Source organism: Hemitrygon akajei, chromosome 23, assembly GCF_048418815.1.
Source record: "Hemitrygon akajei chromosome 23, sHemAka1.3, whole genome shotgun sequence".
Taxonomy (NCBI): Eukaryota; Metazoa; Chordata; class Chondrichthyes; order Myliobatiformes; family Dasyatidae; genus Hemitrygon; species Hemitrygon akajei.
Genome location: NC_133146.1, coordinates 7,352,589 through 7,607,588, shown reverse-complemented (window position 1 = coordinate 7,607,588; position 255,000 = coordinate 7,352,589). Strand labels below are relative to the sequence as shown.

Genomic DNA, 255,000 nt, shown 5'->3' with positions numbered 1-255,000 from the left:
TTTTTTGTACTTTCTCTCTATTTAGAAAACCCTTTCATTTCTTCCACCAATGTGCATGACCATGCACTTCCCCACATTGTATTCCATCTGCCACTTCTTTGCCCATACTCCTAATCTGTCAGTCCTTCTGTAGCCTCTCTACTTCCTCAACACTACCTGCCCCTCCACCTATCTTCACATCGTCTGCAAACTTTGCAACAAAGCCATCAATTCCATCATCTAAACATTAACATATAATGTAAACAGAATTGGTCCCAACACAGACCCTTCTGGAACACCACTAGACACTGGCAGCCAACCAGAAAAGGCTCCCTTTATTCCCACTCTTTGCCTCCTGCCAATCAGCCAGTGTTTTATCCATGCTAGAACCTTTCCTGTAATTCCATGATCTTGTTAAGCAGCCTCATAGGTGGCACCTTGTCAAAGACCTTCTGAAAATCCAAGTACACAACATCAACCGATTCTCCTTTGTCTATCCTGCTTGTTATTTCTTCAAATAGTTCCAACAGATTTGACAGGGAAGATTTTCCCTTGAGGAAACCGTGCTGACTATGCCTATTTTATCATGTGCCTGCAAGTACTCTGAAACCACATCCTTAACTAACATCTTCCCAACCACTGAGGTCAGACTACCTGGCCATAATTTCCTTTCTTCTGCCTCTCCCCCGTCTTGAAGAGTAGAAGGGTGGAGTGACATTCGCAATTTTCCAGTCTTCCGGAAGCATTGCAGAATCCAGTGATTCTTGAAAGATCATTACTAATGCCTCCACAATCTCTTTCAGAACCCTAGAGTATACACCATTTGGTCCAGGTGACTTATCTACCTTCAGATAATGATAAAATCATGAGTGAACAGAAGTTGGAGGAGGGAGTCGGCTGTGGGGAGATGGTGTGGGAGGACAAAAGATAGGATCTGAACCTCGAGGAAAACAAAGCTGGAAAGAGGCAGGTGCAGTCAGGTGTCACGACTGACTGGTCTAAACACACTTCACTAAGCATTGATGATCGACATGATTAGAATTACTGTATGTCGTTGTGTAAGCTTTAGCTATAAACAACTGTCTGTTGACAGGAGGAGACAAGAATGAACTCCATGTATCCGGGCCTTCGATGTTCAATGGAAAGATAGCAGACTGTGCTTGAATGGCTGTATGTGATGTGTGAAGGAAAGGTGCGGGAGGATTGAATGCTTGGTGTCCTCAGCTCAACATCATTTTTGTTAGGAAGGACGCACAATAACATCGAACATAGAACAGTGCAGCACAGGAACAAGCCTTTCGGCCCTTCATGTCAGTGCCAGTTCAAACCAGCACCATCTGCATTCATATGATCGAGGTCGGTCCATTCCCTGAATGCTCATGGGCCTGATTAAATGCACATGGCCGCATGGGAGTCTATATAATGATGAGAGGCATAGATAGGGTAGACAGTCAGATCCAGGGTGGAACTGCTGGCTGCTAGAGAGGACATAGATTTAAGCTGAGAAGGGGAAGCAGGCAAGTTTTCACACGGAAAAGGCTGGGAGCCTGGTCTAGGCTGGCGGAATCAGAGCGGGGCATTTTAGAGAAAGACAAGAATTTGCAGGAATGGGATGAATTTAATTTGGCACCATGGTCAGCGCAGACATTGTGAGCCAAAGGGTCTGATTCTGTGCTGGATGGTTCTGTGTCTCTGGACATGGAATTGGATTACCTTAACCAGATCAGTGTTTGGCCCGAGACAAAGACAGGAATCAAAAGGTGGAACATAGTGTAACCAGTGTTCTGAAGCTGTGTTGTATTTCAATGCAAGAAGTATCTATTGTAGGAAAGGCAGATGAGCTGAGGGCACGGATTGGAACATGAAATTGGGATATTGCAGCCATTAGTTAGACTTGGTTGCAGGAGGGGCAGGACTGGCAGCTCAATATTCTTGGGTTCTGTTGTTTTAGACATGACAGAGCGGGAGGGATTGAAGGAGAAGGGGAGATACTAGTCAGGGAAAATGTCACGGCAGTGTTCGGTCAGGACTGACTGGAAAGCTCATCTAGTGAGGCGTTATGGGCGGAACTGAGGAATAAGAATGGTAAAGCCATGTTAATGGGGCTACATTAACATCAACCGATTCTCCTTTGTCATCTGCAGATGCTGGTATCTCCAGAGCAACACCCACAAAATGCTGGAGGAACTTCGCAGGCTAGGCAGCATCTGTGGAAAAGATTAAACAGTCGATGTTTCAGGCCGATACTCCTCATCAAGACTGGAGAAAAACAGATGTGGAGTCAGTGATGTGTTTCCTGAAGAGTTCTACACAGTAAACACGAGGATACACAGTGATATCTTCAATAGCCTCGTTACTAATCAAGTGTTAACTGATGCTCCATTCTGCACGGCCCTTCCAGAAATCGTCTCCAATCTGATGAGATTTTCATTGTAGATGAGTGAAGTGAGACCCTGGACCAGGGCCTGTTATGTGCGTAAAGTCAAACAATAACATTATTCACCAGTTACCGTAGAGACAAAGCCAGAGACAGTTTCTGCTTGTCACTTACTGTTTAGTTCCAGCCTTGCAATTGACAAGTGAAACTAACACGATGATATTTTTAGTTAATGGAAAATTGTGGATACTGACAAATCAGACTTGAGCAACAAAGTGCCTTATTAAACTGCCCTGATTTGCACTTTCACAAGGGGGAATTAGGGAAAGAACAACTTGTAATCAAATCTGCTTTCCTGTAAGTTGAAGAAAAGCTAAATTGGAGTTTATTTGTTAACCTCCCAGGTTGCCCTTGTACTTTATGCTTTAATAAGCAGATTTGATTAGTAGAAGTCCACTTGCAGAGGAAAACAACTTTATATGTTCCAAGATAGCTGCAAATTCTCTTTGGAAACCTTTCCCTTTAATGAAGAATCGGAGCTCTGTGCAGGTTGTAGACATAGGGAACTCTGCAGACGCTGGAAATCCAGAGCAACACACATCATGCTGGTGGAACTCAGCAGGTCAGGAGGGGAATAAACAGTTGATGTTTCAGGCTGAGACCCTTCATCAGAACTGGAGGAAAAATCCAGAATAAGATGGGGCAGGGGGTGGGGGTAGGGACAAAGTACAAGGTGGCAGGTGATAGGTGAGAGCAGGTGAGGGGGAAAGCAGGTATTTGCATTGATTCTTGAGTACAAAACACAGAACATAGAACATTAGAACACTGGAGAGTCCATTCAGCCCACAATGATTCCATTTACACAATATATCCACTTCCTCGAAGTACTTGAGTGATGGTAGGGACTTAAACAAACCAAATTCTGTTACTTATGAGAAGAAATGTACAAAAAGAAATGAGTTTATTTAATTTAGAGATACAATACAGTAACAGGCCCTTCCAGAACAACAAGCTACACAATTTCATTTATGCAGCCGATTGACCTACTAACCATTAAGTCTTGGGAATGTGGGAGGAAACCGGAGTCTCCATAGGGAACTGGAGCATCCATAGGGAACAGGTGTGTCCGTAGGGAACCGGAGCATCCGTAGGGAACTGGAGGGTCCATAGGAAACCAGAGTGTCCAGAGGAAACCGGAGTCTCCATAGGGAACCGGTGTGTCCATAGGGAACCGGTGTGTCCATAGAGAACCGATGTGTCCATAGGGAACCGGTGTGTCCATAGGGAACTGGTGTGTCCATAGAGAACTGGTGTGTCCATAGGAAACCGGAGTGTCCAGAGGGATCTGGAGTCTCCATAGATACCTTCTTGGATACCTGATGCCAGCCATCACGTGGGATTGAGACCAGTGGTGACAGCATGGCAGCATAGAGGTCAGCTCAACACTCTACAGTCCCAGTGACTCGGGTTCAATTCCACCGCTGTCTGTAAGGAGTTTGTACGTTCTTTCTGTGATCACGTGGGTTTCCTCCGGGTGCTCTGGTTTCCTCCCACAGTCCAAAGATGTATTGGGTGGCAGGTTAATTGGCCATTTGTTTTGTCCCATGATAAGACAAGGCTTAAATCAGAGTGCTGGGTGGCAGGGCCTATTCCACTCTGTATCTCAATCAATCAGTCTCTTCATTCACAATGGTCTTGATCTCGGACATATCCCCGTAGTAAACTGAATGGTAAGGTAGCATCGAGAGGAGAGATGTCTCTCAGCACCGGTGACCCAGGTTTCATCCTCACCTTTGCGTGGAGGTTGCATCTTCTCTCTGTGGGTGCTCCCAGTGTCTGTGGGTGCTCTGTGGGTGCTCCCTGTGTCTGAGGGTGCTCCCGGTGTCTGTGGGTGCTCTGTAGGTGCTCCCTGTGTCTGAGAATGCTCCCGGTGTCTGTGGGTGCTCCCTGAGGGTGCTCCCGGTGTCTGTGGGTGCTCCCTGAGTCCTGAGGGTGCTCCCGGTGTCTGTGGGTGCTCTGTGGGTGCTCCGTGGGTGCTCCCTGTGTCTGAGGGTGCTCCCGGTGTCTGTGGGTGCTCTGTGGGTGCTCCCTGTGTCTGAGGGTGCTCCCGGTGTCTGTGGGTGCTCTGTGGGTGCTCCCTGTGTCTGAGGGTAATCCCGGTGTCTGTGGGTGCTCTGTGGGTGCTCCCTGTGTCTGAGGATGCTCCCGGTGTCTGTGGGTGCTCTGTGGGTGCTCCCTGTGTCTGAGGGTGCTCCAGGTGTCTGTGGGTGCTATGTGGGTGCTCCCGGTGTATGAGGGTGCTCCCAGTGTCTGTGGGTGCTCTGTGGGTGCTCCCTGTGTCTGAGGGTGCTCCCGGTGTCTGTGGGTGCTCTGTGGGTGCTCCCTGTGTCTGAGGGTGCTCCGAGTGTCTGTGGGTGCTCTGTGGGTGCTCCCAGTGTCTGAGGCTGCTCCCGGTGTCTGTGGGTGCTCTGTGCATGCTCCCTGTGTCTGAGGGTGCTCCCGGTGTCTGTGGGTGCTCTGTGGGTGATCCCTGTGTCTGAGGGTGCTCCCAGTGTCTGTTGGTGTTCTGTGGGTGCTCCCTGTGTCTGAGGGTGCTCCCTGTGTCTGTGGGTGCTCTGTGGGTGCTCCCTGTGTGCGAGGGTTCTCCCGGTGTCTGTGGGTGCTCTGTGGGTGATCCCTGTGTCTGAGGGTGCTCCCAGTGTCTGTGGGTGCTCTGTGGGTGCTCCCTGTGTCTGAGGGTGCTCCCGGTGTCTGTGGGTGCTCTGAGGGTGCTCCCTGTGTCTGAGGGTGCTCCCGGTGTCTGTGGGTGCTCTGTGGGTGCTCCCTGTGTCTGAGGGTGCTCCCAGTGTCTATGGGTGCTCCCGGTGTCTGAGGGTGCTCTGGGGGTGCTCCCGGTGTCTGTGGGTGCTCTGTAGGTGCTCCCTGTGTCTGTGGGTGCTCTGTGGGTGCTCCCTGTGTCTGAGGGTGCTCCCGGTGTCTGTGGGTGCTCTGTGGGTGCTCCCAGTGTCTGAGGGTGCTCCCGGTGTCTGTGGGTGCTCCCTGTGTCTGAGGGTGCTCCCAGTGTCTGTGGGTGCTCTGTGGGTGCTCCCTGTGTCTGAGGGTGCTCCCAGTGTCTGTGAGTGCTCTGTGGGTGCTCCCTGTGTCTGAGGTGCTCCCAGTGTCTGTGGGTGCTCTGTGGGTGCTCCCTGTGTCTGAGGGTGCTCCCGGTGTCTGTGGGTGCTCTGTGGGTGCTCCCTGTGTCTGAGGGTGCTCCAAGTGTCTGTGGGTGCTCTGTGGGTGCTCCCAGTGTCTGAGGGTGCTCCCGGTGTCTGTGGGTGCTCCCCGTGTCTGAGGGTGCTCCCGGTGTCTGTGGGTGCTCTGTGGGTGATCCCTGTGTCTGAGGGTGCTCCCAATGTCTGTGGGTGCTATGTGGGTGCTCCCTGTGTCTGAGGGTGCTCCCGGTGTCTGTGGGTGCTCTGTGGGTGCTCCCTGTGTCTGAGGGTGCTCCCAGTGTCTGTGGGTGCTCTGTGGGTGCTCCCTGTGTCTGAGGGTGCTCCCAGTGTCTGTGGGTGCTCCTGGTGTCTGAGGGTGCTCTGTGGGTGCTCCCGGAGTTTCTGGTTGCTCAGTGGGTGCTCCCTGTGTCTGAGGGTGCTCCCGGTGTCTGTGGGTGCTCTGTGGGTGCTCCCGGTGTCTGTGGGTGCTCTGTGGGTGCTCCCGGTGTCTGACGGTGCTCCCGGTGTCTGTGGGTGCTCCCTGTGTCTGAGGATGCTCCCGGTGTCTGTGGGTGCTCCCTGAGGGTGCTCCCGGTGTCTGTGGGTGCTCCCTGAGTCCTGAGGGTGCTCCCAGTGTCTGTGGGTGCTCTGTGGGTGCTCCATGGGTGCTCCCTGTGTCTGAGGGTGCACCCGGTGTCTGTGGGTGCTCTGTGGGTGCTCCCAGTGTCTGAGGGTGCTCCCGGTGTCTGTGGGTGCTCCCTGAGGGTGCTCCCGGTGTCTGTGGGTGCTCCCTGAGTCCTGAGGGTGCTCCCGGTGTCTGTGAGTGATCTGTGGGTGCTCTGTGGGTGCTCCCTGTGTTTGAGGGTGCTCCCGGTGTCTGTGGGTGCCCTGTGGGTGCTCCCTGTGTCTGAGGGTGCTCCCGGTGTCTGTGGGTGCTCTGTGGGTGCTCCCTGTGTCTGAGGGTGCTCCCAGTGTCTGTGGGTGCTAACGGTGTCTGAGGGTGCTCTGTGGGTGCTCCCAGTGTCTGTGGGTGCTCCCTGTGTCTGAGGGTGCTCCCTGTGTCTGAGGGTGCTCCCAGTGTCTGTGGGTGCTCTGTGGGTGCTCCCTGTGTCTGAGGGTGCTCCTGGTGTCTGTGGGTGCTCTGTGGGTGCTCCCAGTGTCTGAGGCTGCTCCCGGTGTCTGTGGGTGCTCTGTGGGTGCTCCCTGTGTCTGAGGGTGCTCCCGGTGTCTGTGGGTGCTCCCTGTGTCTGAGGGTGCTCCCGGTGTCTGTGGGTGCTCTGTGGGTGATCCCTGTGTCTGAGGGTGCTCCCAGTGTCTGTGGGTGCTCTGTGGGTGCTCCCTGTGTCTGAGGGTGCTCCCGGTGTCTGTGGGTGCTCTGTGGGTGCTCCCTGTGTCTGAGGGTGCTCCCAGTGTCTGTGGGTGCTCCCGGTGTCTGAGGGTGCTCTGGGGGTGCTCCCGGTGTCTGAGGGTGCTCCCAGTGTCTGTGGGTGCTCTGTGGGTGATCCCTGTGTCTGAGGTGCTCCCAGTGTCTGTGGGTGCTCTGTGGGTGCTCCCTGTGTCTGAGGGTGCTCCCGGTGTCTGTGGGTGCTCTGTGGGTGCTCCCTGTGTCTGAGGGTGCTCCGAGTGTCTGTGGGTGCTCTGTGGGTGCTTCCAGTGTCTGAGGGTGCTCCCGGTGTCTGTGGGTGCTCTGTGCGTGCTCCCTGTGTCTGAGGGTGCTCCCAGTGTCTGTGGGTGCTCTGTGGGTGCTCCCTGTGTCTGAGGGTGCTCCCGGTGTCTGTGGGTGCTCTGTGGGTGCTCCCTGTGTCTGAGGGTGCTCCCAGTGTCTGTGGGTGCTCCCGGTGCCTGAGGGTGCTCTGGGGGTGCTCCCGGTGTCTGTGGGTGCTCCCTGTGTCTGAGGGTGCTCCCAGTGTCTGTGGGTGCTCTGTGGGTGCTCCCTGTGTCTGAGGTGCTCCCAGTGTCTGTGGGCGCTCTGTGGGTGCTCCCTGTGTCTGAGGGTGCTCCCGGTGTCTGTGGGTGCCCTGTGGGTGCTCCCTGTGTCTGAGGGTGCTCCGAGTGTCTGTGGGTGCTCTGTGGTTGCTTCCAGTGTCTGAGGGTGCTCCCGGTGTCTGTGGGTGCTCTGTGCATGCTCCCTGTGTCTGAGGGTGATCCCTGTGCCTGAGGGTGCTCCCGGTGTCTGTGGGTGCTCTGTGGGTGCTCCCAGTGTCTGAGGGTGCTCCCGGTGTCTGTGGATGCTCCCTGTGTCTGAGGATGCTCCCGGTGTCTGTGGGTGCTCTGTGGGTGCTCCCTGTGTCTGAGGGTGCTCCCAGTGTCTGTGGGTGCTCTGTGGGTGCTCCCTGTGTCTGAGGGTGCTCCCAGTGTCTGTGGGTGCTCCCGGTGTCTGAGGGTGCTCTGTGGGTGCTCCCTGTGTCTGAGGGTGCTCCCGGTGTCTGTGTTGCTCTGTGGGTGCTCCCTGTGTCTGAGGGTTCTCCCGGTGTCTGTGGGTGCTCTGTGGGTGCTCCCTGTGTCTGAGGGTGCTCCCTGTGTCTGTGGGTGCTCTGTGGGTGCTCCCTGTGTCTGAGGGTGCTCCCAGTGTCTGTGGGTGCTCCCGGTGTCTGAGGGTACTCCCAGTGTCTGAGGGTACTCCCGGTGACTGAGGGTACTCCCGGTGTCTGAGGGTGCTCCCGGTGTCTGAGGGTACTCCCGGTGTCTGAGGGTGCTCCCTGTGTCTGAGGGTGCTCCCGGTGTCTGAGGGTACTCCCGGTGTCTGAGGGTGCTCCCGGTGTCTGAGGGTACTCCCGGTGTCTGAGGGTGCTCCCTGTGTCTGAGGGTGCTCCCTGTGTCTGAGGGTGCTCACTTCATTCAGTCCTAATGAAGAGTGTCGGCCCAAAATGTTGACTCTTTACTCGTTTCCATGGATGCTGCCTGGCCTGCTGAGCTCCTCCAGCATTCTGTGTGTGCTGTTAAACGGCCGGATTCAAGTGGTGAGATACCTGCTGCAGAAAAGCTGAGAAGCTTCCGGAACATCTGCTAACAAAAAGGGGTCAAAGGTTACAGAGAGAAGGAAGCGGGATAATAAATCAGTCCTGATGGAATGGCGGAGCAGACTCGACAAGCTTTCTGCTCCTATGTCTTACTGCCTTATGGTCTAAAAGTACGAATCACTACATTACAATTACTAGAGAATTTACTGAACAATTACACATGCAGTAGGTGATTATATACAAGTTATAAGCAAGCATAAGAAAGTTAGACTATGAGAAAATAACAATTCTACACTCTAATTCAAGAGAGTGGAGAGGAGAGAGTCAGTATAAAGGAGAGAGGGGGAGCGGTGAGGCAGGTGCCAGAGGTGAAGACTTGATGAACGACAGAAGAAGGCGAATCTCAGGAAGAACTTGGCTGGAGACCAGTAGGAAGGCACAGAGGGAAAAATCAAATCACAAACACAAGAGGTTCTGCAGATGCTGGAAATCCAGAGTAACACAGGCAAAATCTTTGGGAAAACTTAGCAGGTCAGGCAGCATCTGTGTAAAGGAATGAATAGTCGACATTTCAGGCCGGGACCCTTCATCAAGATTTCTTTCATGGGAGCAAAATATTCAAAATCTCCCTGCAGAATTCAAGCACCTGCAGAATCTAGAACTAGGGACCATGGCCTCAAGGTTTGGGGGAGTAGATTTAGGACGGACATGAGGAAGAACTTGCTTTTCCCAGAGAGTGGTGAATCTGTGGAATTCTCTGCCCAATGAAGCAGTGGGGGCTACCTCGGTAACTATATTTAAGACAAGGTTGGATAGATTTTTGCATAGTAGGGGAATTAAGGGTTATGGGGAAAAGGTAGGAAGGTGGAGCTGGGTCCATGGTCAGATCAGCCATGATCTTATTTAATGGCAGAGCAGGCTCAACAGGCCGGATAGCCGACTCCTGCTCCTATTTCTTATGTTCTTATATAATCCTAACCTCTCCATATATGCTCCTGCAGTTTAGAGAATTTTCTGTATTTTCAGTCAGCAAATTCAAACTAATTAGAGGAAGTTAAACTTTTTCAAAAGTAGAACAAGAATTGGCAGTGTTTTTCACGCAGAATAAATCTTAAATCCCACGTTTAATAAAAATAGATTTCAGCATTGTATGCGGTTGAGCATTGGCCTATTTTCCAAATCAACCTAGAAGAAAGCAGATGGTTGAAGAATCTCTTTATTTCCCAGGTTAGAAGCTCTGCTTTAGTACTGACCGAAAGTAGACTAGTCAGTGGGAGGGAAGACACGGATTGATGAGGTAGGTAATGGGGGGGGACGATGAATATTCAAAATTTGGCTTTGTCTTAAACTGCCGAAGCCCCAGCTTCAGAAACCCATCTCCACTTCCCCACCTGCATCTCACTTCCACTAAGACACTCTTAAAAAGTCACCTCTTTGATCAAGATTTTGAGCCATCCCTGGTGTGTAGCTGATGTACAACTGGGACGACTTTCATTGTGTAATCTTTATAATGTAAGAAAATAGTCCAAGAAGCTTCACAGCCGCCACCAGTGCAGATGACCAGTGGAAGCAGGCTTGAAGGAGGAAAGTGAAAGAGAGATAACATGACAGTACTTTGGTGATTCATTTCAGGTGTAATTATCAGATTAGAGCTGAGAAAACTTGGACATTTCAGAAGCATATGGAGATGGACAACATTATCAGTACTGGAGAGGCAGGACCACAGAATCAGCTTTAATATCAATTGTCATAGAATTTGGCTTTGTGGCAGCAGTACTTTGCAATATGAAATAGAAAAAACAGGAATTACAGTGTATATATAAAACATTTAAATTAAATAACTAGATAGATAGATAGATAGATAGATAGATACTTTATTCATCCCCATGGGGAAATTCAACTTTTTTTCCAATGTCCCATACACTTGTTGTAGCAAAACTAATTACATACAATACTTAACTCAGTAAAAAATATGATATGCATCTAAATCACTATCTCAAAAAGCATTAATAATAGCTTTTAAAAAGTTCTTAAGTCCTGGCGGTAGAATTGTAAAGCCTAATGGCATTGGGGAGTATTGACCTCTTCATCCTGTCTGAGGAGCATTGTATCGATAGTAACCTGTCGCTGAAACTGCTTCTCTGTCTCTGGATGGTGCTATGTAGAGGATGTTCAGAGTTATCCATAATTGACCGTAGCCTACTCAGCGCCCTTCGCTCAGCTACCAATGTTAAACTCTCCAGTACTTTGCCCACGACAGAGCCCGCCTTCCTTACCAGCTTATTAAGACGTGAGGCGTCCCTCTTCTTAATGCTTCCTCCCCAACACGCCACCACAAAGAAGAGGGCGCTCTCCACAACTGACCTATAGAACATCTTCAGCATCTCACTACAGACATTGAATGACGCCAACCTTCTTAGGAAGTACAGTCGACTCTGTGCCTTCCTGCACAAGGCATCTGTGTTGGCAGTCCAGTCTAGCTTCTCGTCTAACTGTACTCCCAGATACTTGTAGGTCTTAACCTGCTCCACACATTCTCCATTAATGATCACTGGCTCCATATGAGGCCTAGATCTCCTAAAGTCCACCACCATCTCCTTGGTCTTGGTCTAGTACAAAAATGAAAATTAAAAAGTAGTAGGGTAGTTCTCATGGGTTCAGCATCCATTTGGAAATCAGTTGGCAGAGGGGAAGTATCTGTTCCTGAATCACTACGTGTGCGCCTCCTTCCCGATGGTAACAATGAGAGGAGGGCATGTCCTGGGTAATGATGGACATTGCCTTTTTGAGGCAATGCTCCTAGAAGATGTCTTGGATACTACGGAGGCTAGTGCCCATGATGGAGCTGACCAATTTTACAACTCTCTGTAGCTTACTTTGAACCTGTGCATAGCCCCCTCCCCTATACCAGACAGTGATGCAGCCAGTTAGAATGCTCTCCACGGTACATCTGTAGAAATTGCGAGTGTTTTTGGTGACATCCCAAACCTTTTCAAACTCCGAATGAAATATAAGCAATAATGAAATGATGAAGTAAAGACAAGATGGAAAAATCTGGGGCTGTTGTACATCAGCATGGAAATGCTGATCGGTGCTGAATGCACTGCTTACAAAGATGGCCTTCAGGAAGGGAGCTGTACTGGGATACTTCTCCATCGTTCCTCTAGAGAAATGTACATCACATCCTTGTGGAGTTCATCTTGGACTTATCTAAAGATCAACAGTAGCTTTATTTGTCATATGTACATAGTGGGAAGACAGAGGATTGGGAAGTTTTTAAAAACCTACAGAGAGCAACTAAAAAAAATCATTAGAAGGGAAAAGATGAAATATGAAAGCAAGCTAGCAAATAATATCAAAGTGGATAGTAAAAGTTTTTTCGAGTATGTTAAAAATAAAAAAGAAATGAGAGTGGATATAGGACCATTAGAAAATGAGGCATGAGAAATAATAACGGGGGACAAGGAGATGGCTGATGAACTAAATGAGTATTTTGCATCAGTCTTCACTGTGGAAGACACTAGCAGAATGCCTGATGTTGGAATGTGTGGAGGAAGAGAAGTGAGTGCAGTTACAAGGGAGAAGGTGCTCAAAAAGCTGAAAGACCTAAAAGTACATAAGTCACCCGGGCCAGATAAACTGCACCCTAGGTTTCTGAAAGATGTGGCATTAGAGATGGTGGTGGCATTAAAAATGATCTTTCAAAAAGCATTGTACTCTGGCATGGTGCCAGAGGACTGGAAAATTGCAAATGTCACTCCACTCTTTAAGAAAGGAGGAAGGCAGCAGAAAGGAAATTATAGACCAGTCAGCCTGACCTCAGTGGTTGGGAAGACGTTGGGAGTCAATTGTTAAGGATGAGGTGATGGAGTACTTGGTGTCACAGGACAAGATAGTACGAAGTCAGCATGGTTTCCTTCAGGGAAAATCCTGCCTGACGAACCTGTTGGAATTCTTTGAGGAGATTTCAAGTAGGATAGATAAAGAGGATGCAGTGGATGTGGTATATTTGCACTTTCAGAAGGCATTTGACAAGGTGCCACATATGAGGCTACTTACCAAATTAAGAGCCCATGGTATTACAGGAAAGTTACTAACATGGTTAAAGCATTGACTGATTAGTAGGAGAAAGTGAGTGGGAATAAAAGGATCCTTTTCTGATTGGCTGCCAGTGACCAGTGGTGTTCCACAGGGGTTGGTGTTGGGACCGGTTCTTTTTATGCTGTGTATCAATGATTTAGATGATGGAATAGATGGCTTTGTTACCAAGTTTGCAGATGATACAAAGATTGGTGGAGGGGCAGGTAGTGTTGAGGAAACAGGTAGGGTGCAGAAGAACTTAGATAAATTAGCAGAATGGGCAAGAAAGTGGCAAATGAAGTACAATATTGGAACATGCATGGTCATGCACTTTGGTAGAAGAAATAAATGTGTGGACTATTTTCTAAACAGGGAGGAAATCCAAAATCTGAGATGCAAAGTCCTTCTGCAGAACATCATAAAGGGTAACTTGCAGGCTGAGTCAGAGATGAGGAAGGCAAACCCATGCTAGCATTCATTTCAAGAGGTCTAGAATACAAGATCAAGGATGTGATGTTGAGGCTTTATAAGGCACTGGTGAGGCCTCACCTTGAGTATTGTGAACAGTTTTGTGAACAGAAAAGATGTGCTGACATTGGAGGTTCACAAGGATGATTCTGGGAATGAAAGGGTTATCATACGAGGAATGCTTGAGTCTCTCTGGGTCTGTACTCACGGGAATTCAAAAGGATGAAGGGGGATCTCATTGAAACTTTTCAAATATTGAAAGGCCTAGACAGAGTAAATCTGGAAAGGATGTTTCCCACGGTGGGAGAGTCTAGGACAAGAGGGCACAGCTTCAGGATAGAGCGGCACCCTTTCAAAACAGAGATGCAGAGAAATTTCTTTAGCAAAAGGGTGGTGAATTTGTGGAATTTGTGGCCACATGCAGCTGTGGAGGCCAGGTTGTTGGGTGTATTTAAGTCAGAGATTGATAGGTTCTTGACTGGACAAGGCATCAAAGGTTACGGGGAGAAGGCCGGGAACTGGGGTTGAGGAGGAGGAAAAAAAAGGATCAGCCATGATTGAATGGTGGACCAGACTCGATGGGCCAGATGGCCTAATTCTGCTCCTATGTCTTATGGAAACATGCATTGAAATGAGTCACTTGCTTCGAGGATGTGCCGGGGAGCAGCCCGCAGAGTCCTCACACTTCCAATGCCAACACTGCACGCCCACAACCTTCTAACCCTGACTCATGCGCCTTCAGACTGAGGGATGAGATCAGAGGAAATCTATGTGGTCAAGGGAGAAGCATACAAATTCCTTACAGACAACGGTGGGAACCCGACTTTACAGCTGGTAACCACTATGCCACTGTGCCGTACGCTATGCTACTTCTCGATGAAAGGAAAGACAGTCAGGGTGACCGTTGCAGGGTAGTGACCACAGCTGAGCCACATACGGTGAAACAAAGAGCACCTTGCGTCAGATGCCTGGCTTTTGTCTTGCAACCGAGGAGTTTTGGTTATCCACTGTCTATTGAGTGCTTGCGGTGGACTTTGCAGATGGAACGCACTGTGGCCACTGTTGTGTGAGAGAATGAATGTTTGGAGTTGGCTGATGGATTAATGATCAAGCAGGCTTCTCTGTCAAAATCAAAGTTGAGTTTATCGTTATGTGAGGTGTAAATATAAGCAGGCTTTTCCCACTGAGCTTGGGTGAGTTTCAAAATAGAGGTCAAGGGTTAAGGGTTAAAAAGGTGAAAAGTTTAAGGGGAACGTGAGGGTGAATTTTATCACTCAAAGGGTGGTGAGAGTCTGGAACAGGCTGCCAGTGGAAATGATGGGTGTGGGTCTGATTTTAACATTTAAGAGAGGTTTGGATAAGTACATGGATGGGAGGGCTATGGTCCAGATGCAGGTTGATGAGACTAGACAGAGTAACAGTTCAGCATGGACTGGATGGGATGAAGGGCCTTTTTCCGTGCTGCATTTTCTGACTCCATTCCCATTAGTCAACGTACACACAGGTGCCATGAGAAACTTACCTGCCGCAGCCTCACAGCATCAGCATCCTAAGGATTATTGGCATTTCACTCACCACATGGGGAGCATTCCATCACTCTCCGGGCTCGTGCAAAGGCCCTCAGTCACCCAGTGCTGGGAATCCGCCCTCCGACCTGCACTTGTAGCCACGACATGTCTGTGAGTCTGAGACCGAGGAATGGAGGGCTCGCCGTGTCTGTGAGGGGGGCGTGCTCGTTTTGTTCTGTCATCGTTGCTCCTTCTTGTGTCATTTTGCTGGACATTGTGAGCATGCTAGGTTGGTGCCAGAATGTGTGACGATACTTGCGGGCTGCCCCCAGCACCTCTTTGGCTGTGTCGGTTGTTATCGCGAACAACACATTTCACTGTATGTTTCCATGCTCATGTGATAAATGAATTGGAATCGGAAACTGGTCCAGCTGATTTGCCCCAAGGATGTTGAAGATGGATGACTCAGCTAAGAACAACAGGGATCGGTGGATGGTGTGCTTGGATTTTCAGACAAGGTGCCACACGTGAGAGTGCTAAACAAGTTAAGAGCCCAGGATATTACTGGAAAGATACCAGGGTGGAGAGAGCATTGGCTGATTGGCAGGAGGCAAAGAGTGGGAATAAAGCGATCCTTTTCTGGTTGGCTGCCAATGACTAGTGGTGTTGCACAGGGTCTGTGTTGGGACCAACACAAACAAAGTGCTGGAGGAACTCAGCAGGCCAGGCAGCATCTATGGAAAAAGTACAGTCGACGTTTTGGGCTGAAGGGCTCTGCCGAAGGGTCTCGGCCCAAAAGTATCGACTGTTTACTCTTTTCCATAGATGCTGCCTGGCCTGCTGAGTTCCTCCAGCATTTTGTGTGTGCTGCTTGGATTTCCAGCATCTGCAGATTCTCTCTTGTTTGTGTTGGGAGCACTTCTTTTTACGTTGTATGTCAATGGTATGGATGATGAAATTGATGGTTTTGTGGTCACGTTTGTGGATGATACGAAGGTAGGTCGAGGGGCAGGTAGTGTTGAGGAAGCAGGGAGGCCTCAGAAGGACTGACAGATTAGGAGGATGGGCAAAGTGGTGGAAGATTGAATACAGTATTGGGAAGTTTATGATCCATAAGCTTCGGTAGAAGAAATAAAAGCAGAGTCTATTTTCCAAACAAGGAGAAAAAAAATCCAAGTTTCAAAGGGTTTTGGGAGTCCTCTTGCAGGATTTCCTAAAGGTTAATTTGCAGGTTGAGTCGGTGATGAGGAAGGCAAATATGATGTTTGCATTCATTTCAAGAGGACTAGAATATAAAAGCAAGAATGTAACCTAGGGGCTGTATAAGGGACTAGTGAGAGCTCACTTGGAGTATTGGGAGCAGTTTCAGTCCCCTTATTAAAGAAAGGATGTGCTGAGGTTCATGAGAATGACTTTAGGAATGAAAGAGTTATCACTTGTGCAGTGATTGATGGCTCTGGGCCTGTACTCACTGGAATTTAGAAGAAAGAGGGGGAATCTCATTAAACACAATCGAATGTTGAAAGGCCGGGATGTGAAGAGGATGTTTCCTTTGGTGGGGAGTCTAGCACCAGGGGGTACATCCATTCATTCCGAACTGAGAGGAGGAGGAATTACTTTAGCCAGAGTGTGATGAATCTGTGGAATTCATTGCCACAGGTGGCTGTGGAGATCAGGTCACTGGGTGCATTAGTCAGGGGGTGAAAGGTTATGGGGAGAAGACAGGAGAATGGGGTTAAGTGGAAATTGGATCAACCATAATGAAATGGTAGAAAAATTCAATGGGCCAAATGGCCCAATTCTGCTTCTATGTCTTATGATCTTCTGGTCTAAATAGGTTTAAAGAAATGGTCTTGAAAGCAGAAGGTCATAGAGTCACAGAGTTGTAAAGCACTGCAGCTCAGAAACAGGACCTTCAGCCCATCTAGTGCATGCCAAACTGTTATTCTGCACAGTTCCATTGACATGCACCCAGACAATAACCCTTCATACCTCTCCCATGCATGTACTTATCCAAATTTCTCTTAAATGTTAAAATCAAACCCACATCCACCACATCCGTTGGCAGCTCATTCCACGCTCCCACCACCCTCCGAGTGAAGACGATCCCCATGATCCTCTTAAACTTTTCACCTTTCGCTCTTAACCCATGACCTCTGCTTTTAGTGTCACCAAACCTCAGTGGAAAAAGCCTGCTTGCCTTTACCCTGTTTATACCCCTCATAATTCTGTACACCTCTATCAAACCTCCCCTCATTCTCCTGCAATCCTGGAAAAAATTCAGAACTCAGTCCTTGGTACTTTGCTACTGAATCACTGCTACTTATTACCGTTATGCCACTGGCACTTGGGATGGCAGTGAAGGTCCTCCATCTCTCGCAGTGTTCAGGGCTTCCTTCACTGTGTCAATAGCTTCCTCTCGGCTTTCACCACTGTCCCGGGTGGAGACTCAGGAATACCGTCACACTCAGATGTAGAAGGATTCTTCATGGCTGTTTCCATAACAGTTTAGTTTGACCAGTCAGGTTTGTTATCCCTGAGCTGAACCCCCAAATTTAGAGGACCAGTGGATCATTCTTAGTCTGGCCTCTACCCTTTGACCTGTTAGGGTGACCCTAACAAGAGCCAAAGCATAAAGCTCTGATTCCAGCGAAGAAAGCTCCCTGAGTCACTGATACTCACACCTTCCAAACCACGACAAGGTTGTGGTCCTCTTGGAGGTTGCTATTGAGTTGTGTAGGTAGAGATCTTGACTCCATCTTTTTGGAGATGGCTATTGGTAAATTAGTAAATTGCTATTGAGATACAGTGAAAAATTTGTCTTGTATTCCATTTATACAAATCAATTAATTACAACAGTGCACTGTGGTAGTGCAGTATAAACAATAAAGCATAGCAGTTACAGAGAAAGTGCAGTGTATGTAAACGATAAGGAGGCGGTCATAATGAGGTAGATTGTGAGGTCAAGAGTCCATCTTATCATACTAGGGAAGCTTTGAATGGTTTTGTATCAGTGGGATAGAAGCTGACTTTGAGTCCAATGGGACCTGTTTTCAGGCTTTTGTATCTTCTGCCTGAATGGAGAGGGAGGGAGAGAATGTCTGGGGTGGGCAGGTGAAGTCTTTGATTATGCTGGCTGCTGTATGCAGGCACTGAGGGGGAGGTTGAGGCAGAGCCATTGGTGATGGCTGGTTTACTGAGGGGGAGGTTGAGGCAGAGCCATTGGAGGGGGCTGATTTACTGAGGGGGAGGTTGAGACAGAGCCATTGGAGGGGGCTGGGTTACTGAGGGGGAGGTTGAGGCAGAGTCATTGGAGGGGGCTGGTTTACTGAGGGGGAGGTTGAGGCAGAGCCATTGGAGGGGGCTGGTTTACTGAGGGGGAGGTTGAGGCAGAGCCATTGGTGAGGGCTGGGTTACTGAGGGGGAGGTTGAGGCAGAGCCATTGGAGTGGCTGGTTTACTGAGGGTGAGGTTGAGGCAGAGCCATTGGTGAGGGCTGGTTTACTGAGGGGGAGGTTGAGGCAGAGCCATTGGAGGGGGCTGGTTTACTGAGGGGGAGGTTGAGGCAGAGCCATTGGAGGGGGCTGATTTACTGAGGGGGAGGTTGAGGCAGAGCCATTGGAGGGGGCTGGTTTACTGAGGGGGAGGTTGAGGCAGAGCCATTGGTGAGGGCTGGGTTACTGAGGGGGAGGTTGAGGCAGAGCCATTGGAGGGGCTGGTTTACTGAGGGTGAGGTTGAGGCAGAGCCATTGGTGAGGGCTGGTTTACTGAGGGGGAGGTTGAGGCAGAGCCATTGGAGGGGGCTGGTTTACTGAGGGGGAGGTTGAGACAGAGCAATTGGAGGGGGCTGGTTTACTGAGGGTGAGGTTGAGGCAGAGCCATTGGTGAGGGCTGGTTTACTGAGGGGGAGGTTGAGGCAGAGCCATTGGAGGGGGCTGGTTTACTGAGGGGGAGGTTGAGGCAGAGCCATTGGAGGGGGCTGATTTACTGAGGGGGAGGTTGAGGCAGAGCCATTGGAGAGGGCTGGTTTACTGAGGGGGAGGTTGAGGCAGAGCCATTGGAGGGGGCTGGTTTACTGAGGGGGAGGTTGAGGCAGAGCCATTGGAGGGGGCTGGGTTACTGAGAGGGAGGTTGAGGCAGAGCCATTGGAGGGGGCTGATTTACTGAGGGGGAGGTTGAGGCAGAGCCATTGGAGGGGGAGGTTGAGGCAGAGCCATTGGAGAGGGCTGGTTTACTGATGGGGAGGTTGAGGCAGAGTCATTGGAGGGGGCCGGTTTACTGAGGGGGAGGTTGAGGCAGAGCCATTGGAGGGGGCTGGTTTACCGAGGGGGAGGTTGAGGCAGAGCCATTGGAGGGGGCTGGTTTACTGAGGGGGAGGTTGAGGCAGAGCCATTGGAGGGGGCTGGTTTACTGAGAAGGAGGTTGAGGCAGAGCCATTGGAGAGGGCTGGGTTACTGAGGGGGAGGTTGAGGCAGAGCCATTGGAGAGGGCTGGTTTACTGAGGGGGAGGTTGAGGCAGAGCTATTGGAGAAGGCTGGTTTACTGAGGGGGAGGTTGAGGCAGAGCCATTGGAGGGGGCTGGTTTACTGAGGGGGAGTTTGAGGCAGAGCCATTGGTGAGGGCTGGTTTACTGAGGGGGAGTTTGAGGCAGAGCCATTGGTGAGGGCTGGGTTACTGAGGGGGAGGTTGAGGCAGAGCCATTGGAGGGGGCTGGGTTACTGAGAGGGAGGTTGAGGCAGAGCCATTGGAGGGGGCTGGTTTACTGAGGGGGAGGTTGAGGCAGAGCCATTGGAGGGGGAGGTTGAGGCAGAGCCATTGGAGGGGGCTGGGTTACTGAGAGGGAGGTTGAGGCAGAGCCATTGGAGGGGGCTGGTTTACTGAGAGGGAGGTTGAGGCAGAGCCATTGGAGGGGGCTGGGTTACTGAGGGGGAGGTTGAGGCAGAGCCATTGGAGGGGGCTGGGTTACTGAGAGGGAGGTTGAGGCAGAGCCATTGGAGGGGGCTGATTTACTGAGGGGGAGGTTGAGGCAGAGCCATTGGAGGGGGAGGTTGAGGCAGAGCCATTGGAGAGGGCTGGTTTACTGAAGGGGAGGTTGAGCCAGAGCTATTGGAGGGGGCTGGTTTACTGAGGGGGAGGTTGAGCCAGAGCCATTGGAGGGGGCTGGTTTACTGAGGGGGAGGTTGAGGCAGAGCCATTGGAGAGGGCTGGTTTACTGAGGGGGAGGTTGAGCCAGAGCCATTGGAGGGGGCTGGTTTACTGAGGGGGAGGTTGAGGCAGAGCCATTGGAGGGGGCTGGTTTACTGATGGGGAGGTTGAGGCAGAGCCATTGGAGGGGGCTGGTTTACTGATGGGGAGGTTGAGGCAGAGCCATTGGAGGGGGCTAGGTTACTGATGGGGAGGTTGAGGCAGAGCCATTGGAGGGGGCTGGTTTACTGATGGGGAGGTTGAGGCAGAGCCATTGGAGGGGGCTGGTTTACTGATGGGGAGGTTGAGGCAGAGCCATTGGAGGGGGAGGTTGAGGCAGAGCCATTGGAGGGGGCTGGTTTACTGATGGGGAGGTTGAGGCAGAGCCATTGGAGGGGGCTGGTTTACTGAGGGGGAGGTTGAGCCAGAGCCATTGGAGGGGGCTGGTTTACTGAGGGGGAGGTTGAGGCAGAGCCATTGGAGGGGGCTGGTTTACTGAGGGAGAGGTTGAGGCAGAGCCATTGGAGGGGGTTGGTTTACTGAGGGGGAGGTTGAGGCAGAGACATTGGAGAGGGCTGGGTTACTGAGGGAGAGGTTGAGGCAGAGCCATTGGAGGGGGCTGGTTTACTGAGGGGGAGGTTGAGGCAGAGCCATTGGAGGGGGCTGGTTTACTGAGGGGGAGGTTGAGGCAGAGACATTGGAGAGGGCTGGGTTACTGAGGCAGAGGTTGAGGCAGAGCCATTGGAGGGGGCTGGTTTACTGAGGGGGAGGTTGAGGCAGAGCCATTGGAGGGGGCTGGTTTACTGAGGGGGAGGTTGAGGCAGAGCCATTGGAGAGGGCTGGTTTACTGAGGGGGAGGTTGAGGCAGAGCCATTGGAGGGGGAGGTTGAGGAAGAGCCATTGGAGGGGGCTGGTTTACTGATGGGGAGGTTGAGGCAGAGCCATTGGAGGGGGCTGGTTTACTGAGGGGGAGGTTGAGCCAGAGCCATTGGAGGGGGCTGGTTTACTGAGGGGGAGGTTGAGGCAGAGCCATTGGAGGGGGCTGGTTTACTGAGGGAGAGGTTGAGGCAGAGCCATTGGAGGGGGTTGGTTTTCTGAGGGGGAGGTTGAGGCAGAGACATTGGAGAGGGCTGGGTTACTGAGGGAGAGGTTGAGGCAGAGCCATTGGAGGGGGCTGGTTTACTGAGGGGGAGGTTGAGGCAGAGCCATTGGAGGGGGCTGGTTTACTGAGGGGGAGGTTGAGGCAGAGACATTGGTGAGGGCTGGGTTACTGAGAGGGAGGTTGAGGCAGAGCCATTGGAGGGGGCTGATTTACTGAGGGGGAGGTTGAGGCAGAGCCATTGGAGGGGGAGGTTGAGGCAGAGCCATTGGAGAGGGCTGGTTTACTGATGGGGAGGTTGAGGCAGAGTCATTGGAGGGGGCCGGTTTACTGAGGGGGAGGTTGAGGCAGAGCCATTGGAGGGGGCTGGTTTACCGAGGGGGAGGTTGAGGCAGAGCCATTGGAGGGGGCTGGTTTACTGAGGGGGAGGTTGAGGCAGAGCCATTGGAGGGGGCTGGTTTACTGAGAAGGAGGTTGAGGCAGAGCCATTGGAGAGGGCTGGGTTACTGAGGGGGAGGTTGAGGCAGAGCCATTGGAGAGGGCTGGTTTACTGAGGGGGAGGTTGAGGCAGAGCTATTGGAGAAGGCTGGTTTACTGAGGGGGAGGTTGAGGCAGAGCCATTGGAGGGGGCTGGTTTACTGAGGGGGAGTTTGAGGCAGAGCCATTGGTGAGGGCTGGTTTACTGAGGGGGAGTTTGAGGCAGAGCCATTGGTGAGGGCTGGGTTACTGAGGGGGAGGTTGAGGCAGAGCCATTGGAGGGGGCTGGGTTACTGAGAGGGAGGTTGAGGCAGAGCCATTGGAGGGGGCTGGTTTACTGAGGGGGAGGTTGAGGCAGAGCCATTGGAGGGGGAGGTTGAGGCAGAGCCATTGGAGGGGGCTGGGTTACTGAGAGGGAGGTTGAGGCAGAGCCATTGGAGGGGGCTGGTTTACTGAGAGGGAGGTTGAGGCAGAGCCATTGGAGGGGGCTGGGTTACTGAGGGGGAGGTTGAGGCAGAGCCATTGGAGGGGGCTGGGTTACTGAGAGGGAGGTTGAGGCAGAGCCATTGGAGGGGGCTGATTTACTGAGGGGGAGGTTGAGGCAGAGCCATTGGAGGGGGAGGTTGAGGCAGAGCCATTGGAGAGGGCTGGTTTACTGAAGGGGAGGTTGAGCCAGAGCTATTGGAGGGGGCTGGTTTACTGAGGGGGAGGTTGAGCCAGAGCCATTGGAGGGGGCTGGTTTACTGAGGGGGAGGTTGAGGCAGAGCCATTGGAGAGGGCTGGTTTACTGAGGGGGAGGTTGAGCCAGAGCCATTGGAGGGGGCTGGTTTACTGAGGGGGAGGTTGAGGCAGAGCCATTGGAGGGGGCTGGTTTACTGATGGGGAGGTTGAGGCAGAGCCATTGGAGGGGGCTGGTTTACTGATGGGGAGGTTGAGGCAGAGCCATTGGAGGGGGCTAGGTTACTGATGGGGAGGTTGAGGCAGAGCCATTGGAGGGGGCTGGTTTACTGATGGGGAGGTTGAGGCAGAGCCATTGGAGGGGGCTGGTTTACTGATGGGGAGGTTGAGGCAGAGCCATTGGAGGGGGAGGTTGAGGCAGAGCCATTGGAGGGGGCTGGTTTACTGATGGGGAGGTTGAGGCAGAGCCATTGGAGGGGGCTGGTTTACTGAGGGGGAGGTTGAGCCAGAGCCATTGGAGGGGGCTGGTTTACTGAGGGAGAGGTTGAGGCAGAGCCATTGGAGGGGGTTGGTTTACTGAGGGGGAGGTTGAGGCAGAGACATTGGAGAGGGCTGGGTTACTGAGGGAGAGGTTGAGGCAGAGCCATTGGAGGGGGCTGGTTTACTGAGGGGGAGGTTGAGGCAGAGCCATTGGAGGGGGCTGGTTTACTGAGGGGGAGGTTGAGGCAGAGACATTGGAGAGGGCTGGGTTACTGAGGCAGAGGTTGAGGCAGAGCCATTGGAGGGGGCTGGTTTACTGAGGGGGAGGTTGAGGCAGAGCCATTGGAGGGGGCTGGTTTACTGAGGGGGAGGTTGAGGCAGAGCCATTGGAGAGGGCTGGTTTACTGAGGGGGAGGTTGAGGCAGAGCCATTGGAGGGGGAGGTTGAGGAAGAGCCATTGGAGGGGGCTGGTTTACTGATGGGGAGGTTGAGGCAGAGCCATTGGAGGGGGCTGGTTTACTGAGGGGGAGGTTGAGCCAGAGCCATTGGAGGGGGCTGGTTTACTGAGGGGGAGGTTGAGGCAGAGCCATTGGAGGGGGCTGGTTTACTGAGGGAGAGGTTGAGGCAGAGCCATTGGAGGGGGTTGGTTTTCTGAGGGGGAGGTTGAGGCAGAGACATTGGAGAGGGCTGGGTTACTGAGGGAGAGGTTGAGGCAGAGCCATTGGAGGGGGCTGGTTTACTGAGGGGGAGGTTGAGGCAGAGCCATTGGAGGGGGCTGGTTTACTGAGGGGGAGGTTGAGGCAGAGACATTGGTGAGGGCTGGGTTACTGAGGGGGAGGTTGAGGCAGAGCCATTGGAGGGGGCTGGTTTACTGAGGGGGAGGTTGAGACAGAGCAATTGGAGGGGGCTGGTTTACTGAGGGTGAGGTTGAGGCAGAGCCATTGGTGAGGGCTGGTTTACTGAGGGGGAGGTTGAGGCAGAGCCATTGGAGGGGGCTGGTTTACTGAGGGGGAGGTTGAGGCAGAGCCATTGGAGGGGGCTGATTTACTGAGGGGGAGGTTGAGGCAGAGCCATTGGAGAGGGCTGGTTTACTGAGGGGGAGGTTGAGGCGGAGCCATTGGAGGGGGCTGGTTTACTGAGGGGGAGGTTGAGGCAGAGCCATTGGAGGGGGCTGGGTTACTGAGAGGGAGGTTGAGGCAGAGCCATTGGAGGGGGCTGATTTACTGAGGGGGAGGTTGAGGCAGAGCCATTGGAGGGGGAGGTTGAGGCAGAGCCATTGGAGAGGGCTGGTTTACTGATGGGGAGGTTGAGGCAGAGTCATTGGAGGGGGCTGGGTTACTGAGGGGGAGGTTGAGGCAGAGCCATTGGAGGGGGCTGGTTTACTGAGGGGGAGGTTGAGGCAGAGCCATTGGAGAGGGCTGGTTTACTGAGTGGGAGGTTGAGGCAGAGTCATTGGAGAGTGCTGGTTTACTGAGGGGGAGGTTGAGGCAGAGCCATTGGTGAGGGCTGGTTTAATGAGGGGGAGGTTGAGGCAGAGCCATTGGAGAGGGCTGGTTTACTGAGGGTGAGGTTGAGGCAGAGCCATTGGAGGGGGCTGGTTTTCTGTGATGTGCTGAGCTGCATTCACAACTCTCCGCTGGTGCCACGTCAATCCATGATGTATCTGGATGCACACACAAAATGCTGGAGGAACTCAGCCAGTCAGGCCGTGTCTATGAAGAGGAATAGTTCTCAGAATAATTCTCAGATGCCATCTGCAGAATCTCTTGGACAGGATGCATTCTCTGTGCGTTGATAAAAATTGGTGAGGGTCAGAGAGACATGCCACAGTTCTTCAGCCTCCTGAGGAAGTAGTGCTGATGGGTTTTCTTGGCCATTGGTTGGACCAGGACAGGCTACTGGTGATGTTCTCTCCTGGGAAGTTGAAGCTGTCAACTCCCTTGACCTCAGCATCATTGGAGCACTTGTGCTGACATCACCCCAGTCTATCAACAGCTCTTTTCATTTGCTGACTTTGAGAGAAAAGTTGTGGTCATGATGTCATATCACTAGGCTCTCTATCTCCTTGTTTTTAGAAAAGCCGAGAACATCAACACCATCTTCTTAAAGGCAATTACATATGGCCAGTATGTGCTCACTGGTGAATAAAAAGCTTTGATTGATGTTTACTCTTGATAGATATATAATTTATACACTTTTACAGAGCTGCCCACTTTACCTGTGTATACACATAATGAAAGAAAGGGAAGCATCCAGTACCTTCCATGAGATCTTTGCAACTAATGACTTTCAGCCTGCAGTCACTGCTGTAATGTGAAAAACACAGGAGCCAATTGACAGCAAAAAATGTTCTTGGATCAGCAGAATGGTAATGAACAGCGGTCTCTGTTGGGTAATTGATAGATCCCTACACACCTCTCTCACCTGTCAGTGGCCGCTTCATTAGGTACTTCCTATATATTGAACGTTTGTGATCTTCGCTGCAGTAGCCCATCCACTTCTAGGTTCAACATGGTTTGTGCTCAGAGAAGCTCTTCCGCCCACCTCTCTTGTAATGTGTGGTTACTTCAGTTAGTCTCCTTCCTGACAGCTTGAACCAGACTGGCCATTCCCCTCGGACCTCTCTCCATTAACAAGGCAATTTTCACCCTGTTTATTCACTTGCACAGATGCTGCCTGACCTGCTGAGTTCCTCCATCATTTTGTGGATATAATTCCAGACTGCTGAGTGTGAAAATCCCTAAGTCAAAGTCACTTAGATCACATTTCTTCCCCTTTCTGTGGTTTGATCTGAACAACAACTGACCCTCTTGACCGTGTCTGCATGCTTTTATGCATTGAGTTACTGTCACATGGCAGTCAGATACTTACCTTAACAAGCAGGTTAGTCCTTTCGGTCAGTCCTGACGAAGGGTCTCGGCCCGAAACGTCGACAGCGCTTCTCCCTGCAGATTTCCTCGTGTTTGCGCTTAACAAGCAGGTTAGTCCTTTCGGTCAGTCCTGACGAAGGGTCTCGGCCCGAAACGTCGACAGCACTTCTCCCTGCAGATTTCCTCGTGTTTGCGCTTAACAAGCAGGTTAGTCCAGTTGTTCCTAATAAAATGGTCACTGAGTGTAGAATCATACATTTAATTGGTAATTGGTTTATTATTGTCGCATATAAGATATAGGAGTAGAATAAGGCCATTTGGCCCATCAAGTCTGTTCCACCATTTCATCATGCCCCAACCTCCTGCCTTCTCCCCGTATCCCTTCATGCACTGATCAAGAATCTGTCATCGTCTGCCTTAAGCATCTCAGTGACCTGAGATACCATGAGAAGCGCTGTTCTGCATGCCATCCATCTGTTTCAAAACAATGGACATCATAAGGAAAAGCAATAACAAAATACAGAAGGCAGTGTTACAGGGAGAGCGCAGTGCGGCAGACAATGAGGTGCAAGGCCATGATGAGAGAGATCGAAAGGTTAGCAGTTTACCTTTATCAGACAAGAATTCCATTCCAGAGTCTTATAACAGTGGGCTAGAAGCTGAATTTGAGCCTGATGCTGTGCGTTTTTAAGTTTTTGCATCCTCTGCCCAATGGGTGGGGGGGGGGGGGGGGTTGGGAGAAGAGTGAATGATGGGTGGGAGGGGTCTTTGACTACATTGCAGCTTTCCCAGACAGCGGGAAGTGTGGACAATGGTGAGGAAGCCAGTTTAATTACGTCCTAAATTTGACATCTCATCCATGGGATGGATTTGTCCAGCAGTTGCCAGTCCAGCAATTATTACCACTCTGTGGTATTAAGCAAGATTTTTGTCTTCAAATAATTCCTGCAATTGGATTTAAACCCATGCCCATCTGACTCAGAAACAAGTTACAGCTGTCAGCTGCCTCGTAAACTTAATGTGTGTAAGGTAAATGTTGTTTCCTGGAATAGAGGGGGCAAGGGTTGTGGGCAGAAAGCTGAAACAAAGCTCTGAATTTTGATCAAAAGCAGCAGCATCTGTAGACATAGTCTCACTTTATCAGTTACCTCCTCTACCTAACAGAGTCGCCACTGAGTGGCCCTGGGTCTTCTGCTGCTGTAGCCCATCCACTTCAAGGTTCAATGTGTCATACATTCAGAGATGCTCTTCTACACACCATTATCACGATGCGTGGTTATTTGAGCTTGAACCAGTCTGGCCATTCTCCTCTGACCTTTCTCATTAACAAGGCTTTTTTGCCCACAGAACTGCCACTCACTGGATGTCTTCTTTTGGTTTTTTTTTGCACCATTTTCTGCAAACTTTTTGCATGGAAATCCCAGGAGATCAGCAGTTTCTGAGATACTCAAACCACCCTGTCTGGCACCAACAATCATTCCACACTCAAAGTCACATCAATCACATTGACCATGTCTGCATGCTTTTATGCACTGAGTTGCTGCCATATGATTGGCTGATTAGGTAGTTGCATTAAAGAGCAGGTGGACAGTGGCCACTGAGTGTAAATCGTCGATGTTTCAGGTCGAGGCCCTTCCTGTGGGCTGGAGGAGGAGAGGGGAGATAGTATAAAGCAGTGACGGACAAGAGCTGGCAGATGATAGGTGGATCCAGCCGAGGACAGGCTCCTTGGCTGATGGAGTCAGGCTGGAGGTGATCGGAGGAGGCGGCAGAGGAATCTGATAGCAAAGGGGGTGTTGAGGAGGATCTAATTAAAGGAGATGGTGGCGGGCTGATGGGAACTAGGGATGGGGGAGGGGACCCTGTGTGTGTGTGTGTGTGTGTGTGTGTGTGTGTGTGTGTGTGTGTGTGTGTGTGTGTGTCTGTGTGTGTGTGTGAGTGAGTGTGTGTGTGTCTGTGTGCGTGTGTGTGTCTGTGTGTGTGTGTGTGTCTGTGTGTGTGTGTGTGTATGTGTGTGTACTTGAATGCGTGCATGCGTGTGTGTGTGCATGTGTGCATTTGTGAGAGTGTGCGTGTGAGTGTGTGTGTGTGTGAGTGAGTGTGTGTGTGTCTGTGTGGGTGTGAGTGTGAGTATGTGTGTGTGTGCACGTGTGTGTGAGTGTGTGTGTGTGTGAGTGAGTGTGTGTGTGTCTGTGTATGTCTGTGTGGGTGTGAGTGTGAGTGTGTGTGTGTGTGTGTGTGTGTGTGTGTGTGTGTGTGTGTGTGTGTGTGTGTGTGTGTGTGTGTGTGTGTGTGAGTGTGAGTGTGTGTGTGTGTGCGTGTGTCTGAGAGAAGGGAAGGCCTGGCTGGACCGGATGGACAGGGAGGGAGTGGGGTATGATCAGCCGTGATGATACTGAATGATGCAGACAGCAGGACAAGCTGAATGTTCCTCCTGCTCCTATTGTCTCTGGTTCTATGCTTTAAAGTGGTGAGGCAGAGATTCTCATAACTTTGATGTGGAAATAGAATTGAGAGGAATAATAAATCAGCCTGGACGGAATGGCAGAGCGGACTCGATGGGTTGAATGGCCTAATTCTGCTCCTGTGTCTTATGGCCTTAAGGTGTCTAGACGAACACTCCAAATACCAAGGCTATAGGCAACTTGCAGGTAAATGGGATTAACAGACTCAACTATGCAATAAATAACGTGGAGATGGTAGGCAGAAGGATTTCCTTTGCATTGTATCTCTGTCTGACAACGAACACACAGACTGCAGTGTTGTACACTAATTCAGTTTATACCCCTGGAGACACACACTTGACACATACCCACTTAAAAGGACATGTGCTAAAAAAAACCTTTGATTTTTTTTTCACCTAAAGGGTTAAAATAAAAGAACACCCAATTTAAAAATGAAGTACTGGGGAATAAAGAACAAAGTTATTTGGAGCAATTTTTGCAGACTGAATAATAGATTTTGGAATAGGTTACGTGCGGAGGTGACTGAATCAGACAGGATAATAGACTCAAGATCCAATTAGGTGCATTGCTGGAAAGAGGGGCATTGAGCATTGGAGAAGACAAAATGATTAAATTAAGGTTTTGCTTAAATTGTCAGTCTCGATTTTATTTTAACGATGGGTACATCTCAAACTGGCCAACTCTCCACAGGAAATAAATTCAGCTTCTTTGTGAAGGGATCTTGTTATCTGTGTGAACAATATACAGAGCAAATTTCACACCGCTCTACATTCCTGAGACGTGTTTATGGAGGATAAAATATATTTGGAAGTACAGTCATCTGTAGGAGTGATTGCAGGATTTAGACCATAAGACATAGGAACAGAAGTAAGCCATTTGGCCCATCGACCTGCTGTGCCATTCCATCATGCAATAAATAACGTGGAGACGGCTGATTTTCAGCCCCATTCTCCCGCCTTCTCTCCAAAAACTTTGATGCCCTTTCGAGATCCTATCAACCTCCACTTTAAATATACCCAACGACCCGGCTTCCACAGCCACCTGTGGCAGTTAATCCCACAGATTCACCAACCTCTGGGAAAAGCAGTTCCTCCTCATCTCCAGCCTAAATCTACTCCTCCGAATCGAGGCTATGTCCCCTAGTTCTGGCCTCTCCTGCCTCTATCATCTGTCCCTTTCATAATTTTATACGTTTCTACAAGATCTCCTCTCATTCTTCTGAATTCCAGAGGGACTTCCTTCAGTTCTGCAGCTGTTCCCCCTGGTCCTAGACTTCCTCACTATAGGAAACATTCTCTCCATGTCCACTCTCTCTGTAGCCCATTCAACCATTGGATATCATCCATAAGGATCTCCTTCCACCTTATTCATCTTGTCAATACTTTTCAGTCCAAGAGCCCTCCTGTACCTGTCTTAGTCCCTTCATTCTATTAATCTCTGGCCATTCTCCATGGAGGGAAGTGGAGAAGTCTAAACATTGTCTGAGAAGACTGTGTATAGGCTTTGACACATAGTATAGCTGCATTCAAAGTAGCAATAGTTTATTTACAAGGCAGCACTATTGAATTGACTTTATTTCTTCCATCCTTCACATACATGAGGAGTAAAAATCTTTATGTTACCTCTCCATCTAAATGTTCAATGTGCAATCATCGTAATCTATAATAATTTATATTAAATAGAACAGTCAATGTAACATCGAAACACACTCAAATCAGTGTGAGTCAATCCGTCTGATGGCCTGGTGGAAACACATTATGATTTTGAGCTGGCAACTCATTACATGTACCACCAAGTGTCACAGAGGGACTGCATCCCTAGAAAGCTGTCTGCACCACAATTTTCCATAACGCAAACCCTTATTTCCCATTGCATCCCGTGTTATGTGTGCAGATATGCTCTGACCGGAAGCTCCTCTTCCAACAGTAATATTCTGGAAGCAAAGGAATTCTGATTATAATGCAGGCAGAAGAGAATGGGTTGTTGGTTCAATAACCAGAAATGGATGTTATATTGTTTTTTAAAGTATGCACCATCGCCTTGTCAGTTTCTAAAGCAAATCTCTTAAGTGGTGCAATCCCCCTCCCCCACTGTGAACTGGCAGCTTGCATTTGTTCTTGGTAAATTAGATCAGTTCTCTGTATACATCTTGTGTTTATTTATATTTTTCACATAAATTCCATAACAGTCAACTCTTATTCTGCAGCTCAGTCTGTTGGCAGTGATTTGTTAGTTACCCAGATTAATTTCTTCTGTTTACTCGTTGGCCTCTGCCTCTTCTGAAAATTCAGTACATTCTCTTACAATGTGTCAAGGCTTCTCCTGTTTCCCAGTTTGACAATGCAGCCGTGGTGTTTGAGAGCCCGTTACACAGGCCCGGTGTCTTAGCCTGGTGGCAGGACATGAGACTACAATCCTTCCCCACAAAGTATCTGTACTGAACTTCAGTGTGTCCCTCAGCTCGTACTCCTGCACCTTGCAATGTGCCGTCCAAAGTTCACAAAATTAAAGTACATATACACCATATAGAGTCCAGAGGTCCATTTTCTTGCAGGCATTCACAGTAAATACAGAGAAACACAACAGAATCAATGAAAAACCACACACAACAGAGATGGGCAAACAACCAGTGTGCGAAAGACAACAAACTGTGCAAATACAAAAAAGGGTAATAATATTAAACAAATAAGCGATGAATATAGAGAACATGAGTTTTGGAGTCCTTAAAGGTGACTTCATAGATTGTGGAATCAGTTCAGTGCTGGGATGTGTGAAGTTATCCAATCTGTTTCAAGAGCCTGATGGTTAAGGAGTAATAACTGTTCCTGAACCTGGTGGTGTGGGACTTGAGGCTCCTGTACCTCCTTCCTGATGGCAGCAGCAAGAAGAGAGCAGAGAGCATGTCCTGGGTGGTGGTGGGGTGGGGGGGGGGTCCTTAATGATGGAAACTGCTTTCCTGTGATATTAATCCATGTAGATAGGGAGGCCTTTATCCGTGATGGACTGGGCCATATCCAAAACTGTTTTTAGGCTTTTTTCTTTCAAGGGCATTGGTCTTAATAGGCTGTGATGCAGTGTGTCAGTATACTCTCCATATATGTATAGAAGTCTAGAAGTTAGTCAGAATTTTAGATGACGTGTCAAATCTGCATGGACTTCTAAGAAAGTAGAGGCGCTGTTATGCCTTATTTGTAATGGCCATTAAGTGCTGGACCCAAGTCAGATCCTCTAAATTAATACCACTGAGGAATTTAAGGTTGCTGATCCTCTGGTGAGGACTGGCTCGTGGACCTCCAGTCTCATTCTCCTGTATTCAATAATTAGCTTTGGTTTTCCTGACATTGAGAGAGAGGTTGTTGCTGTGGCCACCACTCAACCAGATCTTCAATCATCCTTCCCATATGCTGATTCATCACCACCGTTGATCTGTCCCACAGCAGTGGTGTGGTCAGCCATGGCGTTGGAGCCTCGCTGTAACAGGTATAAAGTGAGTAGAGCAGGGAGCTGAGTGCAGAGCCTTGTGGCGAACCTACAATCGATTGAAGAACTCAGGGGATTGCAGAGCTGTGAACGCAGTCCAGCCCCCTCCCTTCCTCTCACCTCTCACTGCCTCAGGAAAGCAGGCAGTGCAAATAAAGATCCCACCCACCCTGGATAGTAGGGGCATGGAAGGTTACAGAGAGACGGCAGGAGAATGGAGAAATAAATCAGCCATGGTCAGATGGTGGAGCATTCAATGAGCCGAATGTTCTAATTCTGCTGCTAGGTCTTACTGTCTCAACCTATGGATGCACTGAGGTAGAAACAACAGACAAAATACAAATTATACAAGGCAGTGAAGAGAGAGAGAAAAGACAGATTGTTGCTGAGGTAGGGTTAGGATTGTGCAGGTCGGTTCAAGGGCCCGAAGGTTGTAGGAAAGAAGTTGTTGGGTGTGGGACTTCAGGCTTCTGTACCTCGTGCCTGACAGCAGCAGTGAGAAGATGGCCTGGAATGGTGTGAAATGGGGACATCTCTTTTTCCCTTGTTGGGGGAGAGAGAGCCTGTGGTATGTTGAATTATCGGCTGAATGAGTAGCCTTTGGGGCAGTGCAAGTCTGTGTCTTTATTGATGCTTCGCTGAATGCTGAGTGCTCGGTGGGGGGTGGGGGGGTGCCGATGCTTTTTGCTGGTGGGGGAGGGGGGATCATTGCTTTGCTCACACTTGAGGGAGGGAGGGGAGCTGGGTGGGGGGGTTGGGGGGAGCTGGGGGTTCTTTGGGGTTCTAACATTTAACTGTCGCTCATTCTCTGGGGACACTCCTCTGTTTTTGTGGATGTTTGTGAAGAAAAAGAATTTCAGGATGTATATTGTATACATTTCTCTGACATTAAATGTACCTTTGAAACCTTGTGCTAGATCCCACTTTCTTGAGGCAGTACATCCCGTAGATCCTGTCAGTGATGGACCAGGTTGGTCTCTGCCGCCTCCTACGTTCCAGTGCATTGGAGTTGACAAACCAGGCCCTGATGCAACCAGTCAGATACATCAGGGACATTTAAGAGACTCTTAGATAAAAGATTAAAGATTAGCTTTATTTGTCACACATATATCAAAACACACAGCGACATATCCCATTCGCGTCAAATCGAATCAGTGAGGATTGTGTCAGGGTCAGCCTACAAATGTGGCCACACTTCCGGCACCAACATAGTATATCCATAACTTACTAACCCTAACTGTAACCGTGTGCCTTTGGAATATGACAGGAAACTGGAGCAGCTAGAGGAAACCCACGCGGTCCCACAGGGAGAACTTACCAACTACTTACAGACAGCAGCAGGAATTAAATCCTGACGGCTGAGAGCTGGAAAAACTGCTTCACTTGTTGAGACTTACTCTAATTTTTATGTATTGCACTAAGGCTGCCACAGAACCACACATCTCACTGCACGTGTCAGTGATTCCGATACTGACCACTGTAACTCGATGAACACGCAAACCTGGCCTGGTTTATGTGAACCTGCCGCACTGCATGTTAAAGACCAGACAGCTTTGTTCAGGAGCTCTATAATTGTAGCTGTCTACAATTCACACGTACACTCAATGGCCACTTTACTTGGTGCATCCTGTAACTAATGAAGCGGCCACTGAAGTACGTTCGTGGTCTTCTGCTGCTGTAGCCCAACCACTTCAAAGTTCGATGTGTTGTTCATTCAGAGATGCTCTTCTGCACCCCACTGTCACTGAATCAGAATCAGAACAGGTTTAATATCATCGGCATGTGTCATGAAATTTGTTAACTTTGCAGCAACAGTACAATGCAATGTACGATAATATAGAAAGAATTGTAAATTACAGTATGTATATAAAATACTTAATGAAGTAGTGCAAAAACAGAAATAAAAAAGTAGTGAGTGAGGTAGAGTTTGTGGGTTCAATGTCCATTTAGAAATTGGGAAAGAAGCTGTTTCTGAATCGTTGAGTGTGTGCCTTCAGGCTCCTGTACCTCCTTCCCGTTGGTAACAATGTGAACAGGGCATGACCCGGGTGAAGGGTGATGGATGTCACCTTTATGAGGCAGTGCTCCTTGAAGGCGTCTTGGATACTACAGAGGCAGGTGCCCATGTTGGAGCTGATGATCAATACTAGGGTAAATTGGGAAGACATCAGTCCAGTTTTACCAATGAGACACAGTCTGACTGGACCATAACGAGAAGCAAAATTCCACTTGCAGTCAGGCTCTAGTGGGATGAATCCCCCAGAATTACTCATCGCCTGCTACATGCAAGACAGAGCGGTGTTATAATTACGCAGCTGTGATGTGTTGGAGGTTCCCTCTTCACCTTTTGTGGCAGCTTGTACCGGAGCCAATGGCTCTGCCTCTGAGAATCGCAGCTGTTTTGTCGATGACTGTCAACTTAATTTTTAAAAAAATGCCAGCCGCATCCTAAAATATTTCCTCTTGAGAAAACAGTCATGCGGCTTCAGATCTGACCACACCTAGTATTGTTCAGGAAAGGCAAATACAAGCTGAGGCCTCCTGCTGTTTGCATGTTCAAAAGGTGGTTTTAGTCAAATTAACATCGTTACTGTGAGGCTTTGGATCAAACTCCACTCACCCAGGGCTGGCCACTCCCAATTTATTGTTTGAGATAGAGGTTGATTAATGCAGAGGTCGGGCAGTTTGCTGAGTGACAAACTTTGTTCACGTTACACACTCTGGGTTGCCGCCCACCATTGTGAACTGTCTCACTGGTTCTTGCCTGCAGTGTTGGGCTCAGATTTCAGATTCACTTATTTATCAGAACATTCGCTGAAATGCGTGGCTCGCGTTAACAAACAGCACAACCTATGGGGGCAGCTGGCAAGTGTCAGCACACATTCACCCTGTGCACCTTGGTGTGGGTGATGTGCTGAGCTGGGCAGGCGGTTCCCACGTCAAACCGTGCTGCATCTGGACAGAATGTTTTCTGTGGTGCATCAGTGAGGCACAGTACAACAAATACTACCTTGCAACAGCATCACAGACAGAGCACAGAACATTAATTATACATCAAATTATACCAGACAGCGAAAAAAAACAACCGTGCAAACGTAAGCTTTTACTGTGAAAAGTTAAGGCACAATTGAAGACACTTTATATTTTATATGAATAGATTTTATATTGGGCACGTACTTTGGTAGCAGAAATAAATGTGCAGACAGTTTTCTAAACGGAGAGAAAATCCAGGAATCTGAGATGCAGAGGGACTTGGGAGTCCTTGTGCAGGACACCCTGAAGGTTAACTTGCAGGTTGAGTTGGTGGTGAGGAAGGCAAATGCCATGTCAGAATCAGAATCAGAATCAGGTTTATTATCACCGGCATATGACGTGAAATTTGTTAACTTAGCAGCAGCAGTTCCATGCAATACATAATCTAGAAGAGAGAAAAACTAAAATTAAAAAAAAATAATAATAAATAAGTGAATCAATTACAGTATATGTATATTGAATAGAGTTTTTTAAATGTGCAAAACCAGAAATACTATATATTTTAAAAAAGTGAGGTAGTGTTCAAGGGTTCAATGCCCATTTAGGAATCGGATGGCAGAAGGGGAGAAGCTGTTCCTGAATCGCTGAGTGTGTGCCTTCAGGCTTCTGTATCTCCTACTTGATGGTAACAGTGAGAAAAGGACATGTCCTGGGTGCTGGAGGTCCTTAATAATGGACGCTGCCTTTCTGAGACACTGCTCCCTAAAGATGTCCTGGGTACTTTGCAGGCTAGTGCCCAAGATGGAACTGGCTAGATTTACAACCTTCTGCAGCTTCTTTCGGTCCTGTGCAGTAGCCCCTCCATACCAGACAGTGATGCAGCCTGTCAGAATGCTCTCCACGGTACAACTATAGAAGTTTTTGAGTGTATTTGTTGACGTGCCAAATCTCTTCAAACTCCTAATGAAGCAAAACTGCTGTCTTGCCATCTTTATGACTACATCGATATGTTGGGACTAGGTTAGATCCTCAGAGATCTTGACACCCAGGACCCTGAAGCTATTTACTCTCTCCACTGCTGATCCCTCTATGAGAATTGGTATATTGGTATGTGCTCCTTTATCTTACCCTTCCTGAAATCCACAATCAGCTCTTTCATCTTACTGACGTTGAGTGCCAGGTTGTTGCTGCGGCACCACTCCACTAGTTGGCTTATCTCACTCCCGTATGTCCTCTCGTCACCACCTGAGATTCTACCAACAATGGTTGTATCGTCAGCAAATTTATAGATGGTATTTGAACTATGCCTAGCCACACAGTCACGTGTATACAGAGAGTAGAGCAGTGGGCTAAGCACACACCCCTGAGGTGCGCCAGTGTTGATTGTCAGCGAGGAGGATATGTTTCATTTCATTTCAGCATTCATTTCAAGAGGTCTAGAATACAAGAGTAAGGATGTGATGCTGAGGCTTTATAAGGCATTGGTGGGACCTCACCTCGGGTATTGTGAACAGTTTTGGGCCTCTCATCTTAGAATAGATGTGCTGGCATTGGAGAGGGTCCAGAGGATGTTCATAAGAATGTTTCCCATGATGGGAGAGTCTGGGACAAGAGGGCACAGCCTCAGGATAGAGGGGTGGCCTTTCAAAACAGAGATGTGGAGAAAATTCTTTAGCCAAAGGGTGGCGAATTTGAGGAATTTGTTGCCACATGCAGCTGTGGAGGCCAGGTCATTGGATTATTTAAGGCAGAGATTGATAGGTTCTTGATTGGACATGGCATCATAGGTTACGGGGAGAAGGCCGGGAACTGGGGTTGAGGAGGAGATAGAAAAAAAGGATCAGCCATGATTGAAAGGCGAAGTAGCCTCGATGGGCCAGACGGCCTAATTCTGCTCCCATGTCTTATGGTCATATGGTCTAGTATATGGAATAAAAGAAAGATACAACACCATGCCTGGTCTAAGCTGTGTGCATTGCTCTTTCTGGCATGGTGGGGTAGGGGAAGAACACAGCTCAGGTGTAATGATGGTAAAGTTTTGTTTTTGACTGTCACTGGTCTGACTGCCTCTGTCACTGACTATCAGAATCAGGATTATCATCGCTGACACGTGATATGCAATTCGTTGTTTTGCGACAGGGTTTATAATTCTCTGTAGGGTTTTCGGAGTAGGTAATCCCAAATTCAAAGTCAAAGACAAGTTTACATACAAGCACATGTGTGCACAGGGCAAGTGAAAATCTTACTTGCAGCAGCATCGCAGGGTAACTTAAAACACTTAAAAAAATTATAAGTTACAGTAAGAAACTTATATATAAATAATGCAAAAAAGAAAGCAGAAACCTGATGGTGGAGGGGAAGAAGCTACATATTCCTAAAACGTTCAGGCTGTTGAGCCCCTTCCTTGGTGGTAGTATTGAAAAGAGCACTTTTTGGATGGTGGGGGTTTTTAATGATGAGGCATTGCCTTTTCAAGAGGCCCTCAGTGGTGGGGAGACTAGTACCCAAGATGGCTGCATCTTTATTCGCCTGTGACATTATTCAGAATGAAAATGCCTTTCCCTTAGTGCAGTCTGAGGTGCTTTCACAATCATGATTCATCCCCTCAATCCTCCTCGACTCAAATCCAGAGAAATGTGTAACAACAGGAATTTTACAATCACAAATTTGTCCCAGGAGGGAATGAAACAACCACACAAAAACCATTCTCAGTTTGGAGATTTATTTACCAATTCCACACTGCACTAGGAGAGAGCACCTCGCAGATGAAAATTTAATTTCTCTCAACAAGGATTTCTGATACTTAATATTGTCCAAATATTTTAAGAGTGATCCCATGAGAATTAATAAAATGCCCCCCTGTAACAACACCATAAGCCCATGCTATCCATTTGCTGTTGAGTGGTGAGGGGGCAGAAGATTCTTTACAGACATAGAGTCATAGAGCACTGCAGCACAGAAATGGGCGTTTTGGCTCATCTAACTCATGCTAGTCCCATTGACCCACGGCCGGACCATAACCCTCTAAGACCACAGATTCACGTACTATCCAAGCTTCTCTTAACTTTCACAGTCAAACCCACATCCCCCATTTCTACTGGCAGCTCATTCCAAACTCTGATTGAACAAGTCTCCCCTCAGGTTCCCCTCAAATATTTCACCTTTCACCCTTAACCTGTGACCTCTAATCTCACCCATCTTCAGTGGGAAAAGCCTGCTTGCTTTAACTCCATCTATAGCCCTTATAATTTTGTATACATCCATCAAACTCCCCTCAGTCTCCTACACCCCGAGGAAGACCTAGAACACAGAACCGTACAGCACAGGAACACGTCACAATGAAGTGCTGAATCAGCTAAGACGTAAATTTAAAAAACACAAAAACGAACCCCTCCTACCTACACAATGCCCATATCCCTCCATCTTCATCTTCCTCATATTCACTGGCCTGTCTAACTGTCTCCTAAAAGCCTCCAATGAATCTGTTTCTACTCCCTTACCAGGCATCCATCACTCTCTGAGTAAAAAACTTAACCTATTCAGCCTCTTCCTATGATCAGGTCCTCGGGTCCTGGCAACGTCCTTGTAAACGTTCTCTGTGCTCTTTCCGCCTGTTTGATATACTTCCTCTAGGTAGGTGACCAGAACTGCACACAATAGAGTGACGCAGCTTGGATTTGCCTTCTGTGATCTCGAGTTGGAGGTTTGCAGTTCTCTGTAGGGCTTTTGGAGTAGGTAACTCCAAGTTCAAAGTCAAAGACAAGGTTATTGTTGTATGCACAGGTGAGGTGAAATCCTTACTTGCAGCAGCATCGCAGGGGACATAGCGTTGGATAAGCAGCAATTGCAAGAAAAACTAAATTAAACTTACATTGAATTTTACATGAATACATAGAACAAAAAAAAAAGAATCCTACTTTAGTGCAAAGTGGCACAAGTGGTCGTACTGTTGCTATACTGAGGAGATTTGCAGGTTGGTTCCAGAACCAAAGGGTTGAAGGGAAGCATGATTCCTAACGAGGAGTCTCAGCCCAAGACACCAACATTTTATTCCTCTCCATGTTTGCTGCCTGACCTGCTGAGCTCCACCAACTCTTTATGTGTTTCCCTGGTTGAAGGGAAGTAGCTGTTCTTGAGGCTGACGGTGTGAGATTTCAGGATCTCTGCCTCCAGCTCGATGGTGGGAGATAGCGTGACCTGGATGGTGGGGGTCTTTGGTGATGGAAGCTGTCTTTCTGAGGCAGCACCTCCTACCGAGTCCACATGTGTACGAGTGCGTGAGGGAATATGAATGGGTGAGTCCATCTGAAGTCATCTGTGTAAACTCCACACCTGTGAACGCCATACAGGGGTAATGTGCAATGGCTCTGGGGTGTTCTGATTAGATTTAATGTTATCTAGTGTTTCAAATGCTTTAGGCAGTTTTTTGATTCTTAGCCTCACTACGGACCTCGTCCTTGTTAAACAACGAGAGTATCTGAGTTTCAACACACCCACCCTTGGTAAAATGTTGTGTTCTGCTGTTCAGGAACAACTCCTGAGGAAAACGTCACACACCCAAAGTGGGGTTTGTTCAAGCATCATTCACAGTTGACCAGTGAGGATCACTGCAGTAAACTGTCTGCTATCTCTTTTGTGAAAGTTTACAGAGAGGTCCACTCTCCTCTCCCCGTAGAAACACTTTAATTTGGCTGTATTCATGTGTGGTTGAATGACAATTAAACTTGAACTTGAAGCTAAAAGATCAAATGTAAACCCAAGTTTGCTGACAAAATGATGGAGTTTCAGACAGATATCAGAGAGAGGAATTGATTGAGAACTGGCATTGGGAACAATGTACCCCGATGTTATAGGTCTCTGAAATTGGACTGTTGACCTGATAGTTTACCTCGTTATGATCACCGCACTTCCTCTGTAGTGTTCACTCTGCATTGATACTGTTTTACCGTGTTCTGCCTCAGTGCACTGTGTAATGATACGATCTGTATGAGAGGTGTGCAAGATGAGCTTATCACTGTATCTCGTTACGTTAAATAATAAACCAATTCCAATGCCAATGACAAGAACAATGGAACTGCTATTAAAAAGCTAGTCATAGCAGCACTTAATTATTCCACAGCACACTCAGTGAGACATTCTCACATTATTCATACATTGTATTCCAGAATATAATTTTATTAAAGGAAATCTAACTAATTTGCATTTGAATGAATTGATACCAGCTACTTCCATCATCACCCCTCAGGGTCTGTCCTATAAATTAACCATAACTTGCTGAAATAATGTTTCTGCAGAGTTATTTTAAAGTTATCCCACCGTGAGCTAGATTATTCAGTTACAACATTGTTAGACTTGCAAAGGATCATTCTTAACTGGCTCCACTGTCCTGTCAGCTGCATCTCCTTATGGAATGGCTGTCAGTAACTTGAGGCATCAGCGAAGTATCTGAAGCATTGACTTAAGTTGACGTGCAGTGCTGTGAAGTCCTTGTCATGCTGCTTTCAGCTTTGTTAGCCCCTCATTACCTCACGGTTTGGTGTAGAACAAAGCTGTGCATACCTGACATCCCATCCACCGTCCCAAACCTTCATTCCATTTTCCGTCATTGCTCCGAGGCCTCCACCCTCAAAATCCTTCCCTCAGCTGCTCCGACAAAGCTCACGGGGTCTGTCTCTCTTCAAGGACGGGTGAAGCAGGTGCACAGGGACACCAGCACCCAGCAGGTTCCCCTCCGCATCGTGAGCTGTTCTGATGTTACTGATGATGCATCATCGATGGGTCCAAATGCGGGAGCTCTCTGTCCTGCAGCACCGTGGCCATTCCTCCCTCAGCGGGTCAAGAAGGTGGCTCTCCGCCACTGTCAAGGGCAATTCGGGATGAACAATAAATGCTGGCCTTGTCAGTGATGCCCACATCCCAAAAGATCAATAAGCAAGAACTTATGATACTAAAGTAGGGCAAATGTATTAAATGATTTATTTAGACTATCGACGCAGCATCGCAACAGACCCGCCCAGCGCAGTGAGCCCGCGCCGTGCCGCGCAATCGCACCCATGTGACCAATTAACATGCTAACCGGGACGCCTTTGGACTGTGGGAGGAAACTGGAGCACCCGGAGGAAACCCACACAGTCATGGGGAGAACGTAGAAACTCCGTACCGGCAACGCCAGGAATTAAACCCGGGTCACTGACAGTGTAACAGCTTTACGCTAACTGTGCCGCCCGCAAGATTCGATAACTGTACCTGATCTGGTTGGTATCACTGTGCGGTTCCTCTGACGCTTTCTGACTACAGACAGCTGGCTGGGGATATTCTAGGCCTTTTGCCTTGGTTGCCATAGCTTTCCCCAGTATCTCAATAACAAGTGCACAAACTGAAAGCTATGAAATATTAAGTTAGCTGGTCATGAATGGAAACGTGGAGAGATTGCTTGTCATATTTGAAAAAAGACTTGAGGGAGACACAAGAGTTTGCAGACGCTAAAACCTGGAGCAGGAAATGAAGTACCAGAAGAACTCTGTTGATGAGGCAGCAGGGATCGGACAATTGAAGTTTTGGTGAGGATTTTGCTTCAGTGCAGAGGAAGAGTCTTGACCCAAAACTTTGATGATTTATTTCCCACTGCTTGACTCACTGAGTCCCTCCAGTAGGCCAATTCCATCTATTAAATTTAACATGCACTGTCTGTGGTCTCTTGCTTCTATGAAGCCTTAAGTAACTGAGACTCTAAAATTATGATGGTCTAAAAATCAATAAAACATCTGAACACAGGACAATAAACTCTGAAGACTGAGTGAATCTCTGAAGTTATCTCTTAGAAAGTCGTCAGACTTTGAATCATTGAAAAGGGAGTGGAAAAAGAGGCAGAAGGATTCCTGAAGAGATTGAAGACAACCTTGGTAAACAAGAATGCACAATGTCGCAATTGGGCCCTTCACGATCGTATTCAATGGTAGCCCATTCTTGTCGGCATTTCTACTCCATATTTAGATGTTCACATGTAAGAGGTTGTGTATTTCCTTTCCAATGGGCCCAAACGAAATGGGGCCCCATAAACACAAGAGATTCTGCAGATGCTGGAAATCCGGAGCATCACACACAAAAATGCTGGAGGAACTCAGCAGGTCAGGCAGCATCTGTGGAGAGGAATAAACAGTCAATAGTTTTGGCCAAATCCTTTCATCAAGACTGGAAGGGAAGGGCGAAGAATCCAGAAAATGGAGTCCCACTGTTTGTGATACATTTTCTTCGATTTCAAGCAGTTCTTTAATCTCCCTGTGTGGAAAAATCAAGAGTACAGTATGTCTATGCATGTCTTCTAGCAGGGGACCTGATCAGACTAACCCTGCTAGACATTATTTCATCACTAGATATTTTTATTGCATTAACTCAAGTTTGTCTGGTTCAGGGAGAATTTTTTTTGCTCAGCCTTTAAAGGTATTTCAGCACAAGGGAACAGACGAACAAGATGCTTCACATAGGCACCTACAGGTGAAAAAAAAGCAATTCTCACACCTAAACTGAGCGTTCTGCCACCTCAGGATGGGAATGGCAGAATATTTATAGTGAGGTCCACCATGCAGCACAAAGTCACCTGCTGGCCGCATTCACTCGCCCCACCCCTGGACTAATTCCATAACCCACAGACTAGCGTTAAGGACCTGTGTTCTTGATATTTATTGCTTATTTATTTGTAATATATATTTTTTTCTTTTTGAATTTGCACATTTGTTGTTTGCCTGTCTCTGTCATGTGAGGTTCTTCATTGATTCTACCGTGTTTCTTTCTATTTATCACAAGAAATCGAGCCTCAGGGTTGTATTGGTGACATGCAGAGTGTGTCCTTTGATAGTGGATTCACTTTGAACAAGAAGGAAGGTGGAGGTTATGGAGAGGGTGCAGAAGAGGTTCATTGGGAAGCTGCCTGGATTACACCTTGGCTGTTTTCTCTGGAGTATCGGAGGTGGAGGGGAAACCTGATAAAAGTTTATAAGATTATGAGAGACATAAAAAGAGTAAACAGCCAGTATCTTTTTCCCAGAATTGAAATGTCTAATCCTAGGGGGCATGCATTTAAACTGTGAGAGGGGAAAGTTCAAAGGAGATATGTGGGGCAAATTTTTTACACATAGATGAAGTGGTGGGTGCCAGAAAAGCACTGCCAGGGTTGGCAGTGGGGCAAACAGAGGCATTTCAAAATGTCATTTCCAGTGCACAATTGTAAAGGAGAATGAAATAATTGCTATTCCGGATTCAATGCAGCACTAAAAAGAACAATAAGATAACGAACACAATAATTCGAAAACACATACAATAGCTTATATACACAGGTTAACTGTATGAACATAAAGTGACACTGGGCACAGGAGTGTCTGTATGTTAGGTAACTGACAGTAATGATAAAGTAGTGGTGGTTGAGGGTGTGGAGGGGTGGGTTAGTGAGGGAGGTGTTGATCAGCCTCACTGCTTGGGGAAAGTAACTGTTGTTGAGTCTGGTGGTCCTGGTGTGGATGCGACGTAGCCTCCTCCCTGATGGGACAAACAGTCCATGAGCAGGGTGGGTTGGATCCTTCATGGTGTTACTGGCACCTTTCTGTATATATGTCCTTGATGGTGGGTAGGCTGGTGCCGGTGACGAGATGGGCATTTTTGACTACCCATTGTACGGTCTTCCTGCCGGCTCCAGTGCAGTTTCCGTACCAGGCCGTGATGCAGCTTGTCAGGGTGCTCGTCTGTAGAATGATGTGAGTATGGATGTGCAAAGTCCAGCTCTCTGCAGCCTCCTCGGAAAGTGCAGGAGTTGGTGAGATCTGGGTGGGCAGAGTCTGTTCTGGGTCCAGGGGAGGTTGTGTGAGATGTGTATTCCCAGGGGTTTGACACTGCTGTGCTGCCGATGTAAAGAGAGTGGTCCCCGTTCTCCCAAAATCAATAACCATCTCCTTTGTCTTGCTGACATTGATTATTCTCCTGGCACCAGGCCTTGAGCTCTTCCACCTCCTCTCTGTAGACCATTTCATCGTTGTTGGTGACGAGCCCCACCACTGTCGTGTCATTGGCAAACTTGACAATGTGCTTGCTCGGGGATTTGGCTGTGAAGTCACGTGTGAGCAGAATGTATAACAATGGGCTCAGCACACAGCCTGGGGGGGCGGGGGGGGCACCCACTTTGAGGGAGATGGAGAGGGAGGAGCGATTGTGCATCCTGCTGTCTGAGGTCTGTTGGTTAGGAAGTCCGACACCCGTGGTGTCTTTAGGCTGAGGAGCAGGAGTTTGTGCACCAAGATCTGCTGAACTGAAATCCGGAAAGAGCATCCCGAGATGACTGTCCTTGTTTTCTCGGTGTGTCAGGGCCAGGTGAATGACAGATGCTATGGGATCTATTGGAGAGTGGTTCTGTCGGTAAGCACATTGGAGAGTGTCTAATATAGCATGAATGGAGTTCCTGATATGTCATTATCAGCCGTTCAAAGCCCTTCATGATGATTGGCATCAGTGCTGGGGTGGTAGTCGTTTAGATCTGAAGGAGCAGAGCTCTTTGGTACAGGGATGATGGTGGCTGATTTGAAGCAGCCTGGATGAGTGAAATGTTGAAGATGTCCGTGAAGACGTCAGTGAGCTGGGACGTATACTCACTGTGTATTCAGCCTGGGGTGCTGTCTGGCCTGGCCGCCTTGTGGGGGGTTTGAATCTCTGTGGAGTCCTTCTCACGTGGGCTGCTGTTACAGACAGTGGCTGCACACCTGGGAGGGGGTGGGGTGGCTTTCGTGGCTGCTGTTGCCTCCAGTACGCATTTGAGAAGCTGTCTGAGGCAAATCCAATAAATTCTGGTTGATATCCCTCTGTCTATTTTCAACTGCATAATTTCCTACCTGTTTTAACTATCTGGCTAAAGGAATGAATTATTGGGGGCAAGGGTGTTGCCTGATCTCTGGAGCTGAACCCATTTTGCAAGGTGTTACGATGCAGACCCAACCACACCAGCTTCCAGAATTCCGATGCTCTAACTCTCCGGAGTACGGAGAGCTGGCACAGACCCTTTAAAGATTCAGGGCTGTCCCACCAATCAGCTACCGTGTTTGACGCTGGGATTTCAGTATTTAAGAACACCTGAACGGAGGGTCAGTGCTCAGGTTGGGCTACCGTCTAGCATCTCGCTTGGTAATCGGTTCTCGTTTCAGTCTTGTACCGAGTCTCAATCCCAGCCTCGGACACTCCAGTATCTGGGTCCTGACCATCCTTGTCAAGGTTCCTGGTCCCACAAGGATAATGATGTGCCCTGACCCATGCTTGGCTTCCAAAACATCACTGCGTCACGCAGTACAGACAATGGGAATTATTATCGTCACTTGTACCAAGTGAAGAGCTTCTCTTGCGTACAGTTCATACAGTTCAGATCATTAGCCCGTGTGCCGAGACAGAACAGGATTAAACAATAACGATCCAGAATAAAGTGTAATGGCTACAGAGAGCGTGCAGTGCCGGTAAACAAGTGCGAGATCATAGGTTGTGAGGTCTAGAGTCCATTTTGTCACACTGGAGAACTATTTAACAGAACCTGTCCTTGAGCCCGGAGCCACATGCTTTCAGGTGCTTGTACCTTCTCCCGGTGGTATCACCTGCAGCTCGGATTAGAGCAGAGTCTGGCCATGCAGTCACGCGTGTGGAGGGAGCACTGAGGGGGGCTGAGAATGATAGATAGATAGATAGATAGATACTTTATTCATCCCCATGGGGAAATTCAACATTTTTTCCAATGTCCCATACACTTATTGTAGCAAAACTAATTACATACAATACTTAACTCTGTAAAAATATGATATGCATCTAAAATCACCCTCTCAAAAAGCATTAATAATAGCTTTTAAAAAGTTCTTAAGTAGTTTACTTAAATACATTGAGTCCTAACCCCGGCACTTTAACATATCTTACTCCTGGCGGTTGAATTGTAAAGCCGAATGGCATTGGGGAGTATTGATCTCTTCATCCTGTCTGAGGAGCATTGCATCGATAGCAACCTGTCGCTGAATCTGCTTCTCTGTCTCTGGATGGTGCTATGTAGAGGATGTTCAGGGTTTTCCATAATTGACCGTAGCCTACTCAGCGCCCTTCGCTCAGCTACCGATATTAAACTCTCCAGTACTTTGCCCACGACAGAGCCCGCCTTCCTTACCAGCTTATTAAGACGTGAGGCGTCCCTCTTCTTAATGCTTCCTCCCCAACACGCCACCACAAAGAAGAGGGCGCTCTCCACAACTGACCTATAGAACATCTTCAGCATCTCACTACAAACATTGAATGATGCCAACCACTGGACGGCAGGGTTGCTGCCTACCTGCACTGATAGTGGCATGCTAGTCAAGGATTCACTTGCAGTGGGAGGGATTGACCCTCAGGGAGTTCGGAGTTTGCTTGGAATCCATGCAGGTGCCTAGACCTTGGATTCTCGCCAATCCTTACTGTTCTCAATACATCTCCTTCCTCGTTTATCCGTTTGCAAGCAGCCTCTGATAATCAATATGTCGTATCCTTGTAGCAGAGCTTCCAGAGAATTAGTTCTAACTCTGGAGGTGTGCAAGATTAGGTGAATCATAAAGGGATTGGTATGAACTGTAATGAATCATTAAAATTGTTGAATTTTTACATACTTATCTACATCATCTAGCATAATTACTAAGAAAAGCCTTGCTTTCTAGACAACATGCAGACTAGCTATGATTAATGGCTGCACCCACCCCAGTCAGATTTGGTAACAGAATCCCAGTTTTAGAGATTAATGCAAATACATGTCCTAGCTTGAAGAAGGAAGATCAAAGAAATGGCTGAGGATTGTACTGTACCAAGTACACATTACCAAGGAAATATTTTGGAGGATTAAAACCTAGAATGATTCAAAAAACAACAGTTTAACTTCTCAGTTTTGATGGGTGGTAGTTATTGATGCACCATCAATAACTCACTCTGAGACGTAAAGGCGAGATATCTGCTTTTATTGACTGGAAGAAGGAACAAGCAGTGAGTGACCACCGTACTACATCCTGGAGACAGAGAGGCCGGGCTCAGACCTCCATCACCTTTAGACAGGGGTCTGTGGGAGGAGCCACAGGAGCAGTCATCAGGGGCGTGTCCAGACAGGTATATGTAGTTCACCACAGTTATGACATTCCACAAATCGCAGTGGAAAATATTTTGTATTGCAGGGGGTGGTGAAGTGAAGTGAGGATGCTTTGGAAGGTACCCAAGACCACAAGAAATTGAAGAAAGTTGTGAACACAGCCCAGTCAGTTTTGAAAACCAGCCTCTCTTCTATCCTCCTGCTGCCTTGGGAAAGCACACAAATTAATCAAAGCCCCCTCCCGCCCTGGTCCTTCACTCTTCTACCCCCTTCCATTGGACAGAAGCTACAAAAGCCCCAGATAACAGCTCACCAGGCTGAAGGACAACCTCTATCCTGATGTTATAACACTGAACAAACCTCTCTACAATAAACATGAACTCGGTCTCTTGTCATGGCCATTGTACTTCATACGTTTTGTGTAACTGTTACACTCTATTCTGCATTCTGTTTCTGTCTTTTCTATTGTTTGGAATGATCTGTCTGGGTGTAAACAAAAGTTTGCCCCTGTATCTCAGTACATGCGAGAATAATAAACAATAATCTATCTCACTGCCAAAATGCTGTCACCATTGCTTTGGAGAATTAAACTGAATTCTTCGAGAAGCTGAGGAAGGTTTGTCAGCAACATTGAAGGGAGTTCTAGGATTTGAAGAGCCCCTTCCTCTCCATAGAACCTGACCGGCCTGCTCAGTTCCTCCACCATTTTGTATGTGTTGCTCTGGTTTTCCAGCGTCTGCTGAATCTCTTGTCTATAAGACTTTCATTATACTGCTTTAAATTGAGCAGCTGAGGCAAAGAGCATAGACATCAGTGTGGGAACTATCAAAATTACAATCAGAATCTGGTTTTATTATTAAAGTTCGAAGTATATTTATTATCAAAGTACAAATGTATACTATATACCACCTTGTGATTCATCTCCTTTGAGGCAAAACAAATACACCCAATAGAACGATTAAAAAAACAAACTGAATATCGTCAAACACCCAATGTGCAGATAAAAAATAAAGTGCGTAAACAATACGAGTAAGCAAATAGCGTTCAGACCTGAATTTCACTAAAGGACACGGAGCCAGCAGCCAAGCCAGGAGCCCGTTAGTTTCAGGCCACGAGTGCCGAGATGAGTAACCCTCACAGAGCAGCAAGCTGAGCCAGCCTGTCCTCACCTTCGGCCCCAACACCCTGACCTTTCCAATCTGGCCCAGTGCCTGAACTGTTCAAACCTCAGGTTGTTCCTCTCTCTTAGACCCGAGCCCTGCTGGCTCAGTATGCTCTCTGGCCCAGACCTGCTGCCTCGATTCTGCCCGTACCCGGTCTTTCCAAATTGGCCCGATGTTTATATTGATCAAACCTCGGGCCGGGACTGGGCCCTGCCACCTCGGTTCTGTCGCATTGAATAGCCTCCAAGCCAGCCAGCAATGGGCAAACATTGGCTCGTTCCCCAATCTCGTGCCCAGGCCAAACCACCTTTTGTGGTTCATGGATCATTCAGAATTCTGATGGTGGATGGGAAGAAGTTGTTCCTACGTTGAGTGTGGTTCCCCCGTCCCTACTTTCTGATGAGAAGAGGGCAGGTCCCGGAAGGTGATCCTCCTGAGTAGGAGACTTTAGATGGAAGAAACCTGACTAACCAGTCCTTCGTAGTGTGGTTAAAGGTAATTGACCCAGCACGTTGTTCTGAGCTTGAACCTGAGAGCTTGGAGCCCAGTTAATGGACATTTTGTGCACAGCAAGTCTCCACAAGTGAAGCTGGAGTGCCATGCTTCTGTCCTGTCACCTGAACTCCTCATCTCAGTTGTGCCACAGGAAGGAGGGGTAAAACTTGAGGTAGAATAGATCATGTAATCCATTAAAAATTCATTCTTTCATTATCCTAACATCCCTCCCCTCCAAACCATGCATGGTGGCATCCAACAGTACCATCTAATGCAGTCTTTGAAACAAACCCAGACAAATTCCGGAGATACACAGTAAGACAGGCAGTTCATAAGCAGAAGAAATTCTGGAACTGTTAGAAATCTAGAGTTACAAATACAAAATGCTGGAGGAACACAGCATCTATAGAGAGGAATAAACAGTTGACGTTTTGGGCCAAAACTCTTCACCAGGACTTCATGATACTGTCTGACCTGTTGAGTTCTTCCAGCATTTTGTACGTGTTGCTCAGGACAGGCAACAGCTTTGCAAAGAAAAACAACCAACATTTAAAACATAGAGAAACCTACAGCACAATACAGCCCCTTCAGCCCACAAATTTAAGTTGATGACCTTTAGTTTTGATTGCTGGCTTCAACATGGTAATTTGAAGGGCCTGTTTCTGTGCTAACTATATCACTTCCATTGCACATTCTTAGCCTAACTGGGAAGTTACCTGTGGCATCAGTCTCCCACACTTGTACAACAGTGGCACTGGTTGGTTGCCTGCCACTTTGGCCAAGGTTAGGGAACCGAGGGAGATGTCTCTTCAGAAGGGCATACTGAAGAACAAAAACAAATATGGCACTTTTTGTCTTAAAGTTAGGATCTGACAGACCCACAGTCAGACAAATGAGAAATTTCTGTTTGATTTGCCACCTGACTTAAGGATGGTACATTTTCAAGTCTGATTTAAAGGTACTGTGATAAAAATTCAACAGTCTCAGCCCGCAGCCAGTAATAAGCTTGACCTTGAATTGACTGAAAACGTTGCGAAGTCAAACAGGATTATGATTATGAGATGGACTTGTTTGTACAGCAAAACATTGCTTTCTGAGAAGTATAATTAAGACATTGATTCAGTGTGTGTGGATTAAGGTGTTGTGAGATCTGCTGGCGCTTGTGAGCTAAGATGCTTTGGAGATTGCTGTTAGGTGAGCTATAAAAACATTGTCCCTACTGCACTATTAAAACAGCGTCCCTACCGCACTATTAAAACAGCGTCCCTACCGCACTATTAAAAAAAGTCCCAGAGAAGCAGAAGGAGGAAATCTGTGAATTTTGCAAATATCCTGCCTAATATTTGCTCCATAACAATGGCAGTAAACAATAAAGAGAACATTGAGGGACATCACCCCAATTTCTAACGAGGTGTGTTGTAGCCCTCAGAATTAGCTAATGAATTCAATAATTTCAGGAAGCAGGCCTTCTCAGTTTCCCAGCACAAGAAACGGGAGCAGGAGTAGGCCATTTGGTCCTCCAAGACTCCCAATGTCAAAGTCAGGTTTATTGTCATATGCTCTACATGAGTACCTGTATGCACATGAGTACCTGTCTGTACATGAGTACCTGTATGCTCTACATGAGTACCTGTATGCACATGAGTACCTGTCTGTACATGAGTACCTGTCTGTACATGAGTACCTGTATGTACATGAGTACCTGAATGTACATGAGTACCTGTATGTACATGAGTACCTGTCTGTACATGAGTACCTGTATGTACATGAGTACCTGTCTGTACATGAGTACCTGTATGTACATGAGTACCTGTCTGTACATGAGTACCTGTATGTACATGAGTACCTGTCTGTACATGAGTACCTGTCTGTACATGAGTACCTGTATGTACATGAGTACCTGAATGTACATGAGTACCTGTATGTACATGAGTACCTGTCTGTACATGAGTACCTGTATGTACATGAGTACCTGTCTGTACATGAGTACCTGTATGTACATGAGTACCTGTCTGTACATGAGTACCTGAATGTACATGAGTACCTGTATGTACATGAGTACCTGTCTGTACATGAGTACCTGTCTGTACATGAGTACCTGTATGTACATGAGTACCTGAATGTACATGAGTACCTGTATGTACACGAGTACCTGTCTGTACATGAGTACCTGTCTGTACATGAGTACCTGTCTGTACATGAGTACCTGTATGTACATGAGTACCTGTCTGTACATGAGTACCTGTATGCACATGAGTACCTGTCTGTACATGAGTACCTGTATGTACATGAGTACCTGAATGTACATGAGTACCTGTATGTACATGAGTACCTGTCTGTACATGAGTACCTGTCTGTACATGAGTACCTGTATGTACATGAGTACCTGAATGTACATGAGTACCTGTATGTACATGAGTACCTGTCTGTACATGAGTACCTGTATGTACATGAGTACCTGTCTGTACATGAGTACCTGTCTGTACATGAGTACCTGTATGTACATGAGTACCTGAATGTACATGAGTACCTGTCTGTACATGAGTACCTGTCTGTACATGAGTACCTGTATGTACATGAGTACCTGAATGTACATGAGTACCTGTATGTACACGAGTACCTGTCTGTACATGAGTACCTGTCTGTACATGAGTACCTGTATGTACATGAGTACCTGTCTGTACATGAGTACCTGTCTGTACATGAGTACCTGTATGTACATGAGTACCTGTCTGTACATGAGTACCTGTATGCACATGAGTACCTGTCTGTACATGAGTACCTGTATGTACATGAGTACCTGAATGTACATGAGTACCTGTATGTACATGAGTACCTGTCTGTACATGAGTACCTGTATGTACATGAGTACCTGTCTGTACATGAGTACCTGTATGTACATGAGTACCTGTCTGTACATGAGTACCTGTATGCACATGAGTACCTGTCTGTACATGAGTACCTGTCTGTACATGAGTACCTGTATGTACATGAGTACCTGAATGTACATGAGTACCTGTATGTACATGAGTACCTGTCTGTACATGAGTACCTGTATGTACATGAGTACCTGTCTGTACATGAGTACCTGTATGCACATGAGTACCTGTATGCACATGTGTACCTGTCTGTACATGAGTACCTGTATGTACATGAGTACCTGTATGCACATGAGTACCTGTCTGTACATGAGTACCTGTCTGTACATGAGTACCTGTCTGTACATGAATACCTGTATGTACATGAGTACCTGCATGCACATGAGTACCTGTCTGTACATGAGTACCTGTATGTATATGAGTACCTGAATGTACATGAGTACCTGTATGTACATGAGTACCTGTCTGTACATGAGTACCTGTATGTACATGAGTACCTGTCTGTACATGAGTACCTGTATGCACATGAGTACCTGTATGTACATGAGTACCTGTCTGTACATGAGTACCTGTATGCACATGAGTACCTGTCTGTACATGAGTACCTGTCTGTACATGAGTACCTGTATGTACATGAGTACCTGAATGTACATGAGTACCTGTATGTACATGAGTACCTGTCTGTACATGAGTACCTGTATGTACATGAGTACCTGTCTGTACATGAGTACCTGTATGCACATGAGTACCTGTATGCACATGTGTACCTGTCTGTACATGAGTACCTGTATGTACATGAGTACCTGTATGCACATGAGTACCTGTCTGTACATGAGTACCTGTCTGTACATGAGTACCTGTCTGTACATGAGTACCGGTATGTACATGAGTACCTGTCTGTACATGAGTACCTGTCTGTACATGAGTACCTGTATGTACATGAGTACCTGTATGCACATGAGTACCTGTCTGTACATGAGTACCTGTATGTACATGAGTACCTGTATGTACATGAGTACCTGTCTGTATATGAGTACCTGTCTTTACATGAGTACCTGTATGCACATGAGTACCTGTATGTACATGAGTACCTGTATGCACATGAGTACCTGTCTGTACATGAGTACAGGTATGTACATGTGTACCGGTATGTACATGAGTACCTGTATGTACATGAGTACCTGTCTGTACATGAGTACCTGTCTGTACATGAGTACCTGTATGCACATGAGTACCTGTCTGTACATGAGTACCTGTATGCACATGAGTACCGGTATGCACATGAGTACCTGTCTGTACATGAGTACCTGTCTGTACATGAGTACCTGTATGTACATGAGTACCTGTCTGTACATGAGTACCTGTATGTACATGAGTACCTGTCTGTACATGAGTACCTGTATGCACATGAGTACCTGTCTGTACATGAGTACCTGTATGTACATGAGTACCTGAATGTACATGAGTACCTGTATGTACATGAGTACCTGTCTGTACATGAGTACCTGTATGTACATGAGTACCTGTCTGTACATGAGTACCTGTATGTACATGAGTACCTGTCTGTACATGAGTACCTGTATGCACATGAGTACCTGTCTGTACATGAGTACCTGTCTGTACATGAGTACCTGTATGTACATGAGTACCTGAATGTACATGAGTACCTGTATGTACATGAGTACCTGTCTGTACATGAGTACCTGTATGTACATGAGTACCTGTCTGTACATGAGTACCTGTATGCACATGAGTACCTGTATGCACATGTGTACCTGTCTGTACATGAGTACCTGTATGTACATGAGTACCTGTATGCACATGAGTACCTGTCTGTACATGAGTACCTGTCTGTACATGAGTACCTGTCTGTACATGAATACCTGTATGTACATGAGTACCTGCATGCACATGAGTACCTGTCTGTACATGAGTACCTGTATGTACATGAGTACCTGTCTGTACATGAGTACCTGTATGTACATGAGTACCTGTCTGTACATGAGTACCTGTATGCACATGAGTACCTGTATGTACATGAGTACCTGTATGTACATGAGTACCTGTATGCACATGAGTACCTGTATGTACATGAGTACCTGTCTGTACATGAGTACCTGTCTGTACATGAGTACCTGTATGCACATGAGTACCTGTATGCACATGAGTACCTGTCTATACATGAGTACCTGTATGTACATGAGTACCTGTATGTACATGAGTACCTGTATGCACATGAGTACCTGTATGTACATGAGTACCTGTCTGTACATGAGTACCTGTCTGTACATGAGTACCTGTATGTACATGAGTACCTGTATGCACATGAGTACCTGTATGTACATGAGTACCTGTATGTACATGAGTACCTGTCTGTACATGAGTACCTGTATGTACATGAGTACCTGTATGCACATGAGTACCTGTACGCACATGAGTACCTGTCTGTACATGAGTACCTGTCTGTACATGAGTACCGGTATGTACATGAGTACCTGTATGTACATGAGTACCTGTCTGTACATGAGTACCTGTATGTACATGAGTACCTGTCTGTACATGAGTACCTGTCTGTACATGAGTACCTGTATGCACATGAGTACCTGTCTGTACATGAGTACCTGTATGCACATGAGTACCGGTATGCACATGAGTACCTGTATGCACATGAGTACCTGTCTGTACATGAGTACCTGTATGCACATGAGTACCTATATGCACATGAGTACCTGTCTGTACATGAGTACCTGTATGTACATGAGTACCTGTATGCACATGAGTACCTGTCTGTACATGAGTACCGGTATGTACATGAGTACCTGTCTGTACATGAGTACCTGACTGTACATGAGTACCTGTCTGTACATGAGTACCGGTATGTACATGAGTACCTGTCTGTACATGAGTACCTCTATGTACATGAGTACCTGTATGCACATGAGTACCTGAATGTACATGAGTACCTGTATGTACATGAGTACCTGTATGTACATGAGTACCTGTCTGTACATGAGTACCTGTCTGTACATGAGTACCTGTATGTACATGAGTACCTGTCTGTACATGAGTACCTGTCTGTACATGAGTACCTGTATGTACACGAGTACCTGTATGCACGTGAGTACCTGTATGTACCTGAGTACCTGTATGCACATGAGTACCTGTCTGTACATGAGTACCTGTATGCACATGAGTACCGGTATGCACATGAGTACCTGTATGCACATGAGTACCTGTCTGTACATGAGTACCTGTATGTACATGAGTACCTGTCTGTACATGAGTACCTGTATGCACATGAGTACCTGTCTGTACATGAGTACCTGTATGTACATGAGTACCTGTATGTACATGAGTACCTGTCTGCACATGAGTACCTGTATGTACATGAGTACCTGTCTGTACATGAGTACCTGTATGTACATGAGTACCTGTCTGTACATGAGTACCGGTATGTACATGAGTACCTGTCTGTACATGAGTACCTGTCTGTACATGAGTACATGTATGTACATGAGTACCTGTATGTACATGAGTACCTGTCTGTACATGAGTACATGTATGTACATGAGTACCTGTATGTACATGAGTACCTGTATGCACATGAGTACCTGTCTGTACATGAGTACCTGTATGTACATGAGTACCGGTATGTACATGAGTACCTGTATGTACATGAGTACCTGTCTGTACATGAGTACCTGTCTGTACATGAGTACCTGTATGTACATGAGTACCTGTATGCACATGAGTACCTGTCTGTACATGAGTACCTGTATGTACATGAGTACCTGTATGTACATGAGTACCTGTCTGTATATGAGTACCTGTCTGTACATGAGTACCTGTATGCACATGAGTACCTGTCTGTACATGAGTACCTGTATGTACATGAGTACCTGTATGCACATGAGTACCTGTCTGTACATGAGTACAGGTATGTACATGAGTACTGGTATGTACATGAGTACCTGTATGTACATGAGTACCTGTCTGTACATGAGTACCGGTATGTACATGAGTACCTGTCTGTACATGAGTACCTGTATGTACATAAGTACCTGTATGTACATGAGTACCTGTCTGTATATGAGTACCTGTCTGTACATGAGTACCTGTATGCACATGAGTACCTGTCTGTATATGAGTACCTGTCTGTACATGAGTACCTGTATGCACATGAGTACCTGTCTGTAAATGAGTACCTGTATGTACATGAGTACCTGTATGCACATGAGTACCTGTCTGTACATGAGTACCGGTATGTACATGAGTACCGGTATGTACATGAGTACCTGTATGTACATGAGTACCTGTCTGTACATGAGTACCGGTATGTACATGAGTACCTGTCTGTACATGAGTACCTGTATGTACATGAGTACCTGTATGTACATGAGTACCTGTCTGTATATGAGTACCTGTCTGTACATGAGTACCTGTCAGTACATGAGTACCTGTCTGTACATGAGTACCTGTATGTACATGAGTACCTGTCTGTACATGAGTACCTGTATGTACATGAGTACCTGTATGCACATGAGTACCTGTCTGTACATGAGTACCTGTCTGTACATGAGTACCTGTATGCACATGAGTACCTGTATGCACATGAGTACCTGTATGTACATGAGTACCTGTCTGTACATGAGTACCTGTTTGCACATGAGTACCTGTATGCACATGAGTACCTGTATGCACATGAGTACCTGTATGTACATGAGTACCTGTCTGTACATGAGTACCTGTATGCACATGAGTACCTGTCTGTACATGAGTACCGGTATGTACATGAGTACCTGTCTGTACATGAGTACCGGTATGTACATGAGTACCTGTCTGTACATGAGTACCTGTCTGTACATGAGTACCTGTATGTACATGAGTACCTGTATGCACATGAGTACCTGTATGTACATGAGTACCTGTCTGTACATGAGTACCTGTCTGTACATGAGTACCTGAATGTACATGAGTACCTGTATGTACATGAGTACCAGTCTGTACATGAGTACCTGTCTGTACATGAGTACCTGTATGTACATGAGTACCTGTCTGTACATGAGTACCTGTATGCACATGAGTACCTGTCTGTACATGAGTACCTGTATGTACATGAGTACCTGAATGTACATGAGTACCTGTATGTACATGAGCACCTGAATGTACATGAGCACCTGTATGCACGAGTACATGTATGCACATGAGTACCTGTATGTACATGAGTACCTGAATGTACATGAGTACCTGTATGTACATGAGTACCTGTCTGTACATGAGTACCTGTATGTACATGAGTACCGGTATGCACATGAGTACCTGTCTGTACATGAGTACCTGTCTGTACATGAGTACCTGTATGTACATGAGTACCTGTCTGTACATGAGTACCTGTCTGTACATGAGTACCTGTATGTACATGAGTACCTGTCTGTACATGAGTACCTGTATGTACATGAGTACCTGTATGCACATGATTACCTGTACGCACATGAGTACCTGTCTGTACATGAGTACCTGTCTGTACATGAGTACCGGTATGTACATGAGTACCTGTATGTACATGAGTACCTGTCTGTACATGAGTACCTGTATGCACATGAGTACCTGTCTGTACATGAGTACCTGTCTGTACATGAGTACCGGTATGTACATGAGTACCGGTATGTACATGAGTACCTGTCTGTACATGAGTACCTGTCTGTACATGAGTACCTGTATGTACATGAGTACCTGTATGCACATGAGTACCTGTCTGTACATGAGTACCTGTATGTACATGAGTACCTGTCTGTATATGAGTACCTGTCTGTACATGAGTACCTGTATGCACATGAGTACCTGTCTGTACATGAGTACCTGTATGTACATGAGTACCTGTATGCACATGAGTACCTGTCTGTACATGAGTACAGGTATGTACATGAGTACTGGTATGTACATGAGTACCTGTATGTACATGAGTACCTGTCTGTACATGAGTACCGGTATGTACATGAGTACCTGTCTGTACATGAGTACCTGTATGTACATAAGTACCTGTATGTACATGAGTACCTGTCTGTATATGAGTACCTGTCTGTACATGAGTACCTGTATGCACATGAGTACCTGTCTGTATATGAGTACCTGTCTGTACATGAGTACCTGTATGCACATGAGTACCTGTCTGTAAATGAGTACCTGTATGTACATGAGTACCTGTATGCACATGAGTACCTGTCTGTACATGAGTACCGGTATGTACATGAGTACCGGTATGTACATGAGTACCTGTATGTACATGAGTACCTGTCTGTACATGAGTACCGGTATGTACATGAGTACCTGTCTGTACATGAGTACCTGTATGTACATGAGTACCTGTATGTACATGAGTACCTGTCTGTATATGAGTACCAGTCTGTACATGAGTACCTGTCAGTACATGAGTACCTGTCTGTACATGAGTACCTGTATGTACATGAGTACCTGTCTGTACATGAGTACCTGTATGTACATGAGTACCTGTATGCACATGAGTACCTGTCTGTACATGAGTACCTGTCTGTACATGAGTACCTGTATGCACATGAGTACCTGTATGCACATGAGTACCTGTATGTACATGAGTACCTGTCTGTACATGAGTACCTGTTTGCACATGAGTACCTGTATGCACATGAGTACCTGTATGCACATGAGTACCTGTATGTACATGAGTACCTGTCTGTACATGAGTACCTGTATGCACATGAGTACCTGTCTGTACATGAGTACCGGTATGTACATGAGTACCTGTCTGTACATGAGTACCGGTATGTACATGAGTACCTGTCTGTACATGAGTACCTGTCTGTACATGAGTACCTGTATGTACATGAGTACCTGTATGCACATGAGTACCTGTATGTACATGAGTACCTGTCTGTACATGAGTACCTGTCTGTACATGAGTACCTGAATGTACATGAGTACCTGTATGTACATGAGTACCTGTCTGTACATGAGTACCTGTCTGTACATGAGTACCTGTATGTACATGAGTACCTGTCTGTACATGAGTACCTGTATGCACATGAGTACCTGTCTGTACATGAGTACCTGTATGTACATGAGTACCTGAATGTACATGAGTACCTGTATGTACATGAGCACCTGAATGTACATGAGCACCTGTATGCACGAGTACCTGTATGCACATGAGTACCTGTATGTACATGAGTACCTGAATGTACATGAGTACCTGTATGTACATGAGTACCTGTCTGTACATGAGTACCTGTATGTACATGAGTACCGGTATGCACATGAGTACCTGTCTGTACATGAGTACCTGTCTGTACATGAGTACCTGTATGTACATGAGTACCTGTCTGTACATGAGTACCTGTCTGTACATGAGTACCTGTATGTACATGAGTACCTGTCTGTACATGAGTACCTGTATGTACATGAGTACCTGTATGCACATGAGTACCTGTACGCACATGAGTACCTGTCTGTACATGAGTACCTGTCTGTACATGAGTACCGGTATGTACATGAGTACCTGTATGTACATGAGTACCTGTCTGTACATGAGTACCTGTATGTACATGAGTACCTGTCTGTACATGAGTACCTGTCTGTACATGAGTACCTGTATGCACATGAGTACCTGTCTGTACATGAGTACCTGTATGCACATGAGTACCGGTATGCACATGAGTACCTGTATGCACATGAGTACCTGTCTGTACATGAGTACCTGTATGCACATGAGTACCTATATGCACATGAGTACCTGTCTGTACATGAGTACCTGTATGTACATGAGTACCTGTATGCACATGAGTACCTGTCTGTACATGAGTACCGGTATGTACATGAGTACCTGTCTGTACATGAGTACCTGACTGTACATGAGTACCTGTCTGTACATGAGTACCGGTATGTACATGAGTACCTGTCTGTACATGAGTACCTCTATGTACATGAGTACCTGTATGCACATGAGTACCTGAATGTACATGAGTACCTGTATGTACATGAGTACCTGTATGTACATGAGTACCTGTCTGTACATGAGTACCTGTCTGTACATGAGTACCTGTATGTACATGAGTACCTGTCTGTACATGAGTACCTGTCTGTACATGAGTACCTGTATGTACACGAGTACCTGTATGCACGTGAGTACCTGTATGTACCTGAGTACCTGTCTGTACATGAGTACCTGTATGTACATGAGTACCTGTATGCACATGAGTACCTGTATGCACATGAGTACCTGTCTGTACATGAGTACCTGTCTGTACATGAGTACCGGTATGTACATGAGTACCTGTATGTACATGAGTATCTGTCTGTACATGAGTACCTGTATGTACATGAGTACCTGTCTGTACATGAGTACCTGTCTGTACATGAGTACCTGTATGCACATGAGTACCTGTCTGTACATGAGTACCTGTATGTACATGAGTACCTGTATGCACATGAGTACCTGTATGTACATGAGTACCTGTATGTACATGAGTACCTGTCTGTACATGAGTACCTGTATGCACATGAGTACCTGTCTGTACATGAGTACCTGTATGTACATGAGTACCTGTATGTACATGAGTACCTGTCTGCACATGAGTACCTGTATGTACATGAGTACCTGTCTGTACATGAGTACCTGTATGTACATGAGTACCTGTCTGTACATGAGTACCGGTATGTACATGAGTACCTGTCTGTACATGAGTACCTGTCTGTACATGAGTACATGTATGTACATGAGTACCTGTATGTACATGAGTACCTGTCTGTACATGAGTACATGTATGTACATGAGTACCTGTATGTACATGAGTACCTGTATGCACATGAGTACCTGTCTGTACATGAGTACCTGTCTGTACATGAGTACCGGTATGTACATGAGTACCGGTATGTACATGAGTACCTGTCTGTACATGAGTACCTGTATGTACATGAGTACCTGTATGCACATGAGTACCTGTCTGTACATGAGTACCTGTATGTACATGAGTACCTGTATGTACATGAGTACCTGTCTGTATATGAGTACCTGTCTGTACATGAGTACCTGTATGCACATGAGTCCCTGTCTGTACATGAGTACCTGTATGTACATGAGTACCTGTATGCACATGAGTACCTGTCTGTACATGAGTACAGGTATGTACATGAGTACTGGTATGTACATGAGTACCTGTATGTACATGAGTACCTGTCTGTACATGAGTACCGGTATGTACATGAGTACCTGTCTGTACATGAGTACCTGTATGTACATAAGTACCTGTATGTACATGAGTACCTGTCTGTATATGAGTACTTGTCTGTACATGAGTACCTGTATGCACATGAGTACCTGTCTGTATATGAGTACCTGTCTGTACATGAGTACCTGTATGCACATGAGTACCTGTCTGTAAATGAGTACCTGTATGTACATGAGTACCTGTATGCACATGAGTACCTGTCTGTACATGAGTACCGGTATGTACATGAGTACCGGTATGTACATGAGTACCTGTATGTACATGAGTACCTGTCTGTACATGAGTACCTGTCTGTACATGAGTACCGGTATGTACATGAGTACCTGTCTGTACATGAGTACCTGTATGTACATGAGTACCTGTATGTACATGAGTACCTGTCTGTATATGAGTACCTGTCTGTACATGAGTACCTGTCAGTACATGAGTACCTGTCTGTACATGAGTACCTGTATGTACATGAGTACCTGTCTGTACATGAGTACCTGTATGTACATGAGTACCTGTATGTACATGAGTACCTGTATGCACATGAGTACCTGTCTGTACATGAGTACCTGTCTGTACATGAGTACCTGTATGCACATGAGTACCTGTATGCACATGAGTACCTGTATGTACATGAGTACCTGTCTGTACATGAGTACCTGTTTGCACATGAGTACCTGTATGCACATGAGTACCTGTATGCACATGAGTACCTGTATGTACATGAGTACCTGTCTGTACATGAGTACCTGTATGCACATGAGTACCTGTCTGTACATGAGTACCGGTATGTACATGAGTACCTGTCTGTACATGAGTACCGGTATGTACATGAGTACCTGTATGTACATGAGTACCTGTCTGTACATGAGTACCTGTATGTACATGAGTACCTGTATGCACATGAGTACCTGTATGTACATGAGTACCTGTCTGTACATGAGTACCTGTCTGTACATGAGTACCTGAATGTACATGAGTACCTGTATGTACATGAGTACCTGTATGCACATGAGTACCTGTATGCACATGAGTACCTGTATGTACATGAGTACCTGTCTGTACATGAGTACCTGTATGCACATGAGTACCTGTCTGTACATGAGTACCGGTATGTACATGAGTACCTGTCTGTACATGAGTACCGGTATGTACATGAGTACCTGTCTGTACATGAGTACCTGTCTGTACATGAGTACCTGTATGTACATGAGTACCTGTATGCACATGAGTACCTGTATGTACATGAGTACCTGTCTGTACATGAGTACCTGTCTGTACATGAGTACCTGAATGTACATGAGTACCTGTATGTACATGAGTACCTGTCTGTACATGAGTACCTGTCTGTACATGAGTACCTGTATGTACATGAGTACCTGTCTGTACATGAGTACCTGTATGCACATGAGTACCTGTCTGTACATGAGTACCTGTATGTACATGAGTACCTGAATGTACATGAGTACCTGTATGTACATGAGCACCTGAATGTACATGAGCACCTGTATGCACATGAGTACCTGTATGCACATGAGTACCTGTATGTACATGAGTACCTGAATGTACATGAGTACCTGTATGTACATGAGTACCTGTCTGTACATGAGTACCTGTATGTACATGAGTACCGGTATGCACATGAGTACCTGTCTGTACATGAGTACCTGTCTGTACATGAGTACCTGTATGTACATGAGTACCTGTCTGTACATGAGTACCTGTATGTACATGAGTACCTGTCTGTACATGAGTACCTGTATGTACATGAGTACCTGTATGCACATGAGTACCTGTATGTACATGAGTACCTGTATGTACATGAGTACCTGTCTGTACATGAGAACCTGTATGTACATGAGTACCTGTATGCACATGAGTACCTGTCTGTACATGAGTACCTGTCTGTACATGAGTACCGGTATGTACATGAGTACCTGTCTGTACATGAGTACCTGTCTGTACATGAGTACCGGTATGTACATGAGTACCTGTCTGTACATGAGTACCTGTATGTACATGAGTACCTGTCTGTACATGAGTACCTGTATGTACATGAGTACCTGTCTGAACATGAGTACCTGTCTGTACATGAGTACCTGTATGTACATGAGTACCTGAATGCACATGAGTACCTGTATGTACATGAGTACCTGTATGTACATGAGTACCTGTCTGTACATGAGTACCTGAATGTACATGAGTACCTGTATGTACATGAGTACCTGTCTGTACATGAGTACCTGTATGTACATGAGTACCTGTATGTACATGAGTACCTGTCTGTACATGAGTACCTGTATGCACATGAGTACCTGTCTGTACATGAGTACCTGTATGTACATGAGTACCTGTATGTACATGAGTACCTGTCTGCACATGAGTACCTGTATGTACATGAGTACCTGTCTGTACATGAGTAGCTGTATGTACATGAGTACCTGTCTGTACATGAGTACCGGTATGTACATGAGTACCTGTCTGTACATGAGTACTTGTATGTACATGAGTACCTGTATGTACATGAGTACCTGTCTGTACATGAGTACCTGTATGTACATGAGTACCTGTATGTACATGAGTACCTGTCTGTACATGAGTACCTGTATGTACATGAGTACCTGTCTGTACATGAGTACCTGTCTGTACATGAGTACCTGTATGTACATGAGTACCTGTATGCACATGAGTACCTGTCAGTACATGAGTACCTGTCTGTACATGAGTACCTGTCTGTACATGAGTACCGGTATGCACATGAGTACCGGTATGCACATGAGTACCTGTATGCACATGAGTACCTGTCTGTACATGAGTACCTGTCTGTACATGAGTACCGGTATGCACATGAGTACCGGTATGCACATGAGCACCTGTATGCACGAGTACCTGTATGCACCTGAGTACCTGTCTGTACATGAGTACCTGTATGCACATGAGTACCTGTCTGTACATGAGTACCTGTATGTACATGAGTACCTTTCTGTACATGAGTACCGGTATGTACATGAGTACCTGTATGTACATGAGTACCTGTATGTACATGAGTACCTGTCTGTACATGAGTACCTGTATGCACATGAGTACCTGTCTGTACATGAGTACCTGTATGTACATGAGTACCTGTCTGTACATGAGTACCTGTATGCACATGAGTACCTGTATGTAAATGAGTACCTGTATGTACATGAGTACCTGTCTGTACATGAGTACCGGTATGCACATGAGTACCTGTATGCACATGAGTACCTGTCTGTACATGAGTACCTGTATGTACATGAGTACCTGTCTGTACATGAGTACCTGTATGTACATGAGTACCTGTATGCACATGAGTACCTGTCTGTACATGAGTACCTGTCTGTACATGAGTACCTGTCTGTACATGTGTACCTGTATGTACATGAGTACCTGTCTGTACATGAGTACCTGTATGCACATGAGTACCTGTCTGTAAATGAGTACCTGTATGTACATGAGTACCTGTATGCACATGAGTACCTGTCTGTACATGAGTACCGGTATGTACATGAGTACCGGTATGTACATGAGTACCTGTATGTACATGAGTACCTGTCTGTACATGAGTACCTGTCTGTACATGAGTACCGGTATGTACATGAGTACCTGTCTGTACATGAGTACCTGTATGTACATGAGTACCTGTATGTACATGAGTACCTGTCTGTATATGAGTACCTGTCTGTACATGAGTACCTGTCAGTACATGAGTACCTGTCTGTACATGAGTACCTGTATGTACATGAGTACCTGTCTGTACATGAGTACCTGTATGTACATGAGTACCTGTATGTACATGAGTACCTGTATGCACATGAGTACCTGTCTGTACATGAGTACCTGTCTGTACATGAGTACCTGTATGCACATGAGTACCTGTATGCACATGAGTACCTGTATGTACATGAGTACCTGTCTGTACATGAGTACCTGTTTGCACATGAGTACCTGTATGCACATGAGTACCTGTATGCACATGAGTACCTGTATGTACATGAGTACCTGTCTGTACATGAGTACCTGTATGCACATGAGTACCTGTCTGTACATGAGTACCGGTATGTACATGAGTACCGGTCTGTACATGAGTACCGGTATGTACATGAGTACCTGTATGTACATGAGTACCTGTCTGTACATGAGTACCTGTATGTACATGAGTACCTGTCTGTACATGAGTACCTGTCTGTACATGAGTACCTGAATGTACATGAGTACCTGTATGTACATGAGTACCTGTATGCACATGAGTACCTGTATGCACATGAGTACCTGTATGTACATGAGTACCTGTCTGTACATGAGTACCTGTATGCACATGAGTACCTGTCTGTACATGAGTACCGGTATGTACATGAGTACCTGTCTGTACATGAGTACCGGTATGTACATGAGTACCTGTCTGTACATGAGTACCTGTCTGTACATGAGTACCTGTATGTACATGAGTACCTGTATGCACATGAGTACCTGTATGTACATGAGTACCTGTCTGTACATGAGTACCTGTCTGTACATGAGTACCTGAATGTACATGAGTACCTGTATGTACATGAGTACCTGTCTGTACATGAGTACCTGTATGTACATGAGTACCTGTCTGTACATGAGTACCTGTATGCACATGAGTACCTGTCTGTACATGAGTACCTGTATGTACATGAGTACCTGAATGTACATGAGTACCTGTATGTACATGAGCACCTGTATGCACATGAGTACCTGTATGCACATGAGTACCTGTATGTACATGAGTACCTGAATGTACATGAGTACCTGTATGTACATGAGTACCTGTCTGTACATGAGTACCTGTATGTACATGAGTACCGGTATGCACATGAGTACCTGTCTGTACATGAGTACCTGTCTGTACATGAGTACCTGTATGTACATGAGTACCTGTCTGTACATGAGTACCTGTATGTACATGAGTACCTGTCTGTACATGAGTACCTGTATGTACATGAGTACCTGTATGCACATGAGTACCTGTATGTACATGAGTACCTGTATGTACATGAGTACCTGTCTGTACATGAGTACCTGTATGTACATGAGTACCTGTATGCACATGAGTACCTGTATGCACATGAGTACCTGTCTGTACATGAGTACCTGTCTGTACATGAGTACCGGTATGTACATGAGTACCTGTCTGTACATGAGTACCTGTCTGTACATGAGTACCGGTATGTACATGAGTACCTGTCTGTACATGAGTACCTGTATGTACATGAGTACCTGTCTGTACATGAGTACCTGTATGTACATGAGTACCTGTCTGAACATGAGTACCTGTCTGTACATGAGTACCTGTATGTACATGAGTACCTGAATGCACATGAGTACCTGTATGTACATGAGTACCTGTATGTACATGAGTACCTGTCTGTACATGAGTACCTGAATGTACATGAGTACCTGTATGTACATGAGTACCTGTCTGTACATGAGTACCTGTATGTACATGAGTACCTGTATGTACATGAGTACCTGTCTGTACATGAGTACCTGTATGCACATGAGTACCTGTCTGTACATGAGTACCTGTATGTACATGAGTACCTGTATGTACATGAGTACCTGTCTGCACATGAGTACCTGTATGTACATGAGTACCTGTCTGTACATGAGTAGCTGTATGTACATGAGTACCTGTCTGTACATGAGTACCGGTATGTACATGAGTACCTGTCTGTACATGAGTACTTGTATGTACATGAGTACCTGTATGTACATGAGTACCTGTCTGTACATGAGTACCTGTATGTACATGAGTACCTGTATGTACATGAGTACCTGTCTGTACATGAGTACCTGTATGTACATGAGTACCTGTCTGTACATGAGTACCGGTATGCACATGAGTACCGGTATGCACATGAGTACCTGTATGCACATGAGTACCTGTCTGTACATGAGTACCTGTCTGTACATGAGTACCGGTATGCACATGAGTACCGGTATGCACATGAGTACCTGTATGCACATGAGTACCTGTCTGTACATGAGTACCTGTCTGTACATGAGTACCTGTATGCACATGAGTACCTGTCTGTACATGAGTACCTGTATGTACATGAGTACCTTTCTGTACATGAGTACCGGTATGTACATGAGTACCTGTATGTACATGAGTACCTGTATGTACATGAGTACCTGTCTGTACATGAGTACCTGTATGCACATGAGTACCTGTCTGTACATGAGTACCTGTATGTACATGAGTACCTGTCTGTACATGAGTACCTGTATGCAAATGAGTACCTGTATGTACATGAGTACCTGTATGTACATGAGTACCTGTCTGTACATGAGTACCGGTATGCACATGAGTACCTGTATGCACATGAGTACCTGTCTGTACATGAGTACCTGTATGTACATGAGTACCTGTCTGTACATGAGTACCTGTATGTACATGAGTACCTGTATGCACATGAGTACCTGTCTGTACATGAGTACCTGTCCGTACATGAGTACCTGTCTGTACATGTGTACCTGTATGTACATGAGTACCTGTCTGTACATGAGTACCTGTATGTACATGAGTACCTGTCTGTACATGAGTACTTGTATGTACATGAGTACCTGTCTGTACATGAGTACCTGTCTGTACATGAGTACCTGTATGCACATGAGTACCTGTATGTACATGAGTACCTGTCTGTACATGAGTACCTGTATGTACATGAATACCTGTATGTACATGAGTACCTGTCTGTACATGAGTACCTGAATGTACATGAGTACCTGTCTGTACATGAGTACCTGTATGTACATAAGTACCTGTCTGTACATGAGTACCGGTATGTACATGAGTACCTGTCTGTACATACCTGTATGTACATGAGTACCTGTATGCACATGAGTACCTGTCTGTACATGAGTACCTGTCTGTACATGAGTACGTGTATGTACATGAGTACCTGTCTGTACATGAGTACCGGTATGTACATGAGTACCTGTATGTACATGAGTACCTGTCTGTACATGAGTACCGGTATGTACATGAGTACCTGTCTGTACATGAGTACCTGTCTGTACATGAGTACCGGTATGTACATGAGTACCTGTCTGTACATGAGTACCTGTCTGTACATGAGTACCTGTATGTACATGAGTACCTGTCTGTACATGAGTACCTGTATGTACATGAGTACCTGTATGCACATGAGTACCTGTCTGTACATGAGTACCGGTATGTACATGAGTACCTGTATGTACATGAGTACCTGTATGTACATGAGTACCTGTCTGTACATGAGTACCGGTATGTACATGAGTACCTGTATGTACATGAGTACCTGTATGTACATGAGTACCGGTATGCATATGAGTACCGGTATGTACATGAGTACCGGTATGTACATGAGTACCTGTATGTACATGAGTACCTGTATGCACATGAGTACCTGTCTGTACATGAGTACCGGTATGTACATGAGTACCTGTATGTACATGAGTACCTGTATGTACATGAGTACCTGTCTGTACATGAGTACCTGTATGTACATGAGTACCTGTATGCACATGAGTACCTGTCTGTACATGAGTACCTGTCTGTACATGAGTACCGGTATGTACATGAGTACCTGTATGTACATGAGTACCTGTCTGTACATGAGTACCGGTATGTACATGAGTACCTGTCTGTACATGAGTACCTGTCTGTACATGAGTACATGTATGTACATGAGTACCTGTATGTACATGAGTACCTGTCTGTACATGAGTACATGTATGTACATGAGTACCTGTATGTACATGAGTACCTGTATGCACATGAGTACCTGTCTGTACATGAGTACCTGTCTGTACATGAGTACCGGTATGTACATGAGTACCGGTATGTACATGAGTACCTGTCTGTACATGAGTACCTGTCTGTACATGAGTACCTGTATGTACATGAGTACCTGTATGCACATGAGTACCTGTCTGTACATGAGTACCTGTATGTACATGAGTACCTGTATGTACATGAGTACCTGTCTGTATATGAGTACCTGTCTGTACATGAGTACCTGTATGCACATGAGTACCTGTCTGTACATGAGTACCTGTATGTACATGAGTACCTGTATGCACATGAGTACCTGTCTGTACATGAGTACAGGTATGTACATGAGTACTGGTATGTACATGAGTACCTGTATGTACATGAGTACCTGTCTGTACATGAGTACCGGTATGTACATGAGTACCTGTCTGTACATGAGTACCTGTATGTACATAAGTACCTGTATGTACATGAGTACCTGTCTGTATATGAGTACCTGTCTGTACATGAGTACCTGTATGCACATGAGTACCTGTCTGTATATGAGTACCTGTCTGTACATGAGTACCTGTATGCACATGAGTACCTGTCTGTAAATGAGTACCTGTATGTACATGAGTACCTGTATGCACATGAGTACCTGTCTGTACATGAGTACCGGTATGTACATGAGTACCGGTATGTACATGAGTACCTGTATGTACATGAGTACCTGTCTGTACATGAGTACCTGTCTGTACATGAGTACCGGTATGTACATGAGTACCTGTCTGTACATGAGTACCTGTATGTACATGAGTACCTGTATGTACATGAGTACCTGTCTGTATATGAGTACCTGTCTGTACATGAGTACCTGTCAGTACATGAGTACCTGTCTGTACATGAGTACCTGTATGTACATGAGTACCTGTCTGTACATGAGTACCTGTATGTACATGAGTACCTGTATGTACATGAGTACCTGTATGCACATGAGTACCTGTCTGTACATGAGTACCTGTCTGTACATGAGTACCTGTATGCACATGAGTACCTGTATGCACATGAGTACCTGTATGTACATGAGTACCTGTCTGTACATGAGTACCTGTTTGCACATGAGTACCTGTATGCACATGAGTACCTGTATGCACATGAGTACCTGTATGTACATGAGTACCTGTCTGTACATGAGTACCTGTATGCACATGAGTACCTGTCTGTACATGAGTACCGGTATGTACATGAGTACCTGTCTGTACATGAGTACCGGTATGTACATGAGTACCTGTATGTACATGAGTACCTGTCTGTACATGAGTACCTGTATGTACATGAGTACCTGTATGCACATGAGTACCTGTATGTACATGAGTACCTGTCTGTACATGAGTACCTGTCTGTACATGAGTACCTGAATGTACATGAGTACCTGTATGTACATGAGTACCTGTATGCACATGAGTACCTGTATGCACATGAGTACCTGTATGTACATGAGTACCTGTCTGTACATGAGTACCTGTATGCACATGAGTACCTGTCTGTACATGAGTACCGGTATGTACATGAGTACCTGTCTGTACATGAGTACCGGTATGTACATGAGTACCTGTCTGTACATGAGTACCTGTCTGTACATGAGTACCTGTATGTACATGAGTACCTGTATGCACATGAGTACCTGTATGTACATGAGTACCTGTCTGTACATGAGTACCTGTCTGTACATGAGTACCTGAATGTACATGAGTACCTGTATGTACATGAGTACCTGTCTGTACATGAGTACCTGTATGTACATGAGTACCTGTCTGTACATGAGTAGCTGTAGGCACATGAGTACCTGTCTGTACATGAGTACCTGTATGTACATGAGTACCTGAATGTACATGAGTACCTGTATGTACATGAGCACCTGAATGTACATGAGCACCTGTATGCACTTGAGTACCTGTATGCACATGAGTACCTGTATGTACATGAGTACCTGAATGTACATGAGTACCTGTATGTACATGAGTACCTGTCTGTACATGAGTACCTGTATGTACATGAGTACCGGTATGCACATGAGTACCTGTCTGTACATGAGTACCTGTCTGTACATGAGTACCTGTCTGTACATGAGTACCTGTATGTACATGAGTACCTGTCTGTACATGAGTACCTGTATGTACATGAGTACCTGTCTGTACATGAGTACCTGTATGTACATGAGTACCTGTATGCACATGAGTACCTGTCTGTACATGAGTACCTGTATGTACATGAGTACCTGTATGCACATGAGTACCTGTATGCACATGAGTACCTGTCTGTACATGAGTACCTGTATGTACATGAGTACCTGTATGCACATGAGTACCTGTATGCACATGAGTACCTGTCTGTACATGAGTACCGGTATGTACATGAGTACCTGTCTGTACATGAGTACCTGTATGCACATGAGTACCTGTCTGTACATGAGTACCTGTATGTACATGAGTACCTGTATGCACATGAGTACCTGTCTGTACATGAGTACAGGTATGTACATGAGTACTGGTATGTACATGAGTACCTGTATGTACATGAGTACCTGTCTGTACATGAGTACCGGTATGTACATGAGTACCTGTCTGTACATGAGTACCTGTATGTACATAAGTACCTGTATGTACATGAGTACCTGTCTGTATATGAGTACCTGTCTGTACATGAGTACCTGTATGCACATGAGTACCTGTATGCACATGAGTACCTGTCTGTACATGAGTACCGGTATGTACATGAGTACCTGTCTGTACATGAGTACCTGTATGCACATGAGTACCTGTCTGTACATGAGTACCTGTATGTACATGAGTACCTGTATGCACATGAGTACCTGTCTGTACATGAGTACAGGTATGTACATGAGTACTGGTATGTACATGAGTACCTGTATGTACATGAGTACCTGTCTGTACATGAGTACCGGTATGTACATGAGTACCTGTCTGTACATGAGTACCTGTATGTACATAAGTACCTGTATGTACATGAGTACCTGTCTGTATATGAGTACCTGTCTGTACATGAGTACCTGTATGCACATGAGTACCTGTCTGTATATGAGTACCTGTCTGTACATGAGTACCTGTATGCACATGAGTACCTGTCTGTAAATGAGTACCTGTATGTACATGAGTACCTGTATGCACATGAGTACCTGTCTGTACATGAGTACCGGTATGTACATGAGTACCGGTATGTACATGAGTACCTGTATGTACATGAGTACCTGTCTGTACATGAGTACCTGTCTGTACATGAGTACCGGTATGTACATGAGTACCTGTCTGTACATGAGTACCTGTATGTACATGAGTACCTGTATGTACATGAGTACCTGTCTGTATATGAGTACCTGTCTGTACATGAGTACCTGTCAGTACATGAGTACCTGTCTGTACATGAGTACCTGTATGTACATGAGTACCTGTCTGTACATGAGTACCTGTATGTACATGAGTACCTGTATGTACATGAGTACCTGTATGCACATGAGTACCTGTCTGTACATGAGTACCTGTCTGTACATGAGTACCTGTATGCACATGAGTACCTGTATGCACATGAGTACCTGTATGTACATGAGTACCTGTCTGTACATGAGTAACTGTTTGCACATGAGTACCTGTATGCACATGAGTACCTGTATGCACATGAGTACCTGTATGTACATGAGTACCTGTCTGTACATGAGTACCTGTATGCACATGAGTACCTGTCTGTACATGAGTACCGGTATGTACATGAGTACCTGTCTGTACATGAGTACCGGTATGTACATGAGTACCTGTATGCACATGAGTACCTGTATGTACATGAGTACCTGTCTGTACATGAGTACCTGTCTGTACATGAGTACCTGAATGTACATGAGTACCTGTATGTACATGAGTACCTGTATGCACATGAGTACCTGTATGCACATGAGTACCTGTATGTACATGAGTACCTGTCTGTACATGAGTACCTGTATGCACATGAGTACCTGTCTGTACATGAGTACCGGTATGTACATGAGTACCTGTCTGTACATGAGTACCGGTATGTACATGAGTACCTGTCTGTACATGAGTACCTGTCTGTACATGAGTACCTGTATGTACATGAGTACCTGTATGCACATGAGTACCTGTATGTACATGAGTACCTGTCTGTACATGAGTACCTGTCTGTACATGAGTACCTGAATGTACATGAGTACCTGTATGTACATGAGTACCTGTCTGTACATGAGTACCTGTATGTACATGAGTACCTGTCTGTACATGAGTACCTGTAGGCACATGAGTACCTGTCTGTACATGAGTACCTGTATGTACATGAGTACCTGAATGTACATGAGTACCTGTATGTACATGAGCACCTGAATGTACATGAGCACCTGTATGCACTTGAGTACCTGTATGCACATGAGTACCTGTATGTACATGAGTACCTGAATGTACATGAGTACCTGTATGTACATGAGTACCTGTCTGTACATGAGTACCTGTATGTACATGAGTACCGGTATGCACATGAGTACCTGTCTGTACATGAGTACCTGTCTGTACATGAGTACCTGTCTGTACATGAGTACCTGTATGTACATGAGTACCTGTCTGTACATGAGTACCTGTATGTACATGAGTACCTGTCTGTACATGAGTACCTGTATGTACATGAGTACCTGTATGCACATGAGTACCTGTATGTACATGAGTACCTGTATGTACATGAGTACCTGTCTGTACATGAGTACCTGTATGTACATGAGTACCTGTATGCACATGAGTACCTGTATGCACATGAGTACCTGTCTGTACATGAGTACCGGTATGTACATGAGTACCTGTCTGTACATGAGTACCTGTCTGTACATGAGTACCGGTATGTACATAAGTACCTGTCTGTACATGAGTACCTGTATGTACATGAGTACCTGTCTGTACATGAGTACCTGTATGTACATGAGTACCTGTCTGAACATGAGTACCTGTCTGTACATGAGTACCTGTATGTACATGAGTACCTGAATGCACATGAGTACCTGTATGTACATGAGTACCTGTATGTACATGAGTACCTGTCTGTACATGAGTACCTGAATGTACATGAGTACCTGTATGTACATGAGTACCTGTCTGTACATGAGTACCTGTATGTACATGAGTACCTGTATGTACATGAGTACCTGTCTGTACATGAGTACCTGTATGCACATGAGTACCTGTCTGTACATGAGTACCTGTATGTACATGAGTACCTGTATGTACATGAGTACCTGTCTGCACATGAGTACCTGTATGTACATGAGTACCTGTCTGTACATGAGTAGCTGTATGTACATGAGTACCTGTCTGTACATGAGTACCGGTATGTACATGAGTACCTGTCTGTACATGAGTACTTGTATGTACATGAGTACCTGTATGTACATGAGTACCTGTCTGTACATGAGTACCTGTATGTACATGAGTACCTGTCTGTACATGAGTACCTGTATGTACATGAGTACCTGTCTGTACATGAGTACCTGTCTGTACATGAGTACCTGTATGTACATGAGTACCTGTATGCACATGAGTACCTGTCAGTACATGAGTACCTGTCTGTACATGAGTACCTGTCTGTACATGAGTACCGGTATGCACATGAGTACCGGTATGCACATGAGTACCTGTATGCACATGAGTACCTGTCTGTACATGAGTACCTGTCTGTACATGAGTACCGGTATGCACATGAGTACCGGTATGCACATGAGTACCTGTATGCACATGAGTACCTGTCTGTACATGAGTACCTGTCTGTACATGAGTAACTGTATGCACATGAGTACCTGTCTGTACATGAGTACCTGTATGTACATGAGTACCTTTCTGTACATGAGTACCGGTATGTACATGAGTACCTGTATGTACATGAGTACCTGTATGTACATGAGTACCTGTCTGTACATGAGTACCTGTATGCACATGAGTACCTGTCTGTACATGAGTACCTGTATGTACATGAGTACCTGTCTGTACATGAGTACCTGTATGCACATGAGTACCTGTATGTACATGAGTACCTGTATGTACATGAGTACCTGTCTGTACATGAGTACCGGTATGCACATGAGTACCTGTATGCACATGAGTACCTGTCTGTACATGAGTACCTGTATGTACATGAGTACCTGTCTGTACATGAGTACCTGTATGTACATGAGTACCTGTATGCACATGAGTACCTGTCTGTACATGAGTACCTGTCTGTACATGAGTACCTGTCTGTACATGTGTACCTGTATGTACATGAGTACCTGTCTGTACATGAGTACCTGTATGTACATGAGTACCTGTCTGTACATGAGTACTTGTATGTACATGAGTACCTGTCTGTACATGAGTACCTGTCTGTACATGAGTACCTGTATGCACATGAGTACCTGTATGTACATGAGTACCTGTCTGTACATGAGTACCTGTATGTACATGAATACCTGTATGTACATGAGTACCTGTCTGTACATGAGTACCTGAATGTACATGAGTACCTGTCTGTACATGAGTACCTGTATGTACATGAGTACCTGTCTGTACATGAGTACCGGTATGTACATGAGTACCTGTCTGTACATACCTGTATGTACATGAGTACCTGTATGCACATGAGTACCTGTCTGTACATGAGTACCTGTCTGTACATGAGTACCTGTATGTACATGAGTACCTGTCTGTACATGAGTACCGGTATGTACATGAGTACCTGTATGTACATGAGTACCTGTCTGTACATGAGTACCGGTATGTACATGAGTACCTGTCTGTACATGAGTACCTGTCTGTACATGAGTACCGGTATGTACATGAGTACCTGTCTGTACATGAGTACCTGTCTGTACATGAGTACCTGTATGTACATGAGTACCTGTCTGTACATGAGTACCTGTATGTACATGAGTACCTGTATGCACATGAGTACCTGTCTGTACATGAGTACCGGTATGTACATGAGTACCTGTATGTACATGAGTACCTGTATGTACATGAGTACCTGTCTGTACATGAGTACCGGTATGTACATGAGTACCTGTATGTACATGAGTACCTGTATGTACATGAGTACCGGTATGCATATGAGTACCGGTATGTACATGAGTACCGGTATGTACATGAGTACCTGTATGTACATGAGTACCTGTATGCACATGAGTACCTGTCTGTACATGAGTACCGGTATGTACATGAGTACCTGTATGTACATGAGTACCTGTATGTACATGAGTACCTGTCTGTACATGAGTACCTGTATGTACATGAGTACCTGTATGCACATGAGTACCTGTCTGTACATGAGTACCTGTATGTACATGAGTACCTGTATGCACATGAGTACCTGTATGTACATGAGTACCTGTCTGTACATGAGTACCTGTCTGTACATGAGTACCTGTATGTACATGAGTACCGGTATGTACATGAGTACCTGTATGCACATGAGTACCTGTCTGTACATGAGTACCGGTATGTACATGAGTACCTGTATGCACATGAGTACCTGTATGTACATGAGTACCTGTATACACATGAGTACCTGTCTGTACATGAGTACCGGTATGTACATGAGTACCTGTATGTACATGAGTACCTGTCTGTACATGAGTACCTGTCTGTACATGAGTACCTGTATGTACATGAGTACCTGTATGCACATGAGTACCTGAATGTACATGAGTACCTGTCTGTACATGAGTACCTGTATGTACATGAGTACCTGTCTGTACATGAGTACCTGTCTGTACATGAGTACCTGTATGTACATGAGTACCTGTATGCACATGAGTACCTGTATGCACATGAGTACCTGTCTGTACATGAGTACCGGTGTGTACATGAGTACCTGTATGTACATGAGTACCTGTCTGTACATGAGTACCTGTCTGTACATGAGTACCTGTATGTACATGAGTACCTGTCTGTACATGAGTACCGGTATGCACATGAGTACCGGTATGTACATGAGTACCGGTATGTACATGAGTACCTGTATGTACATGAGTACCTGTCTGTACATGAGTACCTGTATGTACATGAGTACCTGTATGCACATGAGTACCTGTCTGTACATGAGTACCGGTATGTACATGAGTACCTGTATGTACATGAGTACCTGTCTGTACATGAGTACCTGTCTGTACATGAGTACCTGTATGCACATGAGTACCTGTATGTACATGAGTACCTGTCTGTACATGAGTACCTGTCTGTACATGAGTACCTGTATGCACATGAGTACCTGTATGCACATGAGTACCTGAATGTACATGAGTACCTGTATGTACATGAGTACCTGTCTGTACATGAGTACCTGTATGTACATGAGTACCTGTATGCACATGAGTACCTGTATGCACATGAGTACCTGTCTGTACATGAGTACCTGTCTGTACATGAGTACCGGTATGTACATGAGTACCTGTATGTACATGAGTACCTGTCTGTACATGAGTACCGGTATGTACATGAGTACCTGTCTGTACATGAGTACCTGTCTGTACATGAGTACCGGTATGTACATGAGTACCTGTCTGTACATGAGTACCTGTCTGTACATGAGTACCTGTATGTACATGAGTACCTGTATGCACATGAGTACCTGTATGCACATGAGTACCTGTCTGTACATGAGTACCGGTATGTACATGAGTACCTGTATGTACATGAGTACCTGTCTGTACATGAGTACCTGTATGTACATGAGTACCTGTCTGTACATGAGTACCGGTATGCACATGAGTACCGGTATGTACATGAGTACCGGTATGTACATGAGTACCTGTATGTACATGAGTACCTGTATGCTCATGAGTACCTGTCTGTACATGAGTACCGGTATGTACATGAGTACCTGTATGTACATGAGTACCTGCCTGTACATGAGTACCTGTATGCACATGAGTACCTGTCTGTACATGAGTACCGGTATGTACATGAGTACCTGTATGTACATGAGTACCTGTCTGTACATGAGTACCTGTCTGTACATGAGTACCTGTATGTACATGAGTACCTGTATGCACATGAGTACCTGTCTGTACATGAGTACCGGTATGTAAATGAGTACCTGTATGTACATGAGTACCTGTCTGTACATGTGTACCTGTCTGTACATGAGTACCGGTATGCACATGAGTACCGGTATGTACATGAGTACCGGTATGTACATGAGTACCTGTATGTACATGAGTACCTGTATGCACATGAGTACCTGTCTGTACATGAGTACCGGTATGTACATGAGTACCTGTATGTACATGAGTACCTGTCTGTACATGAGTACCTGTATGTACATGAGTACCTGTATGCACATGAGTACCTGTCTGTACATGAGTACCTGTATGTACATGAGTACCTGTATGCACATGAGTACCGGTATGTACATGAGTACCGGTATGTACATGAGTACCTGTATGTACATGAGTACCTGTATACACATGAGTACCTGTCTGTACATGAGTACCGGTATGTACATGAGTACCTGTATGTACATGAGTACCTGTCTGTACATGAGTACCTGTATGTACATGAGTACCTGTATGCACATGAGTACCTGTCTGTACATGAGTACCTGTATGTACATGAGTACCTGTATGCACATGAGTACCTGTATGCACATTAGTACCTGTCTGTACATGAGTACTTGTCTGTACATGAGTACCTGTCTGTACATGAGTACCTGTCTGTACATGAGTACCTGTATGTACATGAGTACCTGTATGTGCAAGTGTATTGAAATCCCTTTCATGGCAAACGGGGCAGATCTACCACCTCAAACTCCTGTATCTTGCCCTACCTACATAGCCCTGATTCACCAAATATCAAGGTGTACCCACACCTCAGGGATTGCAGTGGTTCAAGAAGGCAGCTCATCACCACCTTCTCTAGGACAACTAGGGCTGGGTAATAAATGCTGGCTTAGTTGGCCTTGCTCATATCCAGTAAACTAATTTTTAAAAATCTATCAATGTCTATTTTAAGTCACCCCTCCCTCTCCTGATTTCACCTTGTACTTCTTCCTCCCCTCCCCTGACCTTCATACTCTGACTTCTCATCATTATTTTTTTCCAGTTCCGATGCAAGATTTCGGTCCGAAACGTCATTTACTTTTTTCCATTGATGCAGCCGGGCCTGCTGAATTCCTCCAGCATTTTGTGTGTGTTGCTCGGATTTCCAGCACCTGCAGACTTTTTCGTGTTTGTGATCTGTTTGACCACTCTGCACTTTTTTTGTTGTTCTAATTCTTTCTTGTGTAAAAAACAATGTATGACCTGTATTTTTCTTGTGTGTATATGATGCTGGGTGTCTGGGATGCTGTTGCTAGTGAAGTTTTATTGCACTCATGCAAACACCTACTTGTTTCTACAGCCCGTTACGCCGCTGGTGTTTAGGGCAACGATGAAGGTCCTCCATCTCTGGTGGTGTTCAGGGGTTCCTTCAGCACGTCAGTAATTCAGTTTCCACCACTGTCAGCCATGCTGTCATGGGTGGAGACTCAGGAATAACGGTCACACTCAGATGTAGAAGGATTCTTCATTGCTGTTGCCTTAACAGTTTTGTTTGACCAGTCAGGGTTGTTAGCCCTGAGCTGAACACCCCAACCTGGAGGACCGGTGGACTACTCTTAGTCTGGCCTTTACCCTTTGACTTGTTTGACATGGTGACATTACCAAGAGCCAAAGCATTAAACCCTGACCCTAGCCGACAGAGCTCTCCTGGTCATCGAGGCACACAAGCCTCCAAACCATACGACAAGCTCTTGGAGGAAACGTACTTGTGCGTGACAATAAACTCCACCGACTTTCCATGAATGCTGACTGACTGGCTGAGTACTTCCAGCATTTGTGGCATTTCCTGTTAGGTTAATAACTTGTTTGTCTCATTCATTACCTGTGTAATTACACGATGTGCAGATAATGTTGGGTTCAGCAACAGTGGTGACAGATTGTAGGTGAACATTCACCTCTGGCAAACTCTGGGATGAATCATTCAGGTGATATCCCTCAGGATGACTTGTAGCTCAAAATAACCCAGAGCTCATCCAAACTATCCAGATGCACCTTTAGGCAATACACAAAACAACCCACAGCTCATCCAAACCATCCAAACACACACAAAAGCATAGAAAGGGTGCAGAGGAGATTTACAAGGATGTTGCCTGGATTGGGGAGCATGCCTTATGAGAATAGGTTGAGTGAACTCGGCCTTTTCTCCCCGGAGTGACGGAGGATGAGAGGTGATCTGATAGAGGTGTACAAGATAATGAGAGGCATTGATCATGTGGATAGTCAGAGGCTTTTCCCCAGGGCTGAAATAGCTAGCACGAGAGGGCACAGTTTTAAGGTGCTTGGAAGTAGGTACAGAAGAGATGTCAGGGATAAGTTTTTTACACAGACAGTGGCGAGTGCGTGGAATGGGCAGCCAGCAATGGTGGTGGAGGCGGATACGATAGGGTCTTTTAAGAGACTCCTGGATAGGTATATGGAGCCTAGAAAAATAGAGGGCTATGTGTAAAGCCTAGGTAGTTCTAAGGTAGGGCCTGTATTGTGCTGTAGGTTTTCTATGTTTCTGTGTTTCCAAATTGCTGGAGGACCTCAGCAGGTCAGTCGGCCACTTTGGAGGGGAATAAACTATCAAAATTTTGGGACAAGACCCTTCATCGGGACTGGAAAGGAAGGGGGAAGAAGTGGGGGTGGGGGGAGTACAATTATAAATATGAAATTCTGCAGGTGCCGGAAATCCAGAGTAACACACACAAAATGGTGGAGGAACTCAGCAGGTCAGGCAGCATCTACGGAAAGGAATAAATAGTCGATGCTTTGGGCCGACACCCTTCATCAGGGATGGCTACAAGCTGGCAGGTAATAGGTGAGACCAGGTGAGGGGGGAGGTGACTGAGTGGGGGGAAGAAGGGATTAAATAACAAACTAAGATTTGATAAATGTAAGAGGTAAAGGGTTGAAGAAGGACTCTGATAGGAGAGGACAGTGGATCATAGAAGAAAGGGAAGGAGGAAGGGAACCGGAGGAGGTGATGGCAGGTGAGAAAAAGCAATCATAAAGAGGTGAGGGGGTAATAAGAATGGGGAACGAAAGGAGAGGGAGGGAAGGGGAGAACTTAGGAGTTTGAGAAATTGATGTTCGTGCCATCAAGTTGGAGTCTACCCAGACGGAATATGAGGCGTTGCTCCTCCAGCCTGAGTTTGGCCTCATTGTGGCAGCAGAGGAGGCCATGGACGGGAATGGAAATGGGTGGCCAGCATAAGATCCTGCATTTTGTGGCAGACAGAGCGAAGTTGATCGACAAAGCAAAGACCTTTGTGCTTTGTCTTGTGGCACCTTTTACCCAGAGCATTTGGTCCCATTTATCTCACAACAATAGAAAAGAGGCAGATTAAAAGCAATGGGAAAAGGTGCTTCCGGTTTAGAAGCACGTACAAGGAGCCTGGACGAAGTTAGCATTAGTGAGCGATATGAAAACTAAAATATCATAAAAAGTAAGCACTAGGCCAGGGGTGGCCAACCTTTTACATTCCATGTGTTAATGTTTTCACGCACGAGTTCAGATGTGCCATACAACTCTTGTACTCCCATTCAATTCTTGTAAAAATATGTTAATATAAAACTCATGCATGACAAAATTGACGCATGGAATGTAAAAGGTTGGCCACCCCTGCTCTAGGCTGTAACTTTTGCTTGGACTTTAAAGCAGGTAGAACATACAGCACAGAACTAGACCACTTGGCCTATCAAATCCATGTTGTTATCTCTCCAAACAAGACTCTTAATCTTCTTGATCTAACCTTATCACCACATCTCTGTGGTTGTTCTATTGACAATGCTTTAGAGGAGTTTATTCAGAAATTCCTTCATTGTTTGGTGACCACACTGCTACAAGAGATTTTATCTGTATATGCTATTATTAAATTCCAAGATGGCAGCGCGATGCAGCTTGCAGCGGCCACTCCGGAACTGATTATCTGTTATTTGTGCCGTGCGCAATCATAATCGATTGAAATCGGACGTGGGAGCACAGGGAACATCGGGAAATCTCCAGGAAGACCTTCTTCGTTGCTGCTGCTGCTGTGAGGTCCGGAACTCTGCTGGGAAGAACAGGCCCCCAGTCCTCGGGGTCATGTTGCCGATGGCAGTTGGCGGGACCATCTTAATACGCTCAGCAGAGGATGGTGCTCGGAGAAGCTGTGCCGGAGGGGATGGTCGTCGGCTCGGTGTGTGCTGCATCTGCGCGGCTGGGTTCGACTGAGCTTTCATTGTGTGCTGCGTCTGTGAGGCTGAGTCGGGCGGCGCCATGGAAGTCCATAGCTGGGGTACTCCCTTCTGCAGCCGGCGTGGGATGGCGAGTCTGTCGGGTCCCTGGGGACTTGTGGAAACTGTGTGGTGATTTCTTTTGAACTTATAGTCCTTTAACATCTTTGGACTATTTTTACTGTGCCCATGGTCTGTTTTTTAAAAATCAATTATGCTATTGTTTGCACTGTTGTAACTATGTGGTTTTGTAGCTTTAGTTTTTGGTCTTGTTTGTCTGGTGGGTTGGAGCTCCTTTCTGGGGAACGCCCTAAGACGGTAGCGTGATATTAATATGCAGCAGCCTCTCCAGATTCTGGATTGGGGATTGCCAAACGTTATGTGGATTTTCTGGTGTAGTCTGTTTTGTCATGTGCTTTTGTGATATCATTCTGGAGGAACGTTGTCTCATTTTTTAACTGTATTGCAATTGTAGTTTCTAAATGACAATAAACTGAATCTGAATCTGAATTTTCCACTCACTGCATACTTCTGGGGAATTGCCTTTGTTTTTTTGGAAGAAGTTGTTTTAGATTTTGCTCCCTGTGCACCAGATGGAGAGTCTCTATCTGAAACATCTGTTGTCCGTTCCCCTCTCCAGATGCTGTCTGGCCTGCTGAGTTTCTCCAGTAGCTCTTGTGCATCTATAAGGTACTTATTTGCTTCATAATAGTGTTAAATACTGTGTGTTCTTCTCCAGCCCTTTACTGCTTCCACCTACCATCTTTCAGCTTCCTACTTCATCCCCCGCCCCCACCCAGACTCATCATCTGCCATGTTGTTCTCCTTCCCCTCCCCCACCTTCTTATTTCTGGCTTCTTCTTTCCAGTCCATGTGAAAGGTTTCAGCTGAAATGTCAACCGTTTAGTCCAAAGTAAGTTTTATTATCAAAGTATATAAATGTCACCATTTACAACACCGAGATTCATTTCCACAGATGCTGCTTGACCTGTTGAGTTTCTCCAGCACTTCGTGTGTGTTTCTCTGGATTTCCAGTGTCTGCAGAATCTCATGTGTTTTTGACTAATAACCTTTAGCCAAGGCAGTGTTGTGACAAATACTCTGACCCTTTCACCTTTTCACATTCCCACCTTCATCCTGCTTCCTCTTAAAGTTATCGGTGATTGGGTGCCACAACAGCGTAGTGGTTAACGTTCTTCAGCTCAGGGCGTTCTGGAGCCCGGAGTTCAATTCTGCGCCATTCTATAAGGAGTCTCTGTACCTCCTCCCGTGGAATGCGCACGTTTTCCACGGCTGCTCCGGTTTACTCCCACAGTCTGGGTGGGTTAATTGGTCACTGTAACTTGTCCTGTGAGTAGGGTAGAGTTACATCAGTGTGCTGGGGCTCCTGTGGCAGTGTGGCTCGAAGAATAGAAGGGTCTACTGCATGCCGTATCACTATATAAATAAATAAACACAGTATGGCGCAGAAGTCTTGGCTGGGGTGCCCAAGGCATTTACACAGTACTGTAGTAATTTTATGTATTACACTGTATTACTGCCACAAAAATAAAATTCATGACATATGTGAGTGATAGTAACCTGATTCTGATATGTGTTGCGATTGTGGACTGAGAGTGGGAAGAGGGCAGGGATCATGGTTGGGAAAAGGGGAGGGAAGCAGGAAGCACCAGCGAGTCATTCTGTAATGATCAATAAACCAATTGTTTGGAATCAAATGACTTTGCCTGGTGTCACAGGGCTGGGTGTGTCTGCAGCCTCGCCACCCCACTCCTTCCCCCGTCATCTGCACCTCACCCCTCCTGCAGCACTCCACCCTCACCTTTCCCAACATCCTTTGCTCCCACCAGATTTGCTTTCTGCTCCGCATTGACAATTCCAGTACTGTGCAAAAGTCTTAGGCACTCTAGCCGCTGTATGTATCTATGTGACTTTTGCAGTGCTGTAAATACTTACCTCAGCTGTTTCTTGCCCTAATACAGTTGCACATTCTAATTATCCTTTTAGTCAAGTACTCTCGAATAGTTGGCCCGAGTTAACTGTACTTTAAAAGACAGGGAGAGTTTCTGGCCTGATCACTCTTCAGCACCTGCTCCTGTAAAGAACCTGTGTAAGTGGAGGAAACGCAGCTGAGTGTGTAACAAACTGTCAGTGGAAGTGGTGATTGCAGGTTCGATTGCAACATTTGAGAGAGGTTGGATAAGTACATGGATGGGAGGGATGTGCCGAGCTGTGGTCTATGTGCAAGTCGATAGGATAAGAGTTTGGCCTGAAGTGAACAGAAACGTACTGTAGTGCTCTATGACTCTATGTTCCTTAATAGCACTGATGTACAGAAGGATCCTCGTGTCCAAGTTTGAAAGTGGCCACTCATTTAGATGGATCACGTACGTACAGGTGAAAGGATTTACTTTAATTGTGTTTACAGAGATCGTGGGCCAACGTACAGTTCCTCTACCGAAGTACTTTACACACTTCAGTTAACTCTCTGAAGCTTCCTCAGCTTTGCAGTGAGCAACACCCTGAAAGGCATTTGTAAATCAGTCGTTCCTCCAGTTTGCCCTCAAGACCAGGCCTATGCTTTGAAGCAACAGGGGTATGTGGTTTAATGCCAGCATTAATTTTGACAGGACTAGAAGCAAGGATGCAATGCTGAGGCTTTATAAGCATTGTCAGACTGTAATTGAAGTATTGCGAGCAGTTTTGGGTCCCTTTCCAATGATGTTCTGGCATTGGAACATCCTCTAGGTCCAGAGGAGGTTCTTGAGAATGATACCAGCAATAAAAGGGTTAATGTATGGGGAGCATGTGATGGCTCTAGGCCTCCACTCATCTGAGTTTATTAGAATGAGGGGGACATCTTATTGAAACCAATCAAATATTGGAAGGCTTAGTGGATGTGGAGAAGATGTTTCCTATAGTGGGTGAGTCTAGGACCAGAGGGTGTATTCTCTGAATAGAGGGATATTCATGTACAACAGAGATGAGGAGTAATTTCTTTAGCTGGAGGATAGAGAATCTGTGGAATTCATTGCTACAGATGGTTGTGGAAGCCAAGCTGTTGAGTACATTAAAGAGAACATTGATAAGTTCTTGATTAGTAAGAGCATCAAAGGTTACGTGGAGAAGGCAGGGGTGTGTAAATACACTAGGGTATTTAGGGGTCAAAAAGGAGGAAGTGTTGGGTAGATAGGGGCGGATAAATCCAGGCCTGATGGGATTTACCCCAGGTTATTGGAGGAGGAAAGAGATGAGATTGTTGGGACCTTGACCAGTATTCCGTTATCCTCTCTAGCCATGGGTGACGTCCCAGAGGACTGGAAACTGGCAAGAGAACATCCTGGGAACTATGGAGAATCTCACATCGGATGTAGGGAAATTGCAGGAGAACAGTCTTAGGGATAGGACATATGAGCATTTGGAAATCCATGGCCGAGCATCTCCAGCATCTGCAGATTTTCTCTTGCCTAATTAGGGAGTGTCAGCATGGCTTTGTATGGAGTATGTTGTGCCTCACCAACTTGATAGAGTTTATTGACAAGGAGACAAGAGAGATTGTTGAGAGTAGGGCAGAGGATGTTGTCCACATGGATTTTTGTAAGGCATTGACAAAGTCCCTCATGGGAGACTAATCCAGAAGATTAAGATGCAGGCGGTCCACAGCAAATTGGTTGTTTGGATTCAGAACTGACTTGCCTATAGAAGACAGAGAGTGGTGGTTAAAGGAACTTATTTGAGCTGGGGATCTGTAATTAGTGGTGTTCCACAGGGATCTGGGCTGGGACCTCAGCTGTTTGTAATGTATGTAAATGACTTAAATGAAAACGTAGATGTGTTGGTTAGTAAATTTATGGATGATACCAAGATTAGTGGAGTTGTGGATAGTGTAGAAGACTGACAAAGAATACAGGGTGATATAGATCAGTTGCAGATATGGGCAGAGAAATGGCAGATGGTGTTTAACCCAGATAAATGTGAAGTGCTGCATCTCGGAAGGGCAAATGCAAGGAGACAGTCCTGACGAAGGGTCTCAGCCCAAAACGTTGACAGCACTTCTCCCTATAGATGCTGCCTGGCCTGCTGTGTTCCACCAGCATTTTGTGTGTGTTGTTGTTTGAATTTCCAGCATCTGCAGATTTCCTCGTGCAAGGAGACAGTACACTGTTAAGGGCAAGGTCCTACACAGTGTTGCTGAGCAGAGAGATCTTGGGATCCAGGTTCATAGCTCCTTGAAAGTGGCTACACAGGTTGATAAGGTGGTTAAGAAGGCTTATGGAATGCTTGCTTTTATTAGTTGAGGCATTAAGTTTGAAAGTCAGGAAGTTGTGTTGCAACTTTATGTAACTCTAGTTAGGTTGCATCTGGAGTACTGCACACAGTTCTGGTTGCCTCACTACAGGAAGGATGTTGAGGGTGCAGAAGAGGTTTATCAGGATGCTGCCTGATTTAGAGGGTATGTGCTATCATGAGAGGCTGGGTAAACTTGGGTTGTTTTCTCTAGAGCACCGGAGGCTGAGGGAAGATCTGATAGAGGTTTATAAGATTATGAGAGGTATAGATAGAGTGGGCAGAGAGTATGTTTCCCGGGGTTGAAATGTCTAATACCAGAGGGGATGTATTGAAGGTGAAAGGGGGTAGGTTCAAAGGGGATGTGAGGGTTATGTTTTTTACTCAGAGTGGTGGATGCCTGGAATGTGGTATGGTGGTGGAGGCAAATACATTAAAGGCTTTTAAGAGACATTTGGACTGTGCTATACTTTTCTGTATTCTATTTTCTAATGAGGTTGAGAGGGATATTAATCAGCCATGATGGAATGGCAGAGCAGACTCAATGGGCCGAATGGCCTGTAGCGATAAGATTGTTCATTTGCAGTTCAGCAGAATTGGAGTCTTTCTCTTGAGGTATGTCAGAGCAATCTGAGATTAGTCATGAAGTTGCCTCTTGCTCCACAGAACACATGGATTAGGTCTGGCATTCTGGCCGGTTCCCTGAATTATTTCAAATGAGAGCTAGACTGTATTTGGTTGGTGTGAGATCAAAGACCTCCAATATCTAGGCCATACTCCCTTCTTGCTGCTACCACCAGGTAGAAGGTACAGGTCCCACATTACCAGAGTCAGAAAAAGTTATTACCCTACATCATCAGGCTCCTGAACCAGCATGGTTAACTTCACACCTCAACTCTGAACTGATTCCACAACCTGCAGACTCACTCTCAAGGACTCTAAAACTCATGTTTTCCGTATATTTACTGTTGATTATTTACACAATTTGTCTTCTTTTGCTCATTGGTTATTTGTCAATCTTTGTTTGGTATACAGTAATTTCCCATAAGTTTGATTGTATTTCATTACCTGCCTGTACATGAATCACAAGGTGACATATACAGTACTTGGATATTAAATTTACTTTGAACTTTGATCTGGCAACACTGTTCACCCTGTGACCTCATGCCACAGATATCCTTGACCCAATGAGGTTGCAGTAGAAATTTCTTCCGCCCCTTCCAACCTCATCCGCAAACTACATGATTTTGATCTCTTCCAAAACATCAAATGGGTTTGACTGCCATAACAGGACAGGCTGGATGGACTGGTTGGTCTTCTCCTGTCAATCAGCAGATGTCAGTTTGACAGTAAACAAGTCGAGGGTAATGCATCAGCAGGGCATGTTTGCCTAATGGTGCACGATAACCAGAGCTGTACAAAGCAACACCCACAAAAGTCTGGAATCAGCAGGTTGGGTAGCATTCATGGAAATGGAAACAGCAGTCTACAATCCTGGCTGCAACTAGCTCAGGACTGGAAAGGAAAGGGAAGACAGGAAAGGTGGAAGGGGAAGGAGGTTAGCTAGAAGGTGATAGGTGAAGCCAGGCGGATGAGAAAGGTAAAGGCTGGTGATGAAGGAATCTGATAGGAGAGGAGGGTGGACAATGAAAAAGAGGAGGAGGAAGATCCCTTTAGAGGAAGTTGCAGAGAATGATGTGTTGGATGCAGAGGCTCATAGGATGGTATGTAAGGACAAAAGCAACTATGAGTATTATGTCAGCAGGAAGGTGAGCGCGGATGTCTGGGAAGTAGAGAAGATGTGGGTGAGGGTACTTTAACCCCAGATGTCCTAGAAAGGAAAGCCTCACGCTGGGAACAAAAGGGCAATGTGTGCAGACACCATGTCCTTTTAGCTCTCCCACTGAGGCATGGTGTTGTAGCACTATTACAGCATCAGTGACGCGGGTTCAAAACCGCTGCTGTCTGTAAGGAGTTTGCACGTTCTCCATGTGACCACGTGGATTTCCTCTGTGTGCTCCAGTCTCCTCCCACATTCCAAAGACATACAGCTTAGGGTTATTAAGTTGTGGGCATGCTACGTTGGTACCTGAAGCTTAGTGACACTTACATTCTCAGACTGTGTTGATCGTTGGCTAAGAGGCACATTTCACTATCACAATGTACATGTGACAAATAAAGCCAATCTTTTCTTTTTTTACTCTATCATTCACTGACTGCCGGACCTGGCCCTCCAATGTGAGTGCAACGGTTGGTACACTGTTGGCTCCAGCCAGCCAATCTCCGTGCCTGAAGGAGGATCTGATGACACAGGCTCAGACTCAAGAAAAACAATGAACTGAGAGAGAATAAAAGCAGGGAAATGTTATTAAAACTTTGAAGGCTGCTGAAGCTAACTGGCCTTTAATGCATTAATTAATGACATCAGTGTTGCCATGGGACCCAAGCAAGAATGCCATCTGTTTACCTTTGAAGCTGGTTGTTGCTTTCTGCACCTTAGTATCTTCTAGAATTTAATTGTAAGCAGCTTTGTGAGGCAATACAGTTGGAGAACATGTGGCAACTGGTAGCATTTACAGGGTATGGTGTTGTCACGGCTGTGTGACTCAACGATACAACGGTAATCCAGAGGCCCAGAAGATTCCTTTCATCCCTCCCCAATGATCTCCCTCAGGGCACTTCTCCCTGCAAGTAGAAGATGTGCTACACCTGCCGAAGTACGTCCTCCCTCACCTCCATTCAGGGCCCTAAACAGACCTTCCAGGTGGGGTAAGACTTGACCAGTAAATCTGTTGAGGTCATCTACTATAGCTAGTGCTTCCGATGCAGCCTCCTCTACATTGGTGAGACCCGATGTAGATCGCAGGGCCGCATTGTCGAGCATCTTTCCACCTGCAAAAAGCAGCATTTCCTAGTGGCCAGTTATTTCAATTCCAATCCTCATTCCCGTTCCGACATGTCAGTCAATGACCTCCTCTACTGCCACTCTCAGGTTGGAGGAACAATACCAATTCCAAATGGGAATCCTCCAACTTGAAGGGACGAACATCGATTTCTCTAACTTCCGGTAGTTTCTCTTCCCCTCCCCTGCCTTCCCTCTTCCTCAGTGCTGTACTCTGGCCCCTCCTCCTTCCCTTTCTCCCATACTCGGCTCGCCTATCCTATCAAATTCCTCTCTCTATCCTCATGTTTTAAGAAGGCAACGATAATCCCGGTGCTGAAGAAAAGCAAGGTGGCATGCCTGAATGACTACCGACCTGTGGCTCTAACATCAATTGCTATAAAGTGCTTCGAGTGATTGGTTATGGCACACATCAACCATAACCTACCGGTCAACCTATTTATAAATAAAGTATTTGTATTTGTATCTTTTCTATCACCTCCCAGCTTCCAACTTTAACCCACCCCACCCACCCATCTGGCCTCACCTATCATCTTCTAGCTTGTACTCCCTCCCTCTTTTTTTATTCTGGCTTCTCTCCCTCCCTTTCCAGTCTTGACAAAGGGCCTCAACCAAAAACATTGACTGTTTATTCCTTTCCATAGTTCCCATCTGACCTGCTGAGTTTTGAGCAGAAATATAGTACGCAGTGGGATCCTCGAGCAAAGATTCATGAAGCACAAAGTTCATGCACTAACTCAGCAACAGCTTAAAGTCATTGAGAGAGCACCACAGCACCGAAGCAAACCCTGTAAGATATATTATCTTAGTTTGACACATGTACATCAAAACATACAGTGAAATGTGTTTGCCAACAACCACAGTCCAAGGATGTGCTGGGGCCCAAGCTTCCAACACCAACATAGCATGCACACAACTTACTTCCTGTACATCTCTGTATTTGGGAGGAAACTGTCAAGAGAAGAATGTACAAAATCATAGATAGCAGTGGAAATTGAACCCCGACCATTTGTGTCGTAAGTGTTAAGCTAACTGCTATGCTACCTTGCCACCTTGGTTGTCGGACCTGCTGGGTATCATTGTGCTACATCACAGAAACAGGCCCTTTTGCTCATCTACTCTGTGCTGAACTTATTCTACCCAGTCTCATCGACCTGTACCTGAACCACAGCTCTCAAAATCCACCTGCCCCCATCTTGTACTTCTAACATTTTCCTTAAATGCTAAAGCAAAACAACATGCACCACTTTTGCTGGCATCTCATTCCACATTCTCCCCACCCTCTGGGTGAGGAAATGACACCCCCCAACTGTTATCATTACAGTGTTGGCCTGCACAGTATTAGACATACCCTCAGTGTTCCCTAGGTCCCTGCAAGTTAAAAGAAGCTCGTTTCCTTGCGGTTTCTCGTTTGGTGAGGGGTCTTTGCCATTGGAGAGCTCTTGTGGTCTGAAGCATTTCAGAAGTTCCTTTAGGGCCTTTCTCCTCACAAGAAGTGTGTCAACAGGATGAACACAAGCTTCTTTCTATTCTGGAGAAGAGGTTGCCAGCTGTTTCAGGTAGACGCAGCATTTAGTATTCTTGCCTTGAGCATTGTGCATGCATCTTGAACTCACAAACCTAGGGTCTTACTGCAGGACAGTGCTCTGGGAGTGTTCCACTATTGGAGCCACTGCTTCCCATACATACCATTAAACTTGTGGACCCCATTCTTTCTCTCAGGTAGACATAAAAGTGCCATTTTAGATTCTGCAGGTACTGGAGGAACTCAACAGGTCAGGCAGCATCCATGGAGAGGAAAGGGGAAGAAGCCAGATTAAAAAGGTGGGGGAAGGGAAGGAATACAAGCTGACAGGTGATAGGTGGGTCCTGATGAGGGGGAGGTTGGGTAGGTGAGTGATGGGGGAAGTGGGGGTTCGGTTTAAAGTAATAGGTGGAAGAGGAAATGGGCTGAAGAGGGATTCTGATAGGAGAGTGGACCATGGGATAAAGGGAAGGAGGATGGATACCAAAGGTAATAGGCAGGTGAGAATGGGTAAGAGGAGGATCAGAATGGGGAATGGGAAAAACAGAGGGGGAGGGCAAGAAATTACTAGAAGTTAGAGAAAAAGTGTTTTCTTATGTATTATTTCATGGATTTAAGATTCAGATTCATTAGTTATCACATGTAATCGAAACATTCAGTGGCAGGAGTGATACCTTTCTCCCTCGTTAGTGAGAAAGTCTGTGGCATGTCTAACTGTCAGGAAAAACTGTTTTTTTTGACGGATTCTGTTTGGGGGTGCTACTGCTTGCATGACGAGTGGTGAGGGCAGGAGTGATGCTTTGCTGCTGGTTGGCGTGGGAGGGGGAGGGGTCTTTGGGGTTCTAGCGTTTTCCTGTCTTTTCATTCTTTGGGGTTTCCCTTCTGTTTTGAGGATGTCTGGGGAGAGTAAGAATTTCAGGCTGTACACCGTGTAAGTTCTCTGTGTAAATGGAACAATTGAAACGCATTATTTGCATTAACAATCAACACACCCAAGGCTGTACTGGGGCCAGTGGCAAATGTCACCACACATTCTGGCACCAACATAGCACGCCCATAGTACTCTGCAGAACAACACAAGCGGCAACAACATAATAAAGTAACAGCAAAACAAACCTCTTCACCACTCCCCTCACACACAAAGATGTATATCATATTACATTATTTATTGGAAGAGATACTGGGTTCATTGTCCTACATCAATTTCAACAAAAGAGATTATCTGGTTACTGTCATATTGCAGCTACTTCCCTTCAATCATTTGGTTCTGGAGCTTAGCAGCGCAACCTTAATCACTAGCAACACTCTGTCCACTTTGCACTGAAACTGACCTTGGGTTTTCCTTTGTTCCAATTCCGTTCTTCCCTGTGAAAATTGTGTATAATTTATTTTTTTATTGTGACGCTGCTGCACGTTTTCAATTGCACCCAGGCATCGATGTACTTTTGCATATGACAATATACTTGAACTTGACCTTATGCTCTGTGCTAACTGGCTGCTGTGCTTCCTACAAGACCACCACCAAAATAAGTTCTTCATTCACTATAAAATGCCTTTTGGCAGGAAGGTGGATTAGATTGGAGGCTTTTTGAAAATAAAAACAACATGTATTGACAACAATGAGTCAATGATGTGGAGTTTATGCCTCTGAGGTTTAGACCAACCATCCCAAATATAATGTGGAATTTATACTACAGCTCCAGCAAACTGTAACCTCTGATGCTCTCAGTGTATAGTTTGCATGTTCTCCGTGAAAGTGCATGGTCTTTTCCCACATCCCAAAGATGCAGGGATTAGAATGTTAATTGACCACCACGAATTGCTCCTGGGCAATTAACAGTGGTCAATTAATGTTTTTATTTTATTTTTAGTTGGAGATACAACACGGTAGCAGGACCTTCTGACCCAATGAGTCCACACTGTCCAAGTACACCCATGCAACCAATCAACCTACTAACCCATACACCTTTGGAATGTGGGAGGGAACCAGGGCACCCGGAGGAAACGCACACGGTCACAGGTAGCACACACAAACTCCTTACAGACAGTGGTGGGAAATGAACTGTAAAGTGTTAGGCTAATTGCTATACTAGCGCGCTGCCCCATTATTACCCAGGAAATGGTAAAATCTTGGTGGGGGAGGAGAAAGATCAGGGCATTGTCCATTACATTCAACACTTACTTCTGATGTTGTGCAGGAAAGAGAAGATGGGGGAGTGAGTGTGGTAGAGATGAAAGGAAGGAATGGTCCCTTTGGAATACTGAAAGAAATTGGGTAGCGGACTTTGAGTCTAGTGGTCGCATCAGTTTGCCCATTTGTTTGACTAGATTCAACATCAAAGCTACAAACCCTTCCTTTCCCCAAATCAACACACAAAAAAAAAATGCTGGAGGAACTCAGCAGGTGAGGCAGCATCAATGGAAAGTAATAAACAGTCATTGGGCTGAAAACCTAAAAAACAATTACATATACAATCTTAGTGTCTGTGCAATATCCTCCCACATCTCCCTTATTGCCTGTACATAGCGACAGAGATGCATCATAAAGATTTTACTCTCTCACGCTGTGAGATGGATGTAAGAAATAAAATTTGATTCTAATTCTACATCAGGACTGGAAGAAACCAGCATAAGAAGGGAAGGAGTACAAGCTGGGTGAGTGGGACAGTGAGCATGAAGTTATAAAGGTAAAGGGCTGGAGAAGGAGTAATCTGATAGGTCAGGAGGATGGACCATGGGAGAAAGGGACAGAGGAAGGAAAGGACTAGAGAGAGGTGATAGGCAGGGGAGAAGAGGAGGTGAGAGAGGATCAGAATGGGGAATGGAAGAAGGGAGAGGGATGTGAAATGACCAGAAATCAATGTTCATACTGTCAGGTGGCTAGCCAGACAGAATACAAGGTGTTGCTCCTCCCATTGCGAGTGGTCTTCTAGGAAGGATGGAGTTGGAACAGTACTTTCCTCAACAGGACCTCCACTGATCACAGCTCAGAGGACTGTGTCTAAATCCACATGTAACATTGAAAGCTGGTCACACTTAGCGATCCAGAAAGAGGATATTAAGCACTTCTGTATCTTTAATAACATTTACCAACTTGTCAACAGTTACAGAATCAAAGTTTGAAGCTCAGAGCTATGTCCCGCCGCAGGGAGGGCTGGGGAAGATAGCTGGAGATTTTCTTGTCATCAGAACCCACTTGTAATCACACGTTCAGTCACTGGAGGAAGATTGATTTTAAAACGGGAAAAGCTATAATGGGACCGATTACGTCAGTTCCTCTGCTTCTGGCAATGTCTGGCCTCTCAGTCTTTCTTGAAGTTTTGCACGTTCAAGGCACTGGGCTTGTTGACGAACGGGTTCCACTGACCCTGTATGCTTGGGCTGTCGGTGTGAAATGGTTTGCGGATGCGGATTATGTCCAGCCCTGACTGAGTGGTCATTTTCTGCATGAGCTGGGCAACCTCCGGTGCAGTCTTGGTGTGTAACGATTCTTCCCTCACTGCTCCGTTCACTGCAACAAGATTGGGACAGGAAGTCAAATATTTGCATACTTATACCTCTAAAATAACCATGATATTTGCTGTTTTCTGTTCACCTTTGCATGCATTGTTCTACCAAGCTGAGCTATATCAGGAGTGAGCACTAACATAGGGAAAGGCATGGTAGCAGAGCAGTCAGAAGAATGTTTTTTTTTACAGTGTCAGCAACCCGGATTCATCTCTGCTGCTGTCTGTAAGGAGATTGCACGTTCTCCCCATGACCATGTAGGTTTCCTCCGGGTGCTCTGGTTTCCTCCCACAGTCCAGAGATGGATAAGTTAATTGGTCACAGGGGTATAATTGGGAGGCAGAGGCTTGTGGGCCAGAAGGGCCTGTTACTTTGCTGTCTCTCTAAATAAATATGCACAGCACCAGGTCAGCTGCCAATCACTCCAGGTCTGATAGTTGTAACAGGCAGCAGTGAAATCAACAGAAGTGATAAGTAATTGTATAGAGATAATAAAACATTGAAGGCAGATTCACTCTCAGTCTGCTTACCTCGGGCAGTATTCAGCCCCCAACATCACCAAACAAATCATGTGTATCACCTGTTCCCATTCACTCTCAGTCTGCTTACCTCAGGCAGTATTCAGCCCCCAACATCAAACAAATCATGTGTATCACCTGTTCCCCTTCACTCTCAGTCTGCTTACCTCAGGCAGTATTCAGCCCCCACATCAAACAAATCATGTGTATCACCTGTTCCCCTTCACTCTCAGTCTGCTTACCTCAGACAGTATTCAGCCCCCACATCAAACAAATAATGTGTATGACCTGTTCCCCTTCACTCTCAGTCTGCTTACCTCAGGCAGTATTCAGCCCCCAACATCACCAACCACATCATGTGTATCACCTGTTCCCCTTCACTCTCAGTCTGCTTACCTCAGGCAGTATTCAGCCCCCACATCAAACAAATCATGTGTATGACCTGTTCCCCTTCACTCTCAGTCTGTTTACCTCAGACAGTATTCAGCCCCCAACATCACCAACCACATCATGTGATCACCATCAGATACTGCACCTGGCAGCATAATGTGTATAAATTTCCCAGCAGTAAAGCATTTCAGAAGTACTGGCTGAAACATGCTGAGGCACTAAGTATAAATGTAAGGTAAAGAACGAAATGAGGAAGCCCCTCCTCACCCCCATTCACCTACGCGCACATGTAAGTGCGAACTGCTCTAAGTGAACTAGCTCTTGAGCAAGTTGTGAGCATGCTTGTATGTGCAGATACTTGTGTGCCAGAAATCGTGCGTGTGGCCATACGTGTTTAAGCTGACTGTGACCAGCCTTTCATTTTTGGAGAGTGTTGATAAGGATGAAACACCTCATCTAGGGTTGGCAATTACTGGGTTGCTTCTTAAAATAAGAGCTTGTGTCCAAAATTAGCAGCTGGCAATGGCACTGTTCATCAAAGCACTTGTGTCTGACTCACACACAAAAGCTCTGGGGCTTATTCCACTGATGAGAATAAAGAGGCCAACAACCCCAAGTAATTGTGCCTGTGTCACGATCATCTTAAAAGTGGCATCAAACTCTCAAAAAATATTTTAATGTTTATTTAACCCTTTCTTACCCAGCCATTTCAAGTATTCTTTTCCTTAAAGTGCAGCATTATGATGCCTCGAATGGGTTGCTGTTTCCCAAGTCTCACATTGCTGTTGATGGGCTTCCTGTGCTGCCCTGCGTTTGAGATTGTAACACTGAGCCAGCGGGCCTTGGTGGATTGAATAACCAGTGTCTTACATTGTTCCTATGATTTTAGCTTCTAGATTATCTTGAATGGAGAGACCTATTAAGGTTGAGAGCTATTATCTGGACAAAATATGTTCTTCTTTTCCTGACGTTTGTTTGAGAAGTATGTGTAAATATATATGTGAGTTTGTGGGTATATTTTGAATTTGTGCATATACAGTTATTTCCGATTAATTGGGATACAATGGGACCAGTTCATTTTGGCTCAGTTCAGTGTCTGTTCCAATTAACTGAAGTTTCATGGAATATTTAAAAAGGTTTAACAATGTAACAAAATATGTATTCAATTGAAATACTGAACAAATTAGAGCTCTATCAATACTATAAACTGTGAATTAGTTCCCAATAGTCTTTGAAGGAAGAATTTATCCTGTATACGCATTCTTTGGATTGATTGTAAATGAGCAAAATCAGCGGAGAGACCTAGTGTAAATAATAGACTGCCTTCATACCATGCTATTAATGATTACATCCTCCAAATCATTATTTTCATTATTACATTCAAAATGTTTGTTGATAACATCAAATTCTTTGTAGTTCCTAACCTGTTGAATTTTAATTTCTCTCCTGGCCATTTCTGGCATCTCTAGGCATGAATACTTGAAACTGCAGTGAGCAAAACAGTTCTGAATTGTCTTAACTATTTTCCACCAACTTTCAGTGACAAATCACAAATTTTTGAAGACAAGCACATGTAACTGACACTATTTAAAAACTGTTCGCTCTAAGTATGGTTGTGTCCAGTGGTCACATCTGACGCTAGTTAGAGACTTTTCAGTGCCAGTCTCCTGCCCCAATTAAGTGACATCGTGTCCCAAATAAACAGCTGCCCCGATAACTGATGGCCCAGTTAACCAGAATCTACTGTATTTATGTGTGTGTACCTGTACACTCATGAGTGCGCAAACACATTTATGGGAGTGTGGGGATATATTTACAAGATTTTGCAGGTATGTTATCAATTTCTTCAGTACATGTGCCTAATTTTAAATAGCCTTTATTTCCATTCAGCTCTCCACTCCCAAGGTGATGTTGCAGTGGCAGATCTACCCACTACTTGTCCCTAACTTTCCCAATTATTCCATTTTATGAATTTGTAAAAAGGGGACATAAGTGTGAACTGTGAGTCACTAGGCTGCTCTTCAGACCCGATGGTATCTTCTGAGTCCGAGGGCACTTTACATTCTTCCCACGAGTACATCTGTGGCAGTTCCATGTTTACTTGCGACTGATCCTGAAGCTCAGCATATTGTTAAGCAATGTTCCTTAGAGTGCGTGGGTATATTTATGAGAGTGTCTAAGTATATTTATGAGAGCAAGAGGGTACATTTATGAGATTATCAGGATATTTATGAGTTTTCATGAATACTTATATGAAGTTCACTGTATTGCTGAGCAGATGTCCTTTACAGGTCTTGTATTTATCTCTCAAAAGCCTGACACATTGATCTAACCTCCTATAACCTCAGCCCCTCCATCCTCTGTTTTCAGTAGGATTCAGCTCCTCTTTCACCTCAGCACTACTGTGCCAATCCCGTATCCTTTGATTTTTTTTTTGCTCTTCAACAGACTCCAAGGTTTTATAAATTTACCTTTTCTGCCTTCATCACCGGCTGCCAGTCAGCTCCATCACAGGCACCAGACTCCCCGTCATCGAGCACAACTTCAAAAGGAGATGCCTCAAGAAGGCAACATCCATCATAGAACGTACAGCACAGGAACGGGCCCTTCAGCCCACAACGTTGTGCTGAATCAACTAAAAAGCAAATCTAAAACTCCCGAACATTAACCCTTCCTCCTTCACCATGTCTATATCCCCCCCATCTTCCTAATATTCATGTCCTTATCCAAATGTCTCTTAAAAGCCTCTAATAAATTTGCCTCTATCACCATACCAGGCATTCACCCACCAGGAGCAAAAAAACTTACCCCTCACATCCCCCTTTGAACCTACCCCCTCTCATTTTCAACACATGTTCTCTGGTATTAGACATTTCAACCATGGGAAACAGGGGTTCCCATCTACTCTATCTATGCTGCTCATCATCCTCTAATAGATCTCCCCTCAGCCTCCACTGCTTCAGAGAAAAGAACCCAAGTTTACCCAGCCTCTCATGATAGCACATGCCTTCTAAATCAGGCAGCATCCTGGTAAACCTCTTCTGCACCCTCTCCAAAGCTTTGCCTCAACATTTTTCCTACAGTGGGGTGAACGGAACTCCAGTTGTGGCCTAACCAGAGTTTTATAAAGTTGCAACATAACCTCATGACTTTTGAACTCAATGTTTCGCCTATTAAAAGCAAGCATTCTATAACCCTTCTTATCCATCCTATTGACCCCTGTGGCCACTTTCACAGAGCTATGAATTTGGATCCCAAGATCTCTCTGCTCAGCAAAACTGTTAATGATAACAGTGTACTGTCTCCTTGCATTTGCCGTACCAAAGTGCAACACCTCACATTCATCTGGGTTAAACTCCACCTGACATTTCTCTGCCCATACCTGCAACTGATCTATATCGTACTGTATTCTTTGCCAGTCCTTAAGGACCCTTGACATCTGGGGCACGTCCCTTCGCATTGCTACCATCAAGGAGGAGATACAGGAGCCTGAAGACACACACTCTATGTTTTAGGAACAACTTCTTCCCTTCAGATTTCTGAACAGTCCACGATCACATGACACCCCCTCAGTAGTTTGCTCTTTTTGCACTATTTATTTTCTCTATTTCTTATTGTAATCTATAGATTTAAAAAAATGTATTGCTCTTTCCTGCTGCCACTAAGCACGACACATGTGAGTGATAATAAACCTAATTCTAATTCTGTTCCCCATTAAACTTCGGTTTTCCCACCTTCCTCTCATTAGATCTCTTTGGTCATCCCTGATTTTAGTTCAGCTTTTCCTCATGCTTCTATTAGTACAAGTTACGTAGATTGGGATGGCAGCATTATCTAACTGAAATAATTAAAAATGGTTTCAAGGGTTCAACCTGGTCTGCCAGGTTGAAGATTTGCTGCCCCCTTGTGGAACCAGGAGAGCCCTGGACCTGATCTACATTCTGTGGGGTGCTGGGAACTAGACTTGACATCTTTTTCATTAAAACCAATGCAATTTACAAGAAAAGATCACCTGGGGAAGCTGAGTTATAAGGAAAATTGAATATTTTAGGATTTTATTCCTGAGAACATAGAAGACTGAGAGGAAATTTGATAGAGGTGTACAAAATTATGAGGGGTATAGAAAAGGTAAATGTAAGCAGGCTTTATCCATTGAGGTAGGGTGGGACAACTAGAGGTCATGGGTTAAGGGTGAAAGGTGAAAAGTTTAAGGGGAACATGACGGGAAGCTTGTTCAGTCAGAGGGTTGTGAGAGTGTGGAATGAGCTGCCAGCGCAAGTGGTGCACGCAAGCTTGATTTCAACATTTAAGAGAAGTAGGGTTATGGAACGCTATGGTGTGGGTGTAGACTGATGGGAGATGGCAGAGTAAACAGTTTGGCACAGACCAGGTGGGCCAAGAGGCCTGCTTCTGTGCTGTATTTTTCTATGACTCTAATTAGATAACTGTTTCCTCTAACCCCTAAACCAACACCCATTACCACTGGACAAGGCAAAATCAAACTTACTCACTGTCTAGGATCTCATCCAGAAGCACAGGGATAAGCAAGATAAGATGATAATATAAGCATGTTTAAAGTTGAACATACATTTATTATCAAAGTATGTGCATGTCACTATATTCTACCAAGATTAATTTTCTTGCAGTAACTGCAGAGGAAAATGGCTCGAGCTTTCTCAATACAACCCCCTCCCACCATGTTCCCTCTTTTTCTCCTTTTCTCTTCCCCACCTAATACTCTTAGAATCTCATTGCTGCAGGTCTTTCAAGAAATGGCTTATTTGCAAACTTGGCAGCAGTTGAAGTAGAAGTTCACTGGAAAGGGAGTAAACGAACAAGCAGCAATCCAGTTCTCCTACTTTGCACGTTTGAACTGACAGCTCATTCCTTGATCAATGCCAGCACCCTCAGCCAATTCCTGATGAAGCAGAAAGGCAAAGAAATTTGCAACTGAACAAGCTGAAATCAAGTCTGTGGACAACCCGTCTGGCTTGACGCAAAATGCATCAAAGCAGTTTCAGGAACTGTTCCATTTGGCGTGTCCCTACAGACCTTTACTGATTAATATTTATGATTTGGCTGGCATGTGGGAAGCAAACTCTGACAAGTTTCTGTGCCCTGTTAGTATCAGATGACATCTTCAATACATCAGCCTCTGTACAGACTAACCGTGCTGCTCTAGTACACTGTGCATGTTAACTGCTATGAAAAGAGCCACAGACTTCCCATGGATAACACAAAATGCATTGCCACCAACCATGACATAAAAGCTACAAAGATCAAATAGGAATGCTGCCTGGATTAGAGGCATGTGCTAAAGGAAGCTTGGGTTGGTTGTCTTAGAGAGAACAAGAGAGAATTGGCTTACATTTTGGCAAATGTTAGAAGGTATTATTACTGAGATGTTGCAAAAAAAAAAGCTACAATATTCAAAGTGTTCAGGCAACATCATTATGGTTTTGTGGAAAGGAAACCATATTTTACCAATTTATTGCTGTTCTAAGAAGTAACATGGATAAAGGGAAACTGGGTGAATGTACTAAGATTTGATTAGTTGTCACAAACTTTACTCCATAAAACAAAAACTCATGATGCCTGAGATAACATATTAATAGGCAGAAGCTTGTCTGGCTAAAGGATGAGGCAAAATTGAGAGTGTCTAGTTTGCAAGGAGTGCCTCATGCCTCTTTTTTTTCCTTTTCTAGGTGGTTGTGGTTCTATCAAGGTCCTGATCTGCAATTGGCACACAAGCTGCATTTTTTTTAAAATGGCGGATGAGTTCCTGTTCTTGGAGCTCATTGGCTGGCTGTTCTCCAGGTGTGCCTTGGAAAATGGCACCTTCCGGGTGCAGCCCTGTGGATGACTAATTCCAGGCTTGTGTTGCCAAACTGAGGCGCCACGGGAGAAGGAACATAAGTGGTGGATGGAGGTCTCTGTAGTCGAGCAATCACATTCTCTCTCTTTCTTTAGATGTAGGGAGAGTTTGCTCCCAATTCTTGTGTCAGGAATCTCTGAGTAAAAGAAAGGTGTGGTAGACTGTAACACCGAAACAGCAACCGTCAGACCATTTGCTGTGATAAAGCCTGCCACCATCGTCCCCGTGCCGAAGAAGTCTTCAGTGTCCTGCCTAAATGACTACCGTCCCGTTGCACTTACATCCATCATCATGAAGTGTTTCGAGAGGCTCGTCATGAGGCATATCAAGACCCTGCTGCCCCCCTCACTGGACGCCTTGCAGTTTGTGTACCGTCCCAACCGCTCAACAGATGACACCATTGCCACCACCCTCCACCTGGACAAAAAAGACACAAACGTTCCGATGCTGTTTATAGACTTCAGTTCAGCATTCAACACAATCATCCCTCAGAAACTGATTGGAAAGCTGAGTCTACTGGGCCTGACCTCCCCCCTCTGCAACTGGATCCTAGACTTCCCAACTGGGAGACTTCAGTCAGTCCAGATTGGGAGCAGCATCTCCAACACCATCACACTGAACACGGGGGCTCCCCAGGGCTGCATGCTCAGTCCACTGCTGTTCACTCTGCTGACCCACGACTGTGCTGCAACACACAGCTCAAACCATATCATCAAGTTCGCCGATGACACAACCGTGGTGGGTCTCATCAGCAAGAATGACGAGTCAGCTTACAGAGAGGAGGTGCAGCAGCTAACGAACTGGTGCAGAGCCAACAACCTGTCTCTTAATGTGAACAAAAGAAATGGTTGTTGACTTCAGGAGGGCACAGAGCGACCACTCCCCGCTGAACATCGATGGTTCCTCGGTAGAGATCGTTAAGAGCACCAAATTTCTTGGTATTCACCTGGCGGAGAATCTCACCTGGTCCCTCAACACCAGCTCCACAGCAAAGAAAGCCCAGCAGCGTCTCTACTTTCCGCGAAGGCTGAGGAAAGTCCATCTCTCCCCCCCCCCCCCCCCCCCAATCCTCATCACATTCTACAGGGGTTGTATTGAGAGCATCCTGAGCAGCTGCATCACTGCCTGGTTCGGAAATTGCACCATCTTGGATTGCAAGACCCTGCAGCAGATAGTGAGATCAGCTGAGAAGATCATCGGGGTCTCTCTTCCCGCCATCATGGACATTTACACTACATGCTGCATCCGCAAAGGAAACAGCGTAATGAAGAACCCCATGCACCCCTCATACAAACTCTTCTCCCTCCTGCCGCCTGGGAAAAGGCTCCGAAGCATTCCAACTCTCACGGTCAGACTATGTAACAGTTTCTTCCCCCAAGCTATCAGACTCCTCAATACCCATAGCCTGGACTGACACCTTGCCCTATTGTCCTGTTTATTATTTATTGTAATGCCTGCACTGTTTTTGTGCACTTTATGCAGTCCTGTGTAGGTCTGTAGTCTAGTGTAGCTTTCTCTGTGTTGTTTTTTTTATGTAGTTCAGTCTAGTTTTTGTACTGTGTCATGTAACAGCACGGTCCTGAAAAAACGTTCTCATTTTTACTATGTACTGTACCAGCAGTTATGGTCGAAATGACAATAAAAGTGACTTGACTTGACTTGAAATGGGAGATGTGTGTGTGAGAGAGTGAGTGGGAGTGAGTGAGTGGGGGGAGGGAGAGGGGGAAGAGATCTGTCTCTCTCTCTCCCTCACAATGCTTTGCTGTTGTTGAGTGGGTGGAGGGTGCTGACATTTTTTTGCTGACAAGGGTGGTGGGGAGGGGATTGGTTGATGCTTGCTGCTGCTTATGCGGGGAGGAGGGGAGAGGGGTCTTTGGGGTTCTAACTTTTGTTATTCATTTTTTTGGGGTTCTTTTGTTTTCATGGATGTCTGCCAAGTATTTCAAGTTGTATAGATAGTAATTGGAGCCAACTTTTTACATTATATTATTGACGTCAATGAAAGTACCAAAAGTACTGTGCGTAAATCTGCTCACAACATAAAAATGGACAGGAAAGAAAGTTATTAAGAGCACATAACTAGGCCACAAAGTGATTTATGTAGTTAGGTCAAGTGATTGGACATACACTGGCAAAACCAGAATTTGTGCATTTTCACTAATTAATAGCCAGTCAACTCTCTGCCACCCTTGCCAAGCATTCCTTCAATATTATAATTGTCAATAATTCTAACCGTAAATTAGTTTGAAAGTTTTCCCTTTCTATCTTAATTCAAAAACTGGGGAATCTACAGCTACTCACAGAAAATGCTGGAGGAACCCAGCAGGTCAAGCAGCATCTACAGAAATAAATTGAGTTGGCGTTTTGGGCTGAGACCCTTCTTCAGGACAGAATCTATGATAGGAAAACTGGTATCAATAATGGTAAGTGGTTTATATGTGGAAAAAAATCCACTAGGTCTCACTTACAAATCACAACAATAATTGTCCTCTGAAGTAACGTGACAAGCCTTCACTTGTATGGTGATTCCAGGAAGTGGCTCCCTCCCTCCTTGCTAGTGACACACATATTCCATGAAAGATACAGAACTGCTGGGGCCTCTTCCACTTTCACATAAGAATTGCATTACATTACACAATAGATACAAAAGAAAGCTATTATAACTGTACAGCATAAAACAGAATAATTCAATATCTGAATGTGAATGAGGCATAGTTAAATATCTACATCTACCCAAATGCTTCCAGGCAATTCCATCCAGCTCCTGATGTGAGCTTTGTGCACAGAAGGTGATATTCTCAGATTTGCCCTACATTGGCTGCTCAGTGTTTGCCTTTTATTAGTCGAGGCATTGAATTCAAGAGTTCTAAAACACAAGCGTATGTCTTCAGGCTCCTGTACCCCCTCCTGACTGTAACAATGAGAAGGGGGAAAGTTTAAAGTAGATGTGGAGGATAACTTTATTTTTACAGAGTGGTGGATGCCTGCCAGGGTGGTAGTGGCAGCAACAGATATGAAAGATGCTTTGTAAGAAGCTCTTAGGCAGATGAATATGTAGGGATAGGGACCATGTACAGTCAGAAGGGATTAAAGATGAAAGAAAATCTTTGAAGATATTTTAAAGGTTAGCTTTACTTGTTTCAATGTACATGTAACATACAGTGAAACACATAATTTTGCATCAATGACCAACTCAGTCTATGGAAGTGCTAGGGCAGTATCACCCTGCTTCCAGCACCAACATAGCATGCCCACAACTTAATAACCCTAACCTGTATGTCTTTTTTTGGGATCCGAGGAAACTGGAGCACCCAGAGGAAACACACATGGTCATGGGGAGAACGTACAAGCTCCTTATAGACAGTGGCAGGAACTTTATAGCTGGTGCTGTAAGGCATTTCGCAAACTGCTTTGCTATTGTGCTGCCCATTTCATTAGCTCAATAAGTTCAGCATAACATAGTGGGCCAGAAGGTCTGTTGCTGTGCTGTACAGTTCTGTGTTCATGGTTCACTCAACTTGACCCTGTGCCAAGATAGAAGGGACAGATGCAGATCAAAAGTTCTTCAGAATCCCAAGGTCTTCTGTAGGGTCAGACCTTGACTACTGACCATCTGGACATCGGATGTTTGAGAGGAGGGGATTTTAATCAGGTCCACTGCCCGAGTAGAAAAAGGGAGCAGCCGATCATGGCAGCATAATAGAGCTTTGATCGGTGACCAATCTACATTTGAGATTGATTAGCAAAGCCAATTAAAAGAAGGTAGGGGCAAGTGCAGCGGCCATTGTCTAAGTGGACAGAGTCAGAGTGGTGACCCTTGAGGCTTTAGCTCTTTGAGGCTTAGGCTTCAGTCAGAGAAAGCAAAGTAAAGCTCTAGGTTAAGTTCTTTTCTCTTCCCTTCTTTCTATCTGCTCAGATAGGACAGAAAAGATGCCAGGCAGGGAGACATCCAGTATCTCTGACGACTACAACTGAGAAGTGCATCCAACTGCAGCTTCTAACAAGCCGTGTTCAGGAGTTGGAGCTGGAACTGGATGAACTCTGGATCATTCAGGAGGTTGAAGAGGTGACAGATAGGACTCTAGAGAGGTAGTTCCCACAAGATGCAGGACACAGGAAACTGGGCAACAGTAAGGAAAGGGAAAAGGGTTAAACAGCTAGTGCTGAGTACCCCTGTGGCCACCCCCCCAACACCAGGTATATCACTTGGGATACTGTGGGAGGGGGGGGTCGACTGAACAGAGGAAAGTAATGGTGGTCAGGTCTCCAGCACCAAGTCTGGCTCTGTGACTCAGAAGGGAATGGGGAGAAGAGGCACGCTATGGTAATAGGGGACTCGTTAGTTAGATAGATAGATAGATAGATAGATACTTTATTCATCCCCATAGGGAAATTCAACTTTTTTTTTCTCCAATGTCCCATACACTTGTTGTAGCAAAACTAATTACATACAATACTTAACTCAGTAAAAAATATGATATGCATCTAAATCACTATCTCAAAAAGCATTAATAATAGCTTTTAAAAAGTTCTTAAGTCCTGGCGGTAGAATTGTAAAGCCTAATGGCATTGGGGAGTATTGACCTCTTCATCCTGTCTGAGGAGCATTGCATCGATAGTAACCTGTCGCTGAAACTGCTTCTCTGTCTCTGGATGGTGCTATGTAGAGGATGTTCAGAGTTATCCATAATTGACCGTAGCCTACTCAGCTATTCCTACTCAGGAATGGACAGGAGGTTCTATGGGTGAGAACAAGATTCCAGAATGGTATGTTGCCTCCCAGGTGCCAGGGTCCAGGACATCTCAGATTGAGTCCTCAGCATTCTTGTGGGGGGGGGGGGGGGTGAACAGTCTGAAGTTGTGATCCCTGTAGGTACCAGTGACATGGGTAGGATGAGTGACGAGGTTTTGCAAAGGGAGTTAGATGCTAAGTTAAAAGGCAGGACCTCCAGGGTTGTGATCTCAGGATTATTACCCAAGCTACGTGCTAGTGAGGCCAGAACTAGGAAGATTATACAGTTTAATGCGTGGTTAAAGAGTTGGTGTAGTAGGGAGGGTATAAGATTGTTGGATCATTGGGCTCTTCCAGGGAAGGTGGGATATATACAGAAGGGACGATTTGTTAATGCTGCATAGTGGGGTTTAAACTAGACTTGTGGGGGATGCGGGGGGGCGGGGGGGGAACCCAGAGTGCCAGAACAGTTAGTAGAAAGGTTGTGGAAGTAGATGTTGGCAAGAGCACAGACAAAGTCAGGAATCAAAAGGTTGAGCACTGTGTGACTAGTGCCCTGAGCTGTGTACATTCCCATGCAAGAAGTATCACAGGAAAGATGGATGAGCTCAGGGCATGGATCAACATCTGGAATTATGATGTTGTAGCCACTAGTGAGACTTGGTTGCAGGACTGGCAACCCTGTGTTTCGTGCTTTAGACGTGACAGAGAAGGAGGGGTGGTGTTATTAGTCAGTGAAAATGTTACGGCACTGCTCCATCAGGACAGACTGGAGAACTCGATTAGCGAGGCTTTATGAGTGGGACTGAGAAATAAGAAGGGTATGACCATGTTAATGGGGCTGTATTACAGGCCACCCAGCAGTCCTGAGGATTTAGAGGAACAAATTTGTAAAGAGATCGCAGACAGTGGCAAGAAACATAAGTTTGTTATAGTAGGTGATTTTAACTTTCCACATATTGACTGGTTGGGAAAGAGTGTCAAACGTGTTCAAGAAAGTTTCCTTAATCAGAACGTAGAGAGAGTGAGAGATACTGGATCTGCTATTAGGGAAGGAGACAGGGCAGGTGACAAGTTTATGTAGAAGAACACTTTACATCCAGTGACCACAATGCCATCAGTTTCAGAGTAAACATGCAGAAAGATAGGTCTAGTCCACGGGTTGAAATTCTAAACTGGAGAAAGACCTATTTTGATAGTATCAGAAATGAACTGCCAAGTGTGGATTGGAACAGGCTATTTTCTGGTAAAGGTGTACTTAGTAATTGGGAAGTCTTCAAAAATAAAATGTTGAGAGTACAAAGCTTGCATGGGCCTGTCAGAATACAGGGTAAAGATAACAAATGTAGGAAAACTTGTTTTTCAATATTGAGGCCCTGTTTAAGAGAAACAAAAGGAGGTACATAGCAGGTATAGGCAAGTAGGAACAAATGAGGTGCTTATGGAGTATAAGAAATGCAAGAGAACACTTCAGAAAGAAATCAGGAAGGCTAAAAGAAGGCATGAAGTTGCTCTAGTAGACAAGCTGAAGAAGAATCCTAAGGGATTCTACATGTAAAGAGCAAAAGGATTGTTAGGGACAAAATAGATCCTCTGGAAGACCAGAATGGTAATCCATGTGTGAAGCCAAAATAGATGGGAGAGATCTTAAATGCATTCTTTGCATCTGTATTTATCTGGGGGACAGATGGAAGTCTATGGAAGTCAGGCAAAGCGGCATCAACTTCATGGACCCTATACAGATTACAGAGGAGGAGCTGTTTGCTACTCTAAGGAAAATCAGTGTGGATAAATTCCCAGGGCTTGACAATGTGTTCCCTCGGACCCTATGGGAGGCAAGTACAGAAAGTGCGGGGGCCCTAGCAAAGGTATTTAAAACATCTTTAGTGACAGGACAGGTACCAGAAGACTGGAGGATAGCCAATGTTGTTCAGCTGTTTAAAAAAGGTTCTAAGCAGAAAGCAGGAAATTATAGGCCAGTGAGTCTGACATCAGTTGTGGGAGAGTTATTGGAAGGTATTCTAAGGGACCGGATGTGTAAGTATTTGGATAGACATGGACTGATTAAGGATAGTCAGCATGGCTTTGTGTGTGGTAGGTCATGCCTAACCCATCTTAAGAGTATTTTCAAAGAAGTTACCAGTAAAGAGGAAGAAGGCAAGTCAGTAGATGTTGTCTACATGGACTGTAGCAAGGCATTTGACAAGTTCCCACATGAGAGACTGATCTAGAAGGTTCAGTCGCTTGGCATTCAGGATGAGGTGGTAAATTAGATTAGACATTGGCTTTATGGGAGAAGCCAGAATGGTAGTAGAGGGTTGCCTCTCTGACTGGAGACCTGTGATTAGTGGTGTGCCGCAGGGATCGGTGCTGGGTCCTTTGTTGTTTGTCATCTGTATCAGTGATCCGGATGATAATGTGGTTAGCTGAATCAGCAAAACTGCACATGACACCAAGATTGCGGGTGTAGTGGATAGAGAGGAAGGCGACCATGGCTTGTAGAGGGTCCTGCATCAGCTAGAAAAATGGGCTGAAAAATAGCAGATGGAATTTAATGCAGCCAAGTGCAAGGTTTTGCAATTCGATAGGACCAACCAGGATAAGTATTACACAGCTAGGACACGGGGTAGGGCACTGAAGAGTGTGGTAGAACAAAGGAATCTGGGAATACAGGTACTTAATTTGTTGAAAGTGGAGTCATGGGTAGATAGGGTCATAAAGAAAGCTTTTGGTATATTGGCCTTCATAAATCAATGTATTGAGTACAGGAGCTGGGATGTTATGTTGAAGTTGTACAAGATGTTGATAAGACCTTATTTGGAGTACTGTGTGCAGTTTTGGTCACCTACCTAAAGGAAAGATGTAAACAAGGTTGAAAGAGTGCAGAGAAAATTTACAAGGATGTTGCCAGGTTTGGAGGACCTTGGTTTATAGGGAAAGATTGAATAGGTTAGGACTGTATTCTTTAGAATGCTGAAGATTAAGAGGAGGTACGATAGAGGTATACAAAATTATGAGGGGTATAGATGGGGTAAATGCAAGCAGGCCTTTTCCGGATGGGGTTTGGTGGGACCACAACTAGAGGTCGTTGCTTGAGGGTGAAAGGTGAGAAGTTTAAAGGGAACACGAGGGGAAACTTCTTCACTCAGAGGGTTGTGAGAGTGTGGAACGAGCTGCTGGCACAAGTGGAGCATGTGAGCTTGATTTAACGTTTAAGAGAAGTATGTGGGTAGTAGGGATATGGAGGGCTATGGTCCTAATGCAGGCTGTTAGGAGTAGGCAGTTTAAATGGTTTCAGCATGGATTAGATGGGCCAAAGGGCCTTTTTCTGTGCTGTAATTCTCTGTGACTTTTGCTGAGTTAAAAGAAATTAAAATTGCATTTTTCAGTAGTCCTTTCACAATGCTCAAATTGCCTTGCAGACACTGGAGTTTTTTTTGTAGAACTGTCACTGCCACCTCCTGGTGAAAATGGCAGTTATGGCACACAGCAAGTTTCCCCAAACACCAAAAATGATAACCTCCAAACAACTAGAGGTTAGAGAGAGAGATAAATATTGACCAGGCAAGGTGCAATTTTCATTCAGTGGTCATTATTGGGTACAGGACTGGAACCCGGTGAGGTCTTCTGCTGTTGTAGCCCATCCACTTCCAGGTTCGACATGTGTGTTCAGAGATGCATTTCTGCACACCACTGCTATAACGTGTGGTTATTTAAGTTACTGTTACTTTCCTGGCAACTTGAACTAGTTTAGCCATTCTCCCTGACCTCTCTCATCAACAGGCATCTTCACCCACAGAACTATTGCTCATTGGACATCTGTTTGGCATTTCACACCATTCTCTGTAAACGGTTGTGTGTGAAGGTCCCAGGTGGTCAGCAGCTTCTGAGGCACTCAAACCACCCTGTCTGGCACCAGCAATCATTTAACTGTGATCACACTTCTTCCCTGTTCTGATGTTTGGTCTGAACAACAACTGAACCTGCTGAACATGACTACCTGCTTTTATGCATTGAGTTGCTGCCACATGATTGGCTGACATGATCTTTGAATTAATGAGGTCTACAGATGCACCAAATGAAGTGGCCACTGAGTGGAAATGCAGTTCTTTAAAAATATTTGACTAGGTCTTCAGAATTGTTATTAGCATTGAAATATGTTGTTTAGCAGAAGCAGTACAGTGCAAGACATAAAACTTCTTGGGTTGTCCAGAGGGTATGAGGCATAATGTACGTGTATATCACTCTCCTAACATTCACAATTTAAACAGCAATGTCTGACCAGAGAAAACCAATGGGTCCACGAAGGACCCAATTCCATGCAGGGTGGTGATAAATAAGAACACAGCGACACCCTGACATTCCTCATTCTGTCTAGCTGCATTGCTCTCTCCCGCCTCCAGCTTACAAATTAGAAACACTGTATTACCTCCACTCCAGAACTCAGAAAACCCCACCTCTGGTATGCAGTTGCATTGCTGTGACGAGGCTTACGTGCTCAGACACTGAGTCTCAGAGTTATTACTGACTTGTTCAGTGGAGCACGAGGAAAGATGGACCTTGTACCCAACTTCCCTGTTAAGTACCTCCATCAACAAACACACTGCTCCCTGCCAAACACGATGACTCGACCCTGGGAAACATGGACCACTTCTCACACCTCAGGAACCATCCTTCAGCAAAGGCTGACATTGATCATGAAATTCACCAATGCCTTCAGTGCTAACACACAGCCTTTGGCTGTCTGAGAAGAGTGTTCAAATATCAGGACAAACACCTCAAAGCACTAAGCAATGATTCCTGCTCTCCTTCATGCTGCTGAGATTTGGATAATCTACAGCAACCATCTAGGTCAAAGCAGAATCGACAGAAGTACTCCAAGTCCACTGGCTGGACTGGGAAGCCAACATCAGCATCCTTTTCCAGAACTAGAACTACAGAGTCGGTTAAAAGGTTGGCACAACATTGCAGGCCAAAGGGCCTGTACTGAGCTTATGTTATATTGTTAACTCCTTCATCAGAGATTACTAAGAGTTAACCTTTGCCTGGTAATCTCTGATGAAGGAGTTAAGGAACTAAGAGTTGTCAAGCGCCGATAGCAGATGTGAGCAAACACACCCACTGATGTGAGAAACCCCAAGCCCATGATGATAAAATAAGACATATTAGACATAAGACATATAAGGTATAACTGCTACCATAAGATTGTTGAGATGGAGGACGCAACTCCTGCCTACATTTTCAGATCCCACCTTTGGCTCTTCAGTCCTTTAAAAACCCAGAGAACCAGAGTGGAAGCAAGTCATCTTCAATTTGGAGTGACTGACTGAGGCAAGGAAACAAATCACCAAGAATACCTAGTGGCAAACCCACACTCTGACATTAGACAATAGGACGGGTGGGCCTTTTGGCCAACCTATATAAACCTGTTCCATTCATCAATCTAATCTTTCCCTCCTACATAACCCTTAACCCTCCATTTATCTTACATCATATGACTATGTAAAAGTCTTTAAAATATCCCCATTATATCAGCTTGTATTACCACTCCGACAGTGAAATCTAACCATCTACTGCTCTCGGCGTAAAAAAAATCTACTTCTGACATCTTCACTAAACCTTTCGGTACTCAGCTTACTAATGTCCTCTGGTGGTAGCTGGGAAAAGGGGCTGGCTGTTCACTCTATCTATGTCTCTCATAGTCTTGTACAGTTCTATCATATCACCTCTCATTTCCATCGCTCCAAGAGAAAAGCACTAGTATGTCCAGCCTTTGTTCATAAGACATGCTTTCTAATCCAGGCAGCATCCTAGTAAATCTCCTCTGAACCCCTTCAAAGTTTGCACATCTTTATCCTTCCTATGAGACGACAAGATCTGAACACAATATTCCAAGTGTGGTTTTACAGAGCTGCAACATTAACTCTAACAAAGGCCAGCCCATCATACACATTCAAAACTGATTAAATGGCACTGCAGGTTGCAAGATGATTGTGTGGTAAGGCCATGAAAACAGAGAGCCTGGAATAAAAAAGGTAGCATAATGCCAGCCCTGCTCTTTAATGGAGTCAGTGGATTAGCACTGGCACTACTGATCCAGGTGCAGGAGTTTAAAGCAACTAAACAAAAGGCTGGGGGAATTCAGCAGGTTGAGCAGAGGCAGAGGGATGATCGCTGTTTCAGGGGAGACTCAGCATCAGTCCTGAAATAAAAACTATGTTAACTAAACAGACAGTAGATCTGGAAAAAAACACAGAATGCTGAAAAGGTAAAGATTAGCTTTATTTTCACACACAAACAACAAAACATCGTGAGATACGTTGCTTGTGTCATTGTTTGTGATGTGCTGGGGGTAGCCTGTTAAGCGTCACTATGCTTCTAGTATCAGCATAGCATACCAGAACTCACTAACCCTAACCCATATGTCTTTGGGATGTGGGAGGAGATCATGTGGTTGGGGAGAACATACAAATTCCTTACAGACTGCAATGGGAATTGAACCCCGAGCACCGGTGCTATAAAGCTATCGTGCTAACTGCTACACTACCGTGCTGCCGATGCTACAACACCCAGTAGGTCAAGCAGCATCTGTGGAGGCAAAATGTACAAGTTGATATCCTGATTGCAAGTGTTAACCCAAAATTACTTTTGCCTCCAGGTGCTTTTTGACCCATGAGCTGTTCTGGCATTCTGTTTTTGATTGCGTTTCAAGTGTGGTTACAGGTACAACGTGGGAAACACAATCAATTTGCACACAGCAAGCTGATAACCTAGTTGATGAAGGATAAACATTGGGTGTAGTATTACTGCTCACTGCAAACTCAATCCATAGGCTCTTACACGGGAATATCAAAAGAGCAATATTTTAACATCTCAATCACATGACAGCTCTTTTAGAAATGTCATTCTACACCTGTTTTCATGTCAGCTGAATGAAGAAAGGTAGTTTAATATTTAAGAGATTAAAGAGTGGTTCATAGATATGGTGGAATAAGTCAGAAACATTGGCTTAACATAGAAACATAGAAAACCTTCAGAACAATACAGGCTCTTCAGCCCACAAAGTTGTGCCGAACACATCCCTGCCGTAGAAATTACTAGGCTTACCCATAGCCCTCTATTTTTCTAAGCTTCATGTACCTATCCAAAAGTCCCTTAAAAGACCCTATCATATCCGCCTCCACCACCGTTACCAGCAGCCCATTCCACGCACTCAACACTCTCTGCATAAAAAACTTACCCCTGACACCTCCTCTGTACCTACGCCCTAGCACCTTAAACCTGAGTCCTCTTGTGGCAACCATTTTAGCCCTGGGAAAAAGCCTCTGACTATCCACACAATCAATGCCTCTCATCATCTTATATACCTCTATCAGATCACCTCTCATCCTCTGTCACTCCAAGGAGAAAAGGCTGAGTTCACTCAACCTGTTTTCATAAGGCATGCTCCCCAATCCAGGCAACATCCTTGTAAATTTTTTTCTGCACCCATTCTATGGCTTCCACATCCTTCCTGTAGTGAGGCAACCAGAACTGAGCACAGTACTCCAAGTGAGGTCTGACCAGGGTCCTATATAGGTGCAACATTACCTCTCGGCTTCTAAATTGAATTCCACGATTAATGAAGGCCAATACGCCGTATGCCTTCTTAACCACAGAGTCAACCTGCACAGCTGCTTTGAGCGTCCTATGGATTCAGACCCCAAGATCCCTCTGATCCTCCACATTGCCAAGAGTCTTAATACTATATTCTGCTATCATATTTGACCTACCAAAATGAACCACTTCACACTTACCTGGGTTGAACTCCATCTGCCACTTCTCAGCCCAGTTTTGCATCCTATCAATGTCCCGCTGTAATCTCTGACTATCCACACTATCCACAACATCTCCAACCTTTGTTTCATCAGCAAACTTACTAACCCATCCCTCCACTTCCTCATCCAGGTCATTTATAAAAATTACAAAGACTAAGGATCCCAGAACAGATCCCTGAGGCACTTCATGCAGAGTATGACCCGTCTACAACCACACTTTGCCTTCTGTGGGCAAGCCAGTTCTGGATCCACAAAGCAACATCCCCTTGGATCCCATGCCTCCTTACTTTCTCAATAAGCCTTGCAAAGGGTACCTTATCAAATGCCTTGCTGAAATCTATATACACTACATCTACTGCTGCTCCTTCAGCAATGTGTTTAGTCACATCCTCAAAAAATTCAATCAGGCTCGTAAGGCACAACAGACCCTTTAGAAAGCCATGCTGACAACTACTAATCATATTATACCTCTCCAAATGCTCATAAGTCCTGACTCTCAGGATCTTCTCCATCAACTTACCAACCACTGAGGTAAGACTCACTGGTCTATAATTTCCTGGGCTATCTCTACTCCCTTTCCTGAATAAAGGAACAACATCCGCAGCCCTCCAATCCTCCAGAACCTCTCCCGTCCTCATTGATGACGCGAAGAGCATCGCCAGAGGCTCAGCAATCTCCTCCCTCACCTCCCACAGTAGCCTGGGGTACATTTCGTCCGGTCCCAGTGACTTATCCAACCTGATGCTTTCCAAAAGCTCCAGCACATCCTCTTTCTTAATACCTACATGTCAAGCTTTTCAGTCTGCTGCAAGTCATCATTACAATCACCAAGATCCTTTTCTATACTGAATACTGAAGTAAAGTATTCATTAAGTACCTCTGCTATTTCCTGCGGTTCCATACACACTTTCCCACTGTCACATTTGATAGGTCCTATTCTTTCACGTCTTATCCTCTTGCTCTTCGCATACTTGTTGAATGCCTTGGGGTTTTCCTTAATCCTGCCAACCAAGGCCTTCTCATGGCTCCTTCTGGCTCTCCTAATTTCCTCCTTAAACTCCTTCCTAGTAGCCTTATAATTTTCTAGATCTCTAACATTACCTAGCTCTCTCAACCGTTTGTAAGCTTTTCTTTTCTTCTTGACTAGATTTATTACAGCTTTTGCACACCACGGTTCCTGTACCCTACCATAACTTCCGTCTCATTGGAACGTACCTATGCAGAACTCCATGCAAATATCCCCTGAATATCTGCCAGATTTCTTCCGTACTTTTCCCTAAGAACATCTGTTTCTAATTTAAGCCTCCAATTTCCTGCCTGATAGCCTCATAATTCCCCTTACTCCAATTACATGCTTTCCTAACTTGTCTGTTATCTCTCTCCAATGCTATTGTAAAGGAGATAGAATTATGATCACTATCTCCAAAATGCTCTCCCACTGAGAGATCTGACAACTGACCAGGTTCATTTCCCAATACCAAATCATGTACAGACTCTCTCTCCTCTTGTAGGCTGATCTACATATTGTGTCAAGAAACCTTCCTGAACACACCTAACAAACTCCTCCCCATCTAAACCCCTCGCTCTAGGGAGATGCCAATCGATTTTTGAGAAATTAAAATCTCCCATCACAACAACTGTTATTATTACACCTTTCCAGAATCTGTCTCCCTATCTGCTCCTCGATGTCCCTGTTACTATTGGGTGGTCTATAAAAAAAAACACCCAGTAAAGTTATTGACCCCTTCCTGTTCCTAACCTCCACCCACAGAGACTCCATAGACAATCTCTCTCTCCATGACGTCCACCTTCCCTGCGGCTGTGACACTATCTCTGATCAAGCTTAAGGCACAGCTTGGGTGGCGTTAAATAGCAGCACGGACTGAACAGAACATCACAATTCCATGTAAAAGGATTGGGGTTTACCACTGAGTTTGAGCACCATCTTGTGGTCATTGGCTGCACTGCATGCATTGGTGGCAGTGACAGTACAGGTAGGTGATCCCTGGGGTACAGGAATGAACTTATATGCCAGCAAAACATTTCACGTGATTTTCCATGACACAAAGCCACTTTGCTAAAGCATCAGGAAATGAAAGTTGAAAAGATTTATTGACTTCTCTTCCCCTCATAAAATCTGAGAGAATTAATTTTAATTCCTTACCTCAAGTTTTTAAATTGGTGATTTATGAACATAGTAAGGGGAAATTTCTGTTACTCAAATGACTGTAACATTGGAGGGAGGTGCTGGACACTGGAAATTACACTGATGTTGAATGTTTAATAGGACTTGGGGTGATGAGAAGGAAAAAGAATTGGCTTTCTTTCACCTTACTCTTTGAGAAATCTTCAAAGGCCACCCAACAGTATTAGACTGTGTCAGAATTTGGGGTTCTAACATCTTTCTGTCATTCATTCTTTGGGGGTTTTCTTCTGTTTTGTGGATGTCTGAAGAGTAAGAGTTTCAGGATGAATACTGTGTACATTCTCTGCAACGCTCTTGTACGACATGAAATTTATTGTTTTGTAGCAGTACAATGCAAAGACATAAAAGTTACTATAGATTTTGACTAAGAGTCCTGATGAAGGGTCTCAACTTAAAACATTGTTTACTCTTCTCCATAGGTGCTATCTGACCTGCTGAGTTTCTCCAGTTTTTTGTGTGTGTGTTGCTCTGGGTTTCTAACATCTGCAGAATCTCGTTCAAACTAAATTAATGTGGAATTATCAAGGGAAGTCTAGTTGGACCATGCAGAAATCTGATCTCTGAGGGGAATAGGCTGTTCCTGGTATCAATGATCAAAATCAAAATAAATACATTATTGAAGTACATCTCCTAGGTTGCAATTCATTTTCCTGTAGGAATTTGCGTGAAAATAAAGAAATACAATAGACTTAATGAAAAACTATTTATAAACAAAAAACTGACAAACAATCCAATGTTTGAAAGGGAAATTTTGATGTTTAATTATTGATAGGTTATATGGATTGATGTGGTGCATTCACACAAGTTGAGTATGAAGTTCTGCTAAGGGAATGTCTATTGGTGGGTCCTCAGGTGACTGTATAGGCCAATCCAGGACACACATACAGTGGGTTCCAGTTAATTGAGCCATTGGTTAATCAGGACAACTCTTGAACAAAAACTAATCAAGAAAGTAACCTGGATTCCCTTTATTTATTTGGGACTGTATGCCACTTAATTGGGACAGAGATGGCCACTGAACAATATCTAAATAGCGTCACTTGCATGCACTTGTGTAGTCGTTAGACACTACAATGTGCTTACAAGCGAACAGTTTTTAAGTAGCACCAGTTGTGTGCGCTTAGGTTATGTTATCTATTTGGTCTGACAAACACTGATTCATAAAGCAGTGATTTTTGATCATTTTGACTTTAAAAAATTTGCCAAGGTGTCACGGAAAGATTTGACACTAACCAAAAACATCATCCTACTGACCCAAACGGCAGCATTCATTGGATGTTTTCCTCTGTTGAGAACTATTTGGAACTAATACATAGTTTGAGAGTACTACAGAGGTATTGGTAGTGTTCTGTGTTCTCTATTTCATTTAACTACATTACGTTACACAAGCACATAATATGTCTGGTAAATGGTTATACTTTTTAATTATTTCAATGAAATTTCGGTTAATTGGGCAGCCGCTTATTTGGGCCAAATTTTACTGATTTAACTGAAAACCACTGTATTCTGGTGCAGTGTGGATAGAGTAAGTGGTGGCTGTGGTTAGTATTTTGGGTCATTTGCTTGTGCAATACCTCCTTTCACAGCTGCTACTTGCTTTCTGTGGGCACAGCTCCAGAGGTTTGATTATTGATGTAACCTATTGAGTTCAAGTTTATTGCTGCCCGACTATATTTTCACAGGCCCTCCACTGGTCGGGCTCGACCATGGATGCTGCATCCTAGCTGTTATACACAGGCCAGGGCAGTATGGGGAGTAGGCTGACCCCCTCTCCATGCAGCTGAGGAGTCCAAAGGAATGGCAGAGACCGACCGATACAGTTTGGCACCAGTGGCATTACAGGAGTTGCCAGTCTGCGTTGAACTCAATGTACAACTGCCCTAGGGACTCCAGCTCTGGATTTTTCCTCGGGGTTTACTCCCGGAGCTTTCCTCATGAGTAAGTATAGCTGCAAAGTGGCAGAGGTTTGAGATCAGAGGTCTTAGAGACTTTCTCCCAGATGAGCTACCAACCATGGCTGACGAGCCCCATCTGCCCAAAATGACTTGCTTTAAGGCACCAGTATCCTGCCTTTGACCCTTTCCCTGTCAGAAACAGTTTTGCTGGGCTTTGCAGCTAACCCATATGTGAACTCAACTTGGCTGTCAGGTTATTTGAGATGCACACCATTGGGATAATTTAATAGGTAGTGGGAGCTTGTCCCCATTACCCACCCTCCCCCCTTGGCTACGACAAGCGGTTGCACATAGATACAACCAAATGAAATGGGGTGTGGGGAGTAGTTTTATTTGTCACATGTACATTGAAATTTGTCCTCTGCGTCAAACCAAATCAGCTAGGATTGTGCAGCCAGACCATAACTGTAGCCACGTTTCTGACGCCAACATAGCATACCATCAACTCAGTAACCCTAACTGTACACCTTTGAAATATGGGAGAAAACCAGAGGAAACCCACGTGATCACAGGGAGAACATAGAAACTCCCTACAGACAGCAGTGGGAATTGAACTCTGATCCATGATTGCTGGCACTATAAAGCAGTGCACTAACCACCATGCTACCATTCACCGTCTGCCTCGCCCTAAATCCCAGTTCTAGCAACACTTAAACCTAAAGGCACTGAAGTATTGTTAAAAACTGGGGTTACTAAATGAGTGACTGGTAGAGGACAGATTGAGAACAATTATCTATAGAATCAGCGGCAAGATAAGATAAACTTCAAAGTAGTGCCCTGCTATACGCTCCTGAAAGAATGGAGAGGATTATAAGTAACAACCTGATAAGTCCATAAGATATTAAGATATAGGATCAGAATTAGGACATTTGGCCCATTGAGTCTGTTCTGCCATTTCATGACTAATTTATTTTCTCTCTCAGCTCCAATATCCTAACTTCTCTTTTTTTTTTACAAAACTATACAAGCTTACTTACATCACCTATACATAAGGTATAGACAGTAAATATTTACAAGAGCGTATCCCTTTATGCCCTGACTGATCAAGAACCTATCAGCCTCTGCCTTAAATATACCCGAACTCATGGTCTCCACATCCACTCTGTTGTGATGACGGATTCCAGATTCACCACTCACTGACTAAACACATTCCTCCTGACCTCCATTCTAAAAGGATGCCCTTCTACGTGTCCTCAGGTCTTAGACTCACCCGCCATACGAAACATCCCTCCACATCCACTCTGTTGAGACCTTTCAATTAATAGATTTCAATTAGGTCATCCCCATCTCTTCTGAATTCCAGTGAGCACAGGCCAAGAGCCATCAAATGCTCCTTACATGACGAACCTTTCAATCCCGGAATAATCTTCATGAACCACCTTTGAGCCTTCTCCAATGCCAGCACACCTTTTTTTAGATAAGGGGCCCAAAAGTGCTCCTACTACTTCAAGTGACCCCTCACCAGTGCTTTATAAATTATCAACATTATATCCCTGCAGTTGTATTCTAGCCCTCTTGGAAATGAATGCTAATATCTCATTTGCCTTTCCCACCACTGACTCAACCAGAAAATTAACTTTTTGGGGATACTGCACAGGGACTCCCAAGCCCCTCTGCACCTCAGATTTCTGGATTTTCTCTCCATTTAGAAAGCAGTCAACCCTTTCATTTCTTCTACCAAAGTGCATGACCATATACTTCCTGGCACTGTATTCCACCTGCCATTTCTTTGCCCATTCTCCTAATTTGTCTAAGTCCTTCTGTAGCCTCTCTACTTCCTCAAAACTACCTGCCCCTCCACCTATCTTCAGATTGTCTGCAAACTTTGTGACAAAGCCATCAATTCCACCATCCAAGTCATTAACATAGAATGTAAAAAGAAGTTTTCCTAACACAGACCCCCGTGGAACACCACTAGACACCGGTCCCGGTCCTAACACAGACCCCCGTGGAACACCACTAGTCACCGGTCCTAACGCAGACCCCCGTGGAACACCACTAGTCACCTGTCCTAACGCAGACCCCCGTGGAACATCACTAGTCACCGGCAGCCAGCCAGAAAAGGCTCCCTTTATTCTTACTCTTTCCCTCCTGCTAGTCAGCACTGCTTTATCCATGTTAGAATCTTTCCTGTAACTTATTAAGCAGCCTCATGTGTGGCATCTTTTTAAAGGCTTTCTAAAAATTCAAGTGCACATCATCAATCGATTTTCCTTTCTCTATCCTGCTTATTATTCCTTCAAAGAATTCCAACAGATTTGTCAGGCAAGAGTTTCCCTTGAGGAAACCATGCTAACTACTGCCTATTTTATCATGTGCTTCCAAGTACCCTGAAACCTCATCTTTAACAATTGATTCCAACATCTTCCCAACCACTGACATTTGACTAACTGGCCTGTAATTTCCTTTCTTCTGCCTCTCTCTTCTTGAAGAGGAGTGGCATTTGCAATTTTCCAGTCTTCCGAAACCATTTAAAAACCTGGTGATTCTTGAAAGATCATTACGAATGCCTCCACAATCTCTTCAGCCACCTCTTCAGAACCCTGGGGTGTTCACCATCTGCTCCAAGTGACTTATCTACCTTCAGACCTCTTTCCCAAGAACCTTCTCCCTATTAATGGCAATTTTCACACTTCTGACCCCAATACACTTGAACTTCCAGCATACTGCTAGTGTATTCCACAGTGAAGACTGATGCACAACACTTATTCAGTTCGTTTGCCATTTCCTTGTCCCCATTACTATCTCTCCAGTATTGTTTTCCAGCGATCCAATACCCACTCGCCTCTCTTTTTCACTTTATGTATATGAAGAAACTTTTGGTACCCTCTTTAATATTATTGGCTAGCTTACTTTTGTATTCCATCTTTTCCTTTTCAATGACTTTTTTCAGTTGCCTTCTGTTGGTTGTTTTTTTTCCACAAGCTTTCCAAACCTTTAACTTCCCACTAATTTTTGTTCTATTAAATGCCCTTTCTTTGGCTTTTATGTTAGCTTTGACTTTGCTTGTTAGCCACAGTTGTATCATTTTCCTTTTAGAATAATTCTTCCTCTTTGACGCGTATATATCCTGTGCTTTCCAAATTGCTTCCCAAAATTCCAACCATTGTTGCTCTGCCGTCATCCCTGCCAGTGTTCTTTCTGAATCAGTTTTGGCAGCTCTTCTCTCGTGCCTCTGTAACTCCTTTTACTCCACTGTAATACTGATACATCTGACTTTAGCTTCTCCTTCACAAATTTCAGGGTGAATTTAACCATATTACCCATGGATTTGCCCCTAAAGTTTCTTTTACTTTAAGCTCTCTAATCGATTCTGGTTCATTGCACAACACCTAGTCCAGAATAGCTGATCCTCTAGTGGGCTCAACCATTTGCTGCTCTAAAAAGCCATCTCATAAGCAGTCTAGTAATTCTCCCTCTTGGGATCCAGCACCAACCTGATTTTCCCAACCTACCTGCATATTGAAATCCCCCATGATTATTGTAACATTGTCCTTTTGGCATGCATAAAGGGGGAAATCGATGAACAGTTGAAAAGATGAAAGGAAGTGGGGAATGTACAAGGCAGTTGAAGTAATTGACAGCTGCTTACAAATAGTTAGTACAGTCACAATGAGCCAAATGGCCTCCTTTGTTCTGTGTTTATCTGAAAAACCCTACAGTTAAAAGGAAGCAAAGAAAAGGGTGTGAAATGGCTTAATCTAGGGGCCAAGATCCAAATTGGCAGACTAGTTAATCCAACATTTACTTAGGTTACCGAACACAAGTTGAACAGGAATGTATCCTGTTTTTCTAATGTCCCTCCTTGGAAAATAAACTATACCCCATTTGCGATGTACTTGGGATTTGGAGCAATGCTCCAGCAACTCACAGTATTCTGCAACCAACTTAGGAACATGGCATTTCTTTGGAGTGACGTAGACGACAATCCCAGGATTCTGCCGTGCAAAATCTACCACGCCTTCTTCAACGTATTCTCTGCAAGAGACCAAAGAACATGGAGATACGTTAGAAGTATTGAAGTAGAAACAAAGAGGGATAGAAGAACAGAGCAGCACGGTAGTGTAGCTTCAGCGATTCTGGTTCATCTCCCACTGCTGTCTGTATGAGCTTGTACATGTTCACTGTGACCCTGGGGTTTTCATCTGGTTCTTCCCTTTCTTTCTCATATTTTGAAAATATACAAGTTAGCATTAGTAAGTTGGAAGCATGGCGACACTCGTGGGCTGCCCCTCGGGCTGTGTTGGTTTTTAAACACAAATGACATTTCAGAGTATGTTTCAATACTCATGACAAATAAAGCTAATCTTCAAAAATTCTTTAGATACAGAGGTGCCGCTGCAAGATATCAGCCTGCATGAAGAGAGCTCTTCACAGAAAATGTCTCACAACCTGATATCACTCAAACACCGTAGACCTGCAGTGTCCTTGACTGTACTGAAATCCACTGCGATCACCAGGATTAATTCTAAGAAAATGACCTGGAAATCCAATAACTTATTAGTGCAAGGCATGCTGAGATTGGAAAGTCTACCGTACCTCAAGGGAAAAGAAACAATACTACAAAACACCTGAGGGCCAAGGTTCAATGGGAATCTGTGTAGAAAGATTGCAGAATCTTCAGAAGGTAACCACGACATGCAAGGATTCAGCCGCACCGCCATGGCTCAAGCACACAAGGGACCACTTGCTGTCAGCCAAGAAATAGAGGTGAATCGAGGACAGGGAAGTAGTCAGCACCTGCTTGCAGAGAGTATTGACAATGAAGTTCAGAAACTTGATGAGGAAGAACTTCATTCAATAATTCAAAATCATATCTCCAGCTTGTTGGAACCACAGGCCCAAGAATGATAAGAGGAGAATTAGGCCATCCGGACCTCTGAGTCTGAACCACCATTCCATCATCGCTAAACCCCATTCTCCCTGTAAACCTTGATGCCCTTACTAAACAAGAGCCCATTCCCTCCTCAGCCATCTGTGGCGATGAATTCCAGAGATTCACCACCCACCAGCCTTCTGGTCCTAGACTCCACCACTATAGGAAGCATCCTCTCCAAATCCACTCTAGGCCTTTCAATATTCGATAGGTTTCAAAGAGATTCCCTCCCCCTCACTTTCTCCTCCCTGTCCGGCTTCACCTGCCCATTACCCTCCCTCCCTCTTTGGTCAACCTGTACATTTAACCAACCCTTGCCTCCCCTTGGCTCTTTACACTGACTACAGTGGCCTCAGTCCTGCTGCTGTAATGGTGAAAATTTCTACCCCATCCCGCCACAGATGCAACTTGACCCACTGAGATCCTGCATCAGTTTGTGATGTTTTATTGCCACGGACTCCTTGGTTAATGGGAACCCCTGCTCTAGAGTCTCCCTTTTCTCGGCCACAGGGAGAAGCTACTCAGCTGCCTCTTCCCAGTGGTCAAAGGTCTGTTTCCTGAAGCATGCCATGGATTCTGTCTGTCTAGAACAAAGGACATGATCACTACCATGCCTCAACTCTAAAGGAAAAGCTCGAAGAAGCATCAGCCATCACACATGGTCTCTTAACCTCAGAATACTTCGACTTCTTCATTCCACTGGGATTGTGAAATAAAGTTCTCAAATCCAACTGCCCATGGAAATTTGTCTCCTCCCACACTCCCAAGTCTGTTATACACTGGTAAGCAAAGCTTAATCTTAAACAATCAGCCCAGTTGGACACACTAGTTTCAGAACAAGGTCATGTCGTCGCCCCAACACCTTTCTCAATCTTTTCCCCAACACCCTACTACAAAAAGGAGCTTCCTGTTGGAGTGATGCTAGTCTACCCGACAAGTAGGAAACTGCTCAACCTATGCCACCTTTGCTCTGGACACGGATCTACGATAAGTAGGTAACGCTTGCGTATGCACATGGCCCAAGCCCAAGCTCCAAATGATCAACTTGTTCAGTGATACGGAGTTGGGTTTTACACCTAACATCTCAAACTGAAAATGCTCCACCATGTTTACCCTTTGTACAGAATGGAAGTCCATAAGAGCCTTGAAAACACAGACTAATTACAATAATTCAGGTGCCATCTCCCAAAGACAAACACAATTCATTACCACACAATATAACAGCACAGTCTTTGACTGTCTGAATAAAATGTTGTTGATGGAGACCTGAAACCCGGCGTAATGCTCACTGGTTATCAGACCGCAGTGGTCCTTGCCTTTATGTGCACGCTTGAGTCGAGCTCTACCTTGAGCAGAAGTTAAAGTACTGCAGAGATGTCTCCGTTAAATCCTCAAATCCATCAACAAACCAATATTCACATCCTCTACCAGACCAACATCAGCTGCATCGAATTACATCAGGTTCGTTCCAATGGGTACCACCTCACTCTTTATACAGATTAGCTTTGTTTGTTACATGTACTTCAAAACACAATGAAATGTGGTGTCGCCATGATTCTGGTGCCAACAGAGCATGCCCACAACTCACTAACCTAACAGTGCATCTTTAAAATGTAGGAGGAAACCCACACAGTCACAGGGAGAACTTTCAAACTCCTTATAAACAGCAGCAGGAATTGACCCTGGATCAATGATTACTGTAAAGTGATGCACTAACTACATGCATGGCTGGCACTAATTTTTAAAACGATCATTTTATTCCAAACACCATGGTGACAGATCACCAGATGGACAGAGGAAACATCTGCAGGAAGCTCACAAACATCCTTGGGAAAAACTGGAACATCAGAGGTACCTAGTCAACCACTGATTAAAATGAAAAAGGAGTATTCAGCATAATAATAGCCAACTAATCATCAGCACTCAGAAACCCAGTGTTATTGGCGCATCCTCCTATACCACAGGTGTTCTGTGCTCGGTGTCAGATGTGGGAGGTCCTGGAGTCTCCCAGCCTCCCAGACAGCCACATCTGCACCAGGTGTGTCGAGCTGCAGCTCGTAAGGGACTCATTAGGGAACTGGAGATGCAGCTCAATGACCTTCGTCTGGTCAGAGAGACCGAGGAGTTGATAGAGAGGAGTTACAGGCAGGTGGTCACACCGGGGCCACGGGAGACAGCCAAGTGGGTCACAGTCAGGAGGAGGAGGAGGAAGAGTCAGGTACTAGAGAGTACCATTTGACAATAAGTACTGCTGTTAGAGTACTGTTGGAGGAGACAGCCTACCTGGGGGAAGCAACAGTGGCCGTGCCTCTGGTACAGAGTCTGGCCCTGTAGCTCAGAAGGATAGGGAAGGGAAGAGGAAGGCAGTAGTGATAGGGGACTCTATAGTTAGGGGGTCAGACAGGCGATTCTATGGATGCAGGAAAGAAATTCGGATGGTAGTTTGCCTCCCAGGTGCCAGGGTCTGGGATGTTTCAGATCGTGTCCAAGATATCCTGCAGTGGGAGGGAGAACAGCCAGAGGTCATGGTACATATTGGTACCAATGACATAGGTAGGAAAAGGGAAGAGGTCCTGAAAAAAGACTACAGGGAGATAGGAAGGAAGTTGAGAAGCAGGACTGCAAAGGTAGTAATCTCAGGATTACTGCCTGTGCCACGTGACAGTGAGCATAGAAACAGAATGAGGTGGAGGATAAATGTGTGGCTGAGGGATTGGAGCAGGGGGCAGGTGTGACCTGTACAAAAAGGATGGGTTGCACTTGAATACCAAGGGGGACCAATATCCTGGCGGGGAAGTTTGCTAAGGCTGCTGGGGAGAGTTTAAACTAGAACTGTTGTGGGGTGGGAACTGAACTGAAGAGACTGGGGAAGAGGTGGTTGGCTCACAAATAGAGAAAGCTTGGAGGCAGTGTGTGGAGGAGGATAGGCAGGTGATAGAGAAGGGACGCACTCAGATGGACGGTTTGAGATGTGTCTATTTTAATGCAAGGAGTATTGTGAACAAAGTGGATCAGTACTTGGAGCTATGATGTGGTGGCCATTACAGAGACTTAGGTGGCTCAGGGACAGGAATGGTTACTTCAAGTGCCGGGTTTTAGATGTTTCAGAAAGGAGGCAAAAGAGGTAGGGGCGTGGCACTATTGATCAGAGATAGTGTTTAAAAGCGTTTAATTGGAGTAAGGGGAATTATGAGGCTATCAGGCAGGAAACTGGAAGCTTAAATTGGGAACAGATGTTCTCAGGGAAAAGTACGAAAGAAATGTGGCAAATGTTCAGAGGATACTTGTGTGGAGTTCTGCATAGGTACATTCCAATGAGACAGGGAAGTTATGGTCGGGTACAGGAACCATGGTGTACAAAGGCAGTAATAAATCTTACAGAAGGTTCAGAGAGCTAGATAATGTTAGAGATCTAGAAGATTATAAGGATAACAGGAAGGAGCTTAAAAAGGAAATTAGGAGAGCCAGAAGGGGCCATGAGAAGGCATTGGCAGGCAGGATTAAGGAAAACCCCAAGGCATTCTACAAGTATGTGAAGAGCAAGAGGATAAGACAGGAAAGAATAGAGCTATCAAGTGTGACAGTGGGAAAGTGTGTATGGAACTGGAGGAAATAGCAGAGGTACTTAATGAATACTTTACTTCAGTATTCACTATGAAAAAGGATATTGGTGATTGTAGTGATGACTTGCAGCAGACAGAAAAGCTTGAGCATGTACATTAAGAAAGAGGATGTACTAGAGCTTTTGGAAAGCATCAAGTTGGATAAGTCGGGACCAGATGAGGTGTAGCCCAGGCTACCATGGGAGGTGAGGGAGGAGATTACTGAACCTCTGGCGATGATCTTTGAATCATAAATGGGGATGGGAGGATTGGAGGGTTGCCGATGTTGTTCCTTTATTCAAGAAAGTGAGTAGAGATAGCCCAGGAAATTATAGACCAGTGAGTCTTACTTCAGTGGTTGGTAAGTTGAAGATCCTGAACATTTGGAGGGGTATAATATGATTAGGAATAGTCAGCATGGCTTTGTCAAGGGCAGGTCATGGCTTACGAGCCTGATTTAATTTTTTGAGGATGTGACTAAACACATTGATGAAGGAAGAGCAGTAGATGTAGTGTAAATGGATTTCAGCAAGGTACTTGATAAGGTACCCCACTGAAGGCTTACTGAGAAAGTAAGGAGGCATGGGATCCAAGGGGACATTGCTTTGAAGATCCAGAACTGGCTTGCCTATAGAAGGTAAAGAGTGGTTGTAGACAGGTCATATGCTGCATGGAGGTCGGTCACCAGTGGAGTGCCTCAGGGATCTGTTCTGCGACCCTTACTCATTGTGATTTTTATAAATGACCTGGATGAGGAAGTGGAGGGATGGGTTAGTAAGTTTCCTGATGACACAAAGGTTGGGGATGTTGTGGATATTGTGGAGGGCTGTCAGAGGTTACAGCGGGACATTGATCAGATGCAAAACTGGGCTGAGAAGTGGCAGATGGAGTTCAACCCAGTTAAGTGTGAAGTGGTTCATTTTGGTAGGTCAAGTATGATGGCAGAATATAGTACAGGTCCACAATCCCTCATCTGAAATCCTGAAATCCGAAAACCGAAGTTTTTTTCGCCAACAGCTGACGTCACTCGGGTGTGATGTGGCAGTACTAGCAGAGGCCGCCAGACATCAGTTGTGGCTCAGCACTCGTACTGGTTATATGTGCTTTTGCCGTTCGCTGATATTTTGTGTTTACTGTTGACTTTGTGTTTAATTTCACTGTGAAAATGTCAAAAAGAGCTGCAGATACCCCTATGGGTAACAATGAAAAAAAGAGAAGGAAGCATCTATCATTATCAATAACGCAGAAAGTGGAGTTATTGCAGAAGCTTGATCGTGGTGTGTCTGTAAATAAGGATTTTGTGTCACCAATGAGAAGATGATGATATCAAACCTCATAACCTACGCTAAAATGTTATCGAATGAAAGTGTAAATAAGTTAGAGGAAGCTGACGTCAAAGAAATGCTGAACATTGACAATGATGCACCCGTTGTGCATTCCTTGAGTGATGGGGAAATTGCTGAAATGGTGTTAAATACAGATAAACATGAAGATAGTAGTGATGATGATGACATAGTGAGCACAGGTGAAAAAAATCACCAAAGATGATATGGTGAAAATGTATGATCAGTTCATTGCTGGTCTTGAACAATGTGCATTTATCAGTGAGCAAGAGATTATGGCAGTTTACTCAGTTAAAGAGATTGCTTAGACATAAACCTACGTTAATGAGACAGATGACACTTGAAAAAGTCTTTAAAAACACTGTGTCGTAGTGCTGCTTCAACTTGAGAATCCTGTTCCTGGCCCATCAAGTACCTGTAGAGCAGGGGTGTCAAACTCATTTTAGGTCACGGGCCGGATTGAGCAAAATGCAGCTTCATGCGGGCCGGATCAGTCGGACGCGTGCGAACGCAGCTTTCGTTGCCTCCGTTTTTTCAGCCTGCTCTCATGTGTCTCAGTCTCTGCTATAACTACAAAGTGTTTCACTTTACAAATTCCGTCTCTTATGAAGAAGACTGCCGAATAAACACTAAAAACCCTGAAAACCTGGTACCTGAATAAACTCAGCATTAGCCATATCATACGCCATAGGCGCTTCGATTACTGGGGCCAGCTTTAATAGTAATTAGATATTATCTCGCGGGCCAAAGATAATTCCACCGCGGGCCTTGAGTTTGACTTGTATGCTGTAGAGTATTTAGCTTTGTTTGCCAGATGTAATGCAACTTAACTAGAGGTACCTGTACGTATTTAGCTTAGTCTGAACCTGTATATGTCCTATTTACGTTCTACATTTATTCCAATAAGTTATTTACCACATGTTTGATTGTTCGTTTGAAGCTGTATATTTTTATGTTTTATTGAATGTTTTTGTTGGAAATAAAATGTACTAGTGTATTTATGGTCTATAATTATCCCACTATTTCATTTATTGGTATATTACTCTATAAATAAACTGTAATAATATTTGTAAAAGAGCGCGGATCAGGAAAAACCAGAAGTTCTCTCTCCAGCACTTGATGTTTGAGCATGTACAGACATTTTTTCGTCATTATTCCCTAAACAGTACAGTACAACAACTATTTACATAGCATTTACATTGTACTGGGTTTTATAAGTAATCTAGAGATTATTTAAAGTATACAGGAGGATGTGCATAGGTCCGGACCTCCCCTGGGTCCTAGAGCCCACTCACACGGAGACAGGTTAATTATCAATTATCAATTTTATGAAGTCAGAAAAATTCTGAATTCCGAAACGCAACTGGCCCCAAGAATTTTGGATAAGGGATTGTGGACCTGTATTAATGGTAAAACTCTTGACAGTGTGGAGGATTAGAGGGATCTTGGGGTCCAAATCCATAGGACACTCAAAGCAGCTACGCAGGTTGACTCTGTGGTTAAGAAGGCATACAGTGCATTGGCCTTCATCAATCGTGGAATTGAATTTAGGAGCCGAGAGGTAATGTTGCAGCTATATAGGACCCTGGTCAGACCCCACTTGGAGTACTGTGCTCAGTTCTGGTCGCCTCACTACAGGAAGGATGTGGAAGCCATCGAAAGGGTGCAGAGGAGATTTACAAGGATGTTGCCTGGATTGGGGAGCATGCCTTGAGTGAACTTAGCCTTTTCTCCTTGGAGCGATGGAGGATGAGAGGTGACCTGATAGAGGTGTATAAGATGAAGAGAGGCACTGATCGTGTGGATTGTCAGAGGCTTTTTCCCCCAAGGTTAGAATGGTTGCTTCAAGAGGACACAGGTTTAAGGTACAGAGGAGATGATAGGGGTTAGGTTTTTTTACCCAGAGAGTGGTGAGTGCATGGAATAGGCTGCTGACAACGGTGGTGGAGGTGGATATGATAGGGTCTTTTAAGAGACTCAGAAAAATAGAGGGTTATGGGTAAGCCTAGTTATTTCTAGGATATGGACATGTTTGGCACAACATTGTGGGCCAAACGGCCTGTATTGTGCTGCAGGTTTTCTATGCTTACCCATTACACTAGCTGCATCACCTTTGGCAGAGCCTGTTGGTCAAACATCAGCCAGTATGCAGCATAAAGAACTGAAGTAGAAAGTTATCCTGGACCCTGAGGTGAAGCTTAAGAGGGAGGGAAGATGCTCAAAAGCATTGTACAGAACTCTGGGATGTTCTGAAATGTGTGACACACTTCATAAGAAAGAGACTTGCATGTTGTCACAATACATGAAATTACTACAGTACTGTAAAAATATCTTTCGCACTCTAGCTATAGTGGTTCTAGAAAGTTTGAGAACCCTGTAGAATTTTCTCTATTTTTGCAAATGACCTAAATCTGATCAGATTTTCACACAAATTTTAAAACTAGATGTAGAGAACCAAATTAAATAATGATCCAATATTACATGTATTTATTGGACAAAGTATGTGAACCTTTTCTTTCAGTAACTGGTGTGACCCTCGTTGTGCCAAAAGTTAAGTACTGATTGCAGATCCAAAATAAGCCTTGCACATGCAATACTGTACAAAGCGCACTTTATTGCTAAGTTATCACGGAAGTGTGCCCGAGCTCATTTAACTACAGAAATCTCTAGAACTTGCTAAAGTCTCTGTTCATGTGTCCACTACAAGAAAAACACCAAACAAGAATGGTGTTCATGGAAGGAAACCACTGCTCGCCAAAAAAAAATTGCTGCACTTCTCAAGTTTGCAAAAGACCATCTAGATGTTCCACAATGTTCTGTAGACAGATGAGACAAAAATTGAACTTTTTGGCAGAAATGCACACTGCTATGTTTGGAGGAAAAGGGGCACTGCACACCAACACCAAAACCTCATTCCAACTGTGAAGCATGGTGGAAGAAGCATCATGGTTTAGGGCTGATTTGCTGCCTTGGGACCTGGACAGCTTGCAGTCACTGAGGGAACAATGAACTCAAAATTATATAATGACATTTTACAGGAGAATGTCAGGGTAGCAGTCTGTCACCTGAAGCTTGATAGAAGTCGGATAATGCAACAAGACAATGATCCAAATGACAAGGGTAAATCAACAACAGAATGGTTTAAAAAGAAAATCCGTGTTTTGAAATGGCCGAGTCAAAGTCCTGACCTTAACCCAATAGAAATATTGTGGAAAGACCTGAAGCAAGTAGTTCATGCAAGGAAGCCCACCAACATCCAAGAGTTGAAGCAGTTTTGTCAGGAGTAACGGCCTAAAATTCCTCCAAACCAATGTGAGGGACTGATCAACAAGTACTGGAAAGTTTGAAGTTATTGCTGTACAAGGGGGTCACACCAGTTAGTGAAAGCAAAGGTTCACATACTTTTTCCAACAAATACATATAAATAATGAATAATTAATAAATAAATGAAAAAGTATAATTTTTGTGAGTTCTCTAGCTTTAGGACTTGCATGAAGATTTGATCACCTTTTAGGTCTATTTGTGCAGAAATAGAGAAAATTCTATAGGGTTCACAAACTTTCTAGCGCCACTGTAAACATGTGTCTAAGACTTTTGCACAGTACTGTATAAGGAGAGACTGGACAGAGTGGGACTGTTTTTAACTCCTGTAAAGGATACTGAGGGAAGGCCTTATAAAATCACCCATGGCTGGTCACTGTCCTTTCCTCTGGATAGAGGAGTCAAAAATTAAGAGATTTAACTGAGGTGGTGAAAAGTTAAACATGACTACTTCCTGCCTTCTGTAAGGCAAATGTAATTTTCAATATAGAAGGTGGTAGGCATATTGAACAAGCTGGCATAAAAATTGGGTACAATTAAATTTAAAAAACATTTGAAAAGGATAAGAAAGGTTTAGAACATGGCCCAAACGTGGGTTAATATGATAGCAACACATATAAAATGTTAGAACTCAGCAGGCCAGACAGCATCTATGGGAAAAAAAAGAGTAAACAGTCGACATTTTGGGCCGAGCCCCTTCCACGGGTCTCACACTAATATGATAGTCTTTTTCCTCAGGGTGAAAATGTCAAGTACTAGAGAGCATATTGAATTGAATTGACTTTATTACTTATATCCTTCATAGACATGAGTAAAAATCTTTACGTTACGTCTCCGTCTAAATGTGCGATTGTATTAATTTAAAATAAACAGTATGTGCAACAGGATAGTCAATATAAAATAGAAATACAGTTGTGTCAGCAGACTGATAAATTCATGATGGCCTGGTGGAAGAAGCTGTCCCGGAGCCCGTTGGTCCTGGCTTTTACGCTGCGGTACCGTTTCCCGGATGGTAGCAGCTGGAACAGTTTGTGGTTGGGGTGACTCAGGTCCCCAATGATCCTTCAGGCCCTTTTTACACACCTTAAGCATATACTTAAGATGAAATGAGGAAAGTTTAAAGGAGATGTGCAAGACATATTTCTCCCCCCACCCACCTGTGATAGGAGCTCATACAATAATATGAGCATATAACATTTATACAGGCAAGCGAATAAGCAGGGAAGAGAAGGGGCGACACACAAAACGCTGCAGGTACGCAGAAGGCAAGGGCAGTGTCTGTAGAGAAACAGACAGTTGACCTTCATTGTGTGGGAGGTGTTGGAAATCCTGAAGGGACGCGGCCTACTGACCTGACCCCTCTGCTGCCTGCAGCACTCGCGCTGAAGACGATGCTGAGCCTCTTCAGCTGGCAGATGTACCTGCCCACACCGTTCTGCAGAACACTCTGCAAGAAGCGGCTAGCCGTTCCTCGGGCCGTCATCTCGGCCTCTCCACCATGTCCGTCCCCGCTATTCCTCCCCCAGCGCCGACCGGACGCCGCCGGCAAAGCACGTGTGCGCTGTGTGCGCCGTCCAAACCCGTCCGCCCGCATGCGCTGTGTGCGCCGTCCAAACCGCTCCGCCCGTGCACCGGGATACCGGCGGTGGGGAGGCAACCTGGGGACGGCAGTTGCCCCGGGTAACGCATGATTGACAGGCCCCCTCCCTTCCCACGGTCGCCGATGGGCACCGCGCGTAGTTGCCGGACCGGGCTGGCGCACGTGTCCGCCCCTTCGAGAGGCCGGAGCCCGCAGGCGGGTAGGTAGGTGGTGTCGGCTCAGCCTCCCTCGCTGGACGCTGTGTGTTCCCTGCTGACAGGCTGCAGCGAGCCCAGTGCGTGGCTTTGGAGACACGAGAGACCGCAGATGGCGGAATCCCGAGCAGCAGAGGGGTCTCTGGAGGAACTCAACGGGTCGAGCAGCACCCGTAGGGCAGGTGCAGGCTTTCGATCCGAACCGCCAACGGTTCATTGACCCCGCTGCCTTCCTCCAGCAGATTTCTTGTTGGTGCGTGTATTTAACTCGGGTCCAGAGTGGCCAAACACTCTGGGAAATTACATCCGTTAACTGGGTCGGGGAGTGGAGTGGAGGGGGGGGGGGGCTCCTTCAATCCAATTCCCGTCTCAATACTCACAGCAAAAATAAAAAAAACATTTGTTATTTATCCCGAAACGAGTACGTAAATGAGCCATTGTGCTGTACTCGAATACAATAGAGACAGTCTTGCTGTATAATCCCAACTCCACTTAACCCTTTTCTTGGTGTTGACCTTTGAATGTTGTGACCGTTGCAGTTGTTCATTTGTGTTGAAATAAACTGTTCACACGGGTCGCGAAACCCAGTACAGTATTTAGATCGGCTAGTCTCCCGCTCGTAAAGTTAGATAATACAATACCGTACGTGTTAGATAATCATTTATTCAAACTCCTCCTCCTCGGGGAAAACGAGTGCAACGTGAAAAAACGGATTTTTTTGAACTTTATTTGATACAGAGAACGCGCGGAGCCACACGTGGCGGGCAGCTCTCCCCCGGGTGGACACGGGCTCCAGTCGCCGCCGTTCCCGCGGCTGCCTTGTCCAGCGCATGGGAAATCCGGTGAGTAAAGGTAGGCTGTGATTAGCATTAACAATGTTGATCGTTAGCTAGCACCTTTCAGGCAACAGCCAATGATACCAGCAAATTGCGCGGAGAAACTTTACTCACCTCAACCTTGAATTGACTCTACAAGGACTCTGGCAATTTATGTTCCCTGTGTTATTTATTTCAGGATCAGAATTATTTACCTTTTTATTATTTATACCATTGGTCATCTTATACACGTTGGTTTGGTAGACTTTGCATGTGTATGTAGTTTTTCATAAGTATTCAGGAGAAGGAGGGGGAATGCACAGCCAGTGCAGGGTACACCCGAGGCCGTTCCCCTAAATAAAAGTTATACAACTTCAGATACTACTGAGGGGGGACACAGTGACCGGGTCTCCGGCACCGAGAATGGTGCTGCGGCTCAGAAGAGAGGGAGGTGAAGAGGACTTCAGTGGTGATGGGAGATAACAGAGGAACAGAGACCAGGTCTGTGGGGGCAATAGAGACACCCAGATGGTATGTTGTAGATAATAGACAATAGGTGCAGGAGTAGGCCCTTCGGCCCTTCGAGCTAGCACTGCCATTCAATGTGATCATGGCTGATCATCCACAATCAGTACCCCGTTCCTGCCTTCTCCCCATATCCCTTGACTCCGCTATCTTTAAGAGCTGCCCCCCTGATGACAGGATCAGAGATGTCTCAGATCAGGTCCATTGCATTCTCAAGGGTGAGGGCGAGCAGCATATTGGCACCATTGACATAGGTAGATAAGGTGAGGAGGACCTGAAGAGAGAATTTAGGGAGCTAGTTAGAAAGTTGAGAACCAGGACCTCCAGGGTAGTAATCTCTGGATTGCTGCTTGTGCCATGTGCCAGTGAGGGTAAGAATAGGATGATTTGTCATGTGAATATGTGGCTCAGGAACTGGTGCATGGGTCAGGGGTTCAGATTTCTGGATCATTGGGATCTCTTCTGGGGAAAGCACGACCTGTCCAAAAGGGACGGGTTACATCTGAACCGGGAGGGTCCAATATCCTTGTGGGCAGGTAAGATGTAGGCATCACTGAATCATGGCTGAAAGAAGATTATAGCTGGGATCTTAATGTCCAAGGATACACATTGTATCAAAAGGACAGGCAGGAGGGCAGAGGGGATGGTACTGCTCTGTTGGTAATGGAATTAAATCAAATCATTAGGAAGGGGTGACATAGGTCGGAGGTACTGTGTCATTGCGGATAGAGCGAAGGAACTGAAAGGGTAAAAAGACCCTGATGGGAGCTGTATACAGACCTCCAAACAGTAATGAGGATGTGGCCTACATATTACAATGGGAGATAGAAAATGCATACCAGAAGGGCAATGCTACAATAATCATGGGGAAATTTCAATATGCAGCTAGATTGGGGAAAAGCAGATTGGTGAAGGATTCCAAGAAGGGGCAATTTATAGAGTGCCTAAGAGGTGGGATTTTTAGAGCAGCTGGTGGTTGAACCCACCAGGGGATCACTGTTCTGGATTGGGTGTTGTGCAGTGATCTGGAATTGAGTAGAGAGCTCTAAGGTAAAGGAACCTTTTGGGGCAGTTGATCATAATATGATCAAAGTCACCCTGAAAGTTGAGAAGGAGAAGCTAAAGCCTGATATCAGAATTATAGTGGAGTAAAGGGAATTACAGAGGCACGAGAGTGGAGTTGGCCAAGATTGATTGGAAAAGAACACTAGCAGTGTGATGGCAGCACAGCAATGGCTGGAATTTCTGGAAGCAATTCGTAAGGTATAGAATATATACATCCCTAAGGGGAATCGGTATCAGGTTTAATATCACTGGCATATGTTGTGAAATTTGTTAACTTGATACAGCAGTGCAATGCAATACACAATAATATAGAAGAAATCAATTACAGTAATATACAGTGCCTATAAAAACTATTCACCTCTCCCCTCCCCCAGAAGTTTTCATGCTTTATCGGATTACTACGTTGAATCACAGTGGATTTAATTTGGCTTTTTTAACACTGATCAGCAGAAAGGGCTCTTTGGTGTCAAAGTGAAAACAAATTTTTACAAATTAGTTTAAATTTATTACAATTATTAAACACAAAATAATTGGTTGCCCCTTCAAGTCAGTATTTAGTAGATGCATCTTTGGCAGCAATTACAGCCTTGAGTCTGTGTGGATAGGTCTCTATCAGCTTTGCACATCTGGACACTGCAATTTTTCCCCATTCTTTACAAAACTGCTCAAGCTCTGTCAGATTGCATGGGGATTGTGAGTGAACAGTCCTTTTCCAGTCCAGCCACAAATCCCCAATTGGATTGAGGACCGGACTCTGACTTGACCACTCCAGGACATTAATGTCGTTGTTTTTAAGCCGTTTCTGTGTAGCTTTGGCTTTATGCTTGGGGGGGGGGGGGGGAGAGGGGTCATTGTCTTGCTGGAAAAAAATCTCCTCCCCAGTCACGGTTCTCTTGCAGACTGCATCGGGTTTTCCTGCAGGATTTCCCTGTATTTTGCTGCATTCATTTTACCCTCTCCCTTCACAAGCCTTCCAGGACCTGCTGCAGTGAAGCATCCCCACAGCATGATGCAGCCACCACCATGCCTCATGGTAGGGATGATGTGTAGTGTTTGGCTTACCAAACATAGCGTTAAGTCTGATGGCAAAAAAGCTCAATTTTGGTTTCATCAAACCATGGAACCTTCTTCCAGTCAACTTCACTGTCTCCCAGATGCCTTTTGGCAAACTCTAGCTGAGATTTCATGTGAGTTTTTTTCAACAGTGGCTTTCTCTTTGTCACTCTCCCATAAGCTGAGACGAGGGAAGTATTCTGGCAACAGTTGCTGTATGTGCAGTCTCTCCCATCTCAGCCTCTGAAGCCTGTAATCCCTCTAGAGTTGTCATGGGGTCTCTAGGTGACCACCCTCACTAGTCCCCTTCTTGCACGGTCACTCAGTTTTTGAGGATGGCCTGCTCTAGGCAGATTAACAGCTGTACCATATTTATTCTTTGCATTCCTTGATGATTGACTTAACTGTTCTCCAAGTGACTTATCGGCAGTCATAACCCAAACATACCAGATACAGAAACTCATTACAGCATTAAATAACATTACAGAGAAGCCATTTGATTACAACAATACAGAGGAACCATTTTGGTAGCCTGAACAGTTAACACCACAGTTACTGGTACTGAGAGTCCTGCAAGTGTTTGACGTTGTGGTGCTGCGACACAACTCAGCTAGCTGATATATCTCACTCCTGTATGCCCTCTTATCTCCATCTGAGATTCTGCCAACAATGGTTGTATTGTCAGCAAGATTATAGATGACACTTGAGCTGTGCCTGTCCACACAGTCATGGGTATAGAGAGAGAAAAACAGTGGGCCAAGCACACACTCCTGACTTGCGCCAGTGTTGATTGTCAGGAGATACTCTTATTGATCCGCACAGATTGTGGTCTTTCGGTTAGGAAGTTGAGGATCCAGTTGCAGAGGGAGGCACAGAGGCTCAGGTTCTGTAGCTTATTAATCAGGACTGTAGGAATGATGGTATTAACTGTGGAGCTATAGTCAATGTACAGCATCCTGACACAGGTGTTTGTATTGTCCAGGTGATCTAAGGCGGTGTGAAGAGCCATTGAGATTGCATCTGCCGCTGACCTATTGTGGCGATAGGCAAATTGCAGTGGGTGCAGGTCCTTGCTGAGGCAGGAGTTCAGTTGAGCCATGACCAACCTGTCAAGGCATTTCATCACTGTAGGTGTGAGTGCTACTGGATGATAGTCATTCAGGCAGCCCACACTACTGGCACTGGTATAATTGTTGCCCTTTTTGCAGCAGGTGGATAGTCTGACTAGATCGCAGCAGACGCCGAACCCCTGGTTCATCCACGGCTTTTGGTTTGGGATTGTACAGCAAGTTTTCGTAGGCACACACTCATCCACACAAGCTTCAATGGAGTCGGTAACAACTGCAGCATACTCATCCAGATTTGATGATGAATCCCTGAATACAGTCCAGTCCACCGATTCAAAGCTGTCCTGTAGGCGCTCCTGTGCTTCCCTTGTCCAAACCTTCTTGGTCCTCACTACTGGTGCTGCAGTCTTCAGTCTCTGCCTATACTCAGGGAGTAGATGTTCAGCCAGGTGGGCAGACTTTCCAAAGTGTGGGTGGGGAATAGCACAGTAAGTGCTCTTGACGGTGGTGTAACAGTGGTCCCGCGTGTTATTTCCTCTGGTACAGCAGGTGATTTGTTGATGGTAATTATTTAGTGAGTTTTTTCAGGCTGGCCTGGTTAAAATCCCCCAAAATGATAGTGAAGGTGTCAGGGTGCGCTGTTCTGTGTATGTTGATCCCATAGCTCAGATCACCCAGAGCCTGTTTGACATTGTCCTGAGGTGGAGCGTACACTGCTACCAAAATGATCGCAGAAACCTGCGGCTGGTAAAATGGATGGCACTGAATTGCTGAATATTCCAAGTCCGGTGAGCCGAATTGGGAAATCACTGATACTTTTGTGTGCAAATAGGAGTTGATAATGAGCCATACACCACCACCTCTGCTTTTGAGGGACGTGACAGATCCTATCCTGACTGTGTATAGTGAACCCATCAATCTGAATCACTATGTCCAGTACAGAGGGGTTAACCAAGATTCTGCGATGCAGACGATGCACGCCTGATACAGCACCCTAGCTCTCAGATCGTCAGTTTTATTTGCCAGAGACTGTATGTTTGTTAGCAGTATCGTCGGTATTGGGAGTTGAAAACCTTCTTTCCTTGTAGTCCCGAGCAACAGCCACATTTCCTACAGGAAGTATAGTCACAATCGGCATTATTTCCATCAATTTTAACCAGTGATAGATTGTTCAATCATATTAAAACATCTTTACTAAACGTACAGACCTTGGATGCAGTTGTGGTTCAGCTGTAGCCGGCTGAGATGGGAATATTTAATCATATCCATTGAGCTACTCTGAAGACACACAGATCTTGAAAAGTATTCTAAAGGCAAGATGACACAGCCATGGCTGGCGAGAGGCCATAAAAGCCAAAGAGAGGGCATATGATAAATAGAGCAAAAAATAGTGAGAAGTTAGAGGGTTGGGAAGCTTTTAAAAACCAACAGAAGGCACCTAAAAAGTTGTTTAAAAAGGTAAAGGTGGAATATGAAAGTAAGCTAGCCAGTAATATTAAAGAGGATACCAAAAGTTTCTTCAGATACAGAGAGTAAAAGAGAGGCAAGAAGATACTGTCCCACTGGAAAACGATGCTGGAGAGGTACTAATGGGGGACAAGGAAATAGTGGATGAATGAAATAAGTATTTTGCATCAGTCTTCACCGTGGAAGACACGAACAGTATGGTGGAAGCTCCAGGTGACAAGGTCACGAAGTGTGTGAAGCTACCGTAACTAGAGAAGAGGTTCTTGGGGAAACTGAAAGGTCTGCAGGTGGATAAGTCACCTGAATCAGAAGGTATATGCTCCAGGGTTTTGAAAGAGGTAGCTGAAGAGATTGGGGAGGCATTAGTAATGATCTTTCAAGAATCACCAGATTCTGGAATGGTTCCAGAAGACTGGAAAATTCCAAATGTTACTCCACTCTTCAAGAAGGGAGAGGGGCAGAAGAAGGAAATTACAGGCCAGTTAGTCTGACCTCAGTGATTGGGAAGATGTTGGAGTCAATTGTTAAGGGTGAGGTCTCAGGGTACTTGGAGGCTCGTGATAAATAGGCCATCGTCAGCATGGTTTCCTCAAGGGAAAATCCTGTCTGACAAATCTGTCGCAATTCTTTGAAAAAATTACAAGCAGGATAAACAAAGAAGAATCAGTGGATGTTGTGAAGTTGGATTTTCAGAAGGCCTTTGACAAGGTACCACATATGAGGAAAGATTCTAGCATGGATAAAGTAGTTACTGATTTACAGGAGACAGTGGGAATAAAGGGATCCTTTTCTGGCTGGGTAACGGTGGCTAGTGGTGTTCCACAGCGGTCTGTGTTGGGACTGATTCTTTTTACATTATAAGTTCATGATTTGGATGATGGAATTGATGGCTTTGTTGCAAAGTTTGCAGACGATATGAAGATAGGTGGAGGGGCAGGTAGTTTTGAGGAAGTAGAGAGGCTACAGAAGGACTGACAGATTAGGAGAATGGGCTAAGAAGTGGCAGACAGAATACAATGTGGGGAAGTGCATGGTCATGCACATTGGTGGAAGAAATGAAAGGGTTGACTATTTTCTAAATGGAGAGAAAATACAAAAATCTGAGGAGCAAAGGGACTTGGGAGCAGAATTCCCTAGGGATTAACTTGCCGGTTGAGTCAGTGGTGAGGAAGGCAAATGCAATGTTAGCATTCATTTCAAGAGAACTGGAATATAAAAGTAAGGATGTAATGTTGAGACTTTATAAAGCACTGGTGAGGCCTCACTCAGAGTATTGTGAGCAGCTTTGGGCCCCTATCTTAGAAAGGATGTGATGGAACCAGAGAGGGTTCAGAGGAGGTTCACGAAAATGATTCCAGGCTTGAGCGGCTTCTCATATGAAGAGTGTTTGATGGCTCTGTGCCTGTGTTCACTAGAATTCAGAAGAATGAGGGGTGACCCCATTGAAACCTAATGAATGGTGAAAGGCCTTGATAGAGTGGTTGTGGAGAGGATGTTTCTTATGGTGGGAGAATCTAAGTTCTCAGAATCTAAGCCTCAGAATAGAGGGGTGTCCTTTTGGAATGGAGATGAGGAATTTCTTTAGTCAGAGGGTGTTGAATTCTTTGCCGCAGTCAGCTGTGAAGGGCAAATCTTCATGTATGTTTAAGGCAGAGGTTGATAAATTCTTGATTGGTCAGAGCATGAAGGGACATGGGAGTGGGCAGGAGATTTGGGCTGAGAGGATCAGCCATGATGAAATGGCAGAGCAGACTCGATGGGCCAAATGGCCTAATTCTGCTCCTATATCTTGTGGTCTTAAGGTATTTCTTTAATTTCTTGTAAATGTCTGTAAGAAAATAAATCTGAGGGGGTATGTAGTGAAATATACACAACTTTGACTCTGATAACACCTTCCTCATTGCAAAACAATAATCTGTTAATTAAGGATTCACGAAACAACACATTTACTATTTATTTGGGGAAAAATACAGAATTGTGCAGAAGTTAGTTGTTGTGTAACGCTTACGTAATTGCAATTCATCTACAACTGGTGAGTGCGATAGTTTTTGTTCACCTGGAATTTCATGTAGTGTTAGGCAGCAGGGTAGCATGGTCAGCGCAGCACTGTGCAGTCCAGCGACCCCGGTTCAATTCCCACCACTGCCTGTGAGGAGTTCGTATATTCTCCCCTTGACCGCACGGGTTTCCTCCGGGTGCTCCTGGTTCCTCCCACAGTCTGAAGATGTTCTGGTTCATAGGTTAATTGGTCGTTATAAATTGTCCTGTGATCAGGTCTGTGAAAGACCTACATTAGTTACCTGTTTTTGCTAACAGAAGGTGTTTTCACTGTTATGAAAAAAGGCAGTGTGCGCCCCAAGCAGCCAAGCTCCTCCCCGGAACTGCATTCTAGCCAGCATTGTTTAAACATGCCTGTGAGCATCTGTACTTTATGTCAATTTATTTTGTGCATCCATTAGCAAGATGAGTTCTAAGGTATCGGAAAAGCCTAAAAGAGCACGAAAGGGTGTTACACTTAGTGTAAAACTAGACATAATAAAGCGTTTTGATTGTGGTGAATGAAGTAAGGATATAGTGAATTTGGCTAAGGGTTTGTGGAAGTTGACGAAAATGATGTTGAAGAGGTTTTGGCATCCCATGACCAAGAACTGACAGATGAAGAGCTGAAGAAGAGGAAAGGATAACAATTGAAACCGAACGCAGTAGTGAACGGCCCGAAAGTGAAGACATCCAGGAACTGAACGTGAAGCAATTACGTGAGATTTTCGCTGCGATTGACAATGCTGCAATGATTGCAGAAAAGTATGACTTTAATTTTGAAAGAGTATGTAGGTTTAGGGCAGGTTTGCAGGATGGTTTGAGTGCTTACGAAGAAGTCTATGATAGAAAAATGCGCGAGGCTAAGCAGTCAAGCATACTGTCGTTTTTCAAGCCTTCCACATCAGCCACAGCAGACGACAAACCTCGACCTTCGACATCGAGGCAGGCAGACATAGAAGAAGGTGACCTGCCTGCCCTGATGGAAACCGACGATGATGAGATGACACCCCAGTCTCCCACCACCCCAACCTCCGACGACTCAGCCTAACACACCATCATCAGTGTCTTCCCGATTCCGGTAAGTGAAACTACACTGGACGTACATTATTTCTTCTTTATATAGGCTTTGTATTTTTATGTGTTATTTGGCAGCTTCATAGCTTAAAGGTTACTGGAGAGAGTGCTTCTGCCGGGAGCGCTTGCGTGAGATTTTTGCTACGGTGGACAGTGCTGCAACAATTGCAGAAAAGTATTCCTACTTTATATAGGCTGTGTACTTAACAGATCATTCCTGCTTTTACTCTCTGTTACTGTTATTTGAGGTTTCATGTGTTATTTGGCATGATTTGGTAGATTATTTTTTGGGTCTCTGAACGCTCACAAATTTTTCCCATATAAATACATGGTAATTGCTTCTTCACTTTATGACATTCCAGCTTACTCATAGGAACGCTCTACCTTCGGATAGCGGGGGAAACCTCACCTCATTTTGGAAAAGGTTCTTCACCATTTTGAGTGGTCGTTATTTGCATATTTTCTGACCTACGTATCTCGGGATAGAACAGTCGTTTCAGGCCGTAACCCTTCATCAGGACTGGAAAGGAAGGGGGTAGAAGCCATCAGTCAAAGAAAAATCATTACAAAGTACATATGTTACCATATGCTGCTTTGAGATGCATTTTCTTGTAGGCATTTACAAGAAAAAAAAATAGAATTTTTGAAAAGCTCTACAGTAACACAATGTACAAAAAGACGATGTACTGCACACATAAACTAATAATAATGAAAACAACTTGTAAAGAATCTTTGAAAATGAGCCCAGAATAAGAAGTTGGGAGGGGGGGGGTGACCAGGTGATATAGTGGGGTGGTGAAGCAAGAAGTTGGGAGGTGATTGGTGGAAGGGGTACAGACAAGGCTGAAGAAAGAGTGAACAATGGAAGAAAGGGAAGGAGGAGGAGGGGTTGTTTGAAGCATCTTGGTTCCTTGTTGATGCTTTCTCAACTGATAACTACCCTCCTTTCTTAAACAGGTGCCATGTTCTGCTTGCATCGCTGCACACACAGAGTTCTTCCCAGCCTCTCAAGAGGGCTGTCTGTCTGGCGACAAGGTTGCACTGCGGTGGAGGTGGCGTGCCAGTGGCCGGCTGGGCGGCCGAAGTGGCAGGACGTCCGGTGGGGGCGGCCAGGATCCGTAGCCCCTCTGAGCACTGCGACTCCCCTTGGTTTCTGCAGCGGCAGCAGGAGTTCCAGAGCAGAGGCTGACCCTTTCTCCCCGGTAGTGACAGTGACTGAGATTCGGCAGTACCTCCGGGCCAAGGGCATCCCCTTCAACGACGGCTACAGCTGCCTCCACGTCCCCAGCCCATTTGTGGGAAAGGCACTGGACTCGGCTGGGGTGGAGAAGGAGTCCTTCTCCCTGTTCATCGACAAGACCACTGGGCAGTTCCTGTGCAAGAGCACTCTGCTGGAGGGCAGCTGGGAAGAATTCCAGGACTGCCTAGAGGTAATGCAGAAGGAGGGGTTGGACAGCCTGGACCCAGATGTCCTGCTGAGGGTGCCGGAGAACGATCGGGAGCTCTCTGCCCAGGAGATGGACCTGAGGGAGATGCAGGAGATCTGGACCAAAGCCGAGAACTTCCCCGACATGGAGGAGGAGAAAGTCCTGTTGGTTAAAACCATGTTTGGCATCTCCAAAGTCAGCATGCAGACACTGAAGAAACTGGGTGTGAAGTACTTAAGGCCCGCCAAGAGCCTGGTGTTTCCCTGGTTCAGCTGGAGGGACTTGAGACTGAGGGGGGTGAAGCTGCTCTCAACCGAGCAGGACGGCCAGAAGGTGCACTATGTCGCCACCACTCTGCCTAAGCCAAGTGATTACAATAACCTCTTCGGGCTCCACCTGCTGACCAGGAAGGACACCACCCTTGTCCTGACTGGAAGTGAGACTGACTGCCTGGCCGTGGTGTCTGCCACGGGAAAGCCCTGCGTCTCCTTGCCCCGGGGCGTCAGCTGCCTGCCCCCGGCCCTTCTCCCCTACCTGGAGCAGTTCCGGAAGGTGGTGCTGTGGCTGGGCAGCGACCTCCTGGCCTGGGAGGCCTCCAAGATCTTCGCGCGCAAGCTGGGCGTGAAACGCTGCTGGTTGGTGCGACCTGGTGAGGGCCAGCCCTGCCCTCTCGAGGCCCTGGCCGCCGGCATCAACCTGGACGAGATCATGAAGGGGGCCGTCTCCGCCAGCCACAAATCCATTGTCTCCTTCCGGCAGCTGCGGGACGACGTGTTCGGGGAGCTGGCCAACACCGAACAGATCTCCGGCGTCAAGTGGCAGCGGTTCCCTGACCTCAACAAGATCCTCAAGGGTCATCGCAAAGGGGAGCTGACGGTGTTCACAGGTAGCCAACCACCCCCCCCCCCCAGTCTACTCCCACCACTAGGGATTTCACAGGGGGTTCTGCAAATGGTGCAAATCTCGTGAGCTATGTACACAAAATACAGGAGGACTCCAGCAGGTCAGGCAGCATCTACGGAGGGGAATAAACAGTCACATAGTTCCGATGAAGGGTCTCCCCCTGAAATGAAACATCAACCATTACATCACCTAACTACGGGAAAGGTATCAGCAAGATTGAAAGAGTACAGATGTTGCCAGGCTCTGAGTGACAGGGAAAGGTTGAATAGATTAGGACTTCATCCCTTGAGTATTGAAGAATGAATAGAGATTTGATGGAGGAATACAAAGTTATGAGGGCGCAGCTGGGGTGAAAATGCCAGACTATTTCCACTGAGGTTGGGTGAAGCTAAAGCAAGAGGTCACGGGTGAAAGGTGAAACGTTCAAGGGGAACCTGAGGGGGAACTTCACTCAGAAGGTGGTGCAAGTTTGGAATGAGCTGCCAGTGGACGGGGTGGATGGGGATTTGATTGTGTTTAAGAGAAGTCTGGATAAGTACGTGGGCGGCAGAGGTACGTGCGGCATGGACAAAATGGGATGAAGGCCCTGTCTCTGTGCTACAGCGTTCTGGCTCTATGCTGCTTGACTTGACTTCCTCCAGCACTTTGTGTTGCCCAGGTTTTGTGGTATCTACGGAATCTCTTGTGTCTAAAGATTTTTACTGCACCTCAGTACACATGGCACTGATAAACCAATATTATTCCCAATTTATTCATGTTCCTTTGGTTCATTATTGTTGCAAGTACTGGAATACAGTGATATCAGCCATCTGTACAGGTCAGTGTAAAAACTGTAAGCACTTAGAGAGAGTACACAGGGAAAGGCAATACCACACATAGAATGCTGGAAGAGCTCAGCCAAGCCAAATCCATGGAGTCCAATGAACAGCTGGCGTTCCAGGCTTCACCAGGACTCAATGCTGCCTGACTGCTGAATTCCTCCGGCATTTTTTGTGTGTCACTCTGGATTTCCAGGATCTGCAGAATCTCTCGTTCAGAGTATAATGTGAACACAAGAGGTCCTGCAGATGCTGGAATCTAGAACAGCACAAACAAAGTGGTGGAGGAACTCGGCAGGTCAGATAACATCTCTGGAGACCGGCTTTTCTTCCCCCACCCCCCGCGCAAATTTTTATTCTGGCCTCTAGATGCTGCCTGTCTGTTGAGTTCCTTCAGCATTTAGTGTGTGGTAGGACTCACTTGGCCATTTATCTCGTTCGCTTGTGGGCACTTGCTGTGCTCAGATTGGCTCTTGCCCTTCCTGCATTAGGGCAGCAACCAGACTGAATGTGTTCAAGTTTGAGTTTACTGTTATGGATATATATATATATATATATATATATATATATATATATATATATAGACACACACACACACAGACACACACAGACACACACACACACACACACACACACACACACACACACACACACAGACACACACACACACACACACACAGACACACACACACACACACACACACATACACATATATATATACTCTGGATAAAAATGGCATGAAAATTAGCTTTTTGCAGCAGCAGCACCACAGTACATTACAAACGTAACATAAACTATAAATTGCCCACAACCTACATGACAAAGTATAAGAAAATAACATAACGTTACTGCAAACACGAGGAAATCTGCAGATGCTGGAAATTCAAGCAACACACACAAAATGCTGGTGGAACGCAGCAGGCCAGGCAGCATCTATAGGAAGAAGCACTGTCGACGTTTCGGGCCGAGACCCTTCGTCAGGAATAACTGAAAGAAAAGATAGTAAGAGATTTGAAGGTAGGTCTGCAACTTGAGGGAAATACAATCTGAGGTAGAATTTTCAGCTCTATTCCAGAACCTGATGGCAGTGGAGAAGAAATTGCTGTTGAATCTTGAGTTGTGTACCTTCACAGTCCTGTATGTCCTGCCTGATGGCAGCATTGAGTAAAGGGCACTGTGGGGTCCTCAGTGATGGATGTTGTCTTCCTGACACACATCCTTGATTGTGGAAGAAAGCTGGAACCATGATGGAACTGGCTGAGTCCTCCCCTCAAGTCCATACATTTTACTGTTTACAAGGAGTTTAGAACATGGAATCAGGTAACAGTACCTGGACCGTAGCCCTCTCTACCCCTCCTGTCCATTTATCAATTCGAGCTTCTCTTAAATCTTGGAATCGAACCCACACCCACCACTTCTGCTGGCAGCTCATTCCACACTCTCACCACCCTCTGAGTGAAGAAATTTCCCCTCATGTTCCCTTTAAACATTTCACCTTTTATCTTTAACCCTTGACCTTGCAGTAGACATACAGCACTTTACTCCGCATTGTCTGTGCTGACCATGGGCCAGTTTAAACTGCCGATCTTCCTGTTTATGTGCCTATCTAAATGAGAATGCTACTGTCTCTGTTTCCAGCTCTTCCCTTGGCAGTGTGCTCCAGGCATCTGCCATTCCCCATGTGAACCAAAGCCGTACCAAGTAAATTTCCTTCCTGCTTTCACCGTAAAGAAACACTCTCTTGAATTTAATGTTTCCTACCCGGGGGAGAAGAGACTCTGACTTCTAGCCTATTTATGCCTCACTTAATTTTATATTCTTTCATCAGATCCCCCACAGATGCAGCCTCTGATGTTCTAGAGAAAACAATCCAATTTTGACCAAACTCTTTACAGTTAAGTTAGCTAACACTGGAAGTATCCTGAGGCAGCTGAAGACTGTGTTGAGGCTCCTTCACTATGTCAATTTTACATTCACCGGGGCAGTTAATGCTGGTCTTTGTGAGAAATACCACACCCCATGAAGGAATTCAGGAAGGTTGTGGTTTATTACTGTCATAGGTACCGAGATACAGTGAAAAGCTCGTCCTGTACACAGTTCACACAGATCAGGTCTCTGCACCGTGCATTGTGGTTGAATGGGGTAAGTCAATACCAAAGCAGAATAAGGTCTAGCAGCTACAGAGAGAGTGCAGTGCAGGTAAACAATAAATTGCACGATCATAATGAGGTAGATTGTGAGGCCAAGAGTCTAAATTATACAAGAGGTCCATTCAAAGTCTGCTAACAGTGGGGTAGAAGCTGTTCTTGAGCCTGGTGGTTGGTGCTTTCAGCCATTTGGAGAGGGGCAAGGAGAAAATGTCTGGGGTAGGTGGGCTCTTTGATTATATTGGCTGCTCTACTGAGGCTTGCAATTGTCTAAAGTGGTCTTTGCTTTCCATTTCACAGCTGATGTGAGCAGGAAACGGAATTGTTGACTGCACACAACAAGCGCGGCTTTGATTTTGTGCACCCTTGCTACCACACTGGGATGAAGTGGGAGCACAGCTAACTCTGCTGTTCGTGTCTCCAGCCACTGCGTTGTTGGGGTTCTCTGTAGCTCACTGTGGCAGGGGTCAGGTAACCAATGGCCCTGTGTTGGGCGCGTTCTAACCACCTGTCTTGTTCCTGCAAACAGGTCCAACGGGCAGCGGGAAGACCACCCTGATCAGCGAGTATGCCCTGGACCTCTGCATCCAAGGGGTGAGCACCCTGTGGGGAAGCTTCGAGATCAGCAATGTCCGACTGGCCAAGATCATGCTGACACAGTTTGCGATGCAGCGCCTGGACAATCAGCTGGACAGCTACGACGAGTGGGCTGACAAGTTCGAGAACCTGCCTCTGTTCTTCATGACGTTCCATGGGCAGCAGAGCATCAAGTGAAGTACCTGACAGAGACAGTAACAACTTGTACCTGTATGGCAATGTTTAGAGAGAGAGAGAGAGAGAGACTGTCCCTGGGGCCTTGTCAAACAAAAGAGACAGACGTAAAGGGAAAGTACACAGCTAATGACAGGACTCTTAAACAGGGTGGCACAGTAACACAGTGGGTTAGCATAGTGCTCTCCATTGCCAGTGATGAGAGGATTGACGTTCAGTTCCCACCACTATCTGTATGGAGCTTTGTATGTTCTCCCTGTGACCAGGAGAATTTCCTCCCACATTTCAAACACGTACTAGTTAGGGTCAGTAATTTGTGGGCTTGCTAGGTTGGGCCAGAAGATTAGCCAACACTTGGAAGGCTGCCCCCAGCACATCATAAGCAACGCATTTCACTCTGTTTCAATGTACATGTGACAGATAAAGCTAATCTCTCTTTTAAAGCACAAAGGGATCTCGGGGTCCAAGTCTGTAGCTCCCTGAAAGCGGTCTTACAAGTTTACGGAGGGTAATGAAGACATACCTGCCTTTATTAGTTAGGGCATCGACTTCCAGTCGGGAAGTTATGTTGTGTTTGTATAAAGCTCAGGTTAGGCTGCATCAGTTCAAACCGTCCCATTGCATAAGGGTGTGGAGGCTTTGGAGGGAGTGCTGAAGAGATTTACTAGGATGCTGCCCGGGTTAGAGGCTTGTGCTATGAGGAAAGGTTGGGCAAACTTGTTTTGTTTCCTCTGGAGTGGCAGAAACTGATAGAAGTCCTAATAGAACTTGATACAGTTACGCCAGACATAGATGGAGTAGACAGCCAGTATCTTGATACAATAATGCGAGGCATAGATGGAGTAGACAGCCAGTATCTTTTTTCCACATGTTCAAAATGTCTTAACGCTAGAAGTTGTGTATTTTAAGTGAGAGAGGGAGGTGCGCTTGTCTGTTTATTTTTACACAAGAGAGTGGTGGGTTCTGGACCGTGCTTCATGGGGGTGGGGGAGGCTGGAGGTGGATCCAATGGAAGCATTTAAAGGTTTTAGGCACAAAAATGTGCAGCTGAATGGAAAGATTTGGACCCTGTGCAGGTAAGAGGGATTAGGTGTCATTCCCTTAATTAGTTCAGCACTTCATGGGCAAACTATGTTCTGAGATATTAGGACAGGAAATCAGTGGGTATCAGGCTATTCCTGAGAAACAGATTCCATTTCTATATGAAATGCACAGGAACAACCCAATATTGGTTATGATATGTTACAATATCCACACAGTACTGCAATGAATGGCGCCTGAAGCACATAACACTGATAAGAAAGAACAGATACTGGAAGTGGAAAGAGGAAACCAGTTCTGTAGATTGAAGGGGGGGGGGGGTGTGTGTGTGCTCAGAACTTATTGATGTTGCAGAGCCTTTAGGGTCTTTTAAAAGACCAGAGTCTTTTAAGAGACTCTTAGTTAGGTACATAGAGCTTAGAAAAATAGAGGGCTATGTGGTAGGGAAATTCTAGCCACTTTCTTCAGTAGGTTACATAACATTGTGGGCCAAAGGGCCTGAAGTGTGCTGAAGATTTCTATGTTCTATGTAGGCAGGGGTGCTTAAAAGAACAGGATGATTTGGCAGATGAATGCTTGTCAGGAAACAGGGTTTCATATCTCTGGATCATTGGGATCTTTCCTGGGGAGGGTATGACCTGTACAAAAAGGGTGGGTTACACCTGAACCCAAGGGGGACCAATATCTTCATGAGTAGGAACTGTTGGGGGGGAATGCGGACAAACAATAGGAATTTTGCATCCACATTGTGGAAGATACTAGCAGTATACCAGAAATTGGGGAGTGTCCGGGGGCAGAAGTGAGTGTAGTTACTATTACTAGGGAGAAGGTGTTTGGGAAACTGACAGGTCTGAAGGTAGATAAGTTACCTGGTCCAGATGGGTCCTGAAAGAAGAAGCTGAAGAGATTGTGGAGGCATTAGTAATGATCTTTCAAGAATCAATTCATTCTGGCATGGTTTCAGAGGACTGGAAAATTGCAAATATCACACCACTCTTCAAGAAGGAGGCAGAAGAAAGGAACTTGTAGGTTAGTTACCCTGACTTCAGTGGTTGGGTCCACAATTAAGGATGAGGTTTCGGGGTTCTTGGAGGCACATGATAAAATAGGCCAAAGACAGCATAGTTTCCTTAAGGGGATATCTTGCCTGACAAATATGTTGAAATAACAGACAGGCCAGACAAAGGAGAGTCAGTAGATGTTGTTTATTTGGATTTTCAGAATGGCTCTGACAAGGTGCAGCATCTGAGCTTTCTTAACAAGATAAGAGCCCATGGTATTTCAGGAAGGATACTAGCGTGGGTAGAAGATTGGCTGACTGGCAAGAGGCAAAGAGTGGGAATAAAAGGGGCCTTTTCTGGTTGGCTGCCAGTGACCAGTGATGTTCCTCAGGGGTCCATGATGGGACCACTACTTTTCACGTTGCATGCCAATGATTCGGATGACAGACTGAATTGATGGCTTTGTGGCCAAGTTTGCTGACAGTGTGAAGATAGGTGGAGGAGCAGGTAATGTTGAGGATCTAGGGAGTTTGCAGAAGGACTTGGATAGATTGGGAGAATGAACAAAATGGAAGATGGAATATAGTGTATATAAGTGTATAGTCATGTATTCTGGTTACAGGAATAAAAGGATAGACTGCAGAAAATTAAAAAACCAGATGTAAAGGGATTTGGGAATCCTCATGCAGGGTTTCTTAAAGGAAAACTTTTCAGTGTCAAGGAAGGCGGATGCAATGTCGGCATTCATTTTGAATAGAGCTAGAATACAAGGAAGCGTCTAATACTGAGGCTTTGTAAGATGCTAGTGAAGCCTCATTTGCAGTTTTGGGCTATTATCTAAGAAAAGACATGCTGGCATTGGAGAATGTCTAGAGCTGGGTTTCCCAACCTTTTCTATGCTATGGACCCTTATCATTAACCAAGGGGTCTGTGGACCCCAGCTTGTGAAGCTCTCGTCTACAGGCGGTTCACGAGCATGATTCTGGCAACAAAAGGGTTAACATGAGAAGCTCTGGGCCTGTACTCATTGGAGTTTAGAAGACTGAGAGGGGATCTGATTGAAACCTATTGAATATCAAAAGACCTCAATAGAGTGGATGTAAGGAGGATGTTTCCCATATTGGGCGAGTCTAGGACCAGAGGGCACAGCCTCAGAATAGAAAGACTTTAGAACAGCGATGAGGAGCAATTTCTTTTAGCCCGAGGATGGTGAATCTGTGGAATTCATTGCCACAGACGGCTATGGAAGTCAAGTCATTGAGTATATTTAAAGCAGAGTTTGATAGGTTTTTGATTAGCCAGGGTGGTGTCAAAAGTTACAGCGAGAAGCCAAGAGAATGGGGTTGTGAGGGGTAAGTCGTGATGGAATGTCGGACTGGATTTGGCTCCTAGGTCTCATGGTGTTATAATAAATCTATTAGTGGTCCTGGAGTGGAACCCAGTGTGGGCTTCTGCTGTAATCCACTTCAGCATTCAATGTGTTGTGCATTCAGAGATGCTCTTCGACACACCGCTGTTGTAACACATTGTTATTTGAGTTGCTGTCACCTTCCTGTCAGCTTGAACCAGTCTGGCAGACTCTTCTCACCTGTCTCATTAATGAGGTGTTTTTGCCCATGGGACTGCCACTCACTTAATTTTTTTGCTTTCTTGCCATTCTTTGTAAACTCTAGACTGTTGTGCATGAAACTCCCAGGAAATCAGCAGTTTCTGAGATAGGCAGTCATTCCACAGTCATAGTCACTCAGATCACATTTCTTCCTCTTTCTAATGTTTGGTGTGAACAACAACTGAACCTCTTGACCATGTCTGCAAGCATTGATGGATTGAGTTGCTGTCACGTGATTGGCTGTTTAGATATTTGCATTAATGAGCAGATGTATCAAGTAAAGTGGCCGCTGGATCTAACTTGTAGGCAAACTGAGTTTGAATCGCAGCTTTTGGTTTGCACTGAGGGCGAGAAATCGCAGCTACATTGCAAAAGGTGTGCAGTGAAATTAGGAATCGTTCAAAGGGTCACTGAGCCTCTTTGGGCTTTCAAATGCATTGCAATTTCTGTTCTAGGTCTTATCGATGTTTCTGAGAAGCACTGTTTAGACTGGTGACTAACAGAATCTGTCTCTCTGCTGCCCAGGTCAGTCATCAACACTATGCAGCATGCGGTCTACATGTATGACATCAGCCATGTCGTTATAGATAATCTACAGTTCATGATGGGGCAGGAATACCATTCTGCTGACAAGTAAGTTCTCTTTTTAATTAAAGTGTAAGCCATTTTGTGAGTGTGATAACAAGGACGTAATAGGGCTCTGTAATTACACTTGACTACTGGACAGCTGTTCACCTCTGTCTCCTCAAGAGGAGCAATTGCTGGTCTTGCTCACAATCCCAATGTCCTGGAAATGAATATTTAAAAAAAAAAACTTGTCCATTCTTCCACTGGGCTTCACCACTTACTTCCCCCTCTCCCTGTAATAGACCCAAAAGCTTTACACAGTAATGGGGCAGTAACAGCACAGGAGGCACTTACTTTAAAATTACGAACACGGGATTCTGCCAGTGCTGTAGGAATCAAGCAAGTCAGGCAGCATCTACAGAGAGGAATAAGCAGTTGATGTTTTGGGCTGGGACATTTCATCAGGACTGGAAAAGAAGGGGGAGGAAGCCAGATAAGGTGGTGGTGGGAAGGGAAGGAGGACAAACTGGCAGCTTCTTCATTACCTCCTCTCCCACCCACCTTCAACATCACCAGGTTTCACCTATTGTCAGTCCAGTCCAATACATAAAAGGACTCATCAGTTACAATAAGATTTTTTTTAAAAAGTAGTGCAAAGAGAGCAAAATGGTATGGTAGTGTTCATGGATCATTCAGAAATCTGGTGGCAGAGGAGAAGCAGCTGTTCCTAAGACCATAAGGTAGAAGCAGAATTGGCCCATCGAGTCTGCTCCGCCATTTCATCGTGTCTGATCCAATTTTCCTCTCAGTCCCAATCTCCTGCTTTCTCCCCATATCCCTTCATGTCCTGACCAATCAAGAGCCTTATCAACTTCTGCCTTAAAAATACATGAAGACTTGGACTCCGCAACAGCCTCTGGCAAAGAATTCCACAGATTCACCACTCTGTGAGGACGATGAGTGTGAGTCTTCAGGATCTATGCCTCCTTCCTGATGGGAGGAATGAGAAGAGGGCGGTGGTCCTGAATAATGGCTGCTGCCTTCACCCTTTGAAGTTGTCCTCGATGGTGCTGGCTGAGTCTACAACCCTCTGCAGCATCTTTTGATCTGTCTGGAGATGCAGCCAGTCAAAAGTAGTGAGATAGTGTTGTGTTCAGAAATCCGATGGCAGAGGAGAAGCTGTGTCTGAGTTGTTCAGGCTCCTGTATCTCCACAGTTTCCTCGGTGCTGAGAGATTTCCTGCTCACGGTCTTGCTGGTACTCAGGGCTGGCATCCGAGTCGGTGGCTGGAGCACTGCTTTTCTACCCAGTGGGAAGTCTAGGACATCTGATCTGGCTGCGGTCTGAAGCCGAATGCTGGTGAGCATGCCTATTCGCCTTGTTCCCTCCGCACCATCTCGACAGCTAACCACGGGAACGAGCCCTATAAACCAAATCCCATGGTTGTGGACATATCCTTAAGTTTATTCATGTGCCTCCACTGTTCCCAGTCATAGTTCTCACATTCAGTCCTATCCCACCTCCTCGCACCCATCCATTTGCCATATCAGCTTGCAAAAGAATAGAAGATCCTTTCGCCTCTCTAATCTGCTGGAGTGAACCTTATCAGCGGTTCTCCTGGTTTGGACAGTGTTTTGGGAAGGGTGGGTTGTGCTTTGCCTGAGCTGGGATAGCAGGGTGGGCAGGGTAGGGGAGGAGGTGAGCAGATGTCTGGAACTGTCTAATCAGGTCAGTGGAGGATTTGGGTCCTTTTCAGCTGAACAAGAGTAAAGCTGAAAGCTTCCAGAATGCAAAGTTCAGCAGGAAGCTGCCTGGAATAGTTAGCGTTGCTCATGAGGAAACCTGGAGTGAGCTTGGAGTGAAGGAGGATGAAAGGCAACTTGATATAGAGGTGTACAAGATATTCAGAGGCTTGGATAGAGTGGAATGCTGGTGCCTTTTCCCTGAGTTGTAAACTCAGTCAGCTCCATCACGGGCACTAGCCTCCCCAGCATCCAGGACATCTTTAAGGAATGATGCCTCGAAAAGGTAGTATCCATCAGTAAGGACTCCCATCAGTGCCCTCTTCTCATTGCTACCATTAGGGAGGAGGTACAGGGCACACAATTTGTGAGTAGTTTCTTCCCGTCTGCCATCAGATTTCTGAATGGACATTGAACCCATGAACATTACCTCTCTACTTTTTCAGTTTTTCTCTTTTTGTGCTTATTTAATTTAATCTTACAATGACAGTTTTTATTATGTATTGTAATGAGCTGCTGCTGCTGCCCAACAACTAACTTCAAGACACACCAGTGATATTAAACTTGATTCTGATTCTGGACAGCGATGTCTAATATTGACTTTGAAGGTGATTGGAGGAAAGATGAGGGGATGTTAGAGAGCTTTTTTATACAGAGTGTGGTCAGTGCCTGGAACACACTGCTGAGTGTGGTGGTAGAGGGAGGCACGTTATGGACGTTTAAGAAACTCTAAGATAGGCACATAGATGAATGCAAAGTGCAGGGCTTTGTGAGGGGAGAGTGTACGCAGGGTCTGCACTGTGCTGCACTGTTCTATGTTTTTCCTGCCAACTTTAGGTTTCATGCACAGGATTACAGTATTGGAATGTTCCGGAAGTTCGCCACGGACAACAGCTGCCACGTGACTCTGGTCATCCACCCAAGGAAGCAAGAAGATGAAAAGGAGTTGCAGACAGCTTCCATCTTTGGGACGGCCAAGGCAAGTCTGGTGGCTGGGCAGGGCTGGGCTGGGCTGGGCTGGGCTGGGCAGGGCTGGGCTGGGCTGGGCAGGTGAGGTGAGGGTTCCCCATGGCTGTGCTGGCTGGGCTGGGCTGGTGAGGTGAGGTGAGGGTTCCCCATGGCTGTGCTGGCTGGGCTGGACTGGACTGGGCTGGGCAGGTGAGGTGAGGGTTCCCCATGGCTGGGCTGGGCTGGGCTGGGCTGGTGAGGGTTCCCCATGGCTGTGCTGGCTGGGCTGGGCTGGGCTGGGCTGGTGAGGTGAGGTGAGGTGAGGGTTCCCCATGGCTGTGCTGGCTGGGCTGGGCTGGTGAGGTGAGGTGAGGGTTCCCCATGGCTGTGCTGGCTGGGCTGGTGAGGGTTCCCCATGGCTGTGCTGGCTGGGCTGGGCTGGGCTGGTGAGGTGAGGTGAGGTGAGGGTTCCCCATGGCTGTGCTGGCTGGGCTGGGCTGGGCTGGGCTGGGCTGGTGAGGTGAGGGTTCCCCATGGCTGTGCTGGCTGGGCTGGGCAGGTGAGGTGAGGGTTCCCCATGGCTGGGCTGGGCTGTGCTGGCTGGGCAGGGCTGGGCTGGACTGGGCTGGGCAGGTGAGGTGAGGGTTCCCCATGGCTGGGCTGGGCTGGGCTGTGCTGGCTGGGCTGGGCTGGGCAGGTGAGGTGAGGGTTCCCCATGGCTGGGCAGGGCTGGGCTGGGCAGGGCTGGGCTGGGCTGGGCAGGGCAGGGCAGGGCTGGGCTGGTGAGGTGAGGTGAGGGTTCCCCATGGCTGGGCTGGGCTGGGCAGGGCAGGTGAGGTGAGGTGAGGGCTCCCCATGGCTGTGCTTGTCCTGCCCTGATGCCTTTCAACTTGCACCGATTCCAGTTTGCCCTTGAGTCGTCAATCATCGACGCACTAATTCCTGCTCCTGTGTTGCCTCATTTACAGCACAGTGAAGGCCCTTCAGCCCACAAAGTTGTGCTGATCTTTTAACCTACTCCAAGATCAATCTATCCCTTCTCTCACACATGGGCATCCATTTCTCTTTCAACCATGTAGTAAGCATTTTATAAATGTCCCTAATATATCAGCCTGTAACACCACTCCCAACAGTGTGTTCCACACACTCACTCCTATACCACATAGAACAGTACAGCACAGGAACAGGCCCTGTTGTATTAGCCGTTTCCATCTTAAGAAAATGCGCTGGCTGTACACTCTATTTCTGTGTATTATCATCTTACACCCCTCTATCAAATCACCCCTCACTGTCTTTCGTTCCAAAGAGAAAATCAATCTTGCAAGTCTTGTTCATGATCCCCCAGCTTTTGGAAAAGGACTGTTCACTCTCTTTATGCCCCTTATGATTTTATATGACCCATAAATTACCCTTCAGTTTCCTGTGTGATCGGATTGAACCTGTTTTCATGGTCTCTGTGGGCTAGAGGGAGGTTGTGATGAGGAGATGGAAGATGCTGATCATTCTCCCTTCGTTTTCCCCTCCAACTTATAGGCCAGCCAGGAGGCCGACAATGTGCTCATCCTTCAGGACAAGAAGTTGGTAACAGGCCAAGGGAAGCGTTACTTGCAAGTAGTGAAGAACCGCTTCGACGGAGACCTGGGAGTCTTCCCACTGGAGTTTAAGAAGGCCTCGATGACTTTCTCTGCTGTCAAGAGCAAAAGCAAGAGCAAGAGCAAGCTGAAGAAGCAGAAAGAAGAGGAGGAGGGGGAGGAGGAGGAGGAGGAGGGGGGCAGCACCACTGCCGTGAAGAAGCCTGTCAAATCCGCCAAGCCCCGAGAGAAGTCTTTGTCTCCCGAGGAGCAGTGAGCAGTCTTGTGGGCTTGGACTGTGCCCTGTGCACCATCTCATCAGCGACAGTGATGAAAATCACCTCTGCCTTTGTGCTGGGACTTCCGGGAAGTTAAAACATGAAGCAGGATATCGGACCCGAGAACAGCAAAAGACTAATTGTCCAGCAGCTTACTGTTGGCGATGTTGGAAGTGACAGAACTTTCAAAATAAACTGAAGCACTGTGAATTGTTTAACAGGCATGTGTGGTACGGACTTTAAAACAATCTAGGCTCCCGTCCTGCACATCTCACTTGACGGGGCGGCATTACTCAGTGATAGGACGGAGGACTTTGTTTGCTTTGCACATCTCAGCCTCTGGACCTCCCAAGCTGTTCTACCACTGGTGAATTACCTGTGATTTATTGTTACTCTTGTTTTTGTGCCCAGTTTTGTGTTGGTTGCTCCTTAAGCAGTAACAGAGGGTAGTGGTTGATGACTAGTCTGTGACTAGTGGTGTTTCATATGGGTCCTCTGCTATTTGTGATCTATATAAGGACTACAATGAAAATGTGGATAGGTGTGTTAGTAAGTCTACAGATTATTGATGATGTGGATAGCTTAGGAGAATGGCAAAGAAGTTATAGCAAACCTGGGCCAAGAGATGGCAGATGGAGTTTAACCCAGCCAAATGCGAGGTATTGCGCTGTGGGAGATCAGATGTAAGGAGAGTGTAGACGGTTAATGGCAAGAGCCTTAACGGTCTTGATGAATAGAGATCTTGGGGTCCATGTCCGTAGCTCTGTGAAAATGGCTACACAGGTTGATAGGGTGCTTAGCTGACCAAGGAACTGAGTTGGAGTTGGGAAGTTGCAGCTTTATAAAATTGTGATTGGGCCACATCTGGAGCAAGGCATTTATTTTTGGTGCCCCCTCATAGGTAGGATGTGGAGGCTTTGTAGAAGGCGTAGAAAAGGTTTACCTGGATGCTATCTGGGCTAGTGGGCTTGGAAAGGTTGGATTTGTTTTCACTGGAGTGATGGAGGCTGAGGGAAGATCTGATGGAGGTTTATGAGATTGAGAGGCATGGATAGAGTAGACGGACTATCTTTTACCCAGGGTTGAAGTGTCTAATACCAGTGGCGTGCATTTTGGGTAAGTGGAGTATTTTCAAAGGTATGTGGGACAAGTGTTTTACACAGAGGGTGGTTTTACACAGAATGTGCTACCTGGGTGGTGGTGGAGACAGATACAATAGGCAAAGGAATGTGCAGGAAATGGACACTGTGTAGACAGAAGGCACTAGTAGTTCGATGCAACACCAAGGGCAGATGGGTCTGTTCCGGTGCTGAACTGGTCTATTCTCTGTTTGCTCTGCCTGAGGTGAAGTTGACTGAGGGCTGATTATCGGGCCAAGATCGAGGGGCAAGCTCCCCTGAATAATCTTCTCGGATGTTTTATCTGGGGAGTCTTGCTTTTCCCTGAGCTCTGTAAGAAGCAGATCTTTTTTGGGGTCACCAGTGTTGGTTGCCCTGGAGGTGTTCAGTGTAATTGTCCACCTTCAGCCTGAAGCCGTGCTTTGTCTAGACTGACAGAACAGTGCAGCACGGAACAGGCCTTTCAGCCCATCATCTCCATGCTGACCAGGATGCCAGTTGAGTGCCACGTGGTCAATATCCTTTCTCACCCTGCATGTTCATGTGTCTGTCTAAATGCATCTTAAACACTGTTGTTATTTCTGTATCCACTTCCCTCCCAGGTAGTTTGTTTCAGGCACCTCCTACTCTGTGTGAAACAAGAACTAGCCTCATGAATCTCCTTTAAACTTTCCTCATTTCACCTTAAAACTACCCCCTTAGTGTTCTACATTTTCATCCTGCGGGGAAAGGACTGCCCTATCTGACCCTCTCATAATTTCATAAACTTTCAGGTTGCCCCTCAGCCTCCAATGCTCCAACAACAATCCAGTTTTGTTCAACTTTTCTTCACAGCTGATGCTCTGTAGTCCAGGTGGCATCCCAGTGAACCTCTGCAAAGCCTCCACATCCCTCCTGTTAAATGGCAACCAGACAATACCGTGAAGTCCCACAAACTGGGACAGTAGTTCCCGCTGAACCACGTTCGTGATGCAGTCTAGATCCTGTTGTCCCTGTTTTCTGCAGTCAGCGGACTAATGTTTCAGCTCCAGTCTAGCACCCACCTTGTGGTGTTTGCACTGTAACCTGATCTTGAGAGATTTATTTTGTTCTTTTTAAATAGAGTCCTGATGAAGGGTCTCAGCCCCAAGCGTCGACAGTTCTCTCTTTTCCTGGGCTGCTGAGCTCCCCCAGTATTTTGTGTGTGTTGCTTTGGATTTCCAGCATCTGCAGATCTTCTCATGTTGATCTTTTTAAATACATTGGATACAAGAAACTGCTGATTCTGGAATCTGGAGTTGACAAACAATCTGGTGGAAGAAATAAATTGCGGAGTTTCAAGTTGAACCAAGCACCAGGACTGAGAGGGGAGGGGAGATGGTCCATCTAAAGGAGCAGTGGGGTGAGCGGAGTGAATGAGAAGGGCCAATCCCTTCGTGGATTGAACGGTTAAAAGGATGACAGTCAGATTGAGACAGGTCGGGCGTGGAGTTGGATTAAAGATGGAGACAAAGAAGAGGCAGGTGGGGAGAGGGGAGACTGAAGGTGGAGATTTCTACTGGAGGATGATGGGCAGGAACACAAAGAACTGTTAGTGCTGGAAACTGACAAGACCATATACCATAGGAACAGAATTAGGCTATTCAGCCCATCGAGTGTGCTCCGTCATTTCATTGTGACTGATTCATTTTCCCTTTCAATCCCATTCTCCCACCTTCCCCCGTAACCTTTGACTCCCTTACTAATTTAGAACCTATCAACCTCTGCTTTATATATACCCAATGATTTGGCCTCCACAGAATCTGTGGCAATAAATTTCTTTATGCTCTGGCTAAAGGAATTCCTTTCACATCTCTGTTCTAAAGAGACTTTTATGTATTCTGAGGTGGTGACCTCTGATCCTAGACTCCCATTATAGGAAACGTCCACTCAACGTCCACTCTTATCTCGGCCTTTCTGGTCTAACTAGTTAAGTAAGGAAGGTGATAATAGGAATTATCGGGGGGGAAAGGTTAAAGGCGATGGAACCAGAATCCGATGGTGGTTGGCAGTTTGGGGGGGGGGGGGTGGTGGGTGGAGTAAGGCTGTGGGTAGCAGGTTGATGGAATCAGAAGGGAGACAAAACTGGCTGAAGGGGGGAATGTTGAAGAGGACTGGGGGAGGATTGGAAAGAGGGGGTGGGGCTACCTCCCATTGGAAAATTCACTGTTATACCATTGGGCTGCAGATTACTCAGGTAGAATAGGAGATGTTGTGCCTCCTGTTTGCATTGGCAGTGGAGAAGATGAGGATGGACGGAGGGTAGATTGCTCCACTTAGTTCAATATGAATTCTGATATTATTTAATACTGTATACAACTTTTTAAAGTGTCAGTGTACAAAATGTGCTGCTATTTTATAAAGTACAACCCCTTATTAGATTATTTTATCTGGAGTTGTAAAAACAAGTATTTTTAATAATTGGATATTTGGAGTCCATGCATTTCTGATGTTATATTTTATTATAAAGTTGAACAAAATCCACTGATCTCTTCATTTGTAAGATTTGTTATATCTTGATGCTTTTGTGATTCAAAGGTACTCAGAAGTTAAGAATGAGGCATAAAACTTGTTGCTTACGCTGGTTTGTCCAAGCAGACTCAGTGGGCTGAATGGCCTAATTCTGCCTCGATGTCTTATGGTTACAAAAGCAAAGCTGATGGAAGGGAAAAGCATGCTGAGAGACAGAGGGAGGGAAAGAAGGGTGGTCCGATTCTTCAAAATTAAATCAAATTTGAAACCTAACCAATTAAGTAGCCAGATTCAAGTAATGCGACACCCGCCGCTGAAACCGAAAAGTTTGCGGAAAATCAAAGGCATCTGTAACCACTATAAAACACTGAACAATTTGTGTAGAGAGGTGATTATATAAAAAGTCCACACAGGCAGAAGAAAATTAACAGTTCTACAGTCCAATCTCACAGGCTCTAGAACTGAAGGTGCTCATCTTAACTAGAAGCTGGGTAATATGAAATGTAAACCATAAGACATAATGAGCGGAATTAGGCCTTTCATCCCCTCAGTCTGCTCTGCCATTCCATCATGACTGATTTATCATCCCTCTCAATCTCATTTTCCTGCCTTCTCCCCGTAACTTTGATAGCATTACTAATTAAGAACCTTTCAAACTCTGCTTTAAATATAGCCAATAACTTGGCCTCCACAGCCATCTGTGGTAATCAATTCCACAGATTCACCACCCTCTAGCTAAAGAAATTCCTCCTCATCTCCTTTCTAAAGGGATGGCCCTCTATTCTGAGGCTGTGCCCTCTGGTCCTGGACTTCTCCCCTACAGGAGACATCCTCTCAGGGACTGGGTAGTCTCCAGCCCCTTGGCATGAACATTGAATTCTCCAACTTCCGGTAATTCCCTTCCCCCATCCCAGTTTCACTCTGCCTCCTCCTCCAGCTGCCTATCACCTCCCTCATGGTTCCGCATCCTTCTATTACCCGTAGTGCTTCCCCTTACATTCCTCCTTCACCTTTCCTGCCTATCCCCTCCTGCTTCCCCTCCCCCACCGCTTGATCTTTCCCCTTACTGGTTTTTCACCTGGCATCTACTACCCTCCCTCCACCTTCTTTATAGGGCCCCTGCCCCCTCCCTCCTCAGTCCTGTCGAAGGGTCTTGGCCCAAAATGTTGACTGCTGGTTTCCATGGATGCTGCCCGACCTGCTGAGTTCCTCCAACGTGTTGCTTTGACCCCAGCATCTGCGGAGTACTTTGTGTTTGTTATCCTCTCAGCTTCCAGTCTCTCTCAGCCTTACAATATTTGTCTTGGTAGGAAGAAGCTTAGGGCAAACCTGACAAGAATGTAGAACCGGCGCCATTCTTGTTATTCATGTTCTCTGTGGCTCTTGGACAGCTGTTGTACAACTAAATTACTGGAATGTAAGATTTGGAGCTGCCTGATCTAACAGAAAGCTCCAGCAAGCAGCTGTTCTGATAGCAGTCTGCGGGAGTATTCAGGTCAAGTTCCAACAGGCAGCTGAGCTGAGAGTGGCCTCCTGGAGTATCCAGTCAAGCTTTCATCCTCTTCGTCCCAGGAGTGGGACATGACGTATTATGACCTATTGGTTTGTAGGCGAGACTGAGTGGGCAGAGCAGCACATAGACTAACTAGATTGGTTACCCCATTAGCACCGGAGATTCTACAGATGCTAAAATTCAAGATTATTTATTGTCAATCTTCAATACACAATAGTAAAGGAGAACGAAATGATGGTTGCTGCAGATCTGATGCAGCACAAGAAACACAACAAGCATAAAGAACACAAAAAAAATGAATAAACACAAATAACAGTCTGACCATATAGACACAAGATTAGCTCAGATACATAGAATCAGAAAAGGACATGTCCTGGGTGATCAGGGTCCTTAATAATGGATGCTGCATTTCTGAGGCACCGCTCCTTGAAAATGGCCTGGGTACTTTGTAGGCTAGTACCCAAGATGGAGCTGACTAGATTTACAACCTCCTGCAGCTGCTCTGGTCCTGTGCAGTAGCCCCCTCCTCCCATACTAGACAGTGATGCAGCCTGTCAGAATGCTCTCCACGGTTCATCTGTAGGAGTCTTCGAGTGTTTTAGGTGACATACCAAATCAAAGTTCAATACAAATTTATATCGAAGTACGTACATACTGCTCTGAGATTCATTCTCTTACAGACGTTCACAACTTTACAAATTTCTGTAGATCCTTTTGATCCACCCATACAGACAGCAACGCAGCCAGTCAGAATGCAAAGCTCTCCACGGTACATCTGTAGGAGTTTTCAGTGACAGAATAAATCTCCCCAAAGAAAAATTAAAACAAAGATTGACAAGCAATCAATGTGCAGAAGAAAACAATCTGCAAATACTAAATAAATAATACCGAGAATGAGTTATCAAGTCCTTGAAAGTGAGCCCATAGCTTGTGGAATTAGTTCAGTGCTGAGGTGAGTGAAGTTATTCACACTGGTTCAGGAGCCTGATGGTTGAAGGGTGATAACTGCTGGTCCTGCATTGATCTGTGTACAAGCACACCTGAAATCCCTTTGACCATCAGTCGAACCGATTTCTCATAGTTTAACAGATACTTCTGCACCAAGTTGGACTCATCACGCTGCCTATCCCAGTGCATTGGAAACACATATCGCATGGGTCATTGTATCAGTTTTTTTACAGGACACAGGAGCAAATTAGGCCATTCAGCCCATCAGGTCTGCTTCTTGTCACATGTACCAAGATACAGTGGAAAGCTTGTGCATACTGACCTGTTCATACAGATCATTACACAGCACAGCACACTGGAGTAGAACAAGGAAAAACTATAACAATGCAGAATCAAGTGTAAAGGCTAGAGAGAAAGCTCAGGTGAACAGAAGGTGCAAGATCACAATGAGATAGGTTGTGAGGTCAAGGGTTCATCTGTATTAAGTCCATTTGAAAGTGTGATAACTGGGATCGAAGCTATCACTGAACCGGGTGGTACATGGGAGAGCGGAGAAGTGGGAATCTCTGGCACGTGTGGTGTCCTTATTTTGGCTGCAGATCTGAGGCATGATAAGTGTAGACAAAGTCCACAGAGTTGAGGCTCTTTCCTCGTCAGAAGCTTTCAGTCCAAACGAGAGAGTCGGGATCTTAACCTGACCTCAAGTATTGAAAGCTTACTGGGAAATGTAACACTGCACCTTGTAGGTTTTCACTGGCATCACTCTGGGCATTTAAGACCATATTTCATGGGCAGTGACTGAGGTCACGTGCAGACTGGGCTGGAAGGGAGCTGAGGAAACAAAATAATCTGGGAGCCCCAGCCCAACACCACTGCCAAAAGTTCCTCAAAACAAGGACCCACCTTCCTGCCTTCCCCCCTCACCTGGATTCACTTATCATCTCACACGAGGAAATCTGCAGATGCTGGAAATTCAAACAACACACACAAAATGCTGGTGGAACACAGCAGGCCAGGCAGCATCTATAAGGAGAAGCACTGTCGACGTTTCGGGCTGAGGCCCTTCGTCAGAACTGCCCACCTGCCTGCTCTTGCTCCACCCCCTTCCTCTACCCTTTTTATTGTGGCTTCTGTCCCCTTCCTTTCTGGTCCTAATGAAGGGTCTCGGCCTGAAACGTTGACACTTTATTTTCCTCCATATATGCTGTGACCTGCTGAGCTCCAGTGTTTGTGTGTTGATCCAGATTTCCAGCATCTGCAGACTCTTCAAAGAGTCAAAGCCGGTATCCACATACAACTCTGAAATTCGTCTTTTCCAGAAAGCCATGAAACAGAAAGAACATGACAGTTGGCCAGAGAGAAACATCAACCCCCCCCCACCCCCACCCCCGCACAAAACAGAGCAGGAACATTGACCCTCCAAGAAAACCCCTCCCCTGCACAAAAACCAAATAGAACATCAACCCCCCCCACCCCCCTCACAAAACGGAGCAGGAACATTGACCCTCCAAGAAAACCCCTCCCCTGCACAAAAACCAAATAGAACATCAACCCCCCCCACCCCCTCACAAAACGGAGCAGGAACATTGACCCTCCAAGAAATCCCCTCCCCTGCACAAAAACCAAATAGAACATCAACCCCCAAACCCCCTCACAAAACGGAGCAGGAACATTGACCCTCCAAGAAAACCCCTCCCCTGCACAAAAACCAAATAGAACATCAACCCCCCCCACCCCCTCACAAAACGGAGCAGGAACATTGACCCTCCAAGAAAACCCCTCCCCTGCACAAAAACCAAATAGAACATCAAGCCCCCCACCCCCGCACAAAACGGAGCAGGAACATTGACCCTCCAAGAAATCCCCTCCCCTGCACAAAAACCAAATAGAACATCAACCCCCAAACCCCCTCACAAAACGGAGCAGGAACATTGACCCTCCAAGAAAACCCCTCCCCTGCACAAAAACCAAATAGAACATCAACCCCCAAACCCCTCCCCTCGCACAACAAAAGGAAAAAGGGAAAACACGGAATATAAAAAAACATACGAAGGGTGATTGATAAGTTCTTGGCCCACGGTAGAAGGAGTCAATTTTAGAAAACCTAGCACATTTATTTTTCCTACATTTACACACACAGTCCAGCAGTCGTGGAGCATACAGATCCCTTCTTTGTAGAAGTCAGCGTCTTGGATCTCCAAAAAGTGGTCAACAGCATGGGGTGATTGATAAGTTTGTGGCCTAAGGTGGAAGGAGATGAGTTATTAACTTCAAACTTTCTGCATAATCACTCGAAGAGTTGAACTGGACGTGCATGTAACGAGAGCTGTATAACTCAACTTCTACCTTGGGCCACGAACTTATCAATTACCCCTGAAGTGGATCACTTCTACAAAGAAGGGGTCCGTATGCTCCACGACCGCTGGTCTAAGTGTGTACATGTAGGAGGGGACTATGTTGAAAAATAAATGTGCTGGGTTTTCTAAAATTGACTCCTACCTTAGGCCACAAATTTATCAATTACCCCTCGGTTTGAAAAGGTCCACAGTCCATGAATGCAATAATCCAATTGATAAGTGTAGAACCATGATGCCATCCTACGATATCACTGGCATTCATTGACAGGGAGAGACACCACACGAGGCAGGGAGGCCTACCCGCCTGCCACAGCGATAGGCCACTCACGGACTCCCCCTCCAGCAGCGATCAAAAGGAGGCTGTCAGCACTGAACTCTTACTCGCCTCTACATTCGACTCAATGTCTCAGTCTTCCTCAGCATTTTAACCAGCGATTAATGAATGTTTTAGTCAGCAAAATGAAGTCAGGCATCGGCTTGAAGTTTCTTCGCATCAGCGTACACACTGACTTCCTGGAATCTTCTCAGAGACAGCAAAGTGCTGAGTCACTCAAACAATTTCCAAACTGTTAATCACAGGCTCTAGCAGTCCCAGACACACACTTAAAATCCGTAAAAGAAGTAAAAAACATTTTTGTGGGCTATCTGGAAGATGTCAACCGAGGGAGCATTTACGCTGGCACCATCTTGTGTCCTTATGTAACACTGTCCATGTATAATTTAAGGAACAACATCATGTTACTTGCTTCCTGGAACGAGTGGAACAGTAAAGGAACATAGAGAATGTTTGTTAAACTTTAACTGGGTCACCAGGCAAGCTGGGCAGAACTTAGCTTTCAGAGTTTATTTTTAAATCTATGACCTGATCTTCGAGATGGTCAATAGTGTCTGGAGGGAGGTGGTAGAGAGCTGTCTCTGCTGTACACTCCAAAAGACACCTCGGTGACACATTTAACTGCCTGCTGGCATTGAGGTGGGGCATGGACTGGAGAGGTTGGTAGTGATCTCACCCAGTCAAACATCTGTCTCCATGGAAATGCAGCCAGAAAATTTAGGGTCTATTTCCTTCATGATGAATAATACGCCTTTTCTTTCACTTGTGGCATCTTGATACATTTATTGTTTGGTTTGGACAGAATCTACTTCTGACTCACTAACAGTACAGGATGTCTTTACATAAGAACATAAGAAATAGGAGCAGGAGTCGGCCATCTGGCCCGTCGAACCTGCTCTGCCATTAAATAAGATCATGGCTGATTTGGCCATGGATTCATCTCCACCTTTCCCCATAACCCTTGATTTCCCTCTATGCAAAAATCTAACCAACCTTGTCTTAAATATATTTACTGATATAACCTCTACTGCTTCATTGGGCAGAGAATCCCACAGATTCACCACTCTCTGGGAAAAGCAGTTCCTCCCCAACTCCGTCCTAAATCTACTCCCCTGCATCTTGAGGCTATGTCTCCTAGTTCTAGTCTCGTCTACCGTTGGAAATAACTTTCCTGCCTATACCTTATCTATCCCTTTCATAATTTTATATACTTCTATAAGATCTCTTCTGAATTCCAGCGAATACAGTCCCAGGAGACTCAATCTCTCCTCATAGTCTAACCCCCTCATCTCTAGAATCAACCTGGTGAACCTCCTCTGCACCACGTCCAAAGACAGTATATCCTTCCTCAAGTAAGGAGATCAGAACTTCATGCAGTACTCGAGGTGCGGCCTCACTCGTACACTGTACAGTTGTAGCATAACCTCCCTGCTCTTCAATTCAATCCCTCTAGTAATGAAGGTCGACATTCCATTTCTCTTCTTGATAGCCTGCTGCACCTGCAAACCAACCTTTTGTGATTCGTGAACAAGCACTCCCAAGCCCCTCTGCACAGCAGCATGCTGCAGTTTTTTTTAGCTATTTAAATAATAATCTGCTTTTTCAGTTTTCCTTCCAAAGTAGATGACCTCACATTTACCAACATTGTATTCCATCTGCCAGACCCTTGCCCACTCACTTAACCTATTTATATCTCTCTGTACCCTCTGTACAATTTGATTTTCCACTCAATTTAGTATCATCAGCAAACTTAGATACACTCTACTCGTTCCCCTCTTCCAGATCATTAATGTATATCATGTACAGTTGTGGGCCCAGTTCCGACCCCTGTGGCACACCGCTCACCACTGGTTAACAACCACAGTAACACCCATGTATACCAACACTTAGCTTTCTATTAATTAACCAATCCTCTATCCATGCTAATAAATCACCCCCAACTCTATGCACCCTTATCTTATGGATAAATCTTTTATGTTGCACCTTATCAAACGCTTAATGGAAATCCAAGTAAAATACATTAGGACGGATAAGTCCCCGGGGCCTGACGGAATATTCCCCAGGCTGCTCCACGAGGCAAGGGAAGAGATTGCTGAACCTCTGGCTAGGATCTTTATGTCCTTGTTGTCCACGGGAATGGTACCGGAGGATTGGAGGGAGGTGAATGTTGTCCCCTTGTTCAAAAAAGGTAGTAGGGATAGTCCAGGTAATTATAGACCAGTGAGCCTCACGTCTGTGGTGGGAAAGCTGTTGGAAAAGATTCTTAGAGGTAGGATCTATGGGCATTTAGAGAATTATGGTCTGATCAGGGACAGTCAGCATGGCTTAGTGAAGGGCAGATCGTGCCTAACAAGCCTGATAGAGTTCTTTGAGGAGGTGACCAGGCATGTAGATGAGGGTAGTGCAGTGGATGTGATCTACATGGATTTTAGTAAGGCATTTGACAAGGTTCCACATGGTAGGCTTATTCAGAAAGTCAGATGGCATAGGATCCAGGGAAGTTTGGCCAGGTGGATTCAGAATTGGCTTGCCTGCAGAAGGCAGAGGGTTGTGGTGGAGGGAGTACATTCAGATTGGAGGGTTGTGACTAGTGATGTCCCACAAGGATCTGTTCTGGGATCTCTACTTTTTGTGATTTTTATTGACGACCTGGATGAGGGGGTAGAAGGGTGGGTTGGCAAGTTTGAAGACGACACAAAGGTTGGTGGTGTTGAGGATAGTGTTGAAGATTGTCGAAGATTGCAGAGAGACATTGATAGGATGCAGAAGTGGGCTGAGAAGTGGCAGATGGAGTTCAACCCAGAGAAGTGTGAGGTGGTACACTTTGGAAGGACAAACTCCAAGGCAGAGTACAAAGTAAATGGCAGGATACTTGGTAGTGTGGAGGAGCAGAGGGATCTGGGGGTACATGTCCACAGATCCCTGAAAGTTGCCTCACAAGTAGATAGGGTAGTTAAGAAAGCTTATGGGGTGTTAGCTTTCATAAGTCGAGGGATAGAGTTTAAGAGACGTGATGTAATGATTCAGCTCTATAAAACTCTAGTTGGGCCACACTTGGAGTACTGTGTTCAGTTCTGGTCGCCTCACTATAGGAAGGATGTGGAAGCATTGGAAAGGGTACAGAGGAGATTTACCAGGATGCTGCCTGGTTTAGAGAGTATGGATTATGATCAGAGATTAAGGGAGCTAGGGCTTTACTCTTTGGAGAGAAGGAGGATGAGAGGAGACATGATAGAGGTGTACAAGCTATTAACAGGAATAGGCAGAGTGGACAGCCAGTGCCTCTTCCCCAGGGCACCACTGCTCAGTACAAGAGGACATGGCTTTAAGGTAAGGGGAGGGAAGTTCAAGGGGGATATTAGAGGAAGGTTTTTCACTCAGAGAGTGGTTGGTGCGTGGAATGCACTGCCTGAGTCAGTGGTGGAGGCAGATACACTAGTGAAGTTTAAGAGACTACTATACAGGTATATGGAGGAATTTAATGTGGGGGGTTATATGGGAGGCAGGGTTTGAGGGTCAGCACAACATTGTGGGCTGAAGGGCCTGTAATGTGCTGTACTATTCTATAACATTCATCTGTTCCACTCTGTCCACTGTGCTCATTATATTCTCAAAAACTCTAGGAAGTTTGTCAGAGAGGACCTATCTTTGCTGAATCCATGCTGATTTGCCTGATGTATCCATTTCTTTCCAGATGCCTCGCTATTTCTTCTTTAATGATAGCTTCAAGCATTTTCCCAACTACAGATGTTAAACTAACTGGCCTATAGTTACCTGCCTTTTGCCTACATCCTTTTTTGAACAGTAACGTGACATTTGCCATCTTCCAACCTGCCGGAACCTGCCCAGAGTCCAGAGAATTTTGGTAAATCATCACCAAAGCCTTCACTATAACTTCTGCCATTTTTCAGTACCCTGGAATGCATTCCATCAGGACCAGGGGACTTGTCTATCTTCAGGCCACAGGTTTGCTCAGCACTACATCTTTAGTGATAGCTATTGTATCGAGGTTCTCACCTCCCAATGCATCCATAACATCTCTCTTTGGCATGTTAGGTGTGTCCTCCACCATGAAGACCGACACAAAATAGTCATTCAAAGCCTCAGTCATTTCCTCATTACCCAATATCAATTCCCCCTTCTCGTCCCCCAAGGGACCTACCTTCACTTTAGCCACCCTTTTCCACTTTATATAATTATAAAAAGTTTTGCTATCTGTTTTTATATTTTGTGCTAGTTTATTTTCATAATCTACTTTCCATTTATTGCTTGCTTAGTGGTTCTTCGTTGCTTTTAAAAGTTTTCCCAATCTTCCAGTTTCCCACTACTCTTGGTGACTTTGTATGCACGAGCTTTTAGTTTGACACCTTCTTTTATTTCCTTAGTTATCCAAGGCTGGCTCTCCCCACCCTCACTGTCCTTGTCTTTAACTGGAATATACTTTTGTTGAGCACCATGAAAAATCTCTTTGAAAGTCTTCCACTGTTCCTCAACTGTCCCACCATATAGCCTGTGTTCCCAGTCTACACTAGCCAAATCCTCCCTCATCCCATTGTAGTCTCCATTGTTTAGGCATAATACACTGGTTTTAGATCGAACTATTGCACCCTCCATTTGTATGAGAAACTCTATCATACTGTGATCACTCTTTCCAAAAGGATCCCTAACTACAATGTCACTAATTTTACCTGTCTCATTGCACAGGACCAGATCTAAGATAACACGTTCCCTTGTAGGTTCAGTAACACGCTGTTCAGGAAAGCCATCACGGATGCATTCTATGAAGTCCTCCTCAAGACTGCCTTGACCAACTTGATTCACCCAATCTATGTGCAAGTTAAAATCCCCCATGATAACTGCTGTTCCATTCTTAAATGTCTCGGATATTTCTTTGTTTATTGCCTGTGCTACTGCAACGTTATTATTCGGTGGCGTATAGACGACTCCCAACAGTGAGTTTTTTCCCCCTTACTGTTCCTAATCTCTACCCAGATGGATTCAACATTCAGCTCCTTAGATCTTATATCATCTCTCACTATCACCCTGATCTCATCTTTAATTAAGAGAGCTACCCCACCTCCCTTACCTTCCTGCCTATCCTTCCATATTACCTGATATCCTTGGATATTTAATTCCCAATCCTCTCACCCTGCAACCACATTTCTGTAATGGCCACTAAATCACACCCCTTTGTACTGATTTGTGCCACAAGTTCATTGACCTTGCTACAGGCATTCAGAATAAAGTGCCCTTACACTCATTGTGCTTTTAAAATCTTGTAATCTTTTACTCTTTTGTACTTGACTTTTCTTCACTCCACTCTTAATTTTCTCTCTTTATCTGCACTTTTCTTTTTTACTTTATGCATACTTCTCCAATCTGTTGAACCCACCCCACTACTATTTAATTTAAAGCCCTCCCCACAGCTCTAGTTATGCGATTCACTGGGATCCAGGTCCCATCACAGTTCAGGTGTAGCCCGTCCCAGTGGTACAACTCCCTCCTTCCCCAGTACTGGAATCCACTCCTCCCACACCAATCCTTGAGCCATCCATTTAATTCTCTAAACTTTTTGACCCTATGCCACTTTGCAGGTGGCTCAGGTAGTAATCCAGAGATTGCCACCTTCTTGGATCTGCTTTTTAAGCTGTTCAAATTCCCTCAGCAGAACCTCTTTCCTCATTCTACTCATGTCGTTGGTACCCACATGGATAATGACAACTGGATCTTTCCCCTCTCACTGCAAATTCCTCTACAGGTCAGATAAGATGTCCCGAACCTAGGTACTAGGCAGGTAACACAGCCTTTGGGACACTATATCCTCGTGACAGAGAACTCTGTCTATTGCCCTGACTATACTATCCCCAATTACCACTACATTTCTCTTCTCTCCCCCTCTTGAATGGCTCCCTGAACAATCTGCCACAGTCAAATTGCCCATCCATCCTACAGCCCCCACTCTCATCCACACAGGGAGCAAGAATCTCAGACCTGTTGGACAAGCTCAAGGGCTGAGGCTCCTCCATCACTGTCTCTTAGATCCCACTACCCATCTCACTCACAGTCACACCCTCCTGTCCCTGACCACAGACAGAATTTGAGGCAGCTAATGTAATAGGTGTGACTACCTCCTGAAGCAGAGAATCCAGGTAACTCTCCCCCTCCCAGTCTCATCAGCTTTGAGCCTGAGTCACTCAAACAGCCAACACTAGCTGCAGATGTGGTCACCAGGAGCCACAGTGGGGTCCACCAGCTCCCACATCATGCAGCTACAGCACATCACCTGATCATCCCTACTTTATTTAATTAGCTGTAATTTAGTGACTTTTTATTTAACCTCCACAAAACCCTTACCTTTTACTTACCTGTCCCTCCTCACCAAAGCCTCAGGTTCCCACTCCTACATTGCTCCACTCACACAGTGGCCGCTCTGCTTTGACCCTGCTTTATTTTTATTTGCTCCTGCAAATGAATCGCGAATCAATTGGTCTGCCGCTAATGCGCCGAGCCCTGCAAAACACCCCTTTTTAAAACACTTCTCCCCAACCTGTGCGAAGCTCTCTCTCTCTCTCTCTCTCGCTGTGAATTGATTGGTCCTTGTGGAGGCCCGGACTAAATCCACTGCCGGGACTTCAAATTCCAGAGTCATAGAAAACTACAGCTCAGAACCAGGCCCTTCAGCCCATCCAGCCCATGCCAAACCATCAACCCGCACTTGGATCATCATCCTCCATACTCTCCCAACCACGTACCTATCCAAACTTCTCTTGAATGTTGAAATAAAATCACATCCACCACTTGTGCTGGCAGTTCGTTCCACACTCTGAGTGAAGAAGCTTCCACTCATGTTCCCTTTAAACATTTCACCTTTCATCCTTAACCTATGACCTCTGGTTGTAATCCCACCCACCCAACCTCGGTGGAAAAAAACTGCTTGCATTTACCCTGTCTATACACCTTTATCAAATCTCCTCTCAATCTTCTACATTCTAGGGAATAACATTCTAACCTGTTCAATATTTCCTTAGAACTTGTGTAGGTCCTCCAGTCACGGCAACATCCTGGTAAACTTTCAAAGTACTTCTTCAACCTTATTTACATCTTTCTTTGTAGGTAGATGCTCACAATACTCCAAATTAGGCCTCACTAACGTCTTACACAACTTCAACATAACACTCCATGACTGCTGGAGTCAATTAATTGAAGAAATTGGGAACTGGAAGCTAAGCTTAGCATTGGTGATCATGTTACTTCTGGATCAGGAACCCCACATGCTTTCTTCAGGGATGGCAAGGCTGTCCAAACTCACGGTAATGTGGTTAACCCTTTAGAGCTCCCTGAAATAGCATAGCAACCCCTCAGCTAGGGATGGGCTACCAAAGATGTCTGTCAGGTAGGAAGAGTAAACTTTGAGCTTTATGTTGTAATTCATAATTGGGAAAGGCACAACACCAATTTTTTGTTAGATTAAATGAAATAACAAACAAAATGAAAAATGGAGGAAAAGCAATTTAATGCATAGATGTAATTAATCAACAGAATGATTCATTAATGAATTACGCAGGCTACATTGCAGAATGTGACCATGAAACACAAACTCCCATATGGAATGGGAATCATGAGCTCCACTCTCACAAGTCTAAATATATTCTCTCTATTATACGAGGTACAACACATAACTTCGGGTCCGTCTGTACTTTTTGACATGGTATACAGTATTAGCCATTTCTGACATGGTATATTAGCCTGATTATGATTTTGAAGCCTTTTAGTTCCGATGACTCTAGTCTCTATTTTAGTTTCAATTCCTGATTGGTGCTTCGCCTTGTGTGGGGTTGCCATAGTTACCTGTATCGTGACGTGTTGGTTCGTCATCAAACTGCCTGATCAGTGCACCAGGCTCCCAGTAACCCCACCGGCTGTCTCACTGATGACTAACCAACCAGTTCCCTGTGGTTGAAGTGACCTGTTTCACAGCAAAATGTACAGGTTTCTATAAGACCATAAGACATAGGAGCAGAATTAGGCCATCTGGCCCATTGAGTCAGCTCTGCCTTTCAATCATGGCTCATCCTTTTTTCTTCTCCTCCTCAACGCCAGTTCCCGGCCTTCTCCCCGTAACCTTGATGATCCAATCAGGAACACCAATCTCTGCCTTAAATACACCCAATGACCTGGCCTCCACAGCTGCACGCTTCCCAGTCGACCTTCCACTGTTGAGACTTGGGGTGAACCAGATGGAATGGAAGTCTCCTCTTGTGAAGACTTCAAGGAAATGGGTTTGGTTAATCGAGTTATCTCACCCTCTCCTACATTATAATATTGACAGTTTGTCTGGGGATATGTCACATATCAGTGTTCTGAAGTTTGATGGAGCAGTGGAACATTGCACGACATCATTCACTGTGTTATATATAGGTTGGGGTGTGTGACTGCACCGTCTGACTGTGTCTACCAACAGGATGTGCCCAGGGGAACTAAATGAGCAATCACAGGCATGGCTCACCATCTACACAAGCTTGAATGTGTGGGTTAACACCAAGCAGAGTGCATGAAAGTTAGACCTACCTGCAATTGCCCAATCATCCGAGGCAACATGGCTCCATTTCACAAACGCAGCAATCTTAGATTACACATAAAAAAGGGACACGGAAGTGACAGGGTGTAGTGACCAGCCCCCCTCTGAAATGTGCCTCTGACTCTGTTTAGTGGCACAGCTCTGCTACCCCGCAGATCAAAGGAAGGCGGGACTCGACCGTGAAGGGGACCTGGGTCAACAGTATATGATACTGCAGACCCTGGCAATCTGAGATAAAAACAGAAAATGGCACAGCCTGTGGACTGTGGAGGCCAAGTCATTGGGTATATTTAAGGCAGAGGTTGATAGATTTTTGATTAGTCGAGGCATGAAGGGATACGGGGAGAAGGCAGGAGATTGGGACTGAGAGGGAAATGGATCAGCCATGATGAAATGGTGGAACAGACTCAATGGGCCAAATGGCCTAGTTCTGCTCCTATAAGACCATAAGACATAGGGGCCAAATTAGGCCATTTGGCCCATCAGGGTTCATTATTATGGTCTAAGAAATACCCCATGGTCAGAGTAGACTCTATTGCAAAATCAAATCTTACACCATGTTCCGGTCATCTTGCCCACAACCATGTCTACTACTTCTCTGCTCTCTTGTACCCCCCCCCCCCCCACCTCACCTTGGCATCTATCTTATCACTGAAGGGGTCTGTCTTGACTTACCAAGGCATCTCAGCAACTGCAGCTAAATAAATTGGATGTCAACTGATTGATTTAAACCTATACCTATGTATTTGCAAGGAACATCTTTGGAATTTTCTTTCAGCACAGGGTGGACAATTTTGTTTAGACTTTTTTTAAACAATTCTTCATTTAAGCTACGCTGACTTTGTAGGAGGTCACTGCGTAGCTTATCCCATTTTCCTGGGCGTAACAGATGTATACGCCACTGTCAGGACTGTGTGCCTTCATCACCACCAATGACGTTCCTACTTGCCAGTAGTGCGGCCCACCACCGCTCAGGATTTTGCTCCCACAGAACTCCCATTGCACCGTGGCTGTGTTCGAGCTGAGATCGCACCGCAAGTAGATATCCGATCCATCTGGGACCCTCCTGTTTATAACTGTGGGTGGAAAAAGAGCACAATTCTATTTGCAGCAGCATGCTAAGATTGCAGGAGCCTCTTGAAAGACAAAATTCTCACAGCCAGAGTACTACGCACAAAATACTGGAGGAACTCGCCAGAACAGGGAGCACCTACTGAGAGGAATAAAGAGGAATCTGACATTTTGGGCTGCGAGAAGGCGGAATAAGAAGATGGGAGGAGGGAAAAGAGTACAAGCTGGAAGGTGATAGGTGAAGCCAGCAGAGGGGGAATGTGGAGAGGTAGAGGAGTGATGAAGTGAGAAGCTGGAAGGTGATCGGCAGAAGAAGAGAGAGTCTGGTAGGAGTGGAGAGTGGACCGTGGGAGAAGGGAAAGAGGAGGGGCGCCACAGGGAGGTTATCGGCAGGTTACAATCAGATTGTCATTTCTATCTGATGAGCATTGCTCCATCCCCGAGGCATTCTCTGCATACATCAAGAGCAGGAGGATAACTATGAAGAGGGTGGGACCACTCGAGGATAAAGGGGCGGAACATTTGCTGGGATGCAGAGAATGTGAATGAGGTACTTAGTGAGTGCTTTGCTACAGTATTTACCACCAAGGAAAAGAATATGGAGGACCAGGAGATCAGTGCTGAAAGTATAAATATATTATGGCATTTAGAACTCAAAGAGGAGGAAGTGTTGGGCCTCCTAATGAGTATTAAGGTGGATAAATCCCTAGGGCCTGATGGGATTTACCCCGGGCTATTGAAGGAGGCAAGATACGAGATTGCTGGGCTCTTGACCTGTATCCTTTGTGTTCTCTCTAGCTACAGGCAAGGTCACAGATGTCTGGCAAGTGGCTAATGTTGCACCTCTATTTGAGAAGGGAACAAGGGAAAATCCTAGGATCTATAGACCGGTGAGTCTCACATCAGTTGTACGGAAATTACTGGAGAAAGTTCTTAAGGATAGGATATGTGAGGATTTAGAAACCCATGGCCTAATTAGGGAGAGCCATCTTGGCTTTGTGTGTGGCAGGTCATATCTTAATAACTTGATTGAGATTTTTGACAAGGTGACAAGAGAGATTGATAAGCATAGGGCAATGGACATTGTCTACATGGATTCTAGTAAGGTGTTTGACAAAGTCCCTCAAGGGACGCTAATCCAGATTAAGCTGCATGGGATGTGCAGCGAATTGGCTGTTTGGATTCAGAACTGGCTTGTGAATAGACGACAGGGTAGTAGTTGAAGGGACTTACTCGATCTGGAGGTCTGTAATTAGTGGTGTTACCCAGTGATCTGTACTGGGACCGCTGTTGTTCATTATGTATATAAATAACCTGGATGAAAATGTAGACGGGTGGATTAGTAAGTTGACAGACGATACCAAGATTGGAGTTGTGGATAGTGTAGAAGACTGACAAAGAATACAGAGTGATATAGATCAATTGCAGATATGGGCAGAGAAATGGCAGATGGAGTTTAACCCAGATAAATGTGAAGTGTTGCACCTCAGTAGGGCAAATGTAAGGAGACAGTACACTGTTCAGGAAAAGCTCCTTAACAGAGTTGCTAAGCAGAGAGATCTTGTGATCCAGGTTCATAGCTCCTTGAAAGTGGCTAAACAGGTCGATAAGGTGGTTAAGAAGGCTTATGGAATGCTTGCCTTTATTAGTTGAGGCATTGAGTTCAAAATTCAGGTTATGTTGCTGTTACAACACGCACCCATCTGCGCCAGCATCCAGGATTTAGACACTCTAACACCCCTGGGTATAGATAGCTGGTGCAGCCCATTTAAAGATTCAGGACAATCCTGCTAATTGGCAATCATGTTTCGGGTGCAAAGGATCGAGCATTTAAATAGCACCTGAACTGAGGTTTGGTGTCGATCGTCAGCCTACTCGTGATTTCATCTAGTGTTTGTTTTGTGCTCAGATTCTCGATCCAGTTTGAAACCGTGTATCGATCCTTGCCTTGGATACTTCAGCATTTGGGTCCAAGCCATCCTCGTCAAAGACTCTCGTCACAGTTGCAACTTTATAAAACTCTGGTTATATTGCGTACAGTTCTGGTCGCCTCACTGCAGGAAGGATGTTGGGAGAGGGTGCAGAAGAGGTTTACCAGGATGCTGCCTGGTTTAGAGGGCTGGATGAACTTGGGTTGTTTTCTCTGGAGCGCCGGAGGCTGAGGGGAGATCTGATGTGTTTATGAGTGGCATAGATAGAGTAGACAGGGTATATCTGTTTCACAGGTTTGAAGTGTCTAATACCAGAGGGTGTGCATTGAAGGTGAGAGGGGGTTGGTTCAAGGGGGATGTGAGAGGCAAATACTTTAGAGGCTTTTAGGAGATGTTTGGTTAGGCACATGGATGTAAGGAAGATGGGAAGAAATAGACATTGTGTAGGTAGGAGGGATTAATGTTCGGGTGTCTTTGATTTGCTTTTTACCTGGTTCGGCAAAACATTTTGGGCTGAATGGCCTGTTCCTGTGCCTGTACTGTTCTATATGTTTTCAACATTCTTTAGCTGGATACCTGCAGGCTTCAGTTCAGTACTTTGAAATGCTGTTCAAACTCATTTTGTAGAATGACTGAAAATGCCAAGCCAGTGTCCAATTTCATTTTAATTAATTTGCTGTTCACTTCTGGTGTAAGCCATATTGCTTGTCTCTTGTTAGTTTTCACATTGTAAATCTCAAGGTCATCCAGTTCAGTGTCGCTCCCAGATTTTTCACCAACAGCAGGCAGATTATTTCTCTTTTTGAAACTACAGCTTGACTTCTTATCTTGCCCTCTTCCCTATGCAGTCCATTTACTTTTTGTCTGCCTGCCATGTCATACTTCGTTACATTTTCTGCAAGTTATTCCTTTAAACCTGCATTGGTGTTAGGAGCAGTTTTTGAATGTCTTCTTGTAAGATTCCACAAACGAAACGGTCTCTCAGTGTATCATTAAGCCGATTACTGAACTGACAATATTCAGACAATCTCTTCAATTCAGCCACGTCTGCTGAAATGGATTCCCCTTCCTTTGATTCCATTTATGAAACCTAAAGTGTTCTGCAGTCAACAATGGGTTCTGTTCTAAACATTCCTGCATTATTTTCATGATATCAACAATGCTCATTTCAGCTGGTTTGGTTGGAGCAATCAAGCTTCTAAGCAAACTGTATGCTCTTCCATCTATTACATTAAGCAAGACTGCCACACACTTCTCATTGGCTATTGCTCTTGTTTATGAACCCGTGAATTCATCTGTTTTTTTGCCTTTTTAAAAAATTCAACCACGACTGTCCCTTTCCAAGGAAGTATGTGCTGCTCTGCTTTTTTACTTAACTGTTTCTTTTTAACTCAAATATCTCACTGCACTTCAATTGGTAGGGAGTCATCTCAGGTTTGGTTAAAACTTACTCATTGACACTTACATTTTGCAACCCTAAAATATACAATGAATTGAAAGAAAAATATGGGAAGCCAGGGATAATGTGAGTCTATTTTGTTTTTACACTTAATGAGGCACACATGTATGACATGGTGACATAATAACGTATGCCATTCACATACATTTACATTTAACCCATAATGGATTATTTAAACAAAGAATGCTTAATCAAGCAATATATTTATAATAATAATGAAATACTAAATTCTCAGCAATATGCCCACATGAAATCAAACAGCTACATACCATTTGAGTTGCTGTCCAAACATCCTTTGTTCCCGTTCGCAATGTCTTGAATTAGACTCGTTCTGCAACAGAGGAAACAAAGTTAGAGCCAAGTGTAGGAGCTGAATCCCCACCGAGATCAGAGAATCAGAAAGGACTATCCACACCACTGCCACGTAGAGAGCGCAGTGGCAGTCACAAGGTCACAGCTACCTCTTCACACCGTCCCCCCTCACCCCCTCATCCCAGTGAAGGGGAACCGGTAAACGGGGCTCACACTCATGATCACTATCACTGGGAGTGACTGAACGAGTTTATCGCCCTTTGAGTGAGTTCCACCAGCATATTCCTGTCTCTTTTACTTCTCCCCTTTTCCGATTCAATATGTTTAAAAGTTTACTTTTGGGTTCAGAGAATTAGAGGCCTCCTCTTTCCCAGGGAAAACCACAGATCCCTGGTGCAGTGTGAGGGTCCTGTCTGAGAACTCTGACACGCTCTGATGTCACAGAGTGCACTGTGACATCCCTGTCCATGGCCGCCAGTACCGATCCCATTTACCAGTACGCAGGCTGCAGTCTCTGTGGTGCAGTTGGTAGAGCCACCGTCTCAGCTTAGTAATCCAGCAACCCGGGTTCAACCCCGATCCCGGTGCAGTCTGTGCGGAATTTGTCCAAGCTCCCTGTGACTGTGTGGACTTCCCCTGTGTGCTCCTGTTTCCAAGGACATGTGGGTTGATAGGGTTATTGGCCTCTGTATGTGGTCACCTGTGAGTGGGGGAGTCTGGGAAGGTTGGTGGGAAATTAGGAAGAGTACTATGGGATTAGTGTAAATGGCTACTTGCTTGGTACATACCCCATAATGGGTTAAAAGAACCAGCAGAAACGGAACACACCTGGAGTCTGGTTTTGCTATTAACAAAACACTAGTTTATTAGTATCTACCAATACTAGTAAACTTAAAACCAGATAAACCAAGGATTAACAGTGTTAGGCATATAGAGGTGTGAGTACATGTTTCCCAAACTCATTCAAGCTTAGGTGGTAAATGATACAGTCTTATGATGGTATGTGAGAAAGTTCAGTTTAATGCACAAGGTTGCTGTTGTTGGTAAGAATGAGAGATTTGTAATCCAAAGGCGTATGTTGTGAGAAGGAAATTACGTCGATATTCTACAGATTCCACGACAGCAATACAAAATAACAATAGCAGTAGGTTTTATCTCCGAAGTTGTTTCACTCCACACACGAAGTATCACCGACAGTGATCTTCAATGAATATCCTTTCAACACAAGTGGTACCACACCCGAATTCAGCTATGGGACATCCCAAAGTGGTGGCCACAGGAGACTCAAACAGAATCCACGTATGGATTATCACCAACAGTAGCTCATCACAAAGGGGACCTTCTTCAAGGGAACCACCACCGAGGCAAGGGTCGACACACCGGTAGATTCCACAAGGTTACCCCAATCACACACAACGTGACAGCCACTTATCCAGTTCCCCGACATACAAAATAACTCCAACAGTGATTTGCCACAGGGGTGCCTTTCTTCAGTGAACTACCACACCCAGACAAAAGGGTAAACACACACGTGGTATTCACAAAGGTTTCCCCTCACCAGAGAACCCACTCCTGTGGATTAACTACGTGAAAATCACACTTCCGTAGCTGAATGGAAACAAACTCACCCTTACCCTCACCTAGTGATCTCTCTGTCACTAGGTTTCTTCTGTTCCAAACCTTCCTCTCCTCTCTTCTCTTCCTGCAAACTTGTTCTAGTTGCAGAAAACTTGTGAGAGTCATTTATCAATACTCTGGATCAATCTTAACTCATCCCTTTTGGGCTACTGAAAGTTTAAACCAGCGACCGACTCACTGTTGTCTTCCATTGACCGAATCCATCTTGACTCTGACTGTGTGTGTCTGTAAAAGGAATCATCTGACCTTGCTTATTCAAAACAAGCTGCGAGAAACCATAAACACAAGCTGCTCACCATAGCAACCCAGCAACTCTGCAGTCAGTAGAAATCCAAAAAAACCAGTCAGTCTCAATTCTTCTGGCATTTTAAAGTGACAGACCACAGAAAAAGTGAACCCTAGGGGTACATAACAGTTCAGATGGTGAGCAGAAGGGCCTGCTTTATGCTACAATTCACAGGTGATGCACCGGGACTGAACCAGGATGAGGAGAACACATGCTAGCATTTGGGTATCTCAGAGTGCACCAGACACTGTTTAAAATGGTGCTCACACCTAATGTGAGGAAAGCAAGAAGAGAGAAAAAAATCATAATAGTTTGCTCACATTTAGAAGAAACTGGATGGAGCCAACCCTTTTCTCTCCTGCCCTCATCCCTTTCTCAGCTATTTCTCTTTCTTTATGCCTGCCCCTTTCTCTCCATCCTGGATTCTCTACATCTCACCCTCAGTCTCAAAGGTCATCTGCCCAGTCACTGTCCCATAATGGGCTCTTTGAGTGGGTGCTTCTGTCAAGTGGGATGAAATGAGGTAAGCATCCTTCGGTAGTATTGGAACGGTGTTGTGGGTCACTCTACCACTGCTTGTGGGAGTCCAGTGCACAGGAATGGAAGAAGCCGCAGAGTGGTGGACTCTGCCCAATACATCTCGGACACATTCCTCACCACTATTGGTAATAACTACATGAAGAACTGCCTCAAGGAGGCAATATGCATCATCAAAGATCACCATCTTGGTCATGTCATCTTCTCGAAACTACCACTGGGCAGAAGGTACAGAAGCCTAGAGTCCCACAGCACCAGTTTCGACAACAGCTACTTCCCTTCAATGATTCAGTTCATGAACGAACTAGCACAGCCATCTGAGCACTTAGTTCACAATACAGGAGATGCTGGAAATCCAGTGTATCACACACAAAACGCTGGAAGAGCTCAGCAGATCAGAACGCATCTATGGAGAGGAGTAAAATCAATGTTTCAGGTCTTCATCATTCATGCCTGACCTGCTGAGCTCCTCCAGCATTTGTGTGTAGACCATTTTGATCACTGCCCTGAAATGGACTTTGTGCCGCAGAAACGCTGTAATTCACTTCCCTTACAGCAGGTGGGGCTAAATCAACATGCCACTGACTCAACACAAGCACCAGAAATTTATAATCAACTGGCAGGGCTGGAAAATTATTTGAAACTAGTAATATCAGAATATGGCAGGCAAGATGAAAGAGATTAAATGTCAAGTCTGGAAGGTATCTGAACTGTTGAGACAGATTTCCATCTAGTTAATATAGAGTGGAGGAAATGGACAGGGTGACATTGTGTTTTAATATAACAGAGATGCATCTTTGGAGCATTTATCTATGCTAACAGTGTTACATTGTACTTCTCAGAGATGAAGGAGCCCTGACAATAGAACAGCTCACACAAAATGCTGGAGGAATTCAGCAGGTCAAGCAGCATCTATGGAAATTAATAGACGGCCGACGTCTTGGGCGGAGACCCTTCTTCAGGATTGAGAAGGAAGGGCGAAGATGCCTGAATAAAGAAGGTGGGGAGAGGGGAAGGAGGCTAGCTGGAGGATGATAGCAGAAGCCAGGCAGAACAGCTTCTTTCCCTTTGCCATCAGATTTCTGATGGTCCATGGACCAGCTCATTATTCTTTTGGAGTGTTTATCCATTGATTGTAACTGATAGGAATGTTTTATAGGAAGGCAACATCCTTCACAGCATAAGTCAACGATAATAAACCCAGTTCCATTTCCAACTCAGAGCAAAGAGCCAGCTTCTTGATGTCATTTACCCATGGGAAAGAATGTTGAGAAAGCAAGCATTGGTGATAAAAGCAGAGGGTGTCAAACATCAAGGAAGAATTGTTTCAATAGCAAAATCAACGGAAAAGAGCAAAATCCGACCTGTTCTCTCTCCCAGGGGCTTTGGGACTTGATGTTATCACTACCACAGCATAGCAACACTGTGAAAGCGTTAATCACGTTGCATTCTGTCTTCTGTGTTCTTTCTTGTAAAATGTTTCTATAATTTATGTTTCTCTTGTGAATGCTGTTTATCTGATGCCATTTGCCGGTGATGCTGCTGCGTGTAAGCGCTCCCTTGCACACATGGCAATGAACCTGACCTTGGAGATCTTCAGCTGAGAGGTTTGGGAGCAGCTTTGCTGACTCTCTCTGTGCAAAACCACGTGGTTCGTTCCAGTGCGACGCTCGCTGGTGATGTGACACCTTTGATAACACTTCAGTGGGTTTTGATAAACTGCTTCTATGAAATGAACGCTAATTTAAGGCAGCAAACGCTTGAGTCACTTCCCCTGACGTTCACCCGGGCCACCCCCATTCCACTTCCTCAGGCAACCAAACCCATCCCAGGTCGCTGATCCAGGTGTAACAGCTCAGTTAAACTTAGCTTTTCCTTCAGAGCCTGTCTGCTTCTCTCGGGAACTCTGTATTGTTTGAAAAAGAATTCTTAATGAAATCTCGCGGCAGATTGGAAAATCGAGACAGTGGGTGCGGATGTCTGCACAAGCGACTGCTCTCTCTCCTTCAATGGTGAGAGAGAGTTTGCTGCTGACTCGAGTCGAGTCGGAGAGCGACGCTGCGGACGGTAAGATTGAAACAGCGATCCGTTGGCCTCACCTCTTGCTGAGGCAGGAGTGATATCTCTCGCCCTCGTTAGTGAGAGAGAGGGTCTCTGATGGGATGTCGAGGTGTTGGATGGACTGTAGTTTTTGATGGTCTGTAGATCGTGGTGTCTGGGGGCTTGCTATTACTCGGTGGGTGGGGGGGGGCTGATGCTTTCTGCCGGAGGGTTTATGCTTTTCTGCTGCTTGTGCATTGCGGGGTGGAGGGGGCTTTGTGGTTCCAATGCTTTTCGGGCTTTCATTCTTTGGGGCTTTTTCTCCTGTTTCACGGATGTCTGTGAAGAGTAAGAATTTCAGGTTGCATACTGTATACATTCTCTGACTTTAAATTGAACCATTGAGCCATTGAAATACCCAGCGGGTCAGTCAACCACTTAGAACAGAGAAACTGAGTTAATGATTCAGATAGTTGCTCTTTTGTCAAAAGGCATCTCAACATGAAAAGTTCAATGCTTCTTTCTCCACAGCGACTCCTTCGAGCTCATCTGCAGAAACGGCTGAATGTCTCTCCTTTCCCTTTTCAGGGTGGGTGGGTTCTGTCAGAGGCCCTGACCTGGAGTTACACTCAGACTGTGGTGGGACCCACACCCAGGGGCTCGCGACCGGCTACTTTTTGATATCCCAATGTCCTGGCCGAGAATACAAGCCCCATCGGGGTTCTGATGCTTTGTGGCCCGTGCTGACTTTATGCTGGTGCTGCCTATGGAACACTGGAACAACAAATTGGCTGTCGGGGGCTCTGTACTCAGCAAGTCACGCACTCTCTCTCTCTCTCGTTGGTGGGGGAGAGCTTGTTGCTAACCTCGAGTCGGAGAACTCGGGGGCAGAAAAAGTGACAGGGTGGACTTTATCATTGCAGATCAGCAAGTTGATTTGTTTATGTCTCCTCTCTCACTGAGAGACACCCCTCTGCCTCTTTATTACGGAGACAGAGAGTGGTACGTCGAATTGTTGGATGAATGATTTGCTTTGTTGTACTGCAGATCATGGTATCTCTCGGGGGCTTTGCTGTTGCTTGCTTGGTGGGTGGAGAGTGGTGGGTGGTGGTGGGTAGAGGGTGGAGGGTGGAGGGTGGTGGGTAGAGGGTGGAGAGTGGTGGGTGGTGGTGGGTAGAGGGTGGAGGGTGGAGGGTGGTGGGTGGTGGGTGGTGGGTGGAGGGTGGAGGGTAGAGGGTGGAGAGTGGTGGGTAGAGGGTAGAGAGTGGAGGGTGGAGGGTGGTGGTGGTGGTGGGTAGAGGGTGGAGGGTGGTGGGTGGAGGGCGGTGGGTAGAGGGTGGAGAGTGGTGGGTAGAGGGTAGAGAGTGGAGGGTGGAGAGTGGTGGGTGGTGGTGGGTAGAGGGTGGAGGGTGGTGGGTGGAGGGCGGTGGGTGGAGAGTGGAGGGTGGTGGGTGGAGGGTAGAGGGTGGAGAGTGGTGGGTAGAGGGTAGAGAGTGGAGAGTGGTGGGTAGAGGGTAGAGAGTGGAGGGTGGAGAGTGGAGGGTGGTGGGTGGAGGGTAGAGGGTGGAGAGTGGTGGGTAGAGGGTAGAGAGTGGAGGGTGGAGAGTGGAGGGTGGTGGGTGGAGGGTAGAGGGTGGAGAGTGGTGGGTAGAGGGTAGAGAGTGGAGAGTGGTGGGTAGAGGGTAGAGGGTAGAGAGTGGAGAGTGGTGGGTAGAGGGTAGAGAGTGGAGGGTGGAGAGTGGTGGGTGGTGGGTGGAGGGTAGAGGGTGGAGAGAGGTGGGTAGAGGGTAGAGAGTGGAGGGTGGAGAGTGGTGGGTGGAGGGTGGAGATGCTTTACTTTGCTCTAGTAAGTGGAAGAGGGGGAGGGGCAATACTTGGCTGCTACTTGTACAAGGGAGAGGGAGTGGGGGGCCCTGGGGCTCTAACATTTTTACTTCACTCCTTCTTTGGGAGAATCCTCTGTTTTCATGGATGTCTGTGAAGAACAAGAATTTCAGGATGTATATTGTATATATCCTCTGATAGTAAATGGAACTACAGTCAGCCCTCCTTATCTGCGGATTCCACATGCGCGGATTCAACCAACCGCAGATTGGGAAAACCCGGAAGTTCTCCCTCCAGCACTCGTTGTTTGAGCACATACAGACTATTTTTTTCTTGTCATTATTCCCTAAACAAAACAGTATAACAACTATTTACATAGCATTTACATTGTATTAGGTATTATAAGTAATCTAGAAATGACTTAAAAGTATAGGCAGTCCCTGGGTTATGAACGAGTTCCATTCCTGAGTCCGTCTTTAAGTTGGATTTGAAGTTGTAACTGGTACTTCCAGTATTATTTAGCGTCAGTTAGTCAAATGTTTTTCTTAGTATATAGTACATATTTTACCTTTCTAAACATATAAAACACTTAAGAAACATACGTATTTCAATAATTAAATCACTGCATTGCTTAGTAATAACCGTAGCTTTCATCGGGACAGGGCCTTTCACATTCTCCATTAAAATTGTTCCAATCGTTGACCGACTGTAGCCTAATGCTTTTCCAATGACCGATGGCGTTTCATCTCTTTCCGATTGCTTTATTACTTTCACCTTATTTTCAATCGCGATCGTGATTATTTTCGTGAACAGAAATACCGTGGATTCAGAGCTGCGCTGGGTCCTAATGCCCACCGCTCTGAAAATGTTAAATAAAGTCCGGGGTTCCGCTGGGTCCTAAAGACCACCGCAGTGATTCAGGTTAAATAAGGGACTTGAGCATCCGCGATTTTTGGTATCCGCGGGGGGTCTCGGAATCAATCCCCAGTGGATAAGGAGGGCCGAATGTATTGAACGATTGAAACTGCCTCGCCAGCTAAGTACTTCCAGCATCTTCTGGCTTTTATCCCAGAACAGATGGGAATCTGACTGTAATTAAAATCTTTCCCAATGTTATTTTCAAATTACACCAGATTTCAGGGCCAGAGTGATAAGGTGGCTTCTTCCTCAGAATGAAATCCAGTTCTTACCCCATTTCTCTGTAACACCCCACCTTCACTATTCATCAAATTCCCTTGTAGAATCTGCTTCTGGCACCTTCCCAGGAACTGACAGAAATTTATAAAACTGGGAGAGGCAGAGGTAGGGTAGGTAGAATCTTCATCCCAGGGTAGAAATGTCAACTACTAGTGGTTATGTATTTAATGTGGGAGGGAGAAAGTTTAAGGCAGAGTTGCAGGGCAAGTTGTTTTACACAGCACTAGGAAACTAGAATAGGCTGCCAGAGATACTGGTGGAAACAGATACGAGGATTTAGACAGGCACGTGAATATGCAGGGAACTGAGATACATGGATCATGTGCAGGCAAAGAAGATTTAATTTGTCATTGCATTTAGCACAGATACTGTGGGCTGAATGGCCTGATTCTGTGCTGTTCTATTCTGTGTTCTGAGATCTGGACCCGTAAAAATCATTTTATAATTTTTCCTTGCAAGGAGGTACCAGGACCCCTGCACCCAAAAGCCAGTATCAATCATCTGCGTGATTAGGGGACACATTCTTTCATCGTAACACAGGGCAGTGACGGTACCTGTTCTTCTGCATTCGAATATCCTGGCAAACACAGCCATCCCAACCGCAGTAAGGATCTCGAGCCAGGACACAATCCCAACAGTTTTTGTAGACGTGACAATTGGACACGGGGAGCTGAGTCACCCCACTCTGCGATCCAACGAACAGGGTCCCCTGTAATGAAAGCAGGTCACTGCAAAGTTACGTCATTGTTTTGTGCAGAGTGCGTGGTCACCAGAATGGTGAGTAATAGACGGGGAGAGGCAAGACACTGTAGATGCTGGAATCTGAAACAAAGAACAAGCTAATGGAAGAACGTAGAAAGCAGGGCAGCATCTTGGGAGACAAAGGGGTGGTCGATGTTTCAGGTCGATATCCCGCATCAGGACTGAGTTAGACTCTGTTCCGATGCAGTCTCGATCTGAAATGTTAACTTACACCTTTTGCTTCCACAGATGCTGCCTGACCCACCGAGTTCTTCCAGCTGTTTGTCTTTGGTGCAGCAAACACACCAGGCTGGGTGGTTTGACCCATTCCTGCCATTTAACCAGCAAAGGAGCAACACCGATAGTTAAGGTGGTGAAGAAGGGGTTTGGATAACTTGCCTTCATTAACCAGACACAGAATGTGGGAACAGGGAGGTTATAAAACCCAGGTTAGACCACAGTGACCGTCCTGTGTTCAGTTTGGGACTCTACACCCTAGGGAGAACATGGACGCACTGCAGAGGCTGGAGAGGAGATTCACCGGGACGTTGCCTGAGCTGTGAGGAGGGACAGGACGTGCTGGGTTTCTTTTCCTTGCTGCAGAGGAGGCATCACCGAGGAGGACAACATTACAGAAAGGGTGGATAGTTGGAACTTCTCCCTCATGGCAGAGATGTCTACAACTGCAGAGTGTAGGCTCAGGGTGGGAGTTTTAGAGGAGGTTTGATGAAAACACTAACTGAGGGGGTGGTGGAGGCAGGTGTCTTCAAAACAGTAAACTAATTTAAAAAAAGATGGGTGGGGGAAGTCCGAAGTATGGGTCTAACATTGTTTTCTACTTTAATTGACGCGCACACATATTACATGGTAGCATGAAGGCATATGCAATAAACATATTTTTACATACAACCTTTATTTATTTTTTATTGAGATACAGAGATTTGAGATATCGGTCCTTCCAGCTCTTCGAGCCACGTCACCCAGCAGCCCCTGATTTAACCCCGGCCTAACCATGGGACAATTTACAATGTTGAATTAACCTACCAGCCAGTATGTCTTTGGACTGTGGGAGGAAACCAGAACCCACAGAGGAAACCCACGTGGTCATGGGGAGAACGTACAAACTCCTTACGGGCAGCGGCGGGAATTGTACCCGGGTCGTTGCGCCAACCACTACACCACCGTCCTGTCCTATTACTAAATGCTTAATCAACCAATGTATGTACAAGATTACTCAATTATTTTTGAAATATTAAATATACAAAACTCCTCCCTGCTTAGCTATAAACTCTAACTCAATGGAGAATGCATTTCAACTATACAGACAGTACACCCTATAATACAACTTCTATATACAGACATCCACATGTAACGCCCCTTCCATTCAATTCCACTTATGAAACCCAAAGTGTTCTGCAATCAACAATGGCTTTGGTTCTAAGTGTTCCTGCATCACTTTTACAATAGCAGGCAAGCTCATTACTGATGGTGTGGTTAGAGTAGTCAAACTTTGAAGCAAACTGATTGCCTTTAAACCTAAAGCACTCAGCAAAATTGGCACTCGCTTCTCATTGGTTATCTGATTTGCTTCAAAATACTGGCTCTAACAGTTCAGTTTACATACGCCATACCCCTCAATCGTTCCGATGCTTCCAGCCATTTCTGATGTTTTTTAATGATTGTTATCACCCGGTACTCACTCTTTATGACCCTGAGTTCCTCCATTTACAGCCTTTTTAATTAACTTGACATCTCTGCAAGTGCTGGGCTACTTCTTTTAAATTTTATGTTGCTCGCAGTGTTTCCTTTTAGTTCAAATGCCTTTCTCCGCTTTAACTGATTGGTAGCTGCATTGGGTTAGTTTTTAAAATACCTCATTGCCAATGTTATGTTTTGTAACTTCAAAACATTAACCTAATTCAAAGAAACGTGGGAAGTTTGAAATACTGGTGTAACTTTTACATTAAGCGAGACATGAACGTATCACATGGTAGCGAGATGATGTATACAATTCACATAGTTTTGCATATAACCCATAAAGAAATATTTAAACAAAAAAGATTACTCAAATATTATTGAAATAAATGCATAACAGCAGCTACTCCTACATCATTGATAAAGGTAAACTGGTGAATTGGTTTATTAATACCACACGTACTGAGGTACAGTGAAAAACTTACAGGGTCTAGAACCCAATACTCTCACGGGCAGGTTTGTTGGGAAGGACTTAAACTACTTTGGCAGGGGGGGTGGGAACTGGAGTGAAGAGACTCAGGATAGGATGGATAGTAAAAAGGCAAAGATAGCGTGTGGTCAGACTGTCAGGAAGGGCAGGCAGATGATAGAACAAAATTGCAGGCAGCAGTGTGAGTATCAGTGCATTAGGGATGCAGAATCAAAATGGGTAGCAAATACAGTACTCAAAGTGTCATATCCCAATGCACAGGGCATAAGAATTAAGGTGGATGATCCTGTTGCACTATAACAGATTGCCAGGTATGATGTTGTGGCCACCACTGAAACATGGCTTAAGGATGGCTGTTGCTGGGAGCTGAATGTCCAAGGTTACACGTCGTATCAGAGGGATAGGAAGGTAGGCAGAGGGGGTGGTGTGGCTCTGCTGTTAAAGAATGGCATCAAATCAGTAGAAAGGTGTGACATCAGATGGAAAGATGTTGAATCCTTGTGGGTTGAGTTAAGAAACTGCAAGGGTAAAAGGACCCTGATGGCAGTTGTATACAGGCCTCCCAACAGTGGCTGGGATGTGGACCACAGATTACAATGGGAAATAGAAAAGGTGTGTCAAAAGGACAATGTTATGATAGTCAAGGGAGATTTCAACATGCAGGCAGATTGGGAAAAATCAGGATCTCAAGAGAGTGAGTTTGTTGAATGCCGATGAGATGGTTTTTTAGAGCGGTTTGTCACTGAGCCCACCAGGGGATCAGCTATACTGGATTCAGTGTTATGTAACGAATCAGAGGTGATGAGTGAGTTTAAGGTAAAAGAGCCCTTAGTGATCACGATATGATTGAGTTCAACTTGAATTTTGATAGGAAGAAAGTAAAGTCTGACATAGCTGTATTTCACTGGAGTAAAGGACATTACGGTGGTATGAGAGAGGAGCTGGCCAAAGAAAACTGGAAGGAGCTGCTGGCAGGGATGTCTGCAGAGTAGCAAATGGTGTGAGCTTCTGGAAAAATGAGGAAGGTGCAGGATAGATGTATTCCAAAAACAAATATATACTCAAATGGCAAAATAGTACAACCATGGCTGCCAGGGGAAGTCAAAGCTAATGTAAAAACCGAAGAGAGGGCATACAACAAAGCAAAATTCAGTGGGAAGACAGAGGGTTGGGAAACTTCTAAAACCCTACAGAGAGCAACTACAAGAGTCACTAGGAGAGAAAAGATGAAGGCAAGCTAGCAAACAATATCAAAGTGAATAGTAAACGCTTTTTCAAGTGTGTAAAAAAATAAAAGAATGGATATAGGACCGCTAGAAAATGAGGCAGAAGAAATAATAATGGGGAGCAAGGAGATGGCAGATGAACTAAATGAGTATTTTGCATCAGTCTTCACTGTGGAAGACACTAGCAGTGTGCCAGATGTTGTAGTGTGCGAGGGAAGAGAAGTGGGTGCAGTTACTGTTACAAGGGAGAAGCTGCTCTAAAAACTGAAAGACCTACAGGTACACGTCATCTGGACCAGGTGAACTGTACCCATGGCTCTGAAAGAAGTAGCATTAGAGATTGTAGTGGAATTAGAAATGATCTTTCAAAAATCATTGGACTTCGGCATGGTGCCGGAGGACTGGAAAATTGCAAATGTCACTCCACTCTTTAAGAAAGAAAGAAGGCAGAAGAAAGGAAATCATAAATCAGTTAGCCTGTCCTCAGTGGTTGGGAAAACGTTGGAGTCAATTGTTAAGGATGAAATTATGGAGTACTTGGTGACACAGGACAAGACAAGGCAAAGTCAGCATGATTTCCTTAAGGGAAAATCTTGCCTGACAAACCTTTTGGAATTCTTTGTGGAGATTACAGGGGATAAAGGTGATGCAGTGGATGTTGTATATTTGGACTTTCCGAAGGCCTTTGACAAAATGCCACAAACAAGGCTGCTTACTAGTGGTGCTTCACAGGAGTCAGTGTTGGGACTGCTTTTTACGCTGTGTATCAATGATCTATCAATGATCACCAATGATTGCTGCCAAGTTTGCAGATGATATGAAGATTGGTGGAGGGGCAGGTAGTGTTGAGGAAACAGGTAGGATGCAGAAGGACAGACAGAACAAGAGAATGGGCAAGAGAGTGGCAAATGAAATACAATGTTGGAAAATGCCTGGTCATGCACTTTGGTAGTAGAAATAAATGTGCTGACTATTTCCTAAATGGGGAGAAAATCCAAAAATCTGAGATGCAAAGGGAATTTGGAGTCCTTGTGCAGAACATCCTAAAGGTTAATTTGCAGATCGAGTCAGTGGTGAGGAAGGCAAATACAATGTTAGCATTCATTTCAAGAGGTCTAGAATACAAGAGCAGGGATGTGATGCTGAGGCTTTATAAGGCACTGGTGAGGCTTCATCTTGGGAACAGTTTTGGGCTCCTCATCTAAAAGATGTGCTGGCATTGGTGAGGGTTCAGAAGAGGTTCACAAAGATGACTCTGGGAATGAAAGAGTTATCATATGAGGAATGTTTGATAGCTCTGGGTCTGTACTCGCTGGAATTTAGAAGAATGGGGGTGAATCTCACTGAAGTCTTTCGAATGTTGAAAGGCCTAGACAGAGTAGATATGGAAAGAATGTTTCCCATGATGGAGGAGTCTAGGATAGAGTCCATTTAAAACAGAGAGGCAGAGAAATTTCTTTAGTCGGACTGTGGAGAACGTGTGGAATTTATTACCACAGGCAGCTGTGGAGGCCAGGTCATTGGGTATACTTAAGGCAGAGCTTGATAGGTTCTTGATTGGACACATCAAAGGTTACTGGGAGAAGGCCGGGGAATGGGTCTGAGGAAGGGAAAATAAAGGACCAGCCATGATTGAATGGTGGAGCAGAGGATGGGCCAAATGGCCTAATTCTGCTCCTTTGTCTTATGCTCTTATGGTCTAACAGCACTTGAATTGGCAAGGTATAGGATGTTACAGACTACATTTTGGGAAATGGGAAGAGAAGAGATTGGTACTTGATGGTCAGCATGGAAATGGTGGGCTGTATGAAGGACCTTGGTGTGGCTCTGTGGCCACGGTTCTGCTTAAGAGCAGTTGGGTAGATCTGAAGGTTCAGTGGGAGCATATTCCACTTCCTCAGCGGCAGGACACAATCAGTTGCCCAGAAGATGAGATCTGTGGACATTACTGGATCAGAGACCCAGAATCTCCTGCTCTCACCACCCAACCTGGCAGGAGAAGATGTTGGCAAGAAACAGGATGGGTTTAAGTCCTGTTGACAGCCTTGATCAAACAGACAGATGCCACTTGCTATCTAGGCTCACAACAGAAGACAAGCCATGAGAAAAGGTTCTGTCTTCCTCTGCCCAGAATCTCAGTAAGCTTCTCAACTTATCAAGCTCACAATAAGTGGTTAATATCACAACCAGTGGCTTGCCAAACCTTCCCTTCATTCAGGCCATGAAGCTTGGACCTTAGAGACATGAATCCCTAATCAGGGAATGTTGAAAGAAAGATTGCATTTACATATAACCTTGTACCACCTCAGGACTCCCAGAATATTTACAGATGACAAAGCAACTTGAAGCAGAGAATGTGTAGGCAGATATCTTGTAGGGATTTAATTACATTTTTATACTGTTTCTGTTCCTGTACTGTTCTATGTTCCAAGTCTAGTCACTATTGTACAGACTGTGACAATGACTGTAGTAGATGACATTGGTCTTGGGGATCAAGACCCCAGCCGTTTGATGAAACAGGTCACAGGAGCTGAGCTGCCGTCTTACTTGAAGGATGCCGCCTACGTCACTGCTGCAACCCCTTGAGATGTTGGCCTGGATTTCTGTAATGGACCTGGTAGGATTTGAACTCACCACCTTCTGACTCCAAAGCCAAAGTTCTACTCACTGAGCTGCAGTTTGCGTGGAGCTATGGGGATGTGAAGTGGGATGGTTATCGGTCCATTTACTGCTTGGGTAGTAGAGTGACATCACTGGTCATCCTGCTGTTACAGAACTCCATTATCCCTTCTCATCGTCAACCTGTCACATTTGTCTGTCTGTTGTGAGATCAGTGTGTCTGTAGCCACTTACAGTTGTTCATGGGTAATACAGTACCTGGGTTTTGGCTAACACCAGGCTTTCCACAGGCTGTAGGTCCTTGTACAGCCGGATCTCCTCAACGATGTGCGTGCTGGCCCCAGAACTCACCACTTTGTGGATCCAGCCTTTATCTTTAAAACAAGAGACATCCCCGTCACGTTGGAGATCTACAGACAATTCCCTTCCTGCTCAGTAACACTTTTGGAACAAATACAGAGTAAAGCAGGCAGAATGACAATCCGTCCCCTACATACTGATCCTGAATAATGTGACTGGAATGCTGAGACACTCCTTCCAGTGGTCAGTGAGATAAATATATCAGACCCTTGAACAAGGTCTAGTGGGGCATCTTTTGTTTAAGAACCTCTTCTGGGGAAGTGGACATCATTGACAAGGCCGATGTTTATTATCCAATCCTGAATTGAGGGGTAGATAAATCACTCGGACCAGATAAACTGCACCCTAGGGTTCTGAAAGAGGTAGCATTAGAATTGTGGAAGCATTAGTAATGACCTCTCAAAAGTTACTGGACTCTGGAATGGTGCCAGTAGACTGGAAAATTGCAAATGTCACTCCGTCCTTTAAGGAGGAAGGCAGCAGAAAGGAAATGACAGATCAGTTAGTTTGACCTCAGTGGTTGGGAAGATGTTGAGAGTCAATTGTTAAGGACAAGGTGATGGAGTACTTGGTGACAGGACAAGATAGTACAAAGTCAGCACAGTTTCCTTCAGGGAAAATCCTGCCTGACAAATCTGTTTGAATTCTTTGAGGAGATTACAAGTAAGACAGATAAACAGGATGCAGTGGATGTTGTATATTTGGACTTTCAGAAGGCCTTTGACCAGCTGTCACATACGAGGCTGCTTACCAAGTTAAGAGCCCAGTGTATTACAGGAAAGTTACTAACATGGTTAGAGCATTGACTGATTGGAAGGAGTCAGTGAGTGGAAATAAAAGGATCCTTTTCTGGTTGGCTGCCAGTGACTAGTGGTGTTCCACAGGGGTCGGTGTTGGGACCGGTTCTTTTTATGCTGCATATCAATGATTTAGATGATGGAATAGATGGCTTTGTGGCCAAGTTTGCAGATGATACAAAGATTGGTGGAGGGACAGGTAGTGTTGAGGAAATGGGTAGGATGCAGAAGAACTTAGACAGATTAGGAGAATAGACAAGAAAGTGGCAAATGAAATACAATATTGGAAAATGCATGGTCATGCACTTTGGTAGAAGAAATAAATGTGCAGGCTACTTTCTAAATGGAGAGAAAATCCAAAAATCTGAGATGCAAAGGGACTTGAGAGTCCTTGTGCAAAACACCCTAAAGGTTAACTTGCAGGTTGAGTCGGTGGTGAGGAAGGCAAATGCCATGTTAGCATTCATTTCAAGAGGTCTAGAATACAAGAGCAAGGATGTGATGCTGATGCTTTATAAGGCACTGGTGAGGTCTCACCTTGAGTACTATGAACAGTTTTGTGCTCCTCATCTAAGAAAAGATGTGCTGGCATTGGGGAGGGGTCAGAGGAGGTTCACAGGGATGTTTCTGGAAATGAAAGGGTTATCATACGAGGAATGTTTGATAGCTCTGGGTCTGTACTCGCTGGAATTTAGAAGGATGATGGGGGATCTCATTGAAACCTTTCAAATGTTGAAAGGCCTAGACAGAGTAGATGTGGAAAGGATGTTTCCCATGGTTGGAGAGTCTTGGACAAGAGGGCACAGCCTCAGGATAGAGAGGCGTCCATTTAAAACAGATGCAGAGAAATCTCTTTAGTCAGAGGGTGGTGAATTTGTGGAATTTGTTACCAGAGGCAGCTGTGGAGGCCAGGTTGTTGAGTGTAATTAAGGCAGAGCTTGATAGGTTCTTGATTGGACATGGCACCAAAGGTTACAAGGTCAGGATTGGGGCTGAGGAGGGGATAAAAGGATCAGCCATGATTGAATGGCGGAGCTGACTTGATGGGCCAAATGGCCTAATTCTGCTCCTGTGTCTTATGGTCGTTGGAGGGTCAAGAGTCATGTGTCAACCAGAATGTGTCGCGGTGGAACATTTCCTTCAAGTGGGTTTTCCAACAGTCCAAAATGTTCATGGTCGCTAATCCTGAATTACAAGCATCTTATTCTCATTTCACTTTGTCAGTTCGTCAGATTCAAATTCTCCCACAGACCTGGTGGGATTTGAACTCAAATCTCTGGGGCAGATCTCAAGATGATGTCCATTGTGCCACCACATCTGGGTTGAGATGGAAGAGAAGCTGGGATAGCTCACCTTGCGGGCAGAGACAGATCTGTGGGGAGACTCGATGGAGGATTTAGGAAGTATGAAGGGCTTTGAGAGAAAATTTCCCCTGGAAGGAAGCTTGTTAACCAGAGGACTCAGGTTTGAGCTCCTTGGGAAAAGAACCGGAGGAGATTAGGGTTGTTCTAACTGAAGGTGAGACAGATTCCGAGGTGGGTGGATCATGCCGGACTTAGGAGGACCAGGACTGGGAGATGCTCTGGAGAAGCTTACAGAAATCATTGGGAGGTGAGGAGAGAGAGCAGGACCAGGATGTGATTTTAAAATATTTTTGTAGAAATTGGAGATATGATCAGAGTGCACCAGGGCACACAGTATATTAGTTTAAATGGATGCTTGATGGTCAGTCTGAACTTGATGAGCAGAAGGGCCTTGTCCATGCTGTGACTCTACAACAAGGACAGAGATGGTCAATGGGGTTGGATGTGGTTTAGCAGCTGGTCCGCAGTGAGTGGTTTACAAATGCAGGGTGCTCAATACACAGGGAAACTTGCAGACAGGAAGATCCCACAAACTAGATGACCAACCAGTTGATTGGATTTATTTTGCCTGTGTTGGGTGTGAGGGGGCAGCTGAGGTTTAGTAGAATTGTCTGCTTTATCTCATCTACTTTGCGGGACCTGCTTAACTTTCCGAGAGTTTTAACATCTCAGTGGAAAAGGATAACACAAGGGATCCTGTGGACACTGGAAATCCAAAGCAACACACACAAAATGAGGAGGAACTCAGCAAGCCAGGCAGCATCTATAGATGGGTGGAGACCTTCAGGACTGGAAAGGAAGGGGGCAGAAGGCAGAGAAAAGAGGTGGAGGAAGGAAAGGAGGACAAGCTAGCAGGTGAGGGGTAAAACCAGGTGAGGAGGAAGATGCGCGGGTGGGAGAGAGGGATGAGATTCCTTCTTCAGGCCTTTACCACTCACCAATCACCTCCTAGTTTCTAACTTCAAACCCCTCCCTCACTCACCCACCTTTCCCCTCACCTGGCTTCATCTATCCCCTGCCAGCTTCACCTCCCCCCACTCCCCCCAATCCCTTATTCCGTCTCTGTCCCTTCCTTTCCAGGGCTCGTGAGGGGCCCGGCTGGAAACATCGACTGTTGATTCCCTTCTGCCAGACTTACAGAGTTCCTTCTGCATTTTGTGTGTGTGGCTCGGTGGATGAGGCCTGTTGCCCTTGGCAACCCACTGAGAACAGCACTAAAGTGCCACTCCAAATGTCTATCGTGGTCCTAAATGGGCAACGTTGAGGCGAGGCCAATCACACAACGAACTGAGTTAGGACGGGAGTGTGGCTGCCGTCACAACACCCACCTGTGCCAATGAACATGACGTTGTACTGTTCACCATCCAGTGCTGTGACCGTGTCCACTACGATCTTTGTGTAGTTCACTTGCTTCTTCGTGAAGAGTGGGCGGCCTCCCACAGGTCTGACCTCTTCATCCATCAGTGGATGCCTTTTCACGAAGTCCAGTACGTCGTCCGGCAGATCATATGACGTCATGAATCCGGCTTTCCGAAATTCATCTGTGATGCACTGTCATGCAGAGCAGAAGCACATAGATCAGCGTAGGGCTGAGTAAGGTCTGTCCACCTCCCTTTCTCCTTCCAACATCACCAATCTACACTCATTAATGGTTCTTCATGAAGAACAATACAAAGACTAGCATTTACATAACATCTTTTGTGACAGTCCAAAGCATTCACAGACGCCCAACGATGATGGAAGCATGATTGTTGTTACTATATAGGAAACCCAGCAGCCAATCAAAACAGAGGGAAGTCCCAGCCCACAAACACCAATGGAATAACAACAAAACAATCTGTTTTAATTAGTTATTGTGGGATAAATGTTGGCTCAGATGTATAATGAAGTATAAATTATATCTGGTGTATTTGGGGAAGGAATACTGTGGGGAAGGCTGACGAGATGAGGGCATGGATTGACACATGGAATTATGACATTGTAGCCATTAGTGAAACTTGGCTACAGGAGGGGTGGGACTAGCAGCTTAATGTTCCAGGGTTCTGATGTTTCAGACGTGATAGAGGCAGAGGGATGAACGGTGGGGGGTGGGGGGGTGGCATTGCTAGTCAGGGAAAATGTTACAGCAGTGCTTCGGCAGGACAGATTAGAGGGCTTGTCTACTGAGGCCATATGGGTGGAGCTGAGAAACAGGAAAGGTATGACCACATTAATGGGGTTGTATTATAGACCACCCAATAGTCAGCGAGAATTGGAGGAGCAAATCTGCAGAGAGGTAGCAGACAACTGCAGGAAACATAAAGTTGTGATAGTAGGGGATTTTAATTTTCCACATATTGATTGGGACTTGCATACTGTTAAAGGTCTAGACAGGTTAGAGTTTGTAAAATGGGTTTAGGAAAGTTTTCTAAATCAATATATAGAGGTACCAACTAGAGAGGATGCAATATTAGATTTCCTATTAGGAAACGAGTTAGGACAGGTGACGGAAGTGTGTGTAGGGGAACACTTTGGTTCCAGTGATCATAACACCATTAGTTTCAACTTGATCATGGATAAATATAGATCTGGTCCTCGGGTTGAGGTTCTAAACTGGAAAAAGGCCAAATTTGAAGAAATGAGAAAGGATCTAAAAAGCATGGATTGGGACAGGTTGTTCTCTGGCAAGGATGTCGTTGGTAAGTGGGAGGCCTTCAAAGGAGAAATTTCGAGAGTGCAGAGTTTGTATGTTCCTGTCAGGATTAAAGGCAAAGTGAATAAGGAACCTTAGTTCTCTAGGGATATTGGAACTCTGATAAAGACAGAGATGTATGACATGTTAGGAAACAGGGATCAAATAAGGTACTTGAGGAGTATAAAAAGTGCAAAAAAATACTTAAGAAAGAAATCAGGAGGGCTAAAAGAAGACATGAGGTAGCTTTGGCAGTCAAGGTGAAGGATAATCCAAAGTGTTTCTACAGGTATATTTAAGAGCAAAAGGATAGTAAGGGATAAAATTGGTCCTCTTGAAGATCAGAGTGGTTGGCTATGTATGGAACCAAAATAAATGGGGGAGATCTTGAATGGGTTTTTTATGTCTGTATTTACTAAGGAAACTGGTATGGAGTCAATGGAAATAAGGCAAACAAGTATTGAGGTCATGGAACCTATATAGATTGAAAAGGAGAAGGTGCTTGCTATCTTAAGGCAAATTAGTGTAGATAAATCCCCAGGACCTGACCGGGTATTTCCTCGGACCTTGAAGGAGACTAGTGTTGAAATTGCAGGGGCCCTGGCAGATATAGCTAAAATGTCGGTATCTTTGGGTGAGGTGCTAGAGAATTGGAGGATAGTTCATGTTGTTCCATTGTTTAAAAAGGGCTCTAAAAGTAATCCGGGAAATTATAGGCCGGTAAATTTGACATCAGTAGTCGGTAAATTATTGGAAGGAGTACTAAGAGATAGGATCTACAAATATTTAGATAGATAGGGACTTATTAAGGAGTCAACAATACAATACAAATACAAATACTTTATTGTCACCAAACAATTGATACTAGAGTGTACAATCATCACAGTGATATTTGTTTCTGTGCTTCGTGCTCCCTGAAGTACAAATCGAAGTAAATATAATAAAAATTTAAATTATAAATCATAATTAGAAAACAGAAAAGGGAAAGTAAGGTAGTGCAAGTCAGGTCCGGATATTTGGAAGGTACGGCCCAGATCCGGGTCAGGATCTGTTCAGCAGTCTCATCACAGTTGGAAAGAAGCTGTTCCCAAATCTGGCCGTACGAATCTTCAAGCTCCTGAACCTTCTCCCGGAGGGAAGAGGGACAAAAAGTGTGTTGGCTGGGTATGTCTTGTCCTTGATTATCCTGGCAGCACTACTCCGACAGCGTGTGGTGTAAAGTGAGTCCAAGGATGGAAGATTGGTTTGTGTGATGTGCTGGGCTAGGTTCACGATCTTCTGCAGCTTCTTCCGGTCTTGGACAGGACAACTTCCATACCAGGTTGTGATGCACCCTAGAAGAATGCTTTCTACGGTGCACCTATAAAAAATTAGTGAGCGGTTTAGGGGACAGGCCAAATTTCTTCAGTTTTCTCAGGAAGTAAAGGCGCTGGTGGGCCTTTGTGTGTAACAAATCTATTAGAGTTTTTCGAGGAGGTTACAAGGAAAGTGGATCATGGGAAGGCAGTGGATATTGTCTACATTGACTTCAGTAAGGCCTTTGACAAGGTATCACATGGGAGGTTAGTTAGGAAGATTGAGTCGCTAGGTATACATGGTGAGGTAGTAAATTGGATTAGACATAAGCTCAATAGGAGAAATCAGAAAGGGGTAGTGGAGGATTGCTTCTCTGAATGGAGGCCTGTGACTAGTGGTGTGCCATAGGGATCAGTGCTGGGTCCATTGTTATTTGTCATCTATATCAATGATCTGGATGGTAATGTGGTAAACTGGATCAGCAAATATGCTGATGATACAAAGATTGGAGGTGTAGTGGACAGTAAGGAAGGTTTTCAAAGCCTGCAGAGGGATCTGGACCAGCTGGAAAAATGGGCTGAAAAATGGCAGATGGAGTTTAATACAGACAAGTGTGAAGTATTGCACTTTGGAAGGAAAAACCAAGGTACAACATATAAGGTAAATGGTAGGGCACTGAGGAGTGCAGTAGAACAGAGGGATCTAGGAATACAGATACATTCCCTAAAAGTGACATCACAAGTAGATAGGGTAGTAAAGAGAGCTTTTTGGTACATTGGCCTTTATAAATCAAAGTACAGTATTGAGTATAAGAGTTAGAATGTTATGGTGAGGTTGTATAAGGCATTGATGAGTCTGAATTTGGAGTATTGTGTGCAGTTTTGGTCACCAAATTACAGGAAGGATATTAATAAGGTTGAAAGAGTGCAGAGACGGTTTACAAGGATGTTGCCGGGACTTGAGAAACTGAGTTACAGAGAAACGTTGAATAGGTTAGGACTTTATTCCCTGGAGTGTAGGAGAATGAGGGGTGATTTGATAGAGGTGTATAAAATTATAGTGGGTATAGACAGAGTGAATACAAGCAGGCTTTTTCCACTGAGGCTAGGGGAGAAAAAAAACCCAGAGGACATGGGTTAAGGGTGAAGGGGGAAAAGTTTAAAGGGATCATTAGGGGCGGCTTCTTCACACAGAGAGTGGTGGGAGTGTGGAATGAGCTGCCAGATGAAGTGGTAAATGGAGGCTCACTTTTAGCACTTAAGATAAACTTGGACAGGTTCATGGATGAGAGCTGTAAGGAGGGATATTGATAGATAGATAGATAGATAGATAGATAGATAGATAGATAGATAGATAGATACTTTATTCATCCCCATGGGGAAATTCAACTTTTTTCCAATGTCCCATACACTTGTTGTAGCAAAACTAATTACATACAATACTTAACTCAGTAAAAAAATATGATATGCATCTAAATCACTATCTCAAAAAGCATTAATAATAGCTTTTAAAAAGTTCTTAAGTCCTGGCGGTAGAATTGTAAAGCCTAATGGCATTGGGGAGTATTGACCTCTTCATCCTGTCTGAGGAGCATTGCATCGATAGTAACCTGTCGCTGAAACTGCTTCTCTGTCTCTGGATGGTGCTATGTAGAGGATGTTCAGAGTTATCCATAATTGACCGTAGCCTACTCAGCACCCTTCGCTCAGCTACCGATGTTAAACTCTCCAGTACTTTGCCCACGACAGAGCCCACCTTCCTTACCAGCTTATTAAGACGTGAGGCGTCCCTCTTCTTAATTGGCCAGGTGCAGGTCAGGGGGACTAGGCAGAAAAATGGTTCAGCATAGCCAAGAAGGGCCAAAGGGCCTGTTTCTGTGCTGTAGTGTGCTATGGTTCTATTTCTCTACCTACATGTGTGTGAGATACCGCTCCAAGCAAGGTTTTCATAGTATTTTATCTAACTGCATTAGTGCTCATGACAATAAATGACTTGAAATTACTTCCTGCTGCTGGTGTTGAGGGAGTTCCAGGAATTGGACTCAGTGACAGATCTAGACAGTGTGTGACTAGGAGGGGATATTACTGCTGGGGGTGGCCCCACGTGCCTGTTGCCCTTGGATGTTATGCTGTCAAGGTTGCACACTTGGGAGCTGTTGAAGGAAAATGTTAGCTGTTGCACTGCATTTTGTAGATGATATCAATGCAGCCACTGCTCTGTCTGAGCCACAGAACAAATCTGAGACCTGGAATTCTCACATTTACCTGCTGAAGGGTCTTACCGATCCTGGGCGTGGCTCTGGAACTCTGTGTATGTATCTTGACCACCACCGCGGAGATTCCCGATTTTTCTTGTACGGCCCTTCAAATGTCTTCCGGATGTCCGCAGAGGTGTATTGACAGACGGCGGATGTTTCTATGTTTTGCCTTTGTTTATCGAGAAGAGATAGTCAAACGTTAGTGAAATGAGAAAGACGATAATGTCACATTGTGAGATACGTAGCAGCTGCCTCGACGTTTCAGCAGATGGCCGCAAATTCTCTTTGCAGTACCACAGTGAAAATCTTTGCTCGCGATAATCCATGGGAGTTTGAGGCCTTGCTAGTAAACAGTGCAACATCCGTGAACAATCTCTGCAGAGTTCAAGGATCAATCCATAAAACTATAAGATACCCAGCAGAATTAGACCATTCAGCCCAAAGAGTCTGCTCCAACATTCCATCATGGCTGATTTACTATCCCTCTCAACCCCATTCTCCTGCCTTCTCCCCGTAACCTTTCACACCCTTACTAATCAAGAACCTATCAACCTCTGCTTTAAATATACCCAACGACTGGTGTCCACATCTGAGTGAGGGAATGAATCCCACAGATTCATCACCCTCTGGCTACAGAAATTCCTCCTTATCCCTGTTCTAATGGGAGGTCCCTCTCTTCCGAGACTGTGTCCTCATGATCCAAGACTTACCCACAATAGGAAACATCCTCTCTACATCTACCCTATCTAGGGCTTTCAATATCTGATAGGTTTCAATGAGATTCTTCCTTCACTGTTCTAAACTCCAGACCAGGGACATCAAATGCCTCTTGTACATTTACACTTTTATTCCCAGAATCATTCTCTTGAACCACCTCAGCCCCAGCAGATAAGGGCCAAAGCTACTCCCAATACTTTGTGAGGTCTGACCAGTGCCTTAGCATTTCATCCTTGCTTTTATATTCTAGTCTTCTCAAAATGAATGCTAACATCACATCTGCCTTTCTCACCACTGATTCACCCTTAGGAAATCCTGCATGAGGACTCCCAAGACCCTCTGCACCCCTGATTTCTGAATTTTCTCCCTGTTTAGAAAATTCTCTTTGCAGTAACGCAGTGAAAATCTTTGCTCGCAACAGTCCATGGGAGTTTGAGGTCTTGCTATTAAACAATTCAATATCTGTAAACAATCTCTGTAGAGTTCAAGGATCAATCCATTAAACTATAAGATACCAAGCAGAATTAGGCCATTCAGCCCGAACAGTCTGTTCCAACATTTCATCCATTCTGTCTACATTATATTCCTTCTATCAAAGTGCATGATCATACACTTCCTTACACTATATTCCATCTGCCACTCCTTTGCCCATTTGCCAAATCCATCCATCCTTCTTCAGACTTCCTGCCCCTCAACCTATCATTGTATCACCTGCAAACCTGGCCACAACTCCATCAATTCTGTAATCTAAATCATTAACATTTAATGTGAAAAGAAGTGGTGCCAACACTGACCCTTGCAAAACACCATTAGTCACCAGCAGCCAACCAGAAAAGGCCCCCTTTATTCCCACTCTTTGTCTTCTGCCAGTCAGTCAACCTTCTATCAAGGCTATAATCTTTCCCATAATACTATGGGTCTTATTTAGCAGCCTTGTGTCTGACACCTTATCAAAGTACACAATATCCACTGAGTCATCGGTCTCCAGAAGAGGCTGGGGTTGAAGATAAATCTTCAGGACCCTGATGAGTGCAAACACAGAGACCAAGCACAGGGACATGAACAACATAGTTCCTTCGATTTCATTTACCTTCAAGGATCTAGTTATAAAAACATAGCAGATAAGTCAGAAGTCTGTTTCATTGACAAGATTAATCAATGGGTGACTAAGGCCCTGCTCCCATTCCATTTGTAAATGGAGAGCACTGCATGTGGGGCACAGATCGAGGGCTGGAGTGTGTGGTGGGTCACAGCAGGAGGTCTCGTGTGAGATTTGCTTAATCAGTGATCTCAACTGCGACTGGAGAACCAGGGAAGTAGTTTCTTGTTTAGAGAACTCGTCCACGGAGATTAAACCCCAAATCCAGGAGGCAATCCAGGGAGATTATAAATTGGGTGAGAGAACCAGACTAGGAAGATTATGTCCCAGGTCAAAGGGGAGATTGTATCCCATGGACTTGGAGTTGTAGAACATTTTGTGTGACTAGGACTAGCTCGAATCCCATCTACAAATTTGCTGTGGACACAATGGTGTTGGCAGAATCTTGATGGTGACGAGGAGGAGTGAGACAGATCAGCTGGTTGGGTGGTGTCACAACAACAATCTTGCAGTCAGTGTCAGGAAGACCAAGGAATTGAAAGAAGGTGAAGTCGGGGAAACACACACCAGTCCTGGAAAGGGTGGGTGGAATGAACACATTAGAGAATCTATCCGGAGCCCCACACATCAATGCAATCATGAAGAAAACACACCAGCAGCTCTAGTTCATTAGGAGTTTTAGGAGATTTGGTATGTCACCTAAGATGTTGCAGTTTTCTGACGATATATGGTGGAGATGTTCTGACTCGTGTCACAGCCTGATATGGAGGCTCCATTTCACAGGTTTGCAAGAGGCTGCAGAAGGTTGTAGAGTCAGCCAAGGGGGACTTCTTCAAGAGCAGTGCCTCTTGAAGACAGTGTCCACCATTAGAGACCCTCACCACTTGAGTCACGCCCTCTTTTCATTACTACCATCAGGAAGGGGGTACAGGATCCTGAAGACCCACACTCAATGTTTTAAGAATAGATTCTTGTCTGAACAGTCCATGAACCCATGAGTACCACCTCACTATTCCTCTTTCACACTATTTATTTATTTATTTATTTATTTAACCTACAGCAAGTTTGGTGCTGTGGCTGAAGAGCACCAAACTTCACAACGTAAACATGAGATTCAGCAGGTCGGGCAGCATCCATGGAGGGAGTAAACAGTCAACGTTTTGGGCTGAGACCCTTCATTGGGACTGAACGGCAATGATAATAAACCTGTTCTGATTCTGAAGTGTCCCTAAACTGTACAAGGGAGAGGGGCCATCCTTTACACCAGTGAAAACACAAATCATTCGTACCTGAGAATGGAGCAAGGGAAATCAACCAATGGAAAATAGAATCAAAACCTGCCAGTCCCCCGGCACCACCACATATCATTCGAGAAGACGCGGTCACTACTTACAATAACAAAACCAGAACACAGGATTTGTACTTACCACTGGGATACAAACACACCATAAAACACGGCGTCCTGCCAGTGCTCCTGGTTCAACACGTAGATACTCTTCAAGTTATTATAATGGAAGCCGTACTCTGGGATGGAACAGATAAGTCGGGACTTTAGAAAAGACGTCCACTTACTCTGTAGAATTTTCATTCCTCCCTTGTCACTCTGCAGCACAAAAAGCACAAATATACAGTAAATGAGTGAACGTCTAGCACTGTTGCCTCCTGCCACCTACCCACCTGTGGCTTTGCTAGCAATTCTAGGCGATTTGAAATCAAATTAACATTTTTAAAGTAAATTTATTATCTAAGTATATACAGTACTATGTGTTACAATATAGTATTCATTTTCTTCCAGGCAATCACAGAAGAACAAAAAGATATGATATAATCAATAAGAAACTACACACAAAGACTGACAAAGAAGCAACGTGCAAATGAAGACAAACTGTGAAAATACAAACAATATAAAAACTAAATAAATAAGCAAAGTAATAATTCTGAGAACATGCATTGTAGAGTCCTATTCATTCTTTAATTTAAAGATCAAGCAAGTGAAATATTAGACATTGCACCGGGACAAAAGTGCATTCGCTTGGATTCATCGGTAGTTTCACAAGATCCAAGAAGTATTTTGGCTTGGAGGTGGGCAATGTTCTATAGCACCTGTTGCCCTGGTCTTTTGTGTGAGGGGTCATGGAGTTTGGATGTGCTGTCCAAGTTCAGATCAGTTTGATTAAGGTATAAGACTTGTACCGGGACGGTTGGACCCTTGATCCAGAAATCTGAACTGGAATCCCAAAGGAGCAGCTGGAACGTTCAATTAAAGTAATTAAACTATTAGCTTATAGTGTCATAGAAAAAAAAATCATAATTACTAATTCTTTAGTAGGAAGGGGGTCCCACGGCGTGGGATGGATCTCCATATCAATTCTGCCTGGCTTGTGCCCTGGAGAGGCCAGTCCAGCTTCGCTTTATAGCGTCGGACAAACACGAGAAGCAGCATTTACCGGTTATAAGTCATAATGCTTGATTGGCGTAGAGCATGGCGCCAGGGGTTGGTTCTGATGGTGGGAGAGACCATCACGTTTCACTGGACAGCTACCACCCACCTCAAGCTAGGCAGCCCCCAACCAATAAGGTGCTGTCCCGCCACAGTCAGTCTTCCTCACTGGGTGCAAGGGGATAATGGAAGAGCTGACTGTAACTACTGCACCAGACAAGAAAGAAAGCAAATCGAATAAGACAACACCCCTCAAGTTGGGATGTTGGAATGTCCGCACAATGATGACTGGACTTGACCAAAACCTCAAGGATATTGGAGATGCACGAACAACAGTGGTCATTAACAATGAGCTACTAAGGCCCAAGGTAGATACAGCTGCCCTACAGGAAACACGTTTGGCAGATTCACTGAAGGAAAGCAACTACTCATTTTTCTGGCAGGGGAAGAACCAAGATGAGACCCATGAGCATGGAGTGGGTTTTGCCATTAGGAACTCTTGTTGCAAATGGTGGAGCCACCAGAAAATGGATCAGAACGATTTAAGACTCTCCGCCTACACACCAGTCATGGCCCGGTATCTCTCGTCAGTGTGTATGCCCCTACCTTGAACTCCACCTCTGAGGCAAAAGACATGTTCTACGACAAATTAGAAGCTGTTGTCAGGAATATTCCCAGTGATGAGCACCTCGTTCTCCTTGGTAACTTCAATGTCAGAGTGGGAGCCAATAACGATTCCTGGCCATCTTGTCTTGGCCACTTTGGAACTGGCAAAATAAGCAACAATGGACAATGTCTCCTGGAGTTCTGCTCCTATCACGGCCTGTGTGTAACTAACTCCTACTTTCAGACGAAGTCGCAGTACAAGGTCTCATAGCGACATCCACGGTCTAAACACTGGCACCAACTAGATATGATCATCACCAGGCGCTCTGTCATCAACGCTGTACTAATCACCCACTCCTACCACAGTGCAGACTGCGATAAGGATCATGCTTTAGTATGCTGCGAGATCAAACTACGTCCGAAGAAAATCCACCACTCCAAACAAACTGGAAAACTTTGCATCAACACAACAGAGATGAAACAGTCAGAAACAGTTGCCCAGTTTGCCAAGTCAGTACAGGGTGCTATGACTACCTCCTCACAAGGAGATACTGCAACAGAACGATGGTCATACCTTTGCGACACCATCCACGAATCAGCACTCTCTATCTGTGGAAGAAAGACCACAAAGAGCAGTGACTGGTTTGAGGCGAAGTCCAACATCGTGACTCCTGTCATCGAAGCCAAGTGTGCAGCTCTCACAGAGTACAAGCGCTCACCATCCGACCAAACACTCCAGGCTCTTCGAGCTGCTAGAAGCAAAGTGCAACAGACTGCAAGGCAGTGATCAATGAGTACTGGCTCCAGCTCAGTGAGAACATTCAGACAGCAGCTGTGACAGGCAACATCAGATCGATGTATTGCTTGGCCCATCGCAGAGCAAGACAGCACCCCTGAAGTCATCCAGTGGTGAAATAATCACTGATAAAAGCAAGCAGATGGAATGCTGGGTAGAACACTACTCTGAACTCTACTCGAGGGAAAATGTTGTTGTTAGCTCAGCCATTGATGCCATCGACTGTCTACCAGTCATGGATGAACTCGACTCCGAACCAACCATTGAAGACCTCAGCAAGGCAATTGACAGTCTGGCCCCAGGGAAACCTCCTGGCAATGACGGGATTCCTCTGGACCTGATCAAACACTGCAAGAGCTCACTCCTCCAACCTTTACACGAGGTCCTCTGTCAGCACTGGAAGGAAGGATCTGTACCACAGGATATGTGCGACTCCAAAATCATCACTTTGTACAAGAACAAGGGTGATAGGAACAACTTCAGGGGTATCTCCCTCCTGAGTATTGCCAGCAAAGTCTTTCCTCATGTAACTCTGGCACATCTACAAATCCTGGCAGAATGGGTCTAGCCTGAGTCCCAATGTGATTTTCGCGCAAGGAGGTCAACTGTCTCACTCCGTCAGCTTCAGGAGAAGTGCAGGGAACATCAGAAGCCCCTCTACATCACTTTCACTGACTTGACCAAGGCATTCGACCTTGTCAGCAGGGATGGGCTCTTCCAGATTCTCCTCAAGATTGGCTGTCCCCCGAAACTCCAAACCACCATCAAGTTGTTCCATGACGACATGAGGGCTACTGTTCAGAATGATGGCAGCTCATCAGAACCCTTTGCGTAGTGGAGTCAAACAAGGATGCATGTTGGCCCCAACATTATTCGGCATCTTTTTCTCTCTGCTATTGAAGCAAGCATTTGGGACGTCGACAGAAGGCATCTAGCCGCCAGGTCTGATGGGTGGCTGTTCAACCCTGGCCACTTTATTAAGTACAAGGGTGCGAAAGATCTTAATACGTGACGTGCTCTTTGCTGATGACGCTGCTATAACCTCGCACACCAAACAGCAACTACAAACTCTCATGGACAGATTCTCTAAGGCATGCAAAGACTTCAGGCTTACCATCAGCCTAAAGAAAACAAATGTCCTTGCCCAGAACGTAGTGGAGACACCAGCCATTTCCATCGACAATTATAATCTAGAAGTGGTCCACGAGTTCACATACTTTGGGATCGACCATTAGTGACACTTTCTCCCTCAATGCTGAAATCAATATGCGTAACGGCAAAGCAACATCGATCCTTGCTCGACTCTCCTCGCAGGTCTGGGAGAATCCTAAACTCGCTACGAAGATCAAGACTGCCTTGTACAATGCATGCATCACCAGCACCCTCCTGTATGGTAGCGAGACTTGGACCATCTACTCTAAACAGGAGAGGAAACTCAATAGTTTTCACCTGCGCAGCCTTCGCCGCATCCTCGGCATCACCTGGCGAGACAAAGTCCCAGACTCTGAGGTCCTCTCCCGCGCTGCACTTCCCGCAATGTTCACGCTTTTAAGACAACGCAGACTGCGCTGGCTGGGCCACATCCATTGGATGAAGGATGGTAAACTGCCAAAGGAAATCCTCTACAGGGCAACAGGCAAGAGGAACATTGGTAGACCCCAGCTTCGCTTCAAGGATATCTGCAAGCACGACATGAAAGCCTTAAAAATCAACACAGAGTGCTGGGAGGATACAGTAGATGACGGCCACAAATGGCGAGGTACTCTTCAGCAGCACCTAGAGGAAGGTGAAAGAGTAATCCTGAGTCAGTTTGAGGAGCAGAGAGCGGACAACAATTCCACGACGCCCTACACATGCAGCAACTGTGGCAGAGCCTGCCGATCCAGGATCAGCCTCAATAGCCACAGCCGACGCTGCTCGACAAACCAGAGGCGCAGTACCCATGGTCGACCACGACTGGCGGAGGCCGCACGCGCGCGCACACACACACACACACACACACACACACACACACACACACACACACACACACACACACACACACACACACACACACACACACACACACACACACACACACACACACACACACACACACTCTCTCTTACTAATTCAGAAAGAAATCTGCCGACCTGACCTGGTGGGTGATATTCAAATGATAATGATTAAATAACATACACTCACTGACCACTTTATTAAGTACAGGCCATTCACTTCAAAGTTTGACATGTTGTGTGTTCACAGACACTCTTCTACACACCTAGTCTGTTGTAATGCAGGGTTATCTGAGTTACTGTCACCTTCCTGTCAGCTTGAACCATTCTCCTCTGACCTCTCCTATTACCAAGGCAATTTTACTCACAGAAATACCACTCACAAGATGCCGTTTGCTTTTCTGCCATTCTCTGTGAACTCTGGAGATGGTCATGTGTGAAAACCCCAGGTCTGCACCTTCTGCGATACTCAAATCCTAGCACCGCCAATCATCCCACTTGGATGAAATTTCTCTCCCATTCTGATGTTTGGTCTGAACACCAGTTGAACCTCTTGACCATGTCTGCGTGCTTTTATGCTTTGAGTTGCTGCCACGTGATTGGTTGATTAGATATTTGCATTAATGAGCTGGTGTACAGGGGTACCAAATTACTGGGTGTAACTACATCAAGCCAGTAAAAGGAAACGTGGAATTCTGTGGTGCAGTTACAGAGAAAGCGCAGTGCAGGTAGACATATAAAGGGCATGGCTGTGATAGCGAGATCAAGCGCTCATCTTCTAAGCTATGAGGAGTCCTTTCACGCGTGGGGTGGAAAGTGAGTCCAATCAATCATATTCCCTGGATTTTCTGTCTTACCTGATGGGAGAGGGAGGAAGAGCGAGTGACCAGGACAGAGAGGGAGATGGCGGTGTGGTAAGATGGCAGCACCTTCGGATGCAGCAGCCTCTCGGGGGCCACCAAAGGCGACTTTTTCTTTGTTAAATGTGTTTTTGTGATCCTAAGACTACAGTGGGCTCTAAAAACTCGGGTGCAGTGGGTCTATCACATCAGAGGGCTGCTCATTGATCAGGATAGCCGGCCGGCGGGTCAAAGGAGTCGGCTGGGCGTGGCATTGGAGACGGCCGGAGGATCAGAGGAGGAGACGGCCGGTGGGTCGGAGGAGGAGGAGACGGCCGGCGGGTCGGAGGAGGAGACGGCCGGAGGGTCGGAGGAGGAGACGGCCGGAGGGTCAGAGGAGGAGGAGACGGCCGGTGGGTCGGAGGAGGAGACGGCCGGAGGGTCAGAGGAGGAGACGACCGGCGGGTCAGAGGAGGAGGATACGGCCGGTGGGTCGGAGGAGGAGACGGCCGGAGGGTCAGAGGAGGAGACGACCGGCGGGTCAGAGGAGGAGGAGACGGCCGGTGGGTCAGAGGAGGAGACGACCGGCGGGTCAGAGGAGGAGACGACCGGCGGGTCAGAGGAGGAGGAGACGGCCGGTGGGTCAGAGGAGGAGACGACCGGCGGGTCAGAGGAGGAGATGACCAGCGGGTCGGAGGAGGAGACGACCGGTGGGTCAGAGGAGGAGGAGACGGCCGGAGGGTCAGAGGAGGAGACGGCCGGTGGGTCAGAGGAGGAGACGACCGACGGGTCAGAGGAGGAGGAGACGGCCGGTGGGTCAGAGGAGGAGACGACCGGCGGGTCAGAGGAGGAGGAGACGGCCGGAGGGTCAGAGGAGGAGACGACCGGCGGGTCAGAGGAGGAGATGACCAGCGGGTCGGAGGAGGAGACGACCGGTGGGTCAGAGGAGGAGGAGACGGCCGGAGGGTCAGAGGAGGAGACGGCCGGTGGGTCAGAGGAGGAGACGACCGACGGGTCAGAGGAGGAGGAGACGGCCGGTGAGTCAGAGGAGGAGACGACCGGCGGGTCAGAGGAGGAGGAGACGGCCGGAGGGTCAGAGGAGGAGACAACCGGCGGGTCAGAGGAGGAGGAGACGGCCGGTGGGTCAGAAGAGGAGACGGCCGGAGGGTCAGAGGAGGAGACGACCAGCGGGTCAGAGGAGGAGGAGACGGCCGGAGGGTCAGAGGAGGAGACGACCAGCGGGTCAGAGGAGGAGGAGACGGCCGGTGGGTCAGAAGAGGAGACGACCGGCGGGTCAGAGGAGGAGGAGACGGCCGGTGGGTCAGAGGAGGAGACGGCCGGAGGGTCAGAGGAGGAGACGACCAGCGGGTCAGAGGAGGAGGAGACGACCGGCGGGTCAGAGGAGGAGGAGACGGCCGGAGGGTCAGAGGAGGAGACGACCAGCGGGTCAGAGGAGGAGGAGACGACCGGCGGGTCAGAGGAGGAGGAGACGGCCGGAGGGTCAGAGGAGGAGACGACCAGCGGGTCAGAGGAGGAGGAGACGCCCGGAGGGTCAGAGGAGGAGACGGCCGGATGGGGAACCTGCTGAAGTGTTGGAGGAGCTGGACTGGGAGTGGAGGGCTAACCTGGGTGCAGACCGTGTCACTGCCTGCTACTCGAAGGCCTCAGGGTTGGTACGCAAAGGTGGCGTCCAGTGTAACCGCGATTGTCTTGGATGTTTCTCTTGCGACCACAGGACTCTGTTGCAAATTGATAATGAAAGATACCGCAGGATTGTTTCCCTTGTTTGGTGGTGAGACAGGCGGTGTGGGAGTTGGTTGTAGCAGGAACTAGGCCTCAAGCTGTGAGGAGATGCTGGAGGTGGTGTATCGTGGTGTCCATGCTCAGTGGGGCTGGCCTCCCCCACCGGTGCTGCCTCCAGTGTTCGGTCAGTGGAATGACAGGCTGGATTGCCGGAGAGTGCTCCAGCAATTTGTGGGCTATGTTGCTCAGGGTCTTGGATGACATATTTGTTTTTCTTTGCTTGCTATTTTGAATGTGCTGTATATGTTTGCCACCTTGGCTCCAGAGAAATGTTGTTTTGCTTGACTGTCTCCATGATAATTTAACTTGTTTTGAGAAGAGCGAAGGACCAGGGTGGAGAGGGGAGAAGAGAGGAGGACCAGGGAGGAGAGGGGAGGAAATAGAAGGACTGGGCTGGAGAGGGATGGGAAGAAGACTGGAGTGAAGAGAAAAGGCCAGGGTGGAGATGGGAGGGCAGAGAAGGATCTGGGAGGAGAGAGAAGGACTGGGCCGGAGAGGGAGAAGAGAGAAGGACTGGAGTGGAGAGGGAAGGACCTGGGAGGAGAGGGGAGATGAGAGAGGGAGGGTGGGGAGAGAAGGCCAGAGTGGAGATGGGAGGAGAGAGAAGGACTGGAGTGGAGAGGGAAGGACCTGGGAGGAGAGGAGAGATGAGAGAGGGAGGGTGGGGAGAGAAGGACTGGAGTGGTGAGAGAAGGCCAGAGTGGAGATGGGAGGAGAGAGAAGGACTGGAGTGGAGAGGGAAGGACCTGGGAGGAGAGGGGAGATGAGAGAGGGCGGGTGGGGAGAGAAGGACTGGAGTGGTGAGAGAAGGCCAGAGTGGAGATGGGAGGAGAGAGAAGGACTGGAGTGGAGAGGGAAGGACCTGGGAGGAGAGGGGAGATGAGAGAGGGCGGGTGGGGAGAGAAGGACTGGAGTGGTGAGAGAAGGCCAGAGTGGAGATGGGAGGAGAGAGAAGGACTGGAGTGGAGAGGGAAGGACCTGGGAGGAGAGGGGAGATGAGAGAGGGCGGGTGGGGAGAGAAGGACTGGAGTGGTGAGAGAAGGCCAGAGTGGAGATGGGAGGAGAGAGAAGGACTGGAGTGGAGAGGGAAGGACCTGGGAGGAGAGGGGAGATGAGAGAGGGAGGGTGGGGAGAGAAGGACTGGAGTGGTGAGAGAAGGCCAGAGTGGAGATGGGAGGAGAGAGAAGGACTGGAGTGGAGAGGGAAGGACCTGGGAGGAGAGGGGAGATGAGAGAGGGCGGGTGGGGAGAGAAGGACTGGAGTGGTGAGAGAAGGCCAGAGTGGAGATGGGAGGAGAGAGAAGGACTGGAGTGGAGAGGGAAGGACCTGGGAGGAGAGGGGAGATGAGAGAGGGAGGGTGGGGAGAGAAGGACTGGAGTGGTGAGAGAAGGCCAGAGTGGAGATGGGAGGAGAGAGAAGGACTGGAGTGGAGAGGGAGAAGAGAGAAGGACTGGAGTGGAGAGGGAAGGACCTGGGAGGAGAGGGGAGGAGAGAGAGAAGAAGGATTGAGGTGGAGAGGGCCCTGGTTGGTTGCTTTCCTGAGGCAGAAGGAAATGTAGACAGAATCAGTGGAGAGGAGGCCGGTCTCTAACTCTGTCTCTCTGCCCACTGATATCACTGACCTGCTGAACACCAGTGTTATGTGAGGCCGGTGGAACGTTGGTTTAAAGGTTCGTGCAAAAGACACACGGTTAACCAGTTACATGGAACTCTGTAATCAGCCTGGTTATGTACTCGAGTGTTCGTAGTGAGTGCAGAACCCATTTCCTCTTGTTATTAAATGTAAAGGCAGACCCCAGTTACAAAAACCCTCCATCCCTGGGAAAGGCACGCCGTGCTGGAGGAGCTCAGCAGGCCATGAGGCATCTATGGAGGGGAGTAAACAGGTGACGTTTGGGGCCGAGACTCTGCACCAGGGTCTGAGCCTGAAGCCCTTCTTCAGGGTCATTCTTGAGAACTGTTTGTGACCCCAACTACAGGGTGCTCGTGAAGATCGGCACTCCATTTGCACATACTAAGAGATCCATATAGGCCCTCTTTGGACACCCTGTACAAACGGAACAAGCCACAATGATCAGGGGCTGGGTTAAGCTGAGCAGACTCACTCGCCGAGTCAGTGAGGCTCTTGCTGCGCCTCCTATCACCACCACCCCTCCCACGGGGCAGCACGGTAGTGTTGTGGTCAGCACAAGACTTTACTGCACCGGTGATCACTGACCGAGGTTCAGTTCTTGCCGCTGTCTCTAAGGATTTTGTACATTCCCCCAGTGACCGCGTGGGCTTCCTCTGGGCACTTTAGCATCCTCCCACACTCTACAGGTTTGAGCTGGTAGTTTCTGGCCACACTCTGTTGGCTCAAAAGCTTGAAGACACTTCTAGTTTGTCTCCTTGCCTCCAGCATGTATTGTACACTGGCAAACAATTCCTCTCCCTCTCCCTTTGCATCATCATTCTTCTCCTCCCTTCTCCACCTCCTCTCACCCTCCATTTTCCCCTCCTCCTTCCCCTTTCCCCTCCCTCCACTAGCCCTCTCCTCCCCCTTTTCCCTTGCCTCTCTCCTCCATTGCCCCCTCCCTTCCACACCCTTGCTCACCCTCCACTCTCCGTCTTGTTCACTCTCCACTCTCCCTCCCGCTCCCCTCTTCTCTCCTCTTCCCCTCCTGCTGTAGACATCCTCTGACCTTGCAGATCCGGGCCACCCAGCTGACCTCTGGCTTTCCATTGAACTCGTACTCTCTGGCCAGCTTCTCCGTGAAGAAGAAGTAAATCTTGTCATCGTCGCCCACAGAGCTGTTGACACTCTCCCTCAGTAACACTGAGTCGACGAACTCTAGGTCTGAAACGAAGCGAGAGAGCAGTGAGTGTTTGCGTGAGATAAAGGCACAAGAAGGTGTGTGTGGTACCGGCACAGACACCTCCTTCCTTGATCAACAACTTGTCTTATCCCATTTCCAGCGTTCTGCTTCCCATTTCACTGAGGCGGATTCAAGTGGCCCATCCCTCCCCACCATCGGTAGTATCTACAGGAAGTTCTGCCACCATCCAGGCCATGTTATCCCCTCACAGGCACCTTCAGGCTGGAGCAACAGAAACCTGAAGATCCACAGCACAGATTCAAGAACAGCTACATCCATTGAGCCACCTGGTCCCTGAACTAGCCAGCACAACCCTGATCACTATCCAACCTCATTATCTCAACACCACGGCCATTTTGATCACTATGCACTAAAATGGACCATGTGCTTTCTGTTTAATTAACGCTTTTCTTGTGAATGCCACTAACTGAACGTGATGCCGAACTAAACTAATTCCCTTCTGGCTGAACAGGGCTTGCAAAGCACAGGCAACTAAAGAATCATTTCAAAAGTTGTCATATTATGATGAAAAGATTATACATCAAAAACTTGTTTTTGGTATTCATTCAAATGATTCAAACCCCCTCTGATGAGCAGGGAGTAGTGAATTCTCCGCTCTATTGCACAGCAGAGAGGTGGAGGTTGAGCTTGTAATAGTGACATAAAGGAGGACCATGCAGGGTTAGTACTGGGCAGCAAAAGGCTCAACTGGCCTAGTGAACTCATGCCTGGTTCCTAGTCTACCAACAGCTTCATAAAACTCCAGGATGGAAGCTTATCATCGTACACAGGTGGAACTACACACAACTCCCGTAGCTTGACACTGTAAAAGGCTTATCTTACTACAGGTATACACAGCACATTGTGGGATAGAGATAGCGGCGGGCAAGAAGTAGATAAGAAAAAAGTTTAAAAATGATGGAACACACACAAAATGTTGGAGGAACTCAGCAGGCCAGGTAGCATCTATGGAAAAGAGTGAACAGTCGATGTTTCAGGCCAAAACCCTTCATCAAGACTGGAAAGAAAGGGGAGAGGTCAGAGTAAGACGCTGGGGGAGGGGGGGGGGGAAGAAGTACAAAGTGGTAGGTGGTAGGTGATTGGTGGAACTGGGTGGGGGGATGGGATGAAGTAAAGAGCTGGGAAATTGATTGGCAGATGAGATAAAGGGCTGGAGGTGGGGGAATCTGATAGGAGACGATAGACGACCATGAAAGAAAGGGAAGGGGGAGGAGCATCAGAAGGTGGTGATGGGCAGGAGAGGAGGTTGAGAGACGGGAATGGGGAATGGTGAATGGTGAAGGAGGGGAGGGGGCATTACCGGAAGTTTGTGAAATCGATGTTCATACCATCCAGTTGGAGGCTGCCCAGATGGAATACAAGGTGTTACTCTTCCAACGTGAGTGTGGCCTCATCCTGGCAGCAGAGGAGCCCATGGACTGACATGTCGGAATGGGAATGGGAAGTAGAATTGAAATGGGTGGCTTCTGGGAAATCCGGCTTTTTGGGGCGGATGGAGCAAAGGTGCTTGACAAAGTGCTCTCCTGATCTCCTCTCAGAATCCCCTTCCTTCAGCCCTTTATCCCTTTCACCAATCAACTTTCCAGCCCTTTCCTTCATCCCCTCTCCCTCCCCCGGTTTCAACATCACCTTGTGTTTCTTCCTCCCCTCCCCCACCTTCTTACTCTGACCTCTCCCCTTCCTTTCCAGTCCTGATGAAGGGTCTCGGCCCAAAACATTAACTATTTACTCTTTTCCATGGATGCTGCCTGGCTGCTGATTTCCTCCAGCATTTTGTGTGTATTGCTTTGGACTGCCAGCATCTGCAGAAACTCTTGTGTTCGTGTTTAAGAATAGTGGAAACTTTGGATCAGAAAGCAATATTTGGGTGTATAAAGGTGGACGGGAGGATTAATACAGGGCCTTGGTGGAGGACTTTGTCAAATGGTGCAAGCTGAATCATCTGCAGCTCAACATCAGTAAGACAAAGGAGATGGTGATGGACTTTAGGAAGACTCAGCCTGCACTGCTCCTTGTTACTATTGATGGTGAGGACGTGGATGTGGTGAGAACCTACAGGTATCTGGGTGACAGACCTGGATGACAGACTTGAGTGGAGCACCAACACAGGCTGTGTACGTGAAGGGCCAGAGTTGCCTCCACTTCCTGAGGAGACTGAGGTCCGTTGGAGTATGCAGGCCTCTCCTGCACACGCTCTACCAGTCTGTTGTCACCAGGACAATCTTCTATGCGGTGGTGTGCTGGGGCAATGGCATCAACATGGGTGATGCCAACAGGCTCAATAAACTGATTAGAAAGGCCCGCTCTGTTATAGGAGTCAAACTGGACACACAGGCGGCTGTGGTAGAACAAAGGACCCTACGGAAAATCCTGACAATTCTGGACAATGTTTCTCACCCTCTGCATGTCACCTTGGCTGAAGAGATGAGCACTTTTAGTAACAGTCTGAGACAACTGCCCTGCTCCACAGAACGCTATATGAGGTCATTCTTACCCTTGGCCATTAGGCTCCATAATGAGTCAACCTATAGCCAGGGAAGTGTTGACCCCCCTCCTGTTAGACTGTTTGAGGTAAATTATTTTTTATTCTTTCTACTTCTCTTCTAATATCTGTGCACTTGTAATGCTACTGTGACTCTGTAATTTCCCTTGGGATCAATAAAGTATCTCTCTATCCCCCCAGTTTCTACAACTCACACCACAGTGGCCAGGCAACTGACCGTCAAGGACCTCAATGAGATGTGGGAGGAAACCCGAGCACCTGGAGGAAACCCACATGCTCACAGAGAAAGCGTGCAAATGCCACAGGGTCAACACTTCAGATAATGGCCGTTCAGTAGAGTGAAATAGGTTTTATGTAATATTGATGTTGTGTGGGTCAGTATAGTCTCAGTGGGCCAAAAGGCCTGTTTCCAAGCTGAAGGATTCTGATGAGTTGAAGAAAGAATCCACTCTACTGAACGGCCATTATCTGAAGTATTGACTCTGTTTCTCTCTCCTCTGATGCTACCTGGTCTGCCGAGTGTTTCTGACATTTTCTATTTTTGTTTCAGTCCACAGCAGCCGCCTCAGAAAGAGGAAAGTATTAATGATTGAAGTCCTTACCGTTGGGCGAGTTGGAAAACCAATCTTCCATCTTGAATGAGCGCATCTCAGGGAACCTTTTGATATTCGCCTGTCCGCTGTGGAACTCGTAGAGTGTGGCAGCGTAGATCTTATTGTCTGTGAGGAAGCAGATCGTGGAGGTTTGAGTCAGTAACGATCTCAGCTCATTTAACGTTCTAACTAGGAAGTAAAAAACAACTTTAAAAGCACACGCTTGAACTTGAGAGCTACAAGGCATAATTCTGCGAATCAAGTGATCATGAGGAAAGTTCAAAGAGGTTCCTGCCTACCCAACCCTTTAACTGAAATGCAATGCCATCTTACTTCATCCTATCAGGCTAATTCCCTGTGTTCCACCCAACGTGCTCTCCCACATTCTCCGTCACTGCAACCAATATGGGTCATTTTCCTCAGTTCCAGAGATTCAGAGATACAGCGCAGAACAGGCCCAACGAACCATGCTGCCCAGCAACCCACCTAGACCAATCACAGGACAATTTATAATAGCCAACTACCGTGAAACGTACTGCCTGATCTGCCGAGTTTCTCAAGTTTTTACTAGTGTTGGGTAACAAGCCTGGCCAGGTGAATGACCTCCCAGTGAGTGAGCAGTTGGACGACAGTGACCACAACTCCTTAACTTTCAGCATAGTTACAGTTAAGATTAGATGGTCCTTGCTGGAGAGTTTTAAATTGGAGAAGGGAAAGTTACTAGGGTGTTAGGCAGGAAGTAAGAAGAGTTAATCGGGAAATCAGGAACACTTTTTTTCTGACAAGTCCACATCAGACATGTGGAGGGTTTTGAAAGATCGATTGTGCAGAGTACAGGAAAGATATGTTCCTGTTAGAAGGAAGGATGGAGATGGAAAGATAAGGGAAGCTTGGATGTCCAGAGAGGTGACGAATTTAGTCAAGAAGAACAAGGAAAAATATGTAAAGCTTTGGAAGTCAGGATCAAACACAGCCCATGAGGATTATAAAGAAGCTAGACAGGAGCTAAAGATGGGAATTAGGAAGGCCAGACAGGGACGGAGATGAGGAGAAACTGTTTTCCCCAGAGAGTGGTGAATCTGTGGAATTCTCTGCCCAGGGAAGCAGCTAAGGCTTCTTCACTAAATATATTTGAGAAACAGTTAGATAGGTTTTTACATAGTAAGGGAATTAAGGGTTATGGGGAAAAGACAGGTAGATGGAGCTGAGTTTACGGACAGATCAGCCATGATCTTATTGAATGGTGGGGCAGGCTCGATGGGCTGGATGGCCTACTCCTGCTCCTATTTCTTATGTTCTTATGCTCATTGGAAAGTCTTTAGTATGTAGGATTAGGGTAAATCCTAAGGCATTTGATACATATACCAAGAGCAAGTCAATAACTAGGGAGAGGGTAGGACCACTCAGGGATAAAGAGGATGCAGAGAATGTGAGTGAGGTACTTAATGAGCACTTTGCTTCAGTATTTAACAAGGAGAAGAATATGGAGGACCAGGAGATCAGTGCTGAGTTATAGACATGTTTGAGTGTTTAGAGTTCAAGAAAGAGGAAGTGTTGGGTTTCCTAATGAGAATTAAGGTGGATTAGTCCCCAGGGCCTGGTGGGATTTACCACAGGTTATTGAGTGATGTAAGAAACCAGATTGTTGGGCTCTTGACCAGTATCTCAGTGTCCTCCCTCAATATAGGTGAGGTCCCAGAGGAGTGGAAAATAGTTAATGTTGTACCTCTATTTGAGAAGGGAACAAGGGGAAATCCTGGGAACTATAGACCATTGAGTCTCACATCAGTTGTAGGGAAATTACTGGACAAAATTCTTAGGGATAGGATGTATGAGTGTTTAGAAACTCATGGCCTGGTTAGGGAGAGCCAGCATGGCTTTGCGTGTGGCAGGTCGTGCCTTATCAACTTGAGTTTCTTGCAATGTGACAAGACTGATGAGCGTAGGTCAGGTGACGTTGTCTACATGGATTTTAGTAAGGTGTTTGACAAAGTCCCTCATGGGAGGCTAATCCAGAAGATTAAGATGCATGGGGTCCGCGGCAAATTGGCTGTTTAGATTAAGAACTAACGTGCATAGAAGACAGAGAGTAATGGCTGAGGGTACTTATTCAAGCTGGAGGTCTGTAAGTAGTGGAGTTCCGCAAGGGTCTGTACTGGGACCTCTGCTGTTTGTGATGTATACAACGACCTGGATGAAAATGTAGATGGGTAGGTCAGTAAGTTTGTGGGTGATACTGAGATTGGTGGAGTTGTGGTTAGTGTAGAAGACTGGCAAAGAATACAGGGTGATATAGATCAGTTACAGATAAGGGCATAGAAATGGCAGATGGAGTTTAACCCAGATAAATGCAAGGAGACAGTTCGTTGTTAAGGGCAAGACCTTTAACAGAGTTCATTTTCATTTTTAGAATCTTTTTATTGATACATAATCTTCTACAGCAATAGACTAATACCAAACTTCAACTAATTAATATGTATACAATTAATAGAGCTGAAGAAAAAACTGATCATAATATATAAAAATGGAAAAAAAATTATACATAGAAAAATGAAGGGGAAAAAAGAACCCCATCTAAGAAAAAAATACCTACTAACTACAAAAAAACCCCATTAGGAATCAATCCCCGGAAGCAATACGTTTAACCATCATCTAAATATATAAAGAAAAAAAGTCATCAACCGCCAATTCATATTTTTTAAAACAGTTTAAAAGACTGGAAGGAAACCATATAAAATAATTCACATTAAATGGTAAAAAAAAACCATCTTCTCTCAAAATCAAATTGAGGTTCAAAAGTTCTACTTCTAATTTTTTCCAAACTGGCACATAACATTCCTTGAGAAAACTATTCAACTAATGTAGGGGAAGAGATATCTTTCCATTTAAATAAAATAGCCCTTCTTGACAATAATGTAACAAATTCAATTACATGTTGATCTGAAGATGAGACACCCTGAATATGATGCAGAACTATTCCAAATAGAACAGTTAATGTATTAGGTTGTAAATTAATTTTCAGAGCTTTAGAAATTGTAGAAAATAAAGATTTCCAAAACAGTTTTAATGAAGAACATGACCAGAACATATGTGACAAAGTAGCTACTTCGGTTTTACATCTATCACAGTAATTATCTACACTAGGAAATAGCTTAGATAGTCTCTCCTTTGTTAAATAATAACAATGGACAATTTTAAATTGAATTAAACAGTGATTGGCACATATAGAAGAAGAATTTATGATCAAAATTCAAACCCAATCTTCATCAACAAAGGTCATATTAAGTTCTCTCTCCCAATCTTATTTAATCTTTAGTGGTAGGTTCTCTTTTTGTAACAAAATTAAATTATAAATTCTGCTAATGGAACCTCTCACTAAAGGATTCAACTTCAAAATGGTATCCAACAAATCAGATTCATGTAGATAAGGAAATTTAGGTAAATATTGTTGTAAAAAATGTCTAACCTGAAAATATTGCAAAAAATGTGTATGAGCGAGAGAGTATTTGTTAATTAACTCTTCAAAAGCCATCAATCGACCATCACAAAATAAATCCGTAAAAAAATGGATCCCTTTATTTCTCCGTAGGAGAAAAATGGGGTCAGTTATTGAAGGTTTAAATGAAAAGTTTTGATATAAAAAACTTGACAACTTAAATTGTTTAAAATTTTAAAAATTGCGAAACTGAATCCAAATCCATAAAGATTGTTTAATAAACGGGTAAAAATTTAAATTTGGAATTTTAGAGAGCTGTAAAGGTAATGGAGCTCCTAATATTGAAGTTAAATGAAATTGTTTAAAAGCTTTTAATTCCAACTCAACCCATAGTGGTTTTTGGCTCTTATTGAGCCAGTATAACCAAAAACATAATTGTCTAATATTCACAGCTCAATAATACAGTCTTAAATTAGGAAGTGCAAGTCCACCATCTTTTTTGGGTTTTTGTAAACGGTACTTGTTAATTCTTGGTCTCTTATTGTTCCAAATAAAGGAAGAAATAAGGGAGTCAATTTGATCAAAAATTTTTTGAGTTAAAAAGATAGGTATATTTTGGAAAATATATAAAAATCTAGGTAAAATCATCATTTTCACAGTATGGATATGATCAATTAAAGAAAGAGTAAGTGGATTCCATCTAGAAAATAGTTGTTTCATGGAGTCTATTAAACAAACTATATTAGCTTTATAAAGATCTTTATTTTTTTGTAATTATAATACCTAAATATCTAAATGTATTATCCATTCTAAAAGGAATATCATTATATGTACTAACAGAAGCATTTAATGGAAACAATTCACTTTTATTCAAATTAAGTTTATATCCTGAAAATTTTCCAAAATCTTTAAGTGTTTCCAAAAGATTAGGAATTGATTCCTCAAGATTCGAAATAAAAATCAAAAGATCATCTGCATAAAAAGAAATCTTATGTATGGTTCCATTTATAGAAATATCATGCATGCTTTTAGCCTCCCATAATGTTATAGCTAAAGGCTCCAATACAAGATTAAATAATAAAGGGCTTAATGGACATCCCTATCTAGTATCACGAGAAAGTGAAAAGAAAGAAGACCTGTAATTGTTAGTAATGACCGTGGCAATAGGGTTCTCATAAATCATTTGAATCCATCTATTAAAATTATTACCAAAACCAAATTTTTCTAATACTTTGAACAAATATGGCCACTCAACTCTATCAAATGCCTTTTCTGCATTGAGAGATAACACATTGAGGTTGCTTAGATAATGGTGAATAAATAATGTTCATCAATCTCTGAACATTAGAGAAAGAGTAACAGTCTTTAATAAAGCCCGTTTGGTCCATAGAGATGATTTTAATTAAATATTTTCCAAGAGGTTAGCCATTATTTTAGAAAGAATTTTTGCATCCACATTTAATAGCAAAATAGGTCTATATGATGAGCATTCAACAGGGTCTTTTTCTTTTCTAAGAATTAAGGAAATAGATGCTTCATAAAAAGAAGAATGTAAATTACCCTTCTCAAAGGATTCATGAAATATTTCCAAAAGATACGAAGAAAGTAATCTTTCAAATTTTTTGAAAAATCCCACTGAATAGCCATCAAGTCCAGGAGCTTTACCTGATTGCATTGATAAAATAGCTTTCTGAATTTCATGCTCGGTAATTGGAGCATCAAGCATCTGTTGATCTTCATCAGAAATTTGTGGAAATTTAATCTTATGTAAAAAAACCTCCATTTTGGAGGAATCTGCAGGAAATTGAGATCTATAAAGATCAGAGTAAAAATCTTGAAAAGTGTTATTAATATCCTCATAATTACTTATTATATCTCCATTGTTTTTATGAATCTTTAAAATTTGTCTTTTAGATCTAACTGCTCTTAGTTGGGAAGCTAAGAGCTTATTATTTTTATCCCCAAAAATATAAAATTGACTTTTCAATTTAAGCAAATATCCTTCAATAGGATATGTTAGTAATAAGTTATACTGTGATTGTAGTTCTACTCTTCTTTTAAATGAAACAACATTTGGAGAGATTGCATTAATGTTATCTAATTCTTTAATTTGTTCAGAAATTTTATCTAATTCCATTTTGGTTTGTTTCTTCAATTTAGCTATATACGATATAATTTGACCACGTAGATGAGCTTTTAATGTATCCCAAATTACTAACTTTGAGATGTTTCCTATATTATTAAAGAGAAAAAACTCTTTTATCTGAGTTTCAATAAACTCAACAGATTCTGAGCTTTGTAATAAATGTTCTGGAAAACGCCAAAATGGTCTGGTAGAAACAACATCTTTCAATTCAAATATTAAATTTAAAGGAGCATGATCAGAAATAGCAATAGCATCATACTCACATTTCTGAACATTACATAAAAGTCAAGGATCGACTATTAAATAGTTGATTCTCGAATATTTATTATGAACATGTGAGAAAAGATAATATTCTCTATCACTAGGATGCATATGCCTCTAGACCTCAATTAAACCATAATCAGTTAAAAAGGAATTAATAAGTGATGCAGAATGATTAGGAAGTTGATGTTTGGATGATGACTTATCCATTAAAGGATTTAAATATGTATTAAAATCACCACCCATTAATAACATATTCATTTAAATCAGGTAATAGAGTAAAAACGGCTTTAAAAAATGAGGGATCATCAACATTTGGTCCATAAATATTAACCAAAACCATTTTCTTATTACAAGTTATTCCTTTAACAATTAAAAATCTACCATTAATATTGGCTATAATATCCCCTGATTAAAAGGAATACTAGAATCGATAAAAATAGAGAAACCTCTAGTTTTACTCTGGGAATTTACATGAAATTGAGAGCCCTTCCAAAATTAAAAAAATCGATTTTTATCACATAACCTGATATGCATCTCTTGAGCAAAAATTATATCAGGCTGGAATTGGTTTATAACTTTAAATGTTTTCTTACGCTTAATAGGGTGATTCCAACTGCGAACATTGCAAGTTAAAACATTTAACTGTTTAGATATCATCATGAAACTTTGTATCTAAAAAAAGTAGTTAGACGCATGTCAGGATAAGGTGGTCAAAAATGGCAGAGATGAAAACAATAAAAATAATTAGCGTATGCTCCGGGATTCCATAATGGGGATAAAAGAAGAAAAAAAAACACCCAACCTACAAACCCCAGAAACAAGTCGATGTCAATTGACGCAAGCCCCAAGAAAAGCATAGACGCAAATACAGCTCCACCTACCTAAGTAATAAAAAATAATAATAAAAAAGTAATCTATATCTCCCTCTACCAAATATAAATCTCATTACAGTCAACATATATCTCAATATAATTAACTTGGAAGGATAGTGTTTTTCTTGTAAAACAAAACGACCTTTAATTTGAAAGTAACCTTCATAATATTAGATAAGGGAAGAAAAACACATCCAAGACAATTCTTGAAATATTTGCACAAAAGAAAAACAATCGCCATCTTTAAATTGTCCAATGTATCTTTAAAACACAAGGAAATCCAAATAATTACTTAAAAGATCTTCAATAAAGCATACAGAATAATAAAAAAAGATTAATTCATTTAAATGCTGCAAAAAAAAAAGTTCTAGATGGTTTAAACTTAACTCAGCCTATCAATAGTTCTCGGACTATATCTTCTAAGGTTAAAACCCTCCAAACCAGTCTTTTTCAGAAATAAAAATACATTTTAAGATAAAGACTTTCTGTGACCATCAAATCTTCCAATCTTACTGCGAGACACTCAAACTATTATAAATCATTCAACTTCAGGCTTCAAATTCGTCGTCATTGAAATATTTGCAGAAAAGAAAAAACAATCGCCATCTTTAAATTGTCCAGTCTCTTTAAAACGTGAAAAAATCCAGGTAATTACTTAAAAGAAACTTTACAAGAGCATACGGAGCCAAAAAAAACACAGTTGGTACATTTAAATGCTGCAGAAAAAAAAGTCTAGATGGTTCAGAATTATCTACAGTCTTTCAACAGTTCTCCAGCTATATCTTCGGAGGTTAAAACCATCCAAACCAGTCTTTTTCAGAGATAAAAATACATTTTAAGGTAAAAACTTTAATAACCATCAAATCTTCCAATTTCTTCACTTTACACCACGCAATCAAACTATTGCAAATCATTCAATCTTCGGACTTCAGATTTGCCATTGGACTCGTCAGACAAAGAGTTAATAAAACACAGTGCTTCATCTGGATCATAGAAAATACGAACCAGAATTTTTAATAAAGAGCCTTAATTTTGCTGGATACTGTAATAATGGGAAGAACTTCTTTTGATACGCTAGTTTCATAGAAGGAGCAAATGCAGCACGTTTCTTAACAATTTCGCGTGGAAAATCTTCAAAAAAACGGACTTCCGAACCTTGAAATGAAAATAATCTTTGTTTTCTTGTAAGCTTAATAATGCAATCCTTGTCTCTAAAGCTGAGAAAACGCACAACAATATGCCTGTTTTTACCTTCATCCAAAGATTTTAAAGCACCGGTTCTATGAGCCGATTCAATCTCTGGGAGTTGCGAACAAACCTCCGGAAATAAAGACTGAAACATTTTAGAAAAATAATCCAGTGTGTCGGCAGATTCTGATTTCTCTTTTAATCCAACAATTCGAATATTATTCTGACGTGATCGAGTTTCCAAATCCACGATTCGTCGTTGAGCCTTATCCAAACGAGAAGAAAGATCAGCCATATTTCGATTAACTTCTTTAAGATCGAGGCTCAAAGAGTCAATTTTTTCTTCAAATTTCCCTTTTAGTTGAGTTACTTCTGCGAACTCATCAGCCTTTTTAGACTTTCCATTATTCGGGTCCGGATTTCGTCTGGTGCTCTTCGAAGTAGCCATAATTATAACTATTGCTGTACAGATTTGACTGAATAAAGTTGAAATTTCAAAGTTTAAATCGGAAAAGGAAGAGATTAAAGGCGGACAGTAAGCAACTGGGTCTTACATGTCCGAGAGCAGGAAGCGGAGTCCTCTAACAGAGTTGCTGTGCAGCGAGATCTTGGGATCCAAGTTCATAGCTCCATGAAATTGGCTACACAGGTCGATAAGGTGGTTTAGAAGGCTTAAGGAATGATTGTTTTTCTTAGTCGAGCTATTAAGTCCAAAAGTCAAGAGGTTATGTCGCAACTTTATAAAACTCCAGTTAGACCACATCTGGAGTATTTCATGTAGTTCTAGTTGCCCCACTATAGGAAGGATGTTGAGGAGGTGCAGAAGGGGCTTACCAGGATTTTCCCTGGTTTACAGGCTATATGCTATCATGAGCATCTGGACAAACTTGGGGTGTTTACTTTGGAACGGTGGAGATAAAGGGTGATCTGATAGAGAATAATTAGATTATGAGGGGCATAGATTAAGTAGACAGGGAGTATCTTTGTCTCAGGGTAGAAAGGTCCAATATTAGAGGGCATGCATCAAAAGTGAGAGGGGGTAGGTTCAAAGGGAATATGAGGGCTAAGTATATTACTCAGAGTTGTGGATGCCCGGAATGTGGTAGAGGCAAATACATTAGAGGCTTTTAAAACACGGTTGGATAGGCACATGGTTATGAGAAAGATGGAGGGATATGAACTTTGTGTAGGTAGGAGTGATTAGCTTTAGGGTTTTTTAAATTTACTTTTTAGCTGGTTAGGTACAACTTTGCGGGCTAAAGGGCCTATTCATGAGCTGTAGTTTTCTGTGGCACTGCTTTTATTTCAGATTTCCAGTGTCTGTAGCTTTTTCACTGATTTTTCACTCCAAATGGAATGTTCAGCATCTTCTACTGACTCACAAACCAGACATTAAGGACAGACACTATGGTGCAATCAAACATTGATAGCAGTTTGTTCAGACACAAAATTGGAATACAAAAATTCACCTCAGGATGTGCCCAAGGCTTTAACACTCACCAATGATGACACCTGTGTATCCAACCGTGGGGTTATAAGGGCAAATGTTTTTCCCACTGTGGACATCTGATAAGGTGAATTTCTCAATCTCCTTTGTGAACGGAGGGGGTGGCGGTGGGGAAGAAGATGATCAAAGTAATCAGTACAGCTTGAGACAAAATTCAGTGTGATAGAATACAACTCTGACAATGCTGGACGGAATACTTACAATGTAGGCGCAGTGCGGTTTAAATGAGTTGGTGCCGCAGGTGAATAAATGGGTTGCATTGAATCTTTGCAGAAAACGGATGTAGTTATAACAGTCCACCTTTAAAGAGCACGAGAGAAGCAGGTCAGTATTGAAATGTCCCGAATGTTATTTCAATACAGCAGCATCCATCAGTAACAACCTTTATTGACATAATGTCTTGATGTGACAGAATGTCCCAATGCACTCACAAGAAAGAACACAATTAGAAGCAAGAAAAACAGTCTGTTCTAGTCCAAGGTGACCAAAGTGGTCATATGGTAGCGATTAGGTGTTTTTCTGGATGATTTAAGAACTGAATGGTTGAAGAGAGGTAGGTATTCTTGAACCAGGTCAAGGAGTTAGGTTTTAAGGGAAACCTTAAAGAGTCAAGAAAAGTTTAGGAAACAATTCCAAGGGGTTGAATTGCCTGCAGCTGAAAATTTCCACACCTGCTGACATCTCTGGGTGTGGTGGAGAAATGAAAACTGGGGCTGCACAAGAGGCCAGAGTTGGTGACATCTGGATCTTGGAAGGTTTCAGCAGTAGATCTGAGGTTGTGCCTCATGTAGCAATGGGTCAAAGGGAGAAGCATTTCAGGTAAGTTTATATGATCGTATCCATTTCCCAAGCAACACTGAAAGTGCTGGAGGGACTCAGCAGGTCAGGCAGGGTCTACAGAGGGAAACTGACAAGTTGATATTTTGGGTCAATACCCTTCACTGGGATTGGAAAGATGGAGATAATCAGTATAGAGAGGTGGAGGGAAAGGGTAGCAAGTAAAGCATGTCAGAGAGGGATGATGGGCAGGTGAGGAAGGGAGAAGTGGGAATGATGTAAGAGGCTGGTAGTGATAGGTGTATTCCATCTCATACCTTTTTGTATCCCCGCTTCTTTAGACAATCCAATCGTTTTTCAGAAGGAGTTTCCCAATGTATCTGTAAACAAAATAACATTGATATAAGCAGTGTTCAAATCAGGTGATCCTGAGCTATGCAAGAAACTCAGATCTCTGAAGATCTATCCTTGGCCCAACGCATTAATGCAATTACAAAGAAGGCATGTCAGCTTGCAATATTTCAATAGGCGTTTGAGGAGGGATCAGAAGTGGAGAGAGTGTGCAGCTTCATTTTCCTGGGTGTCAAGATCTCTGAGGATCTAACCTGGTCCCAATATATTGATGCAGTTATAGAGAAAGCAAGACAGCGGCTTGAAGAGATTTGGCACGTCAGCCAATACACTCAAAAACTTCTATAGTTGTACCGTGGAGAGCATTCTGACAGGTTGCATCACTGTCTGGTATGGGGTGGGGGTGCTACTGCACAGGATCGAAAGAAGCTGCAAAGGGTTGTAAATGCATCACGGGCAGCAGCCTCCCGAGCATCAAGGGCATCTTCAAAATACAATGCCTCAAAAAAGGACCTCCATCACCCAGGACTTGAATTCTTCTCATTGCTAATATCAGGGAGAAAAACACTCAAATTTCTCCCCTCCACCATCATATTTCTGAATTGACAATGACCCAACCCATGAACACTCTCTCATTATTTCTGCTGTATTTATTTAATTATATATGCACATCCATACTCTGTGTGTGCGCGTGTGCGTGCGTGCGTGCGTGTGTGTATCAAGTCAAGTCACTTTTATTGTCATTTCGACCATAACTGCTGGTACAGTGCATAGTAAAAATGAGACAACTTTTTTCAGGACCATGGTTTACATGACACAGTACAAAAACTAGACTGAACTACATAATAAAAAAAAACACAGAGAAAGCTATACTAGACTACAGACCTACCCAGGACTGCATAAAGTGCACAAAACAGTGCAGGCATTACAATAAATAATAAACAGGACAGTAGGGCAAGGTGTCAGTCCAGGCTTCGGGTATTGAGGAGTCTGATAGCTTGGGGGAAGAAACTGTTATATATATATTGGATTCATACTGGAGCATCCGCGATGCTGAGAAAGTCATGAATAGCACGTTCAGTGAGTTGGTCACACCGCAGGTAAAGGCTACACAGGCAGAAAGGGAAGGGGTGGCCACTAGACAGTGTAGCAGTAGGCAGGTAGGGCAGGAGTCCCCTGAGGTCATCTCCCTCCTAAATAGATGTACTGTTTTGGATACTGTTGGGTGAGATGTCTCATCAGGGGAAGTCAGCAGCAGCCGAGTTCATTGCACCATGGGTGGCTCTGCGGCACAGGAGGAAAGGAAAAGGAGTGGGAGAGCTATAGTGATAGGGGATTCAATTGTAAGGGGAATAGATAGGTGTTTCTGCGGCCGCAAACAAGACTCCAGGATGGTATGTTGCCTCCCTGGTGCAAGGGTCAAGGATGTCTCTGAGCGGCTGCAGGACATTCTGGAATGGGAGGGTGAACAGCCAGTGGCTGTGGTGCACATAGGTACCAATGATATAGGTAAAAAACAGGATGAGGTCCTACAAGGTGAATTTAGGGAGTTAGGAGATAAACTAAAAAGTAGGACCACAAAGGTAATAATCTCTGGATTACTACCAGTGCCACGTGCTAGTCAGAGTCGAAATAGGAGGATATTTCAGATGAATACGTGGCTTGAAAAATGGTGCAAGAGGGAGGGATTCAAATTTCTGGGGCATTGGAACCAGTTCTGGGGGAGGTGGGACCGGTATAAACAGGACGGTCTGCACCTGAGCTGGACTGGAACCAATGTCCTAGAGGGAGTGTTTGCTACTGCTGTTCAGGAGGCTTTAAACTAATGTGGCAGGGGGATGGGAACAAGTGCAGAGAGACAGAGGGGGTGTAAAATGGGGGTAGAAGCAAAAAGTAGTAAGGTGAAAAGTAAAAGTGACAGGCAGGCAAATCCAGGGCAAAAATCAAAAAGGGCCACTTTTCAACATAATTGTATAAGGGCTAAGAGTGTTGTAAAAACAAGCCTGAAGGCTTTGTGTGTCAATGCGAGGAGTATTCGTAACAAGGTGGATGAATTGAATGTGCTAGTAGTTATTAATGAATATGATATAGTTGGGATCACAGAGACATGGCTCCAGGGTGACCAAGGATGGGAGCTCAACATCCAGGGATATTCAATATTCAGGAGGGATAGACAGGAAAGAAAAGGAGGTGGGGTAGCATTGCTGGTTACAGAGGAGATTAACGCAATAAAAAGGAAGGATATTAGCCTGGAGGATGTGGAATCGATATGGGTAGAGCTGCATAACACTAAGGGGCAGAAAACGCTGGTGGGAGTTGTGTACAGGCCACCTAACAGTAGTAGTGAGGTTGGGGATGGCATTAAACAGGAAATTAGAAATGCGTGCAATAAAGGAACAGTAGTTATAATGGGTGACTTCAATCTACATATAGATTGGGTGAACCAAATTGGTAAGGGTGCTGAGGAAGAGGATTTCTTGGAATGTATGCGGGATGGTTTTCTGAAACAACATGTCGAGGAACCAACTAGAGAGCAGGCCATTCTAGATTGGGTATTGAGCAATGAGGAAGGATTAGTTAACAATCTTGTCATGCGAGGCCCCTTGGGTAAGAGTGACCATAATATGGTGGAATTCTTCATTAAGATGGAGAGTGACATAGTTAATTCAGAAACAAAGGTTCTGAACTTAAAGAAGGGTAACTTTGAAGGTATGAGATGTGAATTAGCTAAGATAGACTGGCAAATGATACTTAAAGGGTTGACGGTGGATATGCAATGGCCAGCATTTAAAGATCGCGTGGATGAACTACAACAATTGTTCATCCCAGTTTGGCAAAAGAATAAACCAGGGAAGGTAGTGCACCCGTGGCTGACAAGGGAAATTAGGGATAGTATCAAGTCTGAAGAAGAAACATATAAATTAGCCAGAAAAAGCGGCACACCTGAGGACTGGGAGAAATTCAGAATCCAGCAGAGGAGAACAAAGGGCTTAATTAGGAAAGGGAAAAAAGATTATGAGAGAAAGCTGACAGGGAACATAAAAACTGACTGTAAAAGCTTTTATAGATATGTGAAAAGAAAAAGATTGGTCAAGACAAATGTAGGTCCCTTACAGTCAGAAACAGGTGAGTTGATCATAGGGAACAAGGACATGGCAGACCAATTGAATAACTACTTTGGTTCTGTCTTCACTAAGGAGGACATAAATAATCTTCCGGAAATAGTAAGGGACTGAGGGTCTAGTGAGATGGAGGAACTGAGGGAAATACATGTTAGTAGGGAAGTGGTGTTAGGTAAATTGAAGGGATTAAAGGCAGATAAATCCTCAGGGCCAGATGGTCTGCATCCCAGAGTGCTTAAGGAAGTAACCCAAGAAATAGTGTATGCATTAGTGATAATTTTTCAAAACTCATTAGATTCTGGATTAGTTTCTGAGGATTGAAGGGTGGCTAATGTAACCCCCACTTTTTAAAAAAAGAGGGAGAGAAAAACCAGGGAATTAATGATTGGTTAGTCTGACATCGGTGGTGGGGAAAATACTAGAGTTGGTTATCAAAGATGTGATAACAGCACATTTGGAAAGAGGTGAGATCATCAGACAAAGTCAGCATGGATTTGTGAAAGGAAAATCACGTCTGACGAATCTTATAGAATTTTTTGAAGATGTAACTAGTAGAGTGGATAGGGGAGAGCCAGTGGATGTGGTATATTTAGATTCTCAAAAGGTTTTTGACAAGGTCCCACACAGAAGATTATGTGCAAACTTAGAGCATTGGGGGTATGGTATTGATGTGGATAGAGAATTGGTTGGCAGACAGGAAGCAAAGAGTGGGAGTAAACGGGACCTTTTCAGAATGGCAGCCAGTGACTAGTGGGGTACCGCAAGGCTCAATGCTGGGACCCCAGTTGTTTACAATATATATTAATGATTTAGATGAGGGAATTAAATTCAACATCTCCAAGTTTACGGATGACACGAAGCTGGGCGGCAGTGTTAGCTGTGAGGAGGATGCTAAGAAGATGCAGGGTGACTTGGATAGGTTAGGTGAGTGGGCAAATTCATGGCAGATGCAATTTAATGTGGATAAATGTGAGGTTATCCACTTTGGTTGCAAGAACAGGAAAATAGATTATTATCTGAATGGTGGCCAATTAGGAAAAGGGGAGGTACAATGAGACCTGGGTCTCATTGTACACCAGTCATTGAAGGTGGGCATGCAGGTACAACAGGCGGTGAAAAGGGCAAATGGTACGTTGGCATTCATAGCAAAAGGATTTGAGTACAGGAGCAGTGAGGTTCTACTGCAGTTGTACAAGGCCTTAGTGAGACCTCACCTAGAGTATTGTGTGCAGTTTTGATCCCCTAATCTGAGGAAAGACATTCTTGCCATACAGAGAAGGTTCACCAGATTGATTCCTGGGATGGCAGGACTTTCATATGAAGAAAGACTGGATCGACTAGGCTTATACTCACTGGAATTTAGAAGATTGAGGGAGGATCTTATTGAAACGTATAAAATTCTAAAGGGATTGGACACGCTAGATGCAGGAAGATTGGTTCCGATGCTGGGGAAGTCCAAAACGAGGGGTCGCAGTTTAAGGATAAAGGGGAAGCCTTTTAGGACCGAGATGAGGAAAAACTTCTTCACACAGAGAGTGGTGAATCTGTGGAATTCTCTGCCACAGGAAACAGTTGAGGCCAGTTCATTGGCTATATTTAAGAGGAGGTTAGAATTGGCCCTTGTGGCTAAAGGGATCGCGGGGTATGGAGAGAAAGCAGGTACAGGGTTCTGAGTTGGATGATCAGCCATGATCATACTGAATGGTGTTGCAGGCTCGAAGGGCCAAATGGCCTACTCCTGCACCTATTTTCTATGTTTCTATATATATATATATATATATATATATATATACACACACACACACACACACACACACTATATATATATATACTGCTAAACAACAAATTTCATGACATATGTCAGTGCTGTTAAACTTAGTTGGATTCCGATACAACCTCTATAAAGCTACCAAGAATGGCAAGAGACAACACCAGTCCAAAATTGAGTCCCTAACCTGCCATCAGTTGTGCCAGGGCATACATTTTATAATGGGGTACAAAAATGAATTTGGCCAGAATCATCCCTTCCCAGTCCACATTTTGAACAGTTACCTAGAGGAAACACACGCAGTCATGGGGAGAATGTAAAACTCCTTACAGACAGTGGTGGGACTGGTATTGTAGAGTGTTGAGCTAACCACTACGCTACTGAGCCATCCCTTCTATGCTGTTTGACTCTATGACTCTAAATAATTCCATTGAGGGGAATGTGAGATCACGGGCCACCCCAAACAACAGGAAAGGCAGCGTGTGACCACTGCCCAGTTTGGTGGCTGACACATGATTGCAGAGGGCTGGAACGCTCGTAAAGGGCCAACAGCTTCTCCCACACGTTACGATCCCGTGAAACGTGATCCTTACCATTTTCATGGACTTGTCAGTGATGTCATTCATATTGAGAGCAAAGATGGCCTCTCTTGCTCCAACATAAAGGACCCCCTGGTCCTCCTCAAGCCAGAACGTTGTGTAGTTGTACACGCTGTGACTGAAATGTTTGTAGTCAATTACATCTATAAGAGATGAAAATGTTTTAGTGAGATTAATTTTTGATTTGTGTATCAGGAGAATATACAAGAATTGATATTCAATTATTTACTGATTAACAATCAAAAATTACCAGGGCAAAGTAAGTTCCCTTGGTCTTGATCCACTGTTTCATTTCATTTGCCCTCATTAATTCCATAACCCAGCATTTGTGTCTTATGAAAACCAATCAATCTCACGGCAAGTGGGAGGAAACTGGAGAAAACCCGTATGCTCACTGGGGAGAACGTGCCAACTCCACAAAGTCAGCAGCTGAGATTAGGATTGAACCCTTGTTTCTGGGGCTATGAGGCAGCAACTTTATTGCACACCCAGTTAAATCCTGTTTGATATCCAGAGTTATGCACGGCAAGATGCTGGTCCGAAGACAGTCAGGAGGGTCATTTTTATTGGGTTTGAATAAAGTGTGTCCCATGAACATCTGCTATAATTCTTCCAGGAGCCACTCTGTTCCTGTGACTGTCACACTTACTTCCAGCCACATTGTAAGCCACAAGACACAGGAGTCGAATTTATTTCTTTTACAAGGTCAGCATTTATCGCCCTTTCTTAACCACCCTTAAATCAAATGGTTAGCCCCACAGGGCAGTTCAAAGCCACATTTTTACAACAATCCATCTTTTGTAATTCCAGATTTAATTCAATTAATTGAATTTAAATTCTCCAAATGACTTTATGGGCTTGAACACACTGTTGTCAGTCTCTAGGTATTTGCCCCTCTCACTGAACCACGTACCAGCGTCTCCCAGCCCTTGACTCTCATTTTCTTCCTCTGATACACAACAACCACATGCATTATGTAAAACCAAACTTCAGTGAGAATAAGCTTCAGGTTCTCCTGGAAACCTCGGCCTCTCTGCTAGTGGAAATCATGAGATCCCCTTTTCAGACTGAGGCAGGTGACTGCAGACAGTGACATCTTGTAACCCCAGTGTCAACTGAACCAGTGGTTTTCGTCGATTAGTCAAAGGTACCTCTTCAACCTCTGAATCTCTTCAACTTCCTTTGAAAGGTCGCTATCACTGGCTGCAGACTCCTTGTCCTTTATTTCTATTGAGCAAAATTATTAATGGCTAGCAAAGCCTGATGAGTGAATCTGATAGACCAGCTGCATCAGGGACAAGGGACCTGTACATGGGTCCGAGACGACGTCCTTACACAATGTTCATCTGGCACATGCCGTTGTTTAGTAGCAGTCTCTCATGTCCTCTCACATGGCTCACACATTCTCCTGCCTGCCATGCAGAAATGGAGAAATTATAACCACGTTGGTTTTGGTAACTGCGACCTCCTCTGTTTGGTGACGAGTATCTATGGTGCACCATGCGGAACAAACGGAGTGTGTGCACAGAGGGCTCGATTTGTTCAGCAGGCGACCTCCAATTTCTGTGTGCTTTTTGCCTCAGTGTTCAACCCCCACCCTCACCCTCTGTCCTCGGCCTCTTGCAGTATTTCACCCCCTCGCCCTCAGCCTCCTGCAGTATTTCACCTACCCCCCTCACCCTCCTGCAGTATTTCACCTACCCCATCACCCTCTGTCCTCAGCCTCCTGCAGTATTTCACCTACCCCCCTCACCCTCCTGCAGTATTTCACCTACCCCCTCACCCTCTGTCCTCAGCCTCCTGCAGTATTTCACCTACCCCCACCACCCTCTGTCCTCGGCCTCCTGCAGTATTTCACCTACCCTCACCCTCTGTCCCCAGCCTCCTGCAGTATTTCACCTACCCCCCTCACCCTCCTGCAGTATTTCACCTACCCCCATCACCCTCTGTCCTCAGCCTCCTGCAGTATTTCACCTACCCTCCCTCACCCTCTGTCCTTGGCCTCCTGCAGTATTTCACCTACCCCCTCACCCTCCTGCAGTATTTCACCCCCCTCACCCTCCTGCAGTATTTCACCTACCCCCATCACCCTCTGTCCTCAGCCTCCTGCAGTATTTCACCCCCGTCGCCCTCAGCCTCCTGCAGTATTTCACCTACCCCCTCACCCTCCTGCAGTATTTCACCTACCCCCATCACCCTCTGTCCTCAGCCTCCTGCAGTATTTCACCCACCTCACCCTCTGTCCTCGGCCTCCTGCAGAGTATTTCACCCCCCTCAACCTCTGTCCTTGTCCTCCTGCAGTATTTCACCCCCCTCACCCTCTGTCCTCGGCCTCCTGCAGTATTTCATCCACTCACCCTCTGTCCTCAGCCTCCTGCAGTATTTCACCCCTCACCCTCTGTCCTCGGCCTCCTGCAGAGTATTTCACCCCTCACCCTCTGTCCTCGGCCTCCTGCAGTATTTCACCCCCCTCACCCTCTGTCCTCGGCCTCCTGCAGAGTATTTCACCCCCCTCACCCTCTGTCCTCGGCCTCCTGCAGAGTATTTCACCCCCCTCACCCTCTGTCCTCAGCTTCCTGCAGAGTATTTCACCCCCCTCACCCTCTGTCCTCAGCCTCCTGCAGAGTATTTCACCCCCCTCACCCTCTGTCCTCGGCCTCCTGCAGTATTTCACCCCCCTCACCCTCTGTCCTCAGCCTCCTGCAGAGTATTTCACCCCCCTCACCTCACCCTCTGTCCTCTGCCTCCTGCAGTGTATTTCACCCCCCTCACCCTCTGTCCTCGGCCTCCTGAAGTATTTCACCCCCCTCACCCTCTGTCCTCGGCCTCCTGCAGAGTATTTCAACCCCCTCACCCTCTGTCCTCGGCCTCCTGCAGAGTATTTCACCACCCTCACCTCACCCTCTGTCCTCGGCCTCCTGCAGTATTTCACCCCCCTCACCCTCTGTCCTTGGCCTCCTGCAGTATTTCACCCCCCTCACCCTCTGTCCTCGGCCTCCTGCAGTATTTCACCTCCCTCACCCTCTGTCCTCGGCCTCCTGCAGTATTTCACCCCTCACCCTCTGTCCTCGGCCTCCTGCAGAGTATTTCACCCCTCACCCTCTGTCCTCGGCCTCCTGCAGAGTATTTCACCCCTCACCCTCTGTCCTCGGCCTCCTGCAGTATTTCACCCCCCTCACCCTCTGTCCTCGGCCTCCTGCAGAGTATTTCACCCCCCTCACCCTCTGTCCTCGGCCTCCTGCAGAGTATTTCACCCCCCTCACCCTCTGTCCTCAGCTTCCTGCAGAGTATTTCACCCCCCTCACCCTCTGTCCTCGGCCTCCTGCAGTATTTCACCCCCCTCACCCTCTGTCCTCGGCCTCCTGCAGTATTTCACCCCCTCACCCTCTGTCCTCGGCCTCCTGCAGAGTATTTCACCCCCCTCACCCTCTGTCCTCGGCCTCCTGCAGTATTTCACCCCCCTCACCCTCTGTCCTCAGCCTCCTGCAGAGTATTTCACCCCCCTCACCCTCTGTCCTCGGCCTCCTGCAGTATTTCACCCCCCTCACCCTCTGTCCTCAGCCTCCTGCAGAGTATTTCACCCCCCTCACCTCACCCTCTGTCCTCTGCCTCCTGCAGTGTATTTCACCCCCCTCACCCTCTGTCCTCGGCCTCCTGAAGTATTTCACCCCCCTCACCCTCTGTCCTCGGCCTCCTGCAGAGTATTTCAACCCCCTCACCCTCTGTCCTCGGCCTCCTGCAGAGTATTTCACCCCCCTCACCCTCTGTCCTCGGCCTCCTGCAGAGTATTTCACCCCCCTCACCATATGTCCTCGGCCTCCTGCAGAGTATTTCACCCCCCTCACCCTCTGTCCTCGGCCTCCTGCAGAGTATTTCACCCCCCTCACCCTCTGTCCTCGGCCTCCTGCAGAGTATTTCACCCCCCTCAACCTATGTCCTCGGCCTCCTGCAGAGTATTTCACCCCCTCACCCTCTGTCCTCAGCCTCCTGCAGTATTTCTCCCCCCTCACCCTCTGTCCTCGGCCTCCTGCAGAGTATTTCACCCCTCACCCTCTGTCCTCGGCCTCCTGCAGAGTATTTCACCCCCCTCACCCTCTGTCCTCGGCCTCCTGCAGTGTATTTCACCCCTCACCCTCTGTCCTCGGCCTCCTGCAGAGTATTTCACCCCCCTCACCATATGTCCTCGGCCTCCTGCAGAGTATTTTACCCCCCTCACCCTCTGTCCTCGGCCTCCTGCAGTGTATTTCACTCCTCACCCTCTGTCCTCGGCCTCCTGCAGAGTATTTCACCCCCCTCACCCTCTGACCTCGGCCTCCTGCAGAGTATTTCACCCCCCTCACCCTCTGTCCTCGGCCTCCTGCAGAGTATTTCACCCCCCTCACCCTCTGTCCTCGGCCTCCTGCAGAGTATTTCACCCCCCTCACCCTCTGTCCTCGGCCTCCTGCAGAGTATTTCACCGCCCTCACCCTCTGTCCTTGGCCTCCTGCAGAGTATTTCACCCCCCTCACCATATGTCCTTGGCCTCCTGCAGAGTATTTCACCCCCCTCACCCTCTGTCCTCGGCCTCCTGCAGTGTATTTCACTCCTCACCCTCTGTCCTCGGCCTCCTGCAGAGTATTTCACCCCCCTCACCCTCTGACCTCGGCCTCCTGCAGAGTATTTCACCCCCCTCACCCTCTGTCCTCGGCCTCCTGCAGAGTATTTCACCCCCCTCACCCTCTGTCCTCGGCCTCCTGCAGAGTATTTCACCCCCCTCACCCTCTGTCCTCGGCCTCCTGCAGAGTATTTCACCCCCCTCACCCTCTGTCCTCGGCCTCCTGCAGAGTATTTCACCCCCCTCACCCTCTGTCCTCGGCCTCCTGCAGAGTATTTCACCCCCCTCACCCTCTGTCCTCGGCCTCCTGCAGAGTATTTCACCCCCCTCACCCTCTGTCCTCAGCCTCCTGCAGAGTATTTCACCCCCCTCACCCTCTGTCCTCAGCCTCCTGCAGAGTATTTCACCCCCCTCACCCTCTGTCCTTGGCCTCCTGCAGTATTTCATCCCCTCACCCTCTGTCCTCGGCCTCCTGCAGTATTTCACCCCCCTCACCCTCTGTCCTCGGCCTCCTGCAGAGTATTTCACCCCCTCACCCTCTGTCCTCGGCCTCCTGCAGTATTTCACCCCCCTCATCCTCTGTCCTTGGCCTCCTGCAGAGTATTTCACCCCCCTCACCCTCTGTCCTCGGCCTCCTGCAGTATTTCACCCCTCACCCTCTGTCCTCAGCCTCCTGCAGAGTATTTCACCCACCTCACCCTCTGTCCTCAGCCTCCTGCAGAGTATTTCACCCCCCTCACCGTCTGTCCTCGGCCTCCTGCAGTATTTCACCCCTCATCCTCTGTCCTCAGCCTCCTGCAGAGTATTTCACCCCCCTCACCCTCTGTCCTCAGCCTCCTGCAGAGTATTTCACCCCCTCACCCTCTGTCCTTGGCCTCCTGCAGTATTTCACCCCCCTCACCCTCTGTCCTCGGCCTCCTGCAGAGTATTTCACCCCTCACCCTCTGTCCTCGGCCTCCTGCAGTATTTCACCCCCCTCACCCTCTGTCCTCGGCCTCCTGCAGAGTATTTCACCCCCTCACCCTCTGTCCTCGGCCTCCTGCAGTATTTCACCCCCCTCACCCTCTGTCCTCAGCCTCCTGCAGAGTATTTCACCCCCCTCACCCTCTGTCCTCGGCCTCCTGCAGTATTTCACCCCTCACCCTCTGTCCTCAGCCTCCTGCAGAGTATTTCACCCCCCTCACCTCACCCTCTGTCCTCGGCCTGCAGTATTTCACCCCTCACCCTCTGTCCTCAGCCTCCTGCAGAGTATTTCACCCCCCTCACCTCACCCTCTGTCCTTGGCCTCCTGCAGTATTTCACCCCTCACCCTCTGTCCTCAGCCTCCTGCAGAGTATTTCACCCCCCTCACCTCACCCTCTGTCCTCGGCCTCCTGCAGTATTTCACCCCTCACCCTCTGTCCTCAGCCTCCTGCAGAGTATTTCACCCCCCTCACCCTCTGTCCTCAGCTTCCTGCAGAGTATTTCACCCCCCTCACCTCACCCTCTGTCCTCGGCCTCCTGCAGTATTTCACCCCCCTCACCCTCTGTCCTTGGCCTCCTGCAGAGTATTTCACCCCCCTCACCCTCTGTCCTCGGCCTCCTGCAGAGTATTTCACCCCCCTCACCCTCTGTCCTCGGCCTCCTGCAGTATTTCACCCCTCACCCTCTGTCCTCAGCCTCCTGCAGAGTATTTCACCCCCCTCACCCTCTGTTCTCAGCCTCCTGCAGAGTATTTCACCCCCCTCACCGTCTGTCCTCGGCCTCCTGCAGTATTTCACCCCTCATCCTCTGTCCTCAGCCTCCTGCAGAGTATTTCACCCCCCTCACCCTCTGTCCTCAGCCTCCTGCAGAGTATTTCACCCCCTCACCCTCTGTCCTTGGCCTCCTGCAGTATTTCACCCCCCTCACCCTCTGTCCTCGGCCTCCTGCAGAGTATTTCACCCCTCACCCTCTGTCCTCGGCCTCCTGCAGTATTTCACCCCCCTCACCCTCTGTCCTCGGCCTCCTGCAGAGTATTTCACCCCCTCACCCTCTGTCCTCGGCCTCCTGCAGTATTTCACCCCCCTCACCCTCTGTCCTCAGCATCCTGCAGAGTATTTCACCCCCCTCACCCTCTGTCCTCGGCCTCCTGCAGTATTTCACCCCTCACCCTCTGTCCTCAGCCTCCTGCAGAGTATTTCACCCCCCTCACCTCACCCTCTGTCCTCGGCCTGCAGTATTTCACCCCTCACCCTCTGTCCTCAGCCTCCTGCAGAGTATTTCACCCCCCTCACCTCACCCTCTGTCCTCGGCCTCCTGCAGTATTTCACCCCTCACCCTCTGTCCTCAGCCTCCTGCAGAGTATTTCACCCCCCTCACCCTCTGTCCTCAGCTTCCTGCAGAGTATTTCACCCCCCTCACCTCACCCTCTGTCCTCGGCCTCCTGCAGTATTTCACCCCCCTCACCCTCTGTCCTCGGCCTCCTGCAGAGTATTTCACCCCCCTCACCTCACCCTCTGTCCTCGTCCTCCTGCAGTATTTCAAAGAAGCTAAATGTAATTTCAATAAACCGCACCTTGTCGATCCTCCAGACCTGTTCTAGACTTCCAGCTCCAGTTCTGTCGGGAAATGCTTCCACTTCTCACATTTGGCCGCCTCTGGACACATCCTTTGGCTCAGAGCCTCCCTCTTTCATCCGTAATTATTGCCTATTTTTGCCCATGTTTCATTTGCTCACAGACCTTACAGGTGCCATTTGCTCCTGAAGCCTGTTTCAGTTTTCAATACAACTTTCCCATTCTCTCCCTGTACCCTTTAACTTCCCTGTTTTGACCTTGGCCGTGAATTCTTTCAATGACTCCGTCCCCTCAGCACTTTGGGATGAGTATTAAACCTAATTCTGATTCTGAGAAATTCAAAAAAGTTTTTAATGCCCAGAGAGGAACTCGTTCCACCTCCGTCAGAAATGATGGAAAGGGTGAGATTGGTCTTAGTGTAGGTTAAAAGGTCAGCACAACGTCATGGGCCGAAGGGCCTGTAGAGTTCTATGTTCTAAATTAGTGAACCCTTGAAGTTATGCGTCCAAATTCCAGATACCGCCACTAAGGGAAACAGTATCCGGCCTTCATTTCCCCGTCTGTATGAAGTGGCGCAGTGAGAGTGCGGTAATGCATTTCCCGACACCGACGTTGGGTCGGGGCTCACTTTAACAGGCTGGACATACGTAATTACGCGAAGTATTTAAACCGCGCTTCGTGTTTGGAATGCAATTAGTGAGTTGTTACGATTCTTCTCTTCTCAAACATAAACGCCTCCGCTGATTTTGTTTGCAAATACCTACATCGGTGACTCGGATGGTCCAGGACGATTCCAGAGTTACTGAACATGTCGGCCAAAGCAGTCGCGTTGAAACTGCCGGAGTTTGGGGAGCAAAATGCCGTTGTCTGGATTGTACAAGCCAATTCACGCTGCGAGAAATCTCCGCCGACAACACCAAGTATCTCTGGTGGTGGCATCGCTCAGTAACTCCACGGCTGCGAGAGCGGGGAGTCTCCAATAAATCCCAATCGCTGAAGACTTTTTGACTACCGGGGTCTGAGCAGATGTTCTCCTGGTCCGGCCTCTGCGACTCTGAGCCATCGGAGCGGACTCTCCACGGAAATCGCCCTCCTGGGTTTATTTTTAAAGAACTCTTCGTGCAGCAAATGCCAGATCGCTTTGGCGGTGCCGACTGCCCTGCAGCCTGGGACAGTGCCGGTGCTTCGGGACATCAGCCGCCAGGGTCGTCTCCTGTTCATTACGGACACCCTTCCTGGGCGACTCGGGTGCTCAAGTCAGCGTGCTGCCGGTATCGCCTATTGATGAGAACCTCGCGGGAGGCGGCCATCGGCAGCGGGATCCAGGCTTACGGACACGACGGCTGCTCCAGTGGGCGACATCACACATGGGATTTCGTCCTGGGTTAAAGTGGCCCCACCTCTGCACGGTGCAGATTTCCTGCGTGCCCGAGGACTGTTACTGATCTTCACAACTGCCGGCTTGTGGATGTCAAGGACTTTGGGTCGGTACCCTGCTCCCCCAGTAAGTTCCCAACGACTCCGTCAAAGTCATGTACCACCGCATGACTGGGCTAAATCCCAAAGCTCACCAAAAGCCCACATTCTCCACCAGTCATAAAACGCGGGGTCGAACACCTCATTTCCATGCCCACATGGGTAGACTGGACCCAGAAGAGCTGGTTACCGCGAACGCTGAGTTTGCCAACATGGAAAAATTCAGCATTGTTCGCCAGCCGAATAGCCCCTGGGCTTTACCTCTCCGTCTGGTCCCTAAATCTGTTGGTGGTTGTCGCCCATGTGGCGATTACCGACGTGATAACCAGGCCACCAAGACCCCGGCGAATCGCATAACCAGGGCTGTGGATAGGACTTTCAGCTATATGGTAGAAGTTAGGTTCAACAGATTGGAGAAGTTTGGATAAAGTAAAAGAGAAAAGTGTGGATAAAGATAAAGAAAAAGCAAAAGATAATAAAGAAAAGTAAGAGTGGAGTGAAGAAAAGTCAAGTGCAAAAGAGTAAAAGATTACAGGATTTTAAAGGCACATTGAGTGTAAGGGCACATTGAGTGTAAGGGCACAATGAGTGTAAGGGCACTTGTATCTGAATGCCAGCAGTATTCCAACCTTGTGGCTCAGAGCAGTACAAAGCGGCCATTACAGAAACGTGGTTGCAGGGTGAGAGGATTGGGAATTAAATATCCAAGGATATCAGGCAATACGGAAGGATAGGCAGGAAGGTAAGGGAGGTGGGGTAGCTCTCTTAATTAAAGATGAGATCAGGGTGATAGTGAGAGATAATATAAGATCTAAGGAGCAGAATGTTGAATTCATCTAGGTGGAGATTAGGAACAGTAAAGGGAAAAAAAATCAGTGGTGGGGGTTGTATATCGACTGCCAAATAGTAACATTACAGTGACACAGGCAATAAACAGAGAAATATCTGAGGCATTTAAGAATGGAACAGCAGTTATCATGGGGGATTTTAACTTGCACATAGATTGGGTGAATCAGGTTGGTCAAGGCAGTCCTGAGGAGGACTTCATAGAAAGTTTCCTGATGGCTTTCCTGAACAGCGTGTTACTGAACCTACAAGGGAACGTGTTATCTTAGATCTGGTCCTGTGCAATGAGACAGGTAAAATTAGTGATCTTGTAGTTAGGGATCCTTTTGGAAAGAGTGATCACAGTATGATAGAGTTTCTCATACAAATGGACGGTGCAATAGTTCGATCTAAAACCAGTGTATTATGCCTAAACAATGGAGACTACAATGGGATGAGGGAAATCTGGGAACACAGGCTATATGGTGGGACAGTTCTGGAACAGTGAAAGGTTTTCAAAGAGATTTTTCACAATGCTCAACAAAAGTATATTCCAGTTAAAGACAAGGACAGTAAGAGTGGGGAGAGCCAGTGTTGGATAACTAAGGAAATAAAAGAAGGCATCAAACTAAAAGCTCATGCATACAAAGTCACCAAGAGTAGTGGGAACTGGAAGATTGGAAAAACTTTAAAAAGCAACAAAGTACCACTAAGCAAGCGATAAAGAAAGGGAAGCCAGATTATGAAAATAAACTAGCACAAAATATAAAAACAGATAGTATAAGTTTTTATAATTATATAAAGTGGAAAAGGGTGGCTAAAGTGAAGGTAGGTCCCTTGGAGGACGAGAAGGGGGAATTGATATTGGGTAATGAGGAAATGGCCAAGGCTTTGAATGACTATTTTGTGTCAGTCTTCACAGTGGAGGACATGTTTAACATGCCAAAGAAAGATGGTATAGATCCCGATGGGAGGTGAGAACCTCGATACAATAGCTATCACTAAAGATGTAGTGCTGAGCAAACTTGTGGTCTGAAGATAGACAAGTCCCCTGGTCCTGATCGAATGAATTCCAGGGTACTGAAAGAAATGGCAGAAGTTATAGTAGAGGCTTTGGTGATGATTTACCAAAATTCTCTGGACTCCGGTAGGTCCCGGCAGATTGGAAGATGACAAATGTCACGCCACTGTTCAAAAGAGGAAATAGGCAAAAGGCAGTTAACTATAGACCAGTTAGTTTAACATCTGGAGTTGGGAAAATGCTTGAAGCTGTCATTAAAGAAGAAATAGTGAGGCATCTGGAAAGAAATGGATCCAGCAGGCAAACGCAGCATGGATTCAGCAAAGGCAGGTCCTGTTTGACAAACATACTGGAGTTCTTTGAAGAAATAATGAGCGCAGTGGATAGAGGGGAACAGATGGACATTTATTTACTTTCGATTTCCAGAAGGCGTTCGATAAGGTGCTGCATAAAAGACTTATTCATATGTCATGAATCCCGTGACAAGTTGAAAAGGACCAGCAGAAATGGAACACACCTGGAGTCTGGTTTACTTTAAATTCAGACTATATTACCGCTACGAATTAATATCATTAACACTGGATAATATGATACAGGTTATAAACTATTTATATATATCCGTAAATGTGTGAGTGTGGATACAAAGATAATAGTCTCGGAGGTAGATATCAGTCTTATGGTGTCAGGTAAGTTTAAGCAGTTCAGTTCACTTTATGTTGCGTTGAGGTGAATTGATGGAGAGAGAGAGAGAGTTAATTGAGTTGATGTTTACGTTGGCAGCTTTACTTGGTCTTGCTTCTGAAGTCTTTAGAGTCACTTCGTGTGAACCCCACACAGACACAGACAGACAGAGCCCCTTCTAGGGAACGGTCTACTAACCCACGGCATGGGTTCACCACCAGCAGACCCCCACAGGCAAGCTCTTACCCAATATAAAGCTATCAGGCAGGAACTTCAAGCATAAATTGGGAATAGATGTTCTCAGGGAAATGTACAGAAGAACTGTGCCAAATGTTCAGGGAATATTTGCATGGGGTTCTGAGTAGGTACGTTCCAATGAGACAGGGAAAGGATGGTAGGGTACAGGAACCGTGGTGTTCAAAGGCTGTTGAAAATCTAGTCAAGAAGGAAAGAAGAGCTTACGAAAGGTTCAAAAAACTAGGTAATGATAGAGATCTAGAAGATTATAAGGCTAGCAGGAAGGAGCTTAAGAAAGAAATCAGGAGAGCCAGAAGGGCCCATGAGAAGGCCTTGGCGGACAGGATTAAGGAAAACTCCAAGGGCATTCTACACGTATGTTAAGAGCAGGAGGATAAGATGTGATGGAATAGGACCAATCAAGTGTGACAGTGGAAAAGTGTGTATGGAACCGGAGGAGATAGCAGAGGTACTTAATGAATACTTTGCTTCAGTATTCACTACGGAAAATGATCTTGGCGATTGTAGGGATGACTTACAGCAGACTGAAAAGCTTGAGCATGTAGATGTTAAGGAAGAGGATGTTTTTGGAAAGCATCAAGTTGGATAAGTCACCGAGACCAGATGAGATGTATCCCAGGCTATTGTGGGAGGTGAGGGAGGAGATTGCTGAGCCTCTGGCAATGATCTTTGCATCATCAATGAGGGCGGGAGAGGTTTTGGAGGATTGGAGGGTTGTGAATGTTGTTCCATTATTTAAGAAAGGGAGTAGAGATAGCCCAGGAAATTACAGACCAGTGCATCTTACTTCAGTGATTGGTAAGTTGATGGAGAAGATCCTGAGAGGCAGGATTTATGAACATTTGGAGAGGCATAATATGATTAGGAATAGTTAGCATGGCTTTGTCAAAGGCCTTATGAGCCTGATTGAATTTTTTGAGCATGTGACTAAACATATTGATGAAGGTAGAGCCGTAGGTGTAGTGTATATGGATTTCAGCAAGGCATTTGTTAAGGTATCCCATGCAAGGCTTATTGAGAAAGTAAGAAAGCATGGGATCCAAGGGGACATTGCTTTGTGGATCCAGAACTGGCTTGCCCATAGAAGGCAAAAGGTGGTTGTAGACGGGTCATATTCTGCATGGAGGTCGGTGATCAGAGGTGTGCCTCAGGGATCGGTTCTGGGAGCCCTACTCTTCGTGATTTTTATAAATGATGTGGGTGAGGAAGTGGAGGGATGGGTTAGTAAATTTGCTGATGACACAAAGGTTGGAGGAGGTGTGGATAGTGTGAAGGGCTGTCAGAGGTTACAGCAGGACATTGATAGAATGTAAAACTGGGCAGAGAAGTGGCAGATGGAGTTCAATCCAGATAAGTGTGAAGTGGTTCATTTTGGTAGGTCAAATATGATGGGAGAATATAGTATTAATGGTAAGACTCTTGACAGTGTGGAGGATCAGAGGGATCTTGGGGTCCGAGTCCACAGGACACTCAAAGCTGCTGTGCAGGTTGACTCTGTGGCTAAGAAGGCATATGGTGCATGGGCCTTCATCAATCACGGGACTGAATTTAAGAACCAAGAGGTAATGTTGCAGCTCTATAGGACCCTGGTCGGATCCCACTTGGAGTACTGCGCTCAGTTCTGGTCGTCTCACTACAGGAAGGATGTGGAAACCATAGAAAGGGTGCAAAGGAGATTTACAAGGATGTTGCCTGGATTGGGGAGCATGCCTTACGAGAATAGGTTGAGTGAACTTGGCCTTTTCTGCTAGGAGCGACGGAGGATGAGAGGTGACCTGATAGAGGTGTACAAGATGATTGAGGCATTGATTGTGTGGATAATTCGATGCTTTTCCCCAGGGCTGAAATGGCTAGCATGAGAGGACACAGTTTTAAGGTGGTTGGAAGTAAGTACAGAGGAGATGTCAGGGGTAAGTTTTTTTTTATGCAGAGAGTGGTGAGTGCGTGGAATGGGCTGCCAGCGACGGTGGTGGAGGCGGATACGATAGGGTCTTTTAAGAGACTCCTGGATGGGTACATGGAGCTCAGAAAAATAGAGGGCTATGGGTAACCCTACGTAATTTCTCAGGTAAGGACATGTTCAGCACAGCTTTGTGGGCTGAAGGGCCTGTATTGTGCTGTAGGTTTTCTATGTTTCTACCCGGTACATCTTTGGACTGAGGGGGGAACTGGAGCACTCAGGGAAAACCCACACATTTCACAGGGAGGGCGCACCGAGACCCCTTACAGAGGATGCCAGAATTGAAGAATGGACTCCAGCGCCCCGATCTGAAACTGCGTCATGCTAACCGCTACACTATCGTCCACACTTTCAAGGGCTTGGCACTTTATTGTTGGAGAGGCGTACGGTACAGAATTGCTGGAAATGTTGGGACAGCAAGTGTAACTGGCTGGTTGTTGATTGCCACGGGTTTGGGACAAAGGGCCTGTGTTAGTGCAGTATGCCTCTGTGTCTCTACCACAATATAACATCAGGAGAATATTCTGCATTCTGGAAATAAACTGAGAATTATGGAAATAAAAGTTGCACAACAGCATCTGGAGTTGATGTTTCAGATCTCCTGTTAGGGGAGAGGTAGAGCAGTGGCTGACAAAGAGGGGGGAGAGAGAGAGAGAGAGAGGGGGAAGATAGAGGGAAGAGAGAGAGAAAGAGGGAGAGAGGGACAATAGAGAGAAGCAGAGTGAAAGAGAGACAGAGAGAGGGGGAGAGAGGGAGAATAGAGAGAAACAGAGACAGGGGGGGGGAAGAGAGGAAGAGGGAGAGAGGAAGAGGGAGAGAGGGCGAATAGAGAGAAACAGAGAGAGGAAGAGGGAGAGAGAGGGGGGAGAGAGAGGAAGAGGGAGAATAGAGAGAAACAGAGAGACGGGGGAGAGAGGAAAGAGGGAGAGAGGGAGAATAGAGAGAAACAGAGAGAGAGAGAGAGAGAGAGGAAGAGGGAGAGAGAGAGGGGGGAGAGAGGAAGAGGGAGAGAGACAGAGAGGAAGAGGGAGAGAGGGGGAGAGAGAGGGGGAGAGAGAGGAAGAGGGAGAATAGAGAGAAACAGAGAGACGGGGGAGAGAGGAAGAGGGAGAGAGACAGAGAGGAAGAGGGAGAGAGGGGGAGAGAGAGGAAGAGGGAGAGAGGGAGAATAGAGAGAAACAGAGACAGAGAGGAAGAGGGAGAGGGGGGGAGAAAGAGGGGGGAGAGAGGAAGAGAGAGAGAAACAGAGACAGAGAGAGAGGAAGAGGGAGAGAGGGGGGAGAGAGAGGAAGAGGGAGAGAGGGAGAATAGAGAGAAACAGAGACAGAGGGAGAGGGGGAGAGAGGAAGAGGCAGAGAGAGAGAGGAAGAGGGAGAGGGGGGAGAGAGGAAGAGAGAGAGAAACAGAGACAGAGAGAGAGGAAGAGGGAGAGAGGGGGAGAGAGAGGAAGAGGGAGAGAGGGAGAATAGAGAGAAACAGAGACAGAGGGAGAGGGGAGAGAGGAAGAGGCAGAGAGAGAGAGGAAGGGGGAGAGAGGAAGAGGGAGAATACAGAGAAACAGAGAGAGGAAGGGGAGAGAGGGGAGAGAGGAAGAGGGAGAATACAGAGGAAGAGGGAGAGAGGGGGAGAGAGAGAGGGGGGAGAGAGAGGAAGAGAGAGAGAATAGAGAGAAACAGAGACAGAGGAAGAGGGGGAGAGGGAGGGAGAGAGAACAGAGAGAAACAGAGAGGGGGAGAGGAAGAGGGAGAGAGGGAGAATAGAGAGAAACAGACAGAGAGGAAGAGGGAGGGGGAGAGAGAGGGGGAGAGAGGAAGAGGGAGAGAGGGGAGAGAGGAAGAGGGAGAATACAGAGGAAGAGGGAGAGAGGGGGAGAGAGAGGAAGAGGGAGAGAGGGGGAGAGAGGAAGAGGGAGAGAGGGGGAGAGAGGAAGAGGGAGAGAGGGAGAATAGAGAGAAACAGAGAGACAGAGGGAGAGGGGGGAGAGAGGAAGAGGGAGAGAGACAGAGAGAGAGGGAGAGAGGGGGAGAGAGAGGAAGAGGGAGAGAGGGGGAGAGAGAGGAAGAGCGGAGAGAGGGGGAATAGAGAGAAACAGAGACAGAGGGAGAGGGGGGAGAGAGGGAGAATAGAGAGAAACAGAGAGAGAGAGGAAGAGGGGGAGAGGAGAATAGAGAGAGACAGAGAGGAAGAGGGAGAGAGGGAGAATAGAGAGAAAACAGAGAGACAGAGAGAGAGGGACTCTGGGGGAGAGAGGAATAGAGAGAGACAGAGAGAGGAGGAAGAGGGAGAGAGGGGGGGAGAGAGAGGGAGAGAGGGAGAATAGAGAGAGACAGAGAGAGGAAGAGGGAGAGAGACAGAGAGAGAGCGGGAGAGAGGGGGAGAGAGAGGAAGAGGGAGAGAGGGAGAATAGAGAGAGAGACAGAGAGAGAGGAAGAGGGGGAGAGAGAGATGGGGAGAGAGGAAGAGAGAATAAAGAGAAACAGAGACAGAGAGAGAGGAAGGAGAGAGGGGGAGAGAGAGGAAGAGGGAGAGAGGGAGAATAGAGAGAAACAGAGAGACAGAGGGAGAGGGGGGAGAGAGGAAGAGGGAGAGAGACAGAGAGAGGAAGAGGGAGAGAGACAGAGAGAGAGGGGGGAGAGAGAGGAAGAGGGAGAGAGGGGGAGAGAGAGGAAGAGGGAGAGAGGGAGAATAGAGAGAAACAGAGACAGAGAGAGAGGAAGGGGGAGAGAGAGGAAGAGGGAGGAGAGGGAGAATAGAGAGAAACAGAGAGACAGAGGGAGAGGGGGGAGAGAGGGAGAATAGAGAGAAACAGAGAGAGAGAGAGGAAGGGGGGAGAGAGAGGGGAGAGGAAGAGGGAGAGAGAGAGGGAGGGAGAGAGGGGGAGAGAGAGGAAGAGGGAGAATAGAGAGAAACAGAGAGAGAGGAAGAGAGAGAGAGGGGAGAGTGAGGAAGAGAGAGAGAATAGAGAGAAACAGAGAGGGGGAGAGGAAGAGGGAGAGAGGGAGAATAGAGAGAAACAGACAGAGAGGAAGAGGGAGGGGGAGAGAGAGGGGGAGAGAGGAAGAGGGAGAGAGGAAGAGGGAGAATACAGAGGAAGAGGGAGAGAGGGGGAGAGAGAGAGGGAGAATAGAGAGAAACAGAGAGAGAGGAAGAGGGAGAGAGGGAGGAGAGAGAGGGAGAGAGGGAGAATAGAGAGAGACAGAGAGAGGAAGAGGGAGAGAGACAGAGAGAGAGCGGGAGAGAGGGGGGAGAGAGAGGAAGAGGGAGAGAGGGAGAATAGAGAGAGAGACAGAGAGAGAGGAAGAGGGGGAGAGAGAGATGGGGAGAGAGGAAGAGAGAATAAAGAGAAACAGAGACAGAGAGAGAGGAAGGAGAGAGGGGGAGAGAGAGGAAGAGGGAGAGAGGGAGAATAGAGAGAAACAGAGAGACAGAGGGGAGAGGGGGGAGAGAGGAAGAGGGAGAGAGACAGAGAGAGGAAGAGGGAGAGAGACAGAGAGAGAGGGGGAGAGAGAGGAAGAGGGAGAGAGGGGGAGAGAGAGGAAGAGGGAGAGAGGGAGAATAGAGAGAAACAGAGACAGAGAGAGAGGAAGGGGGGAGAGAGAGGGGAGAGGAAGAGGGAGAGAGAGAGGGGGAGAGAGGAAGAGGGAGAATAGAGAGAAACAGAGAGAGAGGAAGAGAGAGAGAGGGGAGAGTGAGGAAGAGAGAGAGAATAGAGAGAAACAGAGAGGGGGAGAGGAAGAGGGAGAGAGGGAGAATAGAGAGAGACAGAGAGGGGGAGAGGAAGAGGGAGAGAGGGAGAATAGAGAGAGACGGAGAGGAAGAGGGAGAGAGGGGGAGAGAGAGGAAGAGGGAGAATACAGAGAAACAGAGAGAGAGGAAGAGGGAGAGAGGGAGAATAGAGAGAAACAGAGAGACAGAGGGAGAGGGGGAGAGAGGAAGAGGGAGAGAGAGAGAGAGGAAGAGGGAGAGAGACAGAGAGAGAGAGGGGGAGAGAGGAGAGAGAGGAAGAGGGAGAGAGGGGGAGAGAGAAGGGAGAGAGGGAGAATAGAGAGAAACAGAGAGAGAGGGGGGAGAGAGAGACAGAGAGAGGAAGAGGGAGAGAGGGGGAATAGAGAGAAACAGAGACAGAGAGGGGGGAGAGAGGGAAAATAGAGAGAAACAGAGAGAGAGAGGAAGAGGGAGGGGGGAGAGAGAGGGGGAGAGAGGATGAGGGAGAGAGAGGAAGAGAGAGAATAGAGAGAAACTGAGAGAGAGGGAGGGAGAGAGGGGGAGAGAGAGGAAGAGGGAGAATAGAGAGAAACAGAGAGAGAGGAAGAGGGAGAGAGACAGAGAGAGAGCGGGAGAGAAGGGGAGAGAGAGGAAGAGGGAGAGAGGGAGAATAGAGAGAAAGACAGAGAGAGAGGAAGAGGGGGAGAGAGAGATGGGGAGAGAGGAAGAGAGAATAAAGAGAAACAGAGACAGAGAGAGAGGAAGGAGAGAGGGGGAGAGAGAGGAAGAGGGAGAGAGGGAGAATAGAGAGAAACAGACAGAGGGAGAGGGGGGAGAGAGGAAGAGGGAGAGGGGAGAGAGAGGAAGAGGGAGAGAGGGGGAGAGAGAGGAAGAGGGAGAGAGGGAGAATAGAGAGAAACAGAGAGACAGAGGGAGAGGGGGAGAGAGAAGAGGGAGAGAGACAGAGAGAGAGGAAGAGGGAGAGAGGGGGAGAGAGAGGAAGAGGGAGAGAGGGGGAGAGAGAGGAAGAGGGAGAGGGAGATAGAGAGAAACAGAGAGAGAGAGGGGAGAGAGAGAGGAAGAGGGAGAGAGAGACAGAGAGAGGAAGAGGGAGAGTGGGGAATAGAGAGAAACAGAGACAGAGGGAGAGGGGGGAGAGAGGGAGAATAGAGAGAAACAGAGATAGAGGAAGAGGGAGAGAGGGAGAATAGAGAGAGTCAGAGAGGAAGAGGGAGAGAGGGAGAATAGAGAGAAACAGAGAGAGAGGGACTCTGGGGGGAGAGAGAGGAATAGAGAGAGACAGAGAGAGAGGAAGAGGGAGAGAGGGGGGAGAGAGAGGGAGAGAGGGAGAATAGAGAGAGACAGAGAGAGGAAGAGGGAGAGAGACAGAGAGAGAGCGGGAGAGGGGGAGAGAGAGGAAGAGGGAGAGAGGGAGAATAGAGAGAGACAGAGAGAGAGGAAGAGGGGGAGAGAGATGGGGGAGAGAGGAAGAGAGAATAAAGAGAAACAGAGACAGAAAGAGAGGAAGGAGAGAGGGGGAGAGAGAGGAAGAGGGAGAGAGGGAGAATAGAGAGAAACAGAGAGACAGAGGGAGAGGGGGGGAGAGGAAGAGGGAGAGAGACAGAGAAGAGGGAGAGAGACAGAGAGAGAGGGGGAGAGAGAGGAAGAGGGAGAGAGGGGGAGATAGAGGAAGAGGGAGAGAGGGAGAATAGAGAGAAACAGAGACAGAGAGAGAGGAAGGGGGAGAGAGAGGAAGAGGGAGAGAGGGAGAATAGAGAGAAACAGAGAGACAGAGGGAGAGGGGGAGAGAGGGAGAATAGAGAGAAACAGAGAGAGAGAGAGGAAGGGGGGGAGAGAGAGGGGAGAGGAAGAGGGAGAGAGAGAGGGAGGGAGAGAGGGGGAGAGAGGAAGAGGGAGAATAGAGAGAAACAGAGAGAGAGGAGAGAGAGAGAGGGGAGAGAGTGGAAGAGAGAGAGAATAGAGAGAAACAGAGAGGGGGAGAGAAGAGGGAGAGAGGGAGAATAGAGAGAGACAGAGAGGGGGAGAGGAAGAGGGAGAGAGGGAGAATAGAGAGAGACGGAGAGGAAGAGGGAGAGAGGGGGAGAGAGAGGAAGAGGGAGAATACAGAGAAAACAGAGAGAGAGGAAGAGGGGAGAGAGGGAGAATAGAGAGAAACAGAGAGACAGAGGGAGGGGGGAGAGAGGAAGAGGAGAGAGAGAGAGAGGAAGAGGGAGAGAGACAGAGAGAGAGAGGGGGAGAGAGGGAGAGAGAGGAAGAGGGAGAGAGAGGGAGAGAGGGAGAATAGAGAGAAACAGAGAGAGAGGGGGGAGAGAGAGAGGAAGAGGGAGAGAGAGACAGAGAGAGGAAGAGGGAGAGAGGGGGAATAGAGAGAAACAGAGACAGAGAGGGGGGAGAGAGGGAGAATGGAGAGAAACAGAGAGAGAGAGAAAGAGGGAGGGGGGAGAGAGAGGGGGAGAGAGGATGAGGGAGAGAGAGGAAGAGGGAGAATAGAGAGAAACTGAGAGAGAGGAAAAGGGAGAGATGGGGAGAGAGAGGGAGAATAGAGAGAAACAGAGAGACAGAGAGGAAGAGGGAGAGAGAGAGAGAGGGAGGGAGAGAGGGGGAGAGAGAGGAAGAGGGAGAATAGAGAGAAACAGAGAGAGAGGAAGAGGGGAGAGAGACAGAGAGAGAGCGGGAGAGAGGGGGAGAGAGAGGAAGAGGGGAGAGAGGGAGAATAGAAAGAAAGACAGAGAGAGAGGAAGAGGGGGAGAGAGAGATGGGGAGAGAGGAAGAGAGAATAAAGAGAAACAGAGACAGAGAGAGAGGAAGGAGAGAGGGGGAGAGAGAGGAAGAGGGAGAGAGGGAGAATAGAGAGAAACAGACAGAGGGAGAGGGGGGAGAGAGGAAGAGGGAGAGAGACAGAGAGAGGAAGAGGGAGAGAGACAGAGAGAGAGGGGGAGAGAGAGGGAGGGAGAGAGGGGGAGAGTGAGGAAGAGGGAGAGAGGGAGAATAGAGAGAAACAGAGACAGAGAGAGAGGAAGGGGGAGAGAGAGGAAGAGGGAGAGAGGGAGAATAGAGAGAACAGAGAGAGAGAGAGGAAGGGGGGGAGAGAGAGAGGGGAGAGGAAGAGGGAGAGAGAGAGGGAGGGAGAGAGGGGGAGAGAGAGGAAGAGGGAGAATAGAGAGAAACAGAGAGAGAGGAAGAGAGAGAGAGGGGAGAGTGAGGAAGAGAGAGAGAATAGAGAGAAACAGAGAGGGGGAGAGGAAGAGGGAGAGAGGGAGAATAGAGAGAGACAGAGAGGGGGAGAGGAAGAGGGAGAGAGGGAGAATAGAGAGAGACGGAGAGGAAGAGGGAGAGAGGGGGAGAGAGAGGAGAGGGAGAATACAGAGAAACAGAGAGAGAGGAAGAGGGAGAGAGGGAGAATAGAGAGAAACAGAGAGACAGAGGGAGAGGGGGAGAGAGGAAGAGGGAGAGAGAGAGAGAGGAAGAGGGAGAGAGACAGAGAGAGAGAGGGGGAGAGAGGGAGAGAGAGGAAGAGGAGAGAGGGGGAGAGAGAGGAAGGGAGAGAGGGAGAATAGAGAGAAACAGAGAGAGAGGGGGAGAGAGAGAGGAAGAGGGAGAGAGAGACAGAGAGAGGAAGAGGGAGAGAGGGGGAATAGAGAGAAACAGACAGGGAGAGGGGGGAGAGAGGGAGAATAGAGAGAAACAGAGAGAGAGAGGAAGAGGGAGGGGGGAGAGAGAGGGGGAGAGAGGATGAGGGAGAGAGAGGAAGAGGGAGAATAGAGAGAACAGAGAGAGAGGAAGAGGAGAGAGGGGGAGAGAGAGGGAGAATAGAGAGAGACAGAGGAAGAGAGAAACAGAGAGAGAGAGAGGAAGAGGGAGAGAGGGGGAGAGAGCGGAAGAGGGAGAGAGGGAGAATAGAGAGAAACAGAGAGAAAGAGGGGGAGAGAGAGAGGAAGAGGGAGAGAGACAGAGAGAGAAGAGGAGAGAGGGGGAATAGAGAGAAACGAGAGACAGAGGGAGAGGGGGAGAGGAGAGGAGAATAGAGAGAAACAGAGAGAGAGGAAGAGGAGACGGAGGGGGAGAGAGAGGGGGAGAGAGGATGAGGAGAGAGAGGAAGAGGAGAATAGAGAGAAACTGAGAGAGAGGAGAAGGGAGATGGGGGAGAGAGAGGGAGAATAGAGAGAAACAAGAGACAGAGAGGAAGAGGGAGAGAGAGAGAGGAGGGAGGGAGAGAGGGGAGAGAGAGGAAGAGGGAGATAGAGAGGAGACAGAGAGAGAGGAAGAGGGAGAGAGACAGAGAGAGAGCGGGAGAGAGAGGGGAGAGAGAGGAAGAGGAGAGAGGGAGAGATAGAGAGAGACAGAGAGAGAGGAAGAGGGGAGAGAGAGATGGGGAGAGAGGAAGAGAATAGAGAGAAAACAGAGACAGAGAGAGAGGAAGGAGAGAGGGGGAGAGAGAGAAGAGGGATGAGGGAGAATAGAGAGAAACAGACAGAGGGAGAGGGGGGAGAGAGGAAGAGGGAGAGAGACAGAGAGAGAGGGGAGAGAGAGGAGAGAGGGAGAGAGGGAGAATAGAGAGAAACAGAGACAGAGGAGAGGGGGAGAGGGGGGAGAGAGGAAGGAGGAGAGAG

At 45.8% G+C, this 255,000-nt stretch overlaps 3 protein-coding genes and 1 long non-coding RNA gene across 7 annotated transcripts; 1 reads left to right on the top strand and 3 right to left on the bottom strand.

The window, feature by feature from the left end:
• Positions 1–93,059: 93,059 nt before the first annotated feature.
• On the bottom strand, positions 93,060–131,715 carry mrpl43 (mitochondrial ribosomal protein L43). The gene is made up of 3 exons (XM_073026892.1): positions 131,496–131,715; positions 120,873–120,979; positions 93,060–93,512 (listed from the first exon to the last, which is right to left on the bottom strand). The coding sequence occupies exons 1-3, from the start codon at positions 131,624–131,626 to the stop codon at positions 93,304–93,306; spliced, it is 447 nt and encodes a 148-aa protein (XP_072882993.1). The 5' UTR covers positions 131,627–131,715; the 3' UTR covers positions 93,060–93,303.
• Positions 131,716–131,749: 34 nt separating this feature from the next.
• Positions 131,750–158,050, top strand: twnk (twinkle mtDNA helicase). Of its 4 annotated transcripts, none has more exons than XM_073026888.1 (7): positions 131,750–131,942; positions 132,676–132,789; positions 142,001–143,356; positions 146,869–147,109; positions 151,287–151,394; positions 153,908–154,049; positions 155,552–158,050. In XM_073026888.1, exons 1-7 carry the CDS (start codon positions 131,831–131,833, stop codon positions 155,864–155,866), a joined length of 2,388 nt encoding a protein of 795 aa, XP_072882989.1. In that variant the 5' UTR covers positions 131,750–131,830; the 3' UTR covers positions 155,867–158,050. The 4 variants fall into 4 exon arrangements, with proteins under 4 accessions (XP_072882989.1, XP_072882990.1, XP_072882992.1 ...); XM_073026889.1 differs by having other exon boundaries at positions 131,750–131,946; positions 132,676–132,779; XM_073026891.1 differs by having other exon boundaries at positions 131,763–131,823; positions 132,676–132,779.
• LOC140715134 (uncharacterized) lies at positions 135,294–165,037 on the bottom strand. Its single transcript, XR_012096069.1, has 3 exons — positions 164,679–165,037; positions 141,453–141,563; positions 135,294–137,572 (listed from the first exon to the last, which is right to left on the bottom strand). It is a non-coding gene; the product is annotated as an uncharacterized lncRNA (long non-coding RNA).
• Positions 165,038–172,129: 7,092 nt separating this feature from the next.
• LOC140715295 (semaphorin-4G-like) lies at positions 172,130–241,382 on the bottom strand. Its single transcript, XM_073027255.1, has 15 exons — positions 241,208–241,382; positions 233,307–233,455; positions 227,790–227,852; positions 226,897–226,995; positions 226,689–226,779; positions 217,292–217,408; positions 214,375–214,403; positions 213,992–214,228; positions 204,260–204,435; positions 201,041–201,185; positions 196,121–196,343; positions 192,530–192,645; positions 186,055–186,209; positions 177,936–177,997; positions 172,130–174,281 (listed from the first exon to the last, which is right to left on the bottom strand). The coding sequence occupies exons 1-15, from the start codon at positions 241,380–241,382 to the stop codon at positions 174,031–174,033; spliced, it is 2,088 nt and encodes a 695-aa protein (XP_072883356.1). The 3' UTR covers positions 172,130–174,030.
• Between the last annotated feature and the right edge of the window lie 13,618 nt (positions 241,383–255,000).

What these genes read in the sequence shown, in the direction of transcription:
- mrpl43 (XM_073026892.1), bottom strand. Translation starts at nt 131,626, where the DNA reads ATGACGGCCCGAGGAACGGCTAGCCGCTTCTTGCAGAGTGTTCTGCAG. An exon ending in GCAGGCAGCAGAGGGGTCAG is followed by an intron (nt 120,980 to 131,495) that starts GTCAGTAGGCCG and finishes GGTCTCTTGCAG; the next exon opens with AGAATACGTTGAAGAAGGCG. An exon ending in TAAGTTGGTTGCAGAATACT is followed by an intron (nt 93,513 to 120,872) that starts GTGAGTTGCTGG and finishes ATCTTGTTGCAG; the next exon opens with TGAACGGAGCAGTGAGGGAA.
- twnk (XM_073026888.1), top strand. Translation starts at nt 131,831, where the DNA reads ATGATTGACAGGCCCCCTCCCTTCCCACGGTCGCCGATGGGCACCGCG. An exon ending in GAATACCATTCTGCTGACAA is followed by an intron (nt 151,395 to 153,907) that starts GTAAGTTCTCTT and finishes TGCCAACTTTAG; the next exon opens with GTTTCATGCACAGGATTACA. An exon ending in CCATCTTTGGGACGGCCAAG is followed by an intron (nt 154,050 to 155,551) that starts GCAAGTCTGGTG and finishes TCCAACTTATAG; the next exon opens with GCCAGCCAGGAGGCCGACAA.
- LOC140715295 (XM_073027255.1), bottom strand. Translation starts at nt 241,382, where the DNA reads ATGCCACCACCAGAGATACTTGGTGTTGTCGGCGGAGATTTCTCGCAG. An exon ending in ATTCGAATGCAGAAGAACAG is followed by an intron (nt 177,998 to 186,054) that starts GTACCGTCACTG and finishes CCTCTGTTGCAG; the next exon opens with AACGAGTCTAATTCAAGACA. An exon ending in TTTGGACAGCAACTCAAATG is followed by an intron (nt 174,282 to 177,935) that starts GTATGTAGCTGT and finishes TTCCACCCACAG; the next exon opens with TTATAAACAGGAGGGTCCCA.